General features: G+C 33.1%; 26 protein-coding genes, 2 non-coding genes and 5 pseudogenes across 33 annotated transcripts; 15 read left to right on the top strand and 18 right to left on the bottom strand.

The window, feature by feature from the left end:
- Nucleotides 1-2,212: 2,212 nt before the first annotated feature.
- Nucleotides 2,213-5,112, bottom strand: LOC125855427 (vetispiradiene synthase 2-like; annotated as a pseudogene).
- A 14,846-nt stretch (nt 5,113-19,958) lies between these two features.
- Nucleotides 19,959-25,031, top strand: LOC125856972 (purple acid phosphatase 23). The gene is made up of 8 exons (XM_049536634.1): nt 19,959-20,268; nt 21,988-22,179; nt 22,430-22,766; nt 23,046-23,263; nt 23,410-23,600; nt 23,670-23,951; nt 24,182-24,327; nt 24,763-25,031. The coding sequence occupies exons 1-8, from the start codon at nt 20,016-20,018 to the stop codon at nt 24,809-24,811; spliced, it is 1,668 nt and encodes a 555-aa protein (XP_049392591.1). The 5' UTR covers nt 19,959-20,015; the 3' UTR covers nt 24,812-25,031.
- A 37-nt stretch (nt 25,032-25,068) lies between these two features.
- TRNAK-CUU (transfer RNA lysine (anticodon CUU)) lies at nt 25,069-25,141 on the top strand. The gene has a single exon. It is a non-coding gene; the product is annotated as a tRNA-Lys (tRNA).
- A 523-nt stretch (nt 25,142-25,664) lies between these two features.
- On the bottom strand, nt 25,665-30,137 carry LOC125856796 (protein SLOW GREEN 1, chloroplastic-like). Of its 2 annotated transcripts, XM_049536424.1 has the most exons (5): nt 29,403-30,137; nt 27,320-27,466; nt 26,732-26,812; nt 25,940-26,125; nt 25,784-25,807 (listed from the first exon to the last, which is right to left on the bottom strand). In XM_049536424.1, the coding sequence occupies exons 1-4, from the start codon at nt 30,024-30,026 to the stop codon at nt 25,940-25,942; spliced, it is 1,038 nt and encodes a 345-aa protein (XP_049392381.1). In that variant the 5' UTR covers nt 30,027-30,137; the 3' UTR covers nt 25,784-25,807. The 2 variants fall into 2 exon arrangements, with proteins under 2 accessions (XP_049392380.1, XP_049392381.1); XM_049536423.1 differs by having other exon boundaries at nt 25,665-26,125.
- A 10,782-nt stretch (nt 30,138-40,919) lies between these two features.
- On the top strand, nt 40,920-60,255 carry LOC125854757 (RNA cytidine acetyltransferase 1-like). Its single transcript, XM_049534332.1, has 26 exons — nt 40,920-41,106; nt 41,212-41,303; nt 42,246-42,417; nt 42,547-42,669; nt 42,923-43,096; nt 43,347-43,457; nt 46,351-46,484; nt 46,568-46,661; nt 46,936-47,034; nt 47,413-47,549; nt 47,743-47,837; nt 48,531-48,654; nt 48,738-48,825; nt 48,926-49,025; nt 49,120-49,172; nt 52,730-52,906; nt 54,280-54,317; nt 56,033-56,126; nt 56,465-56,644; nt 56,732-56,840; nt 57,278-57,347; nt 57,645-57,783; nt 58,942-59,070; nt 59,260-59,385; nt 59,660-59,725; nt 59,804-60,255. Exons 1-26 carry the CDS (start codon nt 41,002-41,004, stop codon nt 60,062-60,064), a joined length of 3,090 nt encoding a protein of 1,029 aa, XP_049390289.1. The 5' UTR covers nt 40,920-41,001; the 3' UTR covers nt 60,065-60,255.
- Nucleotides 60,256-60,743: 488 nt separating this feature from the next.
- On the bottom strand, nt 60,744-64,064 carry LOC125855173 (ras-related protein Rab7-like). The gene is made up of 8 exons (XM_049534857.1): nt 63,833-64,064; nt 63,661-63,687; nt 63,313-63,412; nt 62,926-63,072; nt 62,425-62,505; nt 61,883-62,028; nt 61,083-61,121; nt 60,744-60,941 (listed from the first exon to the last, which is right to left on the bottom strand). Exons 1-8 carry the CDS (start codon nt 63,883-63,885, stop codon nt 60,875-60,877), a joined length of 660 nt encoding a protein of 219 aa, XP_049390814.1. The 5' UTR covers nt 63,886-64,064; the 3' UTR covers nt 60,744-60,874.
- A 16,134-nt stretch (nt 64,065-80,198) lies between these two features.
- Nucleotides 80,199-83,883, top strand: LOC125855168 (probable WRKY transcription factor 51). The gene is made up of 3 exons (XM_049534852.1): nt 80,199-80,452; nt 80,557-80,697; nt 83,527-83,883. Exons 1-3 carry the CDS (start codon nt 80,250-80,252, stop codon nt 83,705-83,707), a joined length of 525 nt encoding a protein of 174 aa, XP_049390809.1. The 5' UTR covers nt 80,199-80,249; the 3' UTR covers nt 83,708-83,883.
- Nucleotides 83,884-85,771: 1,888 nt separating this feature from the next.
- Nucleotides 85,772-93,382, top strand: LOC125856354 (small GTPase LIP1). The gene is made up of 7 exons (XM_049535875.1): nt 85,772-86,375; nt 89,276-89,367; nt 89,464-89,605; nt 90,064-90,368; nt 91,736-91,789; nt 91,874-92,004; nt 92,936-93,382. Exons 1-7 carry the CDS (start codon nt 86,282-86,284, stop codon nt 93,120-93,122), a joined length of 1,005 nt encoding a protein of 334 aa, XP_049391832.1. The 5' UTR covers nt 85,772-86,281; the 3' UTR covers nt 93,123-93,382.
- A 3,855-nt stretch (nt 93,383-97,237) lies between these two features.
- On the top strand, nt 97,238-97,913 carry LOC125856858 (uncharacterized protein At5g64816). Its single transcript, XM_049536505.1, has one exon. The coding sequence runs from the start codon at nt 97,310-97,312 to the stop codon at nt 97,688-97,690; it is 381 nt and encodes a 126-aa protein (XP_049392462.1). The 5' UTR covers nt 97,238-97,309; the 3' UTR covers nt 97,691-97,913.
- A 176-nt stretch (nt 97,914-98,089) lies between these two features.
- On the bottom strand, nt 98,090-99,765 carry LOC125856857 (uncharacterized). Its single transcript, XM_049536504.1, has 2 exons — nt 99,491-99,765; nt 98,090-98,439 (listed from the first exon to the last, which is right to left on the bottom strand). Exons 1-2 carry the CDS (start codon nt 99,727-99,729, stop codon nt 98,199-98,201), a joined length of 480 nt encoding a protein of 159 aa, XP_049392461.1. The 5' UTR covers nt 99,730-99,765; the 3' UTR covers nt 98,090-98,198.
- Nucleotides 99,766-104,363: 4,598 nt separating this feature from the next.
- On the top strand, nt 104,364-105,981 carry LOC125856474 (alkane hydroxylase MAH1-like). The gene has a single exon (XM_049536032.1). The coding sequence runs from the start codon at nt 104,364-104,366 to the stop codon at nt 105,867-105,869; it is 1,506 nt and encodes a 501-aa protein (XP_049391989.1). The 3' UTR covers nt 105,870-105,981.
- A 3,487-nt stretch (nt 105,982-109,468) lies between these two features.
- Nucleotides 109,469-111,138, top strand: LOC125855374 (alkane hydroxylase MAH1-like). The gene has a single exon (XM_049535094.1). The coding sequence runs from the start codon at nt 109,469-109,471 to the stop codon at nt 110,990-110,992; it is 1,524 nt and encodes a 507-aa protein (XP_049391051.1). The 3' UTR covers nt 110,993-111,138.
- A 389-nt stretch (nt 111,139-111,527) lies between these two features.
- LOC125856627 (probable 20S rRNA accumulation protein 4) lies at nt 111,528-173,480 on the bottom strand. 4 transcript variants are annotated; one of them, XM_049536214.1, is made up of 9 exons: nt 118,752-118,881; nt 117,887-117,974; nt 116,366-116,466; nt 116,195-116,278; nt 115,991-116,088; nt 115,569-115,885; nt 114,382-114,610; nt 112,689-112,893; nt 111,528-112,094 (listed from the first exon to the last, which is right to left on the bottom strand). In XM_049536214.1, exons 3-9 carry the CDS (start codon nt 116,456-116,458, stop codon nt 112,020-112,022), a joined length of 1,101 nt encoding a protein of 366 aa, XP_049392171.1. In that variant the 5' UTR covers nt 116,459-116,466; nt 117,887-117,974; nt 118,752-118,881; the 3' UTR covers nt 111,528-112,019. The 4 variants fall into 4 exon arrangements, with proteins under 4 accessions (XP_049392171.1, XP_049392173.1, XP_049392174.1 ...); XM_049536216.1 differs by lacking the exons at nt 117,887-117,974; nt 118,752-118,881 and adding an exon at nt 173,472-173,480 and having other exon boundaries at nt 116,366-116,458; XM_049536217.1 differs by lacking the exon at nt 117,887-117,974.
- LOC125855692 (agamous-like MADS-box protein AGL61) lies at nt 120,442-120,966 on the bottom strand. Its single transcript, XM_049535433.1, has one exon. It carries the CDS (start codon nt 120,964-120,966, stop codon nt 120,442-120,444), a length of 525 nt encoding a protein of 174 aa, XP_049391390.1.
- Nucleotides 126,566-127,069, bottom strand: LOC125855691 (agamous-like MADS-box protein AGL61). The gene has a single exon (XM_049535432.1). The coding sequence runs from the start codon at nt 127,067-127,069 to the stop codon at nt 126,566-126,568; it is 504 nt and encodes a 167-aa protein (XP_049391389.1).
- LOC125856628 (protein SLOW GREEN 1, chloroplastic-like) lies at nt 143,264-147,627 on the top strand (annotated as a pseudogene).
- On the bottom strand, nt 148,219-148,291 carry TRNAK-CUU (transfer RNA lysine (anticodon CUU)). Its single transcript has one exon. It is a non-coding gene; the product is annotated as a tRNA-Lys (tRNA).
- Nucleotides 148,541-151,623, bottom strand: LOC125855689 (purple acid phosphatase 23-like; annotated as a pseudogene).
- Nucleotides 152,062-153,549, top strand: LOC125855688 (uncharacterized; annotated as a pseudogene).
- LOC125856629 (tRNA(His) guanylyltransferase 1-like) lies at nt 153,713-170,777 on the bottom strand. The gene is made up of 14 exons (XM_049536218.1): nt 170,616-170,777; nt 170,238-170,369; nt 170,106-170,150; nt 168,688-168,747; nt 162,712-162,827; nt 162,533-162,618; nt 158,464-158,571; nt 157,154-157,410; nt 156,396-156,527; nt 156,259-156,303; nt 155,581-155,750; nt 155,338-155,423; nt 154,456-154,560; nt 153,713-154,080 (listed from the first exon to the last, which is right to left on the bottom strand). The coding sequence occupies exons 1-14, from the start codon at nt 170,717-170,719 to the stop codon at nt 153,928-153,930; spliced, it is 1,599 nt and encodes a 532-aa protein (XP_049392175.1). The 5' UTR covers nt 170,720-170,777; the 3' UTR covers nt 153,713-153,927.
- Nucleotides 173,481-174,772: 1,292 nt separating the features above from the next.
- LOC125855687 (agamous-like MADS-box protein AGL61) lies at nt 174,773-175,297 on the bottom strand. Its single transcript, XM_049535431.1, has one exon. It carries the CDS (start codon nt 175,295-175,297, stop codon nt 174,773-174,775), a length of 525 nt encoding a protein of 174 aa, XP_049391388.1.
- A 5,689-nt stretch (nt 175,298-180,986) lies between these two features.
- LOC125855686 (agamous-like MADS-box protein AGL61) lies at nt 180,987-181,511 on the bottom strand. Its single transcript, XM_049535430.1, has one exon. The coding sequence runs from the start codon at nt 181,509-181,511 to the stop codon at nt 180,987-180,989; it is 525 nt and encodes a 174-aa protein (XP_049391387.1).
- Nucleotides 181,512-184,941: 3,430 nt separating this feature from the next.
- On the bottom strand, nt 184,942-189,926 carry LOC125856626 (ABC transporter F family member 5). Its single transcript, XM_049536213.1, has 9 exons — nt 188,841-189,926; nt 188,034-188,375; nt 187,410-187,550; nt 187,098-187,277; nt 186,829-186,984; nt 185,981-186,082; nt 185,745-185,873; nt 185,280-185,384; nt 184,942-185,111 (listed from the first exon to the last, which is right to left on the bottom strand). Exons 1-9 carry the CDS (start codon nt 189,675-189,677, stop codon nt 185,016-185,018), a joined length of 2,088 nt encoding a protein of 695 aa, XP_049392170.1. The 5' UTR covers nt 189,678-189,926; the 3' UTR covers nt 184,942-185,015.
- A 9,289-nt stretch (nt 189,927-199,215) lies between these two features.
- Nucleotides 199,216-202,693, top strand: LOC125856351 (uncharacterized). The gene is made up of 3 exons (XM_049535871.1): nt 199,216-199,376; nt 200,677-200,907; nt 202,534-202,693. The coding sequence occupies exons 1-3, from the start codon at nt 199,359-199,361 to the stop codon at nt 202,579-202,581; spliced, it is 297 nt and encodes a 98-aa protein (XP_049391828.1). The 5' UTR covers nt 199,216-199,358; the 3' UTR covers nt 202,582-202,693.
- Nucleotides 202,694-204,923: 2,230 nt separating this feature from the next.
- On the bottom strand, nt 204,924-217,196 carry LOC125855542 (developmentally-regulated G-protein 3). Its single transcript, XM_049535272.1, has 10 exons — nt 217,040-217,196; nt 215,574-215,627; nt 213,575-213,748; nt 211,379-211,450; nt 209,547-209,606; nt 208,464-208,573; nt 208,075-208,374; nt 206,604-206,795; nt 205,367-205,418; nt 204,924-205,261 (listed from the first exon to the last, which is right to left on the bottom strand). The coding sequence occupies exons 1-10, from the start codon at nt 217,079-217,081 to the stop codon at nt 205,211-205,213; spliced, it is 1,107 nt and encodes a 368-aa protein (XP_049391229.1). The 5' UTR covers nt 217,082-217,196; the 3' UTR covers nt 204,924-205,210.
- Nucleotides 217,197-219,613: 2,417 nt separating this feature from the next.
- LOC125855685 (uncharacterized) lies at nt 219,614-220,535 on the top strand. The gene is made up of 2 exons (XM_049535429.1): nt 219,614-219,828; nt 220,115-220,535. Exons 1-2 carry the CDS (start codon nt 219,614-219,616, stop codon nt 220,533-220,535), a joined length of 636 nt encoding a protein of 211 aa, XP_049391386.1.
- A 19,090-nt stretch (nt 220,536-239,625) lies between these two features.
- LOC125856640 (protein YELLOW LEAF 1, choloroplastic-like) lies at nt 239,626-244,453 on the top strand. Its single transcript, XM_049536229.1, has 5 exons — nt 239,626-239,824; nt 241,801-241,873; nt 242,854-243,014; nt 243,659-243,734; nt 243,982-244,453. The coding sequence occupies exons 2-5, from the start codon at nt 241,825-241,827 to the stop codon at nt 244,176-244,178; spliced, it is 483 nt and encodes a 160-aa protein (XP_049392186.1). The 5' UTR covers nt 239,626-239,824; nt 241,801-241,824; the 3' UTR covers nt 244,179-244,453.
- Nucleotides 244,454-245,672: 1,219 nt separating this feature from the next.
- LOC125856353 (shikimate kinase, chloroplastic) lies at nt 245,673-253,062 on the top strand. 2 transcript variants are annotated; one of them, XM_049535873.1, is made up of 11 exons: nt 245,673-245,761; nt 247,021-247,327; nt 249,923-249,981; nt 250,406-250,460; nt 250,659-250,731; nt 250,956-251,043; nt 251,715-251,797; nt 251,903-252,032; nt 252,144-252,222; nt 252,369-252,430; nt 252,691-253,062. In XM_049535873.1, exons 2-11 carry the CDS (start codon nt 247,111-247,113, stop codon nt 252,745-252,747), a joined length of 903 nt encoding a protein of 300 aa, XP_049391830.1. In that variant the 5' UTR covers nt 245,673-245,761; nt 247,021-247,110; the 3' UTR covers nt 252,748-253,062. The 2 variants fall into 2 exon arrangements, with proteins under 2 accessions (XP_049391830.1, XP_049391831.1); XM_049535874.1 differs by having other exon boundaries at nt 245,745-245,761; nt 247,018-247,327.
- Nucleotides 253,063-253,611: 549 nt separating this feature from the next.
- On the bottom strand, nt 253,612-256,985 carry LOC125855538 (F-box/kelch-repeat protein SKIP6-like). The gene is made up of 2 exons (XM_049535270.1): nt 255,769-256,985; nt 253,612-254,476 (listed from the first exon to the last, which is right to left on the bottom strand). Exon 1 carries the CDS (start codon nt 256,857-256,859, stop codon nt 255,786-255,788), a length of 1,074 nt encoding a protein of 357 aa, XP_049391227.1. The 5' UTR covers nt 256,860-256,985; the 3' UTR covers nt 253,612-254,476; nt 255,769-255,785.
- Nucleotides 256,986-260,191: 3,206 nt separating this feature from the next.
- LOC125854244 (transcription termination factor MTEF1, chloroplastic-like) lies at nt 260,192-262,248 on the bottom strand. The gene has a single exon (XM_049533741.1). The coding sequence runs from the start codon at nt 262,096-262,098 to the stop codon at nt 260,989-260,991; it is 1,110 nt and encodes a 369-aa protein (XP_049389698.1). The 5' UTR covers nt 262,099-262,248; the 3' UTR covers nt 260,192-260,988.
- Nucleotides 262,249-269,127: 6,879 nt separating this feature from the next.
- On the bottom strand, nt 269,128-270,840 carry LOC125855684 (uncharacterized). Its single transcript, XM_049535428.1, has 3 exons — nt 270,218-270,840; nt 269,825-270,089; nt 269,128-269,697 (listed from the first exon to the last, which is right to left on the bottom strand). The coding sequence occupies exons 1-3, from the start codon at nt 270,838-270,840 to the stop codon at nt 269,128-269,130; spliced, it is 1,458 nt and encodes a 485-aa protein (XP_049391385.1).
- Nucleotides 270,841-274,061: 3,221 nt separating this feature from the next.
- LOC125855683 (phospholipase A(1) DAD1, chloroplastic-like) lies at nt 274,062-275,186 on the bottom strand. The gene has a single exon (XM_049535427.1). It carries the CDS (start codon nt 275,109-275,111, stop codon nt 274,062-274,064), a length of 1,050 nt encoding a protein of 349 aa, XP_049391384.1. The 5' UTR covers nt 275,112-275,186.
- Nucleotides 275,187-282,052: 6,866 nt separating this feature from the next.
- Nucleotides 282,053-283,096, top strand: LOC125855682 (phospholipase A(1) DAD1, chloroplastic-like; annotated as a pseudogene).
- The last annotated feature ends 5,262 nt before the right edge of the window (nt 283,097-288,358 follow it).

The following is a 288,358-nucleotide window of genomic DNA, read 5'->3' as shown; positions in this document are numbered from 1 at the left end:
ACTAAAAGATGTATAAAGTTGGTATCCACCTTGTACAAATATTGTAAAATGATTATGAAAATATAAAATAGTGACCATTATATATTGTATCCACCTCAATTACATCTTGTTTTGGAACACCAACTGGATATCAAATAAATATCAATTGTAAATTACATTAACTAGTATCAGTGGAAATTCAGTTGCATACCAAATGGACACCAATTGCATACCGGCAATACTTAATAAACTACTCACTATATATTTGAAAAATAATGACTACATTGTCATGACAATTAAAACAAAACATAACTTTAAAACACAAAACAAAATAAAACATGATTTTGTCACAATTATAAATTATGATTTTTTTGGTGCAGGGTAATTTGAACATGTCTTCCTGTTGTGGCCCTCTCGACGACATGTATTGCATGTAACTTTGGACCTTTTGAATTTCACATCAGCAAAACCCTTCCAGCGTTCAAGTTGCGGTCTTCCTACAGTTCTTTTTGAACAAGGCAGCAACAACTTAAATTCAGACACAAAACTCGGTATACCACATACTCTCGCATGGTAGAGGTTCAATAGGGATCGCATATGCATCTTCAAAATTCTTCAAGCTATAAAAGGGAGAGCAATAATCTGTTTCATGTAGTCTTCTGTACCTAAGAACTGGCATTGCATGTTCGCAAGGTATCTCATCATTTTGTACATATTTGCATGTTCCATAAAAAATTCACTGTGTCGATATTACAGGATACAAAGTAAAAATACATATGTTATACCAATATACAAATTTCAGACAACTCTTATTCACACATTTCATACCTATTTCATGCCAAAAGTCATAAATTATTCGTACCTGGATCATGCCACTAGCATACCAACATAATTCCAACTTATAAATTTTCCTTGTCATTTCTTAAACAAACAATATACCAAATTCATTACATTTTTATTCACGAAATGCATTCTAATATAATGCCAAAAAAATCAATTCAAACCATAAATCATACCAAAAAAACATTATCAAATGCCAAAAACTGAAAAATGACTTGGACAAATAATGAACAAATTCACTATTCATACTAAAATATAACATTATACATTTAAAAAATATGTCATAATTAAAATTGTTATACACAAAAAAAAAATCTGAAATCAGTATACAAATTTAATACAATGTTATGCACAATTTTCATGCATAATTCATGTCAAAATTATATTTATTTCATGCCATAAGTCTTCACTTTTTCACAGCAGATCCATTTCAATATAATATCAAAATAATACCACTTTCAAATATTAATTTCCATTTTTAGATAATCAAAATACGAAATTCATTTCAATATAATGCCAAAATCGTACCAATATGGTATAACCAGTACACCAATTTCAAATAAATTTTATGTAATTTTCTTAACTAGAAACATAAAAAAATGAATGTTCATATCAAAATCTATACTAATTTCAAACAAATTTTATGTATTTTCAAAAAATAAAATTTTATAAAATTTTAAAAAACGCCATAATAAAAACTATTACACACAAACAAAATCTAGAGAGAAATTTTTACGTTTGGTTTGTATAATAATACAAATAAAAACTTGCAAAGAACACTAACCTGAAGGATCTCATCTACCATCATGCTTTATTAGTACTGATAGCAAACCGTCCATTACAAGAAAGTGAAGATTATTGAATAAAAACGAAGATGAAGTAGCTCAACCAGCAGCGGATATTGCTCATCATCAAATTTACAGGATGATGAAGCAGCAAAACAGAATTTCAGCAGTCTATCAACTAGTAGTATGAGCAACATATTTTTGTCCATTTGTTTAGTTTCTTGTTTCTATTTTACTCAAAAGACCAACTTCAATTTAGTGTGTTTATTCAATTTAGTTTCAATTTATGTGGCACTTTTCAAATTTTGAGAATTAAAAAAGTTAATTTTTGACGTCTTTTAATTATTTTGAATTGTCAATTAATGTAACTTATATTACTTTTCACGTAGTTTACAAATATATAAATTTCATTTCAAAAAAATTGAAAATTTCATGCGTAAATTTCTGATCAAACTTAAATTGTTTGACTCTCGAAAAATAAAAAGTGTCACGGACAGAAGAAGTATAGACTATAGGTTTTTTGGAAGTTGCTCGATGTTTCATCCAAAGAAAATTCCACTCAAATCACAATATGTAGGACATATCTTAGACACACAAATAAAATAATTAAAATTTTAAATTTAATTGATAAATAAAATATGACGGATTACAAATCACTTATTAATGAAAATTATTGAATAAAGCATATACATCGACTTATTTCATTGACCATCTTCTATGTCGATCGACTAAAGAATCTTACAAATCGATGGGATTGACTAGTAAAGCTTCAATCACAGATTTCACATTATTTTTTGGATCACTATATCCATCTTGATTGTTCTTGTAAACGACATCAATCAGACGTGTTAGGTTCACAACACGCATCAAGATTTCAGTTGGAATAGAATCAGTAGACTTAATGCACTCTTTGTTCAAATCCTTCCATGCATTTTCAGCTATTTCAGAAAGTTGTGCACTTGCTTCTTCCATAGATAAATTATTTTCTTGCATATAACATTCTATTCCTGTAACAAGTTGTCCTTTTTCTTTCTCAATCTATAAGAAAAAAAATTATATAATTCATCATGAGAATGTTATAAAAAATCACTACTAAAAATAATGAAAATTTTCATTAATGGGGTAGGTCCAAAAAATTAAGGAAAAATCGATTTTGTCGGTCAGTTTTTATTTTTATTTTTTTAGAAGTGTGTTTAATTTATAATATGTTGGCAAACACATATATGTAAAAATTGTACTCACAATACCTTATAAGTTGCTATATCATCAATAACTCTACCAATTATTGCAGAAGCCACAAGAATTTTTGGTTTATTCATTATCCAATCAAATGTTTTCTTTGATGTTGATTTCATGCCCAATAATGATGTTGGTGCAAGTAGATAATAAGTTCCAGTAACCAATGCATTGCCCAAATACTCTTTAAATGATGGAATTTTTCCTTCAAGAAACCATTCTGCTTCAATATAGTAACTCTTCACAATTTCTTTCATCTATTCAAAAAAAAATAAAAAATTATAACATTTATTAAAATATAGTTTAAAAATTCATCAAATCAAAAGAAAATAATATTTGTGTTTTTAATTAAGTGACATACTGCCTCTTTGACATAATGAACTCCATTGAATTTATCTTGTTCTAATTTGATTTTGATTTCATACTCGTTGAAGAGATCGAGAAGAGATGTATATATCGGTTTCATATAGTTTGGAAGTCGATCAACTTCACTTATATCCCACCTATAATCATACAAAAAAAAAAGGTTAATTGATTGTAGATATACACTCTCCATATATCAATTATCTGATATACTTTTTTTATTTGCCTTAATTTATGTGACATACCGGTCCACAGCTTCCGTGAATATAATTAGTTCATCAAGAGTTCCATAAGAGTCATATGTGTCATCAATTACTGAAATCATAGCTATGCATTTTGCAAGCATAACTCTAGCTTGAGAGTATTGTGGTTCAAAGTACACACCAACTGCCCAAAAAAAACATTCCACCATTCTGTCTCTCACATATGAAAGTTTTGATGCAAAATCCAAATCTTTCCACCACCTTCACAATAAACAAGAGTAATGTTTAGTTAACTTAATATATAATACGTCATCTGTTTCAATTTATTTGTCATGTTTTAGCTTGACATAGAGTTTATATACGAAAGTCAAAAAGACTTTTGAATCTTCTGATCTTAATATAATTAAAAATTATATCAAATATACCAAAATATACGTTCTTTAATCTTGTGATCTTAAACATATCACATGGATATTTGAAATTAAAGAGTTGTCAAAAACACGAAAGAGTTAAATAATTTTTTTAAAAAACAAACTAAAAAGAAAAGTAAGACAAACAAATTAAAACAACTTACTGTGTGAGTTCACTAAGCTCTTCCTTGTGTAGCACTTGTAACAAATTGTAATCTAATTTGGCAAGCCTTAGTAGCTTTTCATTTCTTGATTCACATTTTTCATATATTGAGATGTTAAAATGTGCCTCAGCTCTTGGGATTCCTCTATGAAGAGATTGCATAAGTGCATGTGTTACTTGTTTTTCAAGAGTAGAATCCATTAATGTATGTGTTATCCTCTCAAGATGGAATTTTGCAAAAATAAGTGCATCTTCTAATATGTCATCACCATGTTTTCTAACATGTGTTGCTTCATACAAACTTAACAAGCCCTTTGCATTTGTAACTAGAGTTTTCTTGAATTCTCCATTGTTGTCCTAGAATTGGTTGAAATAATCTAATTCACAAAGTATATATCGTTATGTCAGAGTTACTGTTAGATGTGTGAACAAAGTCTCATCCTTATATTGATAATTGGAAAGACAAAAAAGGCGTGATGATATTAAGAGTATCTTCAGGCTGACAAAATGTAAGACGTTCAGTATAGAAACATACCGGAAGAGATTGGATATCCATGTTGTCTAAACAATCGAAAATATAATGCAATCTTGTATAAATCATCTTCTTCATGAATGACATTTTGATCAAACATCTTGCTTAATTGATCTTCAATCTCCTTCTCAAAGTGATAATAAATACCAAGACGTTCAAGAGTGTCAATCAAATGAATTTTTTGTTCAATGTCATTGCTAGTAGTAGTAGTACTTATTATCATGTGTTTCACTTCTTCTTTCAAACCCTCAATCTCCTCTATAACTTTTTCGGATATCTATAAAGACAAATAAACAAGCATATACAGTCAAACCATAGTCTATAACAGTCGTCTATAATAACAATATTTAATCATTTATATTGTATGCAATCAAGAAATATCAAGACAACATATGTCATTATAAAGAGACTTGATTGTATACATATATTTACCTGATTATTCCGAGTAGAATTGCTAAAAATATTTCCCCATAGACTAGGAGAAAAATTTGCCTCTAGACGAAAAATTCCATTTTCATTGTTTACATTTCCAGCCAATGAAGTCATTGTTGCTATATTGTGATAATACTTTGTAAAATCTGAAAATTTATTCAATTTTTGGGTTTTTTGAGTGTGTTCTGTGCTTAGTCTTTTGCTATTGGTATCACTATTTATACAGAAAATTATAATAAATACAAATCCTTTTTAGAAATTGAAGAAATGTTAGGCAGCATGCCATTTGAAAATTCTATCTAGGAGTTCTATTTATTGTTGAATGTATTACTTTTCAAACTAAAATTTGTGAATCATCTTAGTTTTATTAATATCTGTCCAATTTATGTATACCAATATCTTTTGTATGTGTTAAAAATCTAGATTCCTTTTGGATTTTTAAATGGTAAATTCTTTAGGTGCTTTTAAATATTTGAGTTGTGGACATGTGATTATTGATCAAAACTCAAGTTTTATATTTTTTATTGTTTAAATATTTCTTTTAGGTCTAAATTAAATCTTTTAATTTTTATTTCATTTTTAGTAAGTTTTACTTTTAAAAATTGAAAAACTACATAAATAGAATCACATACATTTTAAAAATATATTTTGTTGTTACTTTTTGAATTGAAAAAAAAATTTAATTTTTTTTTTAAAAAAAAATAGATTTTAATAAATAAAATAATAATTTTAGCATTTTCAAAGTATATTTTATTTTAATTTAGCTATTAACTTTTCTTATATTTTTGTTATTGTCAAATAGTTAGCATATATATATTTAAAAGACCAAAATAAGTAAAAAGGGAGGAAAAGTCCTAATATTTATGTATTCCCCCAACCAAAACCAAACAAGGAAAAGTCACATGGTAGCAAACAAGTATCATGTGTTTATTGTACATGCTAATTACATTTTAAAAAAATTATATACTATAATCATATTTTACTCTTTCTAGCATCTTTTTTCTTTCGTTTAATCTCGCTTATCTTTCTCCCTCTCAGGACTCCCTCCTTTCGTCTCCCCCCCACCCCCACCCCTCCCTCCCTTTTTAGCCTTTGTTTATAATTTGTACTTTGCGTTGTGTATTCGTATAATTAATTATATATTTGTGTTGTCTCTCTTCCTTTCCCTCTCCCTCTCCCTTCTCCCTTTTTATTCTTATATATATTTATATTGTGTGTTTGTATCAATTGTATATTTTCTCTCAACATAGCCATTTTTTAATAATTTATTTTATATATTTACATTAATTGTATATTTTCTTTTTCTCTGTCTATCTGATGTTAGGTCAAATATATATATATATATATATATATATATATTTAGTTACTCCCTCCGTCCCATTTTATATGATGTACTTTGATTTGGCACAAACTTTAAGAAAAATGAAAAGACTCTACAATGTTCCGAAAATACCCTTGTTAATAAGTCTAATTTGTTAAATAAAAAAAAATACTATATCTGACTTTGAATAGAAAAGTTTATGACTTTTCTCTCTCTCATAAGTTAATGTCACATCAGTCATTAATATAAATCCAAAAGAGTCCAGTTCAAGAAGGGTAAAATAGGATAATGTCATTAAATATTTACCAAATAAGGAAATGTGTCATTCTTTTTGGGACTGACCAAAAAGGAAAGTGAGTCATATAAATTGGGACAGAGGGAGTATTAGTTATCTCATATTTAATTTTTTTATTTTCATTTTTAACATGGATTTTATGAATTATTCTTATGTTAGCATGTCATGTATAGGATTATACTATTTTGAATATGATTTTTTTTTTTTGAAACAGAATATGAAAAAAATTGAAACACAAATAAATTAAAAATAAAAAATTATGTAAAAAAACTAAGCAAACAGCTTAATACCTACCTCGTGGCATTTTTCCAAGACAGCTTAATACATAAATTATGATTGTGTTTTGCAAATATAACTGAATATTATAACTAGGATTCTGAAAATTATAATAAATTAATAAAGTAACTTAACATAAAAAGCGATTTTTGAATGATATTTATGCGTGTATTATTATTCTCTTCGTAATGATATAATGCAAATGTTATAATTCGCTTTAATTTTTAACTTGCTTAATACAAGGGGTGTAAAATAGGAAAAGAGATTAACAATGAAAATTTCAGATTATCAACAATATTTTACTTTTAAAATAGTCTTTAATAATTTAGTTTATTTAATCGTTCACTGTATGACATGATTTAATAATATTTGGAGTTAGCTTAATTTAATGTTGAGTGAGAGTGAATCATATTTATAAAATATTTGTGTTGTAAGTTTTAATTGTTATTGATGAAAGAACAAATTTAAGCACGAGTCCAAATATTGAGATCCTTTTGTAAATAAAATTATTCATGATCTAATAATTTTTATTGGAGTAGTTTGTATTAAAATGTATATATCCTCATGCTCATAATCATAAATTCTCATTCTATTTTCTCTTTTGCTTTATTCATAATCAACAATAATTTTGAATTCAATTTTCAAGATTTATCTCACCGTTATTTAAATAAGTTTGTAATTTATAGCTTCAAATGTATCACTACAAAAAAAGTGCTAAAAAACAACGGGCAGAAAAGCGACAGACGGCATCACTTCAAAAAGCGACGGTATTTGCCACATTGTCCGTAGTTTTTTAATAAAAAATAATTATTTTTAAAATTATCTTACAAAAAGCGACAGATGGCATCTCTTAGTCCGTCGCTTTTTTCGCAAATTTTTGCGCTAAATATATATATAATTAATAATTATTTATTTAATATATATAGAGACGCCGTCCGTTACTTTTTTTAAAAAATAATTATTTATAAATTAAACAATAACCACGCTGTCCGTCGTTTTTAATTTATTTTATTTTATTAATTAGTTTTTTTAAAAAGCGACGGACGGCATCTCTTAGTTCGTCGCTTTTTGGTCAAAACATCCAGTCAAACATTTTTAAAAAGCGACGGACAGTGTCTCTTAGTCCGTCGCTTTTTAGTCAAAATTTTGGTCAAATATTTTTTAAAAAGCGACGGACAAAGAGATGTTGTCCGTCGCTTTTTTAAAATTATGTTGAACCAAAAAGCGGGTTTTCCCCCCATTTTCCCATCTCTCTTTCTCTCTCTTCTCTCATCTCTCCCTTCTCTCTAAAATCAAATTGTTGCACCGCCGCCTTGCCTTGTCAGCACCGCCACCCGTCGTCCCCACTTCCTCTTTTTCTTAGCTTGTTAGGGTTTAATTTTAGTTTTTTTTCAATTCTAGTAATATTTGATTTGTTATAAATTAGTATATTGTTTTAGTTTGAGGAATTGTGTTATTCAATTGTTAATTTTTATATTTGATTATTGTTAGTTAGGGAGAGAATTGGGGATTTTTGATTTTAGGATTTTCTTCTAAATTAGGGTTTTTTTAAAAAAGATTGTGAATTGAGTATTAGAAGTTAGAAGTTAGAAGTTAGATTAGTTGCATTTACCAACTTTAAAATTCTTGAATTTAGTATGTTTGACGGTTGAAGTTAGAAAAATATTGAATTGTATATGAAAGTTAGATTACTTTGAAGTTAGAAAAATATTGGATAGTATATGAAAGTTGAAATTAGATTAGTTGAATTTTCCAAATTAGAAGTTCTTGAATTTAGAAAGTTTGAAAGTTGAAGTTAGAAAAATTGGGGATTTTTAAATAACATTGTAAATTAAGTATTAGAAGTTAGAAGTAACAAATAATTAGAAGCTAGAAGTTAGAGATTAGTTGAATTTTTCAATTTGCCATTGTATTTGTGCTTATATGTATTATATTGTTGTTGAAAATTGGGTTACTTGAATTATATTCTTGAACTTGGAAATTCTAGAAATTAGATATGAACTTGAATTTTTGTAGGATTTTAGAACATTAATTAGGTTGTGAACTTTAGAAATCTTGAATTATTGTAGAATTTTAGAACTTTAGGTTGTGAACTTTAGAAATCTTGAATTATTGTGGGATTTTAGAACTTTAAGTTGTGAACTTTAGAGATCTTGAATTACTGTAGGATTTTAAACTTAGGTTATGAACTTTAGAAATCTTGAATTATTGTAGGATTTTAGAACTTCAGGTTGTGAACTTTAGAAATCTTGAATTATTGTATGATTTTAGAATTTAAAGGTGTGAACTTTAGAGAACTTAAATTTTTGTAGGATTTTAGAACTTCATAAGGTTGTGAACGTTAAGAATCTTGAATTATTGTAGGATTTAAGAACTTTAAGTCGTAAACTTTAGAAATCTTGAATTATTGTAGGATTTTAAACTTTAGGTTGTGAACTTTTAGAAATCTTGAATTATTGTAGGATTTTAAAACTTTATAAGATTGTAAACGTTAAAAATCTTGAATTACTGTAGGAGTTTAGAACTTTAGGTTGTGAACTTTAGAAATCTTGAATTATTGTAGGAGTATAGAACTTAAGGTTGTGAACTTTAGAAATCTTGAATTATTGTATGATTTTAGAACTTAAAGTTGTGAACTTTAGAGAACTTGAATTTTTGTAAGATTTTAGAACTTTATAAGATTGTGAACGTTAGAAATCTTGAACTATTGTAGGATTTTAGAACTTTAAGTTGTGAACTTTAGAGAACGTGAATTTTTGTAGGATTTTAGAACTTTAGGTTGTGAAACGTTAGAAAACTTAAATTATTGTAGAATTTTAGAACTTTAAATTATGAATTTTAGAAAACTTGAATTTTTGTAGGATTTTAGAACTTTAAATTGTGAATTTTAAAGAACTTGAATTTTGTAGGATTTTAGAACTTTAGGTTGTGAACTTTAGAAATGTTGAATTATTTTAGGATTTTAGAACTTTAGGTTGTGAACTTTAGAAATCTTGAATTATTGTGGGATTTTAGAACTTTAAGTTGTGAACTTTAGAAATCTTGAATTATTGTAGGATTTTTAAACTTGAACTTTAGAAATCTTGATTTATAGAACTTATGAACTAATTATTAGGTTGAATGTTGCTCCCAATTGCACACACAAGTGTACGCGGTCGCACAAGTAATATAGTGGCTCTTAAAAGAACTAGATTATCAAACCCAAAGGACTTGTCAATTAATTATTTTTACTAAATTATACTGATCTAATTATTTATTTAAGAGAGCCAAAAGAGAAGAATGCAAGACCAAAATAATAAAATTACTTACAATAGTTGGAAAATCTCATGGCTGCAGCATGTATTGAATCTCATGTATCATATTATAGGCTTAGAACTAATTTCAGTTGACAAGTTACTGGTTTATAGGGTTAATTGTATGAGTCGGGCTACACACCTCTAGTCGCCTACTCCAATTAGCTATCTAACTACATCGTTGAACGGGGATAAATAGACTAACTGACGATCATTTATATTTCATCCTATTTCATAACCAAGCAAGTTGTTCGTCCGGGCGTTACTCCTAAACACAAATCACCTCAATCAAATGGGTTGATCGAGCTCTCTATATTCTCTGGTCTATCTAATCCGTCCTCTCTCAATTTTAAGATTAGACAATGTATTTATCTTATGGTGATCAAGCATAAAATACTAAAACAAGAATATAGAAGTAACTTATAATGACAACCAAGAATTAATTCATAAAGCCTTAAATAATCAACATTCGATTCGTAGCTACATCCCCAGAATAAGGGCTTTAGCTACTAATCTCTAAGAAAATAAGAAGAAGAAAAGAACCCTAAAAAGTATTGACAACTTTATACTTTGATACCCTGATCTTCACCTCTGCCTCCTCCCTAAAATAATTATTTATATGGATTATTTATAGATGTAGAAAACCCTAAATAAAATAATTGAGTCCCAATCAAATTAGGAATCAAAAAGAATGGAATTAGAATTCCCAGTTTTACGCGTGAACTGTGACTGCCTCTGCACGACTTCAACAATATGAAGGTGTCTTGCGCTGCTGACACGTGGAAACATCCTCTTTTCCTATTTGAACTTTGCAACTTTATATTTTATACATTATTATATTGAATTTATTCCATTAAGTTGTCTGCTTGATTTCGCTCTTCAATCTTAATTTGTTTTAGCTCCAAACTTCTTCAACTCTACACCAATTTACTTCTACAAATAAAATACACTATTTAGCACAATCCATAAAATTAATGCTCAAAACTGACAGATATAAATAATAAATGTGAGGCAAATAATGATTAAAAATATATATTGTTGGCCTCACATCATTGAACTTTAGAAATCTTGATAAAATATAGTCTTTATGAACTATTTATAATTTTGAAACAATTTTTTTGATAATTTTGAAACGAATTTTGAAAGACTTTATAAGTCTTTAAACTGTGATTTAGATATTTTTGAATGTTAATTTAAGTTTGTTGTTTTATATTTTGTGTAGCTTCTTTATAATGTTTTGTGTTTGATTGGGGCTGAATTGAATTGAATTGAATTACTTTTGCTGATGGGCAACACAAATTGACAGTTTCTGCTGTCAAAAAAATTGTAGAAAACGCGACGGACAAGGTGGTTTTATCCGTCGCTTTTCTGGATTTTATTTTTAAAAAAGCCCAGAAAAGCAACGGACAGGGTCCTTTAGTCCATTGCTTTTTGAATTTTATTTTTTTTAAAACCCAAAAAAGCGACGAACAGGGTCCTTTAGCGCTTTTTTGAATTTTTCAAAATTTTATTTCCAAAAAAGCGACAGACGGCATCGCATTGTCCGTCGCTTTTCAAGATTCTAAAAAAAATAAAAATTAATTAAAGCGACGGACTTCGTCTCTTTTTTAAAATTAAAAAAAAAAAAAGCAACGGGCGGTGTCGCATTCTTAAAAAAAAAAAATTTTAAAAAAACAAAAGCAACACAGTCCGTCGCTTTTGGAAAAGCGTCAAGCCAAAAAGCGACGAGATTGACTGTGTCGCTTTTTCGTCACTTTTTTCCGTCTCTTTTTTACAGTTTTTTAGTAGTGGTATATAATCATATATTGTACTTTTACTATAACTGACTCCAGTATTCAATGTAGGAAAAAAGTTCAAAAATATACTTAACGTATTAGAAATGTTTAAAAATGTCCTCCTTCAACCTATTGGGTCAAACTTATCCTTTTTTTCCATCTATTGGGTCAAAGATTCCCTTAACGTATTAGAAATAGTTTAAAAATATTCTTCTTCCACCTATGGATCAAAATACTCTTAATCTATTAGAATGGTTCAATTTTTTCATTTTATCTACCTATAAGATAAAAATAAATCCCTTGTCATATTAGAAATAACTCCAAAATTCTAATTCTAATTATACGCGTCAATAATTTTTTTACTGTACTTTGACAATTATTTAATTTTCTTTTGATTCGTATTTTATTTTTTTGAAATTTTTTTGCTTGTTTGTCTAAATATTTGTCTTACCTAATACATGTATTTGCTCTAAATAAAATGTATGAACTAAAGTGTGAATTAACTAGAATGTATGTTGTATAAAAACATTATCTTTGTCACAGAGAAAGAGGAATCTCATTATGTATGCCCATAGTAAGATAATATTTGTTAAATTATTTTTGAGTGTAAATATATACTGTATCACTTAACATAATTGATACAAAAATCTCAGTAATTTTAAAAGATTAAAACTGTTAGATTATTTATATATATATATATAAAGATGCTAATAGAAGTAAAATTATTTTAAAAATTAAGTTTTAATTTATTTAAATTAGAAGGCTAAAAAGAATTTTAAAAAATACTTTAATATTATAAAAATATTATATTTATTATTAAAATATAGTAAGATGTACAAAATGTGGGCATATTAAATAGTATTTATTAGTTGATAAACATAGTTTTAGGTATTAGAAGGGAAAACTTGAACTATTTTCAATAGGTTATGGGTATTTTTGATCCAATAGGTGGGAGGAGAGTATTTTTGAACTATTTATATATGTTTAGGGAATTTTTGAGTCAAGGGGGGTATTTCTATACCACTTCTAATACATTAAGGACATTTTTGAACCTTTTTCCTTAAATATATCATAATATTTAAGACTTTGAAATTATTAAAGTTATAACTATTAAATCTTTATTTATTTGTAATAGATAACAATTCCTAATATTTAGTACTTTAAATGAATAAAGTTTTGCTTTTTAAATCTTTCCTTATTTCGACTATTTTAAAAGTCCTACAATTTAAGACTTTAAAATCAATATTTTTACCCTATATAAATCGTTGCTTCAATTATAGCAAACAAAATAAATAAATAAATAAATAAATAAAAGAATTAAAGATATTAAAAAAAGAGGATTACATTTTTTAAAATAACTTTTTTAACTTTCATATATGAAATTCTTATCTTTTAGATAGAAATTATATTTACAAAAGTCCTAAATTCTTGATTCAGGCAGAAATGACTGCATTACTTTGGGCCCAGGAAGTAATGAGAATGAGCTCAATTGCCTCTCTTCTACACTACTTTTTCTCCCTGTCTACTCTGCATGTTATTCATGTGTCATTGACGCTTTGCTTTCTTATTCTTCATTGAATAATTTGGATGAATTTCTCCGTTCTTTCCCAATTAAAATCGAAATGATTGTATTATATCAAGACGTCGATTTGTAATCTGCCCCTAAAAAAATGAGAAAATTTTCACCCCTGTTAAACTTTTGAGTCATTCATCTTTCTAAATCAAAACCGACTAAGTTCCCATTGTTCTAACAATCTAAATTGCTATTTAAAAATTATTTTGTTCTTCTTGAACACACGGACACGTAAAAGAAAATGTAAAAAAGAAAAACAACTACAAGCACTTTTCATATACTAAAATGTTAATATTGAGAAATAAATATTTGATCTTGATTATAATTTCGCCAAAATTGTTCTCATAGACTAAAATAATACTTAAAAAAGCATTTGACAACTTACAAGACTATTTCAAGAATAACGACTCTTCTTCTTTTTTTTTTTTGTTGCATTAATTTGTCAAAGAAAAGTATAATATAAAATGGTTTTCAATTTTATTTTTTTATTTTTACATAAAAAGTTTATTTGGCCCAATAATTTTCAACATGAGATCCAACATTTTTAGAAACTTTAATAATGCAGAGCCGCCCTCTATAAACTAGTAAAACACATCGCCTTACTTTTTAGACTTTTTTTTTTAGTTAAATTCTTTTTATTATTATTATTAATAAATAAGAGCTAGGCCTTATCTTACTAATCCTACTAATTAACAAGCACGAAAAAAATAAGAACTTGAGAAAACTAGGTATTCTATAATCTCTATGATGAAGTTACAAATTAATAAAAATGCTTAAGTAATGTAAGAATATAATAGCTAAGAATAAAGATGAGTTTTCCACCTCAAACTTTATTTGATATGTGTATGAACCGAAAGAAATAATTTGTCCGTCTAAAGTAATTTGAAATATTTGCATTTTGTTTTCTTCTTAAATCTGTCCAAAAATAATTGATAGTTCATCACTTCTTGAATTTGTTGGATCTTGATACAGTTGTTGACACTATCATATGATTTTATTTTATCAATCACATCGATAGGTGCTCTTAAATAAATTTCTCACTCACCTTACCATTCCAATTATACGCGTTATCTTTGATGTGTCTTCTTTTTGTCTAGGTGAAAGACCCCCTCTTTAGCCACCTTATCAAAGCATATATTCAACAAATCATTTTCATTATCCTCATCGGACATGTCATTGCCCAACACATTGCCTTAATAATTAATTAATCAAAAAAGTATCTATTTGGAAATTATAATTGAATTCTATTGTAACAGTTGTATGAGATAAAATTTGATTTTAACAGCGTAAATGACTTAACTATAAGATAACTAAAGCAACGATTTGAGTCTCTCACTTTTTTTGGAGTCCATTTCTTTCCTATGTATTATACTTCCTCCGTCCCATTTTATATATCATTCCTTTCTGTAAATAGCTGGACCACAATACTTGTCATTTTATAAAATTCATGTATAAATTATCATATTTTGCCTATTATATCCTTGATAGAATAGTTAATTAATCTTGTCATTTATTAATAAAGTTGACTTAAGAAAACATTAAATAAGGGTAGAAGGGTAAAATTACATTATTTCTTAATATAAGTGCAAAGAAAAAATGTGACATATAAAATGGGACGGAGGGAGTAATATTTAGTACCCATTATTATTCATATAATATATTTATCTTCTTCTTTTTTCACTGTTCTTATTCTTTTATTATTATTAAATAAATTGTATTTAGCAAATAAATTTCACTCAAAGAAGTTGGCTTATGAATCTCATTTTGTCAAATGAGCTTTATAAATTGCATTCATCAGTGAGATTTTATCACTTTCACCAAGTGCACAAAACAGTTTTGGTTTTTTAGGATAGGTTCAAAATAGTCTCTTAAATATGCGTTAAATAATTTTGATTCTTTGAGTTTGTTAAAATTAACACTTTTAGTTTTTGATAAATGATAACTAATTTATGATTGTTAGATTTGACGAAAACAATGAGGAAAAATAAGAAGGTCTAACCATAGATACTAAGAAAGTATCTAAAATATGCAGCATAAAAAACATATTAGAGTATTTTCTGCAAAGTCTTTGTTGTGTGTAAGGGTGGACATGGTATGGTATATATCGAATTATCATATCATATCAAAAAATTTAATATCATGGTTTTGATATTATGGTATTTAATTTGGTATGACATATGGTATACATTTTAATTTTTTTGGTATTCGATACGGTATTTGATATTTAGAAATAATATATCGAAATATATATATATTATTATTATTATTATTATTATTAAAATACTAACAGATATGCAACCTAGTCTTAGTATAACTAGCCCGTTTGGCCATAGATTTCCCAAATAATATTTGGGGAAAAGTTTGGCAAATAGTGTTTGTCCATACAATTTGCCATTATTTGGCAAATATTTTTGACAAATATCCCAAATTCCCAAATACTAGTTTTTTCTAGTATTTGGGCCGAATCTCATTATTTGGGATCTTTTGAAAATTGAAATTTTACCCCAAACTTTTATCCTTTACAAAACAACCTCTATAGTAGTTGTTTGTGTCGTATTACATAATTTTTCACGTGAACACCAAAGTAGTGATGAAATATTCAGTGAATATTAAATGATGATATGCTTGTTGATGAAAATGATGAACAATCGGCTCACGGTAATAAAGTCATGTGTTTTGTCTACTTCACGATGTATGGAATGATGCTTGTTGCACTCACTCCAAACTACCACATTGCTCTAGTGTCATGGACACTATTTGTTATTGTTGCAATGAAGATTCAATTGACTTGTAATACAAACTTATGGTTAGTTTTGATGGTTTTTAAAACTTATGGGTATAAATCATATTTTTCTAAAAAAGTGAAATATATTTCCCAAATACTATGGCCAAACACATGGTGAAATTTCACCCAAATAATATTTGCCAAGAATATTTAGAAATCTATGGCCAAACGCTAGCTAAATGTTTAGAAGTTGAAACTTTGACTACTCTATTTTAATTTGAAATGTAATTTATTAACAAAAGGAGTTGTTTGTACTTTATTTTGAATATATATTTCTACATGTGTAATGTGTTAGTATGATACAATTGGGACTTTTTTTTTAAATTATCGAAGTCATAATACTCTATTATATGAGTATATATTAGTCAAAATTGAACAAATTATGGCTACCGATTTATCATAATATACCGAAATCGAACTTTAAAATACCAAACTAAATTGGTATGATAATGATATAATGTTTTAAAAATCAAATACCAAAATTACGATATCAAAACTTTAAAATATCATACCATACCATGCCCACCCCTAATTGTGTGCTTATAAAAAGATTAAAATTTATCTTTTTAAGTGTCTTTTTTAAGATTTCAAACATTGCAGTAAGCAGAAGCGTAACACTAGTTTGATATTATTATATAAACTTATCAAACTATTCTTGAATCAAATTTTATATTATATTTTTTTATTGAAAATTCGCATTATTGATATTTTTACTTCATAAGCTATAAATACAACAAAATTTCCTTGAAAAGAAATTGTTAGAAAAAATTAATTATAAAATAATAATTAATGGCTTTGCATTTAAAATAAACTAAAAATATAAACTTTTAATAAAAATGTATATTACGATATTTATTTTTTAAAACGGAACATTAGATTATCTGTTTGGCTTTAGGCTCCTAATATTGGACCAAAATTGTTAATCAACATATGGACGAATCTAAGGTGGCAATTGAAAGTCAAGAGGGGGAGGGGTGAATTGAAATTCCCTTCAGTCGACTTCCTACTCTGGTCAGTCGACTCACCTGCACGTTACTAAAAAAGATAAACAGTAATAATAACTTGCAGTAAGTAAATAACACAGTGTGTTTTTATATAGGTTCAGATCACCGATGTGGTGCCTAGTCCAGTCTCCTTGGGTTACAAGGGTTTTCTTAAGAGCTTGTTGAGAACTTGGGTGTTACAGAATGTTACGATTAAGATCCCCGTCTGATATGCAAATCAGATCTTCTTCTTAGACATAACCTCTACCTGTATAACCTACACTCAGATCTTTCTTTCTCTTTTCTTTTCAATTGTTCACTCAAGGGTGTACAAAGTTTTATGAAAGATAAAAGAAGATTACAATATAAGTTCAAGTGAAGTGCGTACTTCACTCCCAAGTCTGAGAGGGTATTTATATGAACAGACTTGTGCTCTTGTAAGGACAACCCAAGGGAGTTATAATTTAATCAAGGATTTGAGGAATCCCTTGATTGAGGTGATTTGTTGATTCATGTCCATATCAGATATGTGCATGGTAAATCACATTCTTTCTTTCTTGATAGATATGACTCGATTCTGTGCTTGGCTGGAGAATTCATCTTGACTTTTGGCTTTGATCTGCTTTCCTTTCTTCTCTTGACAACTTGGTTTTATTCTTGGCTTGCTCAATGATTTCTTGAATCCTTTGATTATGCCCTTCCTTTTTTTTGTAGAGTTGGAAGGATCAGAACATATCTCATTCCTTGTTTGTATTAACTCATTCCATATTTGTATTGTTCTACTTGAATCCTTTTCTTATTGAATCTCCATGCCTTCTTGATTTGCAGGCTATTCGATTTCCTTCCTTTTTGATTTTCTACGAGTAGATTATGAGTTAGCTTGTCATTATTTAGAATATCGTAAGTTTACAACGATGAATTGAACACATATTACACTTGTTATAATTAAGATGTTTTAAATTTAAATACACATGAAATTTAAGATCTAATTATTAGTTAATTAAGATTTAAAAAAAATATATTTATATAAAATTTATCTTTATTTAAAAGTTATATAGTAATTTAAAAAATCATATTAAATACTACTAATTAATCTAACATAATACTCCCTCTTTTTAGATTTTCTTGTCAAATTTTTCTATTTTTACTTGACATTTTTGACAAACCAAGAAAGTATAATTTTTTTCCTTTCTATTATATTCTCAATTTATTAACTTTGAATTCATATCTTTAAAAAATATAGTATAAATATGTTTGGAATCTATCAATTACTAAGTGTAAAATAATAAATTTATTATATTAATTATTATTTTATTAATAGATATGACAAGTTAAAATGGAACAAGTAATCCGAACGAAGTGAAATATAAAAGAATATTTTAAAAAGGTTATATGATGGAGGATAATATCAATGATAATGGCGGTCGAAATATGTGGTATCCGATGGTGTCAAATAAAAGTACTCTTTCTGTTCCAATTTACTTAGTTATTAAAAAAAATAATTAATATAGTAAGTTTACCATTTTATACATATTAATTGATAAAATATTAAAATTAATTTACTCATTAAAGGGAGGTTCTATCTTTTTCAAAAACATTCACTCTCTAAATAAATTGAGGGTATAATATGTAAAAAAAAAATACTTGCTCTGTTACTTGACCACTTTTGAATTGACACACATAATAAGAAAATAATAATTGATATAGTGAGTTTGCTATTGTACCCATAATAATTATGAAGTTGATGAATTAAAAACTTAAGATTTTCAAGAAGTTCTACATTTTTCAAAGTAATTAATTGAGGGTATAATAGGTAAAAAAAATTGTTCTTTCTTGATTTGTCAAAATGGGCAAGAAATTAGGAACAACTAAAAAAAAAATAGACAAGTAATTAGAGACTAAGAGAATATTATCTTTTCTTGAAAAATGACAAATAAAAAGGGACAAGTAAAATGTCAAAATTGGACAAGTTAAAGAGGACAGAGGGAGTAGTAAACAGTAGTGATTGATAATGAGTATTAGTGAGGATCGCTATTAACTATGATAGATAAATCATTCAAGTCGTGGTTTAGCGGTCAATGAAGTAGTTGAGAATTATGAAGTTTTGAGTTTAATTTTTAAGTGGAGACAAAAAATATTTGGTAATTCTTCATAATTATCCTAGTCATAGTGGATAGAGTTACTTGATATTTGTTTGCTGATGGAAAGTGACATATATTGCGTGAAATTAGTCAAGATGCACGAAATCTAAAATTTGTTGGGTTCGAAAGTAATTGAGGTGTTATGCGTAAGCTTATAATTGCAAATCATATGATTGACAAATCAAACGACAAATAAAAACATACTAAAGATATATTATTAATATGATTTGGTCAAGCGACTTACATATTGAAAACTGATATTAAAAAATAATATAAATATGTTTAGGAGAAAATCTCTCATATTCTATTGTGTTTTGGTATGAGAATATGAATCTTCAATTTATTTATAGGATTCCATATTTTTTCTCTAAGGAAAGAATAAACCAAATATGGAAGAAAAATACATTTTCCATTCATAAAAAGTAAAAAACATTTATGGTAATGTTTTGTCTTTTCTTTTAAGAAAAAATAAAATTCAAATAAAATAAGAAAATCAGGGCAAAACCCTAACAAAATTACGATGGATAAAGACAAAAAATAAATTATCCAAATTGTGCTCATGGCTCAAGTGTTCCAACCAACTTAAGAAACACATGAATGCTTTGTTAAACTAAATTCTAGTTTTGAGAGATGAAGAAAATTTGTACTACACTTTGGTTACAATTTTTTGTTGTAATTATAGTTGCTAAGAGAGTACCAACAACATTGGATGGACCATTTAAGCCACTAACTCATAGATTTGATCCTTTATTGCATAAAGGAAGTGATGATTTGCCAATGGATCATCCAAGGCTTAAGAGGAATGTAACTTCATTTTTTCCAGAACAAATTGCTCTTGCTTTGTCAACTTCTTCATCTTCAATGTGGATTTCTTGGATCACTGGTATATCATCTTGTTACTCTTCTATATTTTGTGTTTTTTTGAAGAAAAATATTGGGTGTGGGGATAAGGGCTTACTTGTAAGGTAAAATGAAAAATTGAAAGTTCAATTAGTCAATCAACTGAGTTATTGAGATTTCCTTTTATGTCTAATTTTGTCTTTGAGTAGAAGAAAAATAATGTCTAGCTCTTAAATCTTGTTCACATCACTTAATTGCTAGTGGGCAGTGGCAGATCCAGTGTTTTAAGCTAGTAATTTTTGCTCATATCATGTATACTTAATATTCCTTTCAAACAAAATTTGTTTGAATGATTTGATTTTGCACAGAGTTTAAGTATTAGTGTGGAAAGTTAGAATTAAAGAGTTACAAAAAAGGTAAAGAGACCATCTTTTTTGATGTCATTAAAAGGAAAAGTCGGACAAACAAATTAAGATCAAGATAGTAAAATAACTTGAGATTACTAATTTGCTATATAAACTTCAAATCATAGGGGAATATTCCCAGATCAAGGAACAATGTATACAAATTCGAATAGTATCTTAGGGGAATATTCCAAGATCAAGGAATTGTATACAAATTCAGATATCACTATTTTCACTTAGATGGATTTAATTGGTCAAATTTCAAAGTACTCACAGGTCGTTTGATAGGGTGTATAAGAATAATACTAAATATAATGTATTAGTAATGTTTGTATTAGTTATGCTTGCACTAATTATGCAGAGATTATTTCTTATGCATTGTTTGGTTTGGTGTGTTATAAATAACATGCATTGCATAATTTTTTATGGTGGAAAAAATATATAAAAAAAAAGGTTTCAAGGAGTAATTGGGTCTTTAACCATGCTAATTCATGCATTAAAGCCCCTTGCATTACTAATAGGTGTTAGTTATATATTGATTGAAAAAGAATACTAAACAAGGTACTAGTAATACACAAAGCTAATTCATGCATTATTTTATCTAATACACTCTGCCACACACCCCTTAATGAGTTAACCTTTAATACATGTAATAGTGTTTATGCAATCTGGTTACTTAAAGTAAATTTAAGGTAAATGTTTTGCACTAAACATGTAAGAGGGCGGATAAACTGCTAGAACCTCGAGGTGAATTTTGAATCCGCTAAACCACTTAGCCAACCTCTAGTCTTGTGTTCAGGGGATTCAAAATCTATATATTATTTCGTGTAGATTTTTAGTTGTAGTATTTTGTTTTAGAACTATTTTGTTCCTGTTTGTTGTTTTTGTTACTATCTATTGTCTATTGTACTTTCATTATGCCTTTTCCAAGACTGATTTTGCCTTGAGTCGGGATGTATCGAAAACAGCCTCTCTACCTCAGCACTGAGGTAGAGATAAGGTTTGTGTACACTCTACCCTCCTCAGACCACACTAAGTGAAACTATACTAGGTATGTTGTTGTTGGGGTTCGGATGAACACCCTCGCCCCCTCCTAGATCCTCCCTGACTGGAGCATGTACACATTTTACACTGTCATTACATACAACTTAGATTTATTAATGTTTGTTGTATGGTTGCTTTTGGCTTTTTGGTTCTGGAATGGTTGTATGCTATTTTCCTTTTATGTTGGTTTCCTTTGGTCAAGTTCTATTATATTCTTTCCATGGGTTTTGAGAGATCTTAGATCAAGATGTATACTAATTGCAATATAGGAATTGTGTTGAAGTTGTTATAAAGTAGTTTGTGATTGCTTTTAGGTGAAGCTCAGATTGGTCTAAATGTGACTCCACACGATCCAAAAACAGTGGCAAGTGAGGTATGGTATGGGAAGGAAAGTGGGAAGTACACAATGATGCAAAATGGAGCTTCCATAGTTTATAGTCAATTGTATCCATTTGAAGGACTATGGAACTACACTTCTGGCATCATTCATCATGTGAAGATTGATGGTAAGGTTATCTGCATTGAGTCTCTTCATATGTTCCCTTGGCTCATTTGTCTTCTTTTTCTGTTTTCCTGATTCAAACTGAGATCCATGTCGATGAAAAGAACACATTTTTGCAAATGTTTTCACTATTCTTAGTTCTGTTAGTATATATACTGGAAACTGAATATATGTGTACATGGCTCTGGTTGCCTCTGAATTACGAGTCTTTGATACATATGTTGCAATGAAGTTACTCTTCTTTTCTTCTGTAGGTCTTGAACCTGAAACAAAGTATTACTACAAGTGTGGTGATAGTTCTTTAGCAGCAATGAGTGATGAACTTGAATTTGAGACCTTTCCATTGCCTGCACCTAACAAGTATCCACGGCGAATAGCAGTTGTTGGCGACTTAGGTCTTACAAGCAATACAACCACAACCATTGATCATCTCATAATGAATGATCCTTCCATGATATTGATGGTTGGAGATTTAACTTACGCGAATCAATACCTTACCACTGGTGGTAAAGGAGCTTCATGCTATTCTTGTCAGTTTCCAGATGCACCGATAAGAGAAACATTTCAACCTCGATGGGATGGATGGGGAAGGTCATCTATTCTTTTCCTCACATAACTAATCTCCTTCGTCTTTTAAAACCTTTTAGCTCTATGCAATCGTTTGTTTCAGGTGTGAGGCTCGTGTTGATGTTAGTTACACTATTCACCGAGTGCTCATCAAATAGATACATTGTGGTTATAAATCACAATCTACTTGTAAACATCATATTACATATGCCTATGAGACAGAAAAATGAACTGTTAGAAATCGGAAAAGAAACTTAAAAGCTTTCGGAAAAGAAGTTTGAATTGAATAAACTGGAGTTTCAGGTTTATGGAGCCGTTAATCTCAAGAGTTCCAATGATGGTTATCGAAGGAAACCATGAGATCGAACCTCAAGCAGCAGGGCTCACATTCCAATCGTATTTGACAAGATATTCTGTTCCTTCAAAGGAATCTGGCTCTAATAGTAACCTTTACTACTCTTTTAATGCCGGAGGAATCCATTTCATCATGCTAGGAGCCTACGTAGACTATAATCAGACGAGTAAGTGATTAAATTGCTTAATTCACTGCGTGTTAACTTCTAATATTTGAGGTATACTTGCATAAAGAAAGATAATGCTGCAAATATGTGAGCTTATCGCCTACTGATCTTACTAAATGATGTATTTTTTTAAAAACTGATATCAGGTGCTCAGTATTCTTGGCTTCAGCATGATCTGGAAAAAGTAGATCGTGGCGTGACTCCTTGGCTGGTGGCTGCATGGCATTCTCCTTGGTACAATAGCTATTCATCGCACTACCAAGAATTTGAGTGCATGAGGCAGGAAATGGAAGAAATGCTATATACATATCGCGTTGATATAGTTTTCTCCGGTCATGTAAGTTGAAATATACTCCTAATCCTGGCTATTAATGATTGAGAAAATTTCAATTAGGACTTATCTCAGGTACATGCATATGAGCGAATGAATCGAGTCTACAACTATACTTTGGATCCATGTGGTCCTGTTTACATAACAGTCGGAGATGGTGGTAATATTGAGAAAGTCGACGCTGATCATGCAGATGATCCTGGTAAATGTCCTTCACCAGGTGACAACATTCCAGAATTTGGAGGTGTATGTCACATGAACTTTAGCAGTGGACCTGCCAAAGGAAAATTTTGCTGGGATAGACAACCAGAATGGAGTGCATATAGAGAGAGCAGCTTCGGGCACGGGATACTGGAGGTATAAATTAGCCAGAGCTTCAACTGTATTACTTACTTTTCTTATTCTAGAGGCAGTTATTGAAAGGAAACATATGCAACAAAAACAAGTCATCGCGTTGCTTAGGTGTTTTATCATCTGATCCATAGACATGTCGACACTCTTAACTTAGTCCTTCGTCTTCATTACCATTATCATTGATCTTTATTTTTCGTTCAACACTCTCTTCTTCTCCATTCATACTGATGCAGATGGTAAATTCAACTCATGCGTTGTGGACTTGGCACCGCAATCAGGATATTTATCGTGTAAACAGTCATGGTGATCAAATATACATAGTACGACAACCTCAGACTTGCTCTGTTGACTCAAAGGTACCCTTTCATCTACCTCAAAGGTGATTGATTATATATGGACATTCTCTTTTTCAACTACTAGGATTTACTCAAAGGTGATACACTAATTAATAAAGTGAAGTAGTTATGGAGTCTATTGAGCAGTTAGAGTTTGACGGTTAAAATACTCTATTATTACTAGCTATGTTGCTTGGACTCTCCAAAACTACTTCTTTCATTCTAAGACTACTTTAGACAAAATGAAAGTTTTCTTGCAAATCTGCTTTATGGCCTATATAAGAAACTGTGATTGTTACGTTACATCTATATCTTCACATGATTCTCTTGAAAAAGATAAAAGAGAGACAATGATCTAAATGATTAACTATCAGTTCTCCACCATGTAACCAACCATCTATAGTACACGAGTCACAAATCTCTTGTTGTTGTCTCTCTTTCTTGTTCTAACAACTGTGTTATTGCATTTGATACTGAAGACAGGATAGCAGGTTGAGTCCATCAATACCAGTGGCGTTGGAACATTGAAGCTGCACGAGTATCCTATTTGTTACATAATTTTCCTCATTGGCAACCATTGAGTACTCAGTTGTGACTAAATTGCTTAAACTAGAGTTATCATGCTACTGAGATTACATATGATGGTGTTGTTAGCAGCGAATTCCTATATGCAACCTTTGTAATGTGTTTATTTTTAAATATCTAGAACACACCTACAATATGTGTAATGTTGTTTACCATGAGAATATACTAAGTAAATGTATAACAATGGGTGAATCACAAATGCCCGTCTAGCTCAGTTGGTAGAGCGCAAGGCTCTTAACCTTGTGGTCGTGGGTTCGAGCCCCACGGTGGGCGATAAACATATCAATTTTTTGTTGGTTTCAATCCCATGTAATACCATAGTGGCTAAAACAATTCACGTTTCTCATGAATCAATATTTCCTATAGATACTCGACTCAAGTGTAAAAACATATCAAAATTAGCTATAACTGAAGAGTGAAGCTATGAAATCATGAACATACTCCATGATATTCATGCTTTAATAATCCTTGAGAAAACCTTGTCATAAATTTTATAGCATGTCTAGATTACTATATTGTTCTTTATATCAAAAAAATACCCAAGTTTGTAGGGAGCTGTATTTAAATTGAGCAATTTATTTAATTGTTATTAAAAAAATATGCACATTATATTGTAACACCATCTCTAGTAATTTTATTAATACAAGAATGGATGAGCATATTTGAGAACTCCTGCTTTCTTATTTATAGAGACAAACTAAGAATTATTTTACCCTCAGAGAGCATAGCTCTGATCAAATGGTACGAGCGCGACAAGTGAAATGTAGGTTTAACTGGAGAGAGTTAAGAGGAGCGGATCAATTATCCATCGAATTTAGAACTGCCAGCTGACCTCGGGGATTTCTCTATTACCAAAAAACAAGAAATATCAACAGAAGAGATAACACAAAAATGTACTGTCCTAGAACTTCACTCCTCTTCCAAGGGAGACTAAACTTCATATTTCAACTATATTGTATGTCTACATTAGCAGTGTTTTAAATTCTATCCTACCCTCTGACCACCCCCTCCATACACCCTTAACCATCCAGTCATGACCTAGTTGAAAATGTGATAATTGGGCATGACTTCTCATGTCTTGTAAGAGAATTCATTCTTGAACTCCTTCTCAAGTTGTTCCCTAGTTTCTGTCTTTGCAGCCAACACAACATCATCAAGGAAACCTCTCTGAGGAAATTCTTTGGGTACAAGACTTCGATAAATCTCAAACTGTTCATCGGCTTCTTTCTTCTTGTCCAACAAACTGTAGACTATTCCCTGTCACCAAGTACCAAACACAGAAAGATTCAAGAACAAAGATATATGGGGTTGACTGCCCCAACATTAAGCTTTTAGAAAACATGCATCATCACATGAATAGGAATTAATTACACTCGAGAGCAAATCTTGCTGCATATGCATGACACATGGTTATTGCTTAACCATGCATCCGCCTTTCCTCACTATGCAATAAACTTGCTTTGCCATCCATTTAATTACTAAAATCTTTTGTTGCCTGAGACCATGTTTATCAGTGACTTAGAATCTAATCCAGAGTATATCAAGCATTGCATAGAGTACATATTAAACAGCATTTTATCACCATTCTTCTCAGTATTAGTGTATTACCAAATCTCATAATATGTGAACCTTGGTTCAATCTCCAACCTTGATCAAATTACAAGATCAATTATCAAAAGCTCTAAAGTATTACAGTGGGCCACTCGAGTATACAAGGATGCACGAACATTTAGCCAAAAGTTTAAGCTGATTAACAGAGCTACAATTTGCTTATTCTTAACATATCCTTTTCGAAAGCTTACAATTCAAGAACAACTGAAGCTTATAAAGTAATATGCTGTGGAAAAAACAGAACACAAATACCTGGCACAGATAAGGCCTGAAGTCTCTCGGGTTCTCTTGGACAAGAAGTTTAAACTTCTGTAAGGCCTCTTCTAACTCACCCTGCAAGACGTGAATGAATGTAAGAGAGGAGAACTAGGCTGAACTAGCTGGAACTGGGTCCTCTAACCATCAAAACATTGACCATGAGGATGAGAATTGGTGCTATCATGACCTTCACTGACAAAAACAACCTCTTTAACTTAGAAAAGGCAACATGCTCGGACAACCTATTACCCGCAAAACAAGACCATCATGCAAGTGGCCAGACTTTCACCATTTACCCAACTACACTGCCTCTCTTCCAATCTGTACATCAATGTTACATCAGACTCTAGGGATATCCAATAGTATCATTATAAAGCAAACAAGGTAGACATCTCTGTTACACTTAATGCATCGACTTAGGCACAAGATGTTACAGCAGACAAGCTACAAAACATATGCTAATAGTGGGAGGATATCATGATTTACATGGCCCCTCATGAGAGTTGAGTAACTCCTTTTGATGTAACAGATAAATGTCACACTAAAGAAATCAGATTTAGCAGGTGTACTTCAAGCCATTACCTTAACAACATGCATTTGTGCGACTAATATTTTTATGTTTCTTTCCTCATTGACTTTTTTTTCCTGGCGAGCAACTTCTAGAGCACCATTTAGCATCTCGAATACAGTGGGACCTTCAAAGTTTTTGTGCATCACCATAGCTAAACCCTGGAACAATTCAATAGACAAGCTTAATAAGCAAAGGCTTATAATGATTGAGAAGGGATATTTCTACTTCTAATGAAATGTTCATAGCAAGCATAACAAGTTACTAGTGGCAAACGAAAGAAAATGGGTCAAGCAAACATAAGCAAAATATTCGAACTCATTCCCTAAAATTGCATGCCCATTCAATTATAGATGTGAAGAGAAAATAGTGAAGAAATCAGAAACAGCATGACACCTGTTCTTTGTTGCCTGGACTCCTCCTTGATCTGGACATACCAGTGACAAACACGTAGGACATAGTGGTGATTCGAAATACACAAAAGGCTACCTAAAATTTGACCACTATTTCTGACACACATCATACTCATATCCAGGATGCATCAAATTGATTAGTGTCATCACTTAATATAGATACATTATTGATTTTGATTACTTACAAAGTTCACCGCTTAGATATATATGTTTGCACTTAAATTATTCTCCTCCTCCACGCTGAAAATTTGTAGCTATCCTTCAAAGAATTGCTTCTTCATTCCAATAGGAATGGTATTTTGAAAATGACATAACTGAACTCAAAATATTCTCATCTCAGATTGGCATCCACTGCAAGTATATAACTGAATAGCCTAAAGTTATACAAGAAACAACAATTTGAAGGCATAGTAAACCCTAAGGATCCAAAGTTAGATAACACTATAGATTAACTGACAAATGTAGAACTGCTCCCCTCAAGGAAGCTTGATCTGAATTTTAATAACAATGCGTCAAAGCTTACCTTATATGAAACATCATGATAGACTTCATACAAGTGCACAATTCTAAAATAATTCATCATGTGTTTCTTGAGCATTGATTTTTCATTACACCAGGTAGTACCCCTAGTGTTCAGAAAGAACATGGTTAGCACCGCCAGTAAAGCCAACGGGCTTCTGGAGCAATGATTCCTTATCAGTCCTCAGTTTATCAAACACAAAGTCCACTAAATACCACATCAATGGGAACCAAGTATTGCCACATCCATAGAACAAGAAGTCAACAAAGGTGACTTGAAAAATCAACAGAGAGACAGGATTTTCAGCTATTGCATGGTTACCCATTTGAAAACAGCTTTTTACACAAACTTTACCAAATTTCTTGGGCTTCAAATGTAGTTACTGGTGAATTTTACAAGTTCAGATAAGAACAAAACCTGGATTTTTTCTTGAGTCATGTAAAACAGTCTAGACCAAGGCATTTAGACCTGCATTTTTTAGTCATGTAAAACTGTATAGACCAAGGCATTCCAGCCAGCTACATGATCCTTCTTCTCAGTGTTTACAGAATATCAATTCACAATAATGCATTGCTCAATTACTATCTGGATAACTAATGATATGGTGACCGTCACTATGCCATTGACTTGATAAAGAAAATGGATATCATATCCAACATCTATCATGAGAGAGCAGAAACTTTCACATAATTTAGATTCGAGAATCCATGTTCAACCTTCAAACCATAAGACAGATATCCAAATAAGTACTAGGTTATTGACATTTTGACAGTCACAAAATATCACAACTAAACGAATCATTGACTCGAGTCAAACCAGCATACATCACAACAAACAATAAGAAAAGGAATAAAAAACACATAGTGGTTGTTAGGTCTGCCATTCAGTGTCTTAATGCACAAGTTCTATACAACAAGATATTTACATGACCTCTAGTGTTTTTACACTCAACAATGTTTTATAAGCACATCCAATATCATTAACAACAACCATTAACAAGAATTACTCAAAAGTTAAGACAAATATTATCTAATCCTCCTCAACTCACACATGGTGTTAATGCAATATAAACGAGTGTATAAACACACACACCAAAAAAAGGAAGCATCTAAGGATATCTCAATAGAAATTCCATTAAAACACAACAGGGTTTAGGAACCATACATGCAATGCTCTAAGCAAGAGAGGCTTCTGCTTCAAAATCTCCTTAAACAACCTCTTAGCCTTACTTAACTGCCCCATCATCTCATAACAAAGAGCCTCCAAAAGCCTCCACTCCATTTCTCTAGGCTGAACCTCAATCAGCTTCTCCACATACTTCAAAGCCTCTTTAGTCTTCCCTTTCCTCATCTTCACATTAACAATAGTCTTCAAAACATCAACATCTTTCGGATTCTTCTCCAACAACTTCATACACATCACTTCTTCCTCACTATCTCCTTCTTGGGTCTCAACAACACTACTTCCTTGAACTGGTTGTGGCAATGAGAATACACGTTTAGCCCTTATACCCATAAACAAGAATGACCCAACAAGTAAAAAAACAAACTTTTCACTGAAAAACTTGGAAATTCCCTTCTGGGGTTTCCAAGAACAGGTTAAAATAGCTGAATTTTGGGATTTGGAAGCTGCTTGGATCTTGGGGTAAAGAGTAGTCAGCGTTTTGGGACTGTAAAGGGGAGGAAGAAAAAGGGTTTTGAGGGAAATGGGTTGAACAACATTTGAGTTGTGATTGAGGGTTGATGAGTGTAGGCAAAGTGGGATTTTAGTGGCAATTGAAGAAACCATTTTAGCAAGTAGCACTGTAGAGAAGCAGCTGCTTAGAAGAAGAACATCAAAAATGGAAGGTTAGTCCATCTGAAAGTTGTGCTCAAGTAAGTCTTGGTTTTCTCCTATATACCTTCAAGGGGTTTAAGGGAATTATGATTGATGCTAAGGTACCCTTCTCAAATTTGGGGCTAGGTGGGTTGATTTGATTCCATTTTTTATTGCAAAAAATTGTCGATGAGTACGTTTCAATAATAAGGAAATTAGCGATATTTTTTATTTATAACATATAACAATATAATAAATCTATAATAAGTATTAAATTAATTAAGCTTTAGAGAACATAAGAGACATGAAATGTGCTTCTAGATATATATGAATGGAACTCTAGAAGGATTTTGCGGAAGAAACAAATATATCGACGTTATGCTAGATTATCGAAAGAAAATTGATTATCTATCTCAAGTTATTTAAGTTCATATTTAAGGTATGTTAAAGTAAAATTCTTTTTTTATACCACACGAATTTTTGTAAAACTTGCAAATTATTGAATGAGGAAGACCCGCTTTGAAGGGCATTAGGATGTCAGCTGATTATTCCATACTTTATCATATCGATATCTCCCTTATAATGTTGTGAAGTATGTCTACGGTTAAAGTTATTTTTTATTCATTTTCATATTTCTTATGTCTATTAGTGACGTGATGTCCATGGTCACATCTGGACTGAGATTATTGGAGTGTTGTAGTTAATTGACGCGATGTCCATGGTCGCATTTGAACTGCGATTATGATGATTACTTCTCGCAGTGGAGAGAGGGTACTTGTTACGAGTAGCGACGATTGCCTTCTCCCTCGAGGGAGATGCAGAGTCTCTCATGGCTTTAGAGACAATAACTGAGTTAATATTAGTAGTGGGGTCCTTAGTAGTTAATGTGGAGAGGGAAGGGTATTTTTGTTGAGGGAATCCATTCCTTTTGCAGAAGACGCATTTTCTTTCAGGTGTGGACCATCCTCATAAATGCTTTTGCCTCTTTTTGAGTTCAAGGTACTTGAGCTCTTTATTATTGCTGCTTTGTTGTTGTTTTTCGATTCTATCCATTGTTTATGTTTACCTAAGGATTCATTAGTAGAATACTTAAATGAGCAAGTACAATGGTTAGAATTTATTGGAGAGGGTTGTAGAATTTACCTGACTTGACACCGAATAATTTTTCCTGTGACTATGTGTTCTCTTCCCTCTAAACCAATTCACCCACACCCAGTACATAATGTTCCTTCTCCTTCGTACAATACCTCCTGAATTGGCTGTCAATTTTAATCGTTTTTTACCAGTACGCCTATTGGGACTTGGATGCATATTCTTGCATAACGTGCTCTAGTGTGGCGGAAGTGCAAGTGCCAATTTTTAGGAGTGCACATAACTTCCTACCAATCTTTTCAAGTATGATTCTGTCATAGAACTCAATTGGTAATTGGGAAAGTTTAATCCAAATGGCATTGTGAGAAATGGTAGACTCTTATGGGACGAAGTTTGGTTCCCATTTCCTTACCGATACGATGTTTCCCAATATGAACCATGGTCACTCTTGTAGTGCTCTTTGCATGTTTTTGAGCAAACTGAATTTTGCTATGAAAATATCCCATCTCAAGTCGATTAGAGTAAGTCCTTTGGTGGGTTTCCATAGTTCAGTGAGCTTATTTTTTAGGTATTTGTGTGATACTTTTTTTTCTCTATCAGCTTGATGGTCACTGAGTGTTTCCACGAGAGGTAGATTCTTGCCTTTTCCTTCCTTGATAGGGGGATTTAGTCGCTTGGATCGACCCCCACTGAGGTGTTTTGTTCTTTGGCTTGGTCTAAATAAATTTTATTCAGACCCTTATTTTTGTCTTGTAAGATTTCCTTAAAGAATTTTTTGATGGGAGGAAGGTCTTCCTCCATGGCTATTTGATCGTCCGGAGGCTATGGTGGCTTAGGAGAAAGTGTCGGAGGCTGGATTTATGTTTGGGGTTGGGGGCATTGGTAGTTCTAAGAAGGGGTCTTTTTTCCTAATATAAAGAACATATCAATTTTAAACAACAAAATTAAGGGGCATATCAAATCCTTTTCTCAAGAAACTATTTGATATTAATATACTTAAAATAAATCGATTCAAACAGTCTCCATAACTTTTGATTTTAGTTTTACTTGACACTATACAGAGTTTTAGATAGAAAATGTCTACAATTAAAAGATAATATATTTAGTAATAAACTAATAAAATAAGTTAATTTTGTTGAAAGTAGGGAAAAGATTATTTTTTTCTTGAAATATTAATTGAGAGATTTTATACCACATATAAAATTAGGGCAAACTACATAAATCTCACTACTTTAGATCCTAATTACTAGGATTCCCGATAGTTTTTTATATTACTTTCTATATTATTTTTTCGTATTTGGATACATATATCATGACTCGTCAGACACATGTATCCATCAAATTTAATAGGCGAGATACGTTATTTATTACTTTTGCATTAAAGGGTGTAACTTATTTTCTTAATTAAAGGAGTTAATGATGAGTAATTAACAACCAAAACAGATTTAGAGGATCCTTTCGTATCAACTCTTATCATTTTTCCTAAAATATCAAAATCATAAAGCATAATAATTCTGAAATTGTAAACTTCATCTTCTTCATCAATTCCTTCCTTTGTATCTTCAAGTTTCGAGTTTTTTGTTCTTTTTCAAATGGCCAATAACACGAGCGTCGTTGGATTTGGTCACTTCGGAGATCGTATCAACGACGGAGAAACCGCCTGGATCGGCAGATACAATTAGAAAGTCGGAAGGCCCAATTGATATATTTGGTACATAATTGAGATATGATTATATGTATCTAGTTTTTATTAGTATATCTTATTAAGTATGTATGTATCTTCATGAACCAAACATGTACGTTAGACTCCATCGCGCATTGTTGCACTAAACGTGTGTATTTGAGTTTAGTTGTGTGTCTAATATGTTAATTCAAGTTTAGCATAATTCTGCCATTTTAATTGGGTTATTTCTATCCTTAGATCTATTTTCGGTTTGAATGTTGGCGGATGAAGATTTAAACCTTGCAATCATTCAAAAATAGTTAATGAAAACAAACGAATAAAAAATGCTTAAATTGAAAAATTATTGTTAATGTGAAATACTTTTAACAAGAATCATACTATTTTGTAAATTGTCAACCATTAGAATGGTTTGGAGAAAGAAAAAAATCAAACAAATTAAACCCTAAAATCGAACTTCAAAAAAATTGAAACTCTGACTCAGATACTTGAAAGTGATGAAGCATACGATACATTAAAATAGGTAAAAGTGTTCATTACCCTTCTGAACTTGAAGCTTTTTATTCAGTGTACACCTAAATTATATTTCGTTATAATTACCCCCCTGAACTTGTTTATTCCTCCATCACGTGCACATGTATGGTCCGATCACTCCAATAGTGTCTACACGCGCATGACATGTTGACAAAAGTGGTGATGTGGATTTTCAGTTGGATAAATATTAGCCACCTAGATATATAAATGTCAAACTTCTTAAAACTTCTCACTAAGCTCAAAGCTTCAAGACTAATCTTCTCTCTAAGAAGTGTAATCGACAGAGTAAATGGCAGATTTCAAACCTTTTGGCTCACTAAGAAGTGTAATCGACGGAGTAAAGGGTAGATTTCGTGAAACTCTTTCTGGATTTGGGTCAGTTGCAGTTCTTAGACGTGAAGTTCTTGCTCGATTTCGTGAAGCGTTTGGTCAATTTTCTTTCGATCTTGTCTGACATTCTTACCAAGTAGGTGATCATCCACTCTTATAATGTGTTATTATTTGTTTTCTTTACTTCTTCATTTATATTTTACCATATTTTTCATTTAAGGTTACGCCATATTCTTCGACTAGGGTTTCGTCATAGTTTTCGATTGATCTTTCAATTAGGGGTTTAATAGTTTTCAACTAGAATTTTCACTTAATGAATGTATTATTATGAACTTGTTTAGATTATGCATGCATGAGTATTAGGGTTTCTGGTAATTAGGTAAAAAAATTAGGGCTTTTTAGTAAAATTAAAATTTAAGGGTTTTGATTTCAATATTCTATCTTGGTATTGTTAAATGTTGGGGTTTTTTTGTAATTTTCTTATGTAGATTTGTATGTTGTTGAGTAAAATCAATATTTTAGGGGTTTTAGGGTTACAATTCATCTATTATGTTTTTGTATTGTTAAATATTATAATTTTATTGAAATTTCCTTGTATAATTGTATGCTTATGAGTAAAATAAATATTTTGGGTTTGTTGCCTCTGTTTTGCTGTTGTTGTCTATGTTTTGGTGTTGTTGCCTCTATTTTACTGTTATTGCCTTGTACAATATATTGATTATTATTGTGGTTATAGGTTGACACTATGGCTACTAAGTACCTCAATTTAAGGTTTAAATTTAGGGGTATCTTGGTGAGTGAGGTAGGTCCAGTATATGTTGGGGGTAAGGTTGAATATGTACAAAACGTGGATGAAGATCATTTATCAATTCCTGAACTTCATATTATGCTAAGTCTTTTGGGATTAGTAAGTTAGAAAAAACTTATGCAGTTCCATCTCTAGGGGGTGATCTGGCGGAATTGAAAAATGACATAGACATTTGTAATATTGCATTATTTATGCATGATGGGGACACAATAGATATTTGTGTGTGTCATGACTCTATTCTAGAGGATATGGGTTCCACTGAAGGCCAAATTAGTCAATCTTTAAGTCAAGTTGGTGAGTCTTTTAATGCACATGGAAAATTTGATGGTTCTTTAACTGCACAACCAAAAAATTCAGATCTAGGATTAGGTTCCTCTTTTACCTTTTCATCTAGTGAAAGAGTTGAGAATGATGGGGTTGCAGATGTCCAATAAGAAATGGTTATTCTTCAATAGATTGGACTGATACCGAAGAAGAAGTTGAGCCTTTTGTCCAACAAGAAACTGAACCTTCTATTCAAGAAGAAGTTGAATCAAGTGCCCAAGAAAATGCAGAGGAAGATATAGACAATGATTTTATTTGTTCTGACCAATTTATTGACTATGAAAGTGATGTGCATGAGGAGTTGATGATTGTGAAGGAAGATGTGAGAAAGTTTAGAGAAAGTAGGAGAGTGAAGTTGGACTTGATGAAGGATATGAAGATATAGAAAAAGGCAAAAAAAAATTCAAGGGTAAGCTAACAGAGGATGAGCCATACTATGACAGTTCTGATTGTGATAGTTTTCAAAGTGATGAAGAACAACTTGATTCTGATNGGGGGGGGGGGGGGGGGGGGGGGGGGGAGAGTAATAGAGTGATTATAATTCTACTTGTGATGTTGTAATATGGCAGTGTGGTTTGGTATTTGAAAGTTTAAAGGAATTTAGAGAGGCAATTACAAAATATGCTATAAAAAAGAGTTGAGTTAGGCAAGTATGTGAATGAGAGTACTATAGTAAGGGTCAAGTGTAAAAATGATTGTCCAATGACTGTTGTATGCAAGCAAGTAAGGGAGGAGTGAAAACTTCACTATCAAGACCTACAACCCAAGGCACTGATGTACCAGGACCAACGATAATTTTTTATGTAATTCAAAGTAAACTTTATGTAAGTATCTGAAAGATAAGATTATTTTTCAACATAGTATAAAAGGGTGGGAAATACAAGATTTGGTGAGGAAAGAGTTGAATGTTTATGTAGGCAAGACAGTTTGTTTAAAAACAAGAAAAATTGTTTAAAGAAAATTATGGGGGATCATGTGGCAGAATTTAACAGAATCCTAGACTACAAGGATGTATTACTCCAAACAAATCCTAGTAGCACTTGTGTTGTGAAGCTTACAGATTCAGAAAATGGTATGAAACAATTTCACTATTTTTATATATGTTTTGATGCTTTGAAAAAGGGTTTCCAACAAGGATGCAAAAGATGTATAGGGCTGGATGGGTGTTTTCTAAAAGGAATTTGTAAAGGTCGACTTTTGGTAGTTGTTGCTAAAGATGCAAACAACCAAATGTATCCAATAGCATGGGCAGTAATTGGTACTGAAAGCAAGGCCACATGACAATGGTTCATGACCATTCTGCAAGATGATCTTAATCAACGAGATGGTTACCAAATCACTATCATTAGTGATATGCAAAAGGTAACTGGATTTTTTTTTTTTTTTGTATTCAATTTAATTTGAGCAAAATTTTAACCATCTTTATTATTTTGTTTTGCAACTACATGGACTAATAACTACTGCAAATGAAGTATTTCCAGAATGTGTGCTAGACATAAATTAGCAAATTGGTCACAAAACATGAGAGACATAGAGAGAAGGAAGAAATTCTGGGCTTGTGCTAGAGCCACTTTTGAGGCATATTTTAAGTACAATATAAATGCTCTAGCCAAGCTGGGAAAATGTATAGTTGAAGACCTTATCAAATACAATAAGGAGAAATGGTGCAAAACTTTTTTTCAAACTTTTTCAAAATGTGATAGTATAGATAACAACATGACAGAGAGTTTCAATGCTTGAATCTTGGGACCTAGGAACAAGACTATTGTTTCTATGTTGAAAGAAATTATAATTAAGGTGATGAGTAGGGTGAGTAAGTCAAGAACATTTTGATGAGTCCACAAATTGGACTTATTTAGGGCTTTATTTTTATAAAAATAATGTCCTCAAATGCTTATTTTGTCTTTGATGAAAACTCGTAAGTTTCAGGTATTTGAAATTTTAGTGGAAACATGGACATTTAGGTGCAAAAAAGAACAAAAAGGCTGAAAAGAACAAAGAAGTTGAAGCCTGCGCATCGCCAAGCACTTGGCGATGCGCCGAAGGGACGCACTCTGCCCTTTGTTCCAGTACGCCAAGCCTTGAAGGAGCAGGATAAAAAGGCGATGAAAGAAGCAGTTGGCATTTCGCCGAATAATTTCGCGAAGCAGTACTAAGTCGCCCAATGACACAGAGCACGACGATGCTGAAGGCTAGTGCAAGACGACGACGAACTACACCAAAGGGCGAGTCCCCGAGTTAATTGACGATTTCGACTAACCTTGCTGAAGGATCCGCCATCACTATTTTCTGAAGTCTATAAATACTAAACTTGTGATTAATTTTGGGGAGTAGAACATTTATTTTAATTTCCAGAACAGAATAGTACTTTTTGGGATATTTTCTCTCAAGTTTGGAGAGGGTTTTTGGGAGACTTGAAGAAAGAAGGGCTCCATCTTCCCCAAGTTGGAAGTGGGTCTTCTCTATTCTTCTTCCTTTGCTTAAATCAAGGCTTAATCCTTATACCCATTTGATTTTAGTATCATTTTAGGTGTATTTTGTTATTTCTTGATGTGTGGCTAAAAACCCCCATTCTTGGGCAAATATGTGTTGATATTGTTCTTGGGTCTTGTTTGCTGATAGGATAGATGTATTTTAATGGTGATTTCACCTAGTGGTTGTGGTTTAATTTAATGGGTTTGTAGTTGCAAATACAAACCACCCATGTGTTTTCAGCTTGCCCGAGAGGGAGGTCGCGAAACCAAGACCGCTAGACTGATGGCCTAAGGAGTGGGTCGACATGAGGTTCAACCCTAGAGGGTGAGCCCTAGTTCCATATCCTAACACTAAGCTCGAGAGAGTGAGTGGGGTAAGGTGTAGGCTGGCCTTCATGCGGCAAATGAGTGTCTGAGAGGAACACATTTGAAACGGGGTAAGTTGCCCGAGAGGGAACTTATTTCCATCTAAAGCTTAGCCTAGTCACTATTATCTTGCAAATTTCCTATCGAAAGCATGTACCCAATGATTTATCTCAACTTGTATTGCGGTCACACCCCAAGAACTTTTCCCAATACTTGATTTTCTTGTTATTTTTACTGTTTTTACTACTTGTGACAAAATCCCCATTTGATATTTGACACTTTTGTGTCATCCCCTTTAATTTACTATGTTTTTGTTCGTCAATATCTTTAGCTACGACCAGTTAGAGCTAAATTTTATTTTTCTATCAATTCTCAAAACCACTCCCTTGGGACACGACCCCAAACCTTGGTTGGGTTACTATATTATTGACGATCGTAGACACTCGTACCGTAGGTTAGTGTCGTTGGTCACAATAAGCATCACATTTGATAATACATGGACAGATGAAATATCTTTAATGGCAATGATGGTATTCAATACAAATGTAATAAGATCAATGTAGTGCAACATTAAATGGAATGGTGATGATGGATTTGAAGTGTTAGAAGGGGCATACAAATATACTGTGAACTTGGATCAACAGAAATATAGTTATAGATTTTGAAAATTAAAAGGTATTTCATGTGCACATGGTATAACAACAATGAACCACTTGAACATGGATGCATCACAAGCAATTTCAAACTGGTATATAAAAGAGACATATCTGAAGACATATTCTCATTTCATTCAACCAGTCTCAAACATGAAAATGTGGCATAAAAGTAGAAATCCAATAGTTGAACCACCTGAGGTAAGAAAAATGTCTGGTAGGCCACCAAAGAGCAGAAGAAGAGAAATTGGTGAGGTGAGAAATGCTGGGAAGTTGCCAAAAATGGAGACAGTAATGACATGTTCAATTTGCAGAGGAGCAAATCATAACACGAGAAATTATCCAAAAAATCCTTAACCTAAGTCTACACCAACACCCACTAAAGAGGTACATTCACATTAATTTGCTTTTATAAATCAAATTAGGTTACTTATTAATTTAGTCTCTTGTTTTATTCTTTTTCTACTCACAATAGTCCTCCATTGGTAAAAAGAGGAGTAGGGGTCAATATGAAAGAGCAAGCAACAACAACACTTGTACAAAAAGAGGTGCATGGAATGGTTACAAGAAGAGGCCAAGAGTTGTGGGACAAGGTGTATTTGTTACTGATACTGGATATACATATATTAATGTAAGTGTCCTATAAAATTGTCAAAATTATATTTTTAAATGTGAATCCCAAAATAACTAAGTTGTTAATATTTCAGCAAGGATTGGCTAGCAGTAGGAGGGTTAGTACTTGTGTGCAGAGTTCTGCGCATGTGACATGTATTATTGGTTTTAAACCTACCAAGAGACTGAAGTGGAAAGGCAAACATGCCATGACTCAAAAAGAACTTCAAGTCCAAAGTGTTATGCGTCGTATTCAAACTAGATCAAAAGCTATTGGAATTCAAACAAGGGCACAAGCCCAGGGAAAAGCTCCCTCAAAAAAAACTTCTTAGTTAATGTGTGTTGGTGCTTTAGTGGTTGTGTGGTTGCAACAACCAAACTTAAATTAGTGACTGTTTTATGTTTTGGTGCTTGTATGGTTGATCAACCAAACTTAAAGTAATGACTGTTTTGTGTTTTGGTGGTTCACTTAAGTTATTGTGATGGTTGTTGGTTGAAACAATGAAACTGATGTTTGTGTTTAATGATCAAGAAAGCACTAGTTATGCTATGCCTTTATGTTATTATTACTTGTTTTGCTATCATATTACCTATTCCATGTAATTGTAATTTTATGAAAAAAGGACAACTCAATTGAACATACACCAATATATATATATATATAACACCAAATCAAACTAATGCACAAAATGAGAACGCTAGAACCAAAAGTCCTTGCGTTAATAACAATTACATTCACTAAAAAATTTTCAACAACACACTAAATAAAAGAACAATATCACATTACATATCAAACTAATGCCCAAAATTAGTTTTAACATCTATCTACACTTCAGTTGTTTTTGTTGTTTGTTGGTCTTCTTCAACAGACCCAAAATCACAGCATTCGCCTGGCTAGGAAATTCTGGATCATACCAATCGAAAAACTTACAAGGATTTCAAAATAAGGACTGCATTTCAAAAAATCAAAGTTAAAAAAATTTACATAATAAGAAATTGAAAAATTAAAAGAAAAAATATATGAAACAATACATACCCCATAGTGTCTACAACCGAGAAATCTATGTCCAGGATTGTCATTTGTTCATGAAATTTTCAGAATTGGAGAAGTTCCACATAAACAAACAAGTCTCCTATTATAATTCATGAATTTAGCAAATGTAATTAAAAAACGAAAAAGAGAGAAAAATTCTGAAATTTGAAAAGGAAGAAGGGATTAAGGAGAATAAATAGTTAGAGAAGAGAGAGAAAGTTCTGAAAAGATGCCAAAAATTAAAGAAAAATAGAGATTTTATGTTTTTTTTTTTTTACCGTTGAAGCTATGTGATGTGGCAAAAATTTACTTCCTCACGCGCATGCTAGAGTTTGTTGTCAATTTCTACGCCAGGTGGACAATACAGGTGTACGCGTTGGAGGAATAAACAAGTTCGGGGGTAATTAAAACGAAATATAGTTTAGGTGTACACTGAATAAAAAACTTCAAGTTCAGGGGGGTAATTAGCACTTTTGCCCCTAGCGAATAATTAAACAAAATCTTAATTTACCTCTTTATGTCTGATTCTCAAAAATTAGTTTTGAATTTTATACATGCAAACATGTTTTGAAATGATTAAGGAAGAAAGATAGATGATGGATGTGTGTGAATTGTGGTGAGGGTTGAGATGCGGGTAATTAGGGAGGAAAAAAGTTATGTGAGAGAAAGTAATTCAAATTGTTAATGTATCCTTAATTAAAGAGTTTAAATTTAAGATAATTATTCAATATTATATTTAAGGAATTTATGTAACTTTTTAAAATATATGATATAATTATTAAAATAAACTATAGGTAAAATATGTATATATAATAGTTAAGTATGTCTAATTATCTAGTTTTTCCAAATTTGATCCCAAAGTTTGCCTTCCTAGTAACTTTTCTCGAAAGAAACATAGTTTAATAAACCTTCATCATATATTTTATAACATAGGTATATTTATAAGCCACATCTCTTCTTTTACAAAAACCCTTCTTTAAACCCTAATACAATACAGGAACATAACAGAGCAGTTTGAACATCAGTGAAGAAGAAGAAAAAATGAGGAAGAAAGTGGATGAACGGATTAGAACCCTAATTGAGAATGGAGTTCGTAATCGTCACCGTTCTATGTTTGTTATTATTGGAGACAAATCTCGTGACCAGGCAATTTTACTTTCCTCGTTGTTCTTTCTCTCTAATAAATTTTGTGAAAGTAAACACTTGTTTCTAACTCTTTTTTGTTTTTGTGAAAAAATTGAATAAAAATAGATTGTTAATCTGCACTATATGTTGGGGAAAGCTTCTGTAAAGTCGCGGCCTAGTGTGCTTTGGTGCTATAAGGATAAACTTGAACTTAGCAGGTGAGATACTTACTCCAAGTTTTTTTTTTTTTTTTCCAATTATGGACGTGGTTTGTTTACTCTCTGTTTCAATTTCAATCTGGTATGGAGTTTAAGAAATTAAAGAATACTTTTGAATTTTGTGGATTTAAACTATGTACTAAAATGACTTTTAATTTTGTTGTGTTAAACATGTATGTGTAAGTTTAGATATCAAAGGATTGCCAAAAAAGTAAAAAAAAACATTCTTTCTGAAACTTGCTAAGAGCCTGTTTGGCTTATTTTTAGTGTCTCTTATGTCGAAATAGCTTTTAAACACTTTTTAGTGTTTAAGCTAAAATTATAAAAATTATCCAAAAACCATAAGTTTTGATTTCTAACTTATTACTATTGGCTTATAAGATAAAAGTCAGAAGCCAATCCAAACATGCTCCAAGAAGGAAAATAGGACAAATAAATTGAAATGGAGGGACTTTGTATTCTTTATTGAAATCTAAATTTGGTTTGCCCATGGGGAGATTGGATTGAATATTGTAATGTGAATTTGAGTTAGTGACGATGGATTTTGTTTGACAAAAAGGAACTGTGAGAACTCTATAAAGCTGCTTCACCAAAGTTCTTGACTTTGTTTTGGCAGTTACTTTGTCTGGTTGGAATATGATAAAACACAGGCTTAAGTTGGGTATTACTGAAGAAACTTTAAATTTTGATGAATTTGAAACTTTAGCGACAATACTTGTTGTGCTAATAGTTAATTGTAGCTATATATCTGTCAGTTAATTTACTGGATATTACTGGTGAATGAAAGGAATTCTAGGGTCATTCTTTTGTGGAGGTTGTTATATTGTGAGTGATTAGTGGGGATTTTGTTTTGTGTCTCACTGTGTTCATATCAGTTTATCAGTAGATGTTGTCAGTCATTTAGGCAATTGGTCAATGATAGAGTCAATCATCTTCTTGCAGTCACAAGAAAAAGAGACAGAAGCAAATGAAAAAAATGATACTGCAGGGAGTACTGGACACTGAAAAAGCAGACCCATTTGACCTTTTTGTTGGAACTGGAGGCGTTAGCTATTGCTTGTATAGAGATTCAGAAAGAATTCTAGGAAATACTTTTGGCATGTGTATATTGCAGGTAACTGAGAAGTTTTAAATTTCCATAAACTATTTAAAGCAAATCGACTACCTATTTCCTCTTTTTATCCCCTCTTATGTTATCGTGATATTTGGGAAAATTCTTTTCTTTTCCTCTATGATGTTCTAGGATTTCGAGGCTTTGACACCCAATCTTCTTGCGAGAACAATAGAGACAGTTGAAGGTGGTGGGCTAATTGTATTGTTGCTTCGCCATTTGTCCTCTCTAACCAGTCTCTTCACCATGACCATGGTACACTCAATACCAACTGCTCTGCTTTCTAGGCTGGAAATTTTGAGCAACTAGTAGATTAGTGACATCTCTTCCGTTGTTACTTTGTACTGTTTTTCTTTCTTGCTCTTTAATTAATTAAATAAGATTTCAACTGACCACACACACACACACACTCAAAAAGAGTATTTGAATGAAGAAGCTGCTTTTAGCTTGCAGATAGTTACTTGGTTTTCTATGCACCCTTGATGTTATAACACATGTGAATATGCAGGATGTTCACTCCAGGTTTCGTACAGAATCCCATTCACAGACTACTGGTCGCTTTAATGAGCGATTTATACTCTCTCTTGCATCATGCGAAACATGTATTGTCATGGATGATGAATTAAATATTTTACCAATCTCCTCCCACATGAGGAGAATTACTGCTGTACCTGTTCAAGAGGTAAACTTCTTCCTGGATCAGTTCATTCCTGAGTTGTTCTGATTACTGATTTATACATCTCGGAAAATATATGCTGATTCAGATCATAGTCCATATGAAATGTAACGGCCATATATAATTACATCATATCAGATGTTGAACTGCGAAAGAATTACTCTTTCTGGAGTCACATTTTGGTACACGATAAACTATCTTTGGTAATCTTTTGATATAAGTATTCTTGATTCTTTTTTTATTTACTTTGATGAAGGACTCTGAGGGCCTCTCAGAAGCAGACAGGGAATTAAGGAATTTAAAAGAACAATTGAATGAAGACTTCCCTGTCGGTCCCCTCATTCGGAAATGCTGTACCTTGGACCAGGTTAGTTACTTTGCTTGAACTGTGAGAATTGGCATTTGTTTCTCAATTGGAGCATATGTCATACATTGCCAATTGCTAGGCTATGTGGAACTAACCCCCAGGATAAAGAGTTACTTGTATGTAAAATAGATGTTTTAACTGAGTTATTGTATAGCTCATAGGATAACAGGAGATAATGATTTGATACTTGGTAAAATTGAAAATTCACTGTGAACATTTTTGTCCTTTTCTTTGTGGCAGAATGTTGGATTGGTTAAAACCACTCGTAACTAGAATTAAACTTAGTTATCAGACGATATTCAGTTAATAGAGGGACTAATACTCATGCATAAGTACACCCTTTTTCTTAATCTGTAAAGTGATATCCCCATCACCCCCACAAAATAGACAACACATGATGGTGCTCGGTGTGTCAATTGGGCAGGTTGGGCGGGTCAAAAGGGCCTGAGCTAATGGGTTGGGCTAAAATTGGCTCAAAAGTACTTGGGTTGAAATAGACTAAAAAATGGGTTGGATTTTTACCTGCCCAACTTGACCTAACTATTTATACGGGGTTTTGAATTCTAATTAGAAAGAATGCGCTAATTAAAAAGAATGTTTTTTCGCTTCTCGTGGATGTATTTTTTTTTTTGAAATAGGTAACTTTGTATTCACACAAAAGAATTCATCAAGAAATTGATGAGGAGGGATTTACAAACCCCCAGGGGGTGCCATAATTCTTAGATCCAAAAACAAATTTTCAAAAATTTACGATTGGCCTATAAACTCCACTAAACTATCTACTTCCCCCACTAAATCTTGTTTACTCTTCCTCTCCTATGTGGTTTGCGAACTATTGCATAGGAGCGGGGGTTTTACCCTGTGTGCACCCAAAGGGGTAGCGGCTGCGGGTTTCCCTTGTCATAAAAAAATCTTGTTTACACCAAAAATACAAAAGACTAAGACATCTCATCTTGATCATCTGGGAGCTGCTAACCCTCCCTTCAAAGCACCTCTCATTCCTTTCTTTCCATAGTGTCCACCAAATGCAAGCAGGGACATTTTCCCACCAATCTTCCTTTGATCCTCTCTTCCCAATTCCTTGCCAGTCAATGTTAGTACCTCAAAAGTGGTTCTGGGCATTGTCCAATTAACCCCGAGTATACAAACGAACATGTTCCACAGATCTGTAGCCATCTTGCAATGCAGAAATAAATGGCCATTTGCTTCAGCCTCTTGTTCACACATATAGCACCTTGAACAGATCTGTATACCTCTTCTTTGTAATACTTCGTGGGTTAGACAAGCTCTTCTAATTACCAACCAAGTGAAGCATGCAACTTTTTCTTGTGGATGTATTTTAAAGTAATCATCTTTCTTAATTTTGTACGATATCATTTTGAATAAGACAATATGATAAATATGAATACGTTTATACACAAGAAAATGTCCTAATTTTCCTCCTCCTATTGGAAACTATTTAAAATTACACCCCATTATTTTTTAGGGTCACTTGTTATTGGCATATCGTCTTGTATTTATCCTAATTCTGGTGAAGCTTCAGCATGAAATAGGGAGCTCTCAATTCAGACAAAATTTTAGCACATTATATTTCACATATTAAAATATTTCAGGAAGACACTAGATTTACCATATACTTTTACTTTGTTCCAAAAAATTATCCTCATTGCATTGATTTTTTTAAAAAGCTTTTAGGAAGTATTGAGAACTTATTATGTAATTTTGGTTATTAATTTAATGTAGTGAAAATTGTACACAATCAAACTTATAAGATACATGTTACAAGAGAAGTGAATATACAGAAAAAATCAAAGTAAATTTCAAGTAGTAAACCCAAATTAAAGTAAATCTTAAAAATGGGTTAGAATTGAGCTTGTATTGGGCTAAAATGGAGATCACTTTAAAAATGGGTTATGTTGGGCGGGCTAAAAATCATCCCAATACTAAATTATCTTGTGCCCAACCCATAAGATTTTGGGTGGGTTGGGGGAGCCATCAATTTTTGGGCCATATTTGACACCCTTAGATGGTGCTGTAGTAGGTACAACCATACATTAGAACTTGCCTTAAACTTGGAGCTTGTTCATTTAAAGCTTAATCATTATTGGTGCTTGGTCGTTTTTTTCTTTTCTCTGTTCAAATAATAATAAGTTTCCTATTTTTTGGATTGAAAGTCAACTGACATGTCAGAATGTGAGTTTAGTCAGCACAATTAAGTTCTAAATGTCTTTTTTCTATTAATTTTTGATGAAATCACCAAAAACAGATTTCCTCCGTCTAAAGTTTACATGAATACAGACTGAAAAAAAAACTGCTGGTCGGATTGTGCGATTCCTTCTGTTGTAGAATCATATGGTTTGGTTGGGCCAATCACTCATAAATAGAACAAAACTTCACTTCTGATAAATAGAACAGGACTTGACATACTAAGTAAAGAAATATGACTTGCTGATAATTGATAAATAAATATCGGTATGTGGGCTAAGGTCTTGAAGTTAGGAACTTTTGTTACGGCTTAACTAGTATGTTAAATCATCATTGCTGCAATTATTGTCTGTTCAAGCTCTTGCTTTTCCTTTTAAAAATATTCCCATTCTTCCATGCTTTCATTAAATAAATCTGTAGTTTTTTCTGATTGTAATTTTGAGTCTGATAGTGATTTTTTTAGATACTAATTTTACTAGCTTGAATGGATGGGTTCAATATTTTTTTTAATCAGGTAAAGGTAAAGCGTTTCATTAATAATAACAAGGCCAACATGGCCGTTGGATGGATTCAGTATTAACTTATAATACCACGGTTCACCATAAATAGCAGTTGTGGGGTTCATTGCAATTAATTTTTTTTCTTGTTCTGCTACTGTATGTTGCTATTAACCAATAATATGAAATAGGGAAAAGCAGTGATCACGTTTCTTGACGCTATTCTGGATAAGACACTTCGAAGCACTGTTGCTCTTCTTGCTGCTCGTGGCCGGGGGAAGTCAGCTGCTCTTGGGTTGGCAATTGCAGGGGCTGTTGCTGCAGGGTAAACTGGTCTGGGTTTCAATATCCTTTCCTCTCCGTGATCCTACCTTGTGTCTTGCTAACTTCTATAGTTTGCTATTGCAGGTATTCCAATATTTTTATAACAGCGCCTAGTCCTGAAAATCTGAAAACTCTGTTTGACTTTGTCTGTAAGGGTTTCAGTATGCTCGAGTACAAGGTAGGATGCAAATTTATCTGACTGATTAGGGTGTGGTTGCATATTCTCTGTGAAATCTATCTTCTCCAGGGATGTTAGTTTTCACTTTCAGTCTGCCATTCAGCCCTTCAAGTCTTTTTAAGTGACAAAACGCTTCTCCTGCTGAGATATCCGTAGAAACATAAACATAGTGCGATTTTCTTTAAGTTCTTGTGCAACAGATTGTCACACATCTAGTTGGTACCTGAAATTGATCTCACATTCTTCTGCCTCACGATATGCATTTTACTTACAGGAACACATTGATTATGATATTGTGAAAAGCAATAACCCGGAGTTTAAAAAATCTGTCGTGAGGATCAACATCTATAAGCAGCACAGACAGACAATTCAGGTCAGTATTATCGGTGAGGAGTTATGTTGTGATAATGGCTCTTCCATTTTCCAAACTCATATTCACTTTCTGCACCTTCCATTCCCCTTGTCCCTGAACTTTAAAGATCTTGAGAATTCTCTCCAATTTTGTAACTCTTGCTGGTGATTTCTGTTATTCTGTATGGCAAGATTTCTTGTATTTCTCCATCTCTTGTGCTTTTGTGTCCTCTTAAGGTTGTCAATATATTGGGATAATTAAACTAAAAATTTCTTCTTCTTAACAAACATATCTTTTACACCTTACTTTTAATTCGCTGCAGTTCTTTTTGCCAGTATATGGAAATTAAGTTGTATGTCTGACTTTCTGATGTTATCAATATCATTTATGCTATGCCAGTATATACTACCTCATGAGCATGGAAAGCTGTCACAAGTTGAATTGCTGGTGGTTGATGAAGCAGCAGCTATTCCATTACCTGTGGTCAAATCTTTGCTTGGTCCTTACCTCGTCTTCCTTGCATCAACTGTGAATGGGTATGAGGCTGTGTCCAGCTTAGTTTCTGTCTAGTAATGTTATGCTCTCCAAATAACCTATCCACTCCTTTTCCAATTTATATTGCTTCTTACTGTCTTATATGATAGAAGAATTATTTTGACACTCTTGTGTGTTTACCCTGGGATTAACAGTGCTGATGATCACTCTATCCTATTATTTTTGTTTTTAAAGCTATGAAGGCACTGGAAGATCCTTGTCATTGAAGTTGCTACAACAACTAGAGGAGCAAAGTCAGAAGTCTAAAAGTGCAGATAGTGCACTTTCAGGTATTTCATCTCCATATTTGCTAGTTGATCACTCGACTTATGGTGTGCGTAGAGTCCATGTATCCTTAAATAAGTTAATCAGGAGGAACTAGGAATGCAAAGAAAACTGAAAATTAGAGAGCACTGATATTGGGTGGAGAACTCCTTAGAGTTACTTAAAAGAAGGAGAATTGTGCATGTAATTATTAAATAACACAGGCCTTATCTTAAATCATGCCTTAATTTGTGTCTTGGGCAATGCACGTCTGGTTATGATTTTAGATCTTGGTGAAGTTTTCAATGACTGGATGTTTGCACGTAAAACCAAGTATATGGTGAATCAGGTTGGTTTTATTACAAATCAAATACTCATAATACATGCTTTTGAAATAATCAAACTTCAAAGTTCTTGCTGGCCACCTGCATTATTTAAATAATGGGAAGTTTTATGACTGGATGTTCCAAAGTAAACACAAGTATTATGATGAACCAAACTGGAGTTTTTTAAGTAAATGCTGATAATACGCCCTTGTCTTAAAAAGTATTGCTTTCCCTCAAGTTTGTGTTCATTCATGAGTATGATTTTTTTTTCTATGGTGTACTTTTGCCTTTCATGATTATTCATGATTGAGCTGGTGGTATGATAAATGGTGTCTGTGCTAAATCATGTTTCAGTTATCTTGTTTAAAATCTAGATTTTACCATTAAATGTAGGTCGGCTTTTCAAAAAGATAGAATTGAGTGAATCCATTAGATATGCTTCTGGTGATCGCATTGAACGATGGCTTAATGCTTTGCTCTGTTTGGATGTTACAAATAGTATCCCAAGTATCAGCCGGTAAATTTTCTTTGGCTTCACGTAGTTCCTGCAGAAGTCAACCATGTTTTTTCTCCAGTTACAATTCTCTTTTCTTCAATCAGGTTACCCCAACCCGGTCATTGTGATCTCTACTATGTTAACCGGGACACACTTTTCTCTTATCATAAAGACAGTGAGTTATTTTTGCAGGTAAACCACCTTTGCTTTTTAATTAATATTATTCTTCAGGCTGATGTTTGCTTGGTCAACTTTGATATATTGTGATCCTTTTGCTTTGAAAAATTTGCAGCGAATGATGGCCCTCTATGTTGCTTCTCATTACAAAAATTCTCCAAATGATTTACAGTTGATGGCTGATGCTCCAGCTCACCACTTGTTTGTGCTACTAGGTATAACTAAACCAGTTGATGCTTCTCAATAGGACATGGTAAATAAATTTTGCATTAAGTAAATGCAAGAGCACCTAACTAATTATTCTCACAGGCCCTGTTGATGAGTCAAAAAATACTCTTCCTGATATTCTCTGTGTCATCCAGGTTGGTGGTCTTGTCTGTCCCTGTTATGCAAGTGTTTTCTTTGGAATGCTATATTTGTTAGAAATCTTCTGACCAATAGTGTTTTTTATGTTGAGACAATTCTCTTCTTTGCGTTACTTTATCTGGTGTTCCAATTGGCTGGATGCCAGAATTACATGAGTTCGTTTTTTTGAGAAAGGTAACATTACTTCTATATATCCACAGGTATACTACATCAAAGTGTAGTCCCCCTCCAAAAAGTTTTACTTACATCATTCCTAGGATCTTCTAGTTACAACCAATCAATAATATTAAACACATTTTCAGTATCTCCTATCACTACTTGCTTACACCAAAAATAATAAAGCCCTAGGCAATTAGTCTTTATCTTCTGGATATTGTTCTGTTTTCCTTCAAAGCATCTTTGATTCCTTTCCTTCCAAATTGTCCACCAAATGCAAGCTGGGACAATCCTCCATCTCTTCTCATTTTTTCCTGCATTTCCATCCCTGTTCCAGCATTGTAGGACTTCTATAATACTCCCAGGCTTTGTCCACTTAATCTTCCTCTTTTGGATAAACATCTGCCACAATTGATCAGTCCATTTGCAGTGTAAAAAGAGATGGTTGACTGTCTCCACCTGTTCTTCACATAGATAGCAACTAGAGCGTAGATTGGGTTTCCTCTTGTTTAAGTTCTCATGTGTCAAGACTGCCTGCTTTGCCAAGAGCCATGTGAAGTAATTCACCTTGTAGGGAATTTCTGTTCTCCAGATCATCCTCCAGGGCCATCCTGCATGCTGCTCCTCCGTAGACCTGAGTTCTCTGTATGCTGATTTTACAGTGAACTCTCCCCCTCTCTCCCCCTTCCATACTAGTCTATCTTCCTCTCCTGTCAGATTGGTAGCCATTTGCATTGTATCATGAAATCTTGCTATGGTTGTCATCTCCCAATCATTTAGTCCCCTTCTTAGAACCAGGTTCCACCCTTGTCCTGTCCATAACTCTGCCACTGTTGCTTCTTGTCCTTGGCTCAGACTATGTAGTACAGGGAAGGCATGTTTGAGTGCTTCCTGTCCACACCAAATGTCATTCCAAAAAGCTACTTTTTCTCCATTGCCCACCTTGCAGCTTGTTCTCTCTTTGACCAGCTGCCATAGGTTCCTGATAGACCTCCATACACTACAATTGTAAGGGTTGGTGACCACCTCTGTCATCCATTTATCCTCCATGCCATATTTTTCTATTATTACTTCCTTCCATAGAGATACTTCTGGTGAGACAAATTTCCACAACCATTTCATCATCAAACTCTTGTTTTGGGTTTTCAGCTCTCTGATATTGAGTCCACCCCCTCTCTTATTTACCAGCAGTTCCTCCCATTTGACCAAATGGTACTTTCTCTTATCTTCGCTTCCCTGCCATAAGAAGTTCCTCCTAATCGCATCCAACCTCTTGGTTACCTTGGCTGGTATAGGGAATAATGACATCATGTACGAGGGAAGGGCATCCAGGACACTGTTAACTAGAGTTAGTCTGCCACCTGACGATAAATATTGACACTTCCAGTTTGCAAGCTTCCTTTCACATTTCTCAATTACTCCACTCCATATTTCTTTTGACTTGCTCTTAGACCCCAAAGGCATTCCCAAGTAGGTTGTTGGTAATTCACCCACTTTCCCTCCTAGTGTATTGGCTAGGTCTTCAATATTTATCACTGTGTTGACTGGATAGATGAAACTCTTGCTCCAGTTTATGTGCAGACCTGAAACAGCCTCAAAAATATTGAAGATGACCCTCAAAATCAGCATCTGCTCCTCTACTGCATCACAAAAAACTAGAGTGTCATCTGCATATTGTAGATGAGTAATCTCTAGATTATTTCTTGTATTATTTCCCACTTGGAAACCTCTGATCCAGCCCTTTACTTTTGCTGTCTGAAATAGGTTGTTTAGTCCTTCCATGGCCAAGATAAAGAGAAAAGGGGATAAGGGGTCCCCTTGTCTCAGACCTCTGTATGACGAGAAGAAGCCACATGGGCTTCTATTGATCAGAATAGAGAATTTCACTGAGCTTATGCACTGTCTAATCCATTTTAGCCATTTTGTTCCAAATCCCATCCTTTGTAACAGATTCATCAAAAAGTTCCAATTCAAATGATCATATGCCTTCTGGATATCCAGTTTACATAGGATCCCTGGTTTCTTGTCTCTCTCTCTGGAATCTACACTTTCATTGGCTATCAATACTGCATCCATGATCTGCCTATTCTTGATGAAAGCCATTTGTTGTCTATCCACTAGCTTATGTATCACTTTTTTCAGTCTTTCGGCCAAAAGTTTTGCAATTATCTTGTACACTCCTCCTACTAGACTTATTGGTCTGAAGTCATTTAGTTCCACAGCCCCTGTCTTCTTGGGTATCAAGGTCACAAAAGTAGCATTTATACTCTTCTCAAATAACCCTTCCTCGTGGAAGTTTTGAACTGCTGCCACCACTTCTTTTTTGATGACTTCCCAACACTGGCTAAAGAAAGCCATGGAGAAACCATCTGGGCCAGGGGCCTTGTCCCCGGCACATGTTTATATGCAGCTTTCTTTCTTGTGCTATTACCGTAGTGAAGAAAAAATAGGAAAATCTCTCAACTCCTGGTAATAACCAATATGTGATTTGCTTTCTATTTGTGGAAATTTTGGTCCTAAAATACAAAATCACAACTAAAATTGGCTCAGCTCAGTTGAAAACATCAGCCAGTAATTTGTGTGTTGTATCCATAGCATATTCTACTCCATTCTGTGTTTTGTGTTCTATTCAGCTGTAGAGCTCTCAAAAGGCAAGTTAGCTCAATTCCTCTTACTTGGTCATGTGTGTTCTTTTTGTTTGGATAGATTTTATTTGTAATCTGCCAATCATCTAATGTTTTTTGATGGAAATTTCATCTGTATAGAAAATTGGTCACAATGTTAATTATTGATCTTTTATCCTGATGAGAGCTGATCATGTTTTTCTCTGTTTCCACTTATTGATCCTCATCTTCTGCTATGGCTGATTTTGCCTCTTTTTGGAGGGAGTGCATGTATCAATGCATTCTCTCAGTGAAACACTGACTTCATAGACAACATATTCATGCATCATCAGAGGTTGCACTTTTTCTTAAATTGGATTGTCACAGGTCTAAATGGAGCTACATGTTTAATGAGAGGCTTCATAATGTCGATCTCAATGATCGATGCTCTATAGTAGTAGTTTATTTTTTGATAAGCCAATAATTTAAGGTTGATTCCATAAGTCCTTGACTCCTTTCTGATACGGACAAAACCCTTTTTCCTCAACCCTGGACAATGGTATTATCTGTGTTTATCTCTCTCACGATATCATTAACCTTATTGGTCTAGAGAAATGAACTTTCAAGATTCATTTGGTAGATATTTACTTTTTCTTTGTGCTCTTTTGTCTAGTTTCATACAGTTCCTGTGAGAATTAAATAGATGGGTACTTCATTTATTTCACCTCAATATTTACTTGGAATCAAAGACATTAAGAGTTTTTGATCCGTCTTAATTTGACTTAAACACACAGGTCTGCCTGGAGGGTCAAATTTCTCAGGAGTCTGCTAAAGCAGCTTTGCTCCAAGGTCGCCAGCCCTTTGGAGATCAGATACCTTGGAAGTTCTCTCAGCAGTTTGCTGATGATGTATTCCCAAGCCTTTCAGGTGCCCGCATCGTGCGCATTGCTACACATCTGAGTGCTATGAAGGTAATGCTTATCAATTCAAAAGAATCTAGTAAAAAGAATGTCTAAGATCTCCCTGTAGGTTTGTCTTTGTCATATTGATCTCCTTCATGGTTTAAGAGGATATAGTGCCCTCCTTGTTTTTGCCATAAAACACAAATAGTTTGGTATTGGAAAGAAATGATCCCGGATGGAGTGTTGTGTATATAAAGGACTTGCAAGGGTAATCCTCACTAGATTGGAACTCAAGGAATTGATTGATTGAATGAGACCGAGTTCAAGCGATGAAATTTCTAAAATATCTTGCAACGTCCTTTGATGCATTAACTGTTGGATACTTAATTTTGTGACCCCCCGTCCCCACCATGTGTGTTGCACAATTTGTGTGAAGTTGTGGGTGATCTTTTTAAATTACACTCCCTCCGTCCCATTTTACATGACACCCTTTCTTTTTTAGTCCGTCCCAAAAAAAATGTCTCCTCACTATAGTTTGAAATAATTTCACTTTTTTTTTTGAGAATTGGTAAACATTGTATTCTTCAGCATTAAGGATATGCTGGGGACCTTTAGAAAATCAAAAAAGAACAAAAAGCATAATACTTACAAGGATCCTAAGAATTATAAAAGTTGATCTGAATCCTCTAATCCTATCTCTTTACACCAAAAATATAGAGATACAATGCAATTCCATTTAGCCTTGTGAATGGAATTGGATATATCTTCAAAATACCTACTATTCCTCTCCTTCCACACTGTCCACCAAATGCAATGTGGAATCAAATTCCACCAGGTCTTGTGTCTCTTGCTACCTCCTCTCCTAATCCAACAACTAAGTAAATCAGCTGTATGTTCGGGCATAGTCTATTTCACTTCTGAAAAGTTGAGAAACATGGACCATATTTGTGCTGTGAAAGTACAATGTAAGAATAGGTGATTGTTGGTTTCCCCTGTCTTCCCACATAAAGAGCACCAAGGAAGTATGATCTTTCTTTTCTTCCTCAAGACTTCATGTGTCAAGCATGCCTTTCTAATGACCAACCAAGTAAAGCATTTAACTTTTGTTGGTGCTGCAGTCCTCCAGATATTTTTCCATGAACTTGTCCTTCCATATCATTGACTTTATAACAAATTAGTTCATAGAAATTCATCGGAGATTTGCAATACAAAAAGTAGCACTACTAATCAAAGCTGAAAAAAGACAGATTTGGAATATCTCAGGATGTTGTCATCTTAAAATCTCCATTGAAAAAAAACTTCAAACTGAGGGCGGTCTGCATCTTATGACAATCAAGGTTTATGTATAAAAGCAGAGTGTAAGGAGGTCTTTGCAAAATTTCCAACTGCTTATTTCCTTTGTTTATCAGCATGTCTAACCATGTGTCACTGTGATGTTGCAGCTTGGATATGGTTCTGCTGCCGTTGAACTGCTAGCCAGGTAGCTTCAAATTTCCCTGCAATTCTCACATTCTTCAGTTTTCAATATGATTAGACTGTAGATCACATTTGGTTTTCTATAATTTGTGAATGATTAAGCTACTCCGTAGGCTGTTGCTTATATCTAGGGTTAGCACCATTCCCATTTTTTGTTTGTCTAAATTTATAATTATGTCAATTTAGTCCAAGACCCTTTTTTTGTGGACAACTCCTCTTCGTCTGGAAGCTGCTAACATCAAAACCTCTCTCTCCCTCCCCCATGCTATCAACACAGCTTCTGATAAGCAAGAAGCCCTTTTCTCCCATATTTTGAGTTAAAAGAGTAATCTCTTTGTTTGGATAATCATCAAAAATAGATCGTTCATGGTTGAGCAATTTTATTTTTTATAAACACCATATAAAGAAAAATAAGCCTAGTTGAAATTTGGGGGGTATATCATGGTGTAGGTTGTTGTATGTAAATTTTGCGAGAGCTGTTAGATGATGAAATGAAGCAAGCGCTTGCTCTTTCCTCAAAAGGGATTGGAAGGTTCAACAGCCTTTTCTATCATTGCACTTTTAACTGAATGGCATTATGATGAATTTTGGGTGGATTGATGGTGGCGAGGAAGGTTTTCTTAAAGTCTCAGGACCCGCATCATATTCTGGTGGTACTGTTCATACCTTGAATATTCTGTTGGCATTTAATTTGGTTTCGATCCAGCATTCAGAAGTTCCTGCAAAAAGTGCAAAATAGAACTGGGTGCAAGTTTTTTTTGTAACTGGCATGGGGTCTTGTATTCATTGCATAAAACTGGGGAGATGCTCTTTATGTTCTTATGACCAAGTATACCTTATCTTGTAAAAAATAGTTGTTCTTATGACTAAGTGTTAGCGGAGGTTGGAAATGAATATTCTGAGCAAAATGCATGGAGAGGCGAAGTAACCAAACAGGGCTTTTGCTTGGAAAGCCCCGTGACAACATAAGATAAACTCAAGGAAAAAAAAGTGAATTGTGAATAAACATGTGTATAGTACAATTCTTTTTCCTAAATGCTCGATAGCAAGAGTCCCGAGGCATGTTTTTCTAGTCTTTCTTTTCTGTAAGAAGGCAGACAGCTAGGAACTTTACTTTATTTTTGGAAGACTACACAGCTTGTGTAGTTTACCTTTTTTTTTGTATATATCAACTTGTCACCATTCTCAAAAAAAAAATCAAGGAAAAATGAAGTATTCTGTCAATTGGTTGTTATTTTGTTTGGTCTGGTATGAATTAATTAATTCAGCTGGTTTATGAATTATGCCTAGGCTGCAAGCATTCATATCATTGTTGTCTATTTGTATGTCAAAGGTCAAGGACCCTTGTTGTTTGGTGCAACAAAGATATTATTAAATTCATACCACTGTGAATCCTGAATATGACCTTGATGGCCTCTGAACAACACACCTTTACCTGCCTAAAATGATGTGAAATGACTGCTCAGTGCTCACTATAATCATAGTGTAGTATATATGAAAAGTAGGTATAAAAGAATGTTTTTTTTGTTGTTGATTGTTGATGATGATATGGAAGGGTTCTACACTTGTTGACTTCTTCCTTTTACACTTGCAAGTCTGCATAGTGTGTCTTCCTTTTACACTTGTAAATTGTGTTTCATGGCTTTTAGGTTTTCATTTCTAGATTAATGTGTTCAGTTGAGTACATATTATGCCTTTTCTACTGAATGGGTTTCATAGGTACTTTGAGGGTCAGTTTACGCAATTATCCGAAGTAGAGACAGAAGATACATTGGAGACTCCTCAAGTCAATGTAACTGAAGCTGCACAGGAGGTAATCATATTTGATCTAACTTTGCAGTTTGTACTTTAGGTTATTGGCTTCCCTTTTATCCCTTGGGTGTCCTAAAGTTGCAAAAAAGTTGTATCATTGTACCTTTTTAAAACAGTGTAAAATCATAATATTATTTCTCATTGCATCTCTGTCTTTTCTTCATATTGATGTGGTTTGTCTCCCGACCACTTCTAGTGCGTTTATTGTGTTAGGTCTTCTGATTAATCATTAGCTGTAATATGGCAAATGGGATGGTTGCAAAATCTAGAAATACTTTTATGTGGGATTAGAACATTTGTTTGCTTTTTGTTACTGAATTCAAACCACCTTCCTTGCAGGCCTCTTTGCTTGAAGAAAATATAAGACCACGAACAGATCTTCCTCCATTGCTTGTTCCTTTACGTGAAAGACGACCTGAAAGGCTCCATTACCTTGGGGTCTCATTTGGACTAACATTGGATCTCTTCCGGTTTTGGAGAAAACATAAGTTTGCTCCATTTTTCATAGGCAATGCCCCGGTAAGTCTTAGAGTCCTCTGTTCCTTAAGTTATTTTTAGATGTTTGCTGTTGAGGATTAGTGATCAACATGTGATTGAATGAATCAGAATAGCGTAACTGGCGAGTACACATGCATGGTCTTGAAGCCATTGAAGAATGATGATGTTAAAGCTGCTGAATCAGATGAGTGGGGCTTTTATGGTCCCTTCTACCAAGGTGATAAGTTGTTTTTGTCCTCCTTGATTTTTTTTAGCTTATCATCGGAAGGATCTGCAAGGAGATTGGAAGAAGATCTTTTGTCATGATAAAGAGGAACTCAAATGTTACGATTCCTAATATATGTTTGTCAGCTTTTATACATTGTTGATAGAGTAGTGACTTCATATTACAAGCAACTTTTGGAATTATGAAAAATTTCATTGAGGAGGTGAAATTTGTCCTTGACATTCTGGTCCAAAATTTGGAGAAAACAGAGATACAAGTTTCATATTTTGCCGTCTCACTTTTATCTCCCCCCTTTGTATCCACATCCTATCAATCAAACAAGTTACAGTTATTGTAGTAACTTGTATTTATTCTATTACTTTTTTCTTTAATTTTAGAATTGTTGTCTATACTTATTTTGATATTGATGTTGTTTATACCATTCTCAGTATACAAGAGAAGGTTAGTTGAACTGTTGGCTTCTACCTACCAGAAGATGAATTACAAGCTTGCTATGAGGTAAGAATGTATATTTTGGTGGCCCCCAAGGCCTAGCTCAAGTGGCAAAAGGTGGAGGATTTGTGGCTTAGGTCACAGGTTCAAGCCCCACACCATGCAAAGCGAAGCCCGGTATTTAAGTGGAGAAGGGTAGAGGGGCGGGCCCATTATCCACCGAGTTTAGAAGTTTGTGATTGGTCCAAAGGGCGGGTCACAGACGGATTTCTCGGTTATCAAAAAAAAAAAGAACGTATATTTTGGTGGTTAGTTAATATGTATGCCTCTTTACATATGCTTATGATGGCCATAATCTTGCAGTGTCTTTGATCCAAAGATCAACTTTGTGGAGCAGGACCCTGCTTCAAGTGAATTGTCAAACTCCATGAAGTTTGTTCTGAACCCTGATGAGATGAAGATGCTTGAAGCTTACTCAAATAGCCTTATTGACTATCCCTTGGTAAGTTCTGAGTTGGTGATTAGTGAGGAAATATGTTAATACTAAGTAGTGAAGCAAGATCTCTTGTGATACAGTTTTTACTTGTTGAAATGGGTAAGTGGACAGACGTGCTGTATGAACAGTCTATTAAGAAAAAGGCTAAGAGTGCTTTGAGCCTACTCAAATTACCTTATGGACTACTGGTTAGATCTCAATTAGTGATGGGAGTGAAAATATGTTATCTGGAGTAGCGATAGAAATTTTTTGTTGGTGCTACTATCAAGTTATGCTAGATGTATGTTTCAATCATATGGATATTGTACTTAAGACAAACATTGTGGTCTACATGCCTGAAAAACTTGAATCACTGAAAAGAGCTTGAAGTTGGCATTTTCGAATTTCAAGCATCATAACCAACTGGAGTTCACTTTTACGCAAATCTAGAGAATGATTTGGTAAACTCCTGCTACCATTTGCTCTTAAAAGATGTTGGTATCTGGTCCATGTGGATTAAAAACTCATATTGGTATTTGGGGTTTGCCTTCTGGGTCGAGCTCGTGCCTGGTGCGGGTTACCTCTCCTATGTGGTTTGCGAGCTATTGCATAGGAGCGGGGGTTTTACCCTGTGCGCACCCAAAGGGTAGTGGCTGCGGGTTTCCCTTGTCATAAAAAAAAAAAAAAACTCATATTGGTACACATTACTTTTGACAAGAAGAACATTGTTCAAGTGTAAATGAATACTCATATTGGTACGTATTACTTTTGACAAACAAGAAAATTCTGAACCAAAAATGACAAGTGAAATATGTCAGTTATATTTCTTTATAAATAACAGGGGCATGATTTTCCTCTTCTTCGTCTGTTTGTGTCTTGGTGTTCAGTTATAAAGGTTGAAGTTCTATTTGATACATTGGAAGAAAATCCAATAATTAAACATTTGATATCTATTTGTTAAGTGGCTTGTTCTCTGGTTCCTAGAATTATAAAGATTGCTAATAGGAAAAGGGAAAGAACTGAAGGGATAAAAAGGATGTGTTCAACAACAAACCCTTCAAAAGTGACCGATATTTTGTGTGGACACTGTTCCGTTATTTCCTAGTGCAAGTGTTGTTCAAATATCTGAAAAGTGCCTGACATTTGCTTATTTTCATGTGAATTATTTGCATGAATTTTTCACAGGTTCGAGATGTTGCTCAAAAACTTGCGCGTGAATACTTTTTGGAGCATTTGCCAGTTTCACTTTCATATGTCCAGGCTTCCCTATTGCTTTGCTATGGCCTGCAACACAAAGACATCTCTGAAATAGAGGTTTGCTGCATTGCTAGTTTTTATTTTGAATAGGTTATTCTGTACTATTAGGTTTTGTGCAGTTACATACCCTTCTTTTTTGTTTTGTTAATGCTGCTAATTGTCCTTCATCACATCCAAACTAAATAAAATATTTCATCCAATAAACTCCAGTGCTTCGAGTTTACTCTTTTCAATTTTATTTTACAGGTAGAAATGAATTTGGAAAGGCAACAGATATTGTCCTTTTTCATGAAAACCATGAAGAGGCTTTTCAAATACCTGCAGAATCTAAAATCAAAAGAATTTTCATCAACTGCATCTCGGCTTAAAGCGGTAAGTAGATGAGTTATTTATTTCACTCTCTCAAACATCCTATGATGCTATGACAGAGAAACTAAAAGTGTGATAAATATCTGCATGCATCATCATACTATGCGTGAATTAGTCAACACAGAGATATTCTGACACTTCTCATGTTAGTTTGTCTCAAGAAGTGACCAATTCTGTTTCATCAAATAGCAGCATTTGAGGCACTGAAACTGCTTGTCTGCTGTTTATCTATCATCGCTGAAGATTAACAAAGGCACTTTTTCCTCCTCCTTTTCAGATTACGTTGGAACCACATCTAATATCTGTTGATGAAGATCTCAATGACGCTGCAAAAAAAGTTCAGGTTTGAATTTACTTGCTTTTGTCTCTGCAAGTTTTCTCCCATTTGGAAAGATACGTACTTACCTAAGATCATATCTAGGATGACATGAAAGCCAAGACAACGGAAGGTTTGTTGGACCCAGAGCTATTTCAGCAATTCGCTATAGTAGACAGAGAAGCTGATTTTGAAAGTGCTCTCCAGAATGGTGGTGGGAAGATAGGTTCCGGTGGTGTAGTTAGTATAAAATCCAACAAAAGCAAGGTGGAGAAGAAGCATTCCAAGCCAGAAAGTGAAAACAGTGACAAGAAAAGACACAAAAACAACTTCGGAACCAAATCACATAAGAAGAGGAAGGGTTAATCGTGTTCACGTAACAACTTTTACCCTCCTTTCTTTTTCTTAAGGCCCGCTAGGAGACTTCTCCTCCTATTGCTTCATCGCAAGGGGGGAGGAGGAGTAGATCAAGATAATGCGCATCTTACATCATATTATTTTCTTAATCGCAACCATCACCACTATTTATGCAATCATTTATGGGTCCAATTTTGTCAAAGTTCCTTTGCAAACGTACAATTTTCTTAGAATGATTTTCATCAACTATGTTATAGATTAGAAGCACTACTTGTTTTTGTCCTTCATATAGAAGCATTTTTCTACACCAATCTTATATCAAGTTTTGCAATTGTTCTATAAGGACTAATATTGATTTGTTTCATGAAAAAGTTTTAGATTTCTTACTTGTGAGTAAATACTATATATACTTTGTTATTGAGGAATTTTAGTCGATCCATTGGTTGACTACTTGAATTTTCACTTTATGGTAAGAGTGATTCTGCACCTTGTGATCTCTTCTCACAATTGCATCTATTTATTCTTTTTAATTTCCCCAAGGACTGCCATAATCATCTGTCTATTTGCCTTTTCCCTACAGTATCCATATTTCTTTGTGGATAAATAAAATTATTGGATAAACATAACTGTTAATGCAATTTCAACATGAAAATTTAAAACCTAAAAACTACTGAAATTGTAGTTCATTTTAACAAAGTAGCTTTCTTTATTCATCAAAGAAAGGGAATTTCTAAGTAAGATATAAACAATAGTGAAAATTATGAAAGAACCAAATATCTAAAAACAATAAATAAAGAATTAGAAGAAGAAACAAGTTAATTAACATGAACATCCTCCTCTCTGCTGCTCAATTCCTGATACAGATTCTGGTATTCTTTGGAGTTGACTGGAAAGAAGAAGAGAACAGTACTGGAGTGAGTTGCTCGTATGGTAAGTAGCCCTCACTTTCGATCCGAAGATTGTGAGTTTGGGGGAACCAAAAAAAAAGAGTTCAATTTAAATTGTCATGTACACATTAATTACTCACCAATGTGAAGGCATTTCTTCATCTAATGATGCCTGCCAGCTGGAGTAAATGAACATGAGAAATGTCAAAATCACGAGAAAAAAACAAAAACATCATAATTATTAGTGCTCTCATTTTGAGTCAAATTTCTTTTGGTAGGAGAGCTATTCTTGAATGGACTCTATTTGGTGTGAATTCAAATTAATCGAATTTTAATGTGGATATTGAATATCAGATGTAGTAGAAAAAAAAATGACAATCTATGATTGATAGGTTTGTCACAGAATTATGATGGATTTGTGATGGTTTTATGGCGGAATTCATAAATTTATGATATATTTGTGATTATTCTATTTTTTTTCGTACGTAATTTTTGTGATGCTCGAATTTGTGACAAAATTATGATGGATAGTTCAGGGTGTGCTCGGTACAGAGGAAGAAACATTTTCCGGATAAAACTTTTGGGTAACATATAATTTTTTTTTTAAAGGAAAACATGTTCCTTAAAAAAAATGAGGAAATTATCTTTTCTGATGAAAGTCAAAAAAAGAAATTTCAGTGACATTTCGCGTTGTGTCTTCCCCACCCTCCAACACACTCCCAACTCCACCTTTCATAATATTTGTCTAGATTATACAAATACTTTTAAAATAATATTTTTTTTACTTCCATACGTATCAAACACAAAAAAATAAGTAAAACATTCTCCTCCTTAGGAACACACCCTCAATCTTAAATACTTCTTTTTCTTGTAGTGAATTATATAATATATATATATATATATATATATATATATATATATATATAATAATTGTACTTACATGTTGTGATCATCTTCATTGGCTAGGGCGAGTTGTGCAGCACACAAAAATGAAGCATCAACATTATAATCCTCCTTAGCTGAGGTCATAAAGTTTTGTATATTTCCCCTACAACTACACCATTCTTTTGCTTGCTTCTCTGAAACCTATAAATAGGTATTTCTTCAATATAATGACTTTTATATACGCTAACAGTTTAAAGAATTTTTACATTATCAATGTACGTAGTATGAAGGAGAGCCTTCGAGCAACAATAAAGTTGTTTATATATGTGTAATCTATATAGGTTACAGATTCAAATTGTGAAATTAACAATTGATACTTGCATCAGAATAGATTGTCTAGATCACATTTCATTGGGGTGTGAGCATGCGAGTCTTATTTTCCTAATTCCTAATTCCTAATCATACTTTATATGCACATTTATTTATGCTATTTTTTTTAACGTAAATTGATATTGTAGAAAAATATTTATATTGTCAGTGTATAGAAGTTAAAACTCGTGTGTTTATCAAAAATGAATGAAAATAAAAAAAACTTACTATCTCAGTGCTGCCATATTCCAAGTCTACTTTGTTACCAATCAAGACAAATGGGAATTTTTCAGGCTCTGTTAGGTCTGCCTGGAATCAATCACATACTGACAAAATTACTATTTTGAATTAATCATGTAAAAGAAAATGCCAAATATCAGCTTGAAAAAAAGTTCATAATATATAAATTAATAAATTGACTCACAACATAACAACAATAACAATAACATATTCCGTGCAATTTCACAAAGTGAAGTTTGGAGAGTCTGTTTCAAACTATATATAAATATATATAAAATAAAAATTTTGACCTATATATGTTGTATATAGTATAATTTTTCGATGAATGGTATCCAATTCACTACCCTGGGCGATATGTGGCTACACCACTGGATAGACCCTCAACTCAAGGAAAATACAGGCTAAAGTAGTATAGAAAAAGAAGTACGGAAATGGAGAAAGTACTGAGAAAATACCAAAGATAACCTATCAAATTAATTGATTGATCACCTGTTTGATAAATTCTTCATGCCAATGTTGAAGAGTCTCAAATGACTTGGGCACATTCACATCATATACAAGAATGCAACAATCTGCTCCTCTATAAAATGCAACACCAAGGCTATGAAACCTTTCTTGCCCTGCTGTGTCCCATATCTACCAAACCAATTAACAAAAAATAAATAAGTTAACTTTGGGAAAATATTCAATATTTGACTTCTTGTAATTCGGGGCGGAGTCAGAGGGTCACAATGGTTCATCTGAATTCCCTTTGCTAGAAGGTCGTCATACTGTATATACAACATCAATTTTTTTTTTGTGTATATCTAATAGATGATGAACCTGATCGACCGTCACTAGTTGTAGTAATCAATTTCATAGAACAAAATCACTTACTTGCAATGTGACTAGTCTTTCACCAATCTCTAGTTCTTTAGTAGCAAAATCAGCTCCAATTGTTGCCTTATATTGTTCCCTAAACTTCTTGAAAACATATCTATAATTGTAGTTAATGAAACCACAAATTGCAAAAAAAACTTGACTAAATAATACTTTACTCCATCACATTTTGCCATCTCTATCTAGAATATATACTTTAGAGAAAATGTCCTTTTCCCATTTGCACAAAAAAAAATAAAAAAAATCATCTTAAACATTATAAAATATATTATTGCCCAATTAATAAATCCTGACTCCATCGCTGAATAAAATGAAATGAAAAAGGCTATGCAATGTGATGGATACTGATTCACCAAAGATGTCTTTCCCACCCTGAGAATACAAACATGTTAAAGTGTTAGAAGAGGAATAAGAACAATTAATGACTTAAAAATCTCGAACTCATAAACTTCATAATCTGATTCTGCTTATGCTTGAAAATAGCAAAAAGGATAAAAAGGATAGTGAAAGTTCTTACCCACAATCACCAAGAACTATGACTTTGAGCAAACTTCTTAGTGGTTGGGACATGTTCAAGAAACAACTTGTTACTTTGTACTATAGTTTGAAATGATGTCTTTATTGTTGTTTTTGAAGAAAACTTTGTTATAAAGTTTATTTTCTTCTGGAGGGTACCAAAGATATAGGGAGAATTAAGTGGTGGACATGTTCAAAAAAGGCAGATGTAAAATTTTAGATAAGTGTGGCCATTTGTGTTTCTACAATTCTTTTTCTTTGTTTTGTCTACTCTTTTATATCTAAGTTCTTTATGGTTTTTGTCTATGAAGAAGGGAGTTTAATTGGCAATGAAAATCAACGTTGGTTGTGATGAAATGAATAAGACCCCTTTATCTTTAATAAAAAATTTCGAGTTCAAGTTTTGGATATGAAAAGATTCTATTGGGGAGCGCAACCCCTTAAATAAGGCTTACATAGTGTTAATCTGAATTAATCGAAATTTCAATATAAGAATCAAATCGGGCTGAAAAATAATTAAAAAAAAATTGGCAATGGAAGCTTATTCATTGACCAAAAAAAAAAAGATTTTTGCCAGCAAACTTTTTGGTTTTATGATTTGGTTGTTAATGGAATGAGTCTCTCTTTTGATGATTATTTAATTTTTTTTCAAGGGGTAGTGCATCCCATGTAAAGTGTTGACCTTGGATTTTAGGTGATTGTGAATTTTGCATAATTTTTGCATTATTAATTCTTAATCAAGAGAAGTTGATGACTTCAATATGATTCTCCTTTTGGTGTGGTCGATAGGAAGCAAAATATTTTTATGAAATATTTTTTAATATAATAAATGAGTTATTTATTCATTTATTTATTTGTATTTGATATATAAATAAAAATTATTATTTTAATAGTATTTATATATAATCCAGGGATAAGGGTCTGAAAAATACCCCTTTGGTCGGATTTCTTGTTGCGATACTAAACTTTCATGAGGACCTATTACCTCCCTAGACTATTTAATACCGTATTTTTTACCCCCTGAACTATTTAATAGTGTATTTTAAAGGTATATATGTGCCCACGTGGACACATTACTATTTATAATTTTGCATTATTTTTTATGTCCACGTGGGCAATCATATGTTTAAAATACGGTATTAAATAGTCTAGGGAGGTAATAGGTCCTCATGAAAGTTTAGTATTGCAACAACAAATTCAATCAAAGTTGAGATATTTTTCAGACTCTTATCCCTATAATCTAACATGAAAAATTAGAAAATATTTCCACACCAAACACACCCTAATATTTAGTCTTTCATTCTAGGGAGTTGTTTCATATAATCTATTTTTTTTATAGGATTTCCAAATTGAATCTCTTGAGCTTGAATACCAAGGTTCCCACTGCTTTTGTTTCATATTTTTTTGGCTCCTATATTAAAAATAATTAATTTAATTTGCTTGTTTAATTAATAAAATCAAGAGAATTTTATTATATTTTTTCTTTCCATCTTTAATATTAAATAACTACATAAAGTAGTAATCAAATTAGAGTTTCAAAACATCATTCATAAGGTTAATTTAGTAAATTTACACTTCAAATTAATTTTTTTAATGAGTGTGTTAGGTCAACATAAACCAAGTTAATATGAAATAGAGAGTAATATTATACTCCCTCTATCCTATATTACTTGTTAACTTTCTCCTTTACACATTCTTTAAAAAATTAAGAAAAATATTTTTATTAAATTACCCTTTAATTTTTTTTACTACCTCCATCTACTTTTAATTGTCATGCTATTGCTTATTCAGGCAACTCTTTTGACTAAATATGTACATGAAAAAGATCATAAATGAAGAACTTCTTTGAAATTTTACAATATGTATGCATGTGATCATTACTGTTTACACTTTCAAAAAAGTTAATTTTAAAAGGATAAAATGACTTTTTTGAAAAATAATTTTGTCTTGATTTAAATGTTTTGCCTCTCTAAGAACCACAAATGGGACCTTTGTGCATGCCACGTAAATGTTTTGCATTTAAGAATATAAGTTATGTACTATGTATATTAATTGTCTTTTTTTTTTCGTGCTTCTTAACAAATCATAAATAAGAAGGATATTTTTTTTAATTTGTCTTTTAAATTTTTTTTTGAAACTTTACAAATTTGTTACATTTAAAAATAATAATAATTATATGGATAAAATGAAAATAAAAGACATTTAATTTTATCTTAATTTTACAAATTAAAAATTGATTTGAAATAACTATTTATAATGATATGAACAACTAATATAAACAGGAGTAATAAACACCCATGTTAGTTTTGGATACACTCTCTGTATTTTAAAATCAAAGCACTTACTTCCGTTAAATATAAAAATGCTATACTTATACCCCTATGAAGTATATTCGAAACTAAAGTATATAATTATTTAAAATGAAGTAAATTAAACTAATTTTTTTGTGTAATTATAAAATAATTTTGAAGCGAAAGAATAAATAAATAAACAAAATAAAAACGCAAATAACGTACCTATTCAAAGTGATTACTAATAGTTGGTATAACTTCTTAGTTAATTTGTGTTAATTTCTTATTTATAATTTTCGAAACATACATGTTTCTGGAATGTTGTTCTCTATTTTAATCAAACTTGCGAATATTTGACAAAAAATGATTGGTGCAACTAACTTTTTAAGAATATGTATACATATTTTGTAAACTAGTTCGTTAATAATAATATTTGAGTATTGTGCAACTGTGCTGGCATATTTACAACACAAGTGCAACTTCTACAACTGTTTTTTTTCTCTCCTTCTTTCTTGTGAATTCACTTTATGAAATTAATTACCAATTTTTTTTTATGTGATCTAAAAAGGCCAGAAGTAACAAGTCATGCAACATTTCTTGTGACTATCACATGACTTTGTCCAAAATTAAAACAGTTATGAAAAGTGGTTAGGTGGTAGGAAGAAGTGGTTTCTCTATAGTTGATGTGTTTATTAAATGCCCAAACTCATAGATATTTTCTTATATATTTATCATAATATATATAAACTTTTTAAATATATATAATTGAGTTTTTTTGTTTCTTATTTTATGTTTTAGTTGAGTATAACAGGCAACATATGGTAGTTAATATTTCGAATACTAATTTCTTGATGATTAATGATTTACTAGTAAGAATAATAACACTTAGGATCTGTTTGGAAAGCCACCAGGTAATTGGAATTGGTGTAATTACATTGTCTTGTCCTGTTTGGAAGGACAGGTAATTACTTGGTTAGCAGGTAATTGGTGTAATTGGCAGGGGGTAATTACACTCTACAATTCACAGGCAGAGACTGTGAATTGCTGGTAATTATATGGTGAAATTACCACTTGATTGCTCTTTCATTTTTTTTTAATTTCTATTTTTATTTTTTTTACTTCTATTATTTTTATTTCTTTTTATTTTTATTTTTATTATTCTAAATATTTGTAAAAGTCTATTTTTTATTTATATTATTATATTTCATTTTATTTTTGTTCTCAACCTTACTTTATGTGATTCTATGTAATTTTCTCGTATTATCTATTTCTTTATGCCATGTTTATTTTCTCATTAGCATAATTTTATTAGTATTCTAATTTTAAAACTAAAATAGAGTTTATTGTTACGTAAGGTTATAGACTTACGTTTTCTTTATTATGAAGAAATAAAAATAAATCATATTTATTGCTATGTTGAAATTTGTTATAAGAGTATTATGTTAAATTTTTTGTTTTGAATTTATTACTTATGTCATATTTCCAGTTTCATTTGTTTTAGTAATATTGAATTACATTGCACGTCATTTTTTAATTAGACTTGATAGATTATATTTTTGTCAAACATTTAATAATTTATGATAGTTTATTTATATATTACTATTCTTTTTATCAAACATGCATTTCACAATGTTCATAGAAACTTCATACTTTTAGTTGTTACGATCAATTCAATTGAAATATATTAATTTGAAAAAATATAAATCAATTATTTTTTCATAATATTAGTTACAGTAAATATGTTTATTAATTAATATATTTTCAAAAAATAATATATATCTTAAATATTTAATTTAATGTCATTTATCAATTTTTTTATTTGTCTAGTATAAATTTTAAAATGATTAATTTTTATTTTTAAAATTTATTATAATTTTATGATTGCAATAGTGCATCCAAACAGAACATGTGTAATTATATTGTGGCATCCAAACATGACACGTATAATTACAGTGTAATTACACTGTGGCAACCAAACAGGTCAGTGTAATTACTAGACTGTGTAATTACTAGGCTGGTAATTACTACCCTAGTAATTATTAATGTTTCAAATACTAATTTCTTGATGCCTCATGATTTAGTAGTAAGAATAATTGAAATAGTAATACTTAATGTTTCAAATACTAATGTCTTGATGCTTAATGATTTACTAGTAAGAATAATTGAAATAACAAACTAGAATATTAAGTTATTATGAATTAACAATAAACAAGAGACTAAGTAGATTTTATTGAGCAACAGGGACATTTCACATAATGTCATGGGAAATGTAAGAGCTTGGGTGATCGTATTACAACTATATATATGAGCGTAATACTATATTTAAGTGATGAAAATCAGACGAGCTCCAAGTGAGGGGAAGAGATATATATAGTATAATCCCCAAGTAACGTGTTTTGTGTGTTTCAAGCTCTCATAATGTTCATTATCTATGAGACCGTTATTAACATGGTTAAGCAACTGCATAGACAAATTTTGAATTTTTTCATAGACTTCAGAGAAGAAAAAAGAGGTATCCATCAGCGTAGGAAGGCCAACCGAGCGAAGTTCTTTCTTTTTTTTGGTCGTGCCGTGAAGTGAAATTGTATCATATGTTAGTTAGAGAGGTTGGCGAACTAGAATTCTCCGAGAGTAGTTACTAAGGAAGTTCATCTATATCGGTCACTAGTGAACACAGGCAGAACCAGGATTTGGTGTTTGTGGGTTTTATATTTCAAAATAAAACAGCATTTTCAAGCTAAAGTAACAACCGTCAACATTATCTTACGTGAGATGTTGTTGTTAAAACTTAATTTCTTAATATAAATATTTAAATAATTTAATTTAAAGTTCTAAAATATTTTTGATAAAAAAATAGATAAAGTTATATATATAATGGTGAATTTAATAATTTTAATTTTACTTAAAAACAATATTGTAAATTANCATTTTTTTTAATATAATTTACAGTATTGTTTTTAAGTAAAATTAAAATTATTAAATTCACCATTAATATTTTTTTGGTTTAATAGCTTCACTGTTAAGCCATATGCCTTGAAAAGTTGAATTTTTGAGAAGCAAACAACAATTTAATGTAATCAGTTATCAATATATGGGACAATTCTAGATTAAAAATTATTTTTTAAATAAATTGTTACACAATATAAAGAAAAATAAATCTTAAAAAAATAGAAAGAAAGAAAGGGAGAGCCGAGGAGGAATTAGAAAGAGTACACACTCACATACCGGGGGCAAAGATTCGGATTTCGATAACAAGCGGCAAAAATGAAATCAACAATAAAAGTTAGAATCCGAATACTACTGAGCCATCTACACTATAATTGTTTGTAGATTCGCACATAATGTTTATATAGTATTGTATGTGATTTTTTAACACAAAATATATGGTCTATGTAAAATTTATTGGGTTCACTTGAACTATCGTATAACACTCTGTCTCTACTGTGAACACCAATCTCTTTACTTTGAAGTTGGGCTAGCTAGAATAATTATATCGAGTTGAGGTGAGTTTGATATCGTAGATCAGATATGATTGTATATACTAACCAGTGTCTCCTCCATTGAGTTGGACCTAACTAGACTCAAATTTTCACGTGTCATTTTCGATTCATTTTGTATTTTGACCTACATACTCAACTTTTTTTAAAAAAAATACATCATTAAATTATACATGATATATGATAGTAAAATATATAGTTTTTTTTTAAAAAAAAAAATCTAGATTATTGAATTTGCTGTCACAAAAGAAGACCCTACTTTGGAGTGCAATAAACAAATAATCAAGATATTTCTTTATTACATCACAAGAAGGTCATTCAATAATTTAAAAAGAATTAGTACTACTTTTTATATTCCTGCCTAGCTAGCAAAAGAAAGTCCCAACCATAATTTTTCAATTTGTTAATTAAGGTGATGCTGGCAAATCATTAACAATAAAGTTTTCATGAACTCATGAGTTAGCAACACCCAATGATATCATTTAATTGGTTGGAAGCAAAAACAATTCTACACTATCTCATGAGGCACTAATCATAAGTTAAACCTCTCACCAACATATTTATCTTTAATATTCGATCTTAGTGAATATAAAATTGTCTTTATTAAAAAATATTTTATTTCTTAATGTGAGATTACTTTTTACTGAAAATCAAAACAGAAGAATGTTAATATTCAAGTTGATATAAAATCTTGTACTAGACTATCTTATGATTTATAACTTTCTACGATTAACAAGGATTGATGCCACCTTGTTGTCTATATTGTGTATTTCCATATTGGAAGTAATACTAAAATTGGTAGGGTAAGGGTGCTAAACTATTGAACCTTAAGATATTAAACTTATTAGTATTGAACACATATGATATAAGTAGGGCCGAATATAAGGTATAAAAATTTCGAGTTTTTAGGTACCCAAAAATTCATAGTACTAAATTCATTATTCACAAATTTTAAAATAAATTTTTTATCCAAATCAAATATCTAAAAAAAAATTGAATTTTGGGTTGGCACAAACTATGTCCACTTTAATGAAAACACTATTTATCTTTTTGTTTGAAAAAAGGAGAGGAGAAATTTGAACATGTCAATGTTTCTTAAAAGAAAAACAATGTAGGCTAAGAAAATGTAGGAAGCTATATTTGGATATTAATGAGAACTTAGGCTAAGAGATTATTTACCAATCACCGTCTCTACTTTTCATCATCATTTTCAGCTATCTAATCAACTTGCTTGTATCTATGATTAATCATTGATGTTTTGTACTTTCCATTAGTATAAATGTAGAGTAATTCTACCTATTACTGATTAGGCAAACACAAAAATTCATTTAGTCTAACTTTCGCTAGGATTCAAATATTAGTTTTGAACGTTATCGTTGTATCTCTTCAATCACTATATCACCTTTTCGATCTTTCTCTCTTTTCTTAAAACAGATCAATCAAGATGTTAATTATTTTGAAACTTGACCAAACAAGGATTAGAAGAAATGGATCAAATTGGTTTAAGATTGTTTTTCTTTAATTAGATTTGATAATTGAGTAGCATCCAAATTTCTTCTATCCGTGAATTTGTTAGAGGGAATAATTTTGGAAAAAATTAATAAATGACATATTTAATACTTAAAATTACTTATTAGATAGAACCCATTATATAGCCCAAATAGATCAAAGTCATCAATTTGTTGAGCCCACTATTAGAAGATCCATTTGGGCCTATGGTGCTACTTTGTTGAGTAACTTTTACATATAGCAAACATAAAAATCATATTTGTATGTTATAACTATAGTTTGCATAATTGCGCTCCATAGCAAATTTTATATTTGCTATGGGAGCTTTTGATTTGTATAATTCGCTAGATACATCCAATTTTATACAAATTGTTCAGTTTTGTATAAATTCATTTATATATTGTAATTTGTATAATAAGATCTGTATTTGTATAATTATAAGTGTATAGGACGAAAATATATATATTTGTATTTGTATATACAATTTTCTCTCGCTTTATACAAACACAAACGCATTTTATACATTTTATACCAAAATGTATAAAATGGCTAATTGTATACCGAAAATGGCTAATTGTATACCGAATCAAATGGCAAAAAATGGGATGTTTGGTGCGAATTACAAATAAAAAAAATATGGCTATAGCATTTAATTTAAATTAATAGTTTGTTATTTCATACAATTTTCCCTACTTTGTTTCGGAAAGCATAGCAAGCCCAAATACTCAAGAGTCCATATAAACTTGTAAAAATTTGGGAAACTTACATAAATCCACTACTTTAGGAGCTAATTACTTAGATACACTCTAGTTTATAATATTACGTATTTTACCAAATTTTAGTGCGCCGAGATATATGTATCTCAGGATACATGGGGTCAAATTTGTTATGGATACATTGTATTCAAGTAGAATCGCATTATCTGGGATACATAAAAAATCTCTCTCACCTCTCTCGCCTATCTCCTATCTCTCTTGCCACTCTCCTATGTATCTGATATCCCTGATACATGTGAATCACATCAGATACATACAAATACATATATTATCTAGTGTGATTCACATTTATCTGGGAAACTTAACAAAATCTCGATCGCCTCTCTCCCTATCTTAGTATATCTGATAGCAAAAGTACATGTATCTAATATTTTGAAAATATAGGTAATACTAGTATATATAATAGAGAAGTATGTATGATCATTACGTAGTTTCTCTTAAAGAACACCCTATTAGTTACCTTTGTTTAACATGTATTCACTTTAATAAAAATATCTAATTGATACTCAATATTAGGTAATTTTATACAAAGTATAATAATATATATTTTTTAATTTATAGCAATTGAAAAATAATATTTTAACGAAGTGGATCTTGAATTTCAAATATAATAGTGAGTTTTAATCAAATGGGTCTTAAATAGGTATCTTCTTCCCTTCGTGTCTGTTTCCACATCTTCTTTTCCACATTTTGTTGGGGTTCAAATTAGCAATAAATTAGACAACAAAGAAACATATATAAAAAAAATTATGATACCAAGATTTTTTTTTTTCAATTAAAACACAATTATAGTAGATTCAAATAAGGTAAATAATTCAGGGAATATTCTTAACACATTTTCTAGCACATCACAATTGATGGCGATGCACATGTCTCAATTTCAATAAAAAATGCCTTAAGTTAGATCTTGTCAAAGTCATAATTTCAGTAAAAAAAAATGTACGAAGTTGGTCTTGACAAACTATTACATATCTGACGCCTTGCCAGTAGCACAATTTCAATTTTAAAAAATGTCAGAAGTTCGATCTTCTGAAGTACACAATTTCAGGTAAAATGTATGAAGTTTATCTTGGCAAGCCATGTCAAATTTCGTACGAAAAATATCCAATATTTATCCTTCACAAGACCATACTTTATTTTTTTTTTAATCTAAATCAGATATAATTTTTCAAACTTTTATCATGCGTGAATATCTGAAGTTGTGTCCGAAGTGGGTAAACTTTCAAAAACTCAAACAAGTTGCCAATAGGGGAACATTTCCCTTGTGCTAAAGGTAGAAGAAAGGGAAAATATTTCATAAATTAATGGTCAATTTCAGGTATGAATTAAGCCTATCCACCATAGCTTTGTCTATAGTTATAATATAATTAGCAATAGTCGTGATACGTGAATGAAAAATGGAAAATTGTTTTCATATATGACTTTTAATTCTATTCCATGTAATAGGTAATAACTACTCCATGGTGATGATAGAGAAATATATTCTTAGATTTTTACTTAATAAATCATTAATAAAAAATAATAATTAAGCGAAATTACACTGACTAAAAATCAGAGGCGAAATCAGAATTTTAATCTTAGAAGTTTTGAAATTTATAATAATGATTTCAAGTGTAATAAATGAGTTCTAAACTTAATATTTGTGCATATTTGATAAATTTCATAATACAAATATATTATTTAAATGAAAAATATTAGATTCGGTTGAACTCGTATTTGAACCTCTAGCTCCGATCCTGCTAATAGCTTCGATTGCTTAGTGATGTCTTCATAGATTGTTGGCTTAATTTCAGGCAAAGATTGTTGCTTATAGTGTAAAAAATGTCAATGAAAAAAGAGTCTTTGTCAGTGTGTAAATTAATTGACTTGAGATGATATATATATATATATATATATTGGTTATAATCATGTACACAAGTTCATCCCCAACTCAATCATTAAAGTATTTATTATTTATTACTCTCTCTAGTACAAGTGAATTATCGAGATTTTTTCAAAATAAGTGAATTGTTCAAATTTTAAGAAAGTTATTGAGCTTTTTTTTAGTTTTTTTTTATGTATTTACTCTTTATTTAATAAATTTCTTAATTATTTTATATTTTGTAGTTGACTAGTTTGAGAATAATAAAAAAGATAATTGTGAAAAATAATATTTAATTTATATCTTAAGGAATTCTTACTTACACAACTAATATATGTGGAAAAGAGGAATGAAAAGGATATTAAATTTAACTCATGAAAGTATAATTTTGGGAAATAGGTCTGAAATATATCTGAACTTTGACCAAAATTGTTGTAACAATCTCAAACTTTGGTCAAGACCTATTACCCTTCTGCACTATTTAATAATGTATTTTAAAGATATATAAGTGCCTAGCTGGACAAGTTATTATTTATAAGGTGCAATATTTATGATGTCCACGTGGATACCTATATATCTTTAAAATACACTATTAAATAGTGCATGAGGGTAATAAGTCATGTTCAAAGTTTGGGATTGTTACAACAATTTCGGTCAAAATCAGATATATTTTGAACCCTTTCCCCTATAATTTTTTAATCATTCTTTTTTATCTTTCAGGTTTGCTTGTCATATCAAGTGAAGCTGAGAAAATATTTAAGAGCAAAAAGAAGTTGATTTGTAATCAACACTACAGAAATGTTGAGATAATCATGTCTTAACTAGAACATATTTGAGTGGGGTAGGTTGTGAATATGTTCATTAAAAAATCACATGTTTATATAATTAAAAGTAAATTATATTCAGTTAAATTATATCTGAACTAAAATTAGAATAAGCTTATAACACAAGAATCAAAATTATTATTTGCCTAATACTATTTAATGACGGAAACATATGGATCGAGACATGATTTTATTTTTTTATTTTATTTGTATTATCCTAAAAGAAAAAGTTGCATCAATCACGTGAATTCGATGCCTAATAATTGTTTAGTATCTATAATAATTAATTAATAAGAATACATGTGGAAACACACATAACTTTGTGATAAATATATTTTATTTGCAATGTATAAAGAGAAAAAAGTTGCATAAAAGCAGTAAAAACTAAAACGTGAGTCTCGTTTTACTTTTTAAGGAAGTATAACACATTTAAAAACTTCACCTTTTTAATGAAAGTTGACATTAATTTAGCATTTTTGATTGCTATACTAGAATAGTGTAAAGATTTAGGGTGTGTTTGATACGAAAGAAAATGTTTCAAGTTGATTTTTTTTTGTGTTTAATATGTAAATAAAAAATATTATGGAAGAGAGGTTTAGGAGTGTGGGAGGCTACATGGTTTAGGGTGAAGATAAAGTATGTTGGAGCACTATTAAAGATTTACTATTTTTTCTTCATGAAAAATGTCAAGTGGCTATTCTCATAGATATCTTGATTGAATTGGCGTGAAAAGAAAAAAATTAGTAAATGTTTCATATGGAAAAATTAGAAATCTATTTTCCAACTGAAAAATAAATAGAAAAATCATGTTTTATAATATAAATTAATTTCTCACCCGAGTCGTGATAAAAAAAACTTTTGTTTCTAATAATGGAGGGTTGAGGATGAAGACATAATCAACTTATTTTCCCTACTTTTATTTGAAAAGTAATCTTCCTCATTTCAAAGAATTTATTTTTCTAAAAAAGTGTTTGACCAATTGTGCATGATTTATTTTTTTTAAAAAAAAGAATCTCAAAAATATTTTTTGTTTTGAATACACCCTTCAGTTCAACTATTTAGAGTGTTATCTATATTTTGATAGAATTTTTGAGGTCTCAAGGTTTCATCCCCTTGAACTTTAATCCAAAAAAGGCGTTATATCAGATCAGGAACTCACTTTGTATGACCTCTAAAATAGGAAATGAGCTAAAAGTTTAGGTACGAATTTGATCAACTCAATAATTTTTTTTAAATAGTATTTTTATATAAATAAATTTATTAAATAAGTATAAATATTAAATTTAGAATTCAATTATTAATACTTAAATTTATCATTATAAAATTTAAAATTTATAAAATTGAAATTCCAACTTCGCCTTTATAATACACAAAATATTAGTGACTTCTCAATTGTTTAGTCTTTATCAAAAAACTATCAAGAAATATGAAATTCAAAGAGTCCATATAAAGACTTTGAAACGTGAAGAATTCTTTCTCTAGAAATTGAGAAGACGTTTTTGGTGTGTTTCTTAAAGTTAGGCATTAGTCACTAATCACAAATTTCAATAGGCATAGATAGGTATCGTGGTCAAATGGACGAGTTAAATTGAATTTGAGCGGATTAAAATAAATTGAGTTAATATTGATTCGTTCAAAAGTTATTTGGATTTGAATGAATTAAACTAAAATGTTGGTCATAACTCAATTCGATTAATTCTTCCTAAGTTTTAATTATTTTATTTGTTTTTTTTTAAAAAAAGATAGTACCTAATAAAACTATTTTTCTTTATTATGGTTATTTATAACATATCAAATAAAAATCATTTTTTGAAAAATATTTTGAGAAAAATTCTTAATGATTAGTTTTTACTATATATTAATCCAATTTTTGATGAGCTGAAATTAGTTGAACTAATAAATAGATAAATTAATAACCAACTCAAATTTGAATATGTTATATTTTGTGGACTAATTTTACCACTTTTAGGTGAAGGGGCAAAAATTTATTCGGGCTCAATTTTTATATCTTGACCATAGTTAAATGATAGAGAACAAAATATTTTTAAATTTAATTTTAACTAATATCATTTGAGGTAAACATCAACTGTAAAAATAATAATAAAATCTTTAGAGATTTATCCTAATTATTATACGACGTTATTTGAGTGTGATAGAATGGTTTAGTAAGAAATTAATAGGCAATTTGGCTAAATTCCTATAATTTTCTTATTTTAAAAAATGCTTTGCATTTGAAGTAGTCATTTATCTTTGACTAATCAATTTTAAAAATATTTTTATCAAGATTTCAAAAGTATTTCTAAAAATTTAATTTACTTTTAATTTCTGAAAATATTCTTCATCTATTTCTTCTTATTTATTCAATATATTATATTATTGAATAATTATAAAATGACGTCCAAAATACATACTGGACAAGTAAAATGAAAACGATCGAAGAATTAAAAAAAAAAAAAGGAGAAAAAGAAGAAGAAGAAAGTGTCAAATGGGAATAAGTCCAAGGTTGAGAATATTTGTGGGTGTCCATACTCCATACGATAATAAAAAGACTTAATTAATTTAGTTGCCACATATAGATACTTCAACTGGTCAATGATAGGTCATACTACATTAGAGTCTGTCTACCTATTGATTTGAGTCACCTAAGTGACACACTTTAATACTCTCAGCATTTTATATTACTTGACCCCTATTAATTTAGCATATCTTTAATTTACATATAATAATTACATATTATTTCATAATATATCTTTTATTATATTGAATTGTACCATCTCATTTTGAATGACTACAATATTTGGATAGATTGTATCATCTTTCATCGTGACATAATGTAACACATTAACAATTTGAAGGATAAATCTATGAAAAAAGTAGAGTACGAGATAGAACCACTATATAACGATAGGATAAATGAAAAAATAGAATAATTAAATACTTATGACAAAATGAGAAAGAACAAAAATGAGTTAACGACGTATCACGTGATCACACCAAATCAGTTGTTACCCAAAACAAGATTTTTCATTGTTACCTAGTGATGGATTTAATGGTAAGATACAATAAAATTTAAGTAACAATCAAAATAAGTACTATATTTAAAATAACAACACAACACAATGGATATATCAACCATCCAAACAAGTAAAGAAAACTTTAATTTGAAATATATTTTATTAAATTAATTTTGTTCATAATGCTATGGAATTCTAAATATATCTACTACTTTATGTAGTTATTTAATATTAAGCATAGAAAAAAAAATAATAAAATAATCTTAATTTCATAAATTGAACACGCTAAGTAAACTGAAAAAACTATTTTTAATATGACAGCTAGCCAAATTTGAAACGGATGAAATATATGTTTGTCTCATAATTTTTCAATTGTTTTGGAACTATTATATATGTACTTGAGCAGAGTAGAGTACAAGCTACTCAAACATATATAATATGTATAAAAAAAACTTTGCACAAGTAATTTTTGATGTTCGATTTAATATATTTGATATGGTTTAGCTATCATGCTAATTAGTCCGTGATTTATATGTACGCAAGGATTTGTTTTAATAAATTGACAATGTATAACAAGATAAGGATGGAAAATTATAAGTTAGGTAAATAAATTCAGCAGCCATGAGTGAAGATATTTCTAAGAAATTTCATACATCAATTTCTATTTGATTTGATTTGATGTGTCCAAATTAACCAACCAAATTATGGAAACCAATTTTCCTCCTTTAATTTCTTATTTCCAACCCCCCCCCCCCCCGCCCCAACCCAACAACCCTTTTGAGAATTTGTGCTTCATTTCATGCTTTGATGCTTTGGATAACTCGAGATGGTTCGGGTTGAAGGTTCTTGAACACAATCTTGTGTTCTTGAAGGTATAAAGGTTAAAATAAAGATTCTGACTCCTATTTTTGAGTATCAATGTGTCGTTGTGTGATTTAAAGCTTCACATAAGTCTATAGTGTGTTTTTAGACTTGTTGGTATACTCGGGTTTGAGACCCGAGGGGTTTAGATGAATTTCAAATAATTTGAAATTGTTGCACAACATAGCTCAATCAATACACGGAGCACATTGTATTTATCAAACATCATTAGTATTTTCAATAATCAATTATAATTTAAATAAAAGAAAATGATCTGATAAAATTGTGTTATATTTTATTTATATTGAACTCCTCTATTATTTTTAATTAATCTTTTGTTTAACTAAAATAACATTTATAACGCACCATAAATATTCACGATCTCTACCAATTCAAAGTGGGGAGACAAAATTTATTCCAAAAAATAAAACAGTTATAGTGTGTATCACTAAACTACCCTAATGAGTAAAGAATCAAGATATAAAAGCAGATTTGTGATGAGATGCTCTAATTGTCATCAATCTAAACACAATCAAAACAAATAGACATCTAATCTCAAGAAAATATTAAAATAAGACTTAGAAAAGCGACTTGAGACACTCATATCTTAATCACCATAAAAGAATGTATAATCCAACATTTAAAAATATAAAGGAAATATTGAATGTAGAAAGAAATAAAAGGGAAAAAAGTGAAAGTATTCTCCACCAATATTATCTTTATTCCTTTTTTGTCCCATATTCATAAGCAATACTAATTTATTTTTAATTACATCAAAAGTGTGGAAAGGGAAAGAGAAGGAAATATTACTTAAACTAATACTCGTGATTTATCTCTACCTCAACTTTAGAAAGTAAGAAGCACATCAAGTCCTGATCAACCTCAACAAATTTTAATTTGTATATATTAATAGTATGTATACATATATAATTTTTACATCATCAAATTATTTAATCTATAATAATGTGTAAATTTTCTTTGTTACTAAGTTATCGGAATAAGCTTATTATAATAAACGATTATATTTATTGTCATAGATTATTTTGATACTATAGTGTAATATAGGTAGATACATTATTGAATAAGTAATTTTTCATCCTTAATTAACCAATAATCTCATATTCAAGGGTTAGATATAAAATTGTATTTAGTCGAAAAAGGTTTTAGTACCTTTTAAAGTGAAACTTTTCGATATGGATTTAGTCAAGTCTCAAAGTTGTAACTGAAACAACAGGTAGAGAATTAAGTTAAAAGTCATATTTCTCTCCATTTATCTTATTTTCCTTTTTAGTCTGAAGATTTTTTTTTCCTTCTTTTTCTATAACTCTTTAATTTAACTTTGTAGTGACATGTTTAAGATCATACAATTAATGGATATATTAGTACATGATTTAAAAGTTTTATTTACTTATTAAACTCTTTATGTCAAGTCAAAATCAGATAAATAAATTGAAATGGAAATAATATTACCTAGAATATTTATATGTGGACCATAAGTCTTCTCACAATGAGACGACTCATTGAAGAAGTCGATGTCGTCACCCCTATGACATCATCACAACCTACGAAATAGTGCCACGTGTCAAAAAGCACCTTCCTTGTATCCTCCAAGAAAGAATCTATGAAGGTGACTCAAGAAAATAATATTAAATTTTTAATAAAAAATTAAAACAATAAAATAATAATAAAGAAATGAAAGGAAGAGCATAAATAGAAACAAGACTTGAAAAGTCCATCTAACACTTTGGTATATCACATTTTTCTATCTTTTCTTTCCCTTCAACAATGGAAAATTTTCCATATGGCTCATCAAACCCTAACCCTAATTTCATCGATGCATCGGAGAATTTTGAGCTCTCAGATTATAATTATCTCTTTCTTGATGATGGATCTAGTGACGATTTTTTGTCACAAAATGAAATTGTTCAAAGTGTTTCCGATAGTAGTGGATCATATTCAAATAATCCCACTCCAACAAGTCATAACATGCAAGTATTTTTAATTTACATAAGTTTTCGCCTTTTTTTTTGTTGATATAATTTATATATGTGCTTGAAATTAATTGTTTTTATTTGTCTATGATTATAAACAGAAAATGTATGAAAGGTGTAAAGAAGGTGGATGCAAAGTCTAGGGTTGCATTTAGATTTAGATCAGAGTTGGACGTGTTGGATGATGGATTTAAATGGAGGAAATACGGCAAAAAGATGGTCAAGAATAGTTCAAATCCAAGGTAATTATAATAGTTATATTAATTCTTGAATATTTTTTCCCATTTTCTATAGTGGATCCACTTTAGATAGGAGGACGTGGAGGACGCGAATTAGAATAAAATGTTAGTAGATAGTGGAGTGTTATCTTGCTTTTTGAGGGTTAACAAAATAGTGTGATAATTAATCAAAAACACAAATAACAAATCACACTATTTTGTTATTCTTGTTCATTTCTTGTAAGATTTGCACTGTTTTCCTTGTTAATTGTTATGTTTTTTCCCCACTGATTTCTTACTCTTTGTATTTGAATTTGCTACATTTGAGCTCTTTCTACCTTCACAAGATAGTGATAAGGTCTTCAATCGTACACTTTATCTTTCCACATAACCAACTTATGCGACCCCACTGAAAATTTTGTTGATGTTGTGGTATAGTGGATCAAAAGTATTTTCATGTAACTTTCACTATATTGTCTGTAACATCGATCTCTAGTAATTTCTCCTATTATAAGATCATCATTATTGATATTGCATGCGCAAAATGTCATAATTACATCTTATAGTTTTATTATAATCATGTCATGACTATAACTACTTAAATTAATTTAATCTAATTAAGAAGTAATCATGAAATGAATATCCTTACCATATCCATTTGTAGAAATAAAATTATATATATACATGTTAGTTGTAAAGTTTTTATAAATTAAGTGGAGAAATAGAATAGCCATCTTATCCCATACCCCAACCCCCACCACACACCACACAAAAATAAAGAAGAAGAATCCAAACAGAATAACTATTAAATGTAGTGGATCACGTGATAAACATTACTCTATACTTTTATATATATAGGTGCTCTTATTATAATGTAGCAGCCCTTTGGTTTTGGATACATGTATTTTCTTAACCTACCTGCTACAAGTAGGGATGACAATAGATCAGAGTGGTCCGGTTTTAGACGTATACGAGTGTTACAGTGGGTGAAAGTCTACATTGGTTGGGGATTGGATTGATGGTCTCCTTATATGGACTTGGACAATCCTTCCTTCGTGAGCTAGCTTTTGGGGTTGAGTTAGACCCATATGTCATATCTTTACAGTGGGGTAGTGTGAGGTGGCCGATTGAAGTTTTTACGGATTTGACCTGTAATCGCCCCACACGACCCCGTTTCCCATCTTTAGCTATAAGATCTTCAGAAACACACAAAGTTGGCAATCTAACGTATACATAGGAGTAATAAATACCTAGATCAAATTTCAATAGAAAAGCAAAGAGAAAGAGATAGGGAGATATGGAAGAACAAGTGGACGGGAAGAGGTAAAATGGGTTGCGACGCTGAGGTGGTATGTCATGTAGCATTCATCTATCAAAAAGTCAGAATCACGTGAGATCGAGTGTCCAACTTGAATAGCCCTAACATGAGAGATATATTTGAACAATTTTTGTAACGCGGTAGTGGTGGTAATTTTTTATTGAATTGTATAATGGAGGATATATTCGATCTTTCTCGCATAGTTTAAATGGGGCAACTTTGATCCTTTTCCCTTTATTCAACCTACATTCATATAATTATAGAAATATGTTGCATACTCGTCCCTATATATAGCTCAAGGCAGACTATGAATTTATATGAACCCTGTTGAAAATTATAAATTATAAATTTTGAATTTGCGTCTTTCTATAGCTTGATGGTTTACTTGACCAGCTAGGGGACTACTAGAAATCCTAAGTGTAGTAGATAAATTATTGGAAGTTCATGTGAAAAAGTATCTTTAATTATAGAACTTAGATAAAATTTTCAGATAATTCAGTGACAATTATTTATAGGAAGGACAATGTCATTTCACATATACACCAGCCAAACAAATATTGATGATTTATAGGGTCATTAATGTACATGGATGAATGTGACATTTTTTTTTTTAATAAAGTGGTTTGGAATTGCCAAAGTTGAAAAAAAAAAAAAATAGACAAGAGAGGGAATAGAAAAGTGACAAATAAGCAGAGAAGATAAGGATGTGCTTTTTTGTTTCTGTTTATTAATTGGCAACCATTAATTAATATTAGATGGAAACTTGAACGTCCAATCAATCATAATTCATATATCTTGTCCAATATGAAAGGAAAATTATTTTGTTTGTGAACCTTAATTAAGACTCATTTATCTTCGCATTATGTTTTGAACGTGAACTCAATTATTATTACAAATTAATTTAAGATTATTATAAAAACAAGTAATATTAAGTGATTTTTTTCTCCCTTTTTGTTTGAAAATTCAGCAATCAAACAAAACAATATATAGAATAATTTTTTAATGGATATAATTCATACAAAATACTTGAATAATTAAGATTTTGGTTATCAAAGATATTTTTACTGCATTTTATTATTGGTCCTCATGATAAAGGACACTAGTCTCACTTTTTATTAGCAATATGAAATAAAAAGAATTACTAACAGTTCCTTTCATTTTCTTTGTGTTGATTTGCCTAACATTTAGTTAAAGTTGCAAATTAAAAGCGCAAAAATATGTGATGAACAAGAAGTGGCACATACTCTATTTTAACTCTTCCTTCATTAGTTGAGGGTATTTCACTTTTAGTTTCTAATTCGGTCGTTGAAATTATTCAATTTGATTTTAAAGTATAAAATTTGATAATATCGTCAAGAACTTATAGTTTAGCGATACTGATTGTCAGTGAGAGTTCTCATGCAATAGTATGGAATTCCATCACACCTTTTTATCATCCTTTAGGTAATTATTGTTGTACCTTTTGTCAAATATTTATATTAAAAGTTGAGTTGATTATTATAAAAAATAATTAATAGAGAAATATTTATGAACAGGAATTACTACAAATGTTCAAGTGGAGGATGCAATGTGAAGAAAAGAGTAGAAAGGGACAATGAAGATTCAAGCTATGTCATTACTACTTATGAAGGGATTCACAACCATGAGAGTCCTTATGTGCTTCACCACACACAATTCCCTCCCAACAACATTGCCCTTCACAATCTTTGCCTTTAGAACCTCTTAAACGTGTCGGTAAATTTCAGTTATATATTTGTATAATGGTAGGTTCTAATAGAGCATTCTGATCATATGATAAAGTGTTTCTATTAAACATTTTTGGCTTATGTTTTAAAAAAATGTGTGCACGTGTTTTCAAGTGCTCGATATATAGATAAGTTAATCACATAAAATATGTCTCTTTCTTTGATTTACACATCTATATATTAGTTGTAATATGCATGAAGTTTTACCGATTATTGAGGTTAATGTGTATAATTAAAGAGTGTGACATATTTTGAGTGGTTAACTTATGTATGGACGACTTTTGAGAGCAGCCAGAAAAAAAAGAAATTCCATAAAATTTGAATTGAAAAATGTTTAACAAAAATATTTTATCATGTGTTTAAATACTTAATCCGGACAAAATATAACTCGAGTATTTAAAAAAAATTCACTAACAAATTTAAGAAATTGTCCATTTATTCATCCAAAAGATTGTTTTATTATTAGATAGATCCAAATGTTTTTGTATTGGGCACAACTTGGTTTTGCTCAAGTTTGGTAGGGAACTAGATAAAGGATAAATTTCTGCAAGGAAAAATTAAAATTAAAATTAAAATTAAAATTAAAATTAAAATTAATGAAATCGAAATCGAAATTGAAATTGAAATTGAAATTGAAATTAAAATTAAAATTAAAATTAAAATTAATGAAATCGAAATTGAAATTGAAATTGAAATTAAAATTAAAATTAAAATTAAAATTAAAATTTTTCATTTAATTTATAAGGAGTTCTTTCAAAGTATTTAATTGGCAGTTAGTATAAGTAACTTCAGATAAAATTGCTCTTCCTTTTTAAATTAAAACACTATCTTAAAATGTTTTTTTCTTTATTTTTGGCCCCTCATCCAAAATTGATTGCAGGCACTAGTCAGAATATACAAAATCTAATAAAATAATTAGGTATATTATATGTATATTTATACTTAATATACAAAATATATACGTTTATCAACTACTCATTATGTTTTAGAGCTATCCAAAATGTAATTATCTCGAAATTTGACAAAACAAATCTTGAATTTTGAATATGAAAATTAAGTTCAAATCAAGTGTGACTTGTTGAATTTCTCTTTTATAAACACGGATTAGAATGGAACTAACAGTTTAAACTTCAGAAAAATTACTCTCAAAATTTAGATTCATTGATACTTCAAACTTTAGACATACACATTTAAAGTTTGACCTTAGTAAGCCAAATTTTTGATGCATATCTCATAAGTTTAGCTTCGACAAGCTTTTGATCCATATCAGGAGTCATTTGGTGTGAGGTATAAGTTATAGTAATTTCAGAGATAAAATGTAAAATTATTTTATTTAGTGTTTGGTTGGAGGTATTAGGCACTCCTGAGATTATTTATTCCACTATTTATATCTTAGTGATGAGATAAGTTATCCAATATATATGATAAAATAACTCATCACAAGATAATTAATCTCGAAATAACTTGTTCCCAACCAAACAGTCTTGAAAGTTTGCACAAATAAGATTTTTTTTAGAAATAACAAGCATAATAGATATTATAAGGCTCTATGACTACAATTTGTATAATTTCGCTCCATAGCTATAGTTTTATTTGCTATGGAGGATGCAATTTGTATTTTTCTGCCCGTTTGTATATTTCGTTTACGAATATGCAAATATAGTAATTGTATACAAATTCTGTATCTATACATTTATGAATTTTCAAAACTCCATTTTTATATTTCTCTTGCCAATATAAAAAATGGGTAATTTATTATGATTTTTTCATAAATTGTATACAAATAGGTAGGGTAAAACATATACAAAATTCTGAATTTATACGATTAGAAATCGAATTATACAAATTTTGAATTTATACAAATTAGACAAATAACAAGAATTAAAGAAACTATAGCCGTAAATTACAATTTTTTAAACTATGGCTAATATAGGCTAAATGTTTGTTGTTCTGCATAATTTTCCCCACAAATAATATAACCCAAATATTGCTTAAAAAGAGTACATGGATGAGGCCTAATGTAATTGGGCTACAACCAGCCTTTTGGGCTTCCAAAATTCTGGTCGGTGAATCAACCGTCTAAACTGTCTTTTCGTAGCTCTTGATGAACAATCTTGCTCGATCTCTACACAAATCTTCCCACAAAATTTACAAAATATATACTTCAATCATACTATACTGCTGTAAAACCAAGAAATCAGTGGAACCCAGAACACCCAATTCGTTTTTTGATGCAAAATATAACTAGTTGAAATCACTCATTTCAAGATTTGTTGATAGATCTACTGTATTGGGTTTTGGGTTAATCCAGTGTATGGTTTTGAATCTTATGGGTATTTGAAAAAACATGGGTTGTTCATATTGAAGTGCTTCATGGGTATGTTTGTAATGTGATGGGTTTTGAAGAAATGTTGTTTGTTGTGGAGATTCAGTGTGTTTTATGGTAACTTGAGTTGATTAGCTGATTTGGGTTGGTTTGAAAATTTTATTTTTGTAAAAAAATTTGGATCTTTTCTGTTGGTTTTGATTTGGGGTTTTTGAGGAGATGATGTTTTGGAGGGAAAGGGAAAGGGAGACTAAAGAACAGAATGGTGGTCCACCTTGTGGACAAGTTAGGGTGCTTGTTGTTGGAGATTCAGGTATTGAGCTACAATGCAAATGTTTTTAGTTTCCATCTTTTGATTCTATTTTTCTTATGTATCTTCCTTGTTATGTATCTTGTTGAACTTGATTTCTAGTTTGTAGCTTGGTGTTTGATGGTAAGATATAGTTGCATAGGTTCAGAAATGATTGAAGACTGGAGATAACCAATAGATGCTAATAGTATAAGGTCTCTGATCTATCGACATAGTTGGTTTTAGTCTGGACTCGAGGACGGAGGATGTGTCCTAGCTATCAATGAAGTGGGTGGATGTTATGGGAAATCAGGGTTCCAAATCCTTATAGAGGCAGAACACTTGGTTATTTCTTCTCATCTGTTTAGGCCTTAGTGTGCGGAGTTACTCGATGCATGTGAAAGTGATCATATGTAGTGAGTGCTCGGTGGAATACTTGAGCCTTGAGGTGTGCACAACTGGCCCAGACCCACCTTTATCCATTAAAACAAAGACTTAGGCTGTTTTGGACTTCTCACAATTGAAAATTTTAGGTCAATACAAGATGATGCAGTATTTATTTAGACACTAAGAGTTGTTGTTTTCTATTGTTATATAAGAATTGGTAATGAGACATTAAACTGTTTATAACTGCAAGATTTTTTTTAACCTACTAAATTTGAAAGATAATGGGTACTACGTACTGTTACATTTGTTTGAAAAACATAGTAATGATTGATCCAAGTCATTATTGTGTGCAAGGTCTTACTACTGTGTTACATTCTGGTTCATAGCTGTGGTGAGATGATTGCTAATATGTTAGGGGCTACTGAACACTATCTTAAAGGTTATTTGGTAATGGTGTAAATGCATGGGGAAAGCTGATTATTAAGAGTATTTTTGCATTGCTATATTTATCAAGAAAGAAATAAAATAGTAATTTCTTTCAATATTATGATGACAACAGATATTGGCACATGTATTCATTCTTACAAGTATGTACAACCATACATTAGCCTCATTTGCTCTTGATAAATCATCTTCTGAGTTCAGTGGCTCAATCCAAACTATATCAATATGATTTGGATGTCATCCTTTTTTCTTTGGTTGCAATGAACTGAATGTTTTGGATATGATCTTCTGAATGCCCTTCATATAGTACACTCAATTGATATTGTTTGCTGAATTTCTTCCCTTAAACATCCTTAGGTTGAAAATGTGACGAAGCATTTTAAACTGAAAGTTTTGTTAGTTGTCAATGCAGTGTTTTTGATGCTAAAATCAGTAGTTAGTACATCTAGTGCATTAAGCTCCTGTGGTAGTGACTTTGTTAACTTATCAGAAGTTCTGAAAGTAAAATATGCCCCTATTCGGTGTTCTATAGCCCCATCTACAGCTCCATTTATACATAGGGTGAATAACCTGTGCACTAGGCAACGGTGGATATGCCTGAATTTTCCAAGAGTAAAATATGCCCCTATTCTGTGTTCTCTGGCCTTTCACTCCATATGCAGCTCCATTATACCAGGCAATAGTGGATTTACCTGAATTCTCTTAAGTTCTCCCTGAGATATTCCTCTAACTTCGGAACATCTAGGAATGTTTCAAAGTCCAAATACTACTTGATAAGGATATTGCAACGATCCGTATATATTTATATTTACTTTTCCCGTTCCGAGCTTTGATTTTTCCACTTAAAATAAGCTGGACTAGCATCATTGTCCTTGACATGTAGTGTGGAATACTGCATGATATCACAGCAGTCTTCCACGAGTCTGACGAGCTTTTTCACTTTTTTACTTCTTTGCCATTATTGAGTGAGGGCTAGTTGCACGGATTCATGTAAATGATCCATTTTTTAGTCTGTTAACCTGAGTACTACACTTTGTGGACTCAAGATATTGTCCTTTTCCCCCTGCCTCTCCCCCTTCTCTGTCTCTTCTGCTTAGGTAACACTTCCCAGAAATGGATTATCAGTCAATGGCATCCTACAAATCTTGAACAAAATTGACAGATCAGTCATCTGAAAGTCCCCCCCCCCCCCCCCCCCAAAAAAAAAAAAAGGGCTTCAATTAGTCCAACTGTCTAAGTATTTAAAAACAAATGATACGAAGCTGAAATGTCAATTAAACATTACTTTGACATATAGTTATCTGCAATTTAAATGCAGAAAAGTATATGTCAGGTATTGTTTAGTTGACTTCTTGTCGTCTGTTAACTTAGACAATTAGACTAATTGAAGCCCTTTTGGGGGTTTCAATTAAAAATAATAATTTGAAGCTCCTTTTGGAGTTTGACAATTATTTATGTAACAGATGATGCACGGATGGACTTGGAAGCTAGATAAGCTGCCAGTAATTGAGATTCCACTTCTAACAATGACTCCATAGCTCCGATATTTGTCCTTATTTGTGTGAAGGAAGAATTACAACTTATAGCTTCTTTGGATCCTTTAATAGTCTTTGAGGACCGCCATTTGATTTTTTCAAAAAACAAAGCAACAGCAACAAAACAAATAGCTTTGAGGATCACCACTTAAAATTTATTTGTGGGGATGGAAATTTATGTAGTTGGGAGTATAGTGAAAATAGGTGTTCCATTTACTGCTTCATACTTTTTTCATGTCCTTTTTTGCTTTCACAGTCGTGCTTGGTTTTTAGCCTTCATGAAAAGTCCAGTCCTGGGTACATTAGATGAAGCACTGGTGGAATGTTTTGTTGGGTACACTAGATTTTCGTCTTCAATTTGTATAATCTAAGTTCATCCTGATGTAGTCTTCTTATTCAGTGTTCAAGTCTTTCCTGTTTGGTGTTAGCTTTTTCCCCTGTGAATTCAGACTTTGTAAGTAGTTCAGGATATTAGCTTCTCCCTTTTTATTTCTACACAGCGATTCCTTGTTTTCAACTCCTAGTTTCACCATTTTTCTGCTTCATATTTTCTGGTAGGTGTGGGGAAGACTTCTCTTGTTCATCTGATTCTCAATGGTTCTTCCATCGTTCGTCCTCCTCAAACAATTGGCTGTACAGTCGGAGTAAAAGTATGATCCGCAGGATTTTGTTCTTCCTATACTATGAAAATGTCCTGAGAATGCATGTCATATTGAAACTAATCTTTTCCTGTTTCTTCTGTAAAGCACACTACTTATGGAAATTCTGGTAGCTCCTCAACTAGCATAAAAGGTGATGCTGAGAGAGATTTTTTTATTGAACTCTGGGATATATCAGGACATGATCGTTACAAAGATTGCCGATCTCTGTTCTACTCACAAATTAATGGTAAGCAACTTGCTTCATCTCTTAAACTGTTTTGTATGCATAAAATTATTTTCTTATGCAAACATGTACAAGTTACAATATCTATTCTGAATGACCTAATGACCTGTAGCTGATACCTGATCATTAATGTCAGAAAATGGTTAAAGCACGAAAATGTTTTAGAGAAATGATTATGTGAGTTTATTTAAACAGAAACCAGAGATGTTTTTACATGTTAGTTATCAAAGTTTTTGTTGCTTACATTTTCCCTTCATTTGGGAAAGGTTAATGGACGAATCTCTTTCTGTGATGTAATGTTCTGTTGGTAGTCTGGTGAAATCATTTTTATTTCCACTCGAGGTGTTACTTTTATATACTCCATCTTTCTTCTCTAAGATGGTGGGAAGAGATTACTTTGTATTCATCCTGATGATGTTCGGATGAAAACTAATATGGACGATTTTCAATTTCCACCTTAGGTGTTATCTTTGTATATGATCTATCTCAAAGAAGGACAAAGACAAGCTTGCAGAAGTGGGCTGTAGAGATAGCAACAGCAGGGACATTCTCAGCTCCTCTAGCTTCAGGAGGTCCTGGTGGTCTCCCTGTTCCTTACATTGTCATTGGCAACAAAGCAGATATCGCTACAAACGAGGGTGTTAGAGGAAGCAGTGGCAATCTTGTTGATATGGCTCGGCAGTGGGTTGAGAAGCAAGGTCTACTTCCGTCAAGTGAAGAGATCCCACTGACTGAGAGTTTTCCTGGTGGTGGAGGTCTTATTTCGGTAATTTAATACTACACAAATCGTATTGATTCACATATGAGAACTTTTAAAAGAGTGATGCATCTTGTTTTGTTAAGAAAAACAATTGTCTTTCGTGCAACATAATTTCTGATGCTTAAGCTGTTAATGCGGAAGGGTTCTTAGTTATTTTTCCATGCTAGTACGTTAAGATCAGCTTGTCATTGTGGTCTTGCATAGTGTTTGCACTTGTCAATTCAAGTCTTTATTGCCATAGCAATATAACTTTTCATCTTCTTCTCATTCGGTTAAAAATGCTTATTAAGGTTAGCAGTCTAGGGAGGTGCATGCATTACGGTTTGAAACTCTTTTCTTATTTAAATCTGAAGGAAATTACCTTACCCTATTCTCAAACCTTCTCCTAAGCTCTACCCCCCCTGCATTTTCTTGTGTTTGAAGATGAAAAAGTTGGTTGCCAGTCTTGCACATGAAGAAAGAGATTGTTGACTTAAACAATCTGCCAACTGAACCAAGGGGACAGGATGTGTTTTCCTTCTTCATCTTGATTTTCATCATCTCTCTCCTTTTTTTGGGTAGTTTTTTCAAGCTTGAGTGTTTCTGATCACACTTTTGTTATTGGTTTGGAGCTAATTAGATTTGAATAATTGCTAGATTAATTTTCAAATTCCTTTTTTTTTTATCCATCATTTTTTTCTTCTTCATGGCTGAACTTTTATTTGCTACATGTCTCAGTTCCATTATTAGAAGGACGTTCTTGTAGGTCTAAGCTGTTCATCGACATGTGTTTTGAGTTTGACAAATTAAAGCATTTGTTTTGGCCTTACTCATCATAGGCTATCTTTTCATTGCATGGCAACCAAATCCTCAAAAAGAAAAGTAGCAAAGAACAAAAGCTACTTTGTTGTATTGGGTAATCTGAAGCTTTCAAAAGGAAAAAAACTTTTAGCTTCTTTTCAGATAGGAAGCTTATGAAATAAGCAGCTTCTATTTCCTATCAGTTGATTTTTCTCTGAGGAGCTTGCTAATTGTGAGGATACTTTCCACTGAATGTCGGTTTCTCTATAAGAATTATGGTAAACATGAAGAAGCAGTTGCAGTGAGTTGTGGGACATGCACTCCAGCCTGTTATCAAATTGAATGATAGATATGCTTTCTCTATACCCCAGTCGTTTTCTTTCACCCTTGCTCCCCACAATCCCTGCCCAGCAACTCTCCTCGAAATTTTAAACATGCATCCGGCTGTAAGAAGTCTTGTGACTAATAATCATGGCGAATGTTGAGTTTATACATGTCTTTCATAAATGGTGAATAAGAAGTTCAATTTTCTTTTTAAGCAAGTGTCGAGGGATTTACATGTGTAATTTTTTTCACTCCTTGAAATCTTGCAGGCCGCCAAGGGAGCAAGATATGACAAAGAAGCTGTCATGAAGTTTTTCCGCATGGTTTGTATATTATTGCTTTGCATCTAAAGTGAGATTTACTTGGTCTATCCTACATTATTGAAGCGTGGGGTTCGCTATTTTCAGTTAATCAGGAGGAGATACTTCTCAGATGATCTACCCGGTAATCATTGGTCTTCTCCAGTTCAGAAACCACTACATGGATCAAGCGAAATTTCAAATGATGATGATCATTTGTATAAAAGTAAAAGTTCAAGGTATGCCTGTTGAATTCAGTGAAAATTGGTTGTTGTTAACGCCTTCCATACTTACAGAAAAACACGTTCCATCTTTTGTTGTCGATTGGTTGATGATCACTGACCGTGAACCTATGTTGTTCGGCTCTTCAAAAATGCTGACATGTGCATGTCAGATCTTCCAAAAGTAGTTTTGGAAGATCCAGCCTGGGTGCGCCAATATTTTGGAGAGTCCGAGCAACATAAGCGAACTATGAAGGATTGTGCGACAAAGCAACCTGCCCCATATCTATTCCAAAATTACTAGTTATTTTGTATTATGGGTTTCTGTTTGATATTTCAATGATAGTTAGGTCTTTTTCTCTTCATGTTGGACGTGAACATAGTTGAATGTCTACCTTCCCAGTAGTGTTGTAAACCTGTTGTTCCATCACCCAAGAAGTGGTGCTTGGCTTGTTGCCATTTATGGTGAACTTCCCAAGTGTCATGGATAGAATGGCATGACCATCTTAAATCATTAGATAGATAACTCCTCTTTCCTTAAGCAAGGGGAGGAGAACGGGGAAAAAGATCACATAAAAAATATTTCGATAGCTGTCCAATAAAGATTAACTCACCTAAGGTGGTGCTAAATGAATGGATCTTATAAATGTCCATGAATGATTAATCATAGATTGAACTGCCGAATCGGAAAAATTGGGTGCTATCCTATAGCTATGCCGTTGCACCTTTAGTATTTGTGCATACTAGTGGATGAATGCTTGTTATCCTTGTTCTGAAGTGTCGGTGTCAAAACGAGTTTATGGTTGATTTGGATGGAGACTTTTATGTTTTAGAGTAGTGTCATATTCAGTGACAGCAGTGCCTTGTTACTCGTCTTGTCTTTAGTATCTCCATCTTTGTTTTCGTTTTCTTTTAATCGTATTCATAATCTGTCTTCTGCTTGTTGCAGTTATATCGGTGACTCCTACAAGTACAACACTCTCCCTCCTTTACCTGCTCAACGCAATCTCACACCGCCTCCCACTCTTTACCCACAGCAACCCATGTCCACACCTGACAATTATAGCATCCCCAGATTTGCCAGCACGCAAGACATGAGCAGTGCCAGATATAAGCGCTCAGATATCAACGTTTGATGATCGTTCCTCCTTTTTAATGTAATCACACACATTTTCAGGACATAATTTGTCTTGTAAAATGTTTCAATTCATTCTTTTCAACTCATTGTGAGGTTCTTGAAGTTGTAGGGTAAAGTTGAAAGGCTTATATAATACAAAGATCTTTGAAGTTTATACAAAGATCTTTGTTATAGGGGGCACCATTTCTTTGTTCCTTTGTTTTTGTATTAGAAATTTAAAGGGGTGTACAAGTTTAGTTAAATTTGCTATGACATAATGTCCCACTCTTCGTATTTATTTTTTTCTACTCTAGTGTGCGTGTAAATTGGTTCAAACATTACTGTTATTAAAACGATTTCCCTTTTAATTCTATTATACATGCCATTTAATAAGAGCTAAAGTGATAATATGTGTAATTTGGTGAGTATGAGTACCTTGAAGAAGGATATTTTTACATTTTTCACTTTCAATAATAAAATTTTCATAAATTAAGGATTAAATCTTATATTTACGAAACATTCTTTCCTAATTCAGCAATTCTAGCGAAGGAAATGAAAGAGACTTTGGTTAGTGTGGAATAAGAATTTGATCTTGATATAAATTTTAGTATTATATTTATCCATTGTTTGGTAATACATATATTATATCAAAATCTTTGTAATACTGCTTTATATTTTGAGACGATAGAAATATCATGACATATATATACACGTTAATTAAAACAGGGTAGGCAAATTTTTGATACGTTGGATGCCTCTAGTAGCCTTTCATTAAAAAGGGAGAATATTTGTCGTCCTTTAGTTATATGGGAAGAGTACTTTTGATACCAAAAACAAACATCCTTTTCCATTTATTCTAAAATATTGGATAAAAAGGGACAAACAACACAAATTCTATTAGTTCAGTAATAAATTACTTACCTTGACGCGAGTTTTCAATATTATAAATTTTATCAAAATTTAAACTTTGGATACAAGTATTTGACGTATCTAGATACATGTATCTCAAATATATGGGGTCAAAATTAGGCGTAATTTATCCAGATACACTGTATCCAAGTGAACTCACATGTATCCGACTCTCTTGCTGGCCTCTCTCCTATTCCACTTGCCTTTCTTCCTATATATCTGGAATACGAAGACTATCTTACTCGCCTCCCTCCCATGCCACTCGCCTCTTTCCCTATTTTGATATATTGGATACCAAAAATATATATATTTAGGTATATCTGACATGAAATTATTAATTAATGAGATAATATATAATTATTTTAAACGGTAAAGAGAATCAGTAAATATGACAGGAATGTTCATGTAATTAGGTAATTATCACATCAAATAATTATGAAATTAAATAATATCCATAACCAAACACTATATAAAATAATCCCAAAATTATTTTATTACATCCTTTATACGAGAAAATAATATCACCATTTGTATTCTAATAATTCCACAATTTTAGTACGAATAATAAGATAGGATTTTTTAAAAAAATAACTAATTACTCAAATTAAATTAATAAAATTAATCTCAAATTTACCCCTAAATTATTCTATTCTTATACTATGTACCAAATGTCGTACACTATAATTTTGTCGGGCAATCAATGGATCGCAAAATAAGTAAATATAAGAAACCCTTAAACCCCTTCTCCCTTAAATCCTTCACAATTCCCTTCATTCCACTTGCTTCCTCCATTTTTTTAAGGTATTTTTTTTTTTTTGCTTAAACATAGTATTTCTGCTTCTAGTTTGTGGATTTTCTTGTTTGATTTCATCAATTTCTTGTTTTAATTTGTGTTTTTTGGATTAAATTCTTGAAAATTTTGATGTTGTAGTTTCTGGTTTTGCTTCTTTAGCTGTTAGTTTTGTTGTAGTACTATATTTGTCTTGCAATTTAGTGCCGACCCAAATGACTAATTTCTCAAATTAAGGGTAAATCAATGATTCTCAACAAGAAAGAATTGTAATAGTAATGGTAATAATGTACCCTTCGGGGTGGCCCAGTGGTTTGGGCTTGGGACTTCCATGTTGGAAGTCTCAAGTTCGAAACCCCTTGCCAGCGAAACTAAGGGGTTAGCCTTCTGGGTCGAGCTCGTCGCACCGGGTTTGCCTAGTGCGGGTTACCTCTCCTATGTGGTTTGCGAGCTATTGCATAGGAGGGGGTTTTATCCTGTGCGCACCCAAAGGGCAGCAACTGCGGGTTTCCCTTGTCAAAAAAAAATAAAAAATAGTAATGGTAATAATGTGGTTTCAGGGTTAAAGTTTGTAGCTTTGGGTTTTTACAAGTCATTTTTCCTCATTTGCTTGACCATATTAATGTCAATTTTGGATGTTTGAGTTCAGGGAAGGAGAATGTTCCATTCTTAAAATGTTATGGACTGTTAGCATAGTGCTATTTTTTGTTTTTTTTCTGATTAAAAAGAGACTGAGGTTTGGTGTTTTCTTTTTTCCAAGAGTTCTATCCTTGTGATACTGTATATTTACGGTAGCCTCCATAGCGTTGTGGATGTTGCTTATAACCAACTTTGTGATGTTATTAATAGGAGGTTTGATTAGATATCTTTTTTAGCTTATGAATCCCCATAGCACTTATTTTCTCCCTAAAACTTGCCAAACACCTCACTTTTTTCAAAATAAGCACTTTTAAGAGTTCTATCCTTGTGATGTTGTATATTTACCAAAAATCATATTTACATGAATGAGGACATGTTTGTTAGCCTCAATAGCATTGTGGATGTTGCTTATAACCAACATAGTGGTTTGATTAGATATCATTTTGCTAAATGACGGCTGATAAAAGATCTATTCTCTAGAGGATGTACTGCAGTTATTGTTATTATTATTGTTTGTTTGGAAGATAAAAAAATTCCAATTTTGCTTTTTTTTTTTTTCTTCTTCTGTTGATGAAGTTGAATTTCGCTTGTTGTGCTTGATAAATAAGAGGGAGATGAATAAGAGATGACATGAATGGTAAAACCTCTTACATTATGAATAGGAGAGGCTTGATTGTTATCCTTTTAGGCGTTGAAGTGCGGGAAAGGAAAACCTGAGAGTTTTCATTTCTTATTGATAGGATCAGTATTCCATAGTTAGAGTTGGAGGTAATAGAGGTTTCTAATTTCGAGCTTTTTTCTCGGATTAGTGTGTTTAGTAAAGAAAAATCTTTTGATTTCTTTAGGGGATGAATGGTGGGTGGGTGTTTTGACAAACAAACTATTAATGATGGAGTTGAAACTTATGTTGTCAGTTGTAATGCTTGATCATCCATTTTTATTTGTATTCTCAGAAACAACAGTAGGAATATAATGCAGCTACTATTTCTAAGTCGAAATGTTTTCCTTTTCCTGTTTTGATAGTAGGTTTAATCTAATGATGCTATTGTGATTAATCATCACGGATATAAACCAACAACATACCCAGTATTTCCCACAAGTGAGGTCTGGGGAGGGTGGGAGTACATAGAACTTACCCCTACATTTGTGGGGTAAAGAGATCATATCTGATATACTTTGAGATAATCTAACGTGGAATTCATTATTATACTGACTGAAGATGGCATCAAGTCATCAATGAACATGTAATCTTATGAATCTCAGCCTTGTGTTCTTCTCTTCAGGACTCATTCATCACAATCTTAATCGATTAAGCATTGTGTTCTAACTAAAGTGATCCCATTACCCTTGGTGCAATCGTTCTTTCTTTGGGGGGCGGAGGGTTCTGTAGGATGGGTATATCTTGTCATAGAGTTTGCGAGAAAAGGATGACGCACAAATATTAATGAAATGTCTATAAGGGATGATTTACTCACTTGTTTTAAGTGTACCAGTTTTATGAGAGTTGGGTATTGCGTTCCACAAAAGTGACTAATGGTTATGGCCCTAGTTTAATGTGGACCAAGGGGTGGAGAATTTGGTTTTTGTTTTTGACAATCTATTCATTTAGTGAATAAGTTACAGATGTACAGAATCTCATACCACATTTCTGTATCTGTGAGTCCTCCTAATGGATAAACAGGGAAAGAATCGAAACCATTTCTAGATGTTGGTTGCATAGTTTCTTGCATCTCTTAAATTACTCCACATTTCAAGTATTTTAGTTCTGCTATTTTCTAATTGAAAAGAGCGGCGGTTAAAAAGTCTTGGTTCTTATTGTAAAGTTAGCAGGGAGGAAGAAGACAAACAATTCCACAGCTGTAGCCCTAATGGTTGAGGTATGGTGGTCCTTGTTAGGGGCAGCTATTCCTGCGATTGTAGCTGGTCAAGCTTACAGAATTAGGAGAAATCATGCTGAGGAGCAGAGAATTAAGAGTGCACGTGGCAGGGAGAAGAGCACTGATGATATTTTTGTATGCGAGAGAGTCTGTACTTCAAAGAGAATGTTGAAGAAGGTTGGTGCATTTTCGAAGGATCCAATTCCCGATACTTGTATTACCGTTTGTGGTGTATCGGAACTTGATGCTTGCTCTGATGCCTGCGCTCGCACTGTCTGTGTCAACCAGCATCAAGTGCCAAACTGGAATGATGTCTGCCTCAGGAGATGTCAAAGTGAATGCCTCAAACTTTCCTCTAATCTCCCTTCATAGTGTTTACTTGTTTTTCATCCATTTCAATTTCTTTGCTGAACTTGTTAAGCCACCATTCTCGAGCTTTCGAGGGTTAAAATGACATGCTTTGTTTCATCATATCTTCTCAACTCTGTTATGATTTATTTCAGTTTTAGATCATTGATTTGCCAGCTTGTAACTTTAGTTCAGATATAGCCAGTTATGGTTGTTGGATTAGGATTCAAGGATATTGGTCATAATTCATATACCTAAACTTGTGGAATTTTTACAGTAATCAAATTTTGAATGTAGACAAATCACACATTTCTGATGCTATAAAAGACCTATGGGAAAAAAATATCATACTACAGAAGCGAGTTGAGAATCTTGAGGTTTCTTCCTATCTATCCAAACTTTGGTGGATAGAGTCACCTGGTCCTGTGCTTGGCTCAGACACCACGGTTACAAAAAGAACGTAAAAAGTATTACACTACAGAAGAGAAAGGAAGAAATGCTAATCACTTCTTGATTTGTCAGTACATTATTTTCAGAGTTCATCATGTCCAGAAGGCACAGTGGCTTCAGTTTTCTCATCTGTTCTGTGCCCTGCAGATATTGTATCCTTCACTTTGTCAGCTGTGTCATGCACTTTCTGCTCCACCGCCTCAGCAGCAGATTTGGCGGATCCTTCTACAGTCTCTTTGCTCTTTTCAAAGCTCTTCTGAGTAGCCTCCATTATCCTCTCTCCAGCACCTCCATTAGAACTGACATCATCCTTGCTTCTGAAACTGCAAAACGATCAAACTCCCAAACTCATTTTCCAAACAATAACAACAACATACCCTGTGTATAGCCATAAGTTGGGTCGGGGGAAGGTAGAGTGTATGCAGATCTTACTCCTACCTCGTAAAGAACATAAACTACTATGTTATCAGATTATGAAAAGAAAAGGAGATCTTCGTCAAGGTATAGACATCACTAGTGAACCAAATCTTGGTACTTGGTAGTAAAGCATGATGCATTCTTCCTAAAGACTCTACTACTGTCACTAGGAATGTAAGAAATTGAAGCACTTTTTTTTTTTTTTTGGTCTATATATAACCATCTGATTGTACGATTAATTAAGATTCGTGTTGTTTACAATTAATTTTAAGGAGGAAGTGACTCCCTATTATGAGGTCTCTCTATTCACAGGACTCGAACTCGAGATAGGGTGAAAGGATATCATTCATCCCACCCCATCATATTTAGGGATTTGGATTTGCATCAGATATCATGTTCTCTATTACACTCATTAAATAGTTCTTTTCACCTCTCCATCAACTTGTTGCATGAAATGGTGCTCCTACACCTATTGCTATATGAGTTTGGCAAAATCAATAACTTTAATCCAAACTCTATATTTATGTTAAGAAATTTATTTAATATGTATAAATAATATATCAAGAATCCAGTAAACAAAAAGGGTTATGACTTATGATCTAGAACACATAAACTTAATTAAAATCTTGACTCTGTCTCTAATAGAACTACCCCTAACCATAAAAGAACACCTCTATAATTCAAATGTACTAACACTACAACAAATAAAGAATTTTGCGTCAATTATTTAGCGGCAATAAAACAATTGCTGCTAAATTATATATTAACCAACAATAAGAAATATGAGTATTTATATCATCATTCGATATAAATGTTACGACTCTGAATGCAATGACATTAACTCAAATGTCATTAAATGCTTCTGCGACGACATCTATTGCCACTAAATATCTCTTTTGTTGCCGGCGTAAAGAAACCAAAGAAAATCTAATAGAAGGGAAGGAAAAAAATACTTACTCTACATTTGGAGGAAAATACTTAAGTTGAAGTTGATTAATGTATGACTTAGCCACATCCAAAGAACGTAATGTAGATGTAAGAAGCATAGAATAAGCTTCTTCTAGCATTTGTGTAGGAGATTGTTCTTTTTTATTGTCTTCAACATTTTGTTGATCACCATTTGTGTGAATTATTTCAGAGGAAATTGTAATAAGACAAAAAAGAACAAGTATACTTAATTTTCTAAAAAATTCCATGATTTTTATTTTATTTTATTGTTTTTCTAAATTGGAAAGGATGAATATATATTAGTTTTTGAAGGTTAATATGGTTGTTGTGTTAATGGAGAAAAAATATGAGTTTTTGTAGATGAAAAAAGTGTCTGGAAGTAATGGAGATTCTACAAGAAAGGAAAATGAGGGGTTCAAGTACCCACGTTCATACATTTGTCAATAATTTTCGAGACAAACAGTTTTTATTTTAAAAGGGTGTATTTGGTACGAGAAAATATTTGGTATTTTATTTATTTATAAGCATCTGGTAAATAAGTAAAAAATATTATTAATAGAACATTTATATGTAATCTAATAGAATACTATGATGGTAGGATAAGGTGAAGTGGGGGTTCGGGGTATGTTGCGTGGATGGGGAAAAGACAATTTATTTGTAATGTTATTTATGAAATTTGTTTTGGACATTTTCATTAAGAAATCTGTTTTCTTCGTTTTGCAAAAAATTATTTTCGTAGAGAAATTATTTTTCAAATCATTTCAATCAATCCAATATGAAAATTTTGAAAATTATTTTCATCCGTACCAAACATAACTTAAAAGGAAATAGTGCCTTTGAGTTCTAATTAGCGGGAATTATGAGATCGTATAAATTCGACTTGATTGTAGAATGTCACTTTAAATTAGAGTTTAAAGATTAATAATTTATTTGATCAAGCTTTTAAAATGAGTTTATTTTTTTAAAAAAATATCCCATAAGTGTTTTCTTCTTATGGATGTACTCCATCGACTTTCTAAAGAAGGTTGCAAACAACATATAAATAACTTTGTACGCAACTTTCATAAGTAATTTTACGAGGAATTTGCTCGTAGCTTTGTAAACTACTTTCATTCTTATATAAATAGTAGAGCCGTCAAAATGGGCTTAGCCCATGGGGTCGATTCAATTCAATCCGTTATTAGGAGTAAGGTCGGAATAAGATTTTTTAAGCCCATTTAAAATTAGGGCTTATAAGCCCAATCCATATAAGCCCTTGGCCCTTGAGGCTTGGTAGGGGTTGAGCCGGAGTCGGGGGTCAAAATTATTTATTTAAGGGTAACTTGCAATAATATCTCTAGTATATGAGCTAATTATTTAAAGGGAAAATTGTATAAAATAACAAAGTATTAGTTCAAATTAAATGCTATAGCCACAGTTTCATTAATTGTAAACTGTAGCAAACAATTGTCATTTGCCTCTCTCCCCAGCGAATCTCGTTCGCCACTCTCCTAATCTTGTTGGGCAGTCTCTCTCGCCTCTCCCACTTTATACAAACACAAATGTATAAATTACGTTTGTGTTTGTATAAAGCCAGAGAAAATTGTATATATACATATCTTTTCGTTCGCCTCTCTCCCCAAAGAATCTCGCTCGCCACTCTCACTCGCCTCTCTCCCCAAAGAATCTCGCTCGCCACTCTCACTCGCCTCTCTCACTTTATACAAACAGAAATGTAGAAATTGCGTTTGTGTTTGTATAAAATGAGAGAAAACTGTATATACAAATACAAATATATATATTTTCGTCTTATACACTTATAATTATACAAATACAGATCTTTCCTTGCCCAATTTTCTTTTGTTCTTCTCTCTTTCTCGCTTTACACAAACACATATTATACAATTGATTCTTTTGTATATGTATACCAAAACAGATTATACAATTGATTCTTTTGTATATGTAGACCGAAATATACATATTAATAATCATAGCAAACATAAAGTTTGCTATGGAGCGCAATTATACAAACTATAGCTATAACATACAAATTAAATATGATTTTTATGTTTGCTAAACCTAAAATTTACTCTTACTTAAATGCACATTATGTTGTAATATCACGAACCTTACCAAATTTTGGTACTTCCAGATACATGTATCTCGAGATACATGGACTCAAAATTAGGTTAATTTGTTCTAGATACACTCTATCCAAGTGGATTCACATGTATCTAGGATACATAAACAAATCTTTCCCCCTTGCTTCCCTCCCATCTCACTTGCCACTCTCTTATCTCACTCGCGTATTTGGATGCATCATAATAGATACATCGCATATCTAGTATCCTAGATATATGCTAATTACACTAGATTTTTTGCTAGTGTTATTGAAACAATACCATTGTTTGCCATATTTGATTTGAAAAACTTCTCATTTTTTGGATGTTATAAAATTGGACGTTTGAAATGAAAAAAAATGATAAATAAGAACAACAAAAGGCTAGCCCGTCCCAGTCCTCGGCCCTTCTAGGGTTGGGTTGAGCATTTTCAAGCCTTTTCAAATGAATGGCCGTCCCGCCCTAACCCTTCAAATTCCTCGGCCCACAAGGCTTGGACCGGGTGGTGCTGGGCCGGCCCTTTTTGACAACTCTAATAAATTCAGTTTATTTTACGAGAAACACATTAAATTCAAGAAAAATAAAATATCTCTCTTCTCAATTTTTTTTTATTTCTCTTGTTGTATTATATTTTATTATTATTTCATAATTAAAATGAATGATTTTTTTCCATTTAGAATGCAACAGTCAATGTCATAGTGTGTCATTGTTTATAAGCAAGTACCACAAAAATATTTTAAAAAATGCAGAGTACCATAGAAGAATGTCATTGAGTATAATGATGTAAAACTCCACAGATCTCTCCAACAATTCTTGGTAGTAGGTATAATTAATTAGCTTTAATTGAAATATATGTCTGGTTGATTATTTTCATAACTTTGTTTTTAAACATTCGAACGATGACTTGAGCAATTGATTACTTATTTTTATTAGACATTTCAATTCATATTTTTGAAAAACTTTTATGCGTATTCTCAAGCATCTATTCGATAGTTATGTTAATCACATAAAATATGTAAATTCATTTAATTATACACATTTACCTCAAGTCATACATATTTGAGTTTTTACTATTTATCGAGTCTAATGTGCATAATTAAAAAAGAAGGTAACATATGTTAAAGTGATTATCTTATTACATATATAATTATAATACTTGGATACACATAAAAAAAAAAAATTAAAATAAAAAATATCTAATATAAGTGTTTTATCATATGTTCAAATATTTAGTTTGAACATGCCATAAGTTAATCTAAATGAAATTTAGTGACAAATTCAAGAGGCTATTATATTATATAACGAATCCATATTATATGATATATTTGGCTTGACACATCCCTTAAAATATTCATTTACCGTCAAAAAGTAAGCTAGATGTATTTTCACCAAATTATCCTAACTATATACTAGTGGTACCTATTTGATATACTTTCTTGGTTATATAAACATCACATATTTGCAAAATATGACGATTTCAATTTAACTTCATCTCACAAACTAACATCTAACAACTAAGAACTGAAATGACAATATACAAATTTATTCATAAATAAGAGGATAAGCACTGACACAATTTTTATTTTATATTTTTTCCTTTTACAATCCTTTTTATTTATTTTTTATCTTGAATTTTGACATCTAAATATATGTCATACATTTAGCTATAGTTATATATATTCATTATAAGTGACATCACATATTTTAAGATAAGGTAGGAATATTGATAAAAATATTGAATTCATAAAAGCAATACATCACATTGTTCTTTAACTTAACGCAAGACATGATGTGTAATGTGTTTTTCTAGATTTTTTGTTAAAAAAATGACAATCTAACCATTGAGTGTGCATATTGGTAGTAAGGTCAACTACTTAATTCAATTTAATTTGGCTTTATACATAGACAACTCCTGGAACAATATGCGTGAGGTTTTACTTGTCTCAAATGCGGACCTGATTCTCTTTTTCATGGATCAAGTACGTGGATTTTTTTTTTGATATGAGTGGTGGTGAGATTCGATCACAGGATCTTTGTCTGCTTTGATATCATGTTAAAGTGTGTGACCATATCTCATCAAAAAGTTTAAGTTGTTAGAGAGAGCACATTTTTATTGGTTAAATATATTCTCAACATATAGGTGTTCAATTGAAATAAGTTGTAGATCAAGTGTATAAATAAAATTTACTTACAAGTTTAATAGGCTATCGATATATTAAGTCATTTTAATTCTTTTCCAATTCAAACCTAAGTATCCTCATAAGTCCTCATAAGATCAATTTACTTATATCTACAAATAGTGTAATGAAATTCCAACTTATTAATTCCATTTATTATAGGTAAACGTGTCATAACTCATAAATAACACGATAATGTAAAATAATAATTTTTACATTTATTTAAAAGAACAACATATTTAGTGTAATTGTATAAGTGATGTGTTGAAAAATAAGATATATACAGATTTAACCTGAAATAAAAAATTTATTTTTTATAGACCCGATCGACTCAAAGGATAAACTTTACGTCTATATATATAGAAGATGAACTCCACATAAATAACTACATACAAAAAAAAAAATTAGAAACTTTTCTTTTCCTCAACTAACTCCATATTTGGTTGGTAGTTTGGTGGCATTCTAGTACCTTCAAACAAACAAATTAATAGTGAAGGCAAAACAAAACAACCCAAAAATAGCATATTATAAAAACAAGTATAGATAATCAACCCTCTATATATACTAGACATTTTCCCCCTTCAAATACAACAAAGAAACAAAAAAATGTCAATTGTTGGATTAGGTTACATTGAAATATTCCTAGCAATACTATGTTTTTTTTTGTTTCATTCCCTTACACATCCAAAGGGATACCCAAAAAGATGGCCAATTGTTGGTATGTTACCAAGTATACTTTTTCACATAAAACATATTCATGATAGGCTTACTGTGATCATGAGTAAATCAGGTGGAACTTTTGTATCAAAAGGTCCATTATTTGCAAAAATGGACATATTAGCTACAATTGATCCATCAAATGTACACTACATTATGAGTCAAAATTTCATGAATTTCCCAAAAGGGAGAAAATTCAAGGAATTTTTTGATGTTTTAGGAGATGGAATTTTTAACGCGGACATGGATTTATGGAAGATCCAAAGGAAAACGACTCGTTCTTTGATCACTCATCAACAATTTTACAAGTTTTTAATCAAGACTAGTCGCGAAAAAGTGGAGAAAGGACTTATTCATGTTCTTGATCATGTTTGTAACAAGGGTGTCATTGTAGACTTACAAGATTTATTTCAAAGGTTCACTTTTGATACTACTTGTATATTAGTTACTGGATATGATCCTGGTTGTGTATCAATTGATTTCCCTCATGTTCCTTTTTCAAAAGCTATGGATGATGCTGAAGAAGCTATTCTTTTTAGACATGTTATACCTGAGCCAATTTGGAAGCTACAAAGATGGCTTGGAATTGGAGAGGAAAAAAAGTTGAGTAAAGCTTGGGAAACTATGGATAATGTTATAGGTAATTATATATCTAAAAAACGCGATGAGTTGACAAAAATGGATGAAGTGGAAGAGAACGATGAGGGTTTTGATCTTTTGACCTTTTATCTCAAAGAAGGTCATTGTGATGATAAGTTCTTGAGGGATACTATCTTGAACCTAATGATCGCGGGGCGTGACACTACTAGCTCAGCTCTAACATGGTTCATTTGGCTTGTCACGAAAAATCCACAAGTGGAGAAAAAATTAAGGGAAGAAATCAACTCAATTATTCCAAAAGAAGAAAATGGAAAATTTAGGGTTTTCAATGTTCATGAATTGAACAAGTTGGTTTATTTACATGGTGCATTATGTGAGTCACTAAGGTTATATCCACCTGTTCCATTTCAACACAAGGAGCCACTTCAGGAAGATACTCTCCCAAGTGGTCATAAAGTTCATTCAAAGATGATGATTTTGTTCTCATTGTATGCAATGGCGAGGATGGAGTCGATCTGGGGGAAAGATTGTTTAGAATTCAAGCCAGAAAGATGGATTTCAGAGACAGGAACGATAAAGCACGAGCCTTCGTATAAGTTCATGGCTTTTAATGCTGGACCAAGGACTTGTTTAGGGAAAGAAGTGGCTTTCACTCAAATGAAAGCTGTGGCTGCTACTATCATACATAATTACAAAGTTGAAGTTGTGGAAGGACAAACTATTGAACCTAATTCTTCTATTATTCTCTATATGAGATATGGTTTTAAAGTTAGGATTAGTAGGAGATGGACTTAGAGTAATAGTATGATCAATGTGTGTCAAGTTTATAGATATGTTTGTGTTGCTGTGTTATATTATTTAGTTTTTAATTTTACTTACAGTGAATAAAGCATGTAATAAAACTTCTACCAAGAAATGTCAAATGCTTTTTATTTCTTTTTTTCTTTTTATGATTTGTGAAAGGATTTAACCTTCTTACCAAAAACCTTAACACAATTATTGGAGCATGTCAACTAGGACTAGTGCCTATTAAACACTTTAATCTTAAGAAATTTATATCTATTAGACACAAAATGATAATACATAGCATGTATACCAATGAAACAATGACATGGTGGTTGGATTCAATTTTTTAATAGATATACATTTTAAATATTTTAAGTGTACATTAAGTACTAGCCTAGTTGAGGTGTCTAAGTGAATCGTACGGACAACTTGAAGGAGCCGGTTTTGACTTAAGCCAAAACAAATTATCCACACATATTCTATGTATGTATCATGTGATATACACACGACATACAAATGATAGATAATATGCATGCCATATGTATATCATTATATCATATGTATGTCAAATATATGTCTAATGTATGATATGCAGTGACATATAGCTAGTGAACATACTAGTGATATATGTCAGTTATCATTGTATATGTCAAGTATATATCTTATGTATGTAAAGACATACAATAACACAAAAGTGTACATGAAGAGAAGAAGTTGAGAAAGTCATGAAAGAGAACTTTAGTGAAGAAGCAACAACAACAAACAACAACATAGAGATGCTTGTGGAACTGTTTCGTTTAGAACAGGTCCTTTTTGTACGTCCATGGACGAATATTAAAATATAAATAATAAAATTCTTCCGTTTTAAGAAAAAAAAAACAATAAACAATGCTATAGTTTCGATGATGAATCGTAAAAAATGAATAGAACTTTGCTGATTTTTCAACAAAATTGTGACGAACTCTGAAAAGAAATAACAAACTAAAAGTAAGAACTCTGATAACAATGACGAATAAAGCTTACTGATTCAATGAATTTAGCATATCCTTTATAATTAATGGAATGTGTTTAATGTTAATTCTTGAGACTAGTGATAATATTAATGTTTGTATTTAATGATTGAAGTAGATGTATTTAAAGTAAATGGTGAGACTCATTGATTTCACATGAATGAGTCATCATCGTGGTCACTATCATCTTCGAGACTAAATAAAAATTCAAATAACTAATTAACTGAACTATTAATATTTCCGTTTAACTTTCAACAACTCGAGATAAGATTTTACACCCTCATGAATAAAGTATTAATAAGACATTACTAATCTACTTCTTCTTAGTTATGTATTTGATTTCACATGAATGAGTCATCATCTTGGTCACCATCATCATCAAGACTAAATAAAAATTTAGAAAACTAATTAACTGAACTACTAATATTTCCGTTTAACTTTCAACAACTCAAAACTATTAATAAGGCATTACAAATCTACTTCTTCTTAGTTACGTATTTGATTTCACATGAATGAGTCATTATCGTGGTCACCATCATCATCGAGATTAAATAAAAATTCAGATAACTAATTAACTGAACTACTAATATTTCCGTTTAACTCTCAACAACTCGAAACTATTAATAAGGCATTACTAATCTACTTCTTCTTAGTTACGCATTTGATTTCACATGAATGAGTCATCATCGTGGTCACCATCATATTCGAGACTAACTAAAAATTTAGCTAACTAATTAACTGAACTACTAATATTTCCGTTTAACTTTCAACAACTCGAGATAAGATTTACACCCTCATGAATAAACTATTAATAAGGTATTACTAATCTACTTCTTCTTAGTTACGTATTTGATTTCACATGAATGAGTCATCATTGTGGTCACTATCATCATCCAAACTAAATTAAATTTATTATTTTGATGACTAATTCGAGCTAATTACTTAAAATCATTTTAAAAAATTAACACATTTTTCATTTTTTTAAAAATCTTATAAGTGAAATTTCTAATAATGTTTTTATGATTTTGTAAAAATTTTGTATGATAGGGTACACGCGCAATACAAGTTATGTAGTTGATTGTAAAATCGTAATTGATGTATGTTTTTAGTAGATTTCTTCAATTAGGATAACATATATATAATATAAGAAAAGAGGAATGGAAATTGCTAGAACTACTGAAATTGAGCTTTCACAAGCCACGTGTAATCTCACTTTCTAGTGAGAAAGGGACACCAGCATGTATACAAATGAGAGGTATTTGAGATCAGGCCTTGATCCAGGATACGAGATTTGACCTTGACCTTGATCTAAGATATGTGACTCGACTCTACCCCTGATTTGGGATTCTAAATCTGATCTCAACCTGAGACTGGACTTTAACTCGGGATACAAGACTCGAGCCTAGATCCTAATTCAAGATCCATAACTTGGGCCTATATCCTAATTCAAGACACGACTCTAACTTTGATGTAGGTCTTGAAACCCAACCCCGAATTTAATCAAGGGATTGAGACCCAACCCAAACTTGAGAATCTACCTCGACTCAGGATTGGAGACTCGAGATTTGATCCCTAACTATGACCCAATCTCAACTAGAGCGCTCCTTGACTCTAATCGAGGGACTGAGACCCAATCCAAACCTGAGAATCGACCTCGACTCGGGACTTGAGCCCTACCCATGACCCGATCTCAACAAGAGCGCCGACTCTAATCTGAAACTCGAGATCCGACTTGGAACTATGACCTAATCCTGACCCTGGACTTGAGCTAGACCCTCGATCCGAGGCTCGAACCCCAACTCATAGAAAAAAATCAAAATAAATCTCAAGCAATTTATTCATATTAAAGTAAATCTTAAAATAATCTAGAATTGAGGTAGTATTGAGCTAAATTCGAGATCATTTTAAAAACAGATTATGCTAAAATCAATTCAATATGAAATTATCTTCTATCCAACCCTTAAAATTTTGGGTGGATTGATCGGACCATCAACTTTTGGAACATATTTTACACCCCCATAATTGATACAAGAAAAGCTCTAAAAGATTTTATTTTTTTTAGACAGAAACACATTTAATCAATATTGTGCAATATAAGGTATGCAATGTCCATTTCAATTCTAAAATCCAAAATTTTGAATGATTACCTGATTTGGGAAACCATTGTCTAATTCAGCAAGAAACTTTATTCTACTATTAGAAGATAAGCAATCAAATCATTACCAAGATTGAAAAATATTTTAATAAAAATTTCATAACGTGAAAGACTTGACAACATTTTATAGCTAAATACTTACTCACACCCGATGTTTAATTACATCAAAACAACCATTTCAACTAAGGTAACCACACCAATTAATTAAGTATACTATGATTAAATAACAACGTGTGTATGAAGACACATGTCTTTGAATAATCATCGATGCTTATAAATTTTTCGTATTTTATACTACCCTACCATGATACATATTTTTTGACTATATTTCAATACACACGTCAAGGTAGATTGTTAGGTATCAATAAGACTAAAATATATAATTAATTATCTATAAATCATGAAGTAACCTTCCCAAAAGAGTTAACACTAAGCAAGAAATTATGGCCTCAATTGGTTACTTTGAGTTTTTTGTTGCAATATTTTGCTTTTTTGTATTTTTGGCTTTAGGTGATAGAAGTGGCTTACCATGGAATTGGCCATTTCTTGGAATGTTACCAAACTTACTTTTCAATGTAAATAGAATACATGAAAGATGTTATGAAATTTTTTCAAGAAGTGGTGGAACTTTCTTGCTAGAAGGTCCATGGTTCACTAACATGGACATTCTTGGGACAGTGGATCCTGAAAATGTTCACTACATCATGAGCGCAAACTTTGCGAATTTTCCTAAAGGGGAAGAGTTTAAGAAGATATTTGATGTATTGGGAGATGGCATTTTCAATTCTGATTTGGATTTATGGAAGGGACAGAGGAAATATGCTAGGAGTTTGATCACTCATCAAAGGTTTTATAATTGTTTGGTGAAATCTAGTTGGGACAAGATTGAAAATGGACTTGTTCCTGTTTTTGAAAATGTGGCTAGAGATGATAGAGTTGTGGATTTGCAAGATGTTTTTCAAAGATATACATTTGATACAACATGTATATTGGTTACAGGGTATGATCCTGGATGTCTCTCAATCGAATTCCCTCGTGTTCCTTTCTCTAGAGCTATGGATGAGGTAGAAGAAGTGTTGTTCATTAGACATTTGTTGCCAAAGAGTGTTTGGAAGTTGCAAAAATGGCTAGGGATTGGGTATGAAGGTAAGTTAACTAGAGCATGGGATGTTCTTGATCAAGTTATAAGCAAGTATATATCGATGAAACGCGATGAATTAAGTAATTTTGCAACAAAAACAAAGGAAGATGAAGAAGAGGATTGTGATGATCTCTTGACCTCATACATATTAAATGATGGACAAAATTTTGATGATAAGTTCTTGAGGGATACCATATTGAACCTCATGATTGCAGGGCGTGATACGACTAGCTCAGGACTAACATGGTTCATTTGGCTAGTCGCGACTCACCCTGAGGTTGAAAAAAAGATCATGGAAGAACTCGAGGCAATTGTCTCGTTGACATCATCATCATCATCATCAAAATGGAGGCTTTTTAACGCGAACGAGTTGAAAAATGCAATTTACTTGCATGCATCATTGTGTGAATCACTAAGGCTATATCCACCAGTACCATTCCAACATAAGACTCCTCTAGAACCTGATACTCTTCCAAGTGGACACCATGTTCATCCTAAAATGAGAGTGGTGTTCTCATTGTACGCGATGGGGAGGATGGAATCGATATGGGGAAAAGATTGTTTAGAATTTAAGCCAGAGAGATGGATATCTGAGAAAGGATTGATTAGGCACGAGCCTTCGTACAAGTTCTTAGCTTTCAATGCAGGGCCAAGGACTTGTTTAGGGAAAGAAGTAGCTTTCACTCAAATGAAAGCTGTGGCTGCTTCTATCATACATAATTATAAAGTTGAAGTGATCAATGGACACAAAGTTTGCCCTAATGTCTCAATTATTCTCTACATGCAACATGGTTTCAAAGCTAGAATCAAGAAGAGATGGACTTAATTAGTTTTTACATTTCTACTATTTGTACTTAATACTATCTTCTTTACTATGCAAAGTATGTTTTAGTTTCCTTGATGTAATTTGCTCATGTTGTAATGTATATGTTGGAGGAAAGAATTGATTATAAAGACAAGTCTTTGCCTCTTGATAATATAAAGATGCCTAATGTGAATGGTAATGTTATTTTTCAAACTTGATATGATCAGAACTTTTGACTAAGTATTTTGGAATTAGTTGTGTCATGTCATGAGATATATGGGGTTCGCTGACCTTTGGATTGACATGATCTTTGGGACCTATTTCTAACAATTGGTATATTTTTAAAATCATAAATGGCTCCAGATATGACACTTTTAGTTCTTCCAGAGGTCTCATCTCCTGTTTATCTCAATTTATAAAAAGACTTTATAATATTCTAATATTACCCCTAAAATAATGAATATTTAAATAGAAGAGTACACCTTTGTGGACTTTTTGCCAAAAAAGTGAGACCCAACAGGGGTAAAAGCGAAATAGAAAAAGGTGAAGAAGATTTATGTTATAGATTTAACAAGCTTAAAGTGTTAAAAGGATAACAGACAATAGCATAGAGTTCAATATATTGGCTTTGAACTCAGGCTAGTGAACTTTCCTCATTTCAAACAATAGTCCTAAAAAAAAAAGTATATAACAAGAGCATATTTTAAACTCTTTTGATAGTACAGGAGTATATTTGACTCTTTTCCGTGTATGTTTTCATCGCCATTCCAAAACAAGTGTGTTCTATAGTCTTTGAGGTTCTGCAATTCAATAGAACACATGATCCGAACCAAAATTTGACAATTTGCATCTCAACCATTCGACACTAACTAACACCAAGTAACAGCAAACTCAAAAACAATGTAAGCAAAAAGAAACCCACCCTTGACTCAATTGACTGTTACAACCCTGCTACTAATCTACTTTATAATAACAACAAAAATTATGACGAAAATATACCCTAATATCACAAAATCATACGAAACAGCATATGATAATTTAGTCGATGCTATTCATATTGTACGACAACAGTTTCCTCAGCCACAGTCCAGCCATCATCGCTAGAGTTATCTTTTGAACAGTTCTGAAAATGAAACAGACAATGGGGTTAACTACGCCTGAAAATAAAGAGTAGTATCGTCCACAATTGACAAAAGAAAATAGATAGTTCAACCAGCAAATGAAAGAAAGAGATCACAAGTAAAATTTCACTTCAGAAAGCAAAGGAACAAGAGGAGAGTGATTAATTCAAACTCGCACAAAACTGTCCCATGGGAGACGCGCATTTTCAACAAGTGAAAAGCTGAAGTAAAAAGTCATAACCTATTACAGTTTTCCTTCAATTCAACTTCTTACTTCCTAACCTTTTAATTTTACAACTTTAGGTTTTTATTTTTTATTTTTTGGTTCTTCTGATGTAATATGCAGCAGGTAACACAGAAGAGTCACTAGAAGAGCCTCCCTTTTGAGTTTCTGATTCTTCCCCAGGTCATGTGAATTACTGGGTTCAAACCTCTTTTTTAAAACTGATTAAATGGAATTTTTAATACATACAGTGTTTCAGCTATGCACTCGCCTTTCATGATACATCAGCTAAAAAATAACCATTTGGCTTAGAAAAGTATACAGATCCAACATATCTTTCCACCCTACAATCCATATCCAGTTAAAGGCTGACCTGTGAGCAAGTATAGACTATTAAAGTCATCCAATTCCAGTTATCCAAGGCATGTTTTTCTTTCTCGCTCACGGCTTCCTGCAGAAAATATAGCAATGGGGGCATCAGCTGCATTTCATATTGACGTGCTGCACCACAAAGCCTGCACATCCCTGGATCACCAGCATCTCCAGAAGCCAAAAGCGGCTTTCCACCATATGAGTATCTACATGTAAAAGTAAATAATAGATTTTTTAGTAAGGAGAGAGAATGTTAATGATTAACTAATGTAAGGAGGTCAAATAAAAGAAACCTTGGGCGTATAGAAATGGAAAGGAATCCTAAAACCTACCAACAGAGAACTATATGATACTCTCTGTATTTATTTTATTTAACTTCTTTTTGGATAAAGTATGCCAGTCTCCAACAAATGACAGTTGGCGTTAGCAGTTGACTAAGAAAACAATAAAGTAAACAAAAAATAAAAGTAACCTTGAGCTCAGTGGGAGTGGGTGAAAACTGAATGTACAACCTAAGATGTGGTTTCCAGTGTGTAATCCTAATCAATCTCACAGTATGTCAGCCAACTGTTAGCATTAAGATGTGTTTTATGATGAAAGATAAATTAATACTCAGACTAATAAAATAAGTACTTGATGGCAGTTTTCACATGTTGATGGAAGCAAGGCCAAGACCGGCGAAGATGTTGACGTAGTAGCCAATTATGTCTTGGCGTGTAGATTGGATCAAATCGGAAGAAATGGGCTATGGCCAGACTCCGGACTTCAAGTTGTCTACATATCTCAAGTTACACAAGAAATCAGTTCATATGTAATTCGAGGAGATTCTACTAGGAAATGGATTGACTGGATTAGTATGACCAAACTCTGTGTAGAGTTCCCTACGTATCTCGGGTGTCACGAGAAACAAGCTGAATGTAGTTTGAAAAGGTGGAGTCATTGGCTCTCAAAATTTACCCCAATATTGAGATGGTTTGAAGCTCAAGCCCAGAACCAAGGAAAGGACATCAGTGATAAGACGTATCTCAAGATCAGTCGAGAAGCCCAGCAGGACAAATTCAGCCAAACTGAAGTAAGAAGAAGCAGAACCAGTAGATTGGCAAGGAAAACTTACCAGGATCAGTTGATCCAAGTCCCAAACCCAGACTAATCAGAATCACTGTCCATAATTAAAAGTTTCTTGAATGGAGCTGAAACTCCTTAGGCTCACTCGGATAAGACTTAAATGCCTTTCATTAGAAACCAACTAGTCAACACTCTCTCACTTATGACGAGGAGTTGATGCATTCAAAGAGTTGGGAACAAAGAGAAGGTCACAACGACTACTCTAAGAAGCATCTATAAATTCACACATGCCACAGCAGAAAAAAAATGAGAACACTTCAACATGCATAAAGTTGTACAAATAGTAATACGCTACAGTTGGAGATGAATAAGATAATCAAAGAGAAAGCTTGTACAGAAGCAGAATAGGCTGAAAGTTCACTACATCAAGAAACCAAAAGTACATTAAACTTGGACTTCACTTGCTGCTTTGGGGAAATTAAAAGGTATATAAAAAACTGAGAGTTTGCTTCTCAAAAGTCATCTACTCCACCAAATAAAATGTTAAGTTCCAGGAGGCGATACTTAAAAGTAAATTCAGAAGTACAGATTATGCATGGTAAACAAAGGCTGGCTTTTTAAAGTTGTACCTGAAACACTGTTCTGGATATGCATCTACTCGCTTTTTGAACTTAAGGTAAACCCTGTCAGCATTCAATGCCCTATCGTACTCATAATCTTCCACCTCCCATGTTTCTTCTTTAGTATCAGGATCACTTTCATGGTCCTTGATTGGAGATGAGATGTTTTTTGAACAGACAGAAGCATCCTTTTTTGAAAATTTCTCTTCCTCAGCATATATATAGAAGCAAGGAATCACTGTAATCATTCAAATGCTACCCAGTGATAATTGCAGATCTCATGTATCACTTTAAACACTTGCTAAAAGGTATGAAGACCTAAACTTTTGTAAGCTGTCAACTTCTCGTAACACAATGACTTCTTTAGAGAAAATGACAAATTAGTTTCTTATGTTTGGGGTTGGTTTAAAGCAGTCCTTTAAATATGCAGCTGAGCACTTTTGGTCTCTGTACAAATAAGATTTTTCTGGTCTCTATACAAATAGGATTTTCTTATGGCAAGAATATGGCAATGAATCCGACACGTTAAATGACTCATGTTCTTTCACAAGCCATTTCGTCAAAAGTACTCAATTTCATTAAACATAAAGAACTAAAACCACTCAGGTGTATATTTGAAGGATGATTTTTTTTAGAATGATTTTTAAAGGATCATTTTAAAACCAATCTCCAAATAGGACGTTTATTTCACTTTCTCACTTTTTTTACAATAAGTAAATACATCCATTGGCCCTTTGACTGATCTACGTATCACTCAACCAGCAAGAATCACCAACTGCCTCCCACAAAGGGAAGGCAACCAACAAATCACATATTCATTTTACCAATCACACATGCCATTTCTGTATCCAATTTTTTATTTGCTATCAACTGAAAGGTTTCATTGCTAATAACAAGAACAAGTTGGCTTTCTGTAACTATAAATAGCATTTATCAATGTAATGTTCTCTATCATAGTGCTAAATTTATGTTGGGGTGTCGATCGTCCCAGTAAACAGTTCACAATCACCTAGCTTTTTTGTCTCCATGGGGATTCAAACAACAGTTCCACGCTCATCTTATATCAAGCAAAGCTAAATGGGAACCCTTTACATATACCACCCAGTAACATATCAAGTAGAACCATTTAAAAGGGGTTCTAGCAAAAGATCATGTCAAGGTGCAGGTAATGTCGAGGAAAACAGAATGGAAATTACCTGGTAACTTTTTATCAATTACTCTGTCTGCACAGACAGGGGATGAAGTTTTGGCAGTTAATTTACGACCATGGTTTTGTTTCTTGGACTGAGAAGCTAGGCTTGCAGCTTCAGAAAGTGCTCTACCCAACTCAGCAAGGTCTATGTCATCGTCATCTTCATCATCATCCTCTTCCAAAGAGTCAGATGACGATATATCCTTCTTCCATCCTTCCTTTGAATCTGATACAGAAGATTCAGACGAGGAGACAGCCTTATCAGACTGGCTCTTTAAACCTTCACTATTTACAAACTTTTGGATTCTAATAGCTCTCCAGCTGTCATAGAAATATAATAGATAGACCACAGAAGTTAAATCCAAATGATTATTAAGTTTCCAAGCATTAACAAAAAGGCAATATGTTTGAAAACTAAGAAAAGACCTTACAGTAGTGCTCCCACATTCTGGCATCAAACAGCCAAAAACATAGATTACACGCTCTTCAATGTTCAAACTCTTATGTGAGATTGGGGCATAAACCTAGGGAAACAAATGTAAGGAGAAAAATATAGCAAAATGTCTTAAAGCTTAAAAAATCCAAGTAATAGGGTAATTCAAAGTTAGTCAAACAGCTTCAAGTACAAACCTGTGCAAGAAGAGACAAATCACTTTTACAAGAACTGCATTTGAATAAATCAACACTTGCTGAAGGAAGAGGAATAGGCCAATCCTGTTCAAGAAAAAAGAAGCAGCATTATAATACCAAAAAAACATCAAAGCACAATGAACTATACCATATCCAGGAGGATTTTCTTACAGGAAGTCCACCGATTTTTGTTGTATAATGGTCAGCAGCTTCGTGCATATGACCTGCCCACGTTCCTGGCATACCTAAAAACACTCCCCCCATCTTGTTTCCTAATACAAACAAAACAAGGTTAATGAGAAATGCAATTCAACTGAGATCCCATCCAATGTAATTCCTAGTACAAGCATCATAATACACCAGAACACAAGCATATTGACAAAGTGCAGATCTTAAATAGCTGGAATCTTCTTGCATAAAGAAAGGAACATCAAGCCAAATAACCATTATTAAATTGCATTGACGGATTTATATAGCTTTAAACTCAATAGAACTAGTTACCAAACTTTACCACAAAACTTGTTGCAAGAACTAATGGATTATGCAATAGCTCACAAACCACAAAAGAAAGGTAATCCGCACTAGGACTAGACCCAGAAGGCAAATCTCTCACTAGTCCTAGCTATGTCACAATATCTCAGCAAAAGTTCACAAGACAATATGAACTATTGTACCACATACAGCAAGGGCGGCTTAAACCTAAATTCACTAAAACAGAAAGTAATAAGACCATCGAAATTAGAACTACAGATCAAACCAACACATCGAAGTAGAACACAGAAACAGTAAACCGAACCAAAAATGAAGGAGATATAATTTGTAGTTATATTAAATTTGAAACTAAAATTTTAAAAAATAATTTGTTCATCTTTATCATTACTATCAATAGAGTATATATGATACTAGTTCAGTTAAACGAAAATTATCAGCTTTAATGATAGCAATACTATATGATAATGATTTAGTATTAGTTAAGCGAAAATTATCAGTCTTAATGAATGGGGGTACGGGCTGTAACTATTTATGAGAAAATGGGTATTTCAAGAATTACATTGATTGGGTATGAACTTGTAATTATTTTGGATTTTATGACCCATTTATATTATTTCCCCTTTTTTATATCACATTAGGCCCAAAACCTTACTCGATATTTTTGGGTTAAATAAATGAGCCTTATAGGGACTGGTCTTAATATATTATCTGCATAAGAAAAGTATTACAAAAATAACCTCCATTCATCTATTGCCCCCCATTGCATAACGGCCAGCTCTATGGCCATCGCCAGAAATGGCTGACTGCCTCTTCCTAGTGGGGAGCAGCCACCACTAGGGCTGGGCGTTAGGTCGGTTCAATTCGGTTTATAAATTTTGGTTTATGGTTTGGCAAAAATGTGAAACCAAACCAAACTGAAATAAATTCGTTCGGTCCGGTTATTACAATTTCAGTTTGGTTTGGTTTTCGGTTTAACCAAATTTAATAACAGTGGTACATTTTCAAAATTCAATCACTTTGTTCAATTTCTTCAACCTCTAATGTTCTTACAAGTCACATCCAATTCTATGGCTTTGCAAATGTATTGACAGTTCAAGAGAAGGTCAAAAATTAATGGCAGAAATTCACCAAATTTTTGTATATAAATTTGCAACTTCCTATAGGAAGTCTGTCTCATTGTATATAAATTTACAACTTGACCTGTGAGTTGTGACTGACTACCAGTGAGGCAGTGACCTGCAGCCTGCCCAATTAGGCCATCACTAAACTCAAAAGGACATAATTTTACCTGTTCAAATATCAAATTTGTGCAAATGGTAAGTTTTCACCTCAATACCTCATCACATGTGGGCTGTGGACTGCGGTGGCTGTGCTGCTGTTCAAATGATCACTAACTGTACAACAATCAACATTAACTTCTACAACAATCAACACTCAACGATATAATCTCCAAACTCCAGCAATCTATGCCATACAGTTTGGCTTTTGCCTTCAAATTTCAACAAGCATTCAACTTGCAACTTACCATGTCATTGACTTAAATATTCAAACAAAACTGATTCTAAGGATGATAGACACTCATGACTCAACACTACTTCATGAATACTCATTTAACACAAATGTCAACAGAGTTGCAACTTAATTACAGAAAGACGCAGTACATTACAATTTACAGTTCACAGATCACACATATAATCACATAGTTGCATTCAATGAATAAAAAAAACTCTAATGTGAGCTCCTAGAATGCTACTCGTGTTGTTTTCCACAAGTTTATTAGATTCCATTATTAATTTAGCTTCAAAATAAAGATTATGAATCTGAGTATATTGGAACATGAAAAAGAATAGTTGTAAAATAGTAGTGGAATTAAGATATTCATTACAAAATATCAAATAAGCTTGAGTCTTGATAACTTTTAGGTGGAGAACATTGTATCCCTGCAGCCTATCCCGCTGATGAATTTAAATTCAAATTCAAATTAATCGAGTCAATAAAATTTACGAACCAAATGGTTAAAACAAACTAGTAATTCAGTATATTCACAGAGAAAACAAACTAGTACCTTCGAGGCGCGACTAGCGAGCGTGAGCAGTGGGCAGTGGGCAGTGGCCACTGGCCAGTGAGTAGCGGGCTGCGCGACGCCTGCGAGCACTCAGCGAGAACTGAGCGGCGACGCCGGCTGGCCCGAGAGTTGAGCTGCGTGGGGCGTTAGGGATTTAAGTTTAGGATTTCTGTCCTCTATGGGGCATGAGTTGAATAGTGATTAGTTAATAGGGTGTAAAGACTAAACAATACATATATATATATTGAAATATATATTTCGTTTATTACGGTTAATCGATTTTCTTCCGCTAAAAAATTCAAAATCGAACCGAAAAATTGAAATATTGAATTTTGAAATCGAAATCGATCGAAGAAACCGAAAAATCGAGACCGAAATTAAAAATATTCGGTTCAATTGGTTTTTTCGATTTTAACCATATTATGCCCAACCCTAACTGATAATAGAATAGCAGATGCACTATCAAGAAAGGAAGAATAAAGTGAGAGATTTAATTAATCTATATTGGGGGAAGAATATATGTGTGTAAATATCATGGTATTCTATCTCTTATAAGTATTATTTCATGTAATTAGTTTATCAACAAAGTTTATTTTATTCTAGTAATGAAGGGTAAGAATATTGTCGGACGTCAAAATTTTTTCATGAAAAAATATAAAATAAAGCCGCTCGATATGCCTCCTTTTTGAAACACCGATTGAGTTTATATAAAGTGGTTGGTGAACTCACTCAACAACACGATGTTGACAAAGGAATAGTTCTTTCTTCTCCAACGAATAAACCTTATTCATTTTTTCATCCAACTACTTAAGCAATTGCTCACCGTTTTTTGAATCCAAATATAGAATTAAATGACACTACACAATTTGTTGCAACACATGTTTGAAACAAGGTGAATGAAATCGAATATTAATCTGCAGAGTTTAAAATTAGAGAAGATGTTGCAAGCAATCAAACAATTATACTTGATCAAGTCAAACATATGAAAGAAATTGGTGGGTGGGAGGATATTTATCAACTCAAGACTAATGAGTTAATTAATTTTGAAGCTTGATTAAATATTACCGATTTTAACATGAAATATCTTCGGGAACATTTGAAAAATAAAATTGCATCTAATGCTTCATAAATAGATTTATCTCTACATTAATTTTTTAAATTCTATTATTGGTTCAACTTATTTTACAAACTTTTTAATCTTATATTGATGATGTTGTTACATGTACTCTACGATATTTATTATGAAATAATATTATTTTCATTAAAATAATATATTTTTTCTCTTACATGATTGACCATGTATTCTTCAAAAGTCTAATGTTTAATGTAATTTTTTTATTTATATATTTTAAGTATTAAATAAATGTAAAAAAAATTATCAATGAGTGACGGTAAAAATTAAACATATAACTTTTTTTAAAATTTTATATCACAAAAAAGGCAAAAACACAATAAATTGAGTAATATACTTTACCTGAAATACTTATAAAACAAAACATAAAAAAAATGAGACCAAACATGTAAGAGAAAAAATATATTAATATAAATAGAAATAATATTTTATAACAAATATCATTGTAGAGTACATGTAATAGCTAGCATCATCAATATAAAAGAAAATAAAATAAATTAAAAAGTAAAAACAAAACAAATAATAAAATTTCAAAAACTAATGTAGAGATGAATCTGCTTATGAAGCATTAGATGCAACTTCATTTTCCAATTGTTTCAGACGATTTTTCATGTTAAAATCAGCAACATCTAGCCAAGCTTCAAACTGAGTCACCTCATCAGTTTTGAGTTTTTCTACATCCTCCCACCAACCAATTTCTCTCATCTCTTTGGCTTGGTCAAGTATAACGCTTTGCTTGCTTGCAACATCTTCCCTAATTTTTAACTCTGTAAGTTTATATTCTATTTCATTCACATTGTTTCGAACACATGTTGCAGCAAGTTTTGTTGTGTCACCTAATTCTACATTTGGATTCATCAAACGCTGAGAAACTACTTCAATAGTTGGATGAAAAAATGAGTAAGGCTTATTCGTCGGAGAAGAAAGAACTATTCCTATATCAACATCATGTTGTTGAACGAGATCACCAGCCAACTTGTATAAACTCAATCGATGTTCTAAGAATGAGGCATATCGAGAAGCTTCATTTTCTATTTTTTCCATGGCAATTTTTTGATGTCCAACGGTCTTATTACCCTCCATTACTAGAATAACATAAACTTCGTTGGTGAACTAATTTCAAGAAATGGTACTTATAAATGATATATTACCATGATATTTATACACATAAGTTCTCCCCCAATATAAATAAATTAGATTTCTTACCATATTATAAATGGAAAGTAGCATAAATAAGAATCTAACTATAAAAAATTAAATTATCATATACTTAAAGATGATATGCACTCAATAAAATTAGTGAAATTTGAAACTTCTAGCTAAAAAGGAAAATATTTTAATATACTTACTTAATTTTATCATATTTTAATTATCAAATATAAATATAATTTGAAGAAACATTAGTTAATACAAAAAGAAAATTTTAAAATAAATTAAATTTCTTACCATATTGTATATGGAAAGTAGCATGAATAAAAAATATAATTATAAAAGTAATTTTATTAAATACTTAAAAAGGATATGCACTATATAAAATTAGTTAAATTTGAAATTTCGAGTTAAAAAGGGAAATATTTTAATGTATTTACTTAATTTTATCATATTTTAATTATTAAATATAAAATAATTTTAAGAAACACTAGTTACATATTAAAAAAATAAATTATTTAGGAGGGATAAAACACAAGTACCATCCTGAATTATATTCAAAATTCCAACAACATATTTAAACTTAAGTAGGATCATATTACCTCACCCCCCCCCCCCCCCCCCNACTAATCTATTAGTTTTCATGCTCATTTTATGCTGACGTGGAGCCAAGACCCAATTCAAGTATCAATAGTGATATACATGTGTCGAGTGTATAAATTTTTATTTTATTTATTTTCAATTTATTTATATTTTTTATTTTCTTTTTAATTTTAAATAAATAATTTTTTGTTTTCTTTGATTTATATTTAAACTAAATTAATACATGTAATTTTTATTTTTTTTTAAATGCCTTACATTTAAACTTCTTCTTCTTTTGATTGCTTTACTCTTTTTACTCTATTGATTTTATTTATTTATTTATTCTTTTCTTTTTTTAATTTAATTTTAAATTTAATTCCAAATGTCTTGTATTTAGAATAAATCTATTATATCAAAATAAATGAAGGAAATCAATAAAATAATTCAAGAGTTTATTTGTGCATTATAAATCTCAATTGCATTATATAAATTTATCAAAAAACTATCTTGGAAAGGAAAATATATCATTGTGCGTACTGAAATTCTTATAAAGTAGTTATTATTATCAAATCAGATTCTCCACTTGCACTAAAGGATGTGAATTACATGTGTTTATTGAAATTCATTAAATTAAAGTAGACATTAGTCAATATCGTAAGAATAGATACAAATTGCATATATATAATTCTTTTTTGAACTTCGTAACATCATAAAAAATTGCATGCTTTAACATCGATAAAAAATTAATTAGCTAATAGCATGATTGGAATAGTATTATAGGTGAAACTCTTACTCAATACATATACTAAATTACTTCTATACGTATACTAAATTAATCCATGCATATACTAAATTACTTATACACGTATACTAAATTAATGAATACATATACTAAATTACTTATGTTATAATTTATATATGTACACATCTCGGTGAATTAATAAGGATGAATGAAGTATTTTTTAAAATTTAGCCCATGAATTTGGTGCTCCGGAGCACCCAAAAATTTTTCCTACAAAAACTTTATGAGGTCCTCCGTAATGAGTTGGGGAATCACCACGTATACTCACACCATATTTTTAACACATATTTCTGCATTTACAGACACTTTTTTAGAAACTAGCCAAAATTCTCGATTTTTCGTGTATATTAGCCCATGGATTTGGCGACCCGGAGCACTCAAAATATTTTTCTTAAAAAACTTTATGAGAACCTCCGTAATGAGTTAGGGAACTACCACATATACTCACACTATTTCTAACTCCTGTTTCCGCATTTACAGACCATTTTAAGGAAATATCCAAATTCTTCAATTTTTTTGTGTGTGCTCATGAATCTAGCGCCCGGAGCACCCAAATTTTTCTACTCAAAAAACTTTATGAGGACCTCAATAATGAGTTGGGGAATCACCACGTATACTCACACCATTTTTTAAAGCTTATTTCCGCATTTACAAAACCTTTTTTAGGAACTATCCAAATACCTCGATTTTTCGTATGTATTAGCCCATGGATCAGGCGCCCCGAAGCACCTAAAACTTTTTTTTCAAAAAACTTTATTAGGACCTCCGTAATGAGTTGGGGAACCACCACGTAAACTCACACAATTTTTAACGCATATTTCTGCATTTACATACTCTTCTTTAGGAATTACCCGAATTCCTCGATTTTTCGTGTGTATAGCCCACGGATCTGGCACCCCGAAGCACCCAAAAAAAATCTCAAAAAACTCTATGAGGACCTCTGTAATTAGATGGAAACCACCACATACACTCACACCATTTTTAACGCCTATTTCCGCATTTAGAGACCTTTTCTTTTTAGGTATTACCCAAATTTCTCTATTTTTCATGTGTATTAGCCCATGGATTTAGCGTCCCAACCCAACAATTTTTTCTCAAAAAACTTTATGAGTACCTTCGTAATGAGTTGGGGAGCGACCACGTATATTCACACCATTTTTAACGCCTATTTCCACATTCACATACCCTTTTTTAGGAATTACCCAAATTCCTCTACTTGTGTTAGCCCATGGATCTAGTACTCTGGGCACCCAAAATTTTTTTTCATAAAAATCTTAATAAGGACATAAGTAATGAGTTGGGGAACCACCACGTATACTCACACCATTTTTAACGCTTATTTATGCATTTACAAACCTTTTTTTAGGAATTACCAAATTCCTCAAATTTTTGTATGTATTATCCAATAGATTTGGCGCCCCTGAGCACCCCAATTTTTTTTTAAAAAAAACTTTATGAGGACCTTCGTAATAAGTTGGGGAACCACCATGTATACTCACTCCATTTTTTAACATCTATTTTCGCATTTATAGACCTTTTTTTAGAAATTACCAAAAATCTCTCAATTTTTTGTGTGTATTAGCCATGTCTAGAACCCGGAGCACCCAAAATTTCTTTCTAAAAAACTTTTTAAAGACCTCTGTAATTAGTTGGAGAACCACCACGTATATTCACACCATTTTAAACGCCTATGTATTTACAAACCCATTTTTAGGAATTAACGAAATTCCTCAAATTTTTGTGTGTATTAGCCCATGAAAATGGCGCCTCACTGGGCAATGGCGATGACGATGACTTCAGGTGCTGAATGAAGATAAGGTCTCACTAGTCGATGACGATGATGATGACTTTCCAGTGTTGAATGAAGATAAGGTCTCACTAGGCAATGACGATAATGATGACTTCCTGGTGTTGAATGTAAATAAGGCCTCACTGGAAAATGACAATGATGATGAATTTCTGGTGATGAATGAAAATAAGGCCTCACTGGGAAATTACGATGATGGTGACTTTACGATGTTGAATGAAAATAGAGCCTCATTGGGTGGTGACGATGATGATGGCTTTCCATTATTGAATGAAAATAAGGCATCATTAGCAATGATGATGATGATGACTTTTGGTGTTGAATGAAGATGAGGCTTTACTAAGCGATGCCGATGATGATGACAAGCTGGTGCTGAATGAAGAAAAGGCCTCACCCCACCCCCGAGGTGAAGGCCTCTTGCCCCCGCCCCACCCCACTCCACCCCCGAAGCAAGGGCCCCAAACCCACCCCACCCCCGAGGCGAGGGCCCTCTACCCCCACCCCCGAGGCGAGGCCTCTTTGTATGATAAAAGATCTAAATGTTCTTTTGGACAACCTGAGGTTGAGTACCTATGTCATGTTATTACTGGAGAAAGAGTGACTACCGATCTTTCTAAAATACAAGCAATGGTGGATTGACCTACTCTAAGTCCTTGAAGGGTCTTAGAGGGTTCTTGTGGTTGACAGGGTGTTAAAAAGAAGTATGTAGTTGGTTATGTTACTCTATCACTAACCTAATAAAAGGGATGCTTTCAAATGGAATGATAAGGCTGATTTGGCATTTACAGCTCTCAAATATGCTATGTCCTCAACATCAGAATTAGTCATAGTGACATTTGTGTTGTCCTTATGCAAGAAAGAACACTGATAACTTATTTCAGTAAAGTACTAGCACCTAAGCATAAGGGAAAATCTATCTATGAAAAGGAATACATGGCCTTGCTAAATGTTGTGGTTAAGCGGAGGCACTACCTTCAGTTCAAGCGTGTTGTGGTTCGAACTATCATAGCTTGAAATATTTGATAGAACAAAAGGTTACATCAGAATTTTACAGCAGAAAACGCTCACTAAGTTACTAGGCATTGATTATGAGGTTCAATATAAGAAAGAAGTTGAGAACAGAGTAGCAGATGCATTATCAAGAAAGGAAGAACAAGGTAAGAGATTTAATTAATTTATATTGGGGGAAGAATATATGTGTATACATATCATGGTATTTTATCTCTTATAAGTATCATTTCATGAAATTAGTTTATCAACAAAGTTTATTTTATTCTACTAATGAAGGGTAAGAACATTGTCAGACGTCAAAAAATTTCCATGACAAAGATAAATAAACGAATCCACTCGATATGCCTCCTTTTCAAAACGCCGATTAAGTTTATATAAATTGGTTTGTGAATTCGTTAAACAACACGATGTTGACATAGAAATAGTTTCTTCTCCAACGAATAAGCTTTATCCATTTTTCCATCCAACTGTTGAAGCAGTTGCTCAGTGTTTTTTGAAATCAAATATAAATATGTAGAGTTTAAAATTAGAGAAGATGTTGCAAGCAAGCAAACAGTTATACTTGACTAAGTGAAAGAGATGAGAAAAATTGATTGGTGGGAGGATACTGAAAAACTCAAAACTGATAAGTTAATTAAATTTGAAGATTGATTAAATATTGCTAATTTTAACATGAAATATCTTCGGGAACAATTGAAAAATGAATTTGCATCTAGTGCTTCATAAATAGATTTATCTCTACATTAATTTTTGAAATTTTATTATCGGTTCAACCTTTTTTTTTATAATTTTAAATTTTATATTGAAGATGCAACTACATTTACTCTACAATAATATTTATTATGAAATAATATTACTTCCATTAATAACAATATAATTTTTTTCTTTTACATTTTTGACCATATATTCTTGAAAAGTCTAATATTTAATTTAACTTTTATATTTACTTCTTTTTTTTTTTAATTAAAGGAACTTTTATATTTACATATTTTAAGTATACACGTAAAAAAAAAGTATTTGTGAGTGACGGTAAGAATTAAACCTATAACATTTCTTATTTTTATATCACAAAAAAATGCAAAAACACAATAAATTAAGAAAGTACTTATAAAACAAAACATAAGAAAATAAGATATCGAACATATATGAGAAAAAATATACTAATATTAATGGAAATAATATTTCATAATAAATATCATTGTAGAGTACATGTAATAACTAGCATATCAATATAAAATTATAAAAAAACAAAAAAGAAAACAAAAGCAGAGCGGATAATAAAATTTCAAAAATTGATGTAGAAATGAATCTATGAAGTATTAGATGCAACTTCATTTTCCAATTGTTTTGAGACGATATTTCATGTTAAAATCAGCAACGTTTACCCAAGCTTCAAACTGAGTTAACTCATCAGTTTTGAGTTTTTCAATATCCTCCCACCAACCAATTTCTCTCATCTCTTTGGCTTGGTCAAGTATAATTGTTTCCTTGCTTGCAACATCTTCTCTAATTTTAAACTCTGCTAGTTTATCTTCGATTTTATTCACGTTGTTTCGAACACATGTCGCAACAAATTTTGTAGTGTCACTTAATTCTATGTTTTGTTTCAAAAAACGTTGAGCAACTGCTTCAACAGTTGGATGGAAAAATGAATAAGGTTCATTCGTTGGAGAAGAAAGAACTATTCCTATGTCAATATCGTTTTGTTGAACGAGTTCACCAGCCAATTTGTATAAACTCAATCGACGTTTTGAAAATGTGGCATATCGAGCGGCTTTGTTTTCTATTTTTTTTATGGAAATTTTTTGACGTCCGGCAGTCTTCTTACCCTCCATTACTAGAATAAAATAAGCTTTGTCGATGAACTAATTTCAAGAAATGGTACTTATAAAAGATGGATTATCATGATATTTATACACATACATTTTTCCCCAATAGAAATAAATTAATTTTCTTACCATATTATATATGGAAAGTATCCTGAATAAAAATATATATAACTATAAAAATAAATTTATCAAATACTTAAAAAATGATATGCACTCAACAAAATTAGTGGAATTTAAAAATTTGAGTTAAAAGGGGAAATATTTTAATATACTTACTTAATTATCAAATATAAATATAATTTGAAGAAACATTAATAGCATATAAAAAGAAATCTTACCTTATTATATAGGCAAAAATACTTATTACCCCCTGAACTTGAAACTTTTTATTTGGTGTGCACCTAAATTAAATTCCGTTTTAATTACCCCCGAACTTGTTTATTCCTCTGTCGCATACATCATTTTTGTCCACCTGCTCCTATTGTGACTGCACGCGCGCGACAGCTGGCAAAAGTGATGATGTGGATTTCCACCTGGATAAATAATAGCCACCTAGATAAATTATTATGGCAAAAAATAAATATCAAACCTTCTCACCTAAAACTTTCGGACTAAGCTTCTCACTAAAACTTCTGGACTAAACCCGAAAATCTTCAAGAAATTAATATTTAGTACTGGAGAACTCAGATTAAATGCCAGCACAAGACTTTTATTGTTGGGAATAAAACAAATTAATTTTGGAATTTTAAAATAGTTAAAATAATTAGGTAAAATGCTACATGTCATTTATTCATTGGATAGTTTTTCTTAAATTTAAAATTCATTGTTTAAAAGTTATTTTTGAATAAGGGTTAATTTCGCGGAACTCCTTGAATTTCAAATTTCTCTGAAATTCTTACCAAGTAAGTGTTAATCTTTGTTTCCTTTACTTTTCATGTACATTTTGCCCTATTTTTCGTTTAACATATGCCAAATATTAAAGAAAAATGGAGATTTTACGTTTTATTACCATTGTACTTTATAATGTGGCAAAAAATCACTTCATCACGCGCCTAGTAGAGTGTGTTGTCAATTTCTACGCCAGGTGGACAAAAAAGGTGTACGCGACGGAGGAATAAACAAGTTCGGGGGTAATTAAAACCAAATTTAGTTTAGGTGTACACCAAATAAAAAGCTTCAAGTCCAGGGGGGTAATGAGTAGTTTTGCCTATTATATAGGGAAAATGCATAAGTACCCCCCAGCCTATGCCTAAAATCCCAGAGACACACCTAACCTTTACTAAGGTCCTACTACCCCCCGAACTTAATTTATCTATAATATTCTACCCCTTTTCAGCCTACGTGGCACTATCCTTGAAAAAATGTCAACATGCGCTGGGCCCATAAGATAGTGCCACATAGGCCAAAAAGGGGTAGAATATTACATATAAAATAAGTTCGGGGGGGGGGGGGTAATAGGACCTTAGTAAAGGTTATGTGTGTCTCTGGGATTTCGGGTATAGACTGGAGGGGTACTTATGCATTTTCCCTATTATATATGAAAAGTAGCATGAATAAAATATAAATATAAAAAGAAATTTATGAAATACTTAAAAATGAAAAGCATCTCAATAAAATTGGTGAAATTTGAAATTTTGAGATAAAAAGGGAAATATTTTAATATACTTACTTCATTATCAAATCTAAATATAGTTTGAAGAAACATTAGTATCATACAAAAAAAAATTTAAAAACCTTATTATATGTGGAAAGTAGCATGAATAAAAATATAACTGCAAAAATAAATTTATCAAATACTTAAAAATGATATGCATACAATAAAATTAGTAAAATTTGAAATTTCAAGTTAAAAAAGGACATATTTTAATATACTTACTTAATTTACTATATCTTATTTATCAAATATAAATATAATTTAAAGAAACATTAGTTACATAAAAAAAAACAAATTATTTAGGAGGCATAAGACACAAGTACTCTCTAGAGCTATATTAAAATCTCAGCAACATATCTAAATTTAAGTAGGATCCTATTACCTCCACACCCACCCCTCCAAACTAATTTATTCTATGTTTTCAAGCTCCTGCCAAGACCCAGTTCAAGTATCAGAAGTGTTATACATGTGTTGTCGTGTGTATAAATATTTTATTTTTATTTTATTTATTGTCAATTTATTTTTATTTAAAAAAAAAAAACAATTTCTTGTTTTCTTTGTATTGTATTTAAATTAAATTAGTACATATGATTATTTTTTTTTTAAAAATTACCTTATATTTAAACTTCTTCTTCTTTTCAAATAGCTTCAGATTTTAACCATAACTTCGAAAGACACCCCCCCCCCCCAAACAAACCACAATCATCAATTTATTTTTTTAAAAAATCAATAAATCACAAAATCCATCGAAAACTTACACCACCTTGATTTTTGCTTTTGCTTAATAGAATGTGAAAGAACGTTAGGAAATAAACATTAGCACACAAACTAGGGGAAATATTTGAATGATAAGAATACTAGCCATTAGAGCTCACATGCCATCCATCTTACAACTAGCATTGAACATGATTCATACAAAGAGATGGGCATTGACTACTCAACTTGTTGGCTACGTTGGGTAAATATTTTTCCCCATGTTTCATATCATGCAACTTTTTAAAAAAATTGTGTCAACTTAAATCTAAAGCAGATAATATCACTAGTCGATTGGAATATCACATTCGTACCAATTATCCTTCGAGTTTTTCTTCGTTCTTAGTTACTCTCACCATTTCTTAGGAATAATTGGAGAAGATGCAATTAGGAGTGGGGAAAGATCAAGAGTTTGAGAAACAAGAAAGAGTGGAAGTAAGAATTTCAAGTTCTGGCTATGTATTGTAATTTTCATGAGCTCTCGCTATTTTGGATAAATACAGAGCATATGTTTGCTCTTTCAAGTAACTTTCCCTTTTGTCATATCAACTTTAGGCCAGGAAAAGAATTGGTTAGAGCCTATTCTATGAAGAATATTTCTCCAAGAAGCATGTTGAAGATTCACCTCCAAAAAGCCTATGACTCAGTGGAATGGAATTATTTAGAGCAAGTGATGTATAGTCTGGGATTTCCTGCTATGTTTACACAATGGGTAATGAATTGTGTGAGAACAATGAACTATTCTATAGTAGTTAATAGGTAGGCTACTCAGAATTTTGCAGCAGCTAAAGGCCTCAGAGAAGGAGACCCAATGTCTCCTTTCCTTTTTGCTATAGCTATGGAATATCTCAGTAGATTACTCAAGGAAGAGACAACTTTCAAGTTTCACCTAAAATGCTCTAAACTGGACATCACTCACTTATGTTTTGCAGATGACTTGCTAATATTTTCTAGAGGAGATCTCAATTCCATCAAGGCCCTCCAAAGATGCTTTTCACAGTTCTCACAAGCTTTAGGATGCAAGCAAATCTCAACAAAAGCTCCATTTATTGTGGGGGAGTCCAGTTAGAGGTGAGGCAACAAATCATACAACAACTTGGCTACAAAATGGAAAAGCTACCACTCAAGTACCTTTGGGTGCCTCTTTCTACTAAGAAATTGACAGTAATCCAATGGTACCCTCTCATTGACAAAATCATGGCCCAGATCAACTCGTGGACAACTAGGAAATTGTCATATGCAGGTAGAATACAACTGGTACAGACTATGTTGTTTGGAGTTCAATCTTACTAGGCACAACTATTCATTATTCATACAAAGATAATCAAACTGATTGAAGGGCTATGTAGAAGCTACTTATGGTCAGGGGTTGGATATGTTACTAAAAAGGCACTAGTTGCTTGGGAGAGAGTGTGTTGTCCTAAGTCTGTTGGAGGCTAGGGCTGATTAATGTGCAAGTCTGGAACAAAGCAGCAGTTGCCAAATTATGTTGGGACCTAGCAAATAAAGAGGACAAACTTTGGATCAAATGGATACACACATACTACTTAAAAGGGAAGAGCACTTGGCCAGAGACCAAACAAGCCAGCTGGCTGATAAGAAAAGTCATGAGTGCCAAACATATAATTGATCAAATCCAACTGATGAGGGGAAAGAAAGGGAGCATGATCAGGCAAATTTATATGTACATGATTGGGGAGCAGCGAAGGCCTGATTGAAACTGTCTCATGTTCAAGAATGCAGCAAGGCCAAAAGCTTATTTCACTATGTGACTCATGCTTAACAAGAAGTTAGCAACAACTGACAGGCTAGCTAAATGGGGTGTGAAAATAGATAAGACTTGTGTCTTATCCAAGAATACAGAAGAGACTATACAACATCTATTCATACAATGTCAATTTGCTAGAAAGCTATGGGAAAGATTGTTTACATGGATTCATCATCGAACATAGTATAGTACCAAAGACATGGGGACAGTTTTTACAATGGAGCATTCAACATAGGAAGGGAAGTCTAAAGCAACCCAAATATTCAAGATTATTTTGGCTGAAGGTGTCTATTTTTCAAATTTCCGAATTATTCTCTCTTGTTTTTTATTTGCATTTAGTAAATTCATTAATTATAATAGGAGATTTGTTTGTTTATGTGGGACTCCTCCAATTCTGAAAATTTCATGGACAAATGACAATCCTGGACATAGATTTCTCGGTTGTAGACACTATGGGTATGCATTATTTCATATTTTTTTCATTAATTTTCAAATTTCTTATCATGTAATTTTTTTAACTTTGATTTTATGGAATGCAGTCTTTATTTCAAAATCCTTGTAATTTTTTCGATTGGTATGACCCAGAATTTCCTAGCCAGGCGAATGCTGTGATTTTGGGTCTGTTGAAGAAGACAAACAAATAACAAAAACAGTTGAAGTGTAGATGGATGTTAAAACTGATTTTGGGCATTAGTTGATATGTAATGCGATATTGTTCTTTTATTTAGTGTGTCGTTGAAAGTTTTTTAGTGAATGTAATTGTTATTAACGCAAGGACTTTTGGTTCTAGCGTTCTCATTTTGTGCATTAATTTGATTTGGTGTTTTAGTGATGTATGTGTCTGCTGATTAAAGCTATATATATATATATATATCTTGGTGTATGTTCAATTGACTTGTCCTTTTTTCTTAAAATTACAATTACATGGAATAGGTAATATGATAACACAACACGTAATAATAACATAAAGTCATAACATAACTAGTGGTTTCTTGATCATTAAACACAAACATCATAGTGTTTCATTGTTTCAACTAACAACCACCACAATAACTTAAGTGAACCACCAAAACACAAAACAGTCACTACTTTAAGTTTGGTTGAACAACCATACAAGCACCAAAACACAAAACAGTCACTAATTTAAGTTTTGTTGTTACAACCACACAACCACTAAAGCACCAACACACATTAACTAAGAAGTTTTCTTTGAGGGAGATTTTCCCTGGGCTTGTGCCCTTGTTTGAATCCAATAACTTTTGATCTGGTTTGAATACGACGCATAACACTTTGGACTTGAAGTTCTCTTTGAGTCATGTCATGTTTGCCTTTCCACTTCAGTCCCTTGGTAGGTTTAAAACCAATATTACATGTCACAGTCCCTTGAAGAGTTTCCATGAAAATTGCATTCGAACTCGAATCCCGAATGTAAATGCAGATCTATGAAGTTTGTTACAAAATTGATTCATAATAGTGGGTAATACCTTTCATATTTAGGGGTTGATGTAGTGGTATTAGCTCTTAGAGCTCAACCTGCACAAAACTTGGAAATGTTAGGTAAAATCCTCACAAAAGAGGTAATCAAAGTTGAACAGGATCTTGGTCTTACATTTGAGCTGGTGTTAGTCGGAGCAGGTTGAAGCTGAAGAAGCCGTCATTGGTGTCGAATTCATGATGTTTGTGAGAGGTTAACCGTCCAAGTGGATATCACACAACCTTCATGCCCTTTCTCCGATTTCTCTGGCCATTGACAAGGTCATCGAAGCTCTAAAAGATGTTGAAGAAGAAAAAGCTCTTTCTTTTTAGAGCATTCTGTCCATGTCCTTTTTCGTTTCTTTGGACCTAGGTCACTTTTGCCCAGGTTTTGTTACTATGCACTTTGATTTAGTTTATATATGGGCATTGCCCAACCTTTATATAATTTTTTTTTTTAAAAAAAAAAACTCTGCACACCAATATTAACCATCTTATTGCTAGCCAATCCTTGCTGAAATATTAACAACTTAGTTATTTTGGTACTCACATTTAAAAATATAATTTTGATAATTTTATAAGACACTTATATTAATACATGTGTATCCCATATTTTCTTTGTGGGAAGTGGATCCACTGTTTGATGCATTTTCAAACCGGCAGGTGACTGTCAACTGTCTCACAAAATCATACAGCACGGTGACATGGATTTCATTTTAACGAATAGAATTGCCTTTCACTAAGCGAAGGAAATTTGCACAAGTTAACAAAATCAAAGCGGCTGTTTGACCTACAAAGGAACCTTAAATCCTCTTCTTCTCTAAATTCACTACACTTCACAAATACAATGATCAATTGATCATGTCATTACACAACAACATAATAACAATCTAACAAGTAACAATAATGCACCAATGTAGTTTCTTTCATGAGACCACTTTCAAGTTTCAAGTGCCAACAATAACAAATTACAACAATAATGAGCAACAAAAAATGTAGTCTCTTCCATGAGACCACTTTCAAGTTTCAAGTGCCAACAATAACAAACAACAATAATGAACAACAAACAATGTAGCCTCTTCCATGAGATCACTTTCAAGTTTCAAGTGCCAACAATAACAAACAACAATAATGAGCAACAAACAATGTAGTTTCTTGACTTTCTTCCATGAGACCACTCTCAAGTCTCAAGTGCCAACAAAATTATAAAAACACTAACAAAACTTGGTACTTTACACCTTTCTTCATTGTCTTGACTCTTGGACCTTTTAAAATAAAATCAAATGTTAAAACACTACTTTTAAGATTTAAAAAAATGATATGATTAAATAAATGACGTATTGAACTCACCACTATTAAATACTTGAGACTTGCAAGCCAACCATAGATCAACAATAGAAGAGTTTCTTTCACTATTTGCCATCTCTAAAAATAAGAAAATCAAATATGTCATACAACACAATAAGTATTTTATTTTTTCCAAAAACAAATAAAAAATAAAAAGTCTTACCAAGTTCAATTTTTTCGAGAAACTCCAAACTTTCTTCAACACAAATAGGCTTAGTTTATTGTCTAAGTCAATCTTGGGCACAAATAAGGCATTGCACACATTTAGGAGTCAATGAACTTCTAAAGGGATCAAGATACGATCACTAGTGCTAAATGCACATTCCGATGCCACACTCGACATAGGAATAGCCAATACATCTCGAGCCAATTATGAAAGTATAGGAAATCTAGGAGAATTAACTTTCTACCAAATCAAAATATCAAAATCCTCAGATTCAGGCTCTTGGTCTTCAAGAAGATATCTATCCAACTCAGATTTAACACCTAAACTTCCAGAATCTTCCTTTTGTTTCTTCATGTAAAACTTAGTTCTCAAAGAATTTGTTTTCACATTTTGAGAAAGACCACAAGTAGATGAATCGTATGAGTCAAATGAAGATGATTGATTTTTAGAACCTTTTGCATACTTACTTACATAGATCACAAACAAATTATTCAAGTAAGCATCTACTTCATTATTCACTATCTTTCCCTTTTCTTCCCCAAGTAATTCTTCAAGAGCAAAACTAACATACACAAATTTATTGCGAGGATCCAAAACAGAAGCAATAAAAAGCATTTTGTTTATCTTTTCAGGAGTACCCCAATATTTCTTGAACTTTTCTGTCATCCCCAAAGTCATTTTACTCAAATCAATATCATCACTTGTCATACATACTTTCAAATATGCATCAAGCTCACATATATCCTCAAAATGAACATTACAAGTAACATACCGTGAACTTGAAACTTTTAATGTGAGCTCATAAATTTTTTTAAGAAACTTTGTGACATTCCTCACATTAGCCCAATCTTCATATTGAATTGAACCTGCAATACTTCCATCTTCACAAACATCAGTAGCAAGAAAAGAATTAAAATTACCATCATAAAGATCAAACCTCTCAAAAGCCTTCTCAAACTTTTATGCTGTGTCCAACATAAAATAGGTGGAATTTCACCTAGTAGGCACATCTAAAGACAACATTTTATCACATTCTATCTTTTGCATTTCAACACATTTCAAGAAGTTTCTTGTCCTTGTAGAAGATGATCTAACATATTTCACCATTTGTCTCACCCGTTTGATAGAAATATCAATTTCTTTCAAATCATCTTGTACAATAAGATTAAGTATGTGAGTCATACATCTCACATGGAGATGCTTACCTTCCATCATATTAGTTCTCCACATATCTAATTTTTTGGACAACTCTAAAATTGCCACATCATTTGAAGAGACATTATCAACTGTAACAGTAAAGACATTGTCCAAGTTCCAATCAAGTAAACAATTACTAATACACTCAGCCAAATGCTCACTTTTATGACTAATGATAGGGCAAAAATTCAATATTCTTTTATGAAGCATCCAATTCCTATCAATAAAGTGAACAGTCAAACACATATAATTGATTCTTTGCACCGAAGTTTATGTGTCTGTTGTGAAACAAATTCTTGGTTGTATTTCTCTTAAATACTTTTTCAAATTCATTCTCAATTCACCATAAAATTCATAAGAATCTCTTGTTATGGTTCTACGAGAAGGAATATGAAATAAAGGTTGGACTTTACTCATAAACTTCTTAAAGCCTTCTTTTTCAACAAAACTAAAAGGTAGTTCATCCAAAATTATCATCTCAACTAAAGCTCTCCTAGCTACCTCTTGCTCAAATTTCCAAGTCTCTATCGAAGAACTTCTACTTTGAATATTTAACAATTTTTGAATACCAGGTGCAACAGGCGGGGGCTTATACACTTTACATCCGTTAGTCAAATGATGTCTAGTCCACTTGTTCCATTTCTAGTTGTATTAGCAACATAATTTTGTTTACAATATAAACACTTTGCTTTAACTAATACACAATTTTCAAAAAAAATAATCTAAGTGTTGCCAAACAGTAGATCTAGGATCCATTTCTTTTATTTTCTTTTTTTTGTTTCCTCTGTGTCAATTGACGCATGATTGCTATTAGTAGGTGTATTATTCGTAGAACCAGCCATACTTATTCGACTTTGATCAGCCACACCCACATTTAATTGATTTTGTTCAACCATTTATATAAGAAAAATTATTTCACAATAAATTCACACACTAACTAGTAACAAAAGCAAAAATCAGAAAGAAAAATAAATGGAAGAAGAAATATTCATTTTGAAACTTGTTAACTTAAAATGGTAGAAGAAATATTGACAACAAAAAAATAATCAATCAATAGAATACAATACCTGATGGTGGTAGTCGGAAATGGAAAGTGGTCGGTGGTCGGCTCACGACTGGCGCCTGGCTGTGTGGAAACTGAAAAGGTTGGCTGACAGCTGGTCGTTGTTGTGTTGCGTGCTGCTGTCTGCTAGTCGACGCCGATCGCTATTGTGTTGCGACTGTCTGCTGGTCGACTGGCGGCTGCTGCGTGCTACTGCTGGTCGCCGGTCGCCGGAACTCGAAAGTGGGAACGGTCGTTGCTACTGTAGACGTGGGAACAATCACTTTTGGCCTTTGGGAAGTGGGAACGACGGATGGTCTGTAAAGTGTAAAGTGGAAAAGTAACAAAAGTTTGAAAAGACAAACTTTTGACCTACTTTTGCTTTTAATTTTAAATTATAATATTTATTATTTAATATTAATAATTAATAAATATATCTTATAGTATAATATATTTCGGTCGAATAACAGAAAAATTACATATCGAAAAATACAAAAACATATACCAAATATCGAATCAAAAATTGAAATACCAAAACAGAAATATCAAAATAATTCGGTTCAGTTCGATTTTTCGGTGTTTATGCCCAGCCCTACCTACAACCCCATCATTCTCAACTCTTTCACTAGATGGAAAGGTAGAAGAGGAACCTAACCCTAGATCTGAATTTTTTGGTTGTGCAGTTAAAGAACCATCAGATTTCCCATGTGCATTAAATGACTCACCAACTTGACTTAAAGATTGACTAATTTGGCCTTCAATGGGACCCACATCTTCTAGAATAGAGTCATGACACATATAAATATCTATTGTGTCCCCATCATGCATAAATAATGCAATATTACAAATGTCCATGTCATTTTTCAATTTCGCCTGATCACCCCCTAGAGATGGAACTTTAACTTACTAATCCCAAAAGACTTAAAATAATCTGTAAATTCAGGAATTGATAAATGATCTTCATCCACATTTTGTACATATTCAGCCCTACCCCCAACATATACTGGACCTACCTCACTCACCAAGATACCCCCAAATTTGAACCTTAAATTGAGGTACTTAGAAGCCACAGTGTCAACCTATAACCACAATAATAATTAATATATTGTACAAGGCAACAATAGCAAAACAAAGGCAACAACACCAAAACATAGGCAACAACAGCAAAACAGAGGCAACAAAACCAAAATATTTATTTTACTCATAAGCATACAATTATACAAAAAATTTTACATAAGATTATAATATTTAACAATACAAAAACATAATAGATGAATTGGAATCCTAAAAACCCCTATAGTATTGATTTTACTCAACAACATACAAATATACATAAGGAAATTACAAAAAAACCCCAACATTTAACAATACCAAAATAGAATATTGAAATCAGAATCCTTAAATCTTAATTTTAGTAAAAAGCCCTAATTTTTTGAACTAATTACCAAAAACCCTAATACTCATGCATGCATAAGCTGAACAAGTTCATAATAATACATTCATTAAGTGAAAATTCTAGTTGAAAACTATCAAACCCCTAATTAGAAGATCAATCGAAAACTATGGCAAAACCCTAATCGAAGAATATGGCGAAACCTTAAACCAAAAATATGGCAAAATATAAATGAAAAATAAAGAAAATAAAAAATAACACATCATAAGAGTGGATAATCACTTACTTGGTAAGAATTTCAGACAAGATCGAAAGAAAATCGACCAAACGCTTCACGAAATCGAGCAAGAACTTCACATCTAAGAACTGCAACTGACCCAAATCCAGAAAGAATTCCATGAAATCTTCCTTTACTCCATCGATTACACTTCTTAGTGAGCCAAAAGGTTTGAAATCTGCCCTTTACTCTGTCGATTACATTTCTTAGAGAGAAGATTAGTTTGAAAGTTTTGAGCTTAGTAAGAAGTTTAGAAGTTTAACATTTATTTATCTAGGTGGCTAATATTTATCCAACTGGAAATTCACATCACTACTTTTGTCAACATGTCATGCTCGTGTAGACACGATTGGAGTGGTCGGACCATACAGATGTACGTGATGGAGGAATAAACAAGTTCGGGGAAGGGGGGTAATTATAACGGAATATAGTTTAGGTGTACACTAAATAAAAAGCTTCGAGTTCAGGGGGTAATGAACACTTTTGCCTATTTTAATGTATCCTATGCTTAATCACTTTCAAGTATCTGACTCAGAGTTCCAATTTTTTTAAAGATCGATTCTAGGGTTTAATTTGTTTGATTTTTTTCTTTCTCCAAACCATTTTAATGGCTGACAATTTACAAAATAGTATGATTCTTGTTAGAAGTATTTCACATTAACAATAATTTTTCAATTTAAGCACTTTTTATTTGTTTGTTTTCATAAACTATTTTGGAATAATTATAGGGTTTAAATCTTCATCTGCCAACATCCAAACCGAAAATAGATCCAAGTATAGAAACGACCCAATTAAAATGGCAGAATTATGCTAAACTTGAATTAACATATCAGATACACAACTAAACTCAGATACACACGTTTAGTGCAACAATGCGCAATGGAGTCTAACGTACATGTTTGGTTCATGAAGATACATACATACTTAATCAGATACACTGATAAAAACTAGATACATACAATCATATCTTAATTATGTAACAAATATATCAGTTGGGCCTTCTGACTTCCTAATCGCCTCCGTTGGTCCAGGCAGTTTCTCCGTCGTCGATGCGATCTCCGAAATGGCCACATCCAACGACGCTTGTGTTATTGGCCATTTGAAAAAGAAAAAAAAAACTCGAAACTTGAAGATACAAAGGAAGGAATTGATGAAGTAGATGAAGTTTACAATTTTAGAATTACCATGCTTTATGATTTCGATATTTTAGGAAAATTGATAAAAGTTGATAAGAAAGGATCCTCTAAATCTGTTTTGGTTGTTAATTACTCATCATTAACTCAGTTAATTAAGAAAATAAGTTACACCCTTTAATGCAAAAGTAATAAATAGCGTATCTCGCCTATTAAATCTGATGGATACATGTATCTGACGAGACATGATATATGTATCCAAATGCCAAAAAATGGTATAGAAAGTAATATAAAAAACTATCGTGAATCCTAGTAATTAGGATCTAAAGTAGTGAGATTATGTAGTTTGCCCTAATTTTTTTCTGTGGTAAAAAATCTCTCAATTAATATTTCAAGAAAAAAATAATCTTTTCCCTACTTTCAATAAAATTAACTATATTTTATTAATTTATTACTAAATATATTATCTTTTAATTGTAGACATTTTCTATCTAAAACTCTGTAAAGTGTCAAGTAAAACTAAAATCAAAAGTTATGGAGACTGTTTGAATCAATTTATTTTAAGTATATTAATATCAAAATAGTTTCTTGAGAAAAGGGTTTGATATGCCCCTTAATTTTGTTGTTTAAAATTGATATGTTCTTTATATTTAGGAAATAATTAAGACCCCTCCTTAAAACTACCAATGCTCCCAACCCCAAACATAAATCCACCCTCCGGCACTTTCTCATGAGCCACCACAACCACCGGACGACCAAATAGCCATGGAGGAAGACCCTCTTCCCATCAAAAAATTCTTTAAGGAAATCTTACTAGACAAAAATAAGGGTCTGAATAAAAATCATTTGGACCAAGCCAAAGAACAAAACACTTCAGTGGGGGTCGACCCAAGCGACTAAATCCCCCTATCAAGGGAGGAAAAGGCAAGAATCTACCTCCCATGGAAACACTCGGTGATCATCAAGTTGATAGAGAAAAAAAGTATCCCATCAATACCTAAAAAATAAGCTCACTGAACTATGAAAACCCACCAAAGGACTGTCTCTAATTGACCTGGGATGGGATATTTTCATAGCAAAATTCAGTTTGCTCAAAAACATGCAGAGAGCACTACAAGAGTAACCATGGTCCATATTGGGAAACTTCCTATCGGTAAGGAAATGGGAACCAAACTTCGTCCCATAAGAGTACCATTTCTCACAATGCTATTTGGATTAAACTTTCCCAATTACCAACTGAGTTCTATGACAGAATCATACTTGAAAAGATTGATAGGAAGTTAGGTGCACTCCTAAAAATTGGCACTTGCACTTCCGCCACACTAGAGCACGTTTTGCAAGAATATGCATCTAAGTCCCAATAGGCGTACTGTTGCGTCCAAAAGCACACGCAAGTGCACGTGGTCACTCAAGTAGTACAACGACTCTTTCGAGCCGAATTATTGAACCCAAGGGACTTCAAATCAACAAATAACAACTTTGTTATGTCTAAAATAAATTTACTTATGTGACAAACAATTTTAGAAATTCGATTATAATTACTAAGTTGAACAATCTCAAAAATGAAGTACTACAATCAAACAGTTTCAAACAAGAGAATTTCATAATATGGGAAAGTAATCCAGGGTTGCAGCATAACCCGATTTCCTGCATAATATTAATTTATCCTAGCATTCGATAGGCTAACCTCATTATGAATTTGCAAGGTTCATTTTACGATCATGATCTCCCGACCTCTGATCGCCTACCACCATCGACAGCCTAACTACATCGTTGAGCGGGGATAGGCATGAACCGATGGCAGAGCATTAAGATATCATCTTGCATATTAATCAAACGCGATATATAGGTATAAGACTATCATATATACGAACACTCTAACTTTACTCTAGAATGAACACACTTCCCACATTCTTTGGTCTATCCCTCTATTCATCTTCCGAGTTCAAGAGCAGACAACGAATTTATTTTAATGTTGATCATGCATTAAAATAGTTAAACAAGAATGTAAGCATAAACCACAAGAAAACCTATCTCATGCTAGAAACAAATACTAATATACCATTAATCGTAGCTACAACCCTAGAATAAGGGTCTTTAGCTACTCATAGAACAAAAGATCATCAAGTAATGTTTATGGATCATAAAAGGGTTTACCAAAATGAAGGAGTAGAAGAAAAATCCTAGAAAGTGTTAGCCAAAACGCCCAAATGGATCTACTCTCGTCTTTTTAAAAACTGGATAATAATAAAAATAACACACTTAAAATAATTATAGTCTAAAATAAAACACGTGGCCAATTTCTGGTGTCCAGGTCCACAACGCGGACTTGTTCCCTCGCCTATAGTTGCGCACAGGTGAAACCTCTCCGCGACGCGCTCTTATCGGGCACTCCACTGTTAAGTGGAGTTCCTTTTCTGCATACACATATCAGCTCCGCGACGCGGAGGTGCTCCCTCATAGTGTATTCTCTAGCTTCTTGGCCCTTTTTCTCCGTAACTAGGTGCCCTCTTTTGGCTCGTTCTTCTTTGCTTTTCACCCTAAAACATCTAATCATATTGGTTAGAAGAAGCGACATCAAAAGACTCTCAAAACTTAATTTCGACAACGAAAAATGCTCTCAACTAAACCATATATATGGAATTAATTGGTTATAAGGCGCATAAATACGCCCAAGATCACGTACTGGTAAAAAACGATTAAAATTGATAGCCACCTTCAGGAGGTATTGTACGAAGAAGAAGGAACATTATGTACTGGGTGTGGGTGAGTTGGTCTAGAGGGAAGAAAACACACCTAGTCACAGGTAAAATTATTCGATGCCAAGTCAGGTAAGTTCTGCAACCCCCTCCAATAAATTCTAACCATTTTACTTGCTCATTTAAGTATTCTACCAATGAATCCTTAGGTAAACGTAAACAATGGATAGAATCGGAAAATAACAACAAAGCAATAATAAAAAGCTCAAGTACCTTGAACTCAAAAAGAGGCAAAAACATTTATGAGGATGGTCCACACATGAAAGAAAATGCGTCTTCTGCAAAAGGAATGGATTCCCCCAACAAAAATACCCTCTTCTCTCCACATTAACTACTAAGGACCCCACTACTGGTATTAACTCAATTATTGTCCCTAAAGCCATGAGAAACTTTGCATCTCCCTCGAGGGAGAAGGCAACCGCCGCCACTCATAACGAGTACCCTCTCTCTATTGCGGGAAGTAATCATCATAATCTCAGTCCAGATGTGATCAGGACATCGCTTCAATTAACTACAACGCTCCAATAATCTCTATCCAGATGTGACCATGGACATCGCGTCACTAATAGACATAAGAAATATGAAAATCAATAGAAAATAACTTTAACCGTAGACACACCTCACAACATTATAAGGGAGATATCGATACAATAATGTATGAAATAATCAACTGACAACCTAATGACCTTCATAGCGGGTCTTACTCATTCAATAATTTGTAATTTTTACAAAAATTCGTGTGGTATAAAAAAAGAATTTTACTTTAACATATCTTAAATATGAACTTAAATAACTTGAGATAGATAATCAATTTTCTTTCGATAATCTAGCATAACGTCGATATATTTGTTTCTTCCACAAAATCCTTCCAGCGTTCTATTCATATATATCTAGAAGCATATTTCATGTCTCTTATGTTCTCTAAAGCTTAATTTAATACATATTACAGATTTATTATATTGTTATATGTTATAAATAATAATAAATAAAAAATATCAGCAATTTTCTTAATTATTTATTGAAACGTACTCATCCAACTATTTTTTGCAATAAAAAATGGAATCAAATCAACCTACCTAGCCCCAAATTTGAGAAGAGTACCTTAGCATCAATTGATTACATTCCCTTAAACCCCTTGAAGGTTTATGAGAAAAACCAAGACTTATTTGAGCACAACTTTCAGTTGGACTAACCTTCCATTTTTGATGTTCTTCTTCTAAGCAGCTGCTTCTCCTACAGTGCTACTTGCTAAAATGGTTTCTTCAATTGCCACTAAAATCCCACTTTGCCAACACTCATCAACACTTAATCACAACTCAAATGTTGTTCAACCCATTTCCCTCAAAACCCTTTTTCTTCCTCCCCTTTACAGTCCCAAAACCCTGACTACTCTTTACCCCAAGATCCAAGCAGCTTCCAAATCCCAAAATTCAGCTATTTTAACCTGCTCTTGGAAACCCCAGAAAGGAATTTCCAAGTTTTTCAGTGAAAAGATTGTTTTTTTACTTGTTGGGTCATTCTTGTTTATGGGTGTTAGGGCTAAACGTGTATTGTCATTGCCACAGCCAGTTCAAGGAAGTAGTGTTGTTGAGACCCAAGAAGGAGATAGTGAGGAAGAAGTGACGTGTATGAAGTTGTTGGAGAAGAATCTGAGAGATGTTGATGCTTTGAAGACTATTGTTAATGTGAAGATGAGGAAAGGGAAGACTAAAGAGGCTTTGAAGTATGTGGAGAAGCTGATTGAGGTTCAGCCTTGAGAAATGGAGTGGAGGCTTTTGGAGGCTCTTTGTTATGAGATGATGGGGCAGTTAAGTAAGGCTAAGAGGTTGTTTAAGGAGATTTTGAAGCAGAAGCCTCTCTTGCTTAGAGCACTGCATGTATGGTTCCTAAACCCTGTTGTGTTTTAATGGAATTTCTATTGAAATATCCTTAGATGCTTCCTTTTTTTGGTGTGTGTGTTTATACACTCGTTTATATTGCATTAACACCATGTGTGAGTTGAGGAGGATTAGATAATATTTGTCTTAACTTTTGAGTAATTCTTGTTAATGGTTGTTGTTAATGATGATATTGGATGTGCTTATAAAACATTGTTGAGTGTAAAACACTAGAGGTCGTGTAAATATCTTGTGTAGAACTTTGTGCATTAAGACACTGAATGGCAGACCTAACAACCACTATGTGTTTTTTTTATTCCTTTACTTATTGTTTGTTGTGGTGTATGCTGGTTTGACTGATGCAGCTCCATTGAGTCGATGATTCGTTTAGATATGATATTTTGTGACTGTCAAATTCTGCAATGGAGAATGTCAATAACCTAGTACTTATTTGGATATCTGTTTTATGGTTTGAAGACTGAACATGGATTCTAAATTATGTGGAAGTTTCTGCTCTCTCACGATAGATGTTGGATATGATATCCATTTTCTTTATCAAGTCAATGACATAATGATGGTCACCATATCATCAGTTATCCAGATAGTAATTGAGCAATGCATTATTGTGAATTGATATTCTGTAAACACTGAGAAGAAGGATCATGTAGCTGGCTGGAATGCCTTGGTCTATACAGTTTTTTACATGACTAAAAAAATACAGGTATTTGCCTTGGTCTAGACTGTTTTACATGACTCAAGAAAAAATCCAGGTTTTGTTCTTATCTAAACTTGTAAAATTCACCAGTAACTACATTTGAAGCCCAAGAAATTTGGTAATGTTTGTGTAAAAAGCTGTTTTCAAATGGATAACCATGCAATTGCTGAAAATCCTGTCTCTCTGTTGATTTTTTCAAGTCACCTTCGTTGACTTCTTGTTCTATGGATGTGGCAATACTTGGTTCCCATTGATGTGGTATTTAGTGGACTTTGTCCTTGATAAACTGAGGACTGAGAAGGAATGATTGCTCCAGAAGCCCGTTGGCTTACTGGTGGTGCTAACCATGTTCTTTCTGAACACTAGGGTACTACCTGGTGTAATGAAAAATCAATGCTCAAGAAACACATGATGAATTATTTTAGAATTGTGCACTTGTATGAAGGCTATCATGATGTTTCATATAAGGTACGCTTTGATGCATTGTTATTAAAATACAGATCAAGCTTCCTTGAGGGGAGCAGTTCTACATTTGTCAGTTAATCTATAGTGTTATCTAACTTTGGATCCTTAGGGTTTACTGTGCCTTCAAATTGTTGTTTCTTGTATAACTTTAGGCTATTCAGTTATATACTTGCAGTGGATGCCAATCTGAGACAAGAATATTTTGAGTTCAGTTATGTCATTTTCAAAATATCATTCCTATTGGAATGAAGAAGCAATTCTTTGAAGGATAGCTACAAATTTTCAGCGTGGAGGAGGAGAATAATTTAAGTGCAAACATATATATCTAAGCGGTGAACTTTGTAAGTAATCAGAATCAATAATGTATCTGTATTAAGTGATGACACTAATCAATTTGATGCATCCTGGATAAGTGTATGATGTGTGTCAGAAATAGTGGTGAAATTTTAGGTAGTTTTTTGTGTATTTCAAAACACCACTATGTCCTACTTGTTTGTCACAGGTATGTCCAGATCAAGGAGGAGTCCAGGCAACAAAGAACAGGTGTCATGCTGTTTCTGATTTCTTCACTATTTTCTCTTCACATCTATAATTGAATGGGCATGCAATTTAAGGCAATGAGCTCGAATATTTTGCTTATGTTTGCTTGACCCATAAAAACTTGTTATGCTTGCTATGAACATTTCTTTAGAAGTAGAAACATCCCTTCTCAATTATTATAAGCCTTTTAAGCTTATCTATTGAATTGTTCCAGGGTTTAGCTATGGTGATGCACAAAAACTTTGAAGGTCCCGCTGTTTTTGAGATGCTAAATGGTGCTCTAGAAGTTGCTCGCCAGGAAAAAAGAGTCAATGAGGAAAGAAACATAAAAATATTAGTCGCACAAATGCATGTAGTTAAGGTAATGGCTTGAAGTACACCTGCTAAATCTGATTTCTTTAGTGTGACATTTATCTGTTACATCAAAAGGAGTTACTCAACTCTCATGAGGGGCCATGTAAATCATGATATCCTCCCATTATTAGCATATGTTTTGTAGCTTGTCTGCTGTAACATCTTATGCCTAAGTCGATGCATTAAGTGTAACAGAGATGTCTACCTTGTTTGCTTTATAATGATACCATTGGATATCCCTAGAGTCTGATATAACATTGATGTACAGATTGGAAGAGAGGCAGTGTAGTTGGGTAAATGGTGAAAGTCTGGCCACTTGCATGATGGTCTTGTCTTGCGGGTAGTAGGTTGTCCGAGCATGTTACCTTTTCTAAGTTAAAGAGGTTGTTTTTGTCAGTGAAGGTCATGATAGCACCAGTTCTCTCCCTCATGATCAATGTTTTGATGGTTAGAGGACCCAGTTCCAGCTAGTTCTCCCCTATCTATTTTAAAAAAGGTAGGATAAAAAAATGTTCAGCCTAGTTCTCCTCTCTTACATTCATTCATGTCTTGCAGGGTGAGTTAGAAGAGGCCTTACAAAAGTTTAAACTTCTTGTCCAAGAGAACTCAAGAGACTTCAGGCCTTATCTGTGCCAGGTATTTGTGTTCTGTTTTTCCACGGCATATTACTTTATAAGCTTCAGTTCTTCTTGAATTGTAAGCTTTCGAAAAGGATATGTTAAGAATAAGCAAATTGTAGCTCTGTTAATCAGCTTAAATTTCTGGCTAAATGTTCGTGCATCCTTGTATACTCGAGTGGCCCACTGTAATACTTTAGAGCTTTTGATAATTGATCTTGTAATTTGATCAAGGTTTGAGATTGAACCCCAAGGTTCACATATTATGAGATTTGGTAATACACTAATACTGTGAAGAATGATGATAAAATGCTGTTTAATATGTACTCTATGCAATGCTTGATATACTCTGGATTAGATTCTAGGTCACTGATAAACATGGTCTCAGGAAACAAAAGATTTTAGTAATTAAATGGATGGCAAAGCAAGTTTATTGCATAGTGAGGAAAGGCAGATGCATGGTTAAGCAATAACCATGTGTCATGCATATGCAGCAAGATTTGCTCTCGGGTGTAATTAATTCCGATTCATGTGATGATGCATGTGTTCTAAAAGCTTAATGTTGGGGCAGTCAACCCCAGATATCTTTGTTCTTGAATCTTACCGTGTTTGGTACTTGGTGACAGGGAATAGTCTACAGTTTGTTGGACAAGAAGAAAGAAGCCGATGAACAGTTTGAGATATATCGAAGTCTTGTACCCAAAGAATTTCCTCAGAGAGGTTTCCTTGATGATGTTGTGTTGGCTGCAAAGACAGAAACTAGGGAACAACTTGAGAAGGAGTTCAAGAATGAATTCTCTTACAAGACATGAAAAAGTCATGCCCAATTATCACATTTTTAACTAGGCTTATCATGACTGAATGGTTAAGGGTATATGGAGGAGGTGGTCAGAGGGTAGGATAGAATTAAAAACACTGCTAATGTAGACATACAATATAGTTGAAATATGAAGTTTAGTCTCCCTTGGAAGAGGAGTGAAGTTTTAGGACAGTACATTTTTGTGTTATCTCTTCTGTTGATATTTCTTGTCTTTGGTAATCGAGAAATCCCCGTGGTCAGCTGGCAGTTCTAAATTCGATGGATAATTGATCCGCTCCTCTTAACTCTCTCCAGTTAAACCTATATTTCACTTGTCGCGCTCTTACCATTTGATCAGAGCCATACTCTCTGAGGTAAAAGAATTCTTAGTTTGTCTCTACAAATAAGAAAGCAGGAGTTCTCAAATATGCTTATCCATTCTTGTATTAATAAAATTACCAGACATGGTGTTACAATATGTGCATATTTTTTAATAACAGTTAAATAAATTGCTCAATTTAAATACAGCTCCCTACAAACTTGGGTATTTTTTTTATATCAAGAACAATATAGTAATCTAGACATGCTATAAAATTTATGACAAGGTTTTCTCAAGGATTATTAAAGCATGAATATCACGGAGTATGTGATTTTCATGATTTCATAGTTTCACTCTTTAGTTATAGCTAATTTTGATATGTTTTTACTTGAGTCGAGTATCTATACGAAATATTGATTCATGAGAAACGTGAATTGTTTTAGCCACTATGGTATTACATGGGATTGAAACATATGTTTAACCAACAAAAAAAAATGATATGTTAAACGCCCACTGTGGGGCTCGAACCCACGACCATAAGGTTAAGAGCCTTGCGCTCTACCAACTGAGCTAGACGGACATTTGTGATTACATGTACTTGGTATATTCTCATGGTAAACAACATTACATATTGAAGGTGTGTCTTAGATATTTAAAAATCCCTGGAATCAAACCATAAAGCCTCCTGATAATGACCAGGCACCTGACAATTGTTTACCAAAAACACATTACAAAGGTTGCATATAGGAATTCGCTGCTAACAACACCATCATATGTAATCTCAGTAGCATGATAACTCTAGTTTATGCAATTTAGTCACAACTTCCAATTAATGGTTGCTGAGAAGGCCAATGAGGAGAATTATGTAACAAATGGGATGGATATTCGTGCAGCTGCAATGTTCCAACGCCACTGGTATTGATGGACTCAACCTGCTATCCTGTCTTCAGTATCAATGCAATAACACAGTTGTTAGAACAAGAAAGAGAGACAACAACAAGAGATTTGTGACTCGTGTACTATAGATGGTTGCAACAGCAGTTACTAACTGGACTGGAAGTCCTTAAAGAGATTTTACAAAGAAAAGTAGAAGAAACACATAGTTCTAGTCACTACTATGACACATCAACAACTTGATGATTGAGATTTCAGACTTGTGTACTAAAGATATGATAAACGCGAAAAATAGAGCTAGCTATAGACGGTTGGTTACATGGTGTAGAACTGATAGTTAATCATTTAGATCATTGTCTCTCTTTTATCTTTTCAAGAGAATCATGTGAAGATATAGATGCAACGTAACGATCACAGTTTCTTATATAAGCCATAAAGCAGATTTGCAAGAAAACTTTCATCTTGTCTGAAGTTATTCTTAGAATGAAAGAAGTAGTTTTGGAGAGTCCGAGCAACATAGCTAGTAATAATAGGGTATTTTAACCATCAAACTCTAACTGTTCAATAGACTCCATAACTACTTCACTTTATTAGTATATCACCTTTGAGTAAATCCATAGTTGAAAAAGAGAATGTCCATATATAATCACCTTTGAGGTAGATGAAAGGTACCTTTGAGTCAACAGAGCAAGTATGAGGTTGTCGTACTATGTATATTTGATCACCATGACTGTTTTCACGATAAATATCCTGATTGCGGTGCCAAGTCCACAACGCATGAGTTGAATTTACCATCTGCATCAGTATGAATGGAGAAGAAGAGAGTGTTGAACGAAAAATAAAGATCGGTGATAATGGTAATAAAGACGAAGGACTAAGTTAAGAGTGTCGACATGTCTATGGATCAGATGATAAAACACCTAAGCAAGTTGATACACAATCAACGCGATGACTTTTTTTTGTTGCATATGTTTCCTTTCAATAACTGCCTCTAGAATAAGAAAAGTAAGTAATACAGTTGAAGCTCTAGCTTTATACCTCCAGTATCCCGTGCCCGAAGCTGCTCTCTCTATATGCACTCCATTCTGGTTGTCTATCCCAGCAAAATTTTCCTTTGGCAGGTCCACTGCTAAAGTTCATGTGACATACACCTCCAAATTCTGGAATGTTGTCACCTGGTGAAGGACATTTACCAGGATCATCTGCATGATCAGCGTCGACTTTCTCAATATTACCACCATCTCCGACTGTTATGTAAACAGGACCACATGGATCCAAAGTATAGTTGTAGACTCGATTCATTCGCTCATATGCATGTACCTGAGATAAGTCCTAAATGAAATTTTCTCAATCATTAATAGCCAGGATTAGGAGTATATTTCAACTTACATGACCGGAGAAAACTATATCAACGCGATATGTATATAGCATTTCTTCCATTTCCTGCCTCATGCACTCAAATTCTTGGTAGTGCGATGAATAGCTATTGTACCAAGGAGAATGCCATGCAGCCACCAGCCAAGGAGTCACGCCACGATCTACTTTTTCCAGATCATGCTGAAGCCAAGAATACTGAGCACCTGATATCAGTTTTTTAAAAAATACAGAATTTAGTAAGATCAGTAGGCGATAAGCTCACATATTTGCAGCATTATCTTTCTTTATGCAAGTATACCTCAAATATTAGAAGTTAACACGCAGTGAATTAAGCAATTTAATGACTTACTCGTCTGATTATAGTCAGCGTAGGCTCCTAAGCATGATGAAATGGATTCCTCCGGCATTAAAAGAGTAGTAAAGGTTACTATTAGAGCCAGATTCCTTTGAAGGAACAGAATATCTTGTCAAATACGATTGGAATGTGAGCCCTGCTGCTTGAGGTTCGATCTCATGGTTTCCTTCGATAACCATCATTGGAACTCTTGAGATTAATGGCTCCATAAACCTGAAACTCCAGTTTATTCAATTCAAACTTCTTCTCCGAAGCTTTTAAGCTTCTTTTCCATTTTCTAACAGTTCATTTTTCTGTCTCATAGGCATATATAATATAATGTTTAGCAGATTGTGGTTCATAACCACAATGTGTCTATTTGACAAAAACTCGGTGAATAGTGTAACTAGCATCAACACGAACCTCACACCTGAAACAGACTATTGCATAGAGCTAAAAAGTTTTAAAAGACTAAGGAGATTAGTTATGTGAGGAAAAGAATAGATGACCTTCCCCATCCATCCCATCGAGGTTGAAATGTTTCTCTTATCGGTGCATCTGGAAACTGACAAGAATAGCATGAAGCTCCTTTACCACCAGTGGTAAGGTATTGATTCGCGTAAGTTAAATCTCCAACCATCAATATCATGGAAGGATCATTCATTATGAGATGATCAATTGTTGTGGTTGTATTGCTTGTAAGACCTAAGTCACCAACAACTGCTATTCGTCGTGGATACTTGTTAGGTGCAGGCAATGGAAAGGTCTCAAATTCAAGTTCATCACTCATTGCTGCTAAAGAACTATCACCACACTTGTAGTAATACTTTGTTTCAGGTTCAAGACCTACAGAAGAAAAGAAATTACTTCATTGCAACTTATACATCGTTTTATTAATCCTACACGTCAAAGACTCGTAATTCAGAGGCAACCAGAGCCATGTACACATATATTCAGCTTCCAGTATACTAACAGAACTAAGAATAGTGAAAACATTTGCAAAAATGTGTTCTTTTCATCGACATGGATCTCAGTTTGAATCAGGAAAACAGAAAAAGAAGACAAGTGAGCCAAGGGAACATATGAAGCGGCTCGATGCAGATAACCTTACCATCAATCTTCACATGATGAATGATGCCAGAAGTGTAGTTCCATAGCCCTTCAAATGGATACAATTGACTGTAAACAACTGAAACTCCATTTTGCTTCATTGTGTACTTCCCACTTTCCTTCCCATACCATACCTCACTTGCCACTGTTTTCGGATCGTGTGGAGTCACATTTAGACCAATCTGAGCTTCACCTAAAAGCAATCACAGACTACTTTATAACAACTTCAACACAATTCCTATATTGCAATTGGTATACATCTTGATCTAAGATCTCTTAAAACCCATGGAAAGAATATAATAAAACTTGACTAAAGGAAACCAACATAAAAGGAAAATAGCATACAACCATTCCAGAACCAAAAATCCAAAAGCAACCATACAACAAACATTAATAAATCTAAGTTGTATGGACTGACAGTGTAAAATGTGTACATGCTCCAGTCAGGGAGGATCTAGGAGGGGGCGAGGGTGTTCATCCGAACCCCAACAACAACATACCTAGTATAGTTCCACTTAGTGTGGTCTGAGGAGGGTAGAGTGTACACAAACCTTATCTCTACCTCAGTGCTGAGGTAGAGAGGCTGTTTTCGATACATCCCGACTCAAGGCAAAATCAGTCTTGGAAAAGGCATAATGAAAGTACAATAGGCAATAGATAGTAACAAAAACAACAAACAGGAACAAAATAGTTCTAAAACAAAATACTACAACTAAAAATCTACATGAAATAATATATAGATTTTGAATCCCCTAAACACAAGACTAGAGGTTGGCTAAGTGGTTTAGCGGATTCAAAATTCACCTCGAGGATCTAGCAGTTTATCCACCCTCTTACATGTTTAGTGCAAAACATTTACCTTAAATTTACTTTAAGCAACCAGATTGCATGAACACTATTACATGTTTTAAAGGTTAACTCATTAAGGGGTCGTGTGGCAGAGTGTATTAGATAAAATAATGCATGTATTAGCTTTGTGTATTACTAGTACCTTGTTTAGTATTCTTTTTCCCGAACAGTGTTTGACGCTTGGGAAAGGCATAATTCTGATGACATACGGTTCTGCTTATTAGTTATAATTAATGCTTATATAACACCGGTTTCAACGCTGAAGAACCTTAGAGCAAAAGGATTCTCAACCTTGAACTGCATGGTGACAAATTGCGGGCCTCAGATATTGAACTGTCTACTGGATCCTAACTGTAGGAAAGTACTTCAATGCTTGAACAACTGCAGCCCTGTAGATCAGGTATGCAATTATCGCTGTATTGCTTCATATGAGAGAAAATACCTGGAAGAGTTCTCTCTCTGTGTACTACAGAAGAATAATTGTCTTGAACTCGATGCAAAGATCCCTGAAAAGCCTTATGTCACTCCAATGGCAGAGTTTCGAGGGGAGAAATTGTCTTCTGAAATTGCTGAAGACCTCTTTGTTGGTTGGTTAGGGACATTGGAATGGAGTTGGCGCGTTGTAGCAGGGCAGAATCCAGCTTATGATCAATTTCCATGCCAGTACCAATTATTCTATCGGGGAAAAGCTAGAGGATCATTCTGGTATGAACCAGTTTTCCAGGTAAGAACACTTGAAGGAGACCTTGTCGGGAGAAGGCGTTAGTATAGAGTGAAAAGAGGAAAAGTTACCGGAACATTTCACTTCAGTGTATTGGATAATGGAGTTGTTTCTAACGAGTTCTGGACAATTGTGGATGTTTCTGATGATTTGAGCTGGGGTCTGTTCCACTATCATGGAGCTGCACGAGTGGCGGGGCAGTCATATACTGGGGCAGTTCTTGTCAGCCCAGATGGACAATATCCAGCTGAGAAGGAAAAACAAAGGTTGATATCTGCATTGGATAGATGTGGTATCAAAGAGTGGGAGCTATTCAATGTTGATAACTGTTCATGTGAAAATGCACCATTGGGGATTCCAGATGGCTCAAGTCTGCATTCTAAAATTCAAGTCAATGAGCAGACACATTCTTCAGTCTAGGAACCTGCATTTTTTTTGTTAAAAATGAATGTGTGATGTATAGTTTATTGATAGGTCAATCATGTTGTAACATCCTGTTGTAAAATTATAGTGTTCTCAATGCCAAGTGCTGCCATTTACATAAATTTGAGGGGTACACCACGCAATTATCCTTCGATTTACCTTCTTTTCTTTTACTTTTCCTTCTTGTGATGAAGTACTTTTCAAAAAGAATGGAAGGCTAATTCTCCAATTATGCCTGTTTTAGGAGTCCCCAACTGTATGCTAAGAAGATGAGAACAAATATATATAGAATGTGATACAACACAAAAATCTTGTTTACTAAATGAACTTGAGTGAACTGCAATATACAGGAGAGTTCTGTTAGACAAATCTCTAAAAGAAGAAAAAGAGTGAAGGGAAAAAATCAAAATCAAATGGCTAATCTACATATTTGACAAAGTTTGGAACTATTTTTCTAATGTGATTAAAACTGGATATGGTTAATAACTTAGGTAGCAGCTCCTCAACTTCAAGACAATCGAAGCATTTTATTGCTATGGGGCCGTAAAATTGTTAGCAATGATTCCTCCTCATCGAGTATTCTTGGATGTTCTTTCCAAAAGCTCGTCTCAATTATGTTACAGTGTTCAACAACTACTCTGTCATTTCCTGTTGGTTCATCCTGGGTTCAGAAGCAAAACGTAAAAGTGAATACCCACTCCATCAGTTTGATCTGTAATAGAAGTCAAAAACAATGGCACTTGTGTTGCAAATGAACTTATGTACCAAGTGTAGCTTCTGAATACGAAGAATACAGATGAGACCAGGACCAATTTAGATGAAAACATGCTCATTATGGAGTTAATTATCACATTAATGACAAGAACCAAAAAACACGGTAAGGTACTATATTTATTTTACACACAGTTTATTATCCATATGGTGGTAGAAGCCTAAAACTAAAGGATACAGGCTTGGTATACAATATCATCAAAAACAACATAAAGTACTTCAAGCAAACATAACATCTTCAGCACAGAGAGAGGGAGAGATTTACTCTGTCCCGGAAAACAGAGGACCCCATCCGAAAGATAATTGGCAACGCATTGTAATCAATGCCAAACTTGGCAAGCAATTCATTTTTTTCTTGAGTTTGAGTACCCTGCAGAACAAAAGGGTTAATGTGGTCATTGGAATATCAAGATTACTCTCAATAGTGAAACCTGCTTGCGTATGATCGGAACAGGATGAGAGATATGCACTAACAGATCTACTTTATCAAGGTCAAATCAATGCTGACAGTCTAAATTAAGGTGCATAGTTGATTTCTACAGAATCAAATTACAAAAAAATATCCATTTACACTATTATGTGTCACAATCATGTAGATGAGAACTTTATCGTTAGTGATTGAGGCTTCAGTGCCGTTAGAGTTCACATAGTATGTCGGCCTATGCTTTTAACATAATCTCATCTTTGTGAAAATCTCAATTTCTATAACTATGTTCCTCCAAGAGATACATGCCCGGAATAGTGTTCAAAAACTAAGTGATAGCTTGAACAGAAATTTTAACTGTACCTTTCAAAAAACCTAAGTGCTTGCGATGTGCTAGGCTCAAATAAGGATACTGCAAAATCGAGAAGAAACTTAAAGAAAAGACTAACTATATGTATTTTCATTCAGCTTTCTGGCTATCAGAACTATAAGTCAAAAAATCACACCCTTAAACACAAAATGTGTGATGTCAACAAGTATACCGATACTTCCACCACTACAGGCTGCAAGACTATTTTCTTCAAGGTGCCTATGGCGTAAATAAGATTATCCAGAAGATTTAGACAGAAAAATAATCCATAGAATCACATATTATAATAGATCATGCTGCTACATCTAAAAACAAGAAACCTGCGCCATAAATTAAGGAATGAGATACCACACCTTCAGAGAGCTTTGTGCTTCAGTTCTGCTCTTTCCAGACTTAACAAGCAGCCAGAAACAAGTATTGTACTGATTGTTTATGTGACCTACAGGTCAATATATTGACATAAGATTGTTAAAATGATACAATTCATTCTTTAGCTTGCCAGCAAGAAGAATAGGTCATAAAACCCAAATTTCTTCATATAACCAGATTAATTTGCTTGAAATTCTTATATAACAAATAAGATAGGGAGTACTCACAATCAACTTGTCTCCAAGCCAAGTAATCTCGAAGAATCTCAGATGATGGATAGCAAACAGATCGTCCATCAAAATAAGGTGGTTCTTTAAACTCTTTCTCAGGAAAAAACTCTTTCCACTTCATCACATACATGGAAGAGAAAAGAGATACAACAGCTGAGACAATTTCACTGAAATGATGATCATAAGAGCAAGTCAATATAACTACATCAAATATAACCGACAAAAAAAGTCAATATAAAAACATTATGTAAACTAGTTGAGAACGGCCCTCATACAGTTGCCAAATAGACTCTACCCTGAAACTTCAACCAAATTAATGAAAAAGCTTTGAGAAATCGTTGTATGTAGGAGATTTACAACAAATGCAAAATATTCTAGAAGGGAAATTCCACCATTCAGACAACCAAGCATTTTATAGGACACGTTCTGACAAAACTCGCATTGCGCACAAGAAATGAATTTGCAGGATCTTTTAGCATGTTGTTCAAATTGCACTATGTTCTTGCAGGTTGGCAACTGCAGCTGAGTGGTGTCAAAATAATCTATATGCATCATGGATTCTAGAAACAGGAAGAAGAATTTGCTTTTGACCTTGAATTGGTTCCCTCCTAATATGAGGTTTTAGCTAAACACTACACTTACCTAGGAACTTAAGAATGGTGATGAAAGAGTTACCTTGACCACCTCTGATACAATAGAGAATCTTTCTTCAAAACAAAGCTGAAAGAAAAATTGATCTCTCAAGATAAAAGATAATAGGAAAAGGAAAAGGTATGTTAAAAGTGAATCAAAGATGTTAAATGAACTAATACCTGTATTCATCACTCATCCCATATGCAAAGATAATGTCCTTAAACATCTCCAGCAAAGAAACCGCACAAGAGTTCATAAGTTTCAGTGCCTGTTCATCATTTGGCTTCTGAAAGCCATTATCTTCACAAAACCTACAGTGGATCCCATCAAGATCATGAAACCAGCAAGTCCAAACTAGAGTTTTCAAATTACATGCTCAATATTTGACATGACTTTATACTTGTGAAATTACATATATATATTTTATAAACGTGTATGCATATATTACAACCGTGCACTTGTGTCTGACATTTTTTATGGATCCGGAATGTTTTGTACAACTTCACTGTTGTTTCCAGGTCATAATAGAAAATTATCTTGGGAAGTGCTTGGAGTTTTTTCTTTAATCCGGAGGTACAAATCCAGACTTGATAAAGAAAATAGGCATATAAGAAAAACCATCTCCCACTGAAACATGGATTATATTATCCAGAAAAGGCATATTACCTACAAAACTTTTATGCTTGATGAAAATAAGAAGCAAGAATAATGCCACATCATTTTGACATGAAACGTGGGATTTGAAGCAAAAAGAATAATTTAGTCTAAAGAGCATCACATACAAGAGAAAAGGTATCAACTGGAAAAGGGAAAAAGAAAAAGACAAGCGCAATTCAAAATCAACAAAGAATGATATCAACACTTCTTGGTAAGTCGAGCAAAAGGTCATTAAAAAGTAAAGAGAAGACCAATTGGCAGAAATAAAGGCATAAATTACCTGTGGAAATGACAACCGTCTACCCGGACTACAATCCAAGTAGATAACATCAACCTGCTTTCAAATTGGAAAGACCTCAAATACTCGGGTTTAATCTTGTTAATCCCTTCAGCGAGTGAACCAAGTTCCTCGGTAAGGCATGTGTAGTTATTCCAGAACCTTTTTGTTGCTACATTTTCTGAGTGAACTATGATTGCTTTCTTCCTTGGTCTTTTAACAGGAGTGCCATCTTCACGGTATTTCACAATATCGTCCACCTGTGTTAAAATGGATAATATAAATTGTCAAAGTGGACATGAACAGTGGCGGAGCCGGAATTTTCAATTCGGGGTTCAAAATTTGTAGAAATAGACAGACGAAGTAGTCGAAGGGGGTTCGACATCTACCATATATACATAAAAAAATATTTTGACCATGTATAAATAAGATAATTTTCCGCTGAAGGGGGTTCGAACCCCCTCAGTATAAGGTGGCTCCTCCCCTGGACATGAAGATGCATGATATGAAGTATCCACGTATAGTGATGAGCAAACTGCATCGCATATACCTCCTTCTCTTCCCTTCCTACCCCTATAGGTGGGGGTGAGAGTTCATGGTTTAAGCATAGAGCTTGGTCAGTCTTTTTGTGATTGAGAGGTCAAATCTAAACATGAAAAGAATATGTCTACTTGCCGCAAAAGAGTCCTTTAATGCACATGCCATTTTTATATAAAAAATATAAGAGTTACACATAACTGCTCCATGAAAAAGCACAACAATAGGATGACCTTAACAAGGCTCAGACTGTGGAGTTCAATTACTACTACTCTTACCCATTTTTAGGTGTACCATTTAACTGTATGAGTACACTAACATTTTAATTTCAAGTTAAAGAACCTGCTTAATTCTACCCAAAAAAAAAACATTTCTCTAAGATTATAGGGCTAGGTTTACTTTTTGCAAGAAGGAAAGAGAAGAATTTAGAACAAAAAGAGAGTGTGTGCGGTCCTTAGGGTAAGTTTGTTAACAAAGACGGACAAAAACAGAAGTGTCTTCTCTCTTTCTCTCTCTCGTTCGAAAAGCCATCAAAACCATTTCTTCTGCCTCAATTTTTTTAATACTAAACCATTCTTTAAAAAAATTCCTAAAACAAATCTTCCAAAACAGAAAAGCACACACATCAATTGTTTTCAAAACAGTGTTTTTCATATCCAAATGCCATATTTATCTATCTTTCAAATCTAAAAAACGAAAAAAGGGATAGTGGCACATACATCACATGCATATACCAATATATGCTCTTCTAGGAGAAGGGGGATGAAGGTAACTACCTTTATCTTGATGGCACAAGACCCTTGACGAAAAATCTGCGGAAGGTCCTTGTAGTTGATACCAAACTGCTGAAAGAGTAATTCATTTTGCTCCTGCTTTTGTCTTCCCTGCTTTTATCGAACACTATTAAGCCTCAAGTCTAGGGTTCTTTGAGTCCAACCATAAATTTGAAAATGATTGTTTAAATGCCTTCAAAAGTAAGTAGATCCAAAATATAAAAATGCAGTTAATCCTACCATTGCCCAAGCTATTTTTGCAAAAATTGGTGAATACAACCATCAATCATTAAGACTTCATCTTTGGAGCAAAACAAGCAAGATGAAAAAGTATTGAGGGTAGAAAAAAAATTTCCCCTAAAACACCGTTTTGATACAAGAAGAGAACCTAAGGGGAAAGAAGATATAAACAACTAGGGAGGTCATAATTCATCTATAACGATATTGTAAGGAACACATCACATATATGAGAATTGGCTGATTGAAAGCATATTAGACAAGGCAGACTCAAATTCCAACAGAATTGGAAAAAGATTTAAAGATTGGAAAATGTTTTTGTACATTCTTTGAGTACAGATGGAGCACCCATAGCCTAGTAGTCAATGAAGTGGATTGAGAACCATGAGGTCTGAGGTTCAAATCCCCGTAGATACAAAAACACTAGGTGTTTTCTATACATCTGTCTTAGGCTCCTAGCCTTGGTGGGCAGAGTTAATTGGCTAGTGGGAGGTGGCAGGTATCCCGTGGAATTAGTCGAGGTGCACGCAAGTTGTTCCCAGGCACCAGGGTTATCAAAACAAAAAGTACAGATAGAGAAAAAGATATATATCTTGTGACTTGACCTATAACTTAGAATCTTCAGTCCAATCCAAAATTTGGCTCCAAGTTTACCATTTGTAACACTCCAGATTCGATAAAGGAAAAAAATTTCTAGATTTTCAGAAGTTGCATGTGCCACTGACGGAAGCCACCTACGGACCGTCAGTCAGCTCCGTCGATGGGCCAGCCAACTTTCTTCACACTTCAGATTTCATTCTTCAGTCGCGAACGACGGCCGACTAGCACGGACTGTCATTTGATCCACGGTCCGTAGGTATGATCGTTGGTGAAGGCCAGCAGCCAATTAGGGGGAAATTGATAATTGGGTCAATTTCGAATGGTTATAACTCTTAGCACAAAATGAATTATGTGTCCCATGACTTATGATATGATAGATAATTGAATCCTCTTTCCAACACCGTTGAGTTTGCTAAAATCTGACCTCTGAGTAAAAAGTTATGCTCGTTTAGTGAAGGCCTGTCGAGCAGGCTTGACTTACGGACTCAATCTACGGACCGTCGATTGAATCACGGCCCGTCAGTCCCGTCCGTCGATCACTCCGACAGCAGTTAAGTCAAGGGTCTTTTGGTCTTTTCCTATTTTGTTAGACCCTTAAGCTACGTCGTTTAGACCCTAAATCATGAGGTTTTAGTTAGTTTAGGCCTAGAAACATAACTAGAACTTACCTAAGTCAAGTCATTAATCAAAACATAGAAAATTAGAAGCAAGAGAGGAGAAAAAGGCCAAGAACCCTAGTTCAAGAACGCAGCAAGTGTCCATCAGTTCCATCCCCAAAATTGAAGGATTTTTCCATGGAATTCGTCACCAGGTATGTGGGATTTCACTAGTGGGTTCCTTTCACCCACTAGGTCCCTAGTTTTCAGTCAGTTTCTTGATTCCATGATTATGACCAGACCTAGGGTTTCTAGAATTTCAACAGATCATCATGAAGTAGTTATTTAAATGTTCCAAATCAGATTATCATGTTAATGCTCAGTTTATTGCATGAATTTCAGAACCCCAGCTATGTATTTCTTTAGTTCTTGAATTACACATGCTAGGTCAGATATTTCAGTTATTCAGATATACATGCTCCAATTTTGAACGCCACATTATCAGTATATTTCAGCATAAATCCTATTTTGAGTTATTAATTTTGAGAAGCTTTTTTTTAGACAACACTTAAGTTTTAAACTGAGTTTTTGAGAAAGTTAAGATGAGTTTTGAGAAAGAGCTTCTAACACATGATTAGTATGATAATCGAGTAGGTCATCAATGTATGAATAGTATGGTATCTAGACATACCATCAATGTTTATGCAGTATGACTTCCCAAGTCATCAATGATCATAGTATAATATGATTTTGAATTGATTTCTAAGAAGGAGTTTTCAAGTATGAGTATCTACATGTCAGTATTTTGAGCTATTCAGTATTTCAGTCATAATGTATTCAGTTATACATGCCTCAGTTTATGAATGCATCATTATCAGATTAATTGTTGCATTCTCAGATTGCATGTTCAGTTTTGAGCTATCCATTATATACAGAAACTCAGTCATAATGTGTTAACCACTTAATCTATTGGGAGTAGCATAATACCAAGTTAGACTAGGGTTCAGCGTACCCATATAGTCCCAGAACTACGAGCCACATAGGTGTAAGTCCCCTATGTGGGCAATATCAGTTAATGATCACACCAGTCATGCCTCTATACCTTTGGCCAGGTATATTGGGTCCTCTCGATAGGACGTATACATCGGACTCCACATTTAGCTCATGTGGTTTTATTGTCGGTTATTAGTAGCTCCCACAGTTCACTGAGATTCTATTGCATTGACCTTATTTACAGTACAGTCAGTATTCAGTTTCAGCATGTTATAAATTTGGTCATTGCATTCAGTTAGTTCAGTATTCAGTATCTATATCATGTTCAGATAATGCTCTTGCTTTATTGCTTGTTTAGTTATATGATTATTTCAGCGTTATTCTATCCTGCATGCTCAGTACCTTTCAAGTACTGACGCATACTATGCGCTACATCTTCTCGTGATGTAGGTTCAGGTTCTCAGCATCCAGATCACACTTAGATCGATTCCTGATCTTCAGTTCAACAGCATCAGTGGTGAGTCCTCATTCCTCGAGGACTAGTGACATGTTTATCTTTATCGCTATTAGTCTGTAGTTTCAGTTTTGCTAGATCTAGTTGGGGCATGTCCCAACATTTCTAGTCAGTTTAGAGGCTTATTTCAAGCATAGTTAGATTCAGCTTAGTATTGAGTTAATATTTTCTTTGTATTAAACTCATCAGATTTCATTCAATTCAGATTTAGTATATGGGTATTCCCCATCATTTCAGATTTATTTATGATTATAGCTTCCGCACAGTTTCTATTATTCAGTTTATCTTTAGTATACTCATGATCATGCCAGCAGGGTTAGCTTGTGATCACTTGTGGTCCTAGGTCCCGTGTCCGCGTCTCGGGTAGTCTCAGGGCGTGACACCATTAGTTAGCTTCAAGTTATGTGGTTCATCTAACTCATATATAGCAAGAGTAAAATTTGGAAAAATGAGCTTCATGATCTAAGAAACACTTCTCAACCTGTGCAGTGCAAGTATTGACATTTTTGAAAGGAGTTCAACACATAAATTCCAGGTAACAAACTGTAGACGAGTAATCCATAGGAGATCATAGATATGTATGCAGAGCTATCACTCCAGAAACCATTGCTGGGAGCTTTAATACTTTTTTCTTCACATAATAGCCATTTTCTAAGACCTTCTCTAATAAGCATCTTGCTTTGTGCAAATGAAGTCACTAAATGCATATAACTGCTTACCTTCTGTAGCTACTAGCATATAAAAACCACCTGCTACTATATCTGGCAAGTTCGGCCTGGACCAGGACTGGCACACTTGGTCTCTGGCCCAGGGAGATGGTCTGGTTCACGAACCGGATCCCTTCTTAAGAGGCCGGTCTGGGCCAGTAAATTCTGAAGAGTGGTGGACCTGACACCAACTCCTGATTCCTAACCACTATGTGATCTGGTAGTGGACCAATCCGAGCTTCTTCTTTTTAACTTCATTCTACTTTTCTTCTTTATATGATTTTTAACATTATATTTATTTAGTATTAACTAAAATTTGAAATAGAAAAAGAATAACATTGAAGAAAAAAACCGTAAATACGCATGTCATATTATTGAGGAAACAATTCAATTTTTTACTCTCAAACTTGAGTTAATTACAGCACCTTAAGAATCTCTTTCGCCTCCTTTTCTGACTTTCCAGAAAACACCAGCTTCCACAAACAAGTATTGTATTGATTGCTTATATGACCTGTAAGAAGAACCAATATCCTTTAGCATCAGATTTTAAGAACTCAACTCCTCCAGTAACAATTAATTGGAAATATTCAATACGAGAACTCACATTCTGTTTGTCTCCATAGAAGATATGCCTGAAGAACCTCCATTGATGCACAGCTGATAACTCGTGAATGGAATGATGGAGGCACACTTAACTCTTTTTGAGAAAAGAACTCTTTCCTTTTGGTTACATATGTAGATGNTTTTTTGAGAAAGTTAACTAGTATTATAAACATAGGAGTACACCAATAGTGAACTCCTGTAGTAATTACATCAAAAGTATAGAGGGTTTACCAAAAAGAAACTAAGCACCTATCTCCCTCATAAACTATCTAAGAATAGGGTGATGTCCCCCGGGTCCTTGGGAATAGAATGGATACACCAAAAGTAAAAGGTCGCTAGACAATTCATTTTAATGCTTTGGAAAGGGATGCTCTTGTTCTCAAAACATCTCTGATTTCTCTCACTCCATATTGTCCACCAGATGCAGGCAGGGACAATCTTCCATCTCTCCTTGTGTCCTGACTGACTTCCATCTCTATTCCAACATGCTAGGACTTCTGCAGTATTTCTAGGCATGATCCATGTGATACCTCTTCGGTTAATGAAATACTTCCATAGCTTCTCAGTCACTTTACAGTGCAAAAAAAGATGATTTATTGTCTCTGTCTCAGATTCACACAAAAAACATCTGGAGCATAAGTCCCTTCCTCTTTTCATTAAGTTATCCTGAGTCAGAACAGATTGTCTTGCAACAAGCCATGTGAAGTAAGCCACCTTATGTGGTATTTTCCCTTTCCAGATCATCTTCCAAGGCCACAACTCCTTTGTTTCAGTTGGAGTGTCTAGTAATTTGTAGGCTGATTTCACCTTGAACTTGCCATCTTTCTCCAGCTTCCATGTCAATTTGTCTTCCTCACAAGTAAGGTTCTTGGCTTGTTCCAAGGTATTATAGAACTGAGTCATTCTCTCCACTTCCCAGTCATTGAGGAACCTTCTAAAAATCAGGTTCCATCCTTGTTCATTTCTGACTTCTACAATTGTAGCCATTTTCTGCTGATTGATGATATAAATGTCTGGGAACTGCTGTCTCAAAGGTGTTTGTCCCATCCATGTATCATTCCAGAACAAAGTTTTCCTCCCATTTCCCACATTAATCACAGAGTTGTTCCAAATTCTTGGCCACTGATTTCTAATAGTTCTCCATAGACCCACACCATAAGGAGTATTGACCTCCTTAGTAGTCCATGATCCTTCCTTTCCATATCTGGCAAAGATAGTGTCCTTCCATATGCTCTGGTAATCTGTTGCTAGTCTCCAGAGCCATTTTAGCAGAAGGCTCTTATTGTGGGCTTTCAAATTCTTAATTCCCAGACCTCCCTCTTTTTTGTTGGAAATAACAGCATCCCACTTGACCAAGTGAAATTTCTTGACCCCTTCCCCATTGCCTTGCCAAAGAAAATTTCTTCTGATTGTGTCCAGCCTCTGAATGACCTTCCCAGGCATAGGAAAAAGGGACATCATATAGGTTGGCATGGCATCAAGAACACTGTTGATAAGTGTGACTCTACCACCCGAGGATAAGTATTGACTTTTCCAGTTAACCAACTTCCTTTCACATTTTTCTACCACAGAGTTCCAGATGCTCAGAGATTTACTCTTTGCTCCCAAAGGCATGCCAAGATAGGTGGTGGGAAGTTCCCCTATCTTGCCACCTAAAATGTTTGCCAGGAGGCTGATCTGTGGTACTTCATTCACAGGATAAATAAAGCTCTTTCCCCAATTGATATGGAGTCCAGATATTGCTTCAAACATAATGAAAATAGCCCTTAAGTGTTTCAGTTGTTCACTTTCTGCATCACAAAATACTAATGTGTCATCAGCATATTGTAGATGGGAGATAGACACTCCCAGTGAATCCCCCTGACTCACTTTGAAGCCCCTAATTTTGTTATTAACCTGAGCAAACTTCAGCACATCACTTAGACCTCCCATAGCTAGGATGAAAAGAAAAGGAGAAAGGGGGTCTCCTTGTCTCAATCCTCTCTCAAAGGAAAAGAAGCCAGATGGTGAGCCATTGATCAAAACAGAGAACTTCACTGTGGTCATACAAAATCTCATCCATTTTATCCAGGTGTTGCCAAACCCCATCCTCCTGAGTGTGCTCCACAAAAATTCCCAGTTCAAGTGATCATAAGCTTTCTCTATGTCTAGCTTGCAAAGAATTCTTGGGACTTTGGATATGGTTCTCACATCTACACATTCATTGGCCACCAGAATGGCATCCATAATTTGCCTACCCTTTATGAAGGCCATTTGTTGTTCATCTACTAACTTTGGCATAACCCTCTTGAGTCTTTCTGTTAGGATCTTTGAGATGATTTTGTAGAAGCTCCCAATTAGGCTAATTGGCCTAAAATCTTTCAATTCAGATGCTCCCACTTTCTTAGGAATCAGGGCTATAAAAGTGGCATTAAAACTTTTCTCAAAATAGCCCTGATCATGGAAATTCTGGATGGCAGCTACCACTTCCTTCTTAATCACTTCCCAGCATTGTATGTAAAAGGCCATTGAGAAACCATCAGAGCCTGGTGCTTTATCCCCTGCACATGAGAACACACTGTTTTTTATTTCCTGTTCTTCAAATTGGCCTTGCAATGCAATATTATCCTCTTCATTGATCATGAATTGGAATCTAGGATTGAATTGAGGTCTCCATACTTCTGCCTCCCTGTATAGTTCCTGGTAGAATCTAATTATTCCATCTTTGATCCCAACTGGTTCAGTAACATTAGCTCCATTTATGGTCAATTTGTCAATGTTGTTGTACCTCTTGTGACAATTAGCAATCCTATGGAAATATTTTGAGTTCCTGTCCCCTTCCTTGAGCCAAAGGGCCCTAGATCTTTGCCTCCAAGCCACTTCCTCCCTCTTTGCAATTTCCTCCAACTCCACTGTCAATACTGCTCTCAAGTAGGACTCATCTTCAGATAAAGTTCTCTGATCTTGAATCAAATCTAGATCAGCTAATTGGTTGAGAGTGCACTGTTTCTGTATACCAAGATTGCCATGAAGTGTTTTGCTCCATTCTTTCAGCTTGATTTTCAGTAGTTTCAACTTACAAGCTAGTATATAGTCTGGTCTTCCCATGTAAATTACAGAATTCCACCAATCTTTAATTCTTTCATTGAAGTCTTGAGTTTTTAGCCACCAATTCTCAAACTTGAAATAAGATGTTTGTTTCTCCCAGTTACCACATTCCAACAACAATGGATTATGGTCAGATGTAACTCTAGGTAGGATTGATTGATTAATCTTCCTAAAGGAAACTTCCCATTCCTCGGAAATCAAAAATCTGTCTAGTCTTGCTGCAATATCTTGTCTGTCCCCTTTCCTCCATGTGAAACTACCACCTTCCAGTGGTAAATCTTGTAGTTCCATATCCTCGATAAAATCTGAGAAATCCTCCATCGCCTTATTCAATCTCTTGCAGTTCTTCTTTTCTGATGGGTATCTTACTACATTGAAATCCCCAGCCACCACCCAAGGTCCACTAAACAGACTCCTTACTGCCCCCAATTCTCCCCATACTTCTTCTCTTTCGTCTCTACTGTTTGGAGCGTAGACACTAGATAGATGCCATTCAAAGACCTGAGTTTTCCCTGTGAACTTACATGTGATACAGTAAGCCCCTACTTCACAAACTTCACCCTCCCAGATACTGCTATCCCATAAGATAATGATGCCCCCTCTTGTTCCACGTGCCTCTAATTGTGCATATTTGACCCTCCTATTTGCCCTAATCTCTTTTACCACCCCACTTATATCTCCATTAATTTTTGATTCCTGAAAACAATACACGTCTGCCCTCCAGTTATTCATCATGTTTTTGATCAATAGCCTCTTCCTTGGATCATTGAGGCCCCTTACATTCCATGAAACTATGTTAACTTTCATTTAAAACATCTATGAAACAGCCCCCCCTACTTCTTGTACCATAGCTCACGAAGTTACTAGCTGGTTCCAGATTCTTGAGTTCTCTTGGGATCTTTTCTGTTGGAGTCGTAGGAACTATGGCTCCAGCCATCTTCTCAATTGCTTCCCTCTTGCCATCAATTTTCATGAATAGCTTCAGAGCTGCTTCTTCACATCCAATAAAGTGCACCCCAAATTCTTTGCTAAGCCTGATAATATTCTGTTGGATCCATGAAGGAATTTCGTTCTTTGTTGCTATACCAGTGTCCTGCTCTTCTGAATTTAGTGGTATGATATCTTCAATAATACCTTCCCCATCTCCCTTATGTTCCAGTAGCATATTGTTTCCTGTTTGTGTTTCTGTGGTTGTTCTTTCCTCTATATGGATGATCGACATAGCGTCGTCGTCCCTTATATCTGCTAGAAATTCGAAATTCTCATCTCTGTCTCCATGGAATAGATGGACTGGATCGCCTTCCCTGTCTGGTGCCGCTAAGTTCTTGTAATTTGCTTGTATTTCATCGAGCAAAGGCTCTGAGGCCCAATCTGTAATATTGGCCTGCTTTTCATTTAGGTTACAATCTTGTTGGGCCAGTGGGTCCAGGCCCAACTCTTTTCCTTTCAGCTGCTTAATATCACATGCCCTGTTAATAGATTCAAAATCTTTTGTACTTCCCACGTGAAAGTTCCTGTCACCAGCTGGCAGAGGCGTGGATTTCGAAGTTTCACCCTTTTGCAATACCCATTGGTTTGAAGATTGGGTCTTCCTATCTCCTCCGATATCGCAGGCACTCTCTCCGGCGAAAAACCTTGTCGGTGTTTCGTCCCATACTTGTATGATATACTCGATACCTTCAAAAGCTATCTTCACCTCCTTCGGAATGGAATTTCCGTTGGCCTTGACGAGTATTCTTGCCCACTTTAGGTGATTGCGAAGATCTGTTTCCTCCTCTGTCTTCACCCAGCCACCGCAGAAGTCCCCCACTGCTTTAAATACATTCTGAGACCACAAATGTAAAGGGAGGCCCACTAATCTGATCCACGACTGGCTTATGGCAACCCTAGATTGAATTGCACCAATAGTCGGCGACCACCATTGTAGCCGAATTCCTTGATTCTTCCACAACCATCTTCCTCTAAGAACATGCTCGGCCGCATTTATGGACGTAAACTCGAAGAGAAAGCAGTTGTTTCCCATCTCGTAAACGTTAAGGCCGTGGGCTTGGTTCCAATTTTTGCTTGCCCATCTACGAACTTCCGACAGGGTGGCCATCTCAGATCCATTTGTTGGAAAGCTACCCACAAGGCTCTTTCCTAAGAGCTCGTTTCGAGGTTGATTGAGGCCACCATTTATGAAGATGATGTCCCCTCTCTCCTTTATGACTGCAGTATTGATCTCTCTGGACGACCATCTGCTCCTCCTCACCGTCTCTGCATATGGAATCTCTTTATCCACCATTTTGTAATTCTGATTGACTGTCTTATTAGCTTTGTAATAAATGAACTTTTCAATTTTGGTGGCCAGATCCCACCAACCAGCATTGAATGAGATTTCTGGGACTATTAATACTGCTCTGCTCTTGCCTTGAATGCTGATAATGCTTATATATCTTCCTTTGTTGTTAAAGTTCCTTGCACAGAATAAGTGTGAAACATGCTCCTGTCTTCTCCATCTTCTAACATTGTTTCCTTTCACCTTTGACGCTTCCTTAAGGATCGAACAGATCCATTCCATCGATTTCTGGCTAAAGCTAGCTCTGCTCATCATGATCCTTCCTCTCTCAGTCCAGTCATACCACATCTCTGCTCGTGATTCATCTCTAGCTATGTCATAAGACTTGAATCCCATTGCGAAGAATATCATATCTTCATCCATTGATTAGAAGAAAAGAAAAATAGGTTAGAAGAAAAGAAGGAAAACGGAAAATTATGCCGGTTTGAAAGATAGAAAGAGGGGAAATTCCGGTGACAGAAGGTCACCGGAGGGGAGTTCAGCTCTCCTAGATTAGGAGAGAGAAAGATTTTGGGGACATGTGCCTAGGAGAAAAATCAAATAGAAAAGAACTCTTTCCATTTGGTTACATATGTAGATGAGAAAAAAGACACAATAATGGATAGTATTTTGCTGCACGTTGAAATTTCTGGTCAGCTAAGAAAAATCATGAGCAACTTCATCTCAAATGAAGAAACTAGGATTATTTTACATCTCTCTTTTCTTTGTCTTCTTGACTAATTCAAGAGGGACATTTTGTATCTTATAATCCATTTTACTCAACTCCATATAAGTATCTTGAAAACAAAAACATATATATGGTGGTCATCTTAGTGAGAAGACAAATGTGTGGACAGCCAAGCTGACCACACCTTAAGATTGTCCTGGTGTCTTCTTAAGAAAAGTTTGTGATCAATCTCTATATTTCCCTAATACTGCTTACTATGCATTTCCTCAAGCCAGCTACCACAAGGGCCTATAGGCTATAGCGATTTGGAGCTGATTTTCCTTCTCATTAACAAAATCTCAAAAATGATTAACAAAAAACAAGAAATATATAACCTAGCTCAACCCCCAAAGCTAGTCATAAGGGAAGGATTGATTAAGACCATATAAGGAGACCAAATTCCTTAATGCCCACCGATGTGGGACTCAACACCCCCGCACGTCAAGGACTAGATATCAGAGAGTGGACAATATAAGAGGGGGTCCAACATCGAAAACAATGAATGGGTTAGACCTAACTATGACACCATGATAAAGTAATGGACCTTGGTTCTAACTCAACCCCAAAAGCTAGCTCATGAGGGGAGGATTGCCAAAGTCCATATAAGCAAACCATCAATCCATTCCCCTATCAATGTGGCACTCTAACCCACTTTAACAAAAACATGCTAAAGAAGGGGAATTGAAGGACAGTTCAAACTGGTATAGACATGGGCGGTTAAGAAAGAGATAAAAAGTTGATAAACTATCCAAGAGGCAGCAGCATCCCTGAGCATAATTGAATTACCTTCACTGTTAGAGACTGATTATATAATATACAGTCCTCAGCAGTCAGCACTAGGACAATGTAACAGTCAAGTTTAAAATAATGACAGATTGTTGGTGTCGGGAATCCAAAAAAAATTGCTGAGATGATGATCTAAAATCAAAGACAAATTGGACATGATCTAGCAAACCAACTGCTGAGGAAGAGATTTGTATATTGCAGTTAACAGAAAAGATGATTCTAGTTGAATCACGTACAAAGTTATCATGCAATCGTTCAAAGAGTGTTCAAGAAGCATAAGACAAGAAAAGTAAACAAGTATTGTTTTATCGCTACTCAAACAAGAGTCAATGCAAGAACAATAATTTTGTACCATACCAGCGATATATGAATACTAACAAGACAAAGTGCATCATTCAAATTACTCATCCGAAGAGCCAAAAATAATTATTGATAAACACTGATATCAAATTCTTGAGATATGAAATAGGTTACAAACCTTGCTCGCCTCTGGTAAAATGTGGTTTCCTTCTTCAAAACGAAACTACATAAATCGTTGTACCACATTGTCAAGCTTTTCAAGGGGGAAGAAAAAGGGTATAACTGTCTAATAGTAAGAAACGCATCATACCTGTACTCATCAGTAAATCCATACGCAAACATAACATCAGAGAAGTTCTCTAATACCTTAATAGCACAAGCATTCATCAAGTTCAAGGCTTTGTCATCATTCGGCTTCTCAAATCCATGCTTCTCCGAGAAACTAAACATATACAATGCAAATTAGAAAATCAAATACCACAAAACCCAAAAAGGAGCAAGAGTATATTCACAAGATACCAACACCAATTGACAAGAACTAGCACTTAACATGAACACAGACCTATACTTCAATGGAATTTTAACTGGATATCTCTAGATTTCAACACCTTTACCTTAATTTGCAGAAAGATAAGAAGACAAAAAATAAAGGCACATGCAAACCGTAAACATTTAAACATCTCATTACCTGCCAAAGTCGCGGCCATCAATTTGAACAACAATGATATTTGGGTACATTACTTCGTCTTCCACCTCAAAATATTTCACGTATTCATACTTGCTGTTCGCCATTCCCAAATGCCACTACAACCTGATTGAAACAAAAGATTTATGTGAAGTTATAAATGTCACAAAATTATGCTTGTGACATTTGAGAAGTGTTACTTAGATCATGAAGCTCATTTTTCCAAATTTTACTCTTGCTATATATGATTTAGATGAACCACATAACTTGAAGCTAACTAATGGTAAACTTGGGGCCAAATTTTGGATTGGACTGAAGATTCTAAGTTATAGGTCAAGTCACAAGATATATATCTTTTTCTCTATTTGTACTTATTGTTTTGATAACCCTAGTGCCTTGGAACAGCTTGCATGCACCTCGACTATTCCACGGGATACCTGTCACCTCCCACTAGCCAATTAACTCTGCCCACCAAGGCTAGGAGCCTAGGACAGATGTGAAGAAATCACCTAGTATTTTTGTATCTACTGGGATTTGAACCTCAGACCTCATGGTTCTCAATCCACTTCATTGACTACTAGGCTATGGGTGCTCCATCTGTACCCAAAGAATGTACAAAAGCATTTTCCAATCTTTAAATCTTTTTCCACTTCTGTTGGAATTTGAGTCTGCCTTGTCTAATATGCTTTCAATCAGTCAATTCTCATGTATGTGATGTGCTCCTTACAATATCGTTATAGATGAATTATGACCTCCCTAGTTGTTTATATCTTCTTTCCCCTTAGGTTCTCTACTTGTATCAAAACGGTGCTCTAGGGGAAAAAAATTTTCTACCCTCATACTTTTTCATCCTGCTTGTTTTTGCTCCAAAGATGAAATTCTTAATGATTGATAGTTGTATTCACCAATTTTTGCAATAATAGCTTGGGCCATGGTAGGATTAACTGCATTTTTATATTTTGGATCTACTTACTTTTGAAGGCATTTCAAATTTATGGTTGGACTCAAAGAACCCTAGACTTGAGGCTTAATAGTGTTCGACAAAAGCAGAGAACACAAAAGCAGGAGCAAACTGAATTACTCTTTCAGCAGTTTGGTATCAACTACAAGGACCTTCCGCAGATTTTTCATCAAGGGTCTTGTGCCATCAAGATAAAGGTAGTTACCTTCATCCCCCTTCTCCTAGAAGAGCATATATTGGTATATGCATGTGATGTATGTGCCACTATCCTTTTTTTTGTTTTTTAGATTTGAAAGATAGATAAATATGGCATTTGGATATGAAAAACACTGTTTTGAAAACAATTGATGTGTGTGCTTTTTTGGAAGATTTGTTTTAGGAATTTTTTTGAAGAATGGTTTAGTATTAAAAAAATTGAGGCAGAAGAAATGGTTTTGATGGCTTTTCGAACGAGAGAGAGAAAGAGAGAAGACACTTCTGTTTTTGTCCGTCTTTGTTAACAAACTTACCCTAAGGACCGCACATACTCTCTCTTTTTGTTCTAAATTCTTCTCTTTCCTTCTTGCAAAAAGTAAACCTAGCCCTATAATCTTAGAGAAATGTTTTTTTTTGGGGTAGAATTTAGCAGGTTCTTTGACTTGAAATTAAAATGTTAGTGTATTCATACAGTTAAATGGTACGCCTAAAAATGGGTAAGAGTAGTAGTAATTGAACTCCACAGTCTGAGCCTTGTTAAGGTCATCCTATTGTTGTGCTTTTTCATGGAGCAGTTATGTGTAACTCTTATATTTTTTATATAAAAATGGCATGTGCATTAAAGGACTCTTTTGCAGCAAGTAGACATATTCTTTTCATGTTTAGATTTTTCCTCTCAATCACAAAAAGACTGACCCAAGCTCTATGCTTAAACCATGAACTCTCACCCCCACCTATAGGGGTAGGAAGGGAAGAGAAGGAGGTATACGATGCAGTTTACTCATCACTATACATGGGTACTTCATATCATGCATCTTCATGTCCAGGGGCAGAGCCACCTTATAAATAGAAGAAAAGGAATAATTTGCAACTTCACCTGTGAGTTGTGACCTGCAGCCTGCCCAATTAGGCCATCACTAAACTGAAAAGGCCATAATTTTACCTGTTCAAATATCAAATTTGTGCAAATGGTAAGTTTTCACCTCAATACCTCATCACCTGTGGGTTGTGCTGTTGTTCAAATGATCACTAAATGTACAACATTCACTTCTACAACAATCAACACTCAACGATATACTCTCCAAACTCCAGCAATCTATGCCATACAGTTTGGCTTTTGCCTTCAAATTTCAACAAGCATTCAACTTGCAACTTACCATGTCATTGACTTAAATATTCAAACAAAACTGATTCTATGGATGATAGACACTCATGACTCAACACTACTTCATGAATACTCATTTAACACAAATGTCAACAGAGTTGCAACTTAATTACAGAAAGACGCAGTACATTACAATTTACAGTTCACAGATCACACAACTAATCACATAGTTGCATTCAATGAATAAAAAAAACTCTAATGTGAGCTCCTAGAGTGCTACTCGTGTTGTTTTCCACAAGTTTATTAGATTCCATTATTGATTTAGCATAAAAAAAAAAAAAAAAGATTATGAATCAGAGTATATTGGAACATGAAAAAGAATAGTTGCGAAATAGTAGTGGAATTAAGAATTTCATTACAAAATATCAAATAAGCTTGAGTCTTGATAACTTTTAGGTGGAGAACATTGTATCCCTACAGCCTATCCCGCTGATGAATTTAAATTCAGATTCAAATTAATCGAGTCAATAAAATTTACGAACAAATGGTTAAAACAAACTAGTAATACAGTATATTCACAGAGAAAACAAACTAGTACCTTCGAGGCGCGACTCCTGCGAGAACTGAGCAGCGGCTGCGGGCTGTGACAAAATTATTATATGAACTGAGCAGCGGCTGCGGGTTTTAAAAGAAATTATTATATGAACTGAGCAGCGGCTGCGGGATTTTAGTTTAGGATTTCTCTCTTCTATGGGGCATGGGTTGAATAGTGATTAGTTAATAGGATGTAAAGACTAAAGAATATATATATATATTTCGTTTATTACGGTTAATCGATTTTCTTCAGCTAAAAAATTAAAAATCGAACCGAAAAATCAAAATATTGAAATATGAAATTGAAACCGAAATTAAAAATATTCGGTTTGATTGGGTTTTTTTTATTTTAACCATGTTATGTCCAACCCTAGCTGAGAATAGAATAGCAGATGCACTATCAAAAAAGGAAGAATAAGGTGAGAGATTTAATTAATCTATATTGGGGGAAGAATATATGTGTATAAATATCATGGTATTCTATCTCTTATAAGTATTATTTCATGTAATTAGTTTATCAACAAAGTTTATTTTATTCTAGTAATGAAGGGTAAGAATATTGTCAGACGTCAAAAAAATTTCATGAAAAAAATATAAAACAAAGCCGCTCAATATGCCTCCTTTTTGAAACTCAAGACTAATGAGTAAATTAAACTTGAAGCTTGATTAAATATTATCGATTTTAACATGAAATATCTTCAGGAACATTTGAAAAATAAAATTGCATCTAATGCTTCATAAATAGATTTATCTCTACATTAATTTTTTAAATTCTATTATTGGTTCAACTTATTTTACAAACTTTTTAATTCTATATTGATGATGTTGTTACATGTACTCTACAATGATATTTATTATGAAATAATATTATTCTCATTAAAATAATATATTTTTTCTCATACATGATTGACCATGTATTCTTCAAAAGTCTAATGTTTAGTGTAATTTTTTTATTTATATATTTTAAGTATTAAATATATGTAAATTTTTTTATCAATGAGTGACGGTAAGAATTAAACATATAACTTTTTTAAAATTTTATATCATAAAAAAGGCAAAAACACAATAAATTGAGTAGTATACTTCACCTGAAATACTTATAAAACAAAACATAAAAAAAATGAGACCAAACATGTAAGAGAAAAAATATATTAATATAAATAGAAATAATATTTTATAACAAATAACATTGTAGAGTACATATAATAGCTAGCATCATCAATATAAAAGAAAATAAAATTAAATTAAAAAATAAAAGCAGAACAAATAATAAAATTTCAAAAACTAATGTAGAGATGAATCTACTTATGAAGCATTAGATGCAACTTCATTTTCCAATTGTTTCAGACGATTTTTCATGTTAAAATCAGCAACATCTAGCCAAGCTTCAAACTGAGTCACCTCATCAGTTTTGAGTTTTTCTACATCCTCCCACCAACCAATTTTTCTCATCTCTTTGGCTTGGTCAAGTATAACGCTTTGCTTGCTTGCAACATCTTCCCTAATTTTCAACTCTGCTAGTTTATATTCTATTTCATTCACATTGTTTCGAACACATGTTGCAGCAAGTTTTGTTGTGTCACCTAATTCTACATTTGGATTCATCAAACGCTGAGAAACTACTTCAACAGTTGGATGAAAAAATGAGCAAGGCTTATTCGTCGGAGAAGAAAGAACTATTCCTATATCAACATCATGTTGTTGAACGAGATCACCAGCCAACTTATATAAACTCAATCGATGTTCTAAAAATGAGGCATATCGAGCAGCTTCATTTTCTATTTTTTCCATGGGAATTTTTTGATGTCCGACAATCTTATTACCCTCCATTACTAGAATAACATAAACTTCGTTGGTGAACTAATTTCAAGAAATGGTACTTATAAATGATATATTACCATGATATTTATACACATAAGTTCTCCCCCCAATATAAATAAATTAGATTTCTTACCATATTATATATGGAAAGTAGCATAAATAAGAATCTAACTATAAAAAATTAAATTATCATATACTTAAAGATGATATGCACTCAATAAGATTAGTGAAATTTGAAACTTCTAGTTAAAAAGAAAAATATTTTAATATACTTACTTAATTTTATCATATTTTAATTATCAAATATAAATATAATTTGAAGAAACATTAGTTAATAAAAAAAGAAAATTTTAAAATAAATTAAATTTCTTACCATATTGTATATGGAAAGTAGCATGAATAAAAAATATAATCATAAAAGTAATTTTATCAAATACTTAAAAAGGATATGCACTCAATAAAATTAGTTAAATTTGAAATTTCAAGTTAAAAAGGGAAATATTTTAATGTACTTACTTAATTTTATCATATTTTAATTATTAAATATAAAATAATATTAAGAAACATTAGTTACATATTAAAAAATATATATATTTAGGAGGGATAAAACACAAGTATCATCCCGAATTATATTCAAAATTCCAACAACATATTTAAACTTAAGTAGGATCCTATTACCTCACCCCCCCCCCCCCCACACACACCCCTCTAGACTAATTTATTAGTTTTCATGCTCATTTTATGCTGACGTGGAGCCAAGACCCAATTCAAGTATCAATAGTGATATACATGTGTCGAGTGTATAATTTTTTATTTTATTTATTTTCAATTTAATTATATTTTTTCTTTTCTTTTTAATTTTAAATAAACATTTTTTTGTTTTCTTTGCTTTATATTTTAACTAAATTAATACATGTAAATTTTTTAAAAAAAAAAATTGCCTGCCTTACATTTAAACTTCTTCTTCTTCTTTTGATTGCTTTACTCTTTTTACTCTATTGATTTTATTTATTTATTTATTCTTTTCTTTTTTTAATTTAAATTTAAATTTAATTCTAAATGTCTTGTATTTAGAATAAATCTATTATATCAAAATAAATTAAGGAAATCAATAAAATAATTCAAGAGTTTATTTGTGCATTATAAATCTCAATTGCATTATATAAATTTATCAAAAAACTATCTTGAAAAGGAAAATATATTATTGTGCGTACTGAAATTCTTATAAAGTATTTTTTATTATCAAATCAGATTCTCCACTTGCACTAAAGGATGTGAATTAAATGTGTTTATTGAAATTCATTAAATTAAAGTAGGCATTAGTCAATATCGTAAGAATAGATACAAATTGCATATATATAATTCTTTTTTGAACTTCATAACATCATAAAAAATTGCATGCTTTAACATCGGTAAAAAATTTAATTAGCTAATAGCATGATTGGAATAGTATTATAGGTGAAACTCTTACTCAATACATATACTAAATTACTTATATACGTATACTATATTAATCCATGCATATACTAAATTACTTATACACGTATACTAAATTAATGAATACATATACTAAATTACTTATATTATAATTTATATATGTACACATCTCGGTGAATTAATAAGGATGAATGAAGTATTTTTTTAATTTATTTAATGAAGAAGAGACGAAGTCAATTTATTTAGCCCATGAATTTGGTGCTTCGGAGCACCCAAATTTTGTTTCTACAAAAACTTTATGAGGTCCTCCGTAATGAGTTGGGGAACCACCACATATACTCACATCATATTTTTAACGCCTATTTCTGCATTTACAGACACTCTTTTAGAAACTAGCCAAAATCCTCGACTTTTCATGTATATTAGCTCATGGACTTGGCGTCCCAAAGCACTCAAAAAAATTTTCTTAAAAAATTTTATGAGAACCTCCGTAATGAGTTGGGGAATCACCACATATACTTACACTATTTCTAACGCATGTTTCCACATTTACAGACCATTTTAAGGAAATATCCAAATTCTTCAATTTTTGTGTGTGTATTAGCGCATGAATCTGGCGCCCTGGAGCACCCAAATTTTTCTTCTCAAAAAACTTTATGAGGACCTCCATAATGAGTTGGGGAACCACCACGTATATTCACACCATTTTTTAACGCTTATTACCGCATTTACAAAACCTTTTTAGGAACTATCCAAATACCTCGATTTTTCGTATGTATTAGCCCATGGATCAGGCGCCCCGGAGCACCTAAAACTTTTTTCTCAAAAAACTTTATTAGGACCTCCGTAATGAGTTGGGGAACCACCACGTATACTCACACAATTTTTAACGCATATTTATGCATTTACATACTCCTTTTTAGGAATTACCCGAATTCCTCAATTTTTCGTGTGTATTAGCCCTCGGATCTAGCGCCTCGGAGCACCCAAAAAAAATCTAAAAAAACTCTATGAGGACCTCAATAAATAAACCACCACATATACTCACGCCATTTTTAACGCCTATTTCCGCATTTATAGACCTTTTTTTTAGGTATTACCCAAATTTCTCTATTTTTCGTGTGTATTAGCCCATGGATTTGGCGCCCCAACCCAACATTTTTTTCTCAAAAAAACTTTATGAGGACCTCCGTAATGAGTTGGGGAACAACCACGTATATTCACACCATTTTTAACGCCTATTTCAGCATTCACATACCCTTATTTAGGATTTACCCAAATTTCTCTATTTTTCCTGTGTTAGCCCATGGATCTAGCGCCCCAGAGCACCCAAAAAAGTTTTTCATAAAAATCTTAATAAGGACATAAGTAATGAGTTGGGGAACCACCACGTATACTCACACCATTTTTAACGCCTATTTATGCATTTACAAACCCTTTTTTAGGAATTACCAAATTCCTCGAATCTTTGTGTGTATTATCCAATAGATTTGGCGCCCTTGAGCACCCCATTTTTTTTTTTCAAAAAACTTTATGAAGACCTCTGTAATAAGTTGGGGAACCACCATGTATACTCACTCCATTTTTTAACATTTATTTTCGCATTTACAGACCCTTTTTTAGAAATTACCAAAAATCTCTCAATTTTTCGTGTGTATTAGCCATGAATCTGGAACCTCTGGAGCACCCAAAATTTCTTTCTAAATTTTTTTTTTAAGACCTTTGTAATGAGTTGGGGAACCACCATGTATAATCACACCATTTTAAACGCTTATTTTTGTATTTACAAACCCACTTTTAGGAATTAACAAAAAAATTCAATTTTTCGTGTGTATTAGCCATGAAAATGGCGCCTCACTGGGTAATGACGATGATGATGACTTCAGGTGCTGAATGAAGATAAGGTCTCACTAGTCGATGACGATGATGATGACTTCCCAGTGTTGAATGAAGATAAGGTCTCACTAGGCAATGACGCTAATGATGACTTCTTAGTGCTGAATGTAGTTAAGGCCTCACTGGAAAATGGCAATGATGATGAATTTCTGGTGCTGAATGAAAATAAGGCCTCACTAGGAAATTACGATGATAATGACTTTACGATGCTTAATGAAAATAAAGGCTCACTGGGTGATGACGACGATGATGAATTTTCGTTATTGAATGAAAATAAGGCATCATTAGGCAATGACGATGATAATGACTTTCAGTGTTGAATGAAGATAAGGCTTTACTGAGCGATGTCGATGATGATGACTTCCTAGTGCTGAATGAAGATAAGGCCTCATCCCACCCCCGAGGTGAGGGCGTCTTGCCCCTACCCCACCCCACCCCCGAGGCAAAGGCCTTTTACCCCCACCCCCCAAATCCACCCCCACCCCTGAGGCGAGGGCCCTCTACCCCCACTCTCGAGGCGAGGCCTCTTTGTATGATAAAAAATCTAAATGTTCTTTTGGACAACCTGAGGTTGAGTACCTAGGTCATGTTATTACTGGAGAAAAAGTGACTACCGATCCTTCTAAAATACAGGCAATAGTGGATTGACCTACTCCTAAGTCCTTGAAGGGTCTTAGAGGGTTCTTGGGGTTGACAGGGTATTAAAAGAAGTATGTAGTTGGTTATGTTACATTTTTCAAGTCTATCACTAATCTACTAAAAGGGATGCTTTCAAATGGAATGATGAGGCTGATTTGGCATTTACAGTTCTCAAATCTGCTATGTCCTCAACACCAGTATTAGTCATAGTGACATTTGGGTTGTCCTTATGCAAGAAAGAACACTGATAACTTATTTCAGTAAAGTACTAGCACCTAAGCATAGGGGAAAATCTATCTTTGAAAAAGAATACATGGCCTTGCTAAATGTTGTGGGTAAGCGGAGGCACTACCTTCAGTTCAAGCATGTTGTGGTTCGAACTATCATAGCTTGAAATATTTGATAGAACAAAAGGTTACTTCAGAATTACAGCAGAAAGCGCTCACTAAGTTACTAGGCCTTGATTATGAGGTTCAATATAAGAAAGAAGTTGAGAACAGAGTAGCAGATGCACTATCAAGAAAGGAAGAATAAGGTAAGAGATTTAATTAATTTATATTGGGGGAAGAATATATGTGTTTACATATCATGGTATTTTATCTCTTATAAGTATCATTTCATGAAATTAGTTTATCAACAAAGTTTATTTTATTCTACTAATGAAGGGTAAGAATATTGCCAGACGTCAAAAGAATTCCATGACAAAGATAAAAAAACGAAGCCACTCGATATGCCTCCTTTTCAAAACGCCGATTAAGTTTATATAAATTGTGGTTGGTGAATTCGTTAAACAACACGATGTTGACATAGAAATAGTTTCTTCTCCAACGATTAAGCCTTATCCATTTTTCCATCCAAATGTTGAAGTGGTTGCTCAACGTTTTTTGAATTCAAATATAGAATTAAGTGACACTACACAACTTGTTGCGACACATATTTGAAACAAGGTGAATGAAATCAAATATAAATATGTAGAGTTTAAGATTAGAGAAGATGTTGCAAGCAAGCAAATAGTTATACTTGACCAAGTGAAAGAGATGAGAAAAATTAGTTGGCAGGAGGATACTGAAAAACTCAAAACTGATAAGTTGATTAAATTTGAAGCTTGATTAAATATTGCTAATTGTAACATGAAATATCTTCGGGAACAATTGAAAAAATGAATTTGCATCTAATGCTTCATAAATATAATTTATCTCTACATTAATTTTTGAAATTTTATTATTGGTTCAACCTTTTTTTTTTTAATTTTAAATTTTATATTGAAGATACAACTACATGTACTCCACAATAATACTTATTATGAAATAATATTACTTCCATTAATAACAATATATATTTTTCTCTTGCATTTTTGACCATATATTCTTGAAAAGTCTAATGTTTAATTTAAATTTTATAGTTATATATTTTAAGTATACATGTAAAAAAAATGTATTTGTGAGTGACGGTAAGAATTAAACCTATAACATTTCTTATTTTTATATCACAAAAAAATGCAAAAACTCAATAAATTAAGAAAGTACTTATAAAACAACATAAGAAAATAAGATATCAAACATATGTGAGAAAAAATATATTAATATTAATGGAAGTAATATTTCATAATAAATATCATTGTAGAGTACATGTAATAACTAGCATATCAATATAAAATTATAAATTAAAAATAAAAAACAAAAGCAGAACGGATAATAAAATTTCAAAAATTAATGTAGAAATGAATCTATGAAGTATTAGATGCAACTTCATTTTCCAATTGTTTCAGACGATATTTCATGTTAAAATCAGCAACGTTTAGCCAAGCTTCAAACTGAGTTAACTCATCAGTTTTGAGTTTTTCAATATCCTCCCACCAACCAATTTCTCTCATCTCTTTGGCTTGGTCAAGTATAATTGTTTCCTTGCTTGCAAGATCTTCTCTAACTTTAAACTCTGCTAGTTTATCTTCGATTTCATTCACGTTGTTTCGAACACATGTTGCAACAAATTTTGTAGTGTCACTTAATTCTATGTTTGGATTCAAAAAACGTTGAGCAACTGCTTCAACAGTTGGATGAAAAAATGAATAAGATTTATTCGTTGGAGAAAAAAGAACTATTCCTATGTCAACATTGTGTTGTTGAACGAGTTCACCAGCCAATTTGTATAAACTCAATCGACGTTTTGAAAGTGTGGCATATCGAGCGGCTTTGTTTTCTATCTTTTTCATGGGAATTTTTTGACGTCCGGTAGTCTTCTTACCCTCCATTACTAGAATAAAATAAGCTTTGTTGATGAACTAATTTCAAGAAAGGGTACTTATAAAAGATGGATTACCATGATATTTATACACATACATTCTTCCCCCAATAGAAATAAATTAATTTTCTTACCATATTATATATGGAAAGTATCCTGAATAAAAATATATATAACTATAAAAATAAATTTATCAAATACTTAAAAATGATATGCACTCAATAAAATTAGTGGAATTTAAAAATTCGAGTTAAAAGAGGAAATATTTTAATATACTTACTTAATTATCAAATATAAATATAATTGGAAGAAACATTAATAACATATAAAAAAAAAATCTTACCTTGTTATATATGAAAAGTAGCATGAATAAAATATAAATATAAAAAGAAATTTGTGAAATACTTAAAAATGAAATGCATCTCAATAAAATTGGTGAAATTTGAAATTTTGAGATAAAAAGGGAAATATTTTAATATACTTACTTCATTATCAAATCTAAATATAGTTTGAAGAAACATTAGTTACATACAAAAAAATTAAAAAAATAAATTTCCAGCCTTATTATATATGGAAAGTAGCATGAATAAAAATATAACTGCAAAAATAAATTTATCAAATACTTAAAAATGATATGCATACAATAAAATTAGTGAAATTTGAAATTTCAAGTTAAAAAAGGACATATTTTAATATACTTACTTAATTTACTATATCTTATTTATCAAATATAAATATAATTTGAAGAAACATTAGTCACATAAAAAAACAAATTTTTTAGGAGACGTAAGACACAAGTACTCTCCAGAACTATATTAAAATCCCAACAACATATCTAAATTTAAGTAGGATCCTATTACCTCCACGCCCACCCCTCCAAACTAATTTATTCTATGTTTTCATGCTCCTGCCAAGACCCAGTTCTAGTATCAAAAGTGATATGCATGTGTTGTCGCGATTTTTATTTTTTTTTTAAAAAAAATTTGTTTTCTTTGTTTTGTGTTTAAATTAAATTAGTACATATGATTTTTTTTATATAAAAAAATTGCCTTATATTTAAACTTCTTCTTCTTTTCAAATAGCTTCAGCTTTTAACCACAACTTCGAAAGCAATCATCAATTTATTTTTTTAAAAAATCAATAAATCACAAAATCCATCGAAAACTTACACCACCTTGATTTTTGCTCTTGCTTAATAGAATGTGAAAGAACGTTAGGAAATAAACATTAGCACACAAACTAGGGGAAATATTTGAATGATAAGAATACTAGCCATTAGAGCTTACATGCCATCCGTCTTACAACTAGCATTGAACATGATTCATACAAAGAGATGGCATTGACTACTCAACTTGTTGGGTAAATATTTTCCCCCATGTTTCATACCATGCAACTTTTTTTTAAAATCGTGTCAACTTAAATCTAAGTGGAAGTAAGAATTTCAAGCTCTCGCTATGTATTGTAATTTTCATGAGCTCTCGCTATTTCGGATAAGTAAAGAGCATATGTTTGCTCTTTCCCTTTTGGCATATCAACTTTAGGCCCAGGAAAAGAATTGGTTAGAGCCTATTCTATGAAGAATATTTCTCGAAGAAGCATGCTGAAGATTGACCTCCAAAAAGCCTATGACTCAGTGGAATGGAATTATTTAGAGCAAGTGATGTATGGTCTGGGATTTCCTGCTATGTTTACACAATGGGTAATGAATTGTGTGAGAACAGTGAACTATTCTATAGTAGTTAATAGGTAGGCTACTCAGAATTTTGCAGTAGCTAAAGGCCTCAGAGAAGGAGACCCAATGTCTCATTTCCTTTTTGCTATAGCTATGGAATATCTCAGTAGATTACTCAAGGAAGAGACAACTTTCAAGTTTCACCTAAAATGCTCTAAACTGGACATCACTCACTTATGTTTTGCAGATGACTTGCTAATATTTTCTAGAGGAGATCTCAATTCCATCAAGGCCCTCCAAAGATGCTTTTCACAGTTCTCACAAGCTTCAGGATGCAAGCAAATCTCAACAAAAGCTCCATTTATTGTAGGGTAGTCCAGTTAGAGGTGAGGCAACAAATCATACGACAACTTGGATACAAAATGGAAAAGCTACCATTCAAGTACCTTGGGGTGCCTCTTTCTACTAAGAAATTGACAATAATCCAATGGTACCCTCTCATTGACAAAATCATGGCCCGGATCAACTCGTGGACAGCTAGGAAATTGTCATATGCAGGTAGAATACAACTGGTACAGACTATGTTGTTTGGAGTTCAATCTTACTAGGCACAACTTTTCATTATTCCTGCAAAGATAATCAAACTGATTGAAGGGCTATGTAGAAGCTATTTATGGTCAGGGGTTGGATATGTTACTAAAAAGGCACTAGTTGCTTGGGAGAGAGTGTGTTGTCCTAAGTCTGTTGGAGGCATGGGGCTGATTAATATGCAAGTCTGGAACAAAGCAGCAGTTGCCAAATTATGTTGGGACCTAGCAAATAAAGAGGACAAACTTTGGATCAAATGGATACACCTATACTACATAAAGGGGCAGAGCACTTGGCCAGAGACCAAACAAGCCAGCTAACTGATAAGAAAAGTCATGAGTGCCAAACATATATTTGATCAAATCCAACTGATGAGGGGCAAGAAAGGGAGCATGATCAGGCAAATTTATATGTACATGATTGGGGAGCAGCAAAGGTCTGATTCATGTTCAAGAATGCAGCAAGGCCAAAAGCTTATTTCACTATGTGGCTCATGCTTAACAAGAAGTTAGCAACAACTGACAGGCTAGCTAAATGGGGTGTGGAAATAGATAAGACTTGTGTCTTATCCAGGTAGGCAGAAGAGACTATTAGAGCATTTGCTCATACAATGTCAATTTGCTAGAAAGCTATGGGAAAGATTGTTTACATGGATTCATCATCATAGTATAGTACCAAAGACATGGGGACAGTTTCTACAATGGAGCATTCAACATGGGAAGGGGAAGTCTAAAGCAACCCAAATATTCAAGATTATTTTGGCTGAAGGTGTCTATGGGGTGTGGATTGACAGAAATAGCAGAATTTTCGTGAAAAAGAGCAAAAAGGAGGAATGTGTAGCCAAAGAGATAGCCTATGTGACTGTTGCTAGAGCTCCTGCTAGTATTAAAAATGTTGTTAATGAATTTAAATTCTAAGCAATAGTATCTAGTGTTAGAGTTGTAGTTTGATGAGTTAACTTTGAGAACAAAGCATGCTGTGATAGCTGCTTGCATTGTAATGTTTTGCTTCAGGTAATTGATAGAATGTTAGTTACCAAAAGAAAAAGAAAAAACATAATAACTTGGGGTCTGATATTCCATAAAAATAGGATATAGATCATGAGACTATGAATTAAACTGCTTGTTTGACAAGAATAATCTATATTTATCTATTTGTTATTATATATATACAATAAGATGATGGATAATGTAGCTCACTAGAGCTTTGTACAGAGAGCAAAGGAGCTAAATGGTAGCATCTAAAAAAACCATTTCAGTTCCATCTCTTGGAGTTCTTTGATTTCTTCGACTTCTGTTTTGCTGCTTGGAATGCCTGCATTTTCTGTTTCTTCCGAGCTTCCTTTTCCGCCTGTCAGTCACAATAACGATATTTATATATATATATACATTCATCATTCTCAGAATATGCTATTGATAATTTACAATTCATCTATCGGGCAGAACGTTAAAGCTCCCAAAATGTATATTTCATGCTATAGTTTTGAGTGATCTAGAAGAGAAAACCCGAAATTGTTACCTTTGACATCTTGGATTTGGCTTTTGCTTTTGGAGACTTGTCCTCGATCTCTGCCTCTCGTTCAAGCTCTCTTTCCCTGGCCTCCAGGTTTTTCTCCAAATAATACTGTACAACACGTAAATAAATCATTTATTCTAATAAAAACAATTCAGTAATAAGCGTATAATGTTACTGGCTAATAACCAACTCAAAATCATTTTTTCACAATCAGACCCCCAAGAAGACATTTCCAGAAAAGTAAATGTTAAAATCAGAGACAAGCTTTCCGTTTGAAACTTCAAAATTTGATGTGTAAACAATATATGCAACTTAACGAGACACAATATTATGAAAACAAACAATTTATGTCAGATACACATGACTTTCACCAAACATTAATCAATGTTTAGAAAGTTTTCAATAGCGATCACAACACTGGGGATAAAGGCTAATGATGGTCATAAGATGTCTGGTTTAAGAACTTACATCATAATCTCCTTCATAATCATGTAAAGTGCCGTCTTTTACTTCCAATACTCTGTTAACAATTTGTTTTATGAAGTACCGATCATGAGAAACAGTTATCACGGTGCCTTGATACTCCGTAATTGCCTCCTACAGAAAAATTGGAAAGAAACTTGGGGGTAAATAAGTTTCCCGCGAGAATATATGTATAAGGTAATATGAAATACTGGTAAGAACTGATGAGAAGAAAAAAGTACCTCAAGCATCTCTTTCGTTGGTATGTCCAAATGATTGGTTGGCTCATCCAGTACTAGCAAAGTTGAAGGGGTCACCATGAACTTACAGAAGGACAGACGTGCCTAAACAAAAAGGGTTGACGCATAAGTTCAAATAAAGAACAAGAGAAAAATCCAAGAGTAAGACTTAAGCAGAGGATAATTGGGTGAAAATATTAGTAAGAAATAATGGTGTCACAATTGAGACAAACCATCCATATATCAATTTAGTACACATAAATTTGCTGACAATGGAAGTTAAAATGGAAACTGATAGATGGTGAAAGGTCACAACTAACACACACTCTTATCAGATGCCTAGATAAATTATCAGTTAAGATTCTTATTCGGAAGCCTCAAAAAATGAAATAAATGGCTTTTCTTCCCCGACACCAAGGCTGTCGGTCAAAAATTAAAGTAATCTTGGAAGTATAGACAGTTAAACCACGATTGTACATTTCAAATTAAAGCTCACAAAACCAAAATAAGCTTGAAAGTACAATCATAAGGTAATGACATGCAATAGTGACTTGTGTGAGATAGCTCATAGGTAAGAAATGTAATACTTGACATTTCCATAAAGCTAAATTAGCGACAGCAGATATTGCCTGTATTGATGCCAATTCATGTTTGCAGCTAGAACAATTTATAGAACAAATTTACAGATGAAAATGGTAATCTGTGAAAGGGTAATGATCACATGGCTTTAAATTTGAGAAAGGAATAGTAGAAAAAGCAATTATTACAGTCAACGGATTGCACAAAAACAGACAAAGGAGAACCTCTATCTTTTTCAAGAATATGCTGAGAAGATCTGTTGATATTCTTACCTTCTCACCGCCACTCAAAAAGGAAACCTTCCTGTCAAGCATGTCAGCTTTAAAATTACAACGTCCAAGGAGTCCTTTTATATCATCTAGTCTCCAATCCACAGCAGCTTCTGCTACAGTTTCAAGGACAGTTTTTTCCAAATCGAGTGCCTCAGCCTTAATCAAAAGAAAAACAGAGATTATACAATCTTGGTCACGTTATCACATGTAAAAAAGAGGATAAAAACAGCTGCCAAAGATCAAAAGAAAACTAGAAAAACTTGACACACCTGATTCTGCTCAAAGTAATTTGGTAAGACGTTGTGCTCCCCAAGCACAACTTCACCTCGTGTTGGCTTCAGTAAACCCATAATCAGTTTAAGAAAGGTGCTCTTTCCACACCCATTAGGACCAATAATGGCAATTTTCTCTCCTCTCTCAATTGTCAAGTTTGCATTCTTGAAAAGAACCTGCCAGAAAAACAAGCATGTAAGATAAAAGCCAGCCCCATAAATTTAAGAAGCAATGGTACTAGTTATCATTCACATATCCACAAAACAAGAAGCAAATTGAGATCTCAGCATCAATGTTTTGTGTTTGACCTTATCCTCGAAAGCAAATTCCAGATTTTTAACATTCACAACTGTTCTCCCACTTCTTTCACGTTCGGGGAACCTAATCTTCATTTGTTTCCTTATGAAAGGCTTATCAATTTGTTCCTGGTCCTGAAGTTTCTCCAGCTTCTGTTATCACCAAAAGGAAAGGAGAATGAAATCAGTATCCCAAAGTCTGAAAGACAAGGTACGACATAGTTAACAAATATGGATATGACAAAAGTTGGCCAAATTGATCAGGTGTGCCCTCCTTTTCTTAAATCTCACTAGCTTAATTTGCAGAACAATAGTCCCATGTGAGGATCCTAATCACTTCAGAACAACTAACACAATAAAAGAGGCAGAGTGATGGGATTTGACATGCTGCCACCTGCTAACATATTCCTTGGCACCAAGAAAGAGATGTCCTTTAAGCACCTATAGGCTTAGACAGTAGGATGATAAAAATTACACTCTGTATTCATCAGCTATCCGGTAGCTGATTTGCTCAAGTTAATACATCTCTGTCACTCAGTGCAAGAGCAATGGTTTTTTCCACAAAAAACGACGCACTCATGTGCAAAAATCAACATACTGCAGTTACAGATCAATAATGGAGACATCTTTATTTACCTTTTCAGCTGTAGATGCACGACCTGAGTTTGCTCCAGCACTTAACCTACTTATCAAATCTCTCGTTTGCTCAATTTCCTTCTGTTGCTTTTCCCATGCAGCATTCTGTGTTTCAATCCATTCAGCCCTTGAAATAATATAATCCGAGTAATTTCCATCATATGTCCTAGATACACCCATATCAGTCTCCACAATTTTTGTACACAACTGGTCAAGGAAAGCTCGGTCATGAGATATAATGACCATCGGAACTTCTTGCTTATTAAGATAACCCTCAAGCCACTCAATCGTATCAAGGTCAAGATGATTGGTCGGTTCATCCAGTAGTAACAAATCTGGGTCCTGCAAAAATCAAACATGTTATTCCCCAAGCAAAAATAATTACACAAAATATAAGCCAAGTCTAAGACCAATCAACCAAAGATGTATCATGGGATAAGTGGATTAATATGCTTTGAAGAGCAATAAACACCATGTAATCAGATATACATGTCCTTGATTCATCAAATAAATTAGGTTCTGCAGTAGCTACCAAAAATAAAAATATCCCCCTTCTTAGAAAGTAAATTACTCAAGATCTACAACTGATCATTTCGCACACCCTATTATTTGCTTATAGACACTAAAACATGATCTTTGACTCATTAATCACAATATAGTATCAAAGTAGGTATGTTAAAGCATTACATTCCAAGAGACGCATGAACAAAACATAATTGAGGTACCATTTCCACGTGAATTACTTGCCGAACAGCATTAACCATGCATTAAACCAAAAAATAAGGAAAAAAATCTAATATCTCATACCTGCAGCAAGATCTTGCCCAGAGACATCCTCATTTGCCAGCCACCACTAAATGATGCCACAAGCCTATCTGCATCCTCTGGAGCAAATCCTAACTCGGGCATCATCTTGTTAATCTTAACATCCACCACATCCAAATCCACAGCTTGTGCCCTCCTCTGCAGCAAATCAAACTCATCCAACAGCCTCCCCATCAACTCCAAATCATCAACAGATTTCTCAATTGCCTTCTGAACCTTCTCAAGTCTCTCAGCAACTTCCATTTCCTCCTTAAATGCACTCATAAACTCTTCCTTCACAGTTCTTGTCGACTCAACCTCAAATTCTTGGCTTAAAAATGCAATCTTCATATTTGGTTTTGCCTTAATCACATTTCCAGAATCTGGTTCTTCCAAACCAGATATAATCCTCAATTGGGTCGTTTTCCCTGCACCATTTACACCTACTAAACCAACCTTTTCACCCTTTTTCACCTCCCAACTCACATCTTTCAGCACCGTAACACCTTTATAACTCTTGCTAACATTCTCTAACCTAACCCCAGATGAAATACTCGAAGCCCCATTACCTGATTGCTTGTTGCCCCTTCTGGAATAATCAAATTCATTACTAGAATTACTCGAAAACAACGACTCTATATCTTCTTTTACCTCTGTTTCAGCAGTTTCAACAGCTACAGCTTGCAATTTTGATGAAATTCTAAGAACTTTTCTTCTTCTGGGGTTATTGAAAACTGTAACTGCAGTTGTTTTCACACCACCAGGGCATAGAAGATTAGCTCTTCCAGTGAGAAAAGTGGAACGAAGGTCGATTACTTGGAGCTTTGTAGCAAGGTCCATTGTTAGGGATAATTCAAGAAAATTTTATGGCTAAATTTGTTTTAAAAAAAGAAAGAAACTTTAGGGTTGTTATGAAGAATTTGGGTAAAGATGGTTTGTGGGTGAATGAGATCTCTCTTCTATACAAAGTGTGAAGAAAATGGGGGAAGAGAAGAGAGAGTTTTCACTCTGTAGAAAACTACCTTTCTCTTATCAGCCCATGAAGATGAAGAAGAGGAAGAATAAATAAGCTTGTGGAGAGGATTTAAATAAATTTTACAAAAAGTAATCTTTTTTCATCCGAGGTGGATACTAGCATTGGAGCTTGATTATTCTGAATTTACATCGGGTAGAATCCCATTCGAGGGGAAGCTCTACATATCTGAAGCTCAAATCAAAATTTCAGATTTCTAACTAAGAAGAGGAACAATCTTAACTACTGCATAATTTCTTCTCAAATATTTGTTCATTTTTTTTTTAGTAATATTATTATTTTGTTATCATTTAAAATGTACTAGTAAAGGTGATCAAATTGATTGGGTAGAAAAAATTTTGATTTAGAATTTTCAAGTTTAAATTATTATATTTTCTCTTAATCGAGCTCGTCGCATTGAATTTTACCAGTATCAGAAGAATTAGTAAAATTTAATTTTTTTATGTCGTCATTAAAATAAGAAATTACTATTCAAAATGATGAAGCTTTAAGTTTGTCTATTACTATGACCTTATCTTTGATTTTTTGTGTGATTAGTATTTGAACCTTTCTTCTCCTTTGGGATTTTTTTTGAGATTTTTCATTGAATTGAGTAATATCTACTTCTGAAATAAATTTTATCAACTTTTTTCATCAATACAAAGGAAAGTTAATACTAAATAACTTATAATAAGGAGAAGCTAATGCTAAATGATATTTTTCATCAATACAAAAAGAGGATAGCATTAAATAAAATTATTGACTAAAGTCATAAGTTTGTTTATTCAAACAGATCCAATCGACTTAATAATATCGTCTTAAATACAATGAAAAAATAAACAAAAAAGGGATACAAATTGAATACTTTTTTATATACAAATAATAAATAAATGTGTGGTATATAAGGGGGAAAAAACATAAAGGTGTGGGATGAGATAATTTGGATTTTGGAAGAGAGGAATTTGTGGTACATAAACACATAGAGACTATTCTCCAAAGCCTAAGACAATGATTTCATCCTGTCATTTTGTGCCACGTGGAGAGAAAATGCAAGATGGTGCATCAACCACGCAGTTATAGATATGAATAATAATTTTAATTAATAATAAAGACATCAATTTTTTGACAAACTTATGTGAACGAGAATATCCAAGTGTGTGGTTCATGGCCATTTAACATTTTCCTACATTGGCTTATTCTCTTGGGCTTATAATAAGTCAAACAAAGGCCATTATTTGTCTTTCTTTCTCACTAAAGCTTATCCAAAGTAAGTAAAATCAAGAATAATTTTCATAAATATTATAGTTTGGATCATAACAATTTATCTAGCCACAATTTATAGAAATAATTTTAGGGAAAAGAGAAGTCAGCGAGATTAGGGGATATAGAGGAGAGAAGCGAGCAGGTTATATCGTAGATACAACTTGAATCTCAATCAAAATTGAGATACACGAATCATTGATACACATATGCACAATCTTCTCTCTCAAATTTCGCTCGCATCTCTTCTTTCTCTCTAAACCTCACATAAACATAGGGATACACGTATTAGCTTGGAAACTGAAACATAGATATACATTGTATCACCCCTAAAATTAAAACATATAGTCTATATCATTTTTTTGTAATACATGAATTTAAAAAAAAATTGATGCAATGTTTGAATATTGTATCACTCCTAAAATAAATATACATTTACATTTTTTTCTGATAATATTTGTATCCTTCCATTTTTTTTATACACAAATCATGTCTTATAATAGTTGTATTAGTCATTCTGATATATAGATACAATTTCTTTTATACTTAGATACAATTGATTGTGTCAATATGTATCAATTGGAGAAAATACATTAGATAACATGCGTGTCAATTTCTTGATACACATATACATTTTTATGATACGTATATATATAATTGGTTGTATCAATCTAAGAAGAAGAGAAGATTCAAACATTGAACAACAAATCACCTAAAATGAAAATATTCTATATATCGACATTAATTCAATAAAAAAATGAATCAAAGGGTATTGTATTAATATTAGAAATAGAGAAGGAAAAGAAGAAAGATTCACACAATGAATTATAAAGAGAGAAAGAAAGGGCAAAAAGGAAATGTGAGAGGAGAGAAGAAAGTGGCGAGCGAGATGGAGAGAGGAAGAGAAGAAAATTTTTCTATAAAATCCCAAATATAGCTATGTTAAATATTTTTTAAAAAATATTACTAGTTTAGTCAAATTGGTATGAATATGTTAGTTGACCAAGTTTTGTACAATGATATATATTGGGGTAGACAGAAAATTTGGGCCCAACTCAAATGTAGATGTTAACAGCCCATTGATATTTCAGGCTTGGCTTTTAACATACAAAATTAGAGAAATTGGAACGACATATCAACTTGGCCCACTAATTGGCATAAAATAGCCCTATTTAAAATGGCTACTTCAAGAATTAATAATTAAGTTTTAAATTTAGTATTTATATATATTTAGTAAAAATTTTAACATAAATATATTATTTGAGCAAAATTTAATGAATTTTATTCAACCCACACCCGAGCTTTTAACTCTGGTCTTCATGATGAATAAAGATTTCATCTGTGGTCCGTCTAGATAACTGTAAAAATGAGTAATTGTGTACTAGTACTTATTTGGGATTCTAGACACCTGACAATAAAGAAGCCCCAGCCCCTCGATATCTTACACATCTGGTTCGAAATGTTCATTTTTAAAAACATTACATTTCATACTTATTTTGAAAGAAATTTTACAAAATATTCAGTAGATATGAATGTTTATCAAGTATAAATTACGAGTTACTCTTCTTCTTCTTTTTTCTATTTTTTAAATTTCTCCTCTCCCTTTTTGAAATAATAAAGTATTGCTAAAAAGAAAATGAGTCAATATAATAACTTCAAATGCTTTCGAAAAGTGATTAGTTGTAGGACGTGACATAAAAAGGATCAAGACAACAACAAAACAACACTTCATTAATAATTAAATCAAGATGAGTATGAACGGTGCATAATTAATTCTACTAGTTGTTGCCTAATTTTACAATTTTGTTAAAGGCTTAAAAGGTAAACAATATCCTAAGTTGCCCTTCGGGATGGCTCAGTTGGTTTGGAGGGTTGTTATTCACACGGATAATCCGGGATCGATCCCCCCTCAATGCCTTCTGAGTCGAGGCTGTCTCATAGGGCTTGCTTAGTGCAGTTTACATCCCTTGTGTGGTTTGCAGGCTATTACACACTGGGGGTTTACCCAGTGCGTATAAAGTACTCACCCGAAGGACAGAGGCTGTGGCAGAGGTTGTAGCGGTTGCGGCCTGCGGGTTATCCTGGGGTTCCAAAAAAACAATATCCTAAGTTTTTTGGGATGTTTCATATAAACATTCTGAATTAAGTGTTGATTCAATAATTAAGTGCCTCAAACTCATAATATATAAAAGTGTTTAATTAGATATTTTTGGTCTAATTAGAAGAATTTGGGAAAGGACATGATATGACGCAACTTCAAGTTACCGATCGAGGACATGACTCTAAATAGAAGGGTGTGAAGGATATGTATTAGGATAGTAGGTAGTGTAGTGTTGTCTTGCTTAGGGTGACTGGTGTTTGTGAATGTATCACTAGTTGTATTATTGTAATTTTTATTTTATATTTTTATCTTTGTATATTATTATTTTTTAAATAGAATGTTGTATATGGTATTTCAATTACCACATGATTTTATTGTAGTTTTAGCTATTTTTGCAATGTTTCTTGTTATTTGCTATATTCTCTTCATTTAATTTGTTGCACTCAAGCCAAGAGTCTTTCAAAAACAACTCTCTCTACCTCTGCGAAGTAGTAATAAGGAATACATACATTCGATCCTGATTCTTGGACCGATTACTTCATGTGAAATTCCATTGATTGTTATTATTATTATAATTTAAAATCGACGTAAAAACCTATATCATCCTAATTCTGAATCTGCTAGTAATAATGGTCATTTATTAGAATGTGAGCATCATAAAGCTGATTGATAACATTAGATGTGGTGCACTACTCCTCTCATAGACGACCATAGTTGCCTTTCAATTTCACATTATACTTTTGCAACATTAAAATTGGATATTCAACTAATGTTATCACTCTAACACAATTATTCAAACATGAGTTTCCATCAGTTAATCTGGAATTAAATTACTTAGACTTATATATATAGAGAGAGAGAGATAGAGTGTAAACAACATTAATTTTATCTAGTTGTTCCCAACTAGTTCTTTCAATTTAGTTGATTTCTTCCCTTAGACTCTTATTTCAACATTTGGATAATATATATATATATATATATATATATATATTCTTGATAAGGTTATTATTTAATCACGTAACATTGCTCAACTCATATATATATATATATATATGTTAAAGAAGAAAATCTTCGGCTCCAACCAACTTGTTACGAACACTTCAATTATTTCATTAAATTCTTTATTATATAGATGGATTATTTGTCAGAAAGATTTTTTTTTTGTTGTTGTTGTTGTTATGACCAAGTTTAGGGTTGGGGACGGAATAGGTGGTCACTAGAACCCATTAATTCCACTCCAATAAATATAGAAGTAAGTCATTATTGGAATTGTCTAAACAATTGACTTTTTTTTAAAACAATCGACATTTTATTCATCTTTAATAGTCTTATAATCTTAGCCATTATATATGACCATATAAAATAAGACAGAATGAGTAGTAGTAGTATACTATTGAATAGCATAAATAATTTTTAGTGAGAAGATTGAAAAGCATTGAAAATATCCTGTAAATTATTAGTTTCATTTCCGAAGTATTTACAGTCTTACAAATATTTATTTATTTGACTAATTGAACTTAAATATACCCCTAATCTTACAACATGAGTGAAATATACTCTAAAATTCTCACCAACTCTTGACTTTTTATTAAGAGTCGCATATTCCTACAAGAGTTTGAAACCAGTTGCTATGTTATGTGAGTTGTCAATAGTTCAAAGACGAAACTACTCTCTCTGTTTCTATTCATATGTCANTTACGAACACTTCAATTATTTCATTAAATTCTTTATTATATAGATGGATTATTTGTCAGAAAGTTTTTTTTTTTTTTTTTTTTGTTGTTGTTATGACCAAGTTTAGGGTTGGGGGCGGAATAGGTGGTCACTAGAACCCATTAATTCCACTCTAATAAATATAGAAGTAAGTCATTATTGGAATTTTCTAAACAATTGACTTTTTAAAAAAATGAAACAATCGACATTTTATTCATCTTTAATAGTCTTATAATCTTAGCCATTATAAATGACCATATAAAATAAGACAGAATGAGTAGTAGTAGTATACTATTGAATAGTATAAATAATTTTTAGTGAGAAGATTGAAAAGCATTGAAAATATCATGTAAATTATTAGTTTCATTTCCGAAGTATTTACAATCTTACAAATATTTATTTATTTGACTAAATGAACTTAAATATACCCCTAATCTTGCAATATGAGTGAAATATACTCTAAAATTCTCGCCAACTCTTGGCTTTTTATTAAGAGTCGCATATTCCTACAAGAGTTTGAAACCAGTTGCTATGTTATGTGAGTTGTCAATAGTTCAAGGACAAAACTACTCTCTCTGTTTCTATTCATATCTCACCATTTTAGATTTCACGTGCATTAAGAAACTAAGTAAGTTTACTATTGTACCTTTGTTTAATGTTTTCTTGTAGTCAGTTTTCAATCAATGAACATGAATTAATTTATTTTGATTAATTAATTTGACCAATGTAAATGAACTATTTACTTAGTTTTTCTATGTTGGTCAAGTGTATATTTTAAATGTTAATAACTCACAAGGGTAAAATAGGAAAAATAGTGTTATTTATGTATTGATTTTTGTGAATGACAAATATTAAAGAACCATATCTATTTTTAGTAAGGACGACATATAAATAAAAATGAAGGGAGTAATAATTTGCGTCAGATAAAAGAGTGTGTTTTAATAATTACTCTCCCCGTCCAACAATAGGTGTTCACTATACTATTTTGGGATGTACAATAATATTGTCCACTTTAAGAAATTAATGGATAATTTTACACTTAGTTCATAATTTACCCTTATCATTAATTATAGTCATTTCTCTTCAAAACATAGTATTTATTATATTCAAAGGGTGATATGATAAAATTACTCATCTATTTATAGTTTCTTAAGAAGTGTGCAAAGTCAATGCTAGTGAACAAGTATTGTTGGACAAAGAGAGTATCTCTAATTGCCACTTTTCTTCTCTCCAAGATTATAAGTGAGCGTTTGGCCATATATTTCAAATATATATTTTTAAAAAAAGTTATAGATCAGTTGAAGTAGAACATAAAGTTATATTTGATTATAGTTTTTGTAAAAAAATATTTAAAATAATGTTCATGTTTGAATGTACTTAAAATACAATTTTAAAAGAGGAAAGTGAATTTTAGAATAGGATATAAATTGTTTTCTAAATTTAAAATACAATTGCAAATTGGATTTGAAATTTTTATGATCATATAATAAATTTCAAATAAAGTGAAAAATTAATCCAAAAAGATAATAATTTTTATGATCGAACGGTAAATTTCGTATCTTTTAAATTAGTGTCATGTCTATTTTGTGTTATCCATGCACTTGGCATCAAGGGCAAAATCATCTTTGTTATTAAAGGGTTCGGCATAATTAGAAATTTTAATTTATATTAAAAAAAGTGTTTAATGTATATAAATAATTAGTAATTCAAAACTAATAAACTTAATTTTTTTTCTCCGCTTATATATGACATTCACTATATATAAATGAATTCAGGTCTTACAAACTTAAAGCACGATTCATTTACATATATGTTATGAAATTCTAGTTTAAAATCAGATTAATTTTAAATTGAAAATTTGAAATTTGAATTATAAAACAGAAAAGGCAATCAAAAGCAACGGATGTAAGAGAAGTGTTGTTGGATCCAAAAAAATATGCTCACTTATCTTTCTTTTTTTTTAATTGTAAAGAACTGGTAGAGTACCATGTAACTTTGGGATTAACTAAATCTACAATTAGTGAATAGTAGTAAATTCTTAGTTTAATATTTTGGGGAATGTTCGTTGTAACAATAATTCATTATTTAATTGCAACAGTCGAAATCAATAATTTGCCTATTTCTTAAGTTACAACGTTTTGGTGGTCCAAAGATTATTATTCTCTTAATTAGTAGTAAAATTAAAATATTGCTGACATGTATTCTAAGTTATGTTTAGGTTTGTTTACTCTTCTTAAACATTCTCTATGATAATGAACAAAAATATTTTAAATCTATATGTACTGCCCCATAATTTTACTGCTAATAACAACTCCTCTTTAATTAATATGAATTGTGATGAGATGATCAGAATTTCTTCTCTCTTAATTAAAGATTTTGAATTCGAAACTTTGAAAATGAAAAAAAAATTATATTGAAAGTGTTGCTTCTAGAAATAGGCCTTACAATGCGATCCAAATTTATTCAAACCCCAATATAAAATATCTGGAAAAAAAAAGAGAGCATATATATCGTTTCGTCTCACTTCACATATTATATTAGGCTAAGAAGAAGAATTGAGTTCACATTTATTCTAATTTTGATGAATATAATTACCAGATGATACGTATTGACTTGATAAAACTTGATGTACAACAACTATAAAAATAATAATTTAAACATGGAATATCAATCATAATTAGCTTCCTCTTTAATTTGATTCGTTTAATCATTATCTTTATGTTATTTTATCACAAACAAACCTCTCTTTCCATTTATGACAATTTCTCTTTAACGCCCTTTTTCTTTTGCTACCCTCTATATCAAGTATTTGTAGGATATTTTTCAACCACATATTTGATTCTTTGCTTCTAAAGGTTGTCTGTCTACGATAACAATAATATATTTGATGTAATTACAAAAAAAATCTAAAAAAAGTGATGTATATATGTAACTTATAGACAATGCCTTCATTTTTTATGGCAATATAATACATCGCAAACCCATGTGCATATGATCTGATAATGCATGATTAATTAATGTTTAACTAGAAGTTCTTTCTGCCCCTATCTTATAAAAATCAAGAAATAGTTTTAATAGATACTCGACTCAAGTAAAACATATTAAAATTTTTTAAAAAAGGTATAATAATGAAGAAATTATATAGAAACTAATAAGAAAAAAGAAACAATAACAATAACATAGCCAATTTTCCATCTAAATAATAATAAGATATGATAATTTGTTGAATGGGATTACGATGTGCATTGTATGGTTTGAAATTCATGGAGAAAAACACATGATATATATATATATATAGAGAGAGAGAGAGAGAGAGAGATATTCAAATACAAGAATTAGTTGAACATTATATTATAATATTCTAAGCCAAAGTTAATTGTTCAAAATTTTCATATGGTTAAATGTTTGAATTTTTGTTAAAAGACAAATTTTCATTTCCAAAGGTAAGAGAAAGTTTATAGTGAAGGATCAAACGAATACTTTTTGTTATATATTAAGAATCATTTTAGTCGAGGGAAATATATTAAGGGCGAAAATGAACATATTTGTTATATATTAAGGATATTTCAATCAAGTGAAATATATTAATAATCCAAATAAAGTATTCCTCATACATTAAAGACCATTTTGGTCATTTTTCTTTAATCTTACAAATAGATAACTTACTTCTTAATCACTTATCAAACGTTGTATTACTTATACAAAAATTAATACATGAATAAATTATATCCTAACTAGCTATCAAACGGCTCTTGTAATTATATCGATAAAAAAAAGTACTCAATTCGTTCCATAGTATCACCTTAGAAATTCAAAATATGTTTTTCCATTTATACCCTTATATTCTATCTTTCTAATACATGTATATACTTATTCCAAAATACCTTTATACTTTATTTTTTTTCAATTAGACCCTTAATAAATATGATTTTTAAACACTTATTTTGAGGGAAGGGAGTAACAAATATCGATAAAATCTATGTTGCTTAAACCCTTCAAAAACGTTGATGAATGCATGTCGAATTAAAGTAATACATTTTTAAAAAATTCAATATAAATACGACAATAATTTTGGAGAGTCCGAGCCGATAAAATTATGAAAGTGAACAGCTTAAGAAAACGTGTCAAAGTATTCACAGCTAGCATTGAGCTTTTGCATACACAGTATGGAAAGTTTCTTTTTTAAGAAGGAGTAAAAACCGTGTGAAAGCTCAATGGCAATTCCGTAGTTAAATACAACTACAGACCCTATTTATTTCCTAAAATCTCTTTATATACTGTACTAATATATTTTTTTCCGATTACGATAAACGATACAATACACATATAAGCCCCTCAATTCTTACAAAATTTCTCTATTCACTCACAGACTTTCTTATCTCCAAAAATCCAACTTTTTTTAACAATTTTTTTGTTTTTCTTCATTTTCTGCATAATGGATGATCGCAAGGAGGTAAGAAAACAAAAAAGTTTAAATCTTTACTCACTTTTCTTGTTTGCTGATTTTACTTTCTTGATTTTGTTGAGTATTCAAAGTTGGGAAACAGTTTCTTGAAGTTCAAAATATGATCTTTGCTTCCATATGTTGGATTTTACATGAAACAAGGCTACCCCTTTTGCAAAGTTCAAGTTTTTACAGTTTTTTTTGGGGGGTGGGGGTGGGTGGGTGGTCTGAACTGTTTTGTTTTCATTTTTTTGGGTACACTTTTGGGAGTATTAAGTATATGAATCTGAAGTTTGAGCTTCTTTTGCTTCTCTATTGAGTTATATTAATGCATGAATCTGTTGATTTGAGCTTCTTTTTCTTTTGTTGTTGTTGTCAAAGTGTTAGTCTTTTTGAATCTTGAATGTATTAGTCTGCTTTGAATATCTATCTCTTGGTGATTCAACTGTTTGAATAGTTTACTGTTGTGGTCAAGAATTTCTCATTTTGGTCAACTTTAATCATCTTAACTAAAATATAGTGTAATTGGGTAAAAGATTAGAAATTTGTTAAAATTCTCAATTATTCTTATTTCATACTATTCTTTGTGTGGTATGATTGGTGGAGCTATTTTTTGAACTTTAAGATTAGTTAATCTTTATGAATTTTCAGCTGTCACTGTTAAGCACTAGTTGTTTGAAAATGTTAGGTTAGTAGAAGCCAAAATAATTGTGTGCCTAACAGTTGATATCTTCCAGTTTGGTCCAGTATATGGATTTTTATTTTTGTTAAGTGTTTATTTCTAAGTTAGGTAGTCTATTTTGTGGATCTATAAGTGTGTACCTTATTGAAGGAATGTGAGTGACTTAATCAAAGTTCTGTTGTCACTTTTTTTGGAAATAAATTTGAATTACTTTTAGTTGAATATGAAGTCACTTGCTCTTAGATAAGCAAAATAGTATATGGAAGATCTCAGTAAATACTCAAGATTGTCTTGAAGTTAGTACTTGGTAGACGTTTGGACGTGTGATATGAAATCGAATCAGTTTTGCAAAGAAAGACTCATGCCACTATTGTTGACTAATGGATCTTTATGAAACTATGTGTATTTAAAAGTTTGTAATCGCAAACATTTATTTATAAAAGAAACATGGAGATATGTGATTTATCAGTGCCTTAAGATATCCCGATATCTTATTTATGAACTAGTATGGTTTACTCATTTGGTAAGATTGTATTGTGTGTGGTTGCAAACAACTATATTCTTGAAGTTACCAAATACGTATTGTTATTATTGAATTGATTGTGAATCTTTTTTTTTCTCTAACAGAAGACTGCACCATGGCTATCAGTGCCACAATTTGGAGACTGGGATCAAAAGGGTGTGATGCCAGACTACTCTATGGATTTCTCAAAGATAAGAGAGAATAGGAAACAGAACAAATCAAGAGCCAGTCTTGGAAATGAAGAAGAACTTATTTCCACAGCTAATAGCAAGTCAAATACGGTTCACTCAGCCCGCAGTGATGATCTCCAATTCCATCAAACCCACCCATCAACAGTAAGTTCTTTTGGCGTATGTTGTTCGGACACTCTCCAATAATGTTGCCGCACCCATGTCAGATCCTTCAAAAATGTACTGCTTTTGAAGGATCCGACATGCGCCCGGCGACTTTTTTGAAGAGTCATAGCAATATAGCTTTTGGCTTTTAAAATGCTAGTTTTCTTTTTATATTACTTTCATAATTTAGTTTAAATGCTGATAGAGTTACAGGTAAGTGTCTGATAATTTCTGGGAAAATATAGTATTGAATACACGGATCAGCAAGTAGTTGGCAGTTATTAAATAAAGGGTATGACAAATAATATTTAGTTGGATACATGTGGTGGGGTCATTGTTTTGCTGATCAGTAGGTGGAATTATGGACAACCTTATATTCTCTCATTAACAAGTAATTTACTAAAGTAATACCAGCTCATGTGTATCTACAGACAAATGGAATGACAATTATTGTACTACCAAATATTTAATTGTAATTCTTATGGAGCTATAATACAAGAATACAACAACATTTCTAGTATCGTCCCACAAGTGGGGTCTCGGGAGGGTAGAATGTACACAAACCTTACCCTACCTTTATGGGGTAGAGAGGTGGTTTTCGATAGACCCTCGGCTTAAAAGGATAAAAATGTTGCCTTTTTGTTTTGCCTTTTTTTCCTTTTGGCAACGCTTGGTGTAAGAAAAGTTGAGGCTATTATATTCTCTTTAATATGGTGTATGCATTTTAACCAATTTCCAATATGATTGTTGATGCATTAGAAGTTCTGATCTTGCAAACTCGAAACCAGTTGAACTCTTAGTTGATGCAGAAAGCAAAAGGCTCATTTTTTGAGCCGAGGGGTCTCTTTATCAGAAACAACCTCTCTGCCCAGCAAAAATAGATGTAAGGCCTGCATACATCTTACCCTTCCCAGACCCCAGTTGTGGGATTACACGTCAGTTGTTGTTATATATTGGGTACAAGTGCTGTTCCCATGTGGTGTTCCACTCATTAATGGGTGATGGAAAGTGGTCCTCCCAAAAGGGCCAAATCACATGAAAACTGTAAGCAAGTTGCAAGAAAGTGATGTTTCCCTAATTGGGTAACCAATTTTCTTGTCCAGAAAAAAGCATTTGGCTGTTGCAAGTCTTCAATGTTGGTCTTGTGGTGGAAACACTTGGTTCAAATTCGGATACAACCTCTTCCGAACTTCCTAATCGAATAAATTTGGTTTTCAAAAAACGAACCTTTTCTTTTAGTGATCTTGATTTTGCACATCTTAGTAAATAGGCCTTCGATGTGGGTGGTGGAATGGCCCATACTCATGACGCGTAGTGATCAAATACCACGAGCTCCCCGTTCCCTTCCTCCTCTCCCAACCGGGGCCACCATGTGACCAAAAAAAAGATAAGCAATCTTAAATGTGTTCTAGAAATCATGTTTGGTCATAAGTCATTACCAATCTTGAGTCTCATATAACTCCAATTTTCCTGTGGCCCCTTGTCTGAATGCCTTGAAAAATCGTCGTATTGCTGATATAATGTCTCTTAGTTGAAGTGAAGTTTTGTGATTCTTCAAGTAAACTGCTTTCTGTAATGATAATTTTTCTATGATATTCATTCCTTTTCCTTCCTTTTTTTTGACAGACAAGAAGAAGCATTTTCAGCTACTTCAACTGCTGTGTGAAAGCTTGAAGTTGATTGGGATTGATTTTACATATTTTTCTAACTTTTCTGTAATGATAATGTTTCAAGGTGACTTTATGGTAACTCTTCTAAGAAATAGCAACTTATTCTGGCTTTTGAAGATTGTGAATTCTTTTTCTTCCGACTCGAAAATTTCGTTCTTACTAGGCAAATTATGTTTAAAAGATGTTGCAGATTGTTAACAATCTGAACTATATAGCTTGTTTGGTCAAGCTTTTAAAATAACACTTCCCAAAAGTTATTCTCAGAAAAGTTATAAATTTCATTCTTACTAGGCAAATAACGTTTAAAAGATGTTGCAGATTGTTATCAATCCGAACTTTATATAGCTTATTTAGTCAAGCTTTAGAAATCAACTTGTAACACTTTTCGAAAGTGCTTAATGTTAGAAATTTTGTGCGTACTAGGCAAATAATGTTAGATGTTGCAGTGTTGTTTATAGCTTCTTTGGTCAAGCTTTTATAATCAGATTATAACATTTTTCGAAAGTGTTTTTCAGAAAAGTTATAAATTTTTGTACTAATTAAGCAAATAATGTATTTTTTTGCAGATTGTTCAAAATCTGAATTTTACCCTTTGATTGAACAGAACTGCAAGTGCTCAAAACCATAAAAGATCTCGCACGAAAATTTTGCAATTTCTATATTTGTAAGACCAACATGTGTTCGTGGTGTAGTGATGGACTGAATATGAGGAAAATCCTATTGGGAGCACCACCCTTCAAATGGGTCCTGCAGTTCACCATCCAAATTTAATCAGAACTCCAATGTGGACTCCGGGTGGAAAATTAAAAAAAGATTCATTGTTATAGAGACTTGATTTTGATAATGTTTAAATTTAAATATCTTCTCATTTATTAGGTAGAAAACTCAATCAATATCGTACCTCACTTATACATTTCACTTCTTGAGTTTTACATATCATGAACATTGATTGTGGAAAAAAAACTGATTTGTTCCTTTATTATTTGAAAGACGTGAACATATTTTCAACTACTTTCTTCATCACATTTTATCTTTCGTTTTAGCCTTTTCCACAATTATTACAAAAATATTTTTTTAAAATTAAAACACACAATTAAATGGGGACAGACGGAATAGTATTCAATGAAAATAAAATGTGTAGGGCCAAAGTGAGCTGACAATTCTAATTGGTGTTGTCCAATTTTTGGACTACAATGCTAGTGGATGTCAATATTTTGGATTTGCACCATGATAGTAATTGCTCCTTGTACTTTCAAATATTGATTATTTTTTTTTTTTGACAAAATAAAGTTGTTCCAAAATAAAAAAAGCAAGAAATATTTGTTATCTTTCTTTTTGCTCCAATTCACTTGCTGTTCTAATTAGTGAAATATAAAATAAGTTGAGATAAAAGATAATTTAAATAAAAATATTCTTACGGCTGTTAAAGAGCATATACAGATCTAAAAAAAAAAAAAACGAGAAATTATATTTTGAGTCTCACTTTCCTTTTCACTACAAGGACAATTCCCACTAGATTAGCATCCCAAATAGTAGAAGTAATTTTTTTCAAAAAAAATCTTTTGCTCCTGTAAAAAGTAAATTGTCGCACCCGGGTGTGGTCTAATGTTCTCGAGAACCCTAAAGTCTTAGGTTCAAAACTCAGCGGAGACAAAAAACAAACACTAAGGGATCATTTGATAGAGTGTATAAAAATAAAAATGTATTAGTAATGCTTGTATTAGTTATGCATTGTTTAATTTGGTATATTAAAAATAGTATGCATTGTATACAAATATTTATTTAAAAAAACATCCTCCATAATTAAGGTGAAAAAGATATAAAAGTGCTTTTAAGGGGTAATTGGATCTTTAACCATACCAAATGCATGTATTAAATCCCTATACATTACTAATACCTAAAAAATCCATGGTATTAATAATATACTCCACAATACACAATAGAGTGTATAACTATACATAACATTAAAGTGTACCAAACAAGGAACTAATAATACACAGAGTTAATGCATGAATTATTTTTACTAATACACTCTACTAAACGAGCCCCAAGTGATTTTTTCCGCCAATCCTAGGCTTGGTAGACAACGTTACCTAGTACCTGTTGCTGCTGGTGGGCGGTGGCAGGCCTCGTGGAATTAGTCAAGGTGCTCAAAAGTTGACCCGTACACCATGGTCATAAAGAAAAAGGGTCATGTACTGGGCAGGTTTGATAGTCACAACGAGTTGGTGCATTTCAATCTTGTACTTATTTACTTACCAGCATATTCTGAAATTTGAAGAAAAACTAATCCAGGTTGCACCAAATAAAAAAACGCATGGAAAGTCCTCATTTATGTAATGCAGATTTTGAAGAAAGATTCAACTCAAAATTTTCAGAAAAACACAAAGTTCTCATGGAATTTTTTAAAATGATACATAAGATAATTTAGCCAGCATGCATGCAGATACTCGATATAGCTTGACAGTGACAACATACACATCAAGCTGTACTTTGTTCAAACTAGATCTACCTACCGGAAAAAGAACAACAAAACCAAGCTTTGCAAGCTAGGACAAACCTCAACATGTGATGGAAAGCTTTAGTGTTATAGATATGCATCAACTGCAGCAATCAAGATACAGTTTCTGCAATTACACCTTCTTGATGATTTGGACGACGTCTTCATCTTCTAGTTCATGTTCCTGGTACAGAGCAGGAGTAAAGACCGGCATCCTAATTGCACAAAACTAAGGGGCAAAGAAACCATTGGGTAGAATGTATAATCCAAGCAGTTCAGAAGAATTTACCTTGCCCACCCTCTGAGGCTTGTGTTTTGCACTTGAACCCCAAACCAGGGCACTGCAGCAACCAAGGCAAATGTTTGTTAAAGGAGGCAGATAATAGCAACCAAACAATACTAAACCTAAAAGCTCACATTCTATGACACTTTATTAAATCAATGATGTGAAACCAATGGAAAAAGGTCCTCAAAGACGAAGCACATTAAGCATGCAAATTAGTATAACACTAAAGCTCAAATGCTGATTCCCAGCCCAGGTGCAGGCACTGATGGTAAAAGAAGCTTCAACCAAATGGATCAGGAGAGCACGCACACAACCTATTTTAGAACTCGTGATTCTAAATCTTTCTGATTTATAGATCCTGTTTGGATTGGCTTTTGGTTTTTAACTTATAAGCCAAAAGCCATAAGTTAGAAATTGTAACTTATGGCTTTTGCTTATTTTTATTATATTTTATCTTAAAACCAAGTGCTTATAAGCACTTTTTTAATTACCCAAACACTCCAAAAGTGCTTAAAAGCTATTTTAGCTTAAAAACACTTGAAATAAGCCAATCCAAACACTCTTAACCTTCATCCAATTATTGCTATATATGAAATTGCTTCAAGGAAATATTAATTATGCTTCACTAATATTAAAAAGATGTAGTCCTGTATCTCATCATTAAAGAAAACCAAAAACAGAAGAAGGGGAATGGAAATGAGAATTACAGCCCACAAGATCAATAAGCATCTATCTGGTTAGCAATATCCGGTTCCTAGCTCAAGAAGCATTTTAGCAGTTCCTTTTTTTTTTTTTTTAAAAAAGAATGGTAACAATACATTTTAGCAGTAATTCGAGTTCAACTTTTTAAGGAAGGTTTGCCAAGGTGTCAAGAGTTTGCAATATCCTGTTCCTGGGGAGTTTCAGTAACTATATGAAATTCCAAGCACCCATCCCCATCCCCCGTCACAATCCGTTCTCCATTTCATTGCCATTTTTGGGCCATGGGAGAGAAGGTCGTTATCGTTCAAGGTGGAGGTTCACAAACGAAAGATCACACACTTTTTCCTCAAATTTATGCAGAATTGTCCCTTGACACAGTTACACAAGACCCTCACCATGTCTCACTTAGGAGTCTCTTTCCCTTTCTTTGTAACGAAAGTTGCCATACTTAAGCCCATCCTCTTGACAACACATATAAAAGGTACTTTTATACCATTATGTGAAAACTGTAGGAGAGTTTTGAGAGGAAAAAACATACTATTTGAATTGTTTAACCATATCCTTGTGGATTCTTTCGCAGAAGTCCTCCACTGTCCTCCTCTTTGATGATAAAATAACTGGATCCTCATAGTCTGGATTCATTCCCTTCGGCTTTGTGTATATGCGGGTTAGACTAAGATATTCCCAAATCTTCTCCAGCAGGCCATCAAGATTCCATTCCAAATGAGCACTGGAAATCATACAAAAAGCATTTTACAATAATATTGGTATATTCCTAAGGGAAAAGAGAAAACATGAACTAAAATGATTCCAGTAGGTACCACATTCTAAACAAAGCAATTTGAGTAGAATCATAAATTTCCGTGTCTTTAAGCCAGAAAGAAGCAATGGTGTTGGAACAGTCATGGTTCGAAAAGCAGCATTATGTCACTTGACAGTAAGTGAAGCAGATTAGATCTCTACCAAGGCCGTAGAAGCTTCAAGCTTGAATAGCATGTAAAAAGTCGGAGAACTTATTTTGAATTGAGTGTAACTTGTAACAATATATAATAACAGCTTCATATATGAATGTCTTAGTTATATATACAATATGGAAAGTAGTTGTTCTTTTTTTTTTGATAAGATGGAAAGTAGTTGTTCTTTACTATCAAAGAAATCTTCTACTACTACAACAACATACCCAATGTAATCAAGTGACTTCTACTAGAAAAATACCAAATAGAATCATCTATTATTCTCTTACTAAAGTTCAAAGAATCTAGATATGTTGTAAATCTAGAAATATAATGAAATTAATTCTTCTGAATTACAACAGACGTGATGAGAAAAAGTCGGAGTAACCTCACAGAAATGTAAATATAAAAAGAGAGATGGTTGTGAAACACAAGCAGGAAATGTATAGAGCACTCATATCAATTCATAACTTTTGTAAGCAATCCTTAACCCTGAATTCATGAGGTTCAATGGCCAAGCCTATGTCATGTGGATGGTACCAATCCAATCTCCTGAAAAGATCTAGCAGCTAAATACCTAGCCTCTTTACAGTATGGTGCAGTTGAACCGATGTTTAGTAGAACAACTGGTTCTACTACACACATCATTCCAATAATGTGTTCTCTTATTGGATACTTGTAATTGCAACATGATGTTTGCCAACCAAATGAAATCTAAGTCTGACCATACTGGAAATTTGTAAAGAAAAAAATTGACTTGAAATAGGATAAACTAAAATGGAAAAAGCCATGTGCAGCTCAAATGCTAATGGAGGGAATAAAGTGGCATACGCAGCACTAATCAGGATTTTACCAATATAACGGAGTCTGATCACTGATGTATGTTCATCTTCAAGAATCTCTAAGTTTTATTAAAGAAGTGCCTATTTCTGATAGAGTTCATCGAAAAATATAAAAGTGCACATTTCTATTAGGAAGTAATAAATTTCATTCAAATTTATCATAGGTCTCCTTATGTTGTTAGCCATGAAGCTTCTGTAAAAGATGGATGCCTACCTGATTGGACAATAGTGCGGAAGTTTATCCAGAATCTCCAGCTCTTCCATTGTGATTTGATCAATTTTGTTCACAACATATATGCAAGGTGTGTATACTCTACTGCCTTCAATGACATCAATAAGGTCATCAGCAGTTGCATCATACCTAAGATGAACATCAGCATTATGTATTCTGTATTCGCTGCATATGGCCTTCACAGTGTCGAGGTCCAAATGGGTATTGGTCACTGTTGATGTCAAATTAATACCACCCTTCTCTTTCTTCCTGAATGTCATATTAGGTGGTTCCTTGTTCAACCTAATAAAGGGAAGAGCACCAAGAATCGTGAATGGATTGAGGTGGAAAGCAGACTACACAAGGCAAACACAAACATAACAGTCTATTACCTAATGCCAAATCCCTCGAGCTCTTTCTCTATGAGACGTTTGTGAGTGATTGGCTTTATTGCATCGAGGACAATAAGTATACAATTGCATGTCCTGGCAGTACTGATAACCTGTATTTGTCATCAATCACAAGGTAAACCATATTAAGCTCACCAACTAGTTCTTAATAAGACATGAGATGAAGGCGGAGACTCCAGGTTTTATGTCATACAGCAATAGTCATGATCTCACACCATTTCATTTAGACCTACTTACAAGAGTAAAGAGGAACAGAGGGATTTGAGGGAATGGGACTTTGTTGGCCAAGATATGGTGTCTCTAGTAAGTATGTAACACCAAAACCTTCTCCTTTCTTTCTGTAATTTTACAATAGTTTTCACATCTTCAATATAGCTGAAGTGTTTGGGTCCTTTTTTACCCTAATATACCATTGACTGATCTGTAGCATATAGCATAGCTATTCATTAAAAGTACAGTTAGAAAGGGAAAATGACAGATGTAGCTGGATGTGACTGGCTTTATCATCAGTGTGGTGTATTTGCTTTAAGAGGTGACCTTTAGTGGTTCCATATACTCCATTCCAATTTTTTTTATCAGTGCTCTACTCCAATTATTTGGAACTCTCTGATAGGACAAGAATTTTAATAAAGAAAGACTCTTGATAAATAAGTTTAATATGCATTAGTTACCAAATTACTCTTTGATGTTTGTTTTTATAATTTATATTCAATTGGGTGTACAACAACTCATGTCAATGGAAACTTAGGAATGTACAGTTTAAATAGTTTCTAAATAAGTAAAAAATAAAATTTCATACTCATTTTGGCACAACAAATAAAAAGGAAAGCAGAGGGCATACTCAATGTGGAGAAGATACAAAGATACTTTCTGGTAACTTCTTGACTGACGCTCATCATGACCAGAGAGCAATTCATTTTAGGTACCATTTTCTTAGGTTTCAAATGTATCTACTCATAGTCTTGTATACAGATTCCTTATGAATTAAATCTACCTTTTCTTATGATAAAATATGCGGTGCTAAAGAAATCACGAGATAGCGAAGTTGCAAACGCAATACTTTACCTGCCTTCCTCTACCTTTTCCATCCTTGGCACCCTCAATAATTCCTGGGAGGTCCAACAACTGCCAAGCATATTGGCAAAAGGGATGAGCAAGAGAGTTTTATATTAAGCAAAACTCAAGAATTAACATCATGATGATTGTGAGATGGATAATCTGTTAGGATGTCAACAACACACATCAAAGAAAAAAGAATAAACAAAGATACCAAATGTAGAAGCTAATTAGTCTTCCCCACTGTTCATCCTGTATCCTACTTATTTACAATAATAGAAAGTAGATAAAAGAGTTCTATGAATTAGGAAAACTTAGTACTACTTCACCGCCTGGCATCTGCAACTTTAGTTATTTACATCCTCTCAATTACTGATATCTTGTTTGAGGATTAGTGCTTATTTTTACTGCCTGCATTTGCCACCAGGTAGGGAGATCTCTCTTATAAATTTTAAAGAAAGGCTAAGAGGAAAAATGAAAAATGGATTAACGCTGGGTTAATTTTAGGGAAATTGACCAGTTCGGCTCGAGAAGCCCAATGTTATGAATAGGTACATTTATGCCCGGCATTTTAAAGAGAAAGCAAATTTATTAGAAGATGGAATAACACATAACACATCACGACTTATTAATCCCATGACAGCCCAAAACCCAAATTTTCCATATACACTGGTCTTTTGCACTGAAAAGCATTTAATGTAATTCATTCCACGTCCCCTTGTCTTTGACCATTTTCCTTCTCGAGGCAAGAGCTTCAACATCCAGGCCAGCTTAGCGCGCTTGGCTCCAATAATGCTATAACTAAGGGCTCATTTGGTTTACCTCACTAATAAGAAAATCTCAGCATAAGATTATGCTTAAGTTATATCTTGGTTGTACAAGAACAAAATAAATGTCATATAACTCAATACAGCATTTGGTTGGTGTTATTAAACTCCGCATTGTTAACACATGCATAAGTTATGTGAGAACCTATCTATTCTTTTATGCAAGATAAATGTTAAATAAAAAAACGTACATGGACATGAATTAATAAAAACAAGAAATTCCTTAAAGGTAATTAATCCCTACATTATTATTTTTTTTTGATTTGCTAATCCCTACATTATTATCACTGAGAGAAAATGCTTGCATTATAATCTCTGCAAAATTAGTCCGTGAACAAAAAACCAATAAAAGAATATTATTGGGGGAAAGCTCTTGTAATATGGGATGCCACGAATAAAGTTGCAAGAAGTGCAGTATAACACTCACCCTAGCAGAGAATAGCACTAGGTGTTTTTAGCTTATAAAAGTTAACAGTCACAACATTACTGATATATAAGAAAAATCAATATACAGATGAAACCGCAACACGTTTTCTACTTTCTAAATTTTGATTAGTGAAGCCACGTCTTAACATGTAGTGTGATATCAACATAAACATTATTGAACATACTTTCCCTTGGAACTGAGAAAAAGTACACTTCAAGGGACCAACAAGTTAGGTGACTGCCTTTCAGAGTTCACTCTCCTCTGATTATCTGGATTATATAATTGAAGCTAAGAGATTAGGAGTGGCTAATTAATCTACTACCGCATTTCAAGGAAGAAAATCTCATTGCAGAGTTAGTAGTTTAAACTGTTTTCAGATTTTCTTTTACTATTACAAGAATCTGTTTTCAAATATTTCTGGAAACAAGTGGATGAAATTAGTATTCATATCCAAAGAAATCACTTCTTATACTCCTCGAAAGAGCAGTACTTTTTCAAGTTGACAGTTTTATTTGCACAGGTCGCAAACTTTATCTGAAGAGTCCTTATGTGCCAGGTATTAAGAAAATCATAAAGGTGTAGGATACCTGAATTTTAGCTCCTCGATACATGATGACACCAGGAATGCAAGTTAAGGTGGTAAATTCGTATGAAGCAACCTGTCAACCACAGAAGAGGGGCTGTTAGGGGAAAAACGTAGGGAAAACTTACTGCAGCGTGAAGTTTCATCATATTGTTCCTAGAAGAGTCAAGCAAAATTTAATGAAATAGATTATATTTTCTTGGCGAACAGATTGTAGTAGCACACATGACAAATAATCATAGGTCATTCTTACTTAGAAAAGAGTTTATTTCGGTTTTAAAATACGGACCAGATTCAGGATCAATAACTACCCATACCTTTTCTTGCCACTACTTTTAAAGTTCTTTTAATGGTCCCCAAAAGTTACAGTAGAAAAAACAAACTCCGAGAAGTTACTGATTTGTGTGTTTTTTGACTTACAAGAATCAAAATGAAGTTAATCTGTCTCTGATTGGCAGATCACCAGCTAAATCTTGTGATAAGAAATTAGATCTAACTTCCAAAATAAACAGTTTAGTGAAAGTAAAACTCTTGTCCGCTCCCATCCATAAAAGAGAGTAAAAATAAATAAATTCAGAAAACAATAGATAAGGAAAAACATTATATAACAACAAAGTTAAGTTTCCAGAAATACAAACTTGAGGAACTTGTTCTACTATATTTCAAGTAGATTTATAACTAATAGCGCATGCATTCAAATTGACCAAGTTAGGTACCCCGATTAGGAGTTTGTTACATAACAAACACTGTCACTTCAACTTCCCTGTTCTCTGATCATTATCTTAAGTATCTCAAAACGAATAAACTAATTAGCTACCAAAAGTCACTAAACACAAATATAGAAACAGAATTTGACATTAAAAGTAATTTCCTTGTGTAGACTCGTCCAACATTATATTCAAACAAAATTCTATGTTTCCTGCATAGATCCATCTATTTTCAGACTCTAGTCATGGCAATATTACTGCGGTGAACTGTAAAGAAGATCCAGATCAGGCGATCATCTTTTTGCTGGTAGGAAATGTATCCATCATCCATAACAGATTAACCTACCGAGAAAGACTTTAAACCAATTCTTTTCTGTTGAATGTTATCACCCGCAAACACTAAAAAGAAAGAAGAATGCAAGAAAGCCTCTTCGTACATCTGTCGAGCTAAAGTGTTAACTTGTTTCCCTCATGCTTCTTCTATTCTAGATGATTTTCCATTCTCCCTAATACATTCATCATTAAATTTTTCAGTTAAGGTCACGGATTAAATTTCATGTACATTAAAAAACTGCATTTCCCAGAAGAATTATATATTTTCTCCTCTTTTTTTTGGTCTTACTTTCATTCTGCAGTCAGGTTAACCATTTGTGAAGAGTACAACTCCTCATCTGAAAGACAAACTTCATTTTGCATTATTGTACTGCTTTCTGATCAATGTAAAGTTCATTACTCAAAGACCATAGGAAATCTGTCTTCTTTCCAAAAGCATATGAACTTCCAATCCACAAGCATTTGAAATTGTATCAGGCAATACTTATCCTCTTACACAGCATAAGAGCCAGGGAGATCAAACTCATTTCCGCTAAAAGGGGGCTGGCACAAAATATAACTCTAAAAAGGGCACATTCAACAGATCTACAGAGTTCATAAAACCAAAGCTTTTTTTAATATGGTAACACCCACTGACCGCTGCCATCCCCAAACAAGGGTCCGGGGCCAACAGTGGCTTTGTCCAGCTTTTTTCCCCTTGGTAAATTGGACACTCAGCCTCATGGTTCGAAGTGGAGGTCTCTTTCACTTGAACAACCCTATCTCGATAGAATCCAACCAAATTTTACTTAGAATATCATTTAAATATACTTTACACATGCTTCTCATAAAAAAACTGCATCTGATGCATGATGCCTCTGAAATATATCCAGGGTGGGTTTTCCTTCATGGTACTTCCTCTACTACAAAAGGGTTGTCATCATTTCCTTCAAATTATTCTTAAGAAAAGCTGACCTTCAGCTGAAAACTTTACCACATGCTATTTGATACTTAAAATTCAAACTTCTGAAAAGCTCATGCAAGACCCCTTTTTCATAGTATTTACAGAAGTGATAAAACTTTACCTCTCATGGTACATCTGCACTAAGTCAAAATAAAATACCACTAAGATAATCAAAGTATTAGATAACTAACATAAATATCACTGGATGGTTACACACCTCAGAAAAAGTTCCTGTCAGTTTGTTCAAGAGTGTCGATTTTCCAACTGAAGGAAAACCCACTAAACCAACTCTTGCATCACCACTTTTTGTAACATCAAAACCTTCTCCAGCTCCACCACCACCTTTTGACGTAGGTGTAAGAAGTTCCCTTCGAAGTTTTGCCAGTTTTGCCTAACCATGCATTGCATCACAAGACGATTAGTTTGTACTATGAAAAACTAACTGTACATAAAATAACCATAGTAAGTGAAATATATAGTAGATTTACCTAGTTAATTTTATACATGTAAAGATTTCAGAGAAGAATGACCGTGGAAAACTAGATACAAAACCAGAGATGAATGAGTGTGAGAAACTAGATACTCGTTTTATCCCATGTCACTGCATCTATGACTAACAAAAAATAAATGCAGAAATTCTGAAACTATACCAACTAGAGTTCTGGAAAAGAGTTAAAAACATCGGGGTTTGGAGTTAGAAATGTGTTATAATGATGTGAAACCACACCATGAGTTATACATAACAGAATTATCCTATGCCAACTTGAGAAGCTATTACAGCTCCTTTCAAAGTTTTACCAGTTTTGCCTAACCATGCATTGCATCACAAGACTAGTATTTTTTTTTTTGGACAACGATACAAGACAATTACATTGTAGTATGAAAAACTAATTGTGCAGTAAAATAACCATAGAAACTAAATTTACCTAGTTAGTTTTTACATGTTAAAAGTTTCGAGACCATGACTAACAAAAAACTAAAGACAGAAATTCTAATACTATACAAAATGGAGTTCATAAGAAAATCAAGTTTTGGAGTTTAAGAAGTGTTAAAATGATGTCAAACTACAACCTCAGTTATATCTAACACTATTATTCTATGCTAATTCAAGTAGCTCTAACTGGAAAATGTCACAGCTTATGGAAATGAAATGAACTATTCAAGCAATAAGAGCAACAAGACTAACGTCTTAAAACATAATTCAATGAAAATAGTAAATGGAAAGTTTTCTAATAGATGGAAAAGAATAACAGAAGAGTTTTCGTTTTATGAAATAATGGTTATATTATTAATAATATCCATAAGTAACAATTAACCAAAAGTATGGTTTCTATACAAAACTAAAGAAGCCAAGGAAATTCAAAACAGATAATTATTATTTGCATTTCAGTTTTTACACCAAGGAAAAAGGTTTGAACTCTAGCCTTCAAGATTAGGATAGTTTCTGAGGTCCCCTCAAAGCATCTCGCATTGTAGTAAATGACAGAGGTATGAAGTATGCTGAAAATAATTCAAGAATTTAAGATCTAAACTAGCATTAATCTTCACGTTTTACCTAAATATCTCCTTAAATGTTTTAAAGAAGTCAAAATCACTTATAACAGAGAGTTTTTCTTTTTTCTGATAAGTATATAAAACAGATATTTCTCAGATTAACCGATATCTAAACAAGAGAAAACAACTCAAAGCATTGGCAGATTTCATAGGTGCAGTGCCTTGTCAAACCTGGGGCTTTTTTTTTCTTTATTTATTTATTTTTTTTTTTGGGGGTGGGGGGTGCATATTTAGGCACATTTTACTTCAACTTGTCATTACATTTGAACAGCAGAAAGGCATTCACTAGCATCACCGATGTAGTATGAACATTGTACTAGAAAGCATGATAAGCAAAAGAATAAATTTAAGTTTGGTCACAAAGGGTTTGCCAGTTGTTGGTTATGTCTTGTGTATGGTTAAGACTTAAAGAGTCTTGATTATAAACCTGATTGTGATAAAAAAAAATCAACTGTCAATGGTTAAGATTCTTCATTATAAAGCTGACTGCGGTTAAAAAAAAAAAAAAGCAACCTCCAAAGACCAGATATAAATTTAGAGTGATATTGTCTACAATATACGATTGTAAAACATAAGCAACCCAATTGCATATCAATGACCTGGCAAAATAAATTTTGTGTAACCTCATAAACTAACCAAGAAAATGGTTGTGAATGTGCTACCTTTAACAAACCGAGATGATGAGCCGTCGCTTTGTTCTTTTGGGTCTTAGCCATCTGCAATCAAAGAGAAAAATTCACATTTTCTAGTCAACAGTAATACCTATTCAGTGATGGAAATAAAGGGTGTCATACTACTAGAGGCATATTATTTTATAACCGAGAAATCCCCGAAGGCCACTGATGCAAGGTTCAGAACTTTGTAGATAACACCCCCACCCCCTTTTACTCTTCTGGACAAATATACCAGACTTTATTCTGTGGCAGAGTTTATACTCGTGGCATGTGCCTAACTCACAGATAACATGCTACACTCCTACCACTAGACCAAATCCCTGGGGGCATTGCCTGCCAGAGGCATAATTGAGTGAATACAAACTGAACAAAGAAATTTAAAGAATAGGCTCTAATATACATGATTCAAATACATAGATTCATAGAAGCAGAATTGAATTGAACTATTTATACGATTTTTTCTTCTTTGACTTTAGATACATTAACATTGAAACTATCAAGTCTACACAGCATGTTCAAAGTTTTAATTATTGATAATAATGAAAAAACAAGCAAAGCTAATTTGGTCAAGAAACCCAATTACAACAGCTGAAATTGTTTTCAGGTTAGTTAGGAAGGATATCAGAGTGTGGACAAATGGATTTAGAGCCACAAGATATGTTAGGCTAGCTCCATCTACAGGTGGACATAAAAGGTCTCCAACCTATTTCTAAGGATTCAAACTTATCGGATTTCACACACCTGAAACTCGATTATCTATCATTTGAAGTCATCCACTATGCTTTAAGCAGCATAATAAACTACCAACTTGAAAAATCATCTCGAAACTGGAACTAAATGAGATGAAAAACTCACACTAAATCGTATAAGTTTAATCAAACCTTGCAATTAGTATCAATAATTATCAAATTAGGAAATCAAACTGAGATATTTCCCCTATCATTTTCCTTTATTTCTGAAATTCCATCACAGAAAAGTATACACCTGTCTCCCGTTCAATTTTCTCATTCTGCCCTTCCCATCTCTCTATTCACAATCAAGTAATAACGTTGGGACAATCAATTAAATTTCATGTCAACTTATTTTTCATAAGATTTAAGTTATTCAGACAGATACAACAAGCTTAGACACTCTACTTCGGAAAACTTCAACTAAGCATTCATTCTTCAGTAGAGTTTACATATAGAAGGAATCACAAAAAAACAATCTTTTTTTAAATTTCATAAAGCTCTATAGCTATAAAATAATTTTTAAAAAAGGTTAATTTTTTGAAGACTGAAATAAGTATCGGTAAGCAAGAAACTACTACAGTGATTGACAGAATTGATAAGATAATTTCATTCTAGACTAATATCCAAACATCTGAGTATTTGAATAGGAATTTTTCCCCCTTTTTTTGGTTTTTTGGTATTTCAATGAAACAAAAAGTAATAAATCGAGTGAATTTTTGGTACCTCATCTTCGATATCTTTGATTTTCTGCATGACGGTCGCCATTGTTGCTGATTCGAACGCCGGAGAGTTTCGCCGGAAGAGAGGGGCAGAAAGACAGCGCTGAGAATTAGGAGTTTTCTCGAATGTGTTTTTAAGGTTTTGCGACCCCGCTGCTTAATTTTTGTTTTTTTGCTTTTTTTTTTAATTTTTATTTTTGTACAATCTTGTTTATTTACTTTAATAATTGCGTTTATTGTTCAAAAACTATTCTTATATACAAAAACAATTTCTATTTAGCAAAATAGCTTATAAATACAGGATACTAGTGTATTAAAAGTGACAAAGTAGTTTGTTAATTAGGTAGGAGTCCTCCAAGTTTTAAATATTAGGTAGAAGTGACAAATATATAATTAATATTAATGAAATTAAAAAATCTTTCCTCAACAGCCCCAAACTTTTAACTTTTACACTTTTACCCTATATTTTTTACCTCAAAATACCTAAAATTTCACTAAAATATATGAGAAGAAAAAAGGCGGTACTTTTTTCTCACATGTAGCGTCTTCAACAACGAGCCTGAAGGACAACTACCAAGTCTTCAACGAGGCTGAAGTATGCTTCTCAATTCCCTTCTTCTTCTTTTTCTTCATCCTCATCATTCTTAATTTGTAAGCATATATGTGGTTTATGAGAAGATCTATCAAGAAAATTTTGTGAAAATGGATACCAAATTTTTTTGAACTTTTTGCATTGCATTGGTTCCGTTTGATCTTGAAATTAACTCAAAAGAGCATTATTGATAAGTATAAAAATTACTTTGTGTCCATTCTTCAGCTAGGTTTATTAAATCTAATTTGATTATTTCAGCCAACAACTTTCATAGTTGTCTGGACAACTACTGAAGTTGTTTGTAGAAATAAATAAACATCTCTGTCAGATATAGAAATTGTCTAACAACAGTCTATAGTTATGGGACGATTATAGAAGTTGTCCAACAACTGTCTGTAGTTATCGGACGATTATAGAAGTTGTCCCAACAACTACTGCAGTTGTTTGACAGTTGTGTTCAGTTGTTGGTCAACTAATTAGTTTTTAGGACAAGTAATATAATTGTGGGCAAAGTATTAATTGTTGAAATAAATAATTGAAGAATTATAGCAGTCTCCAAAGCTACTAAACTTTTATGCCAATTGTTGATAGTTGTGAGGTAACTAAATAGATGTAAAACAAGTAATCAATGTTTTTTTGCAATTTTGCAGTTCTTTGATGAATGTCTTACTTGTGATGTCTCCAGGTATTGTTTCCCTCTATGGAAGACCATATAATAATAGGAGTTGATTTACATGGTGAATGGGTGGAGAATCCTACTCGTTATACTTGGCGTTCGAAGGGCCGAGAGACAGTACCGATAAAGATAAGCGAAAATGTTACGTACGATGAATTGGTTGACATCATTGTTTCTAGGTTTGAATTAGATTGTGATAAAAATGATCTGTCTATTAGTTACATGCTTGGCTTTATTGAAAAGCAAAAAGGAGCTCCTTCTAGGATAAGAAACGATCTTGATTTGCAATTTTTTTTGGATGATCAAAGTAGGCCAATTTTAAGGATATCTGTGGTTGAGAAGATTCTAGAGACTACAAATTCAATTGTAAATGATGAAGAGCATCCTGTTACAATGGATATTCCTATAAATGAGGAAGCTTCACTACATTCGATATCAACACAAGGTAGCCGCTACACAGATGATGACGGCACAGATTTTTATAAGGGTAAAATTTTCAAGGACAAGCAAGAATTAACTAAATTGTTGAAGCTTGCTTCCGTGAAGAAAGATCAAAGATTCAAATCTGTGAAGAGTTCTAAAGATGTGTATTGTGCTAGATGTGTATATCAGAATTGTGATTGGTGGTTGCGAGCTACAAAACTTAAAAGTGGTAATAGATTTGAAATTACAAAGTATCGCAACATTCACTCATGTGGGGCACAACACCTTACAAGTCATCATCCACATGCCTCAGCAGATGTCATTGCAGAATACATACAACCTAATTACTTGAATGGAAAAGGTCCCTCCACAAAAGACATAAAAAATATAGTGCAAGCAGATTTGGGCTGCAAGATTAGTTACTGGAAGTGTTGGAAAAGCAGTGAGATAGCAAAGGCTATGATAAGAGGGACACCGGAGCACGGATATGCAGTTCTAGATGGTTATTGTCATATGCTTATGACTATAAATGAAGGAAGCAAGACATCGTTAAAGCTTGATGACAAGGGAAGGTTCAAATATTTTTTTGCATCTTATGGAGCTTGAATTAGGGGGTTTGTGCATATGAGAAAAGTTTTAGCCGTTGATGGAACATTCTTAAGAGGCCGTTACGATGGAGTTTTGTTGTCTGCTGTCGCACAGGATACAAAAAATCATGTTTTTCCAGTTGCATTTTGTGTAGTAGATAAGGAATGTGATGCCGCATATGAGTACTTTTTTGAGAAATTGTTGGACATAGTCCCTGATACTTCAGAGTTGTGCATTATTTCTGATAGGCATCCAAGCATAGAAAAAACACTATTCAAAATTTTACTCTGAAGCATACCATGGATGTTGCACGAGGCATCTTGGTGAAAATGCCCGTAAAAAGTTTTCATTGTGGAGCTTTTCTTGGACATTATTACCATGCAACAAAAGCATATCGGAGAGATGTGTTCCATGACCATTTTGAACAAATTCGAATCATCAATGCGGAGGTTGCTGATTATCTTGAGAATGTTGGATTTCACAAATGGAGTAGAGCATATTTTCCAGGAAACAGGTAAACTTTCTTACTAGTTCAAACATAAATATTGCAGGTCTCTAACAATTGTTGTAGTTGTTGGAATAATTAATATAGTTGTTCGAACAATTATTGTAGTTGTTGGGACAATTATTATAATCGTTGGAACAATTATTATAGTTGTTGGACAACTTTCATAGTTGTTTCAACAACTGCAGAAGTTGTGGGACATTAAAAACAGTTGTTTTCAAAACTACAATAGTTATTAAAAATCTGCAATAGTTTGTATTTTAATTTTTGATATTTTTGAATTTTTATATTTCAGATATGATGTATTGACCTCAAATATTGCTGAGTCTGCTAATGCAATGTTCAATGAAGCAAGAGAATTTTCCATTATTGCCTTGTTTAATGATATAAGCAAGAGATGGTCGGAAAAATTTCATGAGAGAAGAATGGCATACGCCAAGTTAAAAACCACCTTCGTTCCTTTAGCTGAAACTAAAATAACGGCTAATAAGAATCTGGGAAATAAATTATTGGTCCATCAAATTGATGAAGACACCTTCAGCGTCACCGCGGACAATGGAATCGCAATGGTCCATCTTCGAAGTAAAATATGTTTGTGTCGAGAGTTTGACTTGGATAAAATACCCTGTCAACATGCTATGGCTGCGCTCAGACACAAATTTGGAGATGAATATGGCAAGATGATTTATGAGACTCTTATCCGTATTATAAGGTAGAGTCATATATACTTGCATATGCAGATCCAATCTATCCAGTGCCAGCTGAAGAATTTTGGAATCTTCCTCTGAAAATTTTAGAGAGAGTAATACCTCCACCTGAAAAGAAAACTAAACTAGGAAGGAAGCGGCTGAAACGAGTACCTACTATAGGGGAAGTGGTTTCAAAGAAAAGAAATAAATGCTCTCTATGTAAAAGATTTGGCCACAAAAAAACTTCATGTCCTACGAGATCGAATGAAGTTGCAAGAACAAGCAATGGTGTAGTTTCATGAGTTATTATCGTATGCATAACATGTATTTACAGATGCTATGATTAGTTCAAACAATTATGTAGTTAAGATTTTTATTAGATGTATACCAACAACTTCAAAAGTTGTTGGACAACGGATACAGTTGAAGGGGTCAAGTTTTTCAATTAACTGCACATTATTAAACAACTGCTTTAGTTTTTCCAACAACTTTTTAATTGTCCAACGTCTTCTCACAGTTGTCCAACAACTTTGCATAGTTGTCTAACAACTCTAATAGTTGTTGGGACAATTTTATAATTATTAAGATTACTTCGCATTGATATTGAAGATCAATAGAGTTATTTTGTGAATTATTAAGTATAAACTAAGTCGTTTAACAATAATTGAAGATCGATCGAGTTATTTTGTGAATTATTAGTATAAACTAAGTCGTTTAGTAAAAATTAAAGATCGATCGAGTTATTTTGTGAATTATTAAGTATAAACTAAGTCGTTTAACAATAATTGAAGATCGATCGAGTTATTTTGTGAATTATTAAGTATAAACTAAGCGTTTAGTAAAAATTAAAGATCGATCGAGTTATTTTGTGAATTATTAAGTATAAACTACGTAATTTTGTGCAAAACAACTAAAGAATTGGAGGAACAACTAAACCAGTTGCAGGAACAACTAAACTAATTGTAGAAACAATTGAACCAGTTGTACGAACAACTGAAGTAGCTGTAGGAACAATTGAACCAGTTGTACGAACAACTGAAGCACTTACAGGGATGATTGAAGCAGTTGTAGAGACAATTAAAGTAGTTGATAACAAAAACATAAAATACTGAAATAATTACATAAAAAACTAACACAATAATTTCATTGATCCAAATGTTTTGTCAATGAAGTACAAAAATCAACTTTGTACACAACTACTCTCTCAAGGATTAATTCCTTCTCAAGCACAGCAACAACATATTTCATCCTAAAATTATCCACCTCATTGTCGTTAAGGCAGCTCATATCTGTCCCAGTAAGCAAGTGATCAATAAAAACAGAGGTATATGGTCCACATGCCGCACCAGAATTGTTACTTGGCACATTCTTTAGACGCTTATATAACCATGCATCATTCAAACAAATTTCAGACAAATGATTGAACATCCCGCTCTGCTTGAGTAGTTTGGGCCACAATTCGAGAATGGGCTGAATCAATGTAAGAAAAGTCGGCTCATCACACATATGAATAATGCAATCATAAACTTGAATCAAGCCCTTCTCCATCAAAAATTCAAATGCAATAAAATGTGTATTCTTTATGTTCATCATGGTGTAAATTCTTTTTGCTCCATTCCACTTTCGGCCATATGGATAGGGCATTTCACCCTTACAGTACTTGAGTATGTCACCGTCCATCTCAAACGATGTGAGTGCCTCATGCATTGGTGGAGCACCATCCACTAAACTCTTCTCTCTCAAGTTGTTGTACTGATCATACAATGTGTTGTAGAAATTTAGATCTAAAATAAGATTTGTTTGGTCATAGTGCTTGGGATACCAAATCTGCTTGCGCATAAGGGACAAGANAACATCCCGCTCTACTTGAGTAGTTTGGGCCACAATTCGAGAATGGGCTGAATCAATGTAAGAAAAGTCGGCTCATCACACATATGAATATTGCAATCATAAACTTGAATCAAGCCCTTCTCCATCAAAAATTCAAGTGCAATAAAGTGTGTATTCTTTATGTTCATCACAGTGTAAATTTTTTTTGCTCCATTCCACTTTCGGCCATATGGATAGGGTATTTCACCCTTACAGTACTTGAGTATGTCACCGTCCATCTCAAACGATATGAGTGCCTCATGCATTAGTAGAGCACCATCCACTAAACTCTTCTCTCTCAAGTTGTTGTACTGATCAAACAAGGTGTTGTAGAAATTTAGATCTAAAATAAGATCTGTTTGGTCATAGTGCTTGGGATACCAAATCTGTCTCTTGCGCATAAGGGATAAGATCTCATCAACATGCTGCCAAAATAAAGTTGAGAGTCAATTCAATATCAATAAATTATTGTATAAATTAAAAATATAGTAGTATTTACCTTGCACTCGAACAAAAAATATGGATCAGTCATGCTCACCAAGTCTTGATAATTAAATCTACCATTCAAATACATTTTTCTTTCCTCTTCCTTTTTGCTAATGAAGACACTAAAGATCTCTCTTTTCTCCACATCAAGAGGTTTGTACAAATTCACTTCCAATCTACTCTTCATTGCATTTTTGACTTTGAAATTCATGGCCAACCTTCTTTTTAACGCATGAGTATAAGGAGATTTTCTTGCATAGCTCGGATATATAGTCCTCCTTGATTGCTGCCCATCTAACTTTGTTGACAAAGATTTTACTTCATTCAAAAGAGTTTCATACTTATCACAACATGTTTCACATTTACAGCAACAATCAATATTGAAGGCATTCACATTTGTTGTTTTTATCATACCAGGGGTATCTTCTCCCCTACCAAGATCAGCTAAATATGATTCATCTCTTCCTACTCCACCAAAAGATCTACAAGTATCTAAAGCAATCTGGCCATCACCGTCTCTCTCAACTTCATAATTTCTCGCAACACTATTCTCTCCACCAGTTATGTCAAGACATTCTTCAACAACAGTTATATTCAATTTCATAGCTGTTACAAGTGCCAACTCTTCTTTTAAAGCATCAATTTTTGGATCCGAACTATCTTCATATGACTCAATAGCTTGAACATAAATTTGTTCCTTCTCTATGTTTGTTGGAAAAAGAAAAGGGTGAACAACCTGATTTTGCATCTGCATTTTAAAAAAAAAAAGTTATTCATAATTTAAAAACAACTGAATCAGTTGTCCAATTACAACTTCAGTAATATGTGATTGTGGAAATCACTTTTATTGTTGTTGGACAACTAAAGTAGTTGTGGAAACAAGTTTACTTGTCTTATAATTACAGTAGTATTTCAATATTGCATAACATAATTAATATTATGTAGATATATAATATTTTTGAAATAACTAATTTAGTTGTACAATAATAGCTAAGTTGTATGTTTACAACTTTTACTGTTGTTGGACAACTTGAATAGTTGACGGAACAACTAGTTCAGTTGTCTAATAATTACACTACTTGTTTAACTTTTGCATAACACAACTACTAATATTATGTAGATATAATCTTACTTGTTCTTTTGTCTAATAAATAGGATCAATATTTGTCTTGTAAGCAGGTGTTCCAGCCATCCATTTAATCATTCTTGGAATTGATTTTTCAGGTGAAGAATCCTTGGCCAATCGTTGAAGTGCCGGAATAGCTTCAAACGCCCAAGCCTACAATATAATATTAAAAATAGCTTAGTATAGCTAATAAAGTCAAATAATAATTTAACTAAAAATTATAAAATAAAAACATCAATTTTATTACTTACGGCGAACGCCCATGGACATCTATGAAGATTATACTGAGATTTGGTTGAATCTAGCTCTTTCAAAAGATAGCTAATGGTAAGATCAAAGCTAACTCGACCCCATGAGTATAAATTGAACACACTTTTTTGGACGCCATCTTTAGCCAATGAGTTTCTATCTTCTTTTCTGCACTTTTTGAACACAATACACAATGCAAAAACCAAACCATACTAATAGCAAGCTTTTGCTTTTTGGTTAAGTATGGATCACCCATCTTTTCTATGAGTACAACAACATTTGCAGATTGACCCACCAGATTAACCAAAATTTCACCTTCTTTTCCAATTTTCGCTAATTGTTGACTTAGAGGAGGTAGGGAATGACACCGAAGTCCAGTTATAATAGCGAATTCATTAATGCCAAAACAAAGAGGCAAACCATTATAATCAATCCAAACCTCTTTTTTCTTTTCAGAAAATATACGACGAAGACAAAGGCCATGTACTAACTTCATTGGAAGTTGTACTGCTACAGATTGATCCAACTTCAAAAAGTGACCAAAACAAGATTTTTTAAAATCATTTTCAATTTTTTGTGCGATTAAAATCTTTCTAAACTCAACAAATTGAGCTTCAAAACCAACTCTCGCATTGATTCTTGAATCATAAGACCCAGACACACTTAAGTGGGTCTTAAACTTATACTTATCATTGGAAATGATTTTAACATAATTTGGAGAGGATTCAATACCTTCTTTTTCTTTTTGATCCGATTGTTCACTTTCACTTTCTTCACTTTGTTCCTCTCTACTTGATTCATCTCCATGACTCTCACCATCTTTTTTCTCTTCACTTGAATTTTCGTTGCTATTTTCATCACTTTTTTCTTCACCTGATAGGTCACTGTTATTCTTACTATTTTTTTCCATTTCAGTAGATTGATCGTCGCTACTTTGATCACTTTTTTCTTCTCCAGATGGTTATCCACCGATACTTTGAAGTGTTGTGGTACCTCTTTTTCTAGCAGCAGTTAAGCTCTCAGCATTTTCTTTAGCATTTGGATTGGATGAAGATGTTCCAGTTCTCTTCCTCTTATATTGAAGCATTATAACTACACTAAAATAATTAAAAGTTAGTAAATAGTAAGAAATTAACTAAATAGGATCAACAGAAAAGGAGCAATAGTGGTACATTATAGATCATTAATTAAATTATTTGTCCTACAACTAATCAGTTGACCAACAATTAAACACAATTGTCTAACAACTGCAGTAGTTATTGGGACAACTTTTGAATCGTCGGACAACTACAGGAAGTTGTTGGACAATTTCTGTATTAACAAAAATATAAAGTTATTTCTATAAACAACTTCAGTAGTTGTCCAAACAACTACTTAAGTTGTTGGCTGAAACAACTAAATTGAATTCACTAAACCCAGCTGAAGAATGGACACAAAATATTTTTTATACTTATCAAAAATGCTCTTTTGAGTTAATTTCAAGTTCAAACGGAATAAATATAATGTAAAAAAATAAAAAAAATATAATAGTAAGATGATGATGATTTTCTTCTTTATTAAACCCTAATCTTATCCTTTGAAATAGAAAAGAGAAGAAAATTTACCTTGTATTAGAAGCTACTGATTGAAAAGAAAAACACAACAAACTTAAAGAAGATTTGATGATTTTGAAGATGAAGAAGAATTTTTTTTTTTTTTGAAAAAAAAAAGTCCCGTTCTTGGATTCCAACGTTCCCCTCTAACTTCAGTTTTAAAAAGAAAATTGAATAAGTTAAAAGGTTTTTTCTATTCTTAATATGCTTCACAATTTAAAATAAAGTCTCCTAAGTTTTAAAAATACTAATTTGGTCCAATATATTAATTAAGAGTTAAATTAAATTGAGGAAGAGATGAAGAGGCCCCACTTGTCCCCTTTTTTTTAATTGGAGACTTGTGAGGCATTCTTACCTCATTTTTCCTATAAATACTCCCCCCCACCCCACCCCACCCCTCACAATTGCTCCAAAATTAGAAAAAATTAAATCAACAAATATAATTATCATTCATTCTACTCAATGTATAACTATATTAGTAATAAAAATAATGGGATGCTTCAATTTGTAATAAGTAATAACCCAAATTTTAGTATGTATTTTTTTTGCGATGAATGGAAAATATTTAAACAATCTACTCCAAATATTATGGAGGGTTGATTGGAATTTCGTACTTAATTAAAAAATTGGATGGAATTTGGAAATGAAATAATCTTAATCAGAAACACTGGCTCTGATACCACTATGACAATGGATCGCACAGTCAGACTGTTAGGAACCTTTACTAACATAGTTTTAACTTGGCAACAGTGTATGAAAGCCCCTATTATTCGGGTTCGCCCTCCACATGGGTAATTCAATGAGTAATCCAACGGATTCCTTCGGTGACCTGTCATAAACCGGCCTGGTTAAACTATATCTGACCTTAGTCTAACTATTTAATCTGTCTACATAATAGACACAATGCCATATTATAGTAATCTAGTATGCTATGGTTCAACACAGACAGTTGAGCCCATCATGAGGCTGATGAACATAAAGAAAATCAAAATAATAAAGAGAATAGTACCTTGAGACGATATCTTTAAAACCAAATTGCAAATTTTATTCAAACTTTGAAAACTGAGAAAATATTACAAAGAGAGAGGTATAGAGAGTGAGGGGGTTCTAAAACCTGCCTCTAACGAAACACACGTCCTTCCCTTATATAGTGGTGGAAGGAATCTTTAAGATAAAAACAAACAAAAAGAAATTGGCCCACATCTTTACAATGGCCATTCATACAATAAAGAGGCCGACACATTCATATGGCATTTTATTCCATTATATAAAGTAGTTTGGCCTCATTATATGTGGCCGACACCTTTATCAAAGTAACTTCAATTATTGACTTTTTATGACACCAAGTATGCTGATAGCTATACTTTTTCTTTTCCTTTGCCAGCTGCACTCGCACTCGAAGATTCTTCGATTTGTTTTTAATAATTTTGTAAGATAGCTTCAATGTCGATTTCTTCATCACTATCCACATTTTGTCCTTCACCTGCTAAACAAGTTTCTTCATTTTCTTCATTGGTATGACTAACTGATGCCATAGAAGTATCATCTTTTAATTCAACATCAAGATTTTTCATTAAATCCCTTTTCACTTCCTCCATATAAATCGCTATTGCTTCCGACTTCAAGATTAATCCCTTCTTCATTTGAAGTTTTCTAGTAATTTTTTTGAATGGACTAAAATCATCAATTGCTGGTGAATCATTTGTGGCGGAATTATCATAACCATTTATTTTTACATTTATTAAATCAAGAATTTCCTGTCCATGCTATGTCCGTCCTGATTTTTCTGTTATAATTTACTCCAGAACTTTGTATAAAAAGTTCTTTGCAAACATGGGAATTCAGAAGTAGTATTAACTTCTATTAACCATTTTAAGATCCATGGAATAGAGAATTTGATGAAAAAAATACATTAGTGACATTATCTCAAAGAATATATTATTTTCCTGTAAATTTATAATCTTTGGGGAGATATCTACCCACTCTAAATATAATTTCTTATAAGATTCTGGTAAAATTTTAACCGAGGGACTATATAATGTCCACCATCTACAAAACTAATTAGAAATATTCCTTTCAAATATATTAGAACATATCTTGATAAACCATGAATGCTTTCTATTAGTATTTTCATATAATAATGTTTTATTAAAGCCATCAATATAGTCCCAATAATTATATTTTATTGCAAATTTGTGTTCTGAATGGATATAATCCATCTCTTTCAGAGGGCTTAAACCTCATTCCTTTGGTGCCAAGACCTTTTTTATGATGAATTTAGAGAAGTTATAAACTTTCTTCGTATGACTGGGTAAAAATGTTGAAATTCACATGATCCAGTAGCTGAGAGTATAATCTCATAATGCATTCTGTATTTGTATGCCGGAGTAGTATAACTTACCGTATCTAGGTACCTGAACATTATTTGCCAAGGTTCATCTTTCCATTGTAAGGCACTGTTTTTCCAATAGAAGTATAATTTCTTTCTTATCATTTAACTGAGAAATACCTCTGTATTCTCATCATCTGTAAGAATAGCAAAATAAGATGGTGTAGCATTTTCCCCTTCTTTTTTGGATTTTATAAAATCCAAAAATTCTTTATACATGGGGTGGTTAATATCAATACCACTGGTTCCACTGGAACTTGATGATCCACCACTAATATTAGAGGTTATCAGTTGCTTATTTCCATGTTGAATGAGGATATGACCTCTTCCGCCTCGTGCCGCGTTACATCATCTTTCCTTTTGTGGAGGGGGCCATGATGGTCTCATTCTGCAAAAATACATTATTAAATATTAGTTCAAATATTCTCTAGTAAGGAAATCTAGAAGACTATTATCTTCACCTTTTTTATATTGGATTTCAAAATCAAAAGGAGCTAATAGTGCTTGCCATCTCGCAAACATCTGTTAGATACATTGTGTTTACAATCTTTATTAAACATAAACTTAACTGCTTGGCAATCAGTTTTTATTAAAAACTTTTGATTATAAAGATCGCCTTGGAATTTAAGCACACATTTTACTATAGTCAAGATTTCTTTAGCTACAGTAGCATAATTTTTCTGGGCTGTATTCCATTTGCCCGAGTAAAATTGAACTATGTAATGACGTTTGTTATTCGGACAATATTGAGTCAATACTCCACCATATCCGATATCTGAAGCATCTGTTTCGACTGTTTTAGCCCAATTTGGATTGGCTAGGGTTAAACAGGGAAGGGTTTTAACTTTTTCCTTTATTTGTTTGACTGCTTCAGTATGATCATCTGACCATGCCTTAGGAATATTTTTTAGCCTGTCATATAAAATAGCTGTATCTTTTGCTAAATCCTCTATAAAAGGAGCAACATAATTAAGACTCCCAAGAAATCTCTGCAGCTGAGTTTTGTTAGTAATAATATCAGGAAAGTTAAAAGCAAATTCAATATTTCTATTGATAGGACTAATATTTCCTCATTCAATGTTATGACCAAGAAACCTGACATTTGTTTTAAATAATGCAATCTTAGGTTGGGATAAAACCAAGCCATTTTGAATAATTATTTTTTTAAACAATTCAAAATGTTTAAAATGAGTTTTCACATTTTTGGAAAATACTAGAATATCATCTATATAGACTATGATGAAATTACTATAATGAATAAATATATCATTCATTATTTTCTGAAATTCTGATGGAGCATTTTTCAAATCAAATGGCATAACATTCCATTCAAACTGCCCCATTGGTACATTAAAAACAGTTTTGAACATGTCTGATTCAGCTATTTGAATCTGCCAATAACCTGATTTCATATCAAATTTAGAGAAAATAATAGCATCATAAGCTCTGTCTAATAAATCCTTCTTATTAGGGATGGGATACCTGATCCATCTTAAGGCTTTATTAAGTGGTTTGTAATTTATTACCAAACGAGGCGCCCCTCTTTCCTGTTCTGCATGTTTATTAACATAGAACGCCGTACAAGACCACGGTGACTTTGATTGCCTTATCAAGCCCTTTTGAAGTAAAGAACTTATCTCTTTTTTACACAACTCCAAATATTTCGAGTTCATCTGACAAGGTCTCGCTTTGGTAGGAATATTATTTTCATCAAAATCATCTTCATATGGAAGACTAACTACATGCTTTTTCCTATTTCAAAAAGTATTAGGGTGATCTCCACAAATATCAAGAGAGAACTGATTACTTAAAATAACAATTTTTTTCCTGTAATTTAGAATTTTGTAAAATGTTATCAACTTCAATACTATTAATTTCTTGCTTTATAAAATTAACTTGCTTATTTTTTGAAATCAATAGCTTTGCAGTTAAATCATTTATCATTCTAGTAAATAGTTTTGTTACAAACTCGAGTATAAACGGTTTGTTATTCCAAGTCCTTATAACTTTATCATTATCCTAATGAGTAAGTGGAAAAATATCATTTATGAAAGGGACACCCAAAATAATTTGATTGGTAATATTTTTTACTAAAACAAAGCTTTGAGGAACACAATCTTTTCCTTTACAAATAAAAGCTTTGGCTAATTTAAATTCGATGTTCATTTTTCTACCATTAGTAGAACGAAGACTATGAGTAGTTTTATGAAAATATCTTGAATGTATAAGTCTTTCTTGAATACAGTTTAAATCGGCTGCACTATCAATGAGAGCAATAATTTTTTTTTTATAATTATAGTCTATTAAAAGAGTAATTTTAGTATAAAACTTTTGTGAAGTGAAAGTTTTAAGACTGTATAAGAAGTCTGATTTATTATTTTTTAAATAAAGATATTTCATGAAATCAAGACTATCATTTTCTCCTTTAATAGAGGAAGATGATTCAGAAGCATTTTCTAAATCTTGACGAGTTTGGATAGCATCCAGTCTAACCTCTATCACCATATTCTTTTCTTTTAACCGTATAATATCTTCTTTGAGATTATCAATCTCTTTTTTTAAATCACTAATAGTAGTAGGAGAGCTTATTAATTTTCTCCTTTCAAGTAAGAGATTTTTAACCTCTGCCATGGTATATGAACTTTCCTTAGTAGGGATTTCCTCAGGAATATGATCCTTATTCTTATTAGTAGAAGTACTACTATGTCACGCCCCGAGTCTACACCTTGGGCAAGACCGGCACCCGGAGATCATTTCTGGCCCTAAGCGAACCCTTGGCCTGACTTTCTTAACTCAGCGGAAACCTAACCCAACAGAATAACTCAATGCAAATGCAAAGTTACAAAACAACTTAACTTATAAAATCTGGCCACAAAGGCAACTCGAATCTCAAAATAGAATATTTACATATATACACAGATGAGAAACTCAAAACTAACTGACTAACAGTCTATGAAGCCTTTAAAATATTGAGATGGATGTTGGGACAGACCCCACAACACCCTAATAAAACAAAACTAAGAACACAAAATAATTGAGTCCTCCGAATGCAAGGAGGCTCACCACTGACTCTGGAGTGCTCAGCTGGATCAACGGCGTACTGGATGCTGATCCTGGGTACCTGTGTCTGCATCATAATAAGATGCAGACCAATTGGCGTCAGTACATGGAATGTACGAGTATGCGAGTTGGAAAGCTGAACCACAACTTAAGCTTGAGAGGAGTACACGAGAACACTTAGCTTGGCTCTGTATGACTCATGAATAACTGAACCAATATATAAAGCAATGAGACACATGCAATATATAAAGCTTATAAAACAATATAAACAACTTAGCTTGTTAATGATAAAACAATAACAACTCAACTTTACTTATATAAAAGTAATATAACTTTTGTGGGAGGTTCTTTAACCGACAACCACCACTATGAGCCCTAGTGATGATACAACGTTTTACCTCACGTTGCCCAAGGACCATCCTATACTTTACCGTGATATATGAAGCTAACTTTATTAAGTGGTTCCACTAGCTTAACTTTCGTGATCATCTAAAAAGTATGACCGGAGAAACCCCATGTTGGCGCATGGTTCTTATGGAGAGTTGAGTTAATATGAACTCGTGTCCCCAATTCGGTGCTCAATACTTCTCCCAAAAAATAGTTTGGCTCATGCTTTTAAAACAACTTCTTTCTTTAGTTGAGATAATTACTCAAAATTTGGCCCAAAGACTCTTTTGGAAAACATGTTTCCTCTCTTACTCAAATGTAAAAACATTTATAAACTTCTTTGGGAATACTTAGTTCCCTAATAGCTTTTGAGAAATGAACTCGACTTTAAACTCTTGACTTAACTTGAAACTCGATACTCCTTACTGGACTTGAAACTCTATACCCTTTTACTTGACTTGAAATTTGAGTCTTGAAATGAAGTTAAAACGTTCACTAAAGACTCTTGAACAACTTTTTTTAAAAATTTGCTTTGACTTACTTAACTTCTAAGCTTGGCTCTAACTTCACTTGACTTGGAAACTAACTCTCCTTGAATTGGATTATGAATTCAAGGTGTTTGATCACATGCTATGGATGAGTTTGGGATGTTAAGATGTACCTTAAAGTATTGAAAACAACTATAAAACATAGGTACTTTACCAAGGAACATGTATGAAAAAGTGGGGANGGCCGTGATGGTCTCATTCTGCAAAAATACATTATTAAATATTAGTTCAAATATTCTCTAGTAAGGAAATCTGGAAGACTATTATCTTCACCTTTTTTATATTAGATTTCAAAATCAAAAGGAGTTAATAGTGCTTGCCATCTCGCAAACATCTGTTTAGATACATATTTATGTTTACAATCTTTATTAAACATAATCTTAACTGCTTGGCAATCAGTTTTTATTAAAAACTTTTGATTATAAAGATCGCCTTGGAATTTAAGCACACATTTTACTATAGCCAAGATTTCTTTAGCTACAGTAGCATAATTTTTCTGGACTGTATTCCATTTGCCCGAGTAAAATTGAACTATGTAATGGCGTTTGTTATCCGGACAATATTGAGTCAATACTCCACCATATCCGATATCTGAAGCATCTGTTTCGACTGTTTTAGCCTAATTTGGATTGGCTAGGGTTAAACAGGGAAGGGTTTTAACCTTTTCCTTTATTCGTTTGACTGCTTCAGTATGATCATCTGACCATGTCTTAGGATTATTTTTTAGCCTATCATATAAAATAGTTGTATCTTTTGCTAAATCCTTTACAAAAGGAGCAATATAATTAAGACTCCCAAGAAATCTCTGCAGGTGGGTTTTGTTAGTAATAATATCATGAAATTTAGAAGCAAATTCAATACTTCTATTGATAGGACTAATATTTCCTCGTTCAATGTTATGACCAAGAAACCTGACATTTGTTTTAAATAATGCAATCTTAGGTTGGGATAAAACCAAGCCATTTTGAATAATTATTTTTTTAAACAATTCAAGATGTTTAAAATGAGTTTCCACATTTTTGGAAAATACTAGAATATCATCTATATAGACTATGATGAAATTACTATAAGGAATAAATATATCATTCATTATTTTCTGAAATTCTGATGGGGCATTTTTCAAACGGCATAACATTCCATTCAAACTGCCCCATTGGTACATTAAAAGCAGTTTTGAACCTGTCTGATTCAGCTATCTGAATCTGTCAATAACCTGATTTCAGATCAAATTTAGAGAATATAATAGCATCATAAACTCTGTCTAATAAATCCTTCTTATTAGGGATGGGATACCTGATCCATCTTAAGGCTTTATTAAGTGGTTTGTAATTTATTACCAAACGAGGAATAACTAAAATAACTAAGGCTTTATTCAGCGTCTTGAATAACTAAAATAACCCCTGCAAACATGTGTTTTTTTGTGATACTTAAAAATAGGCTAAATAACTGTCCAGCATGCTAATACTTTTTTTTAACACTCTGTTATGTTGAATCTGTACAAGAGAATTAACTTTGCATTTAGTGTAATTGCTCTGCCATTTAAAATTCAACTAATTCCCTGCATTTTTTTAATCTACCTTGATAAAAATCAGCTACTGACTTTTCACATTTAACAAATTGACTGCCGCATATATTAATTTCTGCAATAATAATCTGCTACTGTATTAAAGTATTCCTGCATGTATGATCACTTTTCTGCTTTACTCTAAAATCAATAAATAAAAAATGTTATAAATTTCTGCCTTTTAAAATCAGTTTGTAATTAAAATATGTTTGTATGTAACAATTTATGTCATTCTCAATTAAGTAATTTTACTGCTATAGTTTATATGTTCACACACTTAGCATGAGACTTTTCACCTTATATGTGTTTGTCAGCATGTTAATTAAAATCTAGAGGCCAATATGAGAGCCTATGTGCTAAATGCTTGTCCAAATTGTTTGACTTGGTGTCTAGGTGGGCCTATTATATTTTATTTTGTCTAAATTCACCCTAATAGCAGTCCAATGCCTCTTGGACCTTACGTGGGGACGCTAGACACCTTTTAGAGACGAAAAGCATGCAGTGGTGGGGTAGGGATAGTTCAGGCCCTATGGAGATGATGACATCGACTCAATCTTAAGGACAAACCATGGTTTTGTCTGTCCCTACAAGAAGCCGACCGAAATAAAGAAAAGTCGAGTGCTGATCCACAAAGTCCTTCAGAGTCTCCCTTTCCTTCTCCCTTTTATATGTTTATAATAATTATATTTATTTGGGGTAGTTCAATAAAAAATAAAATTTGATTATCATATTTGATTGTGTAAGTTCTGTCTTCTCGCTTATCTTCTATAAATTGTTTCATGTTCAATATATATTTAATGTTATCGCTTAGTTTTGCATGTTTAATCGATTAAATAAATAAATAAAATGATATTAATTGCTTAATGTTAGTTATCACTTAGTAACCATGCTAATTAAATAAATAATAAATGAAGTGACCTTAAATGCTAATTGTAACCCCCACATAAATTGCATGAGACACAGTCGGGACCCACATTTGTGGATCTCGAGGGATGTCTAACACCTTCCCCTCGAGGTAATTTTAACCCTTACCCTGATCTCTGGTTCGTTGACCTTAGCTAGACTTAGTTAGGTTAGATAGGTGCCCTAATGCGCATTAATTCGTTAGGTGGCGACTCTTCATTCTTCAAAGCCCAAAAGAGTTGTTAGGTCGTGCACCAAAACCCGTTTTGAGAAAAACGAGGCGCGACACTCATTTTTATTAAAATTCTGGAAAAACCATTTTCTAAATAGTTTCCATTTTTTTCGCTGAAAATCTTTAGCGATACTTGCTCTTGCCGGGGAACCCAGGCTAAAATCAATTTGCTTGTCAGACATCATAAACAAATTTTTAAGTAATTAATCCGTCTGGAAAATTCATTTCAAATTCAGTTATATCTAATTCTGAACTAGATCTGGGAACAGGTCTAGCCATATTATCGTTATCAATTTTTATATTATCGCATCTATAAGTTTCTCTAATTTGAGAGGTAGATGCTCTAGAAGAAATTTGCACAATATAATCCACAGGAGAAATATAAGAGGAATTTGATCTAGTAATTCTAGAAGACATGCTACTATTATCAATAAGCATGTTGGCCGGTTCTGCAAATCTAATTTTTACAGTTCCATCATTCAACTGTTCAATTTCAGAGACATCCGTATTAATATTATTTCGGGGTTGGGTAGCGTTTTCAATAACCCATTCTTGTGAAGAATCAATTTCTTCCCACTTGATAGGTCTTCTAGTGGCTACCTTAGATTTATCAAAATTAGTTTCTATAAGAATAGTTTCATTGTTAAAATCAATTACTTTGCACATAGGATTCAAAGTATGCAAAAGTTTATAATATATTCTATAACAAATACAAACAACTTCAATGCCAGACATATAATCATAACCATGAAGTTTAACATTTAATATAAGAGAACTTAATGAATTCTCATCCTGTAATGGAATCTGCAAGTTAGGATATGCATTAAAATATACTGGTCCATATGCAAGACTAGTTTGAATTGTCCCTATAAGAGACTTTTTTCAATTATGATTTCTATCATCTCGTAAAGTTGCTATAAAGCTTTCTGGTAGACCTCGCAAAGTAAGGGGCTTGAAAGCCACTTGTACTAAACCGATATGCATAAACCGATAAATATCCTTATAAGGGGCCAAATCATTATCAGATAATAATCTAAAACTCTGATTATCACTATCAATAGTTATCGTTTCTTCTGTAGTTTTGACCACTTGTTTGAGACCTAATTTCTCAAAAGTACCCAGTTGATATATGATTCTAGGCGATATTTTCGGAATAGTCCACTTATTAAGTAGATCCAGGTGTTGCGGTATATCATATTCTTCTTTTCTACTGTTTTTAACAAAATCAAAAGGAGCTAATAGTGGTTGCCATCTCGCAAACATCTGTTTAGATACATTATGTTTACAATCTTTATTAAACATAATCTTAACTGCTTGGCAATCAGTTTTTATTAAAAACTTTTGATTATAAAGATCGCCTTGGAATTTAAGCACACATTTTACTATAGCCAAGATTTCTTTAGCTACAGTAGCATAATTTTTCTGAACTGTATTCCATTTGCCCGAGTAAAATTGAACTATGTAATGGCGTTTGTTATCCGGATAATATTGAGTCAATACTCCACCATATCCGATATCTGAAGCATCTGTTTCGACTATTTTAGCCTAATTTGGATTGGCTAGGGTTAAACAGGGAAGGGTTTTAACCTTTTCCTTTATTTGTTTGACTGCTTCAGTATGATCATCTGACCATGCCTTAGGATTATTTTTTAGCCTGTCATATAAAATAGTTGTATCTTTTGCTAAACCCTTTACAAAAGGAGCAATATAATTAAGACTCCCAAGAAATCTCTGCAGGTGGGTTTTGTTAGTAATAATATCATGAAATTTAGAAGCAAATTCAATACTTCTATTGATAGGACTAATATTTCCTCGTTCAATGTTATGACCAAGAAACCTGACATTTGTTTTAAATAATGCAATCTTAGGTTGGGATAAAACCAAGCCATTTTGAATAATTATTTTTTTAAACAATTCAAGATGTTTAAAATGAGTTTCCACATTTTTGGAAAATACTAGAATATCATCTATATAGACTATGATGAAATTACTATAAGGAATAAATATATCATTCATTATTTTCTGAAATTCTGATGGAGCATTTTTCAAACCAAATGGCATAACATTCCATTCAAACTGCCCCATTGGTACATTAAAAGCAGTTTTGAACCTGTCTGATTCAGCTATCTGAATCTGCCAATAACCTGATTTCAGATCAAATTTAGAGAATATAATAGCATCATAAACTCTGTCTAATAAATCCTTCTAATTAGGGATGAGATACCTGATCCCTCTTAAGGCTTTATTAAGTGGTTTGTAATTTATTACCAAACGAGGTGCTCTTCTTTCTGCCATAATTATAACAAGTCAGATACTTGTCACAAATGTGAAAGATTTGTCATTATGCCAGAGATTGTCTAATCAAGGAAAAGATTAAGAACCTTGACATAGATGATAATATAAAGGATTCTCTTTATAAGATTATGCTTAATTCTGGTTCCGACAAATCAGAATCAAAAGATAATAGTAGTGGGTCCTCAACAAATGAAGATCTTAAAGCTCTTCAACAAGAAAAATTTATGACTTCTGAAGATGAATGTTCACCTTGCCAACAAGGAATGACATGTGTAAAAGATGATGATGAAGATGATATATATGATCAATTTAAAGATATATAATCAAGGATTATTCAGATCTTGAAAAGTTTTTAGAAAAAAGGTTTACAGGAGGAGGAGTACAACCAATGAATGCTGACAACTTCTCTGAAGGAGAACCTAGTTACGTTAATAACAACTTTTCTGATGATATTAATAAAATATCAGAAAAATATGCTAGAAAATCGGTCCAAATGATGTTTTACTATCCTAGGCCCACTCCACAAGATGTTTTGCTGGAAGAACATGAACACATTTACTAGAATGATAAATGATTTAACCGCAAAGTTATTGATTTCAAAAAATAAGCAAGTTAATTTTATAAAGCAAGAAATTAATAGTATTGAAGTTGATAGCATTTTACAAAATCCTAAATTACAGGAAAAAAAGATATTTTAAGTAATCAGTTCTCTCTTGATATTTGCGGATTGCCCGAGTAAAATTGAACTATGTAATGGCGTTTGTTATCCAGACAATATTGAGTCAATACTCCACTATATCCGATATTTGAAGCATCTGTTTGGATGGAATTTCGAAATGAAATAATCTTAATCAGAAACACTCTAGGCTTAATGGTACTATTGTTAATCTTAATATAATTTTAGAAATATTTTTTATTAAAATAATATTATATTATATTAATTTTCTCTTTAAAAAAAGTTTTATACTCCATATAATAAGGATGTTAAAAAATAAACAATTTAATATTCAAATATTTATATTGAGATGTAAATTCAACTTAGTCATCTCTGATGAAACTAAATAAGTCATAAGGTTCCATAAGTATAAGACTACAATAACTTATTTAAATTAATTAAAACTTTAATATGTTAGTTATTAAATATAATATATTATAATATAAAGTTCAAAACTGATATTAGTCAATAGCCCAAGGACAAAACAGTCATTTCTCCGATGAAAAGAAAATAAATGGTTTGATTTTCGAGATGAAATAAATAAGTATATCTCTAACATGAGTCGCTTTCTTTTGAAAAGAGGGGTTGTTTCTGGCTCTTCTCCTCCATGCTTCAGTTGCTAAGTATGAATTGGTATAGTTTCAAAGTTTTAAGCTCGAGCCTCACGTCACGTAACAAATGTTTTGTTTTCAAATCAGTTTCGGAGACTGGTCAGGAATCGTCTTCCTAAAAAGAATAGTCCTCGTTTGAAAAAATCAAGTTTTTAATTCCTTAGATAATCAAATCAAGTTTCAAGCCGGTCAGGTCAATCGTTTCAAAGGAAGAAAATAAAGACCGAAATCAAGATGAATACTGACCTGATAAATCACCTAACTTTGTATAGCTGAAAGTTGTCAAATCGGTCCACCAAGATAAATGATGCGTACACTTTATTGTTTTTATATCTCATTCCATGCGATTTTATTGAATATATTATTGTAATAGTATATAAGATAGCTACCACACTATTTTTAAAATATAAATAGTGAAATAAAAATAATTTTAAAAATGAACTAATATCTTAAATCAATTATGTAACAGAATTAAACGCAAATTTTATAGTGATATTATTATTCCTTACTCCACAACCAAACAAACCTTAAAATAGGGTTGTGTATTGGTTGGTTCAGTTTCGATTTTAAAATTTATCAATTTGATGTAATAATTATGAGATTGTAAATATGCTAAATCGTTATAGAACCATTAAAATATTGGTTTCAGTTATTGATTATTATCAATTCGGTTATCGATTAACGTTAAGATTTGACACACAAAAAATCACTTAGAAACAAGCCAGTAAAAAATCAAATGAACCATGCATATGAGTTGATTGATTGTATCTTGTTCAAAAGTAAACACCGACATATTATAGAAGAACAAGAGTTTGAGAGAGTCAGAAATAAAAACATAAAATTGAACAATAAGTCAAGAAATTTATGTACCTATATGGTATAAATATAATTTATTAATTTACTATGGAATTATAGGTTAATCCATTAAGAAAAAACCCCAAATCGCGAAGAATTCTTAATCGGATAATTAAAAAAAACCAAAATCATTATCAAAATTGCCAATTCAATAATTTATTACTGATAAACTAATACTAATAACTTTTGTTGGTTTGAATTATTGATTTCGGTTCGATTTATGCGAACACCCTAAAACGGGTCTTGGTATAACCCGAAATCCAAACCGACGTAGCAAATCCTCTGTAAAGCGATAAACTTCATCCAAAGCTTCAAAGTTTTTCCTCCTTTAAGAAATCCGCAATCCAACGAAAGCAAAGGATTTTCCCTTCTGTGTATCATTTTTCTTCATTATTGGGCTACTGGCAGAGTCCTTCTATTGAGTATTTGAAAAAGGTTCGTGCTTCTACTCGTTGTTTTCAGTTTTTCTTTTTTTATTCTTGTGAATTATCATTTGGATTTACTTCGTTTTGTGAAAAGATTGGATTTTTCCATTGATATAGACGAATTTGTTTTGGGGTTTAGTGGTATTGGTCTGTCTTATTGTTGTTGGGAGTAATTGCAACTTTATTTAGGAGATATTATGTAAGGTATGTGTCAGTTAATCTAAATAGGAAAAAGGTGCTGTATATTGTAGTTTAGAGTTTCTTGGCAGGAAGTAATGATGGATTTTGAACACCCTTTGTTGGTATGTATGTATAACCACTTTCGTCGTTGTGCAATATAAGGAGAGTGGTAGAAGATCAAGTTTGTTCTTGACATGTTATGGGGGTGAAACCGTGGGAATATTTTAGCACGGACTAGAGATTTATAGGTGCTAAATCCAAGGTTGTTGCCTGGTGGCTAATGGAGTAGGTTGAGCATTATCAAGTCTCAAATTTAATTTCAGTTGAGAGAAAAACACTAGGTGATTTCTTTTCATCTGCTCTATCCTTGGTGGATAGAGATATAGAGTTACTTGGTACTTGTTACTAGTGGGAGGTGGTAGATATCCCATGGAATCACGAATTAGTCGAAGTCTGTGCAAGCTGGGCCAGGACACCAGGGTTATAAAAAACAAATGTATATTTTTTGGAATATGCTGGAAGTACGCAGCCAGGTAAGGCCTTTTCACATGAGTACGTCAAGGCAGATGAAAAGTCTTATAGATGCGTTTGTAAATATATAATTGTTTTTTCTTAAAACATTAATACCAACATAATTTGAAACAGAAAGTAAAACGTTAATACCAACAAAGTCTTAGACCCAAACACACTTACAAGAGGAATTATAGACACTGTAAAATCCTGTGTAAGCTGCTAGCGTCCAGATTAGTTAACACAGTACACTCTATGCTCTAATAGGAGCCATTATGAGCCTCCTTTTAAGAAGGAATACTTGGGTGGTCTCTATTTGGTTATGCAATAGAATACATGTGACATCTGATCTAAGAGACGGTTTATTTACAATTTTATAAGACAATAACATAACTTGTAACTAAATTTCCTCTCTCAAAAAATAACTTGCAATTAAGTTTGTTATTTTACTATGACTACTGTAGTACTATTTTTGGAGATAATGCCCTTGAAATGCATAACTATTACCTCCAAGTTGGAGGCTTGGATCTATGGAGCCGCTAATGTCTGGATAGTAGTGTATCTCAATAAATTGCACATCTCTCCTTGAGATTAACCCTTTGCTGAATAAAAGGGATTTTCTGTCTCAGGCTTCCAATTAGATCTGATTTGTTTCCATATGAAGTTTAGAATTTAGGTTGAATGGTGGTTGTTTCTATGGACCAAGTTAGAAAAAGGCCTAAGAAAGACGAGTTGTTTGCTAATTTTTCCCTTATATGCATCTAATTTTGCCTTGTCGACTTTCTCGTAGTGCTCATGTTGAAGTTTGTAATGTCTTATTAAGAGAGTGGGATGGATAAAGGAAACATGAGATAATGTGGTTTGCTGTGGGCAGTTGAGATCGAGTTGGCCCTCTATGTTCATTCCCTAATTTAGTGGTATTTTTGTTACCTTTGGACAGCAAATGTAGAAATTGGTAATGGAGAAGTTTAGTTGCCTCACTGAGCATTAGTTGTACCTTCTCAAGAATAACAGTTTGTCGTAAATATATTGGCTGATTCTCCATATATGCATAAGCTTCACTGGGTTTCAAACACATGACCTAAATAACTGAATGAAGTCATAGTTTGATAGTGGACACTACCCTCCTTTCATTGGTAGTTCCATTTTGCCAACGGAGAACACTTGTAGTGTGCCAAAAGCAAGGAAGGTTTTCCATTTTCATGAAAAAACAATTTCTTTCATGGTACTGTCTTGCATGTGCAGTTATTATCCTGTATAAATTGTATGTTGAATCTCTCTTCCTTTTGATTTCAGGAAGATCCAGATTATTGCTAAGAGATGTCGTTAACTGCCAGTACCACCATGAGTGCGACTACTTTGCCAATAGGTATGTGGGTGTATATCCCTGATTGGCTTTTTTAATTGGCACGTTCACATGTTTTATGAAGGAATGTTAGCATTGCTGTTTTGAATTTTTGTAAGATGATCAAGCCCTGTTGTAATTGTAAATATTGGATACAAGTACTAACTTGATGCGATGAATATACATGTTACCTTCTCAGAAAAGGGGGATGTTAGAATTGATGTTTCCATGCAATTTGGATCACACAGGGAAAACTGTCATATTCTTGATCCTGTTATAATTAAATAGATCAGCATATCTTGCTGTTAGCTCACTGAGAAGCCTTTGCCACATTAGATGTAAGAGCATCTGAATTGCTGTGCAAGTGCTGTAGCCTGTAGGAGTTAAGACCATCACATTAAGTAATGATCCTCTTGTCATATTGTAGTTGCTGTTCTGCATATATTATTGGACTGTATTAGCTTTCGTTTGTTTCCGTTATGAAAATACCAATAGGCGTTCACCCACTCACTGTCAAATATATAACACCTTAGACAATAATAACTACAACAACTATGCCTTAATCCTAAACAAGTTGTGGTCGACTATATGAATTCTCATTGTCCATGTTACTTCATTTTAGGCTCATGTCAAATATATAATACCTTCATACTGCAGACTGTAGAAGTGAAGATTTTGGTTTATGATCTATAGTCTAACTTGCTCGAATTTTGGTGCTATTTATAACTCTTTGGATAAAAAGGAAAAAAATGAAAATAAAATGTTCCTTCTCTTTGATTTTCTAGTTAACTTGATATGATGGTGTGTAGGTTTTGAAGTAATCTATTGATATTTTCATTTTTTTGATAATCTAATTGAACTTCACATTTAAGGTGTGACAACAATGCCATGAAGACATTTGATACTTTAAAATCCAGTGTTGGCTAAATCATTTTGAAGATTTGCTTCTTAAACCTGTAGCACATGTTATCTATGTAGTTAATCATTGGATTTTGTTGTCACAGTGAGAGCAGGGGATCAATGCCGGAAGCAATTCAAGCCAATACCATCAGTTCCTGTTGGCCTCCATCCGCTTGGCATGCAGTCTCAACTCATTAACAATAGAAGACGATTGATATGTCCTGTTCAACAAAAGCGTGCTTCAATTATATGTTCTTCTGCTCTGGTATCAGTCTCTTTTGTATTTTTTTCGTATAATTACTGCCAGTGCCTTGTTTAGCTAATTACATGCCTCTAGTGATCCTAGTGGGTCAATAGTACTTGTCAAGTCTTTTATATTAATCTTGTGCAAATTTTGCTGTGAGAAGCTTCCAAGTTTCTGAATGCTACTGCAAGTAGCTGGTTTTGGGCTTATGGTATGTCTCTGTATATGGTTCCGCATGCCAAGCAGGTTCTGCAGTCAGCTTATTGAAATCAACTGCATTTACTAAAACAAGTACCCCAAAATCAAGTTTATCAGCTCTCTATTTGCTAGTTATTGTTAATAGATATATGAATCTATAACATTTGGAGATATATCTTTTTGAGAAGGTAAAATGTGAAGATCTATTACTTGAAAGTGGTTAGACCCCCTAATACAAGCCTGATCCTAGAAAGGCTAAACGAAAATCATGGATTTACAGGCAACACAATCGGAAATAGGAACTGATTACTAAAATGCATATTGTTGTTCTTGATGCTGTTGCTACTACTACTTGCAATCGTGCATTCCACATTTGGTGCTTCCGTTCCCTACATCATTCGAGTATACTATATTGCTATTACTTATTAGCCATTTATGTTTGACCCTTTCTTCTTGCATCACTGCAGAATGCGAGATGTGCTGAAGGACAGACACAGACGGTTACACGGGAATCATCGACCATTACAGTTGCGCCAGTTCAAGGTAATCTTCTTTCATGCTCTTACTAGCAATTGGTAGAACAATGGATGGAAATAAAACAATTTGCTAGTAGCGTCTGCACTCTGTCCTCTGCCGCTATAAAAAGATCGTAGATCAGTTTAGCCTTACTTAACCAATGATGTTCAGTAAGGTTTATCAACAAAAAATCCCCATGCTATTTTTGTACTTTATAAAGATACAGTGTGAAAAAGTTATCATTTGAATGCTGATGTGTCTGGTCTGAACGCAGGAAAGGAGAAATCTCCTGACCTGGATGATGGTGGGACTGGGTTCCCCCCTCGTGATGATGATGGAGGCGGAGGTGGAGGTGGGGGTGGCGGAGGCAATTGGAAAGGTGGGTTCTTCTTTTTCGGATTTCTTGCTTTCCTAGGCCTCTTGAAAGACCAGGAGGATGAAGGACCCTACCGGGACCAACGCAGAAGATGAAGAACCACCATAAACATATCAACATAGAAATCAAAGAGGTTTGGAAGCCCAAGAGTCGTAATGGTCTTCCCTCATTATTCTCTAGTCATGCTTCGAGCAACGTGTAGTAGGGACAATAACCTTCTATTGGTTATGTATTTGAATGTAACATTACTTGTAGCTCATTTCTATGTTCTTAGAAATGGACATTCTTTTCAACTCTTCCTTTACCCTAGATGGTTGGATAAGTTGTTGTCATAGCTTTAATTGGTTGTATAATACCCTACTTTCGGTTCCTTTTTGTACTCAAGGTTGTCGTCTAGTAGTCAACGAAGAGAAAACAAGACAGCCTTCTATCTATATGCTTCTGAGAGTAAAATAAATGAGATGATTGTTGTTGATAAAGTTGGGAGAAGTGAATCTCGTCTCTTTTCACTTTGTCGTACTTAGTGGTGTTATGACCTGAGAATACACGTATGAATGGTCAACAACATCATTCAACTTCTACGAAGCTAAGAAGCAAAATCTCAACAACCACCCAAAATTATCACCTACCCATTAGGTGAATTGTGAAGTTGGTAAGGAAAATGACTCATGCAAAATTAATAAAACATTGGAGGAAATGCAAGTGCGATTGATTATTTTAAGCAAGATGAATACACTTGTGTGAATTCGAGCCTTGAAAATTGTTACAATAGATTGTTTTTGTCACATAAAAAATTGCCGTCTTTTTCTAGACTTTACATGAACGCAAAATACTTTTTACCTAAACTTTGTAGTGTTTAAGTCACATCACAACTAATTTTTTTCGTATAATCATCAAAACGTTGTTACAGTAAATCAGATGAACATATGTATAAAATATCCCTTAAATGTTTGGCATGAAGCTTAACTTTTTCGTTTTTGTTAACTAAAATTGACTCAGAAAACTAGTTTTCAAGTTGACCCTTACCTACCTGCCCAAGTTGACATTGTTAACTTTATGCAAATGCAATACCAAATTATGCCACCACAATAATATACCTAGTATAAATATAATCTCATAAAATGAAATCTGGAGAGAATGAAGTATCCGCAGCCGTCAGAAGGGAAGCTAGTAAGGGCCCTAGGTTCATTCGAACCCCCTTTTAAAGAAATATTACATTGTTTATATATGATTTTTTTTTAATGTATATATAGTAAATATTGAACTCCATTTCACTTTTCATGAGTTTACTTCTTCATATTTAAAATCACTTCATGACAATCTTGACTCCGTCACGGTAGAGTCAAATCTAACCAAAATTAAAAAAATTGTCAATCCAAATTATTACCAATAATTTATTATGCAAAGCTTAATAAATGTGTTTTTAGTAAATCTTACATATTATTCCTTTTTAGTGATATTATATATTTTCATGACCCAAGAAAAAAAGAAAAAAGAAATACTATATATTTTCTTTTTCTCACAAAATTATTACCATCTCACCTAACTCATGACACCTTTATATATATATAATATCCATTTTAAAACAAACACTTCACCTAACAAATCTCATAAAAAAAAATCCCATTTTTTTCCCAATCCTGTTGTTCCAATTTTCATTGCTCCTCTGCTCAAAAAGGTATGTTCTATTTTTTTTTTAATCCTTCAATTCATAGATTGATTTAATTGAGATTTTTTTTTCTGTGCTCTGTTTTGGGTTGTAGAAGATATTAATATTTAAGAAAATAGTGTGGGTTTTTGTTAATTCCACTACTTTTTCTTGTGAGAGGTAAAAATTTGTCCTTTTTTTGGGCTTAATTGGTTGATAAAAGAGGCTGAATTAGGGTAATTAGTGGGAGTTTTATTATTTGGATTAAGCTTTTTCTGTTTAAGAAGTCAATTTTTGTGGGTAAGTTAAGAAATTTCTCAATTTTTGATGCATTGGGTATATATGTTTGCTTTAGAGTATTGAACTGTTCAGTTGTTTAATAGTCCAAAAAGTAGAGACAAGGAAGAATCAAACTTTTTGTTTTTGGTGAAAGTGAAACTATATTACTCCTTCCATATCGATTTATATGACATAGTTCGGATTTTGAGAGTCAGAACCTTTTCGTTTTGACCATGAATTCGGGTATACAATCTTTAAGGTTTTTGAAAAATAATTTACATATTTAGAAACTACGTAAAAAGTACTATTAGTCGCAAGAACTAACAAATTTAAAGTGCATGTGGATAAATCGCGGTCAAAGATTTTCTTATTAGTCTCTCGAAATCCAAATTAGGGCAGAGGAAGTATTGTATATCGTCAAAAATGAATGAATACAGTTCCGTTCCAATGACCAAACATAATTGCAGTCAAGTTGATATGAAGAACAGTGTCCTTTATCTGTAATTAATATGACTTGTTCAAACTGACCCTAGACACATTTCAATAGTTTCATAGCTATACTGTGACGTTGAATAAGTAAATGCTCAGTACCAAAGCAAGAGTAAGTTGCAATAGGAAGATAGTAGCCACAATGAAGAACCACCTTTCGCTAGCCGATGTTATGTGCTGTTTCAGATTAAGGGTAAGAAATGTGGAAGACATGAAGCCAGCTACACCAATAAGGGAATAGCCATAAAGGAAAAATAGCTGAATGAGGCCAGATGGGGCAGAGTAATATTTGAGGACTAGAAACAAGCAAAGCGGAACTATAGTAGTATAACAATAGAACAAACTCGCAGACCATTTGGCTTTCATGTTTTCTGTTTGTTATTTTTACTCTTCTTTGCTTATTAGAAATTGGGTGAACAAAATCTTGACTTTTTTTTTCTTTTAAAAGTTTTATATTGCTATTTTTGGGGTAGATTTTGAGGTAATTAATTGTGAGTTCTTGGAATATCTGGATTTAGCAGGCAGCAGAAGCTTGTTGACAGTATAAAGTGCACTCTTCAGCTCTTTCTGATTTTAAAAGAATTTCTTGTGGTGTTGGTGGAGTAGAGACTATGGAGGCTAGAGTTTCGCAGAGCCTTCAGTTGCCCTCATGGATAAATTCAGATAAGGTAGTAAGGAAACCAAGTGGTTTGTTGCATTTCTCTGAGAAGTGGAATGAAAAACCAAGGCATCGGATAGTCGTATCCTGCCATTTACAGCCTAGAAAAGCTGCACGTTCTGATAGACGAGTACAGTTGAAAGTTTCATGTTCTTCTCAAAATGTTCAAGGTATTTACTAGTTTTTCCAGTCCCGTATACTGTAAATATTCATGATTCAATTCAGTACAAGACATTGTAGTTGTGCATTGTATGCTTGCAACATTCAGATGTGAGTATATAAACACACACATACACACATTCAGTTGAATAAAGTGGGACCAAATGGTGTGAAATGGATGTGGAGGATTCATATAACCAACCATAACTAGCTTGGGACTAAGGCTAGTAGTAGTAGTTGTTGTTGTTGTTTTAGTTGTGTTTGGTATGCTTGAATCATGCAATTGATTGTTGCAGACTTCGAGTAGTTTGCATTTTTGTGGATAACGTGTAGGTGAGCCTGTGCCCCGTTGTACCTATGTGTTTGAATACTGGTTGAAATATTTGAGAACACTAGTTTACTCGGTGTCAAATTTCTGGTGAAATCCTAAGATCCCATCCCCCTTTGTTTCTTTTATTTTTATTTTTATTCTTTGGATGAGAATGATGGTTGATCTGATTACTAAGATAACCTTTTATTACAAGTAGGACTTCCCCTTGAACAGCTAAATTCCACGCGGTTGAACATCTAGCTCTTTGTTACTGATGATATTCCCCTTTCTGCAACCATGTGCAACTCATTCGTATGTTTATTTTACCTTTTCTTCCTTTCACGCCTGAAAAATGTAGACACACGAGAAGATGTCATGGTCAACCTATTTCGTTTGGTAATTTCTTAGTCCAAAGAAAACAAGGGAAATATAAAACTGACTTCATGTGGGGAAATGTCGAACTTATCTATCATTCCTTCTTCTGTTTAAAATTGAAATGCCTCTCATTAGAATTTTGGAGGGATAATAATGAACATGTCTTTTCTTCTCATTCCCTGTACCTTTTAATATTCCCAATTGAACTTTGCATCCTAAGAAGCATCAGGAAAGTTGCCTGGATTAATCAATAATTTAAACTGTAAGCAACCCATTAGGTGAAGAAGGTGACAAACTAAAATTACATGCTTGTTAGTGTTAAAAACCATTGATATAAAAAAGATATTGGTGTTCGCTCCCAATTGCTGATCATGTTGACCACATATATGCAAGTACAACAGAAGGCATCAACTGATTTTATTTGAAAACTCTCCTTCAATTGGGAGAGAACTTTTGACCGTAGCCTAGTACATGCGTCTTAAAAAGGTGCAGCCAGCTTGATTGGGGCAACACTTTCTCTACTCTCCACACATAGGTCAAGTCATTTACTCCCTCAGACTTGAGAGCATTGAAACTAAACTTTATTTTTTCGATTGTAATTTGCTTTGTGCACTTCATGTTCTTCTTTGGTCTCATGTGCTGCCACCTTCTTGACACTCTAATTTATTGGTGGTTGCCATCTCTGCTTGAACAATTAATCATGATGCACATGAAGTTTTTTAAATCTCCAAAAACTTATTAATTGCCTTGAACTTAATTTTACTGACATCTTAGTGAAAGTAATGTTGCTTTGCACCAATTCTACCAATGCTTAACTCAGAGGAATAAATTAACACCCAGTTAAATCTACTTCAGTTGTCAGATGACAAGGTGGTAGTCTGTTAGAAAATTAGAACACAGAAGTCCTCAATAAAAGTTTGTGGACAAGTTTTTATGAACCCAAAGTTAGAACTCTAAATTAGAAGTCAACCTGCGGACGTTCTTAGGGAGAATGTTGAATAACTTAGTATTGCTGTTTATTTATGATACTCTATGTGAGGACTGAGGTGTGCCCTTTATTCCTTCTGGAATCACAAAGAAACAAGGACAAAAATGCAAATACTTTTTCTCAAAATGAATGCGCTTAGAACTGATGTTAGGAATTTCACTTGAAATTTGATCCACTTGAAACATATTTGAATAGGATGCCAATCATGTTTGCCAGTATCAAATCTTATTTTTGGGAGCTTCATGTTACCTTTCAAGTTTTGTCAGCTATAAATTTCAGACATGGTTAGCTGCTTAATAGGAGCTAATCTCGCAATTAGGTTTTGTTTGTTTTTCCCCTGGGCAGTAAATATGAGTTATTTTTTCTATAATTTTATATCTGTGAAGTTCCAGTGCCCTCTCGGGTAGCAAATATTTCACCAAGGATGATTTTATCTGTACAAGCATGCTTGTAATTTTTTAAAAAGAGGGCCATGAATTTCAATATCATACTTTCGATGGGTTTCTGTACTTAAATTGTATTATATGGCTCCAAGAAGAAGTGAGTAGACTTCCAGATGCTTCCATGACATACTTAAACCTGTGGGTGGTTCTGTTTCTCCTATATAGTTGTTCAGCAAATTGCAGCGCTTCCCTGTCCTCCAAAGCATGTCAGCACGTTTTACGTTTTGTTTTCTTCCATGATAAATCTTGACCACCGAGGAAGAGAGAGAGAGATGGGGAGAAGGGGGCGGGGGTATTTACATTTTGTTTATTTGTAAGCCCATTGTTATACATTTCATGCATGGGTGTTTTTTGGAAGCACCTAAAACTACCTAATAGCTGGAAAGTGAAAAAATCACACAAAATTAAGGAGCAGGATAAGAAAATTCAACACTAAAACATAGTAATATGCTAATCGATTTCTTATTGAACTGTAATGTTTGTTTTATAGCTTCAGTTCTGGAATCAGGATGTTTCTCTGCATCAATTGATGAAATCGAGACATTAAAGGTATAATAATATGTCCTTTTGCATCCTTACCTTTTTCATCCAGATAATCTAACATTTGTATCGAACTCTCATGTTTGTTCATATATTTTTCACGTTATTCAATCTCTCTGTCAATAGGAGATCTACCTTAATTGGAAACTATCAAAACGAAAAGAAAAAGAAGGGGAACATAGATAAAGAGAACACTAAGTGACTGTTGGAGAGAATTTATCATTTAGTTTCTATAAACAATGAGAACAAGTTGCTGAATTCACTTTCCTCTCTTGTATTCTTTCCCCTTTGACTTTAACCAAAGAAGCGAAGGAAAAAAAAATAGTTGCTCCTTTTCCGTCCGTTCCGTTTTCAAAAAGAGTCAAGGATAAATAAGATATCTTTTTGTGTATTGGACTGACTTCTGATAGCTTCAGTTTCATTTTAATTCCAGAATAAAGCAGAAGAGGTTGAAGAATATCTAGATGGACGATGTGTATACCTCGTTGGTCAGTTCACTTATGACTTTTCTGCTTAAATAGATACATATGAGTTTTCTTCTAAATAGATCATGGCTCATGCAAATCCTATTAGATCTTGTTTATATTTACGAGTGTTAATCTCGTTTATATTTTCGAGCCTTTTATGTAAATGCTTAGCCACTTTTGGTATCCTGTTAGATAATACAAACTTTTTCCTGATTACAGGAATGATGGGCTCCGGAAAAACAACCGTGGGCCGGATTTTGGCAGAAACATTGGGATATTCCTTTTTCGACTGGTTAGCTTAATAACATAGATATTTTGGATTTTGTTCTCTGGAAATGGTAGATTCATGAGAAATGTTATTTCAACAGTTTGTTAGGGCTGTCCAAGTAATGATATGACTAGTGAAGCTCGAGAACCTAGCTTCCATCTTGTCATTAATAATCCTTTGACACCCTATACTCCAGTTGGTTGTTTCTTCTAATAAGAGTGAGTCATTCTCTTTTTTCCTTCCTTCAGTGACAGGCTGATAGAGCAGGCTGTTGGTGGAACTACTGTAGCTGAAATTTTTGAGCTTCGAGGAGAGAACTTCTTCAGGGATAATGAGGTTAGGAGCTGCACAAATTTCTTCTTTTGCTTTATCTTGTTCTTGGTGCTACATATTGAAGTGACTGTGCTGTGTTAGACGAAGTCCTTGATCAATGAAAGGAGATACTACAATTGTGTTAATATTCTTTACTGTTTCGAAACAAACTAAAAAAAGACAAATAAATTAAAAGATATAGTTTTTTTTGTTAAAAAGGGCTTTAATAATTTTATTATTTCTAAAAAATTGGGCCCTTCAAATTTAGGGGCCTAAGGCGGATGCCTCATTTTTAAAGGCATTGAGCCGCCCCTGTTCATAATAACCAAAAAATACTATTAATTATATTTTGTAGGGGACATAATTTTATAAATTCCAACAAGAAATTTGGAACATTAAAAGCTCTTGTAACTTGGAATATGAGAAATTAAAATATGAAGTTGGGGACTTTTTGATATTTGCCATTTCTCGACACATTCCATCTTACATTCCTTCAGCCAACTCTGCTACTTCTTCGTTTTATCATTCATGGCCTTTTTTGGGTAATTTTTATTTATAATAGCGAAATAAATCTAAAATATCAAATGCTACTCCATGGTGTGAACAATTTTTATTTGTGATACCATTGAGTTGATTGTTTGTTATCCCTTCATTCCTGATATTAAATGGTTTTTCATTCTATATCTTTTATTTAGACGGAGGCATTGCACAAGCTATCTTTGATGCATCGGCTTGTTGTTTCAACGGGTGGAGGTGCAGTTGTTCGTCCCATTAATTGGTATTTCAATCAGATTACATTAATGAAGTTTTTGTAACTCCTAGTTCCTGTGCTGTGGCTTTCTGGTGACATATGCTTATTTGGTGCTATTAATGCTCTTCTCAGGAGACATATGCACAAGGGTATTAGTGTTTGGTTAGATGTCCCTTTAGAAGCTTTGGCCAAGAGAATTACTGCTGAAGGAACTAAATCTCGCCCCCTTTTACATGAAGAATCAGGAGACGTTTATGATAAGGTAGTTTTTCCTTCCAATAGGCACTTAGAATTTCCTGTTTTGATTTGTATGTCTTGCACCAAAACAGACATGCTGTGTTCTTCCTGTTAATACCTCTTTGGCTTTGCTTAGACTTTGAAGCGGTTAACTACTTTAATGGAGAAGAGGGGTGAAAATTATGCCAATGCAAGTGCCAGGGTTTCACTAGAAAGTATGAATTCCTCGTTCTTTTCTTCTTCTTGTCCATAAGTTTCTCTTTGAGAATTAATTTTTCTTAACGAAGCATCACACATTCTTCTTCAGAATGCTACTTTTTGTGGCCTGTATGCTGATGTATATATGTTTCTTTTTTTGCAGATATTGCATTGAAAAGGGAAAAAGATGTCTGCCAAATTACACCTACTGAAATTACTTTAGAGGTCCGTACCCTCTCTTGGCTCTCAGCTTCTGCACTTCTTTGCACGCGTGTTATTGCTCGTACATATTTCTTGACATCCTGAAAGCGATTCTCTTTTGAATTCCATCTGTGTGTGCATGTGCATCTGTGCATTTCTTGACGCTCTTTCAGTAATACTTTGTGGTGCTCATTGCTTCATATACAATGCCAATAGACCTCAAGTGTTGGGCCAAATTCAATATATTTCTGGCTAAACTACATCCATGGTGTGCATGTGTGCAGGTGCTTATACAAATTGAGAACTTCTTAAAGACACAAAAGAGCGTAGTTGTGCTATAAGGTTTTTCACTACCAATCGTGTGAAGGTGGATGGTTTGGTGCTCTACTTGATCTGTGTTCTCTTGACAAGGGTACGATTTTAGGTGTTCGAGACACTTGAGGTTTTGGTAATGTTTTGTTTCTGTTATGCATTGGATATGTAATTGTACATAATCGAAACCATTTTTGGAACTGTAGTGTATCCTAAACGTCCAATTGTTGTATACTAAGAATGCAAACCCAGTAATTATTTCGTTGTCTCAAAGTTTGTGACACAAATAAATAACCAAATTTCCAATATATAGAGAATCAGATTTCAAGCTCCCATTTACATCACACAGATCAGCTGTTTTTCATTTAGTTTAAGCCATAATGAAGTGGTATTTCATTTCTTTTATGAGTACATTTTAATGAAATGGATGCCAATTAACTACTTACACCTTGTATGATCCATGGTATCGTTAGTTTAAATACAATGTTTGTTTTAATTGTTACTTAAATTTATTGCATCATATCATATAAATCCATTATTAAGTAACGACGAAAAGTTTCATTTTGTGTAACAATCAATTTGGTATAATCACATCGTTACCTTTACCCTACCTTTTATAGTAGCTCCATCTATATCCTACTTTTCTTGTAGATTTATTATTTAAATCATAGATGTGTGATATTTATGTAACGATGGAGAGCAATACAATCTATCAAACAATATATTATGAAACAATACATAACCACCGTTCAAACTTATACCACAAGATCTAAATATTGAGAAAGGGGAAGTCGGTATACCAAATTGTAAATTCTATGCATTTCTGGAGGATGTGACGCACACCCCATGACATTTTTTGAAGAGTCCAAGCAATATAAGCAATATAATGCCTAGTTTATGCAATTCATTTACATCGCAAAGAAATATGCAAGTAAACAATGGAAAACTCATATTGGAATTACAATGTTAAAGTGAACTACCAAAATTGACCTAGGCAAGGGGACAATATAATACAGGGAAGTTATACAATTCAGATCCAGTAGTATTTCCCAGTTCGAACACAACAGACTATATTCTGGACAGAGATGGGATAAATAGAGTGAAATGGACAACAAGCAATATAACTTGCAATTGAGGTCTACTAGTTGTTGTTGAAGATAACTGAGTATTTCGAACATGTCTGAATTCATCGTCATTAGAGGTATGATTGAAGCTTGGACGTCCACAATATTCAGCATGGCTGTTACAAATGCACTTGAATCTGCAAGGAATCCTGACAAGCAGACAACCTAGGCTTGTTTCATAACCTCAGCCGAATTGCACAGAGTTGTTGAAATATTTGAAACTTAAGCAGCCATGGGGTTTGGTTCCTGTCGAAAAGTTTGTTGATCCTTTTCAAACAGAGTTCAACGACAAATACAAACTTTTGCTCACTATCTTCGTTACACTAAAATTTATTCCAAGAATTTACGCAGCAGCTTTCCAGAAATGTGTTTGAAACACAACTCACAATCTACAACTGCTCAATCTGGCACTAAAAGTTGAACCAGAAGCACTTATCTGGAAAATGGCCTATGAAACAATCAACATCTTGGAAATATTAATTCTTGAGGGTTCAGACTTGAAGCTTCCTGCCAGTATCTGACTTTGTGCAGTCATATATTGAACTCTCAAAGACAACCGCAGGATAATGATGCAACCCAAACAAGCGGGCATCTGAGAAGAAAGCTCATTACATGTATGACCAGCACCTTCAATCTGCACAGAAAATTATCAGCCTTCCATTCAAAGAGATTCAGCATATAATGAAGGTTAACAAACTCACATAGAATCAATCAACAACATATAATGAGGGTGGGTGTATGCAGATCTTACCCCTACCTTTATGGGGTAGTGAGGCCGTTTCAGATAAACACTTGGCTCAAGAAAAGTGTTTTTTCAAAACAGGTTAGAGAAGCACAAGAGTAAAAAAGCTATGATGAAAAAATATTGAAGAAAGGAAAAGTATTGACAACAAAAATAATCAAGACAGCCAAAGTAAAAGAAACAACAATAATATTAAAACTGAAGAATAAGATAACGATTTTTCATGGTCATTCTTTTTTTATTTTTTGAAGGTAACAAAAATTTTCCATGGCCATTCTTTCTTCCAATCTTCGTACTTTGCTTCAAAATTCTTTTGTAACAACTGCTGACAGAAAAGTTAACAGATTTGAGAGTCTCTCCTGTTGTCGTCTAGTACCACAGGCTGCAAATTTTTTGAGCAAATGACTAATGCTTCCACCTCCAAATCATTAAAATTTCTTATAAAATGAAGTTATACAGGCTTGATTAACAGGATGCAAATTAATGCCAAAATTACAACTAAGATATCTATTGTCCAGAACCACTGATGCTACCATCACTTTAACCCAAACTTTTACAGGGAATTCTGTTATTAAGAAAAAACAGCAGAAAAATAATATACTTATGAAAGAGGAAAAACAATGTTCAGCACATGAAAGTGTCAGGGAAAAACATGCTAAGCTAAATCAGTTCTTGATTATCCATCTTATTGCATATACAAACAAGTGATTTTGTTCACTGTTGCAATTGACAGTAATTCCTCTTTCACACACTTCATTTGATAAGTAATAAAGATTGTCTTTTTCACACATTGTATCCTCCAAATTTAAGAATAGAGTATTTTAGTGTTACGCTCCCACACCACTCTACCTCTTTCTTACTTTTGGATTTAATACACACTTCTTCCTCTAGTGTTTATAAAAAAAATAAACTACCAAAACAAGATAGAGCAATCATTAGCATGCTACGAACACTATAAACACATTTACCACACAAAGTAGACAGACACAATCCACAGACTACATATTAGTAAGTGAGTTGTGGAATCCATCTAATATATCAGAAGCATTAGCTTCTGAGTAAAAGTACCAAACACTGAAAAGGATAAAGAAGATAAATGAAATGACAACAGCAAACAGTCAGATTATCATTGATTGCATGCTAGTTAAATAAAATACTTAGCAAAAGCTTGAGAATGGCCGCACCTTGTTTGTAGTAATCATCACAAGTCAACTGCCAAGCACTGCACAATTGAGGCACCATTAGGAACAACAAGAATCATATCCGACCACAAAATGTTCCCACTCAACCCTCCATCTTCATCCTTCCACACTTCGATCTCTGCACACATAATGTCAACCTCCTTTCCCCTCCCCTTGCCTTCCCACACAACACACAACCTGTCATCAAAATTCACCATCGTGGCACCACAGAGAAACTTAGGCAACCCCTTATCCACCCCTTTCAATTCCTTCCACACATCTTCCTTCACATCATACCCTCTAATCTTACCCAAATAATCATAACAATACAACACCCCTCCCACCACCGCAGCCCGTCCCCTCCAACCCAAATCAAGCCTTTTCGACACACTCCCCCATTCACATCCCCCAACATCATACACCACTCCTCCCCTATCCGCCATTGCATACATTTTCTCACCCACAACTGCACTAGCATGCATCCACTTATCCCTAACTTCAATCGGACTCGGCAACGCAGTCCACAACCCCGTCGTCGGATCAAAAACCTCAGCCCAATTCATCGACCTCGCCCAATTATCAACAACACACCCACCCATTACATAAATCTTCCCATTCACAACACCAGCTGCTGCAAACTCCCTACCAATTCTCATTCTCGGCCCCATTTCCCAACAATTAAACCTACAATCAAAAACCCACACATTATTCGAAGGAATTTCACCAATAGACCCACCAATCACATAGATTCTCGAGCCCAATACTGCAAACGCCGGTCCAATCGGCTTGGTGGGTATTGAAGAAAGGGGAAAAAGCTTTCTGGGTTTTTCTGGGTTTGTGAAAATAAGGTTGTGGAAGAGAGTATACCAGTGGAAAGTGGAGTTTACCCGGATATTAAGGTAGAGGAAGGTTTCGGTAGTACGGAGGATTGATCGGGTGGTGTAAAGTGCAGTGGAGCTTAAGATGCAACGCCAAGATTTGGAGACGATGGAGAGAATGGGGTGATGGGAACGTGGCACTCTGGCTAAGCACTGTAAGGCAATGTCGTCTGGGAGGTTAGGGATGAGCTGAGATTGTGAGCTAAGATCCGCCATTTTTATGAAAGAGAAGCTGTGGATTCTTCTATGGAGGTCAATCTCAATTTGGAAAGGGTTTTGTTGGGCGAGGAGAGGGAGATTGTTTATCCAGACAAATGTACAAACATGTAAGCAAACCACACAACAAAAGTGTTACCCAATTCAATTCAATTCAATTCAATTTGTATGTCTGATTTTGATTTACGCTAAATTTTGAAGAATAACCAAACTTTATAAACTTATTCAACTTCTAAATTAACAGAGACAAAGTCTACAAATTATGTTCTACTGAGACTCATTAAATTGTAAAGTAGAAACAATTGGCGAAGATCTTGACTTTTCGTAATTGTTTCATACTCGATTTATCTCATTTATCCAATGTTCTGTATTTGATATCTCATTTTAAATGCTAGATAAACTATCTTTTCAATTTCAAGACAAATTTTAGACGCTACATATCATCATATTATTCAATTATTTATCAAATTCAAATTTTATCCTATAAAATAATTTTTCCGCTCTTTCAATAATTTTCTAATTATAATAGATAAATTAAAGAGTAACTTTCACATATAGCAAACAAAAAAAATCATATTTGTATGCTATAGCAAAGTTTGCATAATTGCGCTCCATAGCAAACATATATATGTATAATTCGCTATACATATACAATTAAAAGCTGTCTATTTCGCTATACATATATACAAAAAGAGCAATTGTATAATTCGTTGGCTCCTCTTCAGAATTGTATAATTTCATTATACAAACATAAAACTGGGCAGGAGAATATTTTTATTGTATAATTATAAGTGTATAGGACGAATATATATGTATTTGCATGTGTATATACAATTTTCTCTCGCTTTATACAAACAGAAACGCAATTTATACACTTCTGTGTATAAAGCGAGAGAGGAGAACACAGAGGGAGTGAGCGAGAGAGGAGAGTGGCGAGCGAGAGTTTGAGGGAGAGAGACGCTGGCAAACAGTTTGCTACAGGACACAATTAAATCAAAGTGTGGTTATACCATTTAATTTGAATTATTAGTTTGCCATTATATACAATTTTCCCTAAATTAAATATACTCCAAAAACATCATCTATAAGAAAGTGTTAGATATGTTCATATCACAAATAATTAGATCATTATGTACCGTGCATAAATAACTAAATTAAATGCATTGACTTTTTAAATTCAAACATCTAATAGATTATTTTCGGTCATCAATTCATCAAATAGCCAAACTACACTTCTCTCTTTTTTTATTTTTTTTATTTTTAAACCCTTCCTAACCTTTTTGGTCCCTTGATAAATTGAATCCACAACTATAGAGTTAGAAACGGAGAATGCTTATCAGAGCTATTATCAATTAATTTGGTTCAATTTTAAAGTTAATTAATTTGACTTATCGATTATCAATTCATAAACATGCTAAACTGTTATAGAACTATTAAGATATTAACTTATCAATTATTGATTGTTATCTGTATAATTACCGATTTAATTGTTAAAATTTAACAAAAAAAATTACTCACAAATCACTTAGAAACAAAGTGACAAACTGAATGAACCATACAATTTTGTTCTTAATTATGATAGGATATTTGTTTCTTTGAGAGTGACAAAGGCAGTTCTACAACTGCTCCGGAATTCAAATCTCTTGACCACTTACAAAATAAATTAAAAAAATGACCTTTTCCAAATCTTTTGTAAAAAGGACATAAAATAATAAGTTTAAAAAATATTGTAAATAGCCTACAAAACCAATTCTCCTACTCCAGGTCACAAGCTTTAATCACAGATGTATCATTCTTGAATATATATTTTTCTGGTGCAACAACACAAGGACTCAACAAGTTGTCACTCTACTAAGTTCATTGAGAGCGCTTATCACTTCATATTCAAGTGAGTTTTTATTTGGAAAGAAGACCTCATTGCCACCATCTGTCGAAGAACTCGAAGCCAATCTGCAAAACTGTTAAGAGCACAACTCCTAAACTGATAAATGGACATAGATTCATCACTTCATTTGAGAAGGAACAAAAGAGTGGTGTGAGACAGAGAGCGCTTAGTTTAGCGTTTTCCAGAAACCTCAAACATTAGCTCAATCTTCAAGTACATGCTTGCTTCTTTACTGATTGCCTCCACTTAACATAGGCGGATCCAGAACTTTTAGTTTGAGAGTTTCTACCAAATTTAAAAAATAAAAGGAGGCAACAAAAGCCTACATGGTGATTGGTGACCAAAGGGATTCTAACCTCAACCAAGAAGGCAGTAGAGCTTAACAAGTTCCTTTTCTGCCAAATGCCAATAGATCAACAATGCACTTCGTTTATGAGTTCCCAACTCGTAATTCTTATATATTTACTGGATTTCTCAATACAAATATAGGATTCGTGCAAAAGTTATTGGGTTCCCGAGAACCCCCACTCAACACCCTGAATCCATCCCTGCTTGATTGGCCCCTCACAGAACGGAAACCAGTGCACTAGAGTTGATAGGGAGAAGTAAACCAGTAAGTATAGAACATGGAAGAGATTTAGAGGCTATGGAGTACCCTGACCATGGCCGAACCTTTACCCACAGTGACCTGCATTTTTAAGAGTTACTTTCATTTCTCAACCGAAATCAACTTCAGCTATGTGTACACTCTTTGCTGTTACGAAGTACAGAGACCATACCACTAGTATTTCTTGTACACTAACAAGCATTCTCTTCTACCCTAGGAGGACAAGAGATGAAAGAGAGTGATTTATTTCCCCAGTTAGAATTCTAGTTCTAAACTTCAATGTTAATACCAAATTGTCAATTAACAACCACAAAGTTAAACACCTTTTAATCAATCAACCAAAATACACAAGGATATTATCAACACACGTTGAAAGAAAATTTGTAATCAACCAAATATGCCTTTGCCATGGGCCTTACCTCATCTTCAAAACTCTCAAGCAAGATTTCAGAAAGTGAAGAAACCAATACATCATGAGTAATCTTAAGTCAAAACCCACAAAAAGGCACTACCCAGTATATCAAGAACTGAGAAACGCCTAAAATGCCAATGAAAATTATGGTTACCATCATAGTGGAATCTTTATGCATATGAAAAGAATAAGTCTTCTAATAATAAAATGAATATGATGCTGAAGTTACCCAAGAAAATGAAGGTACTGAGGAGTCTTTAGAACCTACAATACAAACGTCAACTGCATCCTGAGGGAATATAAAGATAAAAAATTCCCTCTAATGAAATAAGGAAAATTATGAGATGGTACTTGGCTGATATGGATTATGCAGAATCTAACATAGGCGCAAGTTAGCTATTTAAGTAAATAATAGGAGAAGCAGACACTGAAATAAATGCAATGGTATTTAACCAAGAAAAATACAGAAGGGTGAAAGAAATTGAGTGTAGTTTTCTCGACATAGTAGATGCTCTCCAGGTTCATGAAAGACTGAGGAAGTTAAGAAAGATGTTTTGGAAACAAGTGCTATCCCAATAAGGAGGAAAATAAATCTGATCTTGTTGACACTGCTGTAGCTAAATGTAACTGCTCTCATTTTTTCTTCTCTCTCCCTTAGGTACCACGGGTTAACCCAATTTAAGGTGACTTGCATCCGTTATGTCCTTTTGTGATTGTGGTTCTTTCTCTTATTGCATCGAATCCGTGACAAGCAGGCACCAAGCATAAGAGTGCACTTAAAAATTGTGAAATGCAGGGTAAAGTGACATGGCTGCGCTAAATCAAGCATCTTGACATCCAAGCGTTTCTCCCCCCCTTTTTTTTCCTTTAGATAAAGAGATAATTTATCTCGAGATCCAATCTAACCTGGAGTATTTGCTCAACTTCACCGGTTCATGTATCAGTGTCTTAAGGAGCAATTATACCTCATTATCAGTAATAAACAAGAGTCACCCTCGTTAAGACATTCACTTTTTCTGTTGTCAAACCAAAAAAAGATGACACAATTTCACAAAGATAATGTCTTCAATTACCAGAATGAAAAATGTTGGCACAATAGCAGCCAGAAATACAATTAAAACTAAAAACAGTAATGGTCTGGCCGTTAGCTTGGAAAACATTCAGTGAATACTGTTCGTAAACCAAGAAATCCATGTATGAGAGAAAACAATAAGCTTACTCTATCTTAGTTTCTACTTTTGATGTATAACTCATATACCTCAGGAATCTCGTCCCTTACGGGAAGGACATAATTTTCTAAAAACTCCCGCTCAGAACACTTGATAACTGTATAAAAACATGGCACTTTCTTTATCACCTGTTTCTCCTTTAGAAGTTGCCAGATTTTAATCCTGGGCAATACCCGCTTCTCCAAACTGAACATTATAAGTGTGGGATGCCTCGCTACGTAACTAGATTCATACCTAAGCTCCTCCATGAAAAACTTCAATACATTTCTCAGCTTAACCTCAGATGTAGTCAAACATAAAGGAAGCCTTTGCACCATTGTAATAATATCAGAATCAGACCAACCAAAACTCCTGAAAATTCCAAGTTTCATTTCTAAACTCGACTTACTAAGCGAGGAAAGCATTTCCACTCCATAATAAAACATCCGGGAATCCCTACAAATGCAAAAATCCTTCTCCACTCTTTGCACTATATCCTCAAGCCACTCAAGCTTTTGAACAAAAATTGTCGGATTCCTAAGAATAAGCTTTTCAATATCCAAACTGGAACATCCATGATTTAGAAAATACAATATATTACGTGCCATTACTCTATCAAGACGATAATGAAGCAATGCAGGAGATCTCTTAAGAACTTTAGCTACAGTCTCATCTTTACCCAATAACTTCCTAAGATATTCAAGACTAGGTCTAATGCTAGTATCGAGACCTGTTCTAAGAAAAGGTCCACTTTTTGAAATAACCCTAACTAAATCCGACCCAGATAAGCCAATTTCTTGAAGAACCCTAACTTTGGGTTCAAGGGTTTTTCCGACATCAGCAAACAACAATCTGGGCGCCGGATAAACCAAGATTTTTATCTGGGTGTTGTCTAAACCGATTTGTTTGAAGAAATTGAGAACTAAATTAGGCTTACTGTTTCCGGGTTTCAAGCAAGTTACCTTGGAGCTAGCAGAAATGGCTTTCTCTGTGGAGAACCCAAGTGAATTCACTAGAAATTCTGGCATTAAATTGGGTGTAGTTGTGGAGGAACAAAAGAGTTCGAGTTTGATGCAATACATGGAAATGAAATGCCTTCTTCCACCATTTTTACCAACTCCAAACATCTCTGCAAAAATGTAGTTCAATTTTGATTGCCTAGAACTCCAATTTATAGCATCCCAATTTACTCCATTCGAAAATTATCTGACGATTTTCTTTCATCGAAAGAGGCAAAAGGATGAGAAAAATGAGGGAGAGGCTGTACAAATTAATTTTGGCTTCACCTTTTGTCGACTGAACTCTTATATTCAATGAAATTCTATAGTTTAAACCCCTTCTACACACGACGCGGAGTCTAAAAGGGAATTTACAATGTATCTGAAACTTGTAAAATTAGGAATTTTAACATCCACCAACACAAAGGTTTGAGTCTTCTAATCAAGTGACTTGAAATTTTTTGCTCAAGTAAAACTTGGCTATATCCTTTACAAGCAGAAATTTAGATCTTTGTTTACTATTACTATACAAAATGGTTAAGAAAAAACAAGGAATTATTTTCTACCATCTCATTTCTAATCCTGTTACTTTACAGAATTTCATGGGCAGAAGAATTTGCACCATGTTCCTACTCATAATCTCCTCAACCGGGAAGTGAGATCAATGACCATATCCTCTTTGCATGGTATAGTAAGACCTCCCATTGGATGATCAAAGCCAAATGAGTCAGCAAGTTTTGAAATACAGGATGGCTTAAGTATGATATTGGCACGACGAATCGCTTCTTCTGGCTCTCTCCTACATATATTGTGCAATGTCCTTTTGGAACACCTCTAGATGTCGAAGACCTCCTTAGAATTCGATTAGCCTGAATAAATGGAGTCATTTTGATACCCATTATCTCAAGAAATAAGATATAACTCTAACTGATGAAGGAAAACAAAGAGCAAAAACTTTGAGAAATGCACAGAAAATGAGTTTTTTGGAATGTCAGGGTACTTGTGTTTTGCTGACATGTTTGGGTCTGAATCTTCTATATTTTCTATGCTACCTGTTGAAATGTATGCGTCCACCAGTGTCAATGGGACTAGGTCCTCAGCACAGTTGAAACTAAAACAGTAAAGAACAAGTGCTGAAAAGTAAAGATTGACAAGACAATTTACGTGGAAACCTCCTTGCTCAAGGGGGTAAAACCACGACCTGGCCTGCTAGGACTTTTAGAACTGTTTTTCACTAATCTTCTCAAGCAAAAGTAAAAGACAGTTACAAAATGAGATTAGCCTGCTAATCTCCACACTAAGGAATACCTCATATTACTTAGATGAGCCAGAGCAGATACAACACTGCCCACTAAGCTATCATCCCTAGATAACTTAGACTTTGCTAAGCGGATACCACACCGCCCAGTAAATCAACTAGCNACTTTTAGAACTGTTTTTCACTAATCTTCTCAAGCAAAAGTAAAAGACAGTTACAAAATGAGATTAGCCTGCTAATCTCCACACTAAGGAATACCTCATATTACTTAGATGAGCCAGAGCAGATACAACACTGCCCACTAAGCTATCATCCCTAGATAACTTAGACTTTGCTAAGCGGATACCACACCGCCCACTAAATCAACTAGCTCCTAGATGATTTAGACTTTGACTAAGCAGATACAACACTGCCCACTATACTAATCCTAACCGATTAATATAGACTTTAAAGTAAGAAGCTAAGTTACCCTTAACTTAGTTCTTACAATGATTCACACAAGTTTGAAACGTTTCTTTCACAAGTGAAACGAATCCTACAATATAAGCACTATTACAAGCAAACAAAGTAACAACTGGTACAGGAAGCACTTGAAACAATTGATCAGGTCCCTGCTGTTTTGAAGCTTGAAATATCTCTCTCTTTGAATGAATGAATAGTTTGTTGTTTGTTCTCGGATATATATTTAGACATGAAAAGTTATTATCCAATGAACAAGCAACCTCGTCGCTTTTGATTGGTGGAATACGCTGCAGCTTCACCAACTTTCTGACGCAAACAACTTTCCAACTGTTCAGCACTTTGACCACTGGACGAGTATTCATACTCTGCAGAGGACCAGGTCCCTGCACTTGTTTGTCATCATCAAAACATCAAGGAGCATAAGCAATTATCAATTTTCCTCTTTTTGATGATGACAAACAACCTGCATAACTCCTCACGTGAGTGNAGCTTCACCAACTTTCTGACGCAAACAACTTTCCAACTGTTCAGCACTTTGACCACTGGACGAGTATTCATACTCTGCAGAGGACCAGGTCCCTGCACTTGTGAGGAGATCATCAAAACATCAAGGAGCATAAGCAATTATCAATTTTCCTCTTTTTGATGATGACAAACAACCTGCATAACTTCTCACGTGAGTGAACAAACATTCATTCAAATACATATTCCCTATTTGTTAGTGCACCAGTAATAACCACAATTTCCCCTTAGTACAATGCCCTAACAACCACAGTTCCCCCTTAGTTCAATGCCCCTATCCACAACCAACTTTACAACAAAACTTTCCCCTTTTGACAGCATTGAAAAGGTGAAGCAGTAAACATATTCAAGTTAAATGTAAGGCAATAAAGAATTCAGGGCCTTGGGTCACATAGAACATGTGTACGTAAGCATAAAGAGAATATTAAGCCACACATGAACAGGGCAGAAACATAAATAACATTAGATCACATATACTGACCATTGTAGTCAGTCAACAAAACATAAAGCCACAAGAGTTTTAATCAGGATTGAAGAACAAGGAAATAAACTAAGGAAACATGACACTTTTAGGACGGAGGTGGAGGGTGGTTGAAGGTGCGCATTAACATCATCATGCGCTCATTATCACTCTCATGAGCCTGTATCAGTTGCTTGTTTAGGGATTTGACTTCCTCACTGAGTGTGACATTTGTCTTCAGCAACATTGCATTTTCGTCCCTTAACCTCTGCATTTTCTTGCGCATCTACACTAGAGGTACCAGGTCCTCCTGAGACAGATTTCTGCAATTTTGCCTTCAACGTTACAATTTCCACCTCTTTATCATTCAAAATTGTAGTGAGATCAGTCACTTCACGTTTGAGAGATGCTTGTTGTTCCAAGACATCTGCCACCATTGACCTTCCCTTAGTATTTCCTTCCACACACTCAGCAGGGTGATTGCAGTGAACATCTGCTTGATGGTACCAGGTACTCCTCGTCCAATCGGTACCTCAAAGTGTTTAAACACGTAGTTCAGCAAATACCTGTATGGAATCCCAGCACGTTTGATATCTCTACGCTTGGTGGCCCTTGCAGAGAACTCACTAGAGGGTTTACACCCTTCAATGGACCTCACCCCCTTTACTGGCACACCCAAAATGATACCAATTGTCTCCATATTTAAAAGAATTTCAATATCTTGAACAGTAGTCTTGACCCCCTATCCTCTAACAATCCTATCTTATAATTAAATTCTCGCACTTTAGGTTCATGAAGATACGGAGTAGGTGGTTCGAACAAATGACTCCACTCTTGCAAGGAAACAACATCAGAAAGGTTTGACATACCAGAAGCAGTGAGTATTTCTGGATCAAGGACTCTTCCATTCAGCACCATTTGCTTTTCCGTCTCCGCTATGCGATCTTCCCTTGACATTTTATTTTCTTCACTTTATTTTTGAACCCTAGGACCAGGTCCCTTTATGGGTTTTCATTTTTCAGCCACCTATTTTCTAACTTTTTCCCTTTTCACAGGAGATTTCTTTGCAGCCTTCTGGAGTAGGAAATGAGAAGTTGAATGAACTAGAGTTTTCAACTTCTTGGGAGATAGGGATCTTTGAAGAAGAATTAGAGTTAGGCATTTTGAGAGAAAGAGAGAAAAGCTTTGGAGAGGGGATTAGTGAATTTCAACAAGAATTGTTTGAAGAGATTTTGTAATTTGATTCACTAACAGAAGTAGTATATAAAACCAAAAAGACATCGGGTCCCCAATAGTAGCAACCTTTGGTTTAAAAGCGAAAAGACATCTGAAACTGACGCGATGGATGGGCGAAGGACACGTGGCGGTGATATTAATAGTTAGACAGTGTAGTATAAGTGATACTAACCTTATGAGGACCAAGTCCTCATTTCAATCTGCAATCCTGCCTAGTGTGATTAAATCGTCCCTTCAGCTGGACACATCATGAGTGTATACCTGCATTAAGGTACCAAAAGTGAATTCTTTTATGACCAACATTAAAACAAGTATAGATACCTGCCCTCCTTAACATAGTCAGTAAGAAGACGCTTTGTGCAAATTGTTAGGGGATCAGGTGATTTTGTGCATCCCCAGCCTCTTCTTGTTCTTAATGAATGATTCTTTACTCAGTGCTTTTGTAAAGTTGTCAGCCAGTTGATCTTCAGTCTTGCAGAATTTCAACATCACATTTTACTTCTCAACATTGTCCCTCAGGAAATTAGTGATGATCCAAGAAAATGTGTCATGCCTGATGTATTCTTTCGATCTACAAGAAAGCCTGCATAGTCAGCATCTGCAAAACCAATTAGATCAAATAAGTCACATTTTGGGTAGAAGAGGACCAGGTCCTAAGTTCCCTTCAGGTATCTCAGTATTCGTTTAGTAGCCTTTAGATGTGACTCCTTTTAGTGCAGCTTGAAACCTTGCACATATCCGTACACTGAAGACTATGTCTGGTCTGCTTGCAGTGAGATACAAGAGTGACCCAATGATTCCCCTATACATAGTCTGATTTATCTCAACTCCATCTTCATCCAAGTCAAGCTTCACATTTGTGCTCATGGGAGTATCCAACACCTTTGCATCGAGGAGATTAAATTTCTTGAGCATCTATTTGATGAACTTCTCTTAGCAGATTGAAGTGCCTTGAGAGGATTGATTGATCTGCAAGCCTAGAAAGAAAGTGAGTTCTCCCATCATGCTCATCTCGAACTCGCTATTTATTAATTCAGCAAACTCCTTGCACAGAGAATCTGAGGTAGCACAAAAAATTATGTCATCGACATACACCTGCACAATCAACAATTATTTACCTCTGGATTTCAAGAACAAAGTATTGTCTATTTTACCTCTCTTGTACCCACTGTCCAACAAGAACTTTGATAGGCATTCATACCAAGCTCTAAGAGCTTGTTTCAGCCCATACAAAGCCTTATCCAACTTTAGTACATGATTGGGCAAGTCTGTATGTTCAAAGCCTGGGGACTGCTTGACATACACCTCCTCCTTCAGATAACCATCAAGAATGCACTTTTGTCATCCATTTGAAACAACTTGAACTCCTTGTGGGCTGCAAAAACAATTAGGATTCTGATAGCTTCCATTCTGGCAATAGGAGCAAAGGTCTCATCATAATCAATTCCTTCTTCTTGGTTGTACCTTTGAACCCCAAGCCTTGACTTGTTTCTTGTAATGGTTCCATGCTTATCAAGTTTGTTTCTGAACACCCATCTGGTCCCAATAATAGTTCTGTCCGCTGGTCTGGGGACCAGGTGTCACACTTTGCTTCTTTCAAACTGATGAAGTTCCTTCTGCATTGAGATTACCCAGTCTATATCCTGGAGAGCTTCTTTGATGTTTTTAGGCTCAATGTTTGATGTAAATGCTGAAAATGCTACCAGGTTTCTTGATTTTGATCTGGTTTGAATTCCAGAATCAAGAGGGGAAATGAGATTATCCACTAGATGAGAGGATTGATGTTTCTATACGGACTTCTTGTAATCTCTTTCTTTTTGTCAGCATCAGAATCACCTTCACTTTCTTCAAGATTTGGAGGCAAAGCATCCTGTAATGGATTTGAGGGACCAGGTTCTCCTGAAGCACCAGATTCCTCTCCTTGTGCAGTCTGATCATTCATCTGTTGTCCTGTCTGCTTTACAAACTCATAGTCTTCACCATGGTCATTCAGTGTTCCTGATTCATCAAACTTGACATGCATACTTTCCTCAATACAAAAGGGTTCTTTTGTTGAACAGTCTGTATGCCTTGCTTGTCGATGAATAACCGACAAATACACCCTCATCACTTCTGACATCAAATTTCCCTAGGTCATCCTTTCCATTGTTCAACACAAAGCACTTGCAACCAAATGGCCTGAGGTGTGCAATGAAGGGTTTTTTGTTGTTCAACAGCTCATAGGGGGTCTTCTTGATGACATATCTGATGAGGCACCTATTAGTCACATAACATGCAGTGTTGACAGCTTCAACCCAGAAATTCATAGCAAGCCCTGAATCAATCATCATAGTTTTGGCAACCTCCACCAAGGTTCTGTTCTTTCTTTCAACATCTCCATTTTGTTGAGGAGTTCTTGGTGCTAAGAAGTTGTGGTTTATTCCATGTTCTGCACAAAAACCTTCTAGCTGAGAGTTTTCAAACTCTGTGCCATGATCTGATTTGACACTGGCTATTTTGCAGTTAAGCTTAACTTGAATAGCTTTGGCAAAGGTGATCAAGATTGTAGTTGTCTCATCTTTAGTGCGCAGGAACAGGTTTCACGTAAACCTGGAAAAATCATCAACAATGACAAAAATATATTTCTTACCTCCCCTGCTTTGAATTCTGATAGGTCCACATAAGTCCATGTGAAGCAGCTCCAGAGATTTTGATGTACTGATACCCTTCTTGGCTTTGAATGATGACTTAGTCTGTTTCCCTTTAGAACAAGCATTGCAGACTTTGTCATTTGCAAACTTCAGTCTCGGCAATCCGCGGACCAGGTCCCCTACAACAAGTTTGTTCAGCAAGGAGTTACTCACATGGCCCAGCCGTCTATGCCACAAATCAGCATCATCAACTTGTGCACTTAGGCACGACATGTCATCTCCTTCTATGGAATCAAGATCAGCAACATAAACATTCTTGACTCTTTTTGCAGACATTACAATTTTCTTAGTTGCACAGTTTGTAACCACACACCCTTTTCCACCGCCAAATGACACACCACCACCTTGGTGTGCTTCCAAAGAGAGGAAGTTTAGAGTATTTCCAGTCATATGCCTTGAGCATCCACTATACATGTACCAACATTGACTGCTCCCTCTCTTTTGCACAAGAATCACTTATTAGACTTAGGAACCCACTTCAAACGGAGTTTCCAAAAATTGTCAAAAGGTTTAATGAGAAACCTTCATGTCTATGGAGGTAAAGTGTTCTTTCTAAAATGATAACGAGGACCAGGTCCCTTGTGTCCCTTTTTAACGTCATTTTCAAATCTAACAAATTTCACATGCCTTTCTTTAGCTTTTCTCAGGCTCTCACATTTCTCTTTCAAATGACCATTTCGACCATAGTGAGTGCACAAAAGGTTGTTAGATACAGACACATATTTTCTATGAGGATTATATGGGGGTTCTATTGGTCTGCGTCCCAACCCTTTCTTTCCATTGAAACTCTGATTAGACAGATTAGAAAGTATCTTAGAGGAGTCAGTCCATTTTAGAGAATGGCTTAACTCCTCCCTGACCTTACTCAGATCCTTTCTCATTTGAGAATTTGTTTCAAGATAAGTAACTAACTTGGACTCAAGGATTTTAAGCTTTTCTTTCAGTTCTTCCTCAAGGACGCTAAGCTTTCTCTTTCCACCTACTGAGGTACCAAGTCCCTCACTGGGTTCCAGACTATCAGTCTCGAGGATACCTATCCCGATACTCACTTCAAACATTTGAGCATTAAGAACTGAGTTTTCATCTTCGCACAGACTCAACTTTTCACTCATCATCAAATTTTCAGAGGTCAGTTCATCAACTGAGTCAATTAATAGAGCAACAAGTTTTCTCAATTTTTTTAATGGGAAGAGAGTGTAAATCATATTTAAGATAGAGAAGAGTTACCTCATTTTGATCCTCTTTATCATCAGATTTAGCCATTAAAGAGAAAATGAAGCTGAAGACATTTTCATCATCTTCAATAGCCATCATTGAAACATTTTCATAACTTTCTGCATCTTCTTCTGACTCACTTGAATCATCTCCCCATACAACAAAGACATTTCTCACCAACTGATCAGCATGGGCCTTCATCCGAGCATGGTCTGGGACCAGGTCCCTCTTGCGCGGTCTGGTATCATGAGTTTCCTTCTTTTGACTGGGGTAGTCCCTTATAAAGTGACCATGCTTGCCACATTTATGGCACAGATCATTTGCAGTAGCAGTTCTACTGGTAGAGGCTTTTTTTTAGAAACCTCATGCTTCTTTATGATCTTTTGAAATCATCTAGTGACATACGCCATCTCATCATCCTCCTCAGTCACCTCACCTTGAGACGTTTTTAAAGAAATGGACTTCTCCTTCTTTTCTTCCGTCATAGTTGTCCCTTGTTTCTTGTTCATCTCGTAGGTCTTAAGATTCCCAATCAGTTCATCCATGTGAATAGTCATTATATCCTTGGCTTCTGTTATGGCATCCACCTTGCTTTGCCAAGATTTTAGAAGCACTTTAAGAATTTTCCGAACTTGCTTGCTAACTAGAATAGGCTCACATAGTCCTCTAAGCTCGTTGGTGATGGAGGTGAATCTTGAGTTCATCTCAAGGATGGTTTCACCTTCCTCCATGATGAAGTTCTCATATTGGGTGGTGAGCATATCGACTTTAGACTCCTTTGCTCTATGAGTTCCTTCATGGGTTGTTTGAAAACAGTCCCAAATTTTCTTGGCAGTCTCACAAGCGGAAAATCTTGTTGTATTCATCTGCTCCAATTCCACACACCAGAATCTTCTTTGCTTTGTAGTTGTTTTCAATTTTCTTCCTGTCTGCTTCATTATATTTTTTTCAGGTTTTGATAGAATGTAAGGTCCATCAAGGATAATGTCCCACAACTCAGTGTCCTCTGCATTGATATAATCATGCATACGATTTTTCCACCATCCATAATACTATCCATTGAATCGAGGTGGTCTGGTCGAAGACTGTCCTTCCTCCATGTTAGGTGGAGCGGCTATTCCGTCAGGATCTTTCCTTTTCTTGGTGTCAACCAGAGAGAAAAGACTCGCTCTGATACCACTTGTTGGAATGATATTTCCTTTGCTGTTTCGTCGTTGTCATGTCTATTTTGTGGTCTGATTGAACATTAGGGAAGTTTGCTTCTGTCTCAAATATATTTTTTAGTCTGAATTTGTGTTTTATCGAATAGTTTGTAATTCTGAACATGTCAATATTAGCATTATTTGTCAATGTTCGTTTGACATTGGACCACCTTGTTGGTAGAAGTTTTTTTTTGTCTAATGAAGTTCTTTCACAGTTCAGCAGAAAGCTATCAATGTCAAGAAGACTGATGTTAGTACTTTATATTTCCCCCACCCGGTGTCCAAAGGCGGAGCTAAAAATTTGACGAAAGGTGAATGTAGGTTTTCTTCTTAGTTGTGTTAAGGACATGACAAATTAAATATACGTTCATTGTAGTAACATTTATAACCTCTGTGCACTTGACTTTCTTTCGCCGAAGGTTGCTTCATCCGTGGTGTTTGATGACCGTATTGAGGTATGACTAAATATTCTCATGAGTTGAATCTCTACTAATTCGTGGTTGCACCCTTTTAATAGAATATTCAACTGAGTTGAGTGACCATCCAAAAAAAATTTAACTCCTCATCAAACTTGAGTAAATTGTTAAGACCATATGACCATAAAATATTTGAAAGTTTATATGAATTTACTTAATTTTATAAGAAAAAAATAATAATAACAATAATAATAAAATGTTTTTTTTCTTCTTATATATACCTTAAACATCTTATAAAATCTAAGGAAAATGCTTTAAAGGGTCGTTTGGTAGGACTATAGAAATAATGCTTAATAAAGTGTAATAGTAATGCATGCATTAGTAAATAATAATGGTTGTGTTGTTATGCTGATATTATTGTTTGATTTAAAAATTAGATATTAAAAAATTATATGATAAGTATTACAAGTTGCAATTTTTTTCATGTTAATAAAAGTTTATCTTTAAAATACTAATCAAAAGTGTATATAATTTGACTTTCGATAAGTGAAACATGACAACTAATATAAAACAATAAAAGTAATTTTTTTTATTTTTTTTAAACTCCGTGCTTATTCAAATTTTAACGCATAAATTAAATGGAACGAATAAGAACGAGGACGCATGTTGAAATATATGAGAGGAAAAAAGAAAGAAGTGTTGTCATGTTAAAGTAGATAAAGATATATAGATTCACCTTATTTGAAACTTTATCTATAATTATGTAATAAACGTCGAAAATATTGAGTTCATATGAATCTGATCCAACTGTAACACTCTACATTCACATCTGCAGCTGGCAATTTTTTTTTTTTTAAAAAAACTTAAACGTGATTTTTTTCATTTCATTTTTAGAACATTGAATCCAACCAAAAAAAATATACAAGTGCATTAAAAAAACGACTAGTTAGTGGCTTTTATGAAACGAATTTATTTTGGAAACTTATAGATGTTTTCTTTATTTTATTTTAGAGTTAGAAGTGTACGTTGGTTTGGCCGGTTCAATTTTATTGGATTTTTTATTTATTTTATAAATATATTTTAAAATTTTGTGATTTAAAGTGGATATATTCTCTGTTTAAAATGGTTATCTATATTCGTCCATCTAACAAATGGTGTACACATATCCTTTTGTTAACAAGTTTATATTAACTAAATTGAAAAAAAAAATCCTAAAATTAACTTCTTCTTTTTTTTATTTAAAAAATGGCTCATGACTTTAAAAAAATTATCTCACTTATTTTTTTACCCATCCAGACCATATTCAACTAAGAAAAATTCAATCCCTCTTTTACTCGATCATCAAGGTGATGACGGAATAGAAGAGAGATTGAGTTTTTTCTTAAAATTTGGGTCTAGTCTAGAGGGGTTAAAAAAATGTGTAAGGTGATTTTCTTAAAGTCACGTAGTATTTTTGAAATTAAAAAATGTATTTTAATTTCTTTGTTAATTTGATAATTTAAATCTATTAACAAAAAAGGATAAATATGTCTCATTTACTGGAAGTGTTGTATATTTTCATTACCCAATCATGTCTTTACGTGTTTTCGTAATACTGTAGATATGATTTCAAAATTTTCATATTAGGTCAATGAAGTTGAAACATGCACGGTGTCATTCTTAGAATAACACTCAACCACATATAAATTAAGGAGTCGTTTGTTATATGAGATAGGAATGATAATCAAAAAAATAAATTTTAAATTAATTTTATCTCATGTTTGATTTGAAGTTTTAACTAATTCAGAAAAGAATTTACAGCATTGCTGACCTATGAAGTATAGGCAAGAAAGTAAGGATTCCTACAAATATATCGAACATATTTTTCTTATATATCAAGTTGATGAAAATGATCTATTTATTAATAAATGGACAGACAACATACGAGAATTGAAATCGCGCATGATTCACAATCCACTCCTAATTAGCTTGTTCCTTACATATGATGTGGAACATGATTAGTGTGACTTATTTTTCCATTTGACTCGATCGATATATGAACCTTATTAATTTGGTGAAAATTATTATTTTCTTTTATATGAAATGAAATTAATCCTTAACCCATATACTATATGATATGAAACTCAACTAGGACAATAAAAATATTAACATGCACATAATTCAAGAAAGATTCAGAACTATTTGACTTTATTACTTGATTGTTATATATACATAAAAATATTGCCAACCTATAAAGTATGGGCAATAATTGCGTAGGATCAGAAAAAAATAATGTACGTGGCTTTGTACAATTTTCACATAACACACATTTTTGGTGTGGATTTTCAAATAATATACACGTGGTCCGATTCTTTGTATCTAGTGAATATAGAAGTTTTTTTCTCAAAATAGAGCCTCACTTCTTTCAAGTGTTCGGGTTAACTTATACGCACCTCGATTAATTGTATAGAATATATATACATATTTGTTATCGACATAACTCTATCCAGCATCCATCAAAGCTAGAAAAGATGAGAAGATAGCTCTACTGAAATTTAAACTTAAGACCTTATGATACTGATCAACTCACAATTCATTAATCGCTAGGTCATTCTGAACAATCAATGGGTTTCTCTCTCTTGTGTTCCACTTTTACAAATTGTCTACCAAGTGTAGATATGTCTTGAGATCGTGACACGTGGCAACGTTCCCTTTGTTTATTATTTGTGGACATAAGTCTTTGCTACTTAATCTAAGTTCTTTGCCTACCTCAGCATACACCCATTGGGTATCCTCCATGCATTTTTGTAGCCAGCTTCGCATCCTCGTGGACGCCACGCGGGTAGTCTCTCTTTCTGCCACATCATCAATATCGTCGTGGATGACGAACCCCGGAACTTTTGTAACGGGGTCATCGGAGTTGACGATTCGGAGAATATTTGTACTACTTTTCTCTAATTGGCATCGAAAACTTTTGTTTCCAACTCTAGGCCCTCCAAATGATACAACACTCACAATGGGTGCGTTACTAAATTTTGTAGTAATATCATACGCTGTTAATGTTGCAAGGGCAGCACCAAGACTATGTCCTGTGATAGTTATACTTAATGGTTCATCACTATATTTATCAACAATCTTGCCAATTTCTTCTCTAATTGTGTCTTGCAAACTTTGGTCACATTGGGTGTTTGTTGTGTATAAGCTCAAGAGTCCACTTTGTACCATGGGTTGATCATATTTTTTGTCAGACGTCATCATGTCGTTTGGTAAGCAAGTCAACGTGGCGCGAAAATTCTCGAGCCATTCGGATGAGGTGGCGGTACCTCGATAAGCGATCACCACATCGCGGCGCCCGAGCCTTGCGATCTCTTTTTCGTCGTCGCAAACGGCCATGTAACCAATCCAGCTAGATTGCGGAGACGCTAGGTTCGGGAACGTCTTTTTAGTCCATCGTGGCATTTGGACCACGCACGTGCCGTACAAGTTCTTGACCACCTTGTAACCGGTCTTGTCTAATCCGCAGTCTGTCAACATTGAACTCTTAGGATAAAGACATGTGGCGTATGTAGGTGAGGACATGTCAAAGTCAAAGCAACGATAGGCTGCTTCAACGAATTTCCCATACCTCAAGATCTCCTTACGAAGATCATCATCAAGTGGATCAAGCAAGCCTTCCCAATTCTTAATCCCTTGAAATTCCATCCACCTGTCCCGGAGTTCAGCCACTTCTCTATCTCCAACAGAGCAGTGGTTGAACCCCGAATTCCACGAGCTCGTGATCTTGAATCTACGAACTCCGAGTTTACTCAATTTAAAGCACTTTGAAATAGGGAGTACCAATCTCATATTTTGTTTGGTCATGAAAAGAATGTTGCATTTTGATTTGCAAATATTTCCACTTGAGAGCCTCATTATCTTTTATGGAGAAATAATAATTTTAATGCATACACTTTCACGTAGTTATATTTGAGCAATTTATAGTTTTTCTCATATAGGATATATAGGTATTACTATGGTTGAGTGGGGACAAGACAAAATGTGTTTATTACCAATTGGAAAAACGTTGCTAGAGGACTTATTTTGCAACTTGTATAGTCATGTATCTATGGACTTTGGATTTTGATCAATTCAAGAAGGAAGAATATTTTTTTAGACTAATTGTGTTTAACATGTCATGACGTTTCTATAATTATAAGAGCACGATGTTATTAACGATATATAGTGTAGTGTTTAACAAGTCATGATGTATAAACATGGCATGGCATTTCTATATTATAAGAGCACCATGTTATTAACAATAAGTAATGTAGTATTTAACAAGTTAGCATGTATAAACATGTTATGATGTTTCTATAATTGATAAGAGCACGATGTTATTAACGATATGTAATGTAATGTTTAACATATCATGATGTGTAATTATTTATTCTAGGATAGATCAAAAAGCAAATATTAATGACATATAATATGTGTAGTACACTATTTATTTGAAAATACTAGTAAGTGGGCGACTTGCATGTTTCTATATTATAATGATCTGCAACAACCACGACCTTAAGTTACCGATCGTTGAAAATTATCTGTCCATAACTTGAAGATTCCTTCAAACAATAACTCGTTCTATATATTATAATTAAAGTGTGTATATTTATATTTGCTAGTATTATGGTCTTAATCTTAACACATAAAATTTATTAATAAGTTAACAGGTTAATTAACACCCCTTATGGATGAATTCGAATTCCGATCCTATAATATTTTTCAACAATATGAAAAGGAAGACTAAATAGTAGAACAAAGAAAAAAGAAAAAATTGGCCTTTAAAATGTTGACACGTTGACCAACCAGGAAGTAAGATTAAATAAACAGTACACTGAGTTGCGTGCCTCTTTGGGTCCAATCATACAGCGGCATGTAGTAACGTGTCTCCGTTGAATTAAATTAATTCATAAAAATATGACTCGCATAATTTGTTCAAGTTTAAATGGATCAACAGTCGTTCATTTATTAGTTTATGAGGGATTTAGGATGGCAAATGAGGTATTTGACTTGACTTTGAACGAGTCAAAATGGGTAGAAGAAATAAAATTGGTCATTGTTCAACCGTCTAATTTAGCGTATTATTTTTATATTTTTCAAACATTACATTTCATGATTTCATCTAATATAAACGAAACCTATAAGATAATGAAGTGGCAAGTCAAATTTTATTGTTTCTTATATTGAAATTTTCGTTATTTCTCGTAATGTTTCAAATTCAAAAATATGAGCGTGTTCACATTTTTTTATTTTGTTTCCCATGTGATGTTTGGTATTTGCATAAGACTTCAAACTTTCAAATTCATAAAGTGTAACTCAATTTTCCTCCGCAATTTTTTTCATATCCAAAATTTAAATTTAAAATCCAATCAATTATCCAAAATTAGAAAATACCTTTATAGATATTATTTCATGAATGAAAAAAACATGTAAAGAATGAGATATATATAATTGTTAGATTATCTATAGAACATCAATAATTTATTTCTATTTTTAGATTGCATCGACGTAACTTTGTATCTTACTTGGACCAAAAAAAAATTGGTACCTTACTTGTTCTTTTTAAATTTATATCAACTTTTTACTTTTTTTTCCCTCTGCAAAAAATAAGTAATAATAATATTTCACCAATTATAATAATTATAGTAATCTATAATAATCTTAAAAAAAAAATAAAAACTAGACAATTATTTATATGTAAAAAATAAAATTAAATATTTTCAAATCGTTAACATTGTATATCAAGTCATCATCAAAATCACACTAGCCCAAATCTGTTATGATTTGGACGGGTCGGTGGAGTCAGGCTAATTTTGTCACCCCTAGTTCGATCTATTTAGCGAGGCTCGTTTCATCTCATTCAAGAGTTGGTCTGAAATATAACTCAAATTGGCAAATAAGAAATTTTATCAAAATATATTTTGATTTTAAAAAAAAAATCATATATTATATATAATCTTGATAAAAAAAGTTACATAATTTTATCATGTTCTTTAAAATTGTATAAGAAAAAAAAACTTAGTAAAAATAGATGAATTGAGTTATGGTTCGTCTTTAAATCTATTTCAGTCTAATTCAATTCAGCCTAAGTAACTATTTGATGGGTTACTATTTATTAATTCAATGCCGTCCAAGTTGATCCATGGAAAATCTTATCAAATAATTTTTTACAAATATTTGTTTATTTATTTAATATATTATATATAATCATATTTTTTTCCTAATAAATGTTAAAAATATATTATATAAAAACAAATGAAGCAATTGAAATTTTAGTAAGAACTGAATGGGTTGAATTATGATCCACTTTTAATTTTTTAGTTTAATTCATTTATACAAATAATTAAATTAAACCTTTTGTCAGCAAAGAATGAGAAATCTAAATATTAAAATACAAACATGAAAAGGCTATTCTGAATATAGTCAAAGAAAAAAATCCTGCCAATATTCCCAGAATTCTTTACGACGAAATCTTTAATAAAAGTAAAAAAGAATTTTATGATGATATATTTGAGTCTATATACATCTAAAGCCAAGAAATCTAAGGTTGTTATATATCTTAATTAAGTGACGGAGATAAAAATTTCTAGAGAATTTTAAAAAAGAAGATTTTTCATGTATATTTATCCAAGAAGATCGAATTTCTTCATACGTACGATGCTAACGCGTTTTGAGCAGCCTACGAATCCAGTCGACGATGACAAAATACCTTCATAGAGAGCCATGAATTCATGGCTAGAAGACATATTATTGAAGAGAGGAGATGTATCGATGAAGGTAGTTACAAACTTTCATGTTTTTTTGGACTCTAACTACCACTTATAATTTCCTTTGTGTTTGTTGGTCTTATTAATAAAGTAGTTGTTGACCAATCAAAGTTGTGGCATGGAGTGTTAAGTAGTGACGGATCCAAAATTTTAAAAGCAAGTTCAAAAAAATATAGTCAAGAATTTGAAATTAAAACCTCAAAATAAATTTTGAATTCCCTAGCTAAATCAACTAGTCCAACCTTTTATCTCGTGTTCAGGAGATTCATCAAACTCTCTATATATCCATAAAATATTTTTTAAAAAAACTAAAATACATTCTTCGAGTGGGCTCGGGTGAACACACTCTTATCTCCTTATATTCGCCTCCAGTCATAAGCAGTGGCAGAGCAAGAAACTTCACAAAGGGTGTTCAAGTGTTAAAAGTGAACCCGCTCTTCTTAAAAAGTGAAAAAAAATTGTTACTAGTGGGATTCGAACACACAAACACTTTAAGTTCGTGTGTCTTTACTCTTTCAAGGCACCTGAAACCACTAGATTACATTATATTGTTGTATCAAGAGTGTCCAAATATGTTATTTAGCCACTTTATTTATTATTTTACTTATGTATACGGTATAATTTCCCTGATATAAAGTTGGCTACGCCACTGGTCATAGGTACTTTTTTATTCTTGATCAAAAAACTCATGTTCAAATTCCTTTAAATATGGAATCATCTTTATTAAAAAACACTTTATTCGAAACATAAAACTTTTCAACACAAATCTAAATTTAATCTAACTTTCATGTGTATATTAGACATCACAAAAAATATAATGGTCAATGGGGATGCATTACTGTGGACTGTGCCGCAATATGGTCGAAAAAAAAAAGTTATAATACATTGTTTATTTTACTCGTTTCCTAAATACTTCCTCTATATACTTGGCAGGGGCGGACCCACAGTGGTTCAAGTGGGTTCAATTTGAACCCACTTGATCGAAAATTTTTGTATTTTACATATATAAATTAATTGTAAGTTCGTTCATATAACTAAAATGAACCCACTCTTTACCCAATGAATGGCGTGGATCAGTGGTGAATGGGTTTATTTTCTTGCTATGAACCAAGTTTGAACCTCAGTTAAGGCATAACTTTTTGTTCTTTTTTGTATTTTCTTGATACTTTTCCTTTTTAAAATTAACTAACAAATGTAGACTATTCTAGATCTAGACTTCTAGTTCATGTGAATTTCTTGATACTTTTCCTTTTTAAAATTAACTAATAAATGTAGACTATTATAGATCTAGACTTCTAGTTCATGTGAAATAACAACAGTAATATTCTAAATTTATTAGTTAAGTGTTTTTTTGTTTTTTTATGTTTGTATTTGTAAAATTGTCAATAATTTAGACAATAAGTTCATAGTTTTAAATATTCTCTCAGATCCATATTATTTTATCATTTTTTTTACACGCATATTAAGAAATCATTAAGAAGAAAATAATTTTACTAATTCATCCCTTAAAAACTTCTTGCGAATTTTATAAATAAATGTGAACACTTTCAAAAAGAATTAATTACAAGGATAATATATGAAAATTTTGATTAATGCTTTATTGATTTAGTAAGGTGGACAACTAATTTTAGTAAAATAAACAATTATTATGAAACGGATGAGTAGTACTTAGTTTTATTTTTTGAAGTATACAAAATTATGTATTTATTTTCCTTTTTACTTGGTATACACGAAAGTTAGGATAGTGCATTTTTATTTATTTATTATTTTACTAATTTTTATTTATTTATGGTTTTCAAAATTGTTATAGTTTTAGTCTTATATATATGAGTAATCAGTAGCTTGTTAAATTGAAAATATGTGGAAAATTTTCTTGTAAGTAGATAAAAATTTAATAGAGTATATTTTTGTTAGGAATATCATCTCAAAATAACTTGTTAAGGATATAATTAAAAAAAACTGATAATTATTATTATTGATTGTTGCCATGATTATTTGTAACTTGAACCCACTTGAACAAAATTCTAGGTCCGCCACTGATACTTGGTCAACATGGTCAATCTCTTTTTAATGTTGTCTATTGACTTGTCAATATACTTCCTATGGGCTAAAGAGGTTGTATCGGGAAATCATGGATTTTTGAGTTTCCCCATTAATTATTGATAATTACATTTTTTTTTGTCTTTTAACGACTTTTAGTTTTGTGTTTGATAATTATGATGTTTGGACCAGTTTATGTATATTAGAACTAATTTTACGAGATATCTATTGATATCTTTCACCAGCAAGAAGTATTATGTAATTCTGTCCAACAACGTTAGGACAAATAGAAAATTACTTAGTATTTTTGTGTGTGCTGAACATGTCTAGGGTTTAGTTATACGACTTATTGCGACTAATACATATAATTAAAGAAGATGCCATATTTTAAGTGGTAAATCAACTATCTATGTAATGGAAGTTTGAGAATGCGCACAAAAGTTCTTTTAAAATTTGAGCCCGAACATGGTCTAATAAGAACACTTTAATTATCATGTGTTCATGTGCTCAACATCAAAATAGGTTATAGTTCGAATGTATAAATGAAATTGGAAACAAATTTAAAAAGTCATCAATGTATTTTGCATAAATTTTTTTTTTATCCAAGTAATTCATCTTAATAGTGTATATATATATATATATATATATATATATATATATATATACACACACATTACTAATACATACATAATATTAATGAACACATTATTTTTTCTAATATATATACACTTTACCAAACGACTCCTTATTTCACTATGGCTGATCATGACAAATGTCATGATTATGACGTATTCAAGATTACTATAGTTTCTAAAGGTGTTTTTCATATGTATACCAAAAATTCAATCCTTATTTTTTTCTTCTTTCTCAAGATTCATTCCCAAACACCATAGTTTATAAAAACAAAAAATAAGTCCTAGACCAAACGTTCTACAAGTATTGATAGTGTACACATTTTGTCCCCACTAAACCAAATAATATAAAATCTATCCTATAAACACTTAAAATGCACCGTCCACCTCAATTATTTCTGTCATATAATATATAGTCTTCCCAAGAATAGTCTCCCCTCTACCCCATGTGTGGAATTAATAGATCCCATGCAGATTCGACTGAATTTAGTAGATTTTGTTTATATAATGTATTTGTATTAATAATAACAATAACAACAATATATTTAGTGAAATGTCACTGAGTGGGATCTAGAGAGGGTAGAGTATTTGTAGACCTTATTACTACCTCGTGGAGATAGATAAGTTGTTTTTGAAAGACCCTAAATTTGTGTTACTAAATTCATTAGATATGTATAAATATTAAATTTAGAATGTAACTCAGTCATTATTATTTAAAATTGTTATTAGAAAATTCAGAATGTATAAAATTGAAATCCTAGCTTCGCCTTAGCTCGATCCCACCATGCACCCACAATAAAGAGCTTGGGATCGGGAACAACTATAAATAGCCCTCATTTGAGTGCAGCCAAAATGTAATAGTTAAGTGAAAGTGTATGAATTAATAATATTACTCCACAAAAAAGAGCTTCGATTATCCACATTCCAAGAATCTTGTAAAAACTACATACACCTTTCACAAATCATGATGAGGCACTCAAGTGGAAATAATTTCAAAACAAATTGCAACATTTTCACAAAACAACATATGGGGTTGGTACTCCCTATATCAAAGTGTTCTACATTGAGTAAACGACTCGTAGCTCGTAGTTTCAAGATCACGAACTCGGGGTTGGGCCACTGCTCTATTGGACACAGAGCAGTGGCCTAACTCCGGCACCGGTGGATGGAATTCCAAGGGATCAAGAATTGGGAAGGCTTACTTGATCCACTTGATGATGATCTTCGTAAGGAGATTTTGAGGTACGAGGAATTCGTTGAAGCACCCTATCGTTGCTTCGACTTTGACATGTCATCACCCACGTACGCCACGTGTCTTTATCCTAAGAGTTCAATGCTGACAGACTGCAGACTTGACAAAACCGGTTACAAGGTGGTCAAGAACTTGTACGCCACGTGTATGGTCCAAATGCCACGATGGACTAAAAAGACTTTCCAGAACCTAGCGTCCCCGCGATCCAGCTGAATCGGTTATGTGGCCGTTTGCGACGATGAAAAAGAGATCGCTAGACTCGGATGCCGTGACGTGGTGATCGCTTATCGAGGTACCGCCACCTCATCTGAATGGCTCCAGAATTTTTGGGTCACGTTGACTTGCTTACCAGACGACATGAAAACATCTAACGAAAATTACGATCAACCCATAGTACAAAGTGGACTCTTGAACTTGTACACAACAAACACCCAATGTGACCAAAGTTTGCAAGACACAATTAGAGAAGAAATTGGCAAGATTGTTGATAAATATAGTGATGAGGCATTCAGTATAACTATCACAGGACATAGTCTTGGTGCTGCCCTTGCAACATTAACAATGTGTGATATTACAACAAAATTTAGTAACGCACCCATAGTAAGTGTTGTATCATTTGGAGGGCCTAGAGTTGGAAACAAAAGTTTTCGATGCCAATTGGAGAAAAGTGGTACAAATGTTCTTCGAATCGTCAACTTCGACGATCCCATTACAAAAGTTCCAGGATTCGTCATCCATGACGATATTAATGACGTGGAGGAAAAAGGGACTAGCCATGTGGCGTTCACGGGTATGCCAAGTTGGCTACAAAAGTGCATGGAGGATACCCAATGGGTGTATGCTGAGGTAGGCAAGGAACTTAAATTAAGTAGCCAAGGGGATATTGCCATGTGTCACGATCTCAAGACATATTTAGACTTGGTGAACAATTATGAAAATGGTACATCATTAATATGAAAAACAACAACTTTTTATACTAGGTACATGAATAGGAAGATGAATAAAAATAGGACCACATGGATATTCTTGAAAATATGTGTATTTTAATGTGAGAGATATGTACAAAGTCAATTATTTTTGTTTTTTTCTAATCCTTCATATTATTATTTAATTGTTTTCGTGTTGGTTTCTTAAAAGGCATAATACATAAATTGAACCCTAAACTTGGCTTCAAATTTTAAGTATGACCTCTGACTTTCAAAGTGCACAAGTAGGCACTTCAAATATCCAATTCTTAAACAAAAAAACATGCGAATCCAACCTGGCATAACGCGTGATTTAGACGCAATTCAGACGCGTCAGGGGTATTTTTCGAGTCCCACAACAGTAAAAAAAAAAAAAGCAAAAAGGACAATTTTACCCTTAATGAATCCCTTTTAAATATATCTTTATTTTTTTCAAATCAAAATCCCATTTTTCTTCTTCTTCTTCCTAATTCTAGTACTCAGGCTTTTTTTCTCTTTTTGTGCACAATTTTTGGTCGTTTTTTATGTAATGGCTTCTAATTTTTTTTGTCATTGTGTAAAAAGAGCTATAATGAAGATTTCTTAGTCTGCAAATAGTTCAGGTATAAAAAAAAGTGAATTTACATTCATGGTGACAGCTTCTACCAAAAATAAACTTTCAAAAAGCAAAAATTAACATAACCAGACTAAATTGAGGAAGAACAACACATAAACATACAAAAGATAAGAACTTTGACCACAAATCTTCACAATTTTCTTTGATTTGCAAAGAAATTAGGGCTAGGGCTTCGCTGATGTTGAGTGAAAATCGAGCAAATTGGGAAAAGAAAATACGACCCTACCCTTTTGTATTTTAATTTCTTCTTTTTTTTAATTATAAAATACGTGTAATTTTTTAATTACGTGGCAGCCACTGAGTGGCTCAATAAGCCACGTAGGAGCGTTTGTATATCACACAATTTGGCTGTTGGATTCACGTATTTTTTTGTTTAAGAATTGGATAGTTAAAGTGCCTACTTGTGCACTATGAAAGTTAGAGGTCATACTTAAAATTTAAAGCCAAGTTTAGGGTCCAATTTATGTATTATGCCTTCTTAAAACGTAGTACTATTTTAAAAATATTTAGTACACATGTATCAATATGTGAAGAATCCAACCAACATAGACTCTCATTATCTATAATCCAAGTCCATGGTATTTATAATGTATACTTAATGATTAGGTAATAAAAATTAAATTGCTCTGGATCTTTCTTCAGTTATATATATACTCTTTATGTTTCATAATAAGTTTCGTTTTAGATTAATTTACGTTTATTAAGAAAAAATAAATATAGTTTTCTTAGTTATGCTTATTTCTAAGTTTCACTTCTTCCTTCCCTTCCATTAAATAGTCAAGCTCAGTTTTCAACTTTTTTTTCTTAAAAAATAAGAGCGAGACTTTCATAGTAAAGGGAGAGACGAAGTCTAGTAACACAACATCATGATTTAGCCTAGCCCTGACAAGCAGTTCACCGTTTCACATGATAGAACCCATCACAGCAGAGGAAGTCTAGCACCCCTATATACTCATATCTCGACTTGACAACCAAAATTGCGGAAAATGGAAATTTATTGATCAATGGTGGGGATGAGCGCCCATGTGTACGCCTAACCTTCAGCCACCCCTCAATGGCACTAATAAGCACACAAGACGCATAGGTATAGGGATGCATGTTTTACAAGACACTAATACAAGAAGGAAAAAGGGTTTGATATACCCCTCAACTTTGCCATTTGAAACTGATATGCCCCTTGTTATCAAAGTGGCATTTATACCCTTATCGTTATACAAACGGCTCACATATACCCCTACCGTTAGAAAATGAGCTCACATATACCCTTCATTTAACGGAAGTGAAAAAAATTAGTTTTAAATTTATATTTTTGACTTTTAATTTTCTTAAAAATTATTGAGGGGTATATATGATTCTTCTAGCAAAGTTCAAAGTATATTTTAATCTTTTTCATACATAAATTATTATTTGACTTCTTTTATTATAATTATTTAAGTTTCTTATTCTTATTTTANNACATATACCCTTCATTTAACGGAAGTGAAAAAAATTAGTTTTAAATTTATATTTTTTACTTTTAATTTTCTTAAAAATTATTGAGGGGTATATATGATTCTTCTAGCAAAGTTCAAGGTATATTTTAATCTTTTTCATACATAAATTATTATTTGACTTCTTTGATTATAATTATTTGAGTTTCTTATTCTTATTTTATTTTTTTCTTTCATTTCTTAGTGTAAAGAAAAAAATTTAAAACTATTTTTTTTGTCTATACTGTAATTTAATTTTTGTATTTGAAGAAAAAAATTTGGTCATCTATAATAAGTTTTACAAGTGAAACATAAATAAATTTGACGATCAAAATAATAAATTTAAATTAGTCATTGAAACCAAAAAAAGTCAAAAAAAATATGTTTGATGAGGATTAAATATACTCATATGAGATTTTTTTTTTAAAAAATAAGAAATTAAACTAAAATTACTTTTTTTCATTTCCGTTAGAGGAAAAGGGTATATGTGAGTCACTTGGATATAAGTAGGGGTATATATGAGCCACTTTCATAACGAGGGATATATTAGCTCTAAATGACAAAGTTGAGGGGTATATCAAACCCTTTTCCCTTAAAATAAATAGTTCTTTAATATGAGGGTTTATATATAGTTGAAAATAATTACTACTATTTTGTCTTAAATTTCTAAAGCAACACTTATTTTTGGACAACTTTTGTTAATATAAATAATACTTATTTTAAAATAATTTTTTTATTAAAATAACACTTATTTTGAAACGAAAAATTATATATACGGACTGCTTTACAATTATTGCCCTTGTTGAAAGTCAAGACTAATTTTTAATGTACAAGAAATGCTTCCCTAATGATGTACGTACATGTGATGTGGACATCCATATCTTAAGAAGCAATATTCTTTTATAAACCTTAAGAAAAAATTTATGTGATTTATGGATGGTGTAAATAAGTGTGTCGTCATCTTTAGTTGGTTAAAACAATTTTAAAAAAATATTTTCTAATAAAATAAATTCTTTAAAAAAAGATAACATTTCTTTTAATGAAATTAGGGAAAAAGTTAAACAAAACAAATTTCACCAGTGACTTTTCAAGAAAAAGTAAATACAACCTTAGTACCTTTATTTCTGATGTGAACGATTTGTTTTGAGTTGTTTCGTTCACACCCTCTAACACATATCACCCCTATCCTCTGTTTCCGCTCACCCTCCCCACCACCCTCACATCCTACCCCTACCCCCATCTCACATTGTATTTTTGTAGTCTGTATTTTAGAACCAAGTAAGTCACTAACACGATTTGTGATGAGAAGGTTTGAGTCCCTTTCACATGTTTAACTAAATATTTCGGATTCATGCTTTTAAAAATAAAAATAAAATTGTTATGATCATCTTCTTTAAAAATGAGTCTTGTAATAATTGTGATCTAAATTTAGTTGGATTTCAATTATACAAATACCAGTCATCGAATAGAAAACTAAATAAATCAATAAATTATATAAATATTTTTAAAATAATATGTTTTTATTTACATATAAAGGAAACATTAATTTTTCATGAAAGTATTTTACCTGAAAATGATTATGCGAGAATTGCATGTTAGAGATGATATGTAAATGGGATGACCATTTTAAGTTGATATGTAATTCAAATCGACCCTAGAAATCGTGACAAAAATACAAAATTAATGTGGCAAACATTGACTTGGCATTGATATTTCAAGACATTAGGCATGAGGCAAAGAGTTCGCACATTTAATTAAAAGGCCAAGATAAGGCAGAGACACAACTATGACGTGTGTGGGAGTGGTGTGCTTGACGGTCAGTGGCGGAGCCAGGTAGGACCTAGGAAATTTATCCGTACTTTTTTAAAATAAAAAGTTATATGATTTATATATGGTTAAAATTATTTTATGTGCATATACACTACTAGAAAAAACTAATTCCCCATTAAAATTTTCCATTGAAAAAAAATATTGATGGGCTTTTTTCACGAATATTCTGATTGAATCGATCAATGAGAGAAAAAAACATTCAGTTACTAGTTCAAATATTTCAATGAAAATCTATTTTTCACTATGTGTTTTTTCAATGAGGTGGTTCGATGATAATAGAATGAGAAAATCATGTTTTGTATATAGTATAAATTTTCTATTGGTTCATGGTGGGAAAAAAAAAGAGCCTATGTTCTTAGTAGTGATCAAATACTAGATGTTGAATCTCGTTCCTTTAGTTTTTTCATATGTTTACTTTTTCATATTTTAAAATTTATTAATAAAAATTCTGACTGATCTGTCACGATTCACGACTTGGCAATAGGCGCACGCACATGAGCAAGCAACACACCTTGACATGCCAAACACATTGGTGGTTACCAAATCCATGTCATGCACAAGTCAAGCCGCACTTGGATGGTTGAGCTTTGTGGCGCAGGGGCGGTTTGTGTTTTCTAGTTTTGGGTTGTGTCAACTACATTAGGTAGATTGTGGCTAAGTGGACCAAATGTCCTAGTTATGTTATATCACACCAAATTATATATATATATATATATATAAAACATCCTTTGTTAGTGACATTTTAATATTATTATAAATATAGCTTTGCGTTGCTACATTGTGTGTTGGTTATTTATCTAGTAACTTATGTAACCTCTAGACTATTCATTGTAAAAAGGATTTTCTTCTCTATAAATAGTAATGGTTTGATCTTCCTTTGTTTTGAGTACAAGAAAATAGAGTCGTGAAAGAGAGTTCTTATTAGTTGAAGGGAGGTGTTCTTTTTGTGGAGATTTGAACTCAACACTTGCCTGTTTGCTGAGTTATATTTCGTGAATTGATCATTGTATCCTCGAAAGGACAAGTCAAAAAGACTACTGCTGGATCGGTGAAAAACATTTGTTGCAGTGAGCTTGAATCTCCTTAAAGAGAGTGAGATATCTTCCACTTATCGTGAAGATAATTATTTTCTCCATTTTTATTTTCAATTATAATTTGTAATATGTAATTTTTAAAAACATCCTTTACTTAAAGAGGAAAAATCTGAGCGACACTAATTAGTTTGTGTTTGAACATGCAATATGAAGCGGTGATTTTAAATCAGTATTTGAACATGCATGAAGAAATTATCCGTACAATGTAAAAGAATTATATCAGAGAAGAATTAGTTAGTACTATT

The sequence above is a fragment of the Solanum stenotomum genome, chromosome 2 (genome assembly GCF_019186545.1).
Source record: "Solanum stenotomum isolate F172 chromosome 2, ASM1918654v1, whole genome shotgun sequence".
Lineage (NCBI taxonomy): Eukaryota > Viridiplantae > Streptophyta > Magnoliopsida > Solanales > Solanaceae > Solanum > Solanum stenotomum.
This window is presented reverse-complemented; position numbering and strand designations above follow the sequence as displayed.

Coding starts and splice junctions, on each gene's coding strand:
- LOC125856972 (XM_049536634.1), top strand. CDS start 20,016: ATGAAGAAAATTTGTACTACACTTTGGTTACAATTTTTTGTTGTAATT. Junction 23,264..23,409: donor CGTAGACTATAATCAGACGA/GTAAGTGATTAA, acceptor AACTGATATCAG/GTGCTCAGTATTCTTGGCTT. Junction 23,952..24,181: donor TCGGGCACGGGATACTGGAG/GTATAAATTAGC, acceptor ATACTGATGCAG/ATGGTAAATTCAACTCATGC.
- LOC125856796 (XM_049536423.1), bottom strand. CDS start 30,026: ATGGTTTCTTCAATTGCCACTAAAATCCCACTTTGCCTACACTCATCA. Junction 27,467..29,402: donor TCTTGCTTAGAGCATTGCAT/GTATGGTTCCTA, acceptor GAATTGTTCCAG/GGTTTAGCTATGGTGATGCA. Junction 26,126..26,731: donor TCAGGCCTTATCTGTGCCAG/GTATTTGTGTTC, acceptor ACTTGGTGACAG/GGAATAGTCTACAGTTTGTT.
- LOC125854757 (XM_049534332.1), top strand. CDS start 41,002: ATGAGGAAGAAAGTGGATGAACGGATTAGAACCCTAATTGAGAATGGA. Junction 41,304..42,245: donor GATAAACTTGAACTTAGCAG/GTGAGATACTTA, acceptor ATCTTCTTGCAG/TCACAAGAAAAAGAGACAGA. Junction 56,645..56,731: donor TTTTCATAGGCAATGCCCCG/GTAAGTCTTAGA, acceptor TGAATGAATCAG/AATAGCGTAACTGGCGAGTA.
- LOC125855173 (XM_049534857.1), bottom strand. CDS start 63,885: ATGTCCCAACCACTAAGAAGTTTGCTCAAAGTCATAGTTCTTGGTGAT. Junction 62,029..62,424: donor AATATGGCAGCACTGAGATA/GTAAGTTTTTTT, acceptor ACCTATTTATAG/GTTTCAGAGAAGCAAGCAAA. Junction 60,942..61,082: donor GAAGAAATGCCTTCACATTG/GTGAGTAATTAA, acceptor TCTTCTTTCCAG/TCAACTCCAAAGAATACCAG.
- LOC125855168 (XM_049534852.1), top strand. CDS start 80,250: ATGGAAAATTTTCCATATGGCTCATCAAACCCTAACCCTAATTTCATC. Junction 80,453..80,556: donor ACTCCAACAAGTCATAACAT/GCAAGTATTTTT, acceptor GATTATAAACAG/AAAATGTATGAAAGGTGTAA. Junction 80,698..83,526: donor AAGAATAGTTCAAATCCAAG/GTAATTATAATA, acceptor ATTTATGAACAG/GAATTACTACAAATGTTCAA.
- LOC125856354 (XM_049535875.1), top strand. CDS start 86,282: ATGATGTTTTGGAGGGAAAGGGAAAGGGAGACTAAAGAACAGAATGGT. Junction 91,790..91,873: donor TCATGAAGTTTTTCCGCATG/GTTTGTATATTA, acceptor CGCTATTTTCAG/TTAATCAGGAGGAGATACTT. Junction 92,005..92,935: donor TATAAAAGTAAAAGTTCAAG/GTATGCCTGTTG, acceptor TGCTTGTTGCAG/TTATATCGGTGACTCCTACA.
- LOC125856858 (XM_049536505.1), top strand. CDS start 97,310: ATGGTTGAGGTATGGTGGTCCTTGTTAGGGGCAGCTATTCCTGCGATT.
- LOC125856857 (XM_049536504.1), bottom strand. CDS start 99,729: ATGGAATTTTTTAGAAAATTAAGTATACTTGTTCTTTTTTGTCTTATT. Junction 98,440..99,490: donor TATTTTCCTCCAAATGTAGA/GTAAGTATTTTT, acceptor ATCGTTTTGCAG/TTTCAGAAGCAAGGATGATG.
- LOC125856474 (XM_049536032.1), top strand. CDS start 104,364: ATGTCAATTGTTGGATTAGGTTACATTGAAATATTCCTAGCAATACTA.
- LOC125855374 (XM_049535094.1), top strand. CDS start 109,469: ATGGCCTCAATTGGTTACTTTGAGTTTTTTGTTGCAATATTTTGCTTT.
- LOC125856627 (XM_049536216.1), bottom strand. CDS start 116,458: ATGGGGGGAGTGTTTTTAGGTATGCCAGGAACGTGGGCAGGTCATATG. Junction 116,279..116,365: donor CAAAAATCGGTGGACTTCCT/GTAAGAAAATCC, acceptor TTTCTTGAACAG/GATTGGCCTATTCCTCTTCC. Junction 114,611..115,568: donor AATTGATAAAAAGTTACCAG/GTAATTTCCATT, acceptor GAATGATTACAG/TGATTCCTTGCTTCTATATA.
- LOC125855692 (XM_049535433.1), bottom strand. CDS start 120,966: ATGGAGGGTAATAAGACCGTTGGACATCAAAAAATTGCCATGGAAAAA.
- LOC125855691 (XM_049535432.1), bottom strand. CDS start 127,069: ATGGAGGGTAAGAAGACTGCCGGACGTCAAAAAATTTCCATAAAAAAA.
- LOC125856629 (XM_049536218.1), bottom strand. CDS start 170,719: ATGGCGAACAGCAAGTATGAATACGTGAAATATTTTGAGGTGGAAGAC. Junction 156,528..157,153: donor GACGGTTGTCATTTCCACAG/GTAATTTATGCC, acceptor GATCCACTGTAG/GTTTTGTGAAGATAATGGCT. Junction 155,424..155,580: donor GGCTTGGAGACAAGTTGATT/GTGAGTACTCCC, acceptor ATTGACCTGTAG/GTCACATAAACAATCAGTAC.
- LOC125855687 (XM_049535431.1), bottom strand. CDS start 175,297: ATGGAGGGTAATAAGATTGTCGGACATCAAAAAATTCCCATGGAAAAA.
- LOC125855686 (XM_049535430.1), bottom strand. CDS start 181,511: ATGGAGGGTAAGAAGACTACCGGACGTCAAAAAATTCCCATGAAAAAG.
- LOC125856626 (XM_049536213.1), bottom strand. CDS start 189,677: ATGGACCTTGCTACAAAGCTCCAAGTAATCGACCTTCGTTCCACTTTT. Junction 186,985..187,097: donor ATTACTTTGAGCAGAATCAG/GTGTGTCAAGTT, acceptor CTTTTGATTAAG/GCTGAGGCACTCGATTTGGA. Junction 185,874..185,980: donor CAACGAAAGAGATGCTTGAG/GTACTTTTTTCT, acceptor ATTTTTCTGTAG/GAGGCAATTACGGAGTATCA.
- LOC125856351 (XM_049535871.1), top strand. Junction 200,908..202,533: donor ATCAAACCCACCCATCAACA/GTAAGTTCTTTT, acceptor TTTTTTTGACAG/ACAAGAAGAAGCATTTTCAG.
- LOC125855542 (XM_049535272.1), bottom strand. CDS start 217,081: ATGGCGACCGTCATGCAGAAAATCAAAGATATCGAAGATGAG. Junction 211,451..213,574: donor TGACAGGAACTTTTTCTGAG/GTGTGTAACCAT, acceptor TGTGGTTGACAG/GTTGCTTCATACGAATTTAC. Junction 205,419..206,603: donor ATGGTTAAACAATTCAAATA/GTATGTTTTTTC, acceptor TGGTTGCTGCAG/TGCCCTGGTTTGGGGTTCAA.
- LOC125855685 (XM_049535429.1), top strand. CDS start 219,614: ATGGATGTTGCACGAGGCATCTTGGTGAAAATGCCCGTAAAAAGTTTT. Junction 219,829..220,114: donor GCATATTTTCCAGGAAACAG/GTAAACTTTCTT, acceptor TTTATATTTCAG/ATATGATGTATTGACCTCAA.
- LOC125856640 (XM_049536229.1), top strand. CDS start 241,825: ATGTCGTTAACTGCCAGTACCACCATGAGTGCGACTACTTTGCCAATA. Junction 241,874..242,853: donor TGCGACTACTTTGCCAATAG/GTATGTGGGTGT, acceptor TTGTTGTCACAG/TGAGAGCAGGGGATCAATGC. Junction 243,015..243,658: donor TTATATGTTCTTCTGCTCTG/GTATCAGTCTCT, acceptor GCATCACTGCAG/AATGCGAGATGTGCTGAAGG.
- LOC125856353 (XM_049535873.1), top strand. CDS start 247,111: ATGGAGGCTAGAGTTTCGCAGAGCCTTCAGTTGCCCTCATGGATAAAT. Junction 251,798..251,902: donor GTTGTTCGTCCCATTAATTG/GTATTTCAATCA, acceptor TGCTCTTCTCAG/GAGACATATGCACAAGGGTA. Junction 252,223..252,368: donor TGCCAGGGTTTCACTAGAAA/GTATGAATTCCT, acceptor CTTTTTTTGCAG/ATATTGCATTGAAAAGGGAA.
- LOC125855538 (XM_049535270.1), bottom strand. CDS start 256,859: ATGGCGGATCTTAGCTCACAATCTCAGCTCATCCCTAACCTCCCAGAC.
- LOC125854244 (XM_049533741.1), bottom strand. CDS start 262,098: ATGTTTGGAGTTGGTAAAAATGGTGGAAGAAGGCATTTCATTTCCATG.
- LOC125855684 (XM_049535428.1), bottom strand. CDS start 270,840: ATGCATGATTATATCAATGCAGAGGACACTGAGTTGTGGGACATTATC. Junction 270,090..270,217: donor GAGGAGGATGATGAGATGGC/GTATGTCACTAG, acceptor TCACTTTATAAG/GGACTACCCCAGTCAAAAGA. Junction 269,698..269,824: donor ATAAAGAGGATCAAAATGAG/GTAACTCTTCTC, acceptor ATGAGTGAAAAG/TTGAGTCTGTGCGAAGATGA.
- LOC125855683 (XM_049535427.1), bottom strand. CDS start 275,111: ATGGAATTTCAAGGGATTAAGAATTGGGAAGGCTTGCTTGATCCACTT.